The sequence below is a fragment of the Copidosoma floridanum genome, unplaced genomic scaffold (genome assembly GCF_036245765.1).
Source record: "Copidosoma floridanum isolate Cflo_tuat_1 unplaced genomic scaffold, Cflo_Japanese_pri ptg000021l, whole genome shotgun sequence".
Taxonomy (NCBI): Eukaryota; Metazoa; Arthropoda; class Insecta; order Hymenoptera; family Encyrtidae; genus Copidosoma; species Copidosoma floridanum.
Window position 1 is genome coordinate 28,876,780 of NW_028321898.1, and position 288,358 is coordinate 29,165,137.

At 40.7% G+C, this 288,358-nt stretch overlaps 10 protein-coding genes across 17 annotated transcripts in view; 7 read left to right on the forward strand and 3 right to left on the reverse strand.

The window, feature by feature from the left end:
- Positions 1 to 19,933: 19,933 nt before the first annotated feature.
- On the reverse strand, positions 19,934 to 21,744 carry LOC149374260 (chymotrypsin-like elastase family member 1). Its single transcript, XM_089594648.1, has 5 exons — positions 21,691 to 21,744; positions 21,074 to 21,311; positions 20,704 to 21,001; positions 20,408 to 20,621; positions 19,934 to 20,330 (listed from the first exon to the last, which is right to left on the reverse strand). The coding sequence occupies exons 1-5, from the start codon at positions 21,731 to 21,733 to the stop codon at positions 20,128 to 20,130; spliced, it is 996 nt and encodes a 331-aa protein (XP_089450774.1). The 5' UTR covers positions 21,734 to 21,744; the 3' UTR covers positions 19,934 to 20,127.
- A 6,407-nt stretch (positions 21,745 to 28,151) lies between these two features.
- On the forward strand, positions 28,152 to 30,055 carry LOC106647720 (chymotrypsin-like elastase family member 1). The gene is made up of 5 exons (XM_089594630.1): positions 28,152 to 28,283; positions 28,658 to 28,898; positions 28,981 to 29,278; positions 29,354 to 29,558; positions 29,636 to 30,055. The coding sequence occupies exons 1-5, from the start codon at positions 28,241 to 28,243 to the stop codon at positions 29,824 to 29,826; spliced, it is 978 nt and encodes a 325-aa protein (XP_089450756.1). The 5' UTR covers positions 28,152 to 28,240; the 3' UTR covers positions 29,827 to 30,055.
- A 35,748-nt stretch (positions 30,056 to 65,803) lies between these two features.
- LOC106637328 (uncharacterized) lies at positions 65,804 to 67,456 on the reverse strand. Its single transcript, XM_014350111.3, has one exon. It carries the CDS (start codon positions 67,217 to 67,219, stop codon positions 66,092 to 66,094), a length of 1,128 nt encoding a protein of 375 aa, XP_014205597.2. The 5' UTR covers positions 67,220 to 67,456; the 3' UTR covers positions 65,804 to 66,091.
- A 3,500-nt stretch (positions 67,457 to 70,956) lies between these two features.
- On the reverse strand, positions 70,957 to 75,593 carry Mfe2 (peroxisomal multifunctional enzyme type 2). 3 transcript variants are annotated; one of them, XM_089594237.1, is made up of 15 exons: positions 75,137 to 75,593; positions 74,832 to 74,969; positions 74,587 to 74,739; positions 74,240 to 74,512; positions 74,038 to 74,154; positions 73,735 to 73,865; positions 73,586 to 73,646; positions 73,462 to 73,506; positions 73,224 to 73,387; positions 73,034 to 73,157; positions 72,792 to 72,967; positions 72,548 to 72,724; positions 71,675 to 71,990; positions 71,386 to 71,480; positions 70,957 to 71,304 (listed from the first exon to the last, which is right to left on the reverse strand). In XM_089594237.1, exons 1-15 carry the CDS (start codon positions 75,195 to 75,197, stop codon positions 71,185 to 71,187), a joined length of 2,151 nt encoding a protein of 716 aa, XP_089450363.1. In that variant the 5' UTR covers positions 75,198 to 75,593; the 3' UTR covers positions 70,957 to 71,184. The 3 variants fall into 3 exon arrangements, with proteins under 3 accessions (XP_089450363.1, XP_089450362.1, XP_014203763.2); XM_089594236.1 differs by having other exon boundaries at positions 73,462 to 73,516; positions 73,578 to 73,646; XM_014348277.2 differs by having other exon boundaries at positions 73,462 to 73,519; positions 73,578 to 73,646; positions 75,137 to 75,592.
- A 1,189-nt stretch (positions 75,594 to 76,782) lies between these two features.
- On the forward strand, positions 76,783 to 85,154 carry BicD (Microtubule-associated protein Bicaudal D). Of its 2 annotated transcripts, XM_023392297.2 has the most exons (10): positions 76,783 to 77,019; positions 80,073 to 80,213; positions 80,283 to 80,861; positions 81,000 to 81,257; positions 81,368 to 81,514; positions 81,690 to 81,722; positions 82,321 to 82,500; positions 82,576 to 82,825; positions 82,905 to 83,156; positions 84,421 to 85,154. In XM_023392297.2, the coding sequence occupies exons 1-10, from the start codon at positions 76,783 to 76,785 to the stop codon at positions 84,741 to 84,743; spliced, it is 2,400 nt and encodes a 799-aa protein (XP_023248065.2). In that variant the 3' UTR covers positions 84,744 to 85,154. The 2 variants fall into 2 exon arrangements, with proteins under 2 accessions (XP_023248065.2, XP_089450294.1); XM_089594168.1 differs by lacking the exon at positions 81,690 to 81,722.
- A 4,996-nt stretch (positions 85,155 to 90,150) lies between these two features.
- Positions 90,151 to 91,400, forward strand: LOC111643936 (gamma-interferon-inducible lysosomal thiol reductase-like protein). The gene has a single exon (XM_023392299.2). It carries the CDS (start codon positions 90,300 to 90,302, stop codon positions 90,996 to 90,998), a length of 699 nt encoding a protein of 232 aa, XP_023248067.2. The 5' UTR covers positions 90,151 to 90,299; the 3' UTR covers positions 90,999 to 91,400.
- A 1,945-nt stretch (positions 91,401 to 93,345) lies between these two features.
- Ptp36E (protein tyrosine phosphatase 36E) lies at positions 93,346 to 194,636 on the forward strand. The gene is made up of 14 exons (XM_089594450.1): positions 93,346 to 93,385; positions 119,519 to 119,780; positions 175,962 to 176,080; positions 186,311 to 186,398; positions 188,670 to 188,746; positions 188,944 to 189,078; positions 191,139 to 191,279; positions 191,366 to 191,526; positions 191,811 to 191,946; positions 192,714 to 192,963; positions 193,293 to 193,369; positions 193,468 to 193,707; positions 194,084 to 194,428; positions 194,541 to 194,636. The coding sequence occupies exons 2-14, from the start codon at positions 119,519 to 119,521 to the stop codon at positions 194,619 to 194,621; spliced, it is 2,112 nt and encodes a 703-aa protein (XP_089450576.1). The 5' UTR covers positions 93,346 to 93,385; the 3' UTR covers positions 194,622 to 194,636.
- On the forward strand, positions 194,636 to 197,324 carry LOC106647547 (uncharacterized). Its single transcript, XM_089594846.1, has 2 exons — positions 194,636 to 196,186; positions 196,223 to 197,324. The coding sequence occupies exons 1-2, from the start codon at positions 194,811 to 194,813 to the stop codon at positions 197,202 to 197,204; spliced, it is 2,358 nt and encodes a 785-aa protein (XP_089450972.1). The 5' UTR covers positions 194,636 to 194,810; the 3' UTR covers positions 197,205 to 197,324.
- A 6,717-nt stretch (positions 197,325 to 204,041) lies between these two features.
- On the forward strand, positions 204,042 to 207,032 carry Jra (Jun-related antigen). 2 transcript variants are annotated; one of them, XM_089594487.1, is made up of 2 exons: positions 204,042 to 205,100; positions 205,140 to 207,032. In XM_089594487.1, the coding sequence occupies exons 1-2, from the start codon at positions 204,801 to 204,803 to the stop codon at positions 205,731 to 205,733; spliced, it is 894 nt and encodes a 297-aa protein (XP_089450613.1). In that variant the 5' UTR covers positions 204,042 to 204,800; the 3' UTR covers positions 205,734 to 207,032. The 2 variants fall into 2 exon arrangements, with proteins under 2 accessions (XP_089450613.1, XP_089450612.1); XM_089594486.1 differs by having other exon boundaries at positions 204,042 to 207,032.
- A 77,982-nt stretch (positions 207,033 to 285,014) lies between these two features.
- The window catches only part of Arfip (ADP ribosylation factor interacting protein arfaptin), a 3,936-nt gene continuing 592 nt past the window's right edge, over positions 285,015 to 288,358 (forward strand). The window contains exons 1-5 of one of the 4 annotated variants that reach the window (XM_014349416.2): positions 285,015 to 285,304; positions 285,908 to 286,149; positions 286,226 to 286,712; positions 286,775 to 286,952; positions 287,025 to 288,358. The exon at positions 287,025 to 288,358 is cut by the window's right edge and continues 592 nt beyond it. In XM_014349416.2, the coding sequence (XP_014204902.2) occupies positions 285,927 to 286,149; positions 286,226 to 286,712; positions 286,775 to 286,952; positions 287,025 to 287,177 (1,041 nt within the window). In that variant the 5' untranslated portion in view covers positions 285,015 to 285,304; positions 285,908 to 285,926 and the 3' untranslated portion in view covers positions 287,178 to 288,358. Of the gene's footprint in view, positions 285,305 to 285,606; positions 285,836 to 285,907; positions 286,150 to 286,204; positions 286,713 to 286,774; positions 286,953 to 287,024 lie in introns of those variants that run through there. The other 3 variants (XM_014349338.2, XM_089594177.1, XM_089594176.1) reach the window with 3 other exon arrangements.

Here is a 288,358-nt window from a genome sequence, read left to right on the forward strand (position 1 = left end):
ATGCCTGGTAGCTAGGCCAATAAGCACAAGCTCGTCCTGATATTTTTGAACTAGAACACCGCCAAAGGACATCTGTGAAGTACATAAAACAATAAATGTACTTGCCTCTGAAAATTTGGAAAAATGTGTACAATTCCAATATTTACCAATGGAAATTTTTTATGTATCATGCCTGTAGCTATGCAAAAGTGCGTTGAAAACAGTAGAGCGTTACGGTCGTAGTTCTTCAACTTTTTGTAACAAAACTGGTTATCGATGATAAAAGCTAGGGTAAATTTTAATGGGTAACCTATTTTTGATAACAGAGAGAAGCGAGACACTATGGATTCCTTCATTTTATTAAGAGGTTGCTTAAAGTTGGGCACTTTCAAATTCAAGAATCGGTTGTTTTCCACTGTTTGTTCTGCTCTTACGATAGCTATGTCATGTTCCATATAAGATTTATCACTGCAAAAATTTAAAGTAGAGTCTTGGTTCGTTAGAAATCACAAATTTATATACTTGTCTTACTTCGGTTTGTAGTTTTCGTGAATAATTATTTCATTGATGCTAACAAATGAGGAATATTTCAGTTTTAAAGAATCCTGAAGATCAATACTGAGGTAGTACGTAACATTCTTGTCGTATACACAACTAGCTGTCGTGATAGCATAGTTTTCTTTAATGAGAGCACCGGTACACAAAACTTTGATTTCGTTATTCTCAACTTTTCCGATAGCTGCATGATATTTAAATCGTTGTGTTCCTCCCCAATTGTTGTAAACATTGGCAACTTATTAAAAATAAAATTCCAATTATTTTTTAATTGTACTATGATGCCGTATTTCATGATAAGGAGTAAATATTACAAATATGATAAGTTATATCTAGTTTAGAATTCATTATTATAGATTTCTGGATACTCTATTAATAACTGGTAATAAATAATAAATAGTGTGTCTGATGACTATCTACAAAGTATTAAAAATATTCAAATAATTGTCTCTACTACGTATAACACAAGAGCATTTTTAACTCATACTGAAAATCCACAACCCAAATTCTTATCAAAGTAACTCTACAGGAAACACCGATCAGTTTAACAATATACCACGCAAAACAGTTGAAAATTATTAGTGTACGATAGTACCTTGAAATTGAAAGCAACTGGAATTATACTACTAACGCAGACTGAAAACAAGAAAACTATGCAATAAAATTCCTCTGAAACTTTGTAGTTGATAATACATTTTTCAAAGAGTTAATCAGGAGCTTTTCCAAGCAACTGTATTATAGAGGTACGAGGAAAATCATTTTAATAGCTGTCTATCAAGGACGAAGGACCACTTTAATAAATAATAGAAAAACAAGCACTTACCTCGATTGGGATCTCTAACTATAATATTTCTCTTATCTTGATTTCTTGAGCCATAAAACTTCGAATCTTCTGACGCGTCACTGTGATTGGTGTTGAGATTGATCCAATCAATGTAGGATGAAACTCTGGTAAACACTTTCTTGTCCGTAGTGGGAAGTCCAATGAGCACGGACTTGTTGTCATTTTTTTGTTCCAAAATTCTGATCAATGGATGCTTTAAGACGTAATCAATCATGTACAAAATTGTTTCATAAATCAAATTTAATACAAAAGAGATCGCACATATTTAATACTTACCTCGAGTTCGTCTTCGTATTCCATGCTTTCGATACAAAATATCGATTCATGTACTACAGCATTCTTGCCTTGATCCCTCAAAGTTTCCTCGCAAACATCGTTTCTCATGATGCCCGTTGAAAAATAATACAGCCCCAAGTTTTTATGAAACAATGACAAGTATCGCTTGTAATACGAAATCGTACTCTCCTTTGTTTTGTCAACCGATTCAAATGGTTCAGGCAGATTTATGAATCCATACAGCGTCACTTTGTTTCTTAACCTTATGATTGCTATGTCATACTCAAGGTAAGATGCATGCCTACAAAGTATTTGTGATTTTACATTACGCCTTGATTCATTGTAACAAACACTTTTAATGTGTAAACATTAAATTACCTCGAGGAGAATAGCTCATGAGCTATGAAACCATCGATGGGAACAAATTTAACATGTCCTTGGTCACCGAAATCAACTAAACCAAATGCAACTCTGTATTTAGTCCAGTCATCTACTTTACACCAGGCACTTGTGATAACATGATTTTCGCTGATCAGTGCACCACTACATCTCATGTTTTTCGCTATATTGTTGTAGAATCGAACAATAGCCGCATGGTGCGGAAATTGTTGTGCCCCAACAAAAGTTGGATAGGTCGATTCAACTTTTTCTGTATAAAATTGTTTAAGTGTTTTTTTTAATGTGTTTGGTCACTGTATTTTAAAATATAAGATACGCATTGACCTCGACTAAATGTTTTTTGAAAACGTAATATCGTGACTAACGTAAAAACAAAGAAGTTGATTCTGAGTTATCAATTTTAATGCACAAGTTATTGTAAATAACTAAAAGTTAATTAAGGATACCACAATCAAATTGTAAAGCATAAATAAGAAAGCAAGTAGAATAAAGTTCGTGAATTGTATTTAAAAAATTTTAAAATAAAAACGACGAGTACTCACCGCTAATCGGGTCTTTTTTGTCCACCTCTTGTTCCTTGTCGTATGAATTCTGAGCCTCTTCCTGTACCTTTACCTTAAAGATTTTACTTTTTATCCATTTCACATGAGGTGAGATCTTGGTGAAAACATGTCCGTTTGAACCAGCAATTGCGATCAGCTTGTTACTTTCATCGTCAACCAAAATCGCGCCAGGGGCATTCTGTTACGCATAACAATTTTCATACTTTCGATATGTAAATCTCTAATCGCATTGAGGGAAAATTAACAAGAAGAAATTTAGAGAGTAAATGGTTATTACTTACCGGTGGGCTGTTTAGGTCAGAGTTGTCGACACAAAGTAATGTCGAGCGTGTTTCAAACTCAGAAATTTCCGGGCAGGACGTTTCATCCAAGATACGACTCGTATAATAATACAGTTTGTGGTAAGTATAAAACATATCCCAAGTGAAATAAGAGTCCCATGATATGACTCTAAATTTTTTTTTTTCATCAACTTTTTCATTAGATTCAGGTAAAGTTAAGTAACTATTAAAAACTAAGGTTACATCCAACTGCAGCAAAGCCAAGTCCTGTTCGGTATAATCCCTTGAAAAAATTTGTAAATTAACTTTATTATCCAACCATTTGAGGAGAGGTACACATTTCACATAATATTAATAAAATCTCTTACTTTGGTCTAATGACTTTTTGAATGTCAAGTGAATACGAATTTTTTTCGTTAGCAGTGTCTACGAAAGCAAACGCGAGAAAGTACTCGGTGACGTCGTCTAATTCACAACTGGCACTGGTTAAGGCATGACTGCTAGAAATAAGAATACCACCGCAAGGCTCCTGTCTCAGATAATTTTCCTTCAAGCGAACAGTTACGTAAAATGGAAATTGTCCTCGTCGGGCTTCATGTAGGTAGGCCTGTGCAACTGATTAGCAGATAAAAATTATAAATTTCAAATAATCGTTACTGCAGTAAAAAAAAAAATAACAATAAAAAAAGTAAATAAATAAATTGAGCAGACAAATAATAATTAAACTTAAAAGTTGTTCTTTATGTTTAAAACAACGAGCACTTACCTTGAATCACCAAAAATGCGGAAAGAATTTGAAAAGAAACCATCTTGGTCGAGTGAACAAGACTGACTGTGCGACTCTCGAATTTCTTTGTTCCAAATGTAATTAGAAAATTGTCGTTATCGATGAACGTCCAATATAATGTGTTTCATTCTAAAATTTTGCCTGTGGCGATGATTAGTGGCTACCTTTTTTTTAAAAACGATATTATACTTTAGCTCGAGTTTTTTTTAACGTAAAAATAAAAACCATTTGTAATTTACGGTAAAAATTAAAGAAATTCCATTCAAGATAAGTTATATCTGTACCCCACAACGTACCAAATAATGAGGTAAAATTTACTGAGGACTTGGATGGATCTTATTATGTTGTTTGTACGTTTTAATATTACTTTAGTTCTTGTAATTATAATTAATAATTTAAAAATAGTACTACGTTACAAGTGAATCTAACAAGTATAGTTACTTGCTACTATGTAATAGTGTGTTTATTTGTTGCAAAGTAATTATAATTTGTAATTGTCAAGTACCACTCGTAAAAAAAAAGGAAAAAACTCGTAACATACAATATTGTTTGGTAAAAATTTTGATCATTACCGTCGTATTGCATTAGAACCCCATAATATAAGAGTAATTGCCATGAAAACTGATAATTCCTTGTAAGGGGTTCGAGAAGGGGTTTTGAAATCGTATCTTATGGAGGTTCAGAATACTCAGAGCTTATCAGCCAACGTAGATATGTACAAAAAGATATATCAGTCTTCCCAAAATGTATTTTTACGTAGCTTTAATGATCACCAGTTGAAAAATACTTTAACGACAAAGTTATTGTCTTTATGGAATGGAGCGATTAACCTGCTTCTTGATAAAGCCGAATTAAATCGAATAACACAGAAAAATGTCATTGTCTTTTTTATCAAAGTCTTAGGATTCCTACATCTCACCTCAAATAAAAATGTAACAAAGAGATTCCTTGGCGTTCTCTTTTTGCGACCAAAAACAGTTTTCTTTTTCCAATCCCATTTTCGTATGTATTGGCATCAACAGTTGCCACTGCAAACTATAGTGAAGAGATATCTCGCGTACCCTTTGAAAGCATCCTGGGATCGAAAGGCTTAAGCATGTAGTTCTCGTTTTCTGTTATTTGTCGTCCTTACCACGTTCTCAGTCCTACATCGGATTATAGTCGAACGAGGCGTGAAACAGCGATAATGAAGGAACCCTCTTCCCCCCCCCTCCGAATGGAAAAATCGACAGGTTTGCCAAAATACGCCTGACTCTCCGAGTACAATGGCTGTTAGGGAGGAAACAAATGACAGGCAGAAAGCACCGATCGGTATGAGCGACATTTCGAATGTTCATATACATTTGTAGTAAAATGGCCAATAAATATTTTCAAAAACAAGTTTATTCATTCGCCCTCAAAAGTATCCCAGCTTCATCAGTCGTGCGCTGCTGGCTCTCTCGCGTAAGCCACACGCCAAATGGGCACGCGGATAGAGGATAGCTTTCAGAGATTGTATAGATCCAAGAGGGACTTTTTTTTCCCAGCCACGACACCAGAAGGATCGTCGGCTTCGTTTGAGCCCCCGAAGGCCGAGCAGATAAGGGCCAACGCTGTCTATTAACTTGATCGGATTACGAGCTTGTTACTCTCGCGCCCGTCGCGATTTCGCTTGCAACGAAACAGTAGAGGATCGTTTGCCCCTGCGGCTGTCCGAAAGGCCCCCACATATCGATCCTTAAAATTGCATTTTGGTTACTCTCGTGTTGTTTCTGCGTCCCTCTAGCACACCTTGTGTGGCGCGAAGTGCAAATCAAACTTCAGAGGCCGCTCCACTTGGGTGGTTGTAGCCCTTTATTTTTTTTTTCTTTTTAACAAAAAGGATGTAGCCAGTGCATGACGCCGACTTCACATTAACCGGCATTGAATACGTAAATTATGAAAAAGACGGGGGGGAAGGAGAGTCACTCTGGTCAATCGAGCGTCGTTACGTGTTTTTGTTGTACACGAATATATCTCGAGCGGCGATCTGACGGGCGTCACGCCTCCGTGTGGCGTATCAAAAATCCCAAAAAATAGACCCGCGATTGCGTCGTCCTACCGCTTGATGTTCCCCACCCCCCGTACCCAAGCGGCTGGTTCTCGTGTCACTTTAGCGAGGCTGAAAAAATATCAGAGGGGAACACGTGTTGTACATAAATACGTGGCACACACGCACAAGCGATGATCGCGGCCGATAAACACGAGCCGCGCGTCCCCGTTTGACGCGGAGCGGCTTAACAGGTTGGCCGGCCGAGTTTTTTTTTCTTCGTTATCCGCTTGACAGCTACACACGCACGATTCGTTGGTTCGATCGATGCTCGCGGTATTTACGGTGGGCGCGTGTGGGTGGATGTTTTCCCACACGATCGGGCGCTGAAAACTCCTTCCTTTCCATCGCTTTATGTACAGGTACACCCGTACAATACATACACGGTGTCATGAATTTTTTAACCGCGACTCGATTTTCTTTTTTTTTTTTCTTTTTTTTTTTTCCTTCCACGTATGTACAGTAGTGGTGCGCACGCGGCCTTTGACTTTGTAGCGATAATATTTGTACAGAACCATTACCAATAACACTGAATGACTCTGCGATACGATTTATAAAAAAAAGCCCCCCCCCCCGCGCTTTGGGGGCCCACACTAAATTCGTATAATGGCCGTATACATGCACACACTCGACGGAGCCTTTTGCCGCGCATTAGTTACGCCGAGCTCTCGAAAATTTAATTCCTCGCGAGAGGTGCTCTCGAGGGGCCATTCGTTCCGTCACTCCCCGGAGGAGAGCCAACTGCTTCGCGAGTATTAATTTCCCTCGGCCGAATACTTCAGCGGGGAAGTGTATATAAGCACAACCCATCGGTCTTTTCGCAACGGCACCACCTGCGAGACTCGCCAATCGTTAACTGTATATTATGTACATGTATTGACTTATAAATCAAGTACCTACACGGGCGCACACGCGGGCCTTTCCGCGTAGAGGACATTATTCATCGGCGTTCGTTAGCGCACTCGCGCGCCTAGAGGCCTTTTATAGGCGCACGGGCATATGTGCCGATACATTCCGGTGTGTAAGCGAGCCTTTGAGCTCCTTTCTGTAAGGGTATACATGGGGAGGAGAGGGCGCGTTCGGTTTGAATCGTCGAATCAACCGGTTGGTCCATTCACGGCGAATCGGCGTTTTTCCCTGTGAAAGGAGAGCTGCAGCCGAGGAGCCCCGAGAGGTGTGTTGCAGGCCTCGGTCGATTGATTCCTCGAACGGAGCTCCTCGCATTTATGCTGCGCGAACGACAGCCTTTTTCGTACAAGGGCCGATTTTTCTCTCTGTACACATGTAACGTTCGATCGGCTCGTCAGTTGGGTTTTATTGTTTTTTCTCGAACGGTTTCTAGATGTATATTAATGAGGAGGAGGAGGAGATGCTTTTACTATCGCCGCTCCCGATCGCGAGGCGCATTCTTCGGGGATTAGCGTCCGATGGAGGAGAGGGACGAGTTTTTTTTTTCACGGGGAAATCGACGATTCTCCTTCGGGTTTTTGTGGCCGATGTATTACATGTATATATGTATACGTGGAGATGCTTCGATTTGCATAGGCCTTCCTATTGAGAAACCGAGAGGACGCTTCGGGGGATTAAGGTTTTAATTTGGAATCGGCTTTTTGGAATCGAGGGAACGTTGCCGATAATTATGTCATGGCGAATCAACAGCCGTCTCTATGGGCTGTACTCCTTTGTTTCGTGACTCAAGAGCAACGGCCTACACTTATTTGCCATGCGTTTTCTCCAAAGCAAAAATATTAGTCCGCTCGGTGGGTCGATTTTTTCGTTTCAACTTGGCGAGCTGATGGCGCGCTTTGGAGAAAAGAGCCTCATCGTAAAAAACGTAAATGATTTCCAGAGAGAAGAGCAGAAATGAAATATGTATCGAAATTCCTGCGTAGCCGTATTAATTAGTTCTTTCGACTGAATCTTCGAGACAATGACGCTCGGCGCGCCACAAAATAGAAAATCCGGAGGAAGTCACTCACAATTAATTTCACAAAGAACTCGCGCCTGGCGCGGCTAAACAAAAAACTGCCAACTGAAATCCACCCCCTCCGTACGAGGTGTAATAAAATGAGATTAAAAAAAAAAAATAAAAAAAGACACGCGTTCTCGTAAAATAATTAGGATATTCGAGCAGCGGCAGAGTCGCGGGGGTTGCAACACAATGCGAAATGATACGCGAAATTCCTACCGAGCGCGCGAGAGACCGCCTTTTGTTTTGCACGTATATACATACATGTGAGCGTATAAACGACATAAAGGAGGAGCGAGCGTTAAAATGTATATGGAAATAAAGACGAGAAGAGCGTAAAAGGACTGTGGAAGGGCGGCGATGAGATGTGTGCGCATATCGGGGACACTGGCAAAAATGAGGCTTTGAAACACAGCAGTGCCGCATGAAATTATTATTATTTTTTTTTTTTCCTCTCAATTCTTTGGCATTTCCCATTCACGGGGCCTTGAAGCGAGACTTGGGTATTGTCGGCTCCATTTTGCGCGCAATATTTTCCGAGTTCCACACGCGGAGGCGCGTGAATCGATGAAAAGGGCATTTCTCGGTGTTCACCAGCTGCAGTGTGAAATTCATAATTAGACTTGGCTGTTGTCGTCTGTGCGACGAATGGACAAAATATATATATATATATATATATATATATATATATATATATATATTACGCGGGCAGATGTGGTGGTGCGTTGTTCGAGAAAGGATCTGACCCGAGACGCCGCGGGGACATAATAATTTGTATGCGTGGCTCCTGGTTACGCGCTGTTTTTTCTCATATGGCTCTTTTCGGGCCTAATTAACTGCGGTCGTGGGGGTTGTAACGTGTGCGGTCTTGCGGAAAAGTGCGGGTGAAAAGATACGGAATGAATGTACGAGCTTCGGCACCTGTACAAAGATCTTTTGGAGGAATTTTTTTTCTTTTCTTTTTTTTTTTTTTTTTTTTTTCAGGAAATGGAGTATTTTTTGCCCACACCAGTAATGTGGAATCTTACGAGTTTCAAAGCTGCTGGGTACGAGTGTGCTATTGTCGTCAGTTTGTTTGAAGAAATTCCGTGACAAGTACAAAGGTTCGCGTACCCGCATTGAAAATTATTCTGCACCAAAGTTTGACTTGTAATGAGGGAAAAAGATTTTCACCAAGCGCTGAATATGTGTCTATTTTTACCTTTGCCGGTATTGAATTAATTCTGCGTAACCTCGTATAAACTATACAAAATACATGTACAAACTTGGCATAACCTTTTCCGTTTATTTTGATAAGAAAATTCCCATAGCAAAAGATGAAACTAATTGTTCAATCTTGTGCTGAAAAATAATGCCATAATAAACATTACTCCTATTCGATATATTTTAACAAAACTTTTCCATTTCACGATTACATTAGTTTCACAATTCCGTCGGAATGGAGTAGGTATCTGCTACTTTATTTCACCGCAGCTCTAATTTCTTTGTGCAAGATTGATAGACTCCGGAGTTCGACATGCAAGTGTTGGAAAACGCCATGGTAATGGATAGCTGCTGTCCAGCTCGTCTGTATGTACCTTCCATCCCCTTAATGGACTCCGCAATTGTCGATCCCTCTCTCTTTTTCAGCTGCTTTTAGCCGAGTGCGCCGAGTAAAGGAAATCAGCGCATTTTTTCCAATGCGATAACTTACTTTTTTTTTTCGGACATTCATTATTCACGCGTTTGCGGTGTGTACCTATCCATGCGTACATCTACAGGTGTTGAGGTGAGTACGGCGATGCGATGGGAATGTTTGAATAGAGCTCGAGCTGCCACGTGCGGTGGTCGAGGCAGGAATTTTTGCTTCCTCATTTTGGGCGTTTCTCCGAGGGTTGGCTGGAGTGGTCAGTAGAATGTATTTTTTTTTTTTTTTATGGTTTTGTCGAGTGAAGGGTTTCCATCCCGATTGTTGGAGGTGAATATTGAGCCATACACCTCGTAGCGCTTGTGTGAATGACGCGCGTTTTTCATCCCTTGTAATCATTATCTTCTTTTCAGAACGAGAGATATCTTTTATGTCGAGTTTGATGAAAAAGAAACCTACAGAAAATAAGGAGTGGTGTTTTTTTTCAGCAAACGTGTAATCCAACCAAAGATAACTATTGTATCATCGGCTCGAGAGACGTCTAATGGTTTAAGTATGGGAGGGGTATTTTTTCGGAATATTAGATATTATTTGGATGAGTTTACGGAAAATTTTGGAAACTTATTAAATAAGTGTATTTTTATAACTATTTTAGGTATTCATTAATTTAAACCTGATTTTAAAAATAGGTAAAATAGGATAGGAGTGTTAAAAAAATTTTTCAAGCGTTAATTGTTTATTTTGATCACTATAATTTTCAAAATATCTTGAAGGTACATTGTATATAGCCTTACGTTCGGAACTTTAAACACTGTCATTAGATATTTTTAGAAAAATATCCAAGCTTAATCGTGTTATAATATTCGTAGTATGAATTTATTAAATAAATTATAACTAACATTCTTCGTATATTTCTTCATGGCTTTGTTTTTTTTTTCTTTTCTTTCGCTATCGCACAATTTTATCACACAACAATGACAATATTAATATATTATTATTACATTGTATGATTATGAAAATTTTAAAATAAACTCAAATTTATACTCTTATCGGTGATAGCAATAAAAATAGTATTTATCATTGAAAATATAATAACATACTGATATAACAATATTTTAGCGTGTATTGATGTAAGAATGTTTAAAAGTGTAAGCCAATTCATTCACACGCGATAAATAATGACAACGAATAGAAACTAAGCAGTGTAGCCTTGAAATTCCGAAAAATGATCACCAACAACGCTAAGCCGAAAACACCACCATCGTCCCATCGCTGTGCACGGCGTGGTTGAGCAGCAACGGAGAAACAGCACCTCTCCTAGCCCATGAGCCATCGAAGGCCACAGCTATAAAGTTACATTCCACTCTGCTCTGCTTCTCCTCGCTTATTATGTAAGGCCCTCCCCGTAAAATTGCCGACGAAACGGAAGAGCGCCTCTGTTTTGCTTTTCGCTCTCTTTCTATTATCTGCATCCCTCGCCGTGTGCGAGGCAAAAAAATAAAAGGGGTTGAGCGCTTTCTACCCTCCCGCTCTGAAATTCATCTGATTGTCGAACTGCAGTACCGATGTAACGGTCACTTTTGCAAAATCGGAGAGCATCGTGATATTTTTGACTGAAAAAAAGAGATTTTGCCCTGAAAAGGAGACAACGACGGAATACCGATTTCGGCGAGAACCGTGTGAAAGTTTCTAACCCTTTTTTGGTGGTAAAACGGAATTTTTTTTTTTTTTTCAAAGGTTTTCGTTTCGTTTTTCGATATCTTTTGGGGCACTTGGCATTTTCTTATAACCCTTTCGTATCGACTTCAACGTTCCACCCGGAATATCATTTATTATCTCATGAGTACCTATTGATTCCGTCACCCCCTTCGGATGTTACGTGACACTCGATAGGTTTTACTTGAAATTTACCCTCGTAGATCAAAACTTTTAACAACTTGTATCAATCGAGTGCTTGTGGCAATAATTTAATTTTATAAATACAATATCTTATTATCGTTTCTAAAATTTATTTACATTTTTTTAGTTGCGGTACAGCGTACAACGTGCAACTTACACTTAAATTGTACCACCAAAAAGAAGCTGGTTCTGTCTCTATGAGTCATCCATAAAATTTCTTTCTACAATTTTTTCAGTTTTCAAAATAATAATCATTAAAATTATCTATTCAATGATCCTCCATAATCACACCTTCCAAAGTATAGCTAAGTCATACTTTTTGCTTACCGTGAGTTTTAAAAATGAATACAACAAAAAACAATAATCTTCCAATTAAACGAACATACACATTTTTACTGCAAAAACTAAAAAAAAAAAAAATAAATAAATAAAGAAAAAAAGTCAGAAACGTCAAAAGCAAGGTACAAAACCGAACGGAGCATGTGAACGCGAAAAATCAAGTCCCTCTCAAAGTCCATCCAAAACAGCAAGCGGACCTTCAAAAAAGGGAGCGCAAAAGACGAAAAAAAAAATAGATTCTCGCTACACTTAACAATCACAGAAAGAGGACAGAAGCAAGTCAGGTTTTCGGCTTGGCGCGCAGCCAAAAAAGGACACTCGCGCTCGCACGCATGCTACATACACACACTCGGGGATGTATCGGTTTTCTCTCGCTGTAATAAAAATGTTGAAGAAAGAAAACGAAAAAGAAAAAAAAAAAAAAAAAAAAAAGGGAAGAAGAGTCTAGCGCGCGCGCGATTCTGATGCAAATCGGGGTCAGCGCGGAGCTCACCGTGCCCCGTAGAGAATTGAAATAACATTAATCTACTGTGGCAGCCGGCGCTCGGCCGGCTGTCCCCTTCGATTATACACGCTCGCGTACATATGTATACACACGTATGGGTATATTCTCTCCTTTCGCGAACCGATTCTTCTTTCCTCCTCTATATAAATATATAATGCAAGCATTGTCGGGCTCTTCCTTCTCCCGTCCTCTTGCATGTTCTTCGCGCGGCGAAAGGCGTCGCAAATCGCGTTCTCTTGTTCCTCCCGATTTTTTGCCCCCATTCCTCCGGACAACGGCCACGGCAACCAGTGGAAAGACAGTCTCCAGAGGTGGACGCGGGCACGCGCTTCCGCTCGCAGGTTGCTCTCTGACCATATATACGATGCGCAAGGCTGCTTTGTGCCGTAACGTATGTCTTTGATTGAGGGTTGATGTTCTCTGCCTGTCGCGAAACGTACGCAATACGAGAACGAGGAGTTTTTTTTTTCTTCCTCGGGAAAACTTGTCAGTTTGGGTAAGCGTTGACGTGTTTATTCTAGCTCTCGAAGGGGTATTCTCGTAATGTAGGGATGACTGACGCCGGTGTTTGGAAGAAGGATTACCCTGTGTGCGCGGTGATGGATGGGCTCGGCCAGTTCCTCGGTTTTTGTTCTTTTTTTTTTTTTTTTTTGCGACGCGGAAACGTCATGAATACAATTATATTAATTAAAATCTCGTGCACGGGACCTCTCTCGGATGATGTCAAGCAGCGCTCATTATGACGAGATGCTCATTGTGGCGCCCTTTCCCCGACGAGCAAGCAGATCGTTGCTTTGGCCATGCGAACCCAAACCTGTTGACCTTTTTGGCCATTTTTATCTCGGCAGATAGTAAATTTGTAATTAGCTCGAGCGCGGTAGCCTCGGGCGCCGAGCAAAGTGGAGACACGCTTTTTTTGCCACTGTTGCGTCGAAATGAACCGTCACTCTGACGATGGACGCGGCCGTTGGGAGGATTTTTGTGTTCACACGAGTGTTCCATTTTCATTGCAACGACACAGTCCTTTATCTTCCGTATGACATTGTGAAAAAACAGTAGTTCTTTATCGGACCTGTGGAAATTACACATTAGTGGTTCAATAAAACAACACGAATGAATGTTACGTCACTTTAGAATGGCTCGTTATTTTGTCTTAAAAAAAAAAAAAATTCAGAATTATTGGAGTGAAAAAACGTCTTATAATTCCAGTAAAATACCATTGAATATGCGCGAAAATAACCGATCAGTCTCAACCTCTCGTGTACAAAAGCCGATCTCAAGATACGAGATTTGGAAAGCTGGCATTCATCATAAGCACTTCAATCTAAGATTGGTATTACACGCGTATATATATATATGTACGTAACCATACGACAAAAAAGCCACTTCGATGCCCTTGCTCGAGCGCACAATGATTCTCTTTGCGCGGGACCGTACAGCCAGTAATAATGGCAGGAAAGGGTTACAGTCACTGTTCGCAGGGGTCGAAAGCGCTGGGACCCCCCTTTTTTTTCTCCTCTCCAACAATTACTCCGATTTCATCTTTTCGAATTTCGAGAGACTCGGCTGTTGGTCCTGACTCCGTTGTGCGACTTTTACAATAAGTGAAAAATAACGAACGAGTTAACGTTCGCTTTTTTTTATCGTTACAAGAGTACGTTTTTACCGTTGGGAATACAGGGACTTTTTGCGAAACCGTTTTTCTATCGTTCATCGATTCCCAAAAGAGGCGATATTTAAATTACAACGGACCAAACAAGAAATACAAGAACTTGACGGTAACCCCATCACTTGCCATAATGTGGCTTTGCCAAGCCATGATATAATACTAGAACATTTACATCCAAAATCTTAAGTGAAAACCCAATCGGGGGTAAAATTACACGTGTGGATACTTCTTTTTGTCGTTAAATGTCTGTACATTAAAAAATGAAGTTTGACATAAATAAGTACAGTCGTTTACGTGTATATGAAGTTGACGAGATGCCCTTTGACGTTCGCCTTCCCCATCGTTTTCCCATTTGCGTAAGATACATCATGGATGCTGCGTCGATTGTGCGGGAGATCGACACGTGGCTGAGGGATGTTTGTTAAATGGTGCGTAGGGAAATGGATGTTTGCCCACTTATTCGTACGCACACGCGGTGAAAGATTGATGGTCACGGATCAACTTGTTTTTGAAACGCGATTCAGGGATGTTTTGTAAATACGTGCAATTCAATTGAAAATGTGCAGGCGTTTCGAGCTCGGTTGGTTATTCGTCTCCTCGAGCTTGCGAGTGTGGCATAATGTAGAGAAAAATTTGATCGATAAGGTCCACGGAAGAGCAAGCTATTCCCCAAAGGCAAGTGGCAACGACAACTCGATCCACTCGAGACACGGATAGCGTGGAGGGAAAAAAATGTTTTCCAAGCCACGGCTGTTATAATGAAATGCGAGTCGAAGAGTAAGGGGGGAGGTGGCAAAGCTCGCACCTCGGGAAAAAGGGAGCGTGCGTTTTTTCTTAATTGACAGGGCTTGATGGTTTTCAACCCGGTGCATTCAGGGGATTAGATATAGAAATTTTAACCTTCCGTGGACAAGGGATTGACGAGCGGTTTTCCTTTTCTTTGGCTTTCGGTGGCATATTCCTCTGAAATTCCTTCCTTCTCGTGTAATGACGTGCCTTTGACCGTGCCCCTATTGAAGCCATTTTGCTTTCCATGATTTTTAAGTTTTCTATTCTTCGCTTTCTTTCTTAGTTCGGTAATTTTCCCTCTGACCTATAGTTATGCATCCTTGACTGTCTCTATTGTATTTTTTTCTCCCCGTGACTTCTCTACTCTGTGTGTTTTTTATTTATCAGTCAATTGTGATTTATGTAAAACAACTATCTTCATGATATGTAACACCAAACATTGATAAACCCAATCTTTTCTTGTGTCTTTATTTGAAGTGATTTCCTTACTACAATTTTGATTATTCTTAATTTGTAAATTATGCTTTTGCGATGGCATCTCTAAAAAGGAATTTCCATTTCTATCATTTTTAATTGTCCTTTTCTTTCTACTCTTGCTTAGTTTGTGCAACAGTGAATGCTGTTAATGAATTTTCTCCCCGAAGAGACGATAAATTTTTCATTGTATCTCTATTATTACGTCTGATGTATAAAAAAACAAAAAAAAAAGAAAAAAAATATACATTTTATTCCATCTCTATATCAAAGTGATTTTCATTTCTGTAATTTTCAAGACTCCTAATCTTTCTATTCTGCGTCAATATGAACATTTTCAATTGCATCCTGTATAAATTACAGGCGTCATGTATTTTGTATTGCTTAAGTCACAGCTCTTAATATCCTAACAATATGGGAATGACAAAAGCGAAGCTCCTCCCTAGTAGTGGTGCAATAAATATTGCATCGAGCTCTCCTTCCCATACGCCAAAGCAGCGACCCGGCGTCCACAAAGGTGGAGGTTGAAAAAAAATAAGAAAATAAATCTCGGATTCCCTCGTCCACCCATAAAGCGAATGGCTGTAAAATTAACGCGCGCAGCCGGATTCGATTAAAAATTCCTCTTTACCTCTATCTGTCACACCGAAAAAAAAAAAAAAAAAAAAAAAGAAAGAAAAGAACCGCCCCACTGGACGAAAGAAAAACCCATGCAGGCGAAGACCATCACGTTAAAATAAAGATGAGAGGGCCGTGCATCCCAAAAGCATATATATATGTAGGCTCGGCGTTCCCATCTCCGGAGCTGCTCTCAGCGGGAGGGGGACGAGGCACCAGGCTGTCTGCCAGCCTCGAGAGAACGGAATGCGTGGCATCCTTTCTCTCCTCTCGCGATCTTTCTCCCGCGCGCGCGAGTTAAAACGCGAGCGAGCGCGGGAGATGAGTCTGCGGCAACCGAGTGCAGGAAACCTGTTCGTGTATCGCTCGAGCCGCCCACCACAGCTACAACTTTGGAATGTTTTCGGAGGCGCGAGCTCATTGGGATATATATTAAAGGCTGATTGGCATTTCTTCTATTCTTCCCTTCGTTTTCCTTTTTCGTTTTTCATTCACGCTTCGAGCTGAGGTAAGTATATACGTACGGGCTTTTGAAAAGCATGTGTGTGTGGATGCAACGCGTCGAGGTGAGTTTCAATTTCGATCGGTACAATAAAAGTTTCGATTAAACTCCACACGGTTGGCCTTGCACGACCCAATGAATCAAAAATACGTACGCACAGTGTTTGAAAATAAAAGTGTAATTCTACTGCTTGAAGCTCAAATTGAATAATCATTTTTTTATTTTACGTTTCAGACTAAAATATCAATCACGAAAGTTGTAGATCTATAGTCTAAAGAAAAATGATGCAGTTGTAGTTGTTTCATTAAAATCAGTTATGGTTTATCGGGACATGTATAGGTATGCCTGACTTAGGGGAGCATAATTTTTTTAAGCCAAAGCACCATACAGTTCGACATCGAAGTGGTAGATGAGACAAGAGTAGCCGGCCGCCAGGAGTCTATATAGGCAGCGGTAACATCGGGGCCATGGGAGCACCAGTTGGTCGATAATGGCTGATTCAGCAAGATCGACCGATGCCGGCCTCGCTTTTACGCGGCGCGTAACGACGTCGAGTGATAAACACTTTTTTTTTTTTTTTTTTTTTTTTTTCCACCTCTGAAGCAGCCACCCCCCAGCCGAAGCGAAGAGGAAGAGAAAGCACCCACACGCGAGCTCATTGTGCGAAATTTTTCACGCCTGCCAATCGAAAAACCCTCCCTCCTGCTCTTTCTTCCATGGATTTCTTCTTTTTTTTTGTTTTTTTTTCTTTTTTTCCATCCATCGATCGATTGTGCTCCCACTGGTGTCTCACTCAAGGTGGCCCAACGAAAAATTAAGAGAAACGCAATTTGTGAGGCAAGGCGTGCTCTATATACACCTATGAAACTCGATGCGCACAAAGGACGCACGTATATAGATGCAGAGGCGTTAAAAAGAGGAGGAGGCGTTTATAAGGCCCTTGGGGCATAGGCAAACATTTGTTGAGTGCCAAGAGAGAGAGACCCTTTTTTTCGTTCGTTGGAGAAACGGGACCTAGTTATACATGTATGCGAGAGCGCGTTTGTGTGCGCTAAAAGGAGGCGTAAAATGATGAAATCAGAGACGCGGGGCGTGAGCGCGTGGACGAAGGAATGCGAGGTGCCGAGAAGGATCCTTCGTGGGTACTATTTTTGGGCGGTTTGCTACTGTTTCACAAATTTTGGGCCAAGATTGAGGAATGGTTTGTTTTTTGCACGATGAAGCATCGAGGGATCGAAAAGTATACTCTTTGATGAGCGCTTATTATGTTTACGGAATCTTGTTAATGCGCGTGCGAATTTTTCTCCCAACCACAGTGCGGACCTTTTCTTCTTTTTTGGTGCGTTGCCGCTTCAAAAAGAGCGAAGAAGAGAGAAACTTTTAAGCCATGCGTCTGGCGATACGTATATTTCGTGTGTTGATTATGTACGCCTGCCATCTGTAAGCCATTTGTATCGCCTGCTTTGTTTCCTTCTGCCTTTTTTCCGTGTTTTCTTTTCTCCCTCTTGTTCTCTCTCTTCCCTTTTTTTTTTTTTTGTTTTTTTTTTTTTGTTTAATATTTATAAAATGTAGAATACACGCGCTTTTGCTTCCACGAGGGTATTCTTAGAAGCTATCACGTTTTGAATAAAAAAGTGGTGAGCGTGTATTTACGTGTGTACTCATTGTGATGTTGGTTGAAAATTTTTAGGATGAATAATACGTATTTACAAGCTTGTATCATTAATTGTCTCATTATGATGCTTATACGACTTTTATACCAACATTATAAGTTATAATTTATAGGTATCCCAATCAACGGTTTGTTAGCTTATATTGTTTTCTCTCGATTCTACTGTTATTAAAACTACTAGGCTAGAAAAATAATTTATTTTGCAAGAAACATGCACATATAGTCGTACGATTAACTGGAGAGAAAAATTAATTTCCTAGACGTATTTTTTTTTCGTCACTGTAATAAATAATGAGCAAAATGTAGTTAATATTCTAGAAAAACGCTGAAACTTTTGAAACAAAAACTATCAGAAGCAGCCTAATTTACGAATGGTAAAAAATTTAATAAACAAATGAAAGTAAAAAAACATCGTTTTGCTTCCAGGAAACGATCTCGGAGCATTTTTGTTTGTGTATGACGAAAAGACAGACATTGTCCATGTTATCATTTACCATCGCTCAATACAATGACCAATTGTCCAAGTGTTTATTCTTCATCGTTCATAAAGAAAGACGAAAACCAGCAACTGGGGACCCACAGGCGGAAGACAAGATCGAATCAGAGTATCAAAAAACAATCCCGTCCAAACACGAAAATATAGAGCTACCGGTCGGTTCAACCCCCATTCACCCCATTAGGGTCAAGCCATGTCCCGAAGCGTCCTCACCATCGCAAATTAACCGACGCAAGTCTCATCCCTCCGATGAAACCGCGTCTCCGACCCATATGCACCGAACGACGAACAAATTCGCTCCCTCGTCCCGAGAAAGGAGAGAAAAATAGCCTTTAATCCTTTAGCCCACCGCGTAAGGACTATTAATCCCGTGTTTAAGACAAGTTTAACATCGAACGAGCATAATGGGTATTAGAAACCCATGGAATATATCAAATAACGCAGATAAATCTCCGAGAGGAAGAAAGGACAGCAAAAAAATAAAAAGACCCTACTTTGGTGTCGCATGAAAAATCTCAACCGTACATATAGATATAGGCGCACATCCACGAACAATCGTAGAAAGGAAACTCGAATGTGAAGGAGAGTCGGAGGGGGAGAGAGAAGGAACGCGTCCATAGAGAGCCTCTATCTTATCAGGCTCGTCGATGCAGAGATCGGGAACAGAAAGGAACGGGAGATAGGCAAAGTGCACGGAAATCCGAAAAAGGATTCCCAGTCACTTGATCTCTCACTGCTGGTGCCCGCGTACGTGTGTCTACTGTATATATTATATCTGCTCTTTTCTCACTGTCGCGAGGGATGGCTTACACGGTAGGAAAGATGGGTCTGGTAGGGGGGGGGGAGAGCTAATGCACGTATATATACGGGTGTAGCCGGTGCTAGAGAGGCGCCCCGCCGGCCTCTATATATATGTGGTAGGACAATTGCGGCCTCTTTCCTCTCTCGTACGTATATATACCCTGTACGTGGAGGTATATACCCACTCCTCGGTAGTCCGGGAGATCTTTATCGCGACTTTGTATTATTTTTCTTCTTTTTTCTACGTATACACTATCGGACACTACCGCGCCTTTCTTTTTCCGTTTCCAATGTCGGATGCGCGAGGGTCAGGACGTCCTATTTGTCGGTTATTGCTGCGCGGATACTGTATCGTATTCGCTTTTTTTTCTTTTTTCCTCCTCTGTGTTTCTTCCTTTTTATTCGAGACAATTCTGTGCGATGGCGATTATTAGCAGTATGGCTCGATTTGTACCTCTTGGTTGCACCGAGCTCTTAGGGGACATTGTATACGTATTGGCCAGATTTTATGGAGGAAAAAACGTTTGCGTTGTACGAGAGTTGAGGCAGTACTGGTGGTCAAGGATCTGTTACAATCGCTTGTGAGCATCAACTTTTACTAATTTCAACATTTAAAGAGTTATCAAGGAAAAATTGTTTAAATTTGCAAGCTAATCTATATTTTTCTTTATTCTTGATAAATTTTGAAAATCGATAATTATTGTGCAAACTTGAGCAGGAATAAGGGATGAAGCAATGTACATTTTTTAATTTTCTTTTAAAACAGTTAGTATACTTAACCAATATAATTAGGTGGATAAAACTGTACTGTACACATTGATAATATTTGTTTACATAATTTGTATAATTGTCCTTGTTGTCGCTGGAACTCAAATTTTTTTAGTAACAACCAAAACGAATGATCATTATTGTACTTGTCTTAAATTATAAAATTTAATTAGATGTTGTATAAAATCAGTATCAAATATGGCATTCGATGTATTTCAGTAGTACTATTTGAACAACTAAAATTGAATTAATACCAAATGAGGAAATAACTTAATTCGAACACATTTCTCGCGATGGTAGCCACTGCCATGATAAATACTATACGACCGCAGTCTAAGCCAGACGCTCCACCCGTGTATTGTTCTGCGGTGGTTGATAGCATTGTGCTTTCGAAGTATGCACTGATGTCTGTGACATCGTTTGATTCCTCGGTTGTTGGGCTGTCTTGTTCTGCAATATAAAAAAAAGTTAGGACTTCTACGAAAGTTGATTAAAACAAAATACGCTATGAAAACAACATGATTGACCTTGATTCGTATCTTTTGATGATATGTTGTCGTTGGTGTATCGTGTGGTACTTATAATAGTTGGGTCTCCTATATATGCTTCATTGTTTATTATTCTGTTGATCCAATCTACGTAAAACAAAATCTGAGTGAAAGCTCCTTGTTTTTTGGTGGTGATTCCAACGAGCACCGTCTTGTTGTCGTGTATTTGAACCAAAGGTATGCTGTATATACCCTGTAAGCCGATCAAATTAGACAATCAAACTCTCCATCCCATGAGCAAGTTGGAGTAATTTGAATTTATTTTTAGCACTTACCAATGGACCCTTAAGGTAATCCGTGCCTGCAGCTATACAAAATCGTGATTCAGGTGGTGCTTCATTTCTATGAGTGTACATTTTGGTACAAGAAGTGTCGTTGGTAATGCTAACTACCATGAATTCCACTGACTTGTTAACTGATCTACTAAAGGGACAGCGTGTCAAAACACTTTTACTGTTGTTATCAGTTGTTTCTTTGGACTTGGGTAAATTTACGACATTCACTGATTCATCAAGTTCCACTTCTTTTTCCAACTTCAAGATGGCCACAAAGTTCTCTGTATAGCGAGGATTACTGGAATTTATTTTATGGATTGAACTTTTAGTTTAAGGTATTGAAAATCATACACGCTAACAAATGTCTTACTCTGTGTAGTTTTCGTGAGTAATGGTGTTACTGACGTTAATTTTTTTCTGGTTAACCTTGACGACGTAGTTATCATAATTCTTGGATACACAATTAGCACTCGTTATCACATAATTTTTTCTAACAAGTGCACCATAGCATAAATCCTTCCATGATTGTAATCCATCACGTCTCAGTACATTTACGACAAACGGAAACTCTTTTCTTGTAGTAGAGTTCCACCTCTCGGATTTGGCAGCTTATTTAACATAAAATAATATTTTGTTAGTTTTTTTTTTTATATTTTCACATCAAAAACAAGATTCAAGTAATAAATTTTTTTTAATCAGTATGAGAAAAACTATGACAAAATTTGATTTAACTTTTGGTGCTAAGTATGTAAAATGAAATCGTATCATTCAGAGTACCACATTGTTGCACCACTGGTACTCACAAATGTGTTTGCCAACCATGTAAAGGTTCCTTGCACACTCATGTTGAATAATTTTTTTTTGTGCGACAATCTTCTTACTTGTGAAAAAAAAATGTATTTCTAACATTACGTTAACACACAACGGGTACAAAATTATTTGGATTATTCTATTCACAGAACTAAAGATGAAAAAATGAACTCTTACCTTGAATCAGCAGCAACACAGCAAGAATTTTCAGGTAGACCATCGTGGCAGCAAAACCAAATGTTAGTGAGCGTTTTTCTCTCAAACCGTGAGTATTAAGTATGTCACTAGAGTACGACTTTACATGTTTGGGTCAACTTTCATAAAGATAAGGTTGATAAGCTACTTAAACGAGCCTTTTTAGTTGTAACGTCATCGGCTTAAACTAAACACGAGGTTTGAACATAAGGTAAAGCAGGCAAAGGTTGTTTGGTATGTTACAAACTTTCGTGATATTGGCTAAAACGCTGAATTTACGAGAAAAAAAAAATTTTTTTTTACATTTAGTTTAGAGAGTTATACATTTATCTCATTCACACTAAAAAATCATCGTGAACTGTGGTTACTGTCACAAATAGCTTAGATAAACATTATAAAAAAAATCATCGATATCTGAACTGTAATGTACACATGGTAACAGTGGTATGCCTGAATGACAACTTTTCTACACCCTTGGCGCGTGTGCTCATACCTACCGGTTTATCTCCACACGTCACACTCATAACCTTTTTTTTTTTTAACAACAAGAGAGAAGGAGACAATACCAAGACACGAAAAGGAACGAGGATAGTTTGTGAGGAGACGCAGTAACGATGGTAATGTTTCCCAATACAATAAATTGTTGAGTCGCGCGTCGTACCGGCCATCCGATCGAGGCTCGAGCTCACACACGAAGGTATACACGCGAATGGAAAGCATAAATCATCGGGCGCGCATTTACGTCGGGGGATAATAAGAAGATAAATTACCCGCGAGAGAAAACGTCTGGGCGCGTCGGACGGGACGCTTGTTTGTAGAGTAGAGGGAACGAAACGAGAAAGGAGTACCCCCGAGCGCGGGATGACTGGACACCGAGAGGCGCTGATTGAATCGACGATTGGTCGAATCGTCAATTCTGAAGACGATAAGTTGTCGAAGTGATGCTCGACGTCAACTCGACGAATGTGTTTGAAGCAACAATTTTTCCAAATCCTCAAATATACAGTCGTAGATTTCTAGAAAAAATCGCCATCGAAGATTTGGATTGACGAGTATTTTGTAAGCTAAGCTTGTACAGTGTCAAAACACGCATTGATCGACAGTTGGTGAATGCAAAGTCATTGAAAATCATTAGAAAAAAAAAAGCACGGGCGCACGCTCACCTAATCCGAAGAGCATTAACAGAGCGAGTAATCGCAAAACACCATGATTCGCAAGCAGGGACTTTTGAAGCCCAGTAACGCGTAAGATAAGCCCTTAACCGGTGCGCAGCCTTTGAGTGGATGAAGAAAAAAAAAAAAAAAAAAATGGACAATCCCTCCTATCCGTAGCATTTCCGGGTGCATCCGTCTTCTCACGAGGCTCCTCTTGGCGAAAGATCGCAGCGAGCAGATAACTCCGTCCCTCCTTGGCCCCGTAAAAAAAATCGGAAAAAATTTCATAACGACCAAACCGACAGCCAACGAGTTTGAGAACAGATCTCGTCTTAATTTCGCTGGGCCCGAGAGCTGTACAGGAGGAATTTCAAAAAAATCTCCCGCATTATGTGTCAAGGGCGCGCACGCTACTCGACTATGTAACTTACCCCAACGATCCCGGGATCACCGGCTCGAGGTTTAATTTATGTTAACGCGAACGGGACACCTTTCTCTCTTCCGCGTACAATATGTATATTTATATAGTCTGGTTTGCTTTTTTTTTTTTTTTTTTCCACCAGAGAAAGGTCGATACGTGATACTTTAAGCGCCTCTCCGGAAGGAATCGCCAGTGGACCGTGCGTACGGGAAAAGTTAAAGGTCCTTTCGTGGCCAGGAGCTGATTGAAGCCCGGTGGTGGTTTTTTGTCGCCCCGCCGGTAAGTACCAGTTGACTGTAACAAATTTTTGCATACAATGTACCCTCGTGGATGGGTGTAACTTAATCTCGTGAGCGCTACGAGACCGTGAGCGAAAATGGTCACGGGCCAGCGAACCGGAAATTTATTCATTTTGCAAAGTTATTGTTGCTTAGGGAGATAAAGAGGCTTGGGGTTGCATATTAATTTCCTCATGGGTATACCTCCCTCCACACGCAGCATCTTGGTTAATGTTTTTGGACAGTTCTGCGGCGTTTCAAGTATACGTTGGTTCTTTACGAGATATACTTGTTAAGAGGATATGTCGTATTCTCCATTCGCCAAACAAATGTCCACCTTGTCGATGGTGTACCTATACATTTTTCACTCATTTTTCTCGTACTTTTGCGAAGGATGATTTTTGTTTTTCTTTTGTATGAATTAAAGGTAGAATCTGAAAGGTGCGAGTGTATCATATCAGCGAGATCTCAGCCATTGACTTTTAAACGCGTGACATGCACGTGTTGAAAGAAAAATCGAAAAGTTTCCCAATCGACCCGGAGGTGTTGAACCATCAGCAGTGCATACAATCCACCCATAAACCACGATATACATGCACCACGTAGGTATTTTCTACTTTGTTCGAGGGCACGCGGGAAAAGGGCTGCTTAATCAGATTCATCCTCTCTCGCGAAGCTCGCATTTTTTTTTTTTTTTTTCACGGGAACGTGGATTTTGCACAGAAAGGGAGAGAGGATGGAAATTTTAAAAGCAGACTCGAGCCGGATTCGCGCTAAATTTAATGGAAAGCAGCAACACAGAGGGACGGGGCAGGGGAAAAAAGGAAATACCGCGTCTAACTAACCGGAAAGCGAGCGCTCGCGGAGGTATCGCGTGCGTACTAAACCAGATTAATCGTGGCAGGGGGTGGGGGAGAAGCGCCGCGACCTGAAAAAAATGCAAGACAGACAGACAGACGGAGGGAGGGAGGGGGGAAAAAAAAGGAGAAAGAAAGGAAATATCACATAACTTGGCCGACGGCGCAGAAGCAGCGCGTACAATTGATCAAAAGGTGCACGCCCCCGTGCCACTCTCGCGGCAGTCGCTAATGAGATAGCGAATGAGGGAAAAAAAGCTGCCGCGTTGCGTCAAAGCGATATCGTGGCACGGCTCGCGCAAAAAGTGGCGCGTCTCCCTGCACCGCCTCTCTCTTTTTTTCCGTTCAACGCGAAACGTTGAAATTTATATGTAAATTTGTATCGTATATCGGTGCTACGGGCTTAGCCGACACTTTTGCCGCGCCTCCTTTTTTTTTTTTTTTTTTTTTTCTACTGAAAACATGCTTGCATCCTGATGGTTTCATACGCGGGAGCTTACGCTCGTTGTGCATTTAATTATGCGATGCAATCTGTAAATGGAATGTGCTTGTAGATGAAACGAGCGCCTACGTGTCTAATGACATTTTGGATGAATATTTCCTCTTTCCTTATGTTCTTCCACTTTTTTTTTTACTTTTTAATAAAATGTTGCCATTTTTAATAGGAGAGCCTGTATAGCCATAGCTGGAAAGTTGTTAACGCTCGATGGGCATGAAAATCATCCAGAGTAATTTTTTCATGGCACAATTTACTGGAGCATAATATATACGCTCGGTGAATACAAATACGTGGGAGGGTAACATTTTTCAAACATGTTCGTTCTGTTTATCTCAAGACGGTGATTATGGGCAATCAAGAAAATCAAGAGATGCATTGATCGAAGGACATGTTGTATTCAAAACGATATTTATTTATGTTGATTTTATAAATGTCTAGTCGGTCAAAATTGAGTGTACCTCCGTAGTTGGATTTTATAAGATCCGTTAAGTAACGTTGATTAACAACTAAAAGGAGGGCATTTCGTCGCGATCACCTTAAAACATAAATTTTATCCAAACAAATAGAAACAAAACAAAAAAAAGAAAATTTTGACATTTCGATCGATACGAGATTCACATCTCTGATGAAACAAACATGGCAATTTAAAAATTTTCAAATTTCCCGGAAACCCCGGAAGACGCCAGCACGCGCCTCCTCACTGCTCAAAAGGCTCAGCAGCATCCCCGGTCGTCCCATTCTCTATGCTTCACAAAGGAAGAACAAAAAGCCGCAAGCGACAGATTCTTTCATCCTCGTGGAGCCCGAAAAAAGGGAAGAAGAGAAATTCAAAGCCAAAGCATCTGTCAAACAATCGACACACACAGAGAGACAGGCACGCCCGCATCGTATTCTCATCCACACGTGAGAAAAGAAAACCATGTTTTCTTTTTTTTTAAAAGGGGGGGAGGTAGCCAATGTGAACCCACGATCAAGCCTCGGCAGATCCAAAAAAAAGGATACAAGAGAAAACTAAACTATTATTTTTAAAAAAAAAAAAGGATTATTAAAAAACGTTAATCGTATCCGCTAGATTTCTCATAAATTGTACGTATCTCGTTTTCTCCAATAATACATTTGAAAGAAACGTACAAGTTTATTTATGAAAAAAAAACTCCACCAAGAGATCATTCGATTCCTCATCCCTCGCCCACTCTCGTTCGCACAGAAAACGAAACAGAGAGAGGACTGCTTTTGTCGAGCCCCACCACACTGCGCGTAAGCAGCATCCACCCTCCCGGGCCTTTTTTCTTGCCCCGCCACGTACTTATACCCTCTCAGTCAGTCGCCACAGTCGCGTAGGCTTTGTTTCCGGGCCTCAGCTGTCCTTTGTGCCCAACAATACCCCAAAGTCGGATGCTCAACGACGCTCACCCCGCGAGCATTCCTACGCGAGTGTGAGAATAAAAAGCACGCGATGTAATTAGGATCATGTGTCCAAGAGTTTGTAAATTAAAAACTTCCTCCAATAAATCAGTGCGAGCTCGGGTCCGGTTAGTGAAAGGCGAGGCCCATGATGTGCCTCCATTTGAGCAGAGAGAAATCGTTACCGGCCAGTCGGGCAGAGTTTTATCCGTACATAGCCGGGGCACGGGGGAAGAATAATGAGAGAAGGACAGGCAAAACCCCTTGAGCAGCCATACATCCAAAGACAAAGGTCCTTGGGAGGGTACACGGCTCCGATCTAATCGTAAAAGAGGCCCTTTTTCTCGTTCTGGCTCCTCCACTTCCTCGTCGCTAATGTTTCCCTAAACTGCGGGAAGCAGAAAAACAGGACTCTCCGAGGGTCCTTCTTTCCGGGTTTCTTCCCCCGCGTCACCTCGACCACCCTCGAAAAACAACAAAACCATTTACTTGCGTCCGATTTCCGGAAAAAAAAAAAAAAAAAAAAAAAAAAAAAAAACTAGAGACAGGCCGGGGGTGTAACTTTTTCATATATATTTACGACGCCCGGGATGATATACGAGTGCACGCGTATGCGCTTGGTTTTCACCTCGCGCGGCCATGACCACACGTGCAGCGCGTCCGTCCACGTCTGCGAAAGCGCGCCGAGAAAAGGGAATAAATCATCGTCGCTGGCTTGCGCCTCTCTCGATCGTAAAACTCCGTCCGGAGGATGCCGGACCTCCCTCAAGGCTAAAGGGCTGTGGATTTTTTCGAGGTGGTGAATTTTAACGCGCGCTGCGAAATATTGAGAGTCGGGATGAACCGGCAGATATACTTCGGGTGTTCTATCGGCAGCGTTGGTGTCGTCGATGTGTTGGCAAATTTTTTTTTTTTTTTTTTCCACCCGTACCGAGCGATCGATCGGCTTTTCCACGAACTTTTGGTTCTCGAAACGTTTCGGGCCATTAACGTGTTTCGTTGAACGTAAATACGAGATAAGATACAATCAACGTTCACCGCGACTTTTACCGTGACAAGCGCGTCGAACAATTATATTTGATCTAATGTGGATAACATTTTGTTTGGAAATGTTAATTTCTGCCAAAACAGATATGGAATATTATCGTTTGACTAAAGTGTTGACGGAAATGGTGCAACACACAACAGCTAATGTTCTACATTTGTGTGGACGCGTGTGTGGGTTGGCTATAGCCTGTAGTTCTACCTTTTCGATGAGGGATAAATTAATTTACAATCGCCTAAAAGAAACACCGTGAAACAATCGTTAGGTGTTTATTTTATTATTATTTTTTTTTTTTTTTCACCTTTGGACGTTTACTGCGCCCTCGGTAGGAAGAATCGAGTTCGCACCTGGTGCGCATCCGACCAGGGCACGCACAAGGGGTCCCTCGGGCCCTGTTTGGCAGATCCCTCGGGTCTGGTGCTTGCCCTCGTGACATACGCCGCCGCCAGGTGAGAAAACAACATCTTTTTTCTTACGATTAGGCGACTTGGTGCGTTGACCCCTGATCTTTCACCAAATACATTTCTTAAAATGTTTCAAGAAAAAATTAATCCTTTGTTTTTTCAATACCTACCATTCAAATTAAACTTTGTACAGATGAGGATTTTTTTTTTTTTTTTCTTATCACTTCTCTAATTCATAGTTTTGAGTTTACGCGCTGAAAACAAACCACGTGTCCAGTTTAAGCCAATCACATTGCAACTGAAAAAGCTCATTTAAGTAGCTTATCTACCTTATCTTTATGAACGTTGACGAAAGAAAGCCGAGTCCTAGACTGTAATGACTCAAGTTAGTTACACGTTTCGTTGTAAGAGCATTTGGAACAAAATGATTTGAAAAAAAAAAAACTTTACTACTTTATCCTGCCACCATAATGGTCCTTTTGAAAATACTGGCTGCGCTATCGGTAATTCAAGGTACGTACTGGTATTTTTTTATCGTGTATTCCGTGAATACAGTTAACAATGCAGCCATAGTGTAACAGCAGATAATTTTTTCACGAGTGAGAATATTGTCGGACGAAATAAAGTTACCTGCTCAAAAGTGTTGTTTTTACTGTATTGTGCAAGGAACCTTTACATGGTTGGCAAACACATTTGTGAGTACCAGTGGTGCAACAATGTGGTACTCTGAATGATATGATTGAACTTTTTATCCTCGGTACCAAAAGTTAAATCAAACTTTGTCATAGTATTTCTCATACTGATTAAAAATTTATAAACTTGAATCTTGCTTTTGATGTGAAAATATAAAAAAGAAACTAACAAAATATTATTTTTGGTTAAATAAGCTGCCAAGTCCGAGAGGTGGACTGATGCTACAAGAAAAGAGTTTCCGTTTGTCGTAAATGTACTGAGACCAGATCCACATAGACCAAACAAATGGCATAGTTTGTGTCACGGTGCACTTATTAAGAAAAATTATGTGCTAACCACGGCTGGTTGTGTATTTAAAAAGGATGATCAATACGTCATCGAGGTCAATGAGAAAAAAATTCACACCGACAAAATTATCACTCATGAAAGCTATCGGTATGGTTGAGAATTTGTTTATTGGAAGATGTATGATATGCGACATCCTAAACTGAAAATTAAAATTATAAATAAATTTCAGAGACTCCCTTTATGCAAACAACTACATAGCTATCTTAGAGTTGGCACAAGAGGTGGAACTTGATGAATCAGTGAATGTCGTAAATTTACCGGAGCCCAAGGAACCTATTCATAAAAATAGGAAAAGTATTTTGACTCGCAGTCCCCACAAAGGGTCAAAAGGTAAGCCACTGCAATTCATGGAGACTCGCATTACCAACGACATTTCTTGTGCGAAAAAATTCAGTGACAGGAATAAAGGACTACCTCAATCGCGATTTTGTATAGCTGCAGGCACGGATTACCGCAAAGGTCCATTGGTAAGAGCTGAAAATTAATTAAATCCACAAAATTTTGGTTGAGAAAGTTCATTTGCGAATTGCATTGATTTCCAGGGCTTACTTTTAGTTCAAAAACATGAGAGCAAGACCGTGCTGATTGGCATCATTATTAGGAAGCTGAATCTTTTCACTCCGATTTCATTTTACGTAGATTGGATCAACAGTAAAATCAATGGTCGTACAAGCACAGTAGACACAATTCCAACCAGTACTACAAAATATCATGACTACCGTGTGTCTTCAAATGACATTAATCGAGGCAAGTATTTATTTTTACATATTTTGTACAACAATGTTTAAAAGGGTCAGTAACCTCATCTAATATTACAAAACAAGATGGTAAAATGAGTCAGAAATCAATCGCTACCACAAGAAGCAATTCAAATAACAAACGGATAAAGCTATCAACCACTACAAAACAATACAAGGGTGGAGCATCTGACTTGAGCTGTGGCAGTACGGTATTTATCGTGACAGTGGCTACCATCGCGAAAAACATGTTTGAGTTGAGTTATTTTTACATCTAATACTAATTGCATCTTATTCAATAGTCTTATTGAGATCTGGCAAATAGCACAATATGTATTGAAATGTTTTTAAAGAAGATCTAGTTAACACGATTTATCGCATCTCGATATTTGAAGTGAAAAAAAAAAATGGTCTCTCAGTTAACTAGGCAAGGCGATATATAAAAAAAAATTTTATAATCACAAGAAAGTATAATAATTTTTTATTCTGTAAATACAGTTAACTGAGGTGAGCAAACGTAAAAAATAAAACAAAATATCGACAGTAAGTTTTTTTGTATAATATCGCTTATTTCATTCTAAACAAAAGTATTTCCTGAAGGAAACCCTTCAAAATGCATTACATCATACTATATTTTCCTTTGTTATGAAATCCTGACAAATATTTTACTTGTCAGTACTCCACACCATATACTGTTCGAAGAAGCCCTAGGGATTATGCCTTAAAATAATATTAACGTCTGTTGCCTAAAAAAAAAAGAAAAGAAAAAAAGAAAAAAAATTAAATTTAGATAGGTATATTGTATCTTATCTGTTTATATTATGGTGCATTGTATGAATCATTTTCAGTTTAGTAATTCTGTAAGAAAGTACATAAAAAAGGAAACAAAGAGACGTTGAATTGTCAAGAATGTGCAAGACAATCGAAACAGCTTGTAAAAGGGACAAAACAAAAAATGATGTATAATAAATTTTTTTCTGGAGACGAAGGGAAGGGTTGAAAATTTCCATTTGAAAATTTATCTCAGAAATGGTGCGAGTCACCCGCTCAGGTTGGGGCATGATTAACCGTGTGATTTATTGTACCTCGGGATGAATCAACCGACCCTTCGGTGGAGTGTCAATCCTTTGGGTCGGGTTCATTTCCTGTTTTGATAATACATGTGGAAGACACTGGAGACAAGGTGGTCCGGCTTATTGTTAGCTCGAGCAAAAAGCCGAGCCTTGACTTTTGCCCGTGGCAGCACTAATGTTCCCTTGTGCACGACAGAATGGGAAGAAGAGAGGATTAAATTTAGAGGCGAGAAGGACCCCGAGTTTTCGCCTCTGTTTTGAGAAAAAGATTTTCTTCTAAGTGAAAGTCAATTGCGCCTGTAAACTCGGCTTTCATGAGGAATAAAAGGCCGTAGGGGCTGTTACCGGTACAAGGAGATAAGAGGGGCGTAGGCTCGTTTTATTGCCGCTCTCGGGGGCGCAGTAATCCGGGATCTGTTCTTTTTATGGTGTAGCCCCTCTGTCCGTGTCTCTCTTTCTCAATACCGGTTGTTAAAATTTATTAAGCCGAGCTATTTATGGGCCACCGTAAAAACGTTTTCTTTTCCGAAAGAAATACGCCTTTGATTGCTTATTCTTCCAAAATGCAAACATGTGCTGGTCATCCGATACGAATCGAGTTGGTGCAATTTTTTACGCGCCCTCGCAACTCGTCTTGTTCCCATCAGTAATTGTAGAATTCGTGAACACTCCATATTATATCCAATGTGTACGAGGAAAACATTAAAAAAAAAAAAATTATTTAATTATTTACGAGAAAGTAGAATTAAATATTTAAATTACACGTTACTTTTGGAATTTCAAAGAACTGTTGAAAGTGATACATAGCCAATAAACGAAAATTATAATAATTGTTGAAATTAAAAATTAAAAACGAACCAAGTCATAATATTCATTAGCAGATAAAAATGTAATGACAAAATATAAATCTTTCAGTGAAAAAAATTCCTAAATGGTTACTTTTCATTTAAAAATTTTTCCCTTAGCTAATCAAATAGTGTATTCTGGAGCTGGCCAAAAAATCGTATTGGAACTTGAATAAAAAAAAAAAAAAAAAAAAAAAAAACCTAAAAAATAACGTAAGCTCTAAAATGTATGACTTTCAGCAAAAGCACGTGTACGTGTAAAAACTAAACCCTCAACGGGGCAGAGCTACGTGAGTATCCCCGCAACGATCGCGCAGTCAAAAACAGGCGCGCAATTAAAACGACATCGGTCAATCGTAGGGTGGCCGCGAACAATAAAAACCGGCTGATCCCCGCCCACTGTTTTGCGAGACATTCGAGTCGAATCCACGAGTCAAACGCCATTAGCGTTTAGTTTTTTTTTTTTTTTTTTTTTCGTGCCGACGACGTGTACGCTCCCGCCCTACGCAGGATCATCGTTGTTTGCGAGCCCACAACCCACCCCCATCTTTTATTTCAAACGTGCATACGACATAAGGCCACGAGGTATACGGAGTCCACGGTGTGTACCCCGGAGTGGGTGTAGCCGCGTGACGTAGAAATTGTTGTCAATGGGCACCGAGTCCCTTGATTGCACGCCCGTTATGTATATACGTGCAGCGGCGACAAAGGTGGTTAAAAATCAGCCCCCGAGAAAATTGACTGCTCGTGACACTGTGCCGGCTCCGTTTGTACAATCTAGAGAGAGAGAGAGAGTGCCCTTTTATAATAGCACCCGATGATGATGATGATGGGGCGTTGACTTTGGGACTTTGTAGCATTGTTCCAATGCTGCGACACAAAAGTACCATTTATACGTATACATAACGAATGGAAGATTGCAAAGTTTCGCGTGTAAAGTGGCTCGGACGAGTTGTTTTTCTTCCTGCAAAAGTAGGTAGACCGGACGAGGTGTTCGAGCCTCGAAAAGGGCGTTCAATGGAATTTGATTAATTGGCCGCGCGAGCCTCGGGACCGCAACCCTTGACCGCGCCCGATTCTTTGGAAGGGCACCCCTAGAGCGTACACAGCACTTAGCCGGCACGGAGGCGTGTGTGGTTTGACAAAAAGAAAAAAAAAGAAAAAAGAAAAAAAAAAAAAAAAGAAGTTGTATATATTATTAGCTCGCGCGTAGCTCGGAATCGCCGAGGAAGAAAGCCGAGAGAGTGGATGCGCGGAAAGGGGGACGTCCCGCTGGGTCGGTCGCAGTCCGGTCGTTGAAACCAGCTCTCGATGGTCATCAGCAGCGGGGCGCGTATCGCTAATGCTCCGCGGGGCGTTCGCACTTTGGGCTGCGCGCGTGCGTTTTGCGCGTGAAGGCGCGCGTCCAGACAACCTCGGGATCTTGATTTCGTACCCCGATGTGCATGGGTGGCTGGCTGCAGCTTGGAATCGCGTGTACATACACACACGCACACACGATAAGTATGGTTGGCTTGAAAAGTTGGTGCGCCCGTGGTGTCTGTTTACGGCGAGGCTCGCTGGATTGTACGTGCTCGAGTCGAGGGATAAGTGTTGGGGTGTTGCTTGCGGAGCGGCGATTGTTCATATTTATTCGGTTATTTAATTGACGGATAGGGAGGGAGGAGAAGTACCCGTTTGTAAGATTTATGGATTTTTTTTTCAATTCTCATTACCATCTAGCTGGGAAATATCACCTGCTTGGTGTATGCACTTACATAGATTTTCTTTAGTTGGTTAATTTGATTAAAATACCATTACTTTTTTTTTTGTTTTACTTACGCAGTTACCACCTCCACGAATCGTCACACTGTATCCTGCACGAATCTATTGTCGATTTTTCTTCTTTTGTTTTCCCGCTCTCGATTTATTTTCCAGTTTTTCCGCCTAATCTACGCAAGAATCTCTCTTTTCTTGAAAACATTTTCCCTCCCTCCCTCCCTCTCTCTCTCTCTTATTATCCATTTATTTTCTCAAAAATTAATTAGTCAAAGAGAAAGGAAAAACCAATCCATCAAGGCAGTGCGGAGCAGCTGACCTTCGCGGAAGGAGCCGATGTACAACGAGCACATCCTCGCATTCCTCGCGACAAACCGTCCAACGACACAGAGCCGAAAAGAAAAGCCCCATTCGCTGCGAAAGAAAAGAGAAAAACGAGTGCACGCGCTGAGGAGGAGGGGGGGGGGGAGGAAACGTATATGCGCGTTGTACGTATATAAAAACATACACAAGCACACAAAAGGACAAGAAAGGAAAACAGGCGGGCAGGGTGGACAAAATGAAAAAGGAAGAAAAAAAAAAAAAGAAAAAAGAATGGAATAAAAGAAAGGAAGAAGGAGAGAAGGAGAATTAAAGAAAAGAAGGAGGCGATGGGCGCTATTGTGCGAGGCGTCGCGCCGACCTGCGCGCCCCTGCATCCGGACAATGCCGCGTTTCAAAAACTTACACGATGGCTTTAAACTCAAGCGCGAGAGATGATGGACCAAAGGAGGGAGACACACTCGTGCATATATATAATACACGTATAAGACTCGCCATTGTCCTCCTTTTTAGCTTCGGCCGGACGCGGGAGTTTACTTTGCTCCAAGGGACGCATGTCCTTTTTGAGGGGGTGGCTTTGACTGACACTTTGAACAACGCTTGTCGATGACTGATATTTGTTTAATCGACCCTCGAGTGTCCTTTCTTTTTTCTTTTTTTCACTGCCAACGTGGATTCGCCAAAATTAAGAGTAGTATGGCCATGCAGTGGTATTACCTATACGTTGTGCTCTTGGGACCCCATAATTATATGCCGCAACAGACTCATTGAATTTGGCATGTACATCACAATGCCACATATCGCCGTAAGAGCCAACCTCGTTGTTTACCCACGGAGATGAAACACTTTTCAGACCACGGATTATTGTCTCGTACATTGAGTGTCGCAAACTCCTGTGAATATACAAGCTGAAGCAGTGAGGACGTCACGGGGTGGTGGTTTTTTTTTTTTTTTTGCTCGGCGTACTCGGAAGGCCAAAGATTTCCGGAGCCCCAACTGGAAAGGAGGACAGTGCGTGCCGGGAGGGGGACTTTTCACACTCGCGTCCTGCGGCTTTATTCCCTCTTTCTTGGGCCTGGGACGTCAAAACAGCCGATTTGGGCCGAGGCTAAGTGGTCTCGCCGGCGCGGCTTCGAGTGAGCTCTTTCGTCCTTTCCTCTTCCGTACGGGGTTTCGAGGTTTTTTCGGGAAACTGACCGCGCTCAAACTGCTGGTTGTTCTCTGTTTCTTCGTGCAAAGAAATTCAACTGTTCTTTGGAGGTTTTTTTTTTGTTTGTTCTCTCTCTCTTTCAGAACCGCAAACTTTTCTTCCTACGGGAGGTTTCCACAAACGATCGACTCGAGTCTACTTTCTATACACCACAAATGTTACGGGCGTCGATTATTCGTACTTTTTCGATTCTTTATATAGATGAATAACAAAAAAAAAAAAAAAAAAAAAAAAAAGTATCAGTCTACGTCCAAACACACAAGAATTAAATTGTGAATAAAGTACAAGAGCTGTACATAATAAAAAGCAGGCTGGATGAGTAAAGTGTATGGTCAAAAATCAAAGTCAACGGCAGATCTGGTAGCAAACGACACGTGAAAAGGCAAGTATATCATCGCATGTATACACGGCGTGTGTATGTGTGAGAGGAATCGTCCATTTACAAACGACGAAGGAGGAGAAGAAAAGGAGGAGTATAGGCCATTTAGAAAAAAGCCTCGGAAGAGAGAAAGAGAGGGCACGTGTAAGAAATCAAGATAATCGGCCGGCTCATTGATAGGCTCTCCCTTTTTATACCTTTCTTTTTTTTTCTGGGAGCGGATACGCCGTGCCACTCTGCGGGGTGTCTGGAATTTTTTCCGGGAGAGAGAGAGGCCCCGTCTTCTTCTTCTTCTTCTTATTCTCCCGCGTCCCTCTCCCATATACACTTCTCGTTCCGCTCGGTTGAGCGCGCGCGCGCGTGGGTGTGCGTTTTGATAAAAGAGAGGGGGTGTGGGGGGAAGATGGGTCGGACAGACTGCGTGGCACCGATGGTCAGCGCGAGGAATGAGCCATTGGGCCGCTTTCTGTCGAATCTAACCGACAAGGGAGGGGAAAAAAAGGGATATTTTACCGTATATGGGTGACAAAAGTAGCCCTGATTGATTTTCGCGACCACTGTCCGTCGGGCAGCTATGCTCGGCATGCCCCGCATGACCTCACAAGACAACCACAACGTAATTGCAGAGGCGACGCACACCCGCGGGGATGCAAACTCGCGTGCGCATACGCAATCAGAGAGAACGAGTTATGCAATGCGGACACGAGCAACACGTATACGTATAAACACGGTATAGCCATTGCACAATGGCCCGAAAATTCATAATACCGTGTGTGGCTCATTGTCCGAGTGAAACCGGCCGCGTGCAAGTGTACGTAGGTATACTGGCGCAAAACCAGTTGAACCAATATACCATCGTCCGGTGACGGGCGCGTTGCACCGACGCCTCGCATTAAGACGCGCCAATGCGACAATACACACCCGAATCTCATCTCTCTATCGCTTTCGGATCCTTTGTCCACCGGGGGACTCCTTTCTCTCCCTTTCTCTTATTTCATTAAAGAGGAACAACAATGGTATATGTACGGCGGCAACGAGCTCTCCTTCTTTCTTTCATTCGCCTGCACGATGATGGTCAGCATAAAGGTATACACGTTGTCTTTAGCATATGGCATCGCGCACTCAACGCAGGGGGTCAATTTCTACGAGTGTGCATATAATACACGTAGGTATACAGCTAAATACCAGTTTTCCCTCGGTATTCCGGTTTTTCCCGACCGGGAGGCGTCCAGCCTCTTGTTTTTTTTTATTCATCATGATAATGCAACGCGTATAATGTACAGTCGCGCGTCATATATACGCCAAGGACAATGGGGGGAGGGGGGAGATTTTAGTTTTGTCCGGAGGTGAATGGGGACACGAGTCATTTGCGCGTTTCTTTTTTTCCTTCCCCAATGGGCCCTCCTTGCTCTATTCGTCTTTCGCGCTTCCTTTTGTATACCATTGGTCAAAAAAAAAAAAAAAAAGGGACGTCCGTTTGTCCGCAAGTGCGGTTTCGACTCCCTGTCCCTCCTGCACGTCTCCCGCTAACTAGGTGGCCTTTTCTTTTTTTTTTTTTTTTTTAGTTTGGCTATACACTGTTTCGCAAAGCTCCTCTTTTCGTCCTATATCCCGTAATCCAACGAATCGTCACCTGCTTTAAAAAGATATGGTTTCCAATATTTATTAATCGCACAATGCCATGGCGATTCAATGATTGTTCACCACCTCTGGATATCCAACAAAAGCGACAGCCAAATAAAAAGACAAAAGGGCTGCGCGCGTAAGAGTAGAAAAGAAGAAAAAAAAAAAAAAAAAAAAAAAAAAAAAACGAGAACACCAAGATAAACATTGCACCGAGCGAGTGTAAGATGGGGTGTTTTGATAGTACAGCCTTGCAGCGTACGTGTAAGGTATACATGCATGTGATATTATTGTTGCATTGATTGAGATTGGGTACCCAACTCGTGCACTCGAGAGAGCATGGAAGAAAAAAAATAAATAAAAACGTTGCATCGTTGTACCCACCCACGCGTATACATATATGTTACACGGGTTGTTCTTTGAGAGGGTATATGCATACACGTAAGAAATCAATGGGATCGGGAGCGAAATCGGAAAGATAGCGCGCATATGTTGATCGAGTCAACACCACTTTGAGCGCACCACCTTTGGCTAACGTTTACACATTATACGCGCCCATTCACGAGAGCTAAACTACAGCCTCGAGGGCTTTTTGGGCTCGCATAATGCGCGCACGAGGGTATATACATTATAAATGTATACACGAGGTATACGCGAGCTGACTTAATTATGCGCTTTGAATTGCCCACGATATTGTGCTGGATGGATGTATGTACGGTCCGTCAATCCCCGAGTCATTCAGAGTCGAGTGTGTATATATACGTGCACGTATAGTCAAGTGAGCGGGACTGAGGTTTTATCAAGGCGTTATTAATACGTTGATCGTAAGAGAGAGAGAGAGAGAGCTCAGCCCAACGGTAGTCGTTGGGAATCGGAGGGGGTGAGCGTTTAGTGCTTTTGATCGGAACCGTATTATGACGATTGTACCCCAAGAATGATTTTGCAAATGTACAAGTCGTTGCGAACGAGTGAATGGGTCATGATTCCTTTTTTTTTTTCCTTACGAGTCTTTGTCCGTTAAAGAGCGAGACAATGACTTTATCGCGTCTCGGGTTACCAGTTTGTCGTCATTGTTTATTGATCGTTACTCCTTATCACGGACATGATCACTTATCGTTGCTCGCGGCAATAAGGTCATCACAGGAGTGTGGTGATTGTTTGCTCATCGTAACCCATTTAACGAGTAATCAATCAATTTCGTCACTCGCCTCCAATTTACAGCCGTTTACGTCGTTTCACGTCAAAAGCTTTGTCCTAAAACTAGAAGCACATAAATATCGCATTGGAGAAATAAAACTCCCCGGCTCACGTGAAAGTCGTCTGCGACGAGCATGTAGACCCCCGCGAGTCGCAACTGAAATTCCCAGAACACTCCAACAACGCACCGTCCATTAATACCTATACAAGCGTATAAACGAAGAGCCTCACTTTTTCAACTCTCAATAACCAAGTACCCACTCGGATCCTCAAAAGGGGTGTGGGGGGGGAAAGCCTGTTTGCCAATCAGTGTCGCCCGTTTCCACCTTCCTTTGCTCACTTTTGGGCTCCCAGAGACCAATAATCGAAACAACGAAACACAAGGGAGAAGAATTACAACAAAGCCAGCCTCGCGTCTCCCACAGTTTTACTCGGGGGCCAAACAAACCCAGCGGTCGAGCTCCGCGCGCCCAGCAAGTGGGACGCGACGTATTACCCCACCGGGAGGGAGAGCCCAGTTTCCCGCGCGCACCTATTAGCCCCGACGCGCCGAGTGTCTCGAGTGGCCCGAGTGCCATTGAGAAGCCGCTCCAGCCCCAGCTGCTCGCCACTTGACCATATACGGCTAACCGATCGAAGCTTATGATATATACATCATACGCTTCTCACTGGCTCCGCCTCGTTGACTTGCATTGTTCTTGACGTTTTGCGTGTACCGAAGCAAAGACAGTTTTCGGCCTTTGTTTCTCCGCAACGCGTTGCAGATCGGCACAATGTGCACCGGTTATCATGAGAGATAACGTGACCTGAGGGGGGGGGTAGCTTTTGGGTTCCTTTTTTTTTTCTTTCCCTCCGTCAGGAGCTCTCCCGCAAACAGCCGTTGCGAGGCCGCTATTATATTTAACGTGTATACCTTGGGCTCTTTGTCATAATTATTGGCATTCCGATGGACTTTTGTCATACATCTCGCGTTGGCCTGGGCTTTCTCACGTGTACGTTGCAATACGCGCTCTGCAAGTCGTTCAAAAAGATTGAAACAATACCTAAGAGACTTCAAAGCTCAAGTCCTCGAGTGTGTCTTTATAATACACTAAATGAAGGACTTTGTATAGGTCTACTGATGGATTTCAAAGTCATCTGAGGCCTTCCCGTGTCTTTCAAAGGCTTTTTGAGTGGCATAAAGTTCTCAAGTGTCTCTACATTTTTACGAAATTTCTTGTAGATCAATTGAAATATTTCAAATCCATACAGAACTTTTAACGATTTTCATGCCCCCCAAAGTCTTGGAAATATTGCAAAAGTCTCGGAAAGACTTTAAAATTATTTAAAGACGGATGAAATCATCGAGGAACTCTGTAATTTTGCAAAATACCTTGTAAACCTACTCGTTACAATAGTATACGTGGCGTTTTTGTACGATTTTTGACAAAACGAAAAAAAAAAAAAAAAAAAAAAAAAAAAAAGAGTGGGTCCATCCACGCGTCTACTCGGCGACAATCACGCCCGGGGCTCGAAAAATTTTCTCGTTCGCCCGCGCGTCACCAAACGTCAAACATCCACAGCCAACACCCTCGCCTCTATTAGAAAGCACGCACCCTCTCCCCATGCCTAAAGTGTTTATACACGTCCCAGAGCGCGCGGGGGAGCGTGGGCGTATATATACACGCACTAGGCACGCGGGGGTGCGAGTGATTCTTTGCGGTTTAGAAAATGAGATTGTTATCGCCTGTATAAAATAGGAGGACGCGAAGGGGGGGGGGCATGGGGAACCCCGACTCACTTCCTCGCCATTGTGCTCGCGAAATAAGTCCATTTTCGGGGTCGAGGTGACTGACTGCCACTCGAGAGATACGGGGCAGCAGTTGGGATTTTTGCGTGCCCCAGCCGATAAATCTCTCTCCCTCTCTCTCTCCCTCTCAACTTTGTATATAAAACACATATACCGCGCGGGCGTGGGAGAGTCTGCGAGGGGGGCATTAGTGGCTCTTTGTTTCTTGATGAGTTCGTTTGGCGTTGTTGTTGCCGGCCACCGCGCCCCACAATGCCAGCTGAATTTTCACCTCGACGCTTCAACCGCAGTGTGTAGGTATGCTGTGTGCGCGTTTTATTGTCACTTTTATCGGAAAATTTGTTTTCGTCGGACCGCCGTTGCGGTAGAAGCTCCATCGATTAACTTCTCTCTCTCTCTTTTTTTTTTTTTTTTTTTTTTTTTTTTTTAGTGGACCAAAATACAAATTTCTAATCCCTCTTTACCGTGCAACCTTATACTTTCTTCCCTCAAAATAACACAAACTTCCGTCCACCGCGAGCAGAGATTATGGTCTTCAATGGCAAAAGCCTTTCTCTTTGACACGCGTTGAAATAGAAAAACCATTTCCGCCTGCGCACACCCACCCCGTAGAGAGAGAAGAATCACCTCTGCTCGTAAATCCTCGTCCGAGCCAAGGTGATTTTTGGTGCCTTCCACGAAGCGCGATTTCGTATATGTATAAACGCCGTGTTATTTACGGCCACCCCTTACCCGGCGCATTACCGGTCCCAACCCCCTCCACCTTTTTCTCTTCGTTTCACTTTGTTTTTATACTACGATTTTTTTCACTTTTGTTCGCTACGTACGTACAAGCTTCACACGCGTATCGGTGCGATGGTAATTCATCGAGGATCCTCGAGCTTCGGTACCGGATTACGTCCGTTTAACAAATCACCCTTCGGGGGCCTCTGCTGCAGCTTTTTGTCCGGACCACCTCTACCAGCGCGAATGAGTATTGAATTAGAGACTATTCTGATTAAATTGATTGTCTCTCTTCGATACTTTGCACACGCAAGACGTTGCTTTTGATTTTTCATCCAGTTCATGCTTCGGAGGAAAAAAAAAAACAAGATATATTTTCCAAGTATTCCCAAAGGAACATGATGAATGGCACGCCCCGCGGGGCAAGGAGAGATTTCGCGCGAAAGCCCGTGAAATTCGCCAAGCCGAAATCAAACAATACGGCGCGCGTATGTGTTTAAAAAATCGGCAGATTTACGCGGCTCGTGTTCCAAGCGGGCGATGAGCATTGGGCCTATGCACGACTTGGAGGTTGAAAGGGTCCTTTGGTCCATCCTCCGGAGAAAAAGAGAGAGGGCCGCATTATATACGCAGTCATTGTCCCCCGGTGCCACGCAGTCTGGTCCGGCTTCTTTCTCCGCTCCTCTCGACCTTACATACGCGTTTGTATTATGTTACGCGCGCGCGCCTGCAGTGTGTTAAAAAGACGCTCCGGTGCTCTTTATTTTGTGGAAAATTATTACAATGCCCCCCCCTCTTCCGCGTATACATGATGCGTATTGGCGATGCGTCCCGTAGCTGCTTTGACTCCTTGACTTTTATTATTCCGCGTCTTTGTGCCCGGGTCGTTCCTTATTCCCTTCCGAGAACGTGGACTGCGCTTCGATCGATCCCCCAATACACGGAATGAACTGCGATTGTCCCGCACATTACGCGCGTAGGAGCGGTTTAGACACGCTCGCGTCATCTCCCTTTTTTCTTTCTTTTCTTTCTCCCTCTCTCGTTTACGCGGTCTTTCACCTGCGGACTTTTGTGCCCGCGTGCAAGGTACTACAGTTTAAAATGTCTGGGCAAGGATTCTTCTTCTCCTTTTTTTTTTGTTCTTTTTTTTTTACTTCTTCTTCCTTTTCTCGTGTCTGTAGTGTACGGGGCCAGATATTTGACGAGTGAGATATGTAAATGGGTTTTGCCTTTTCGAGAGGGGGAAAGGGAATTGGGTAGCCGAGAGGCTCTGCAGTGTACGCTTTCCAAGTGCACGGGGAATAATAGATTTATCACGAGGAATTAAATATGTTTGCTGTCCGAGGAAGCTTGCGTCGTTTGTTACCATCGATATCGAGGTCGAACCTCATTCAAAACATGAATTGTACCAACGAAAAAGTTGGGCTGAGGAATCAGGATGAAAACAAGATTAATCAAGAGATTCATTTTTACAGTTGAATAATACATTTGAATTTTCATACTATTTGAAATCTCTAGATTGGTATGCGTAGGTGTACCAAAAAGCATTAAGCCTTACTTTGGCATATTAAAATCCCTGTGATTACAAAAGCGTACGATTTAATGACATGAAACAATTAAAATCCAAAAAACTGAGCTGAAATAAAAAGGTGTAGGTTTTTCCGCAAAGTATCATATCAGCCATCCACGTCACATCTCATCCGATTAACCCCCACGTATCTCCGATCTGATGAGACTCAAATGATCCATTAGCTTATTTTGTAATGGTTCTCGACTCTCTTTCTCTCGCCTCGAAAAAAAAAGGCTAAGTCATCGTCGCATCCTGCTCACCTTTCTCTCGCTGGTGAGGTGCTCTCACACAGATCAAACTCCAATACCAATGCACGGGGCCCTCCGGTCATTAGTTGGAAAGATTTATCTCAAATGACCACGAAACTTCGAACTGACGATATTTAAAAACCCGAGAAGAAGCTTCCTCTTCTCCGACGGCCATTTAACCTCGTGCATTCTCACCACTCGATCCCACACTCCCGCACCGAGATGTCTGTTCTGGTAGCTCCGTTCTCGGAAGCCTCGGATTCTCGAGCCACATCACGCACAATGTGCGCATAGGCGAGAAAAGAGGTCCTAGGAACGCGTGTGCGCGCGTGTACGTGAAAAGAGAAGAGACAAAATAGAAAAAAAGAAAAGAACGGAGAAGAAAAGAATGGGGAAGGAAAAATAAAAGGCCAAGGTGCGAAGAAACACAGTGCGTGCGTGTGTGTAGAAAAACGGGGGAGGCGGTGCCGTACGGGTCTTTGGAAGACGCGTCACCAGAAAACGGCAGCCTCCAAAAGAAAAAGGTGCAAACGTAACAAGTTATGGTTCATCCCCGTACAATGGAAAACGAGCTTTTGCCCACATATATGTATACATATAGTTACAGGCCGGTTCCGCGAAGGGATGGGATTGAGGGCTTCCTGTTTGTCTTGGGAGGACCATTTTTCCGTGCCCTCGCCAAAACGTGTACCTCGTACGTCCGATAACGGAAAAATGCATGTACCATTGCCACGGTGGAAGGGGGAGGAAATAAACCAAATGCCACCCGCGAGTTGGGAAGAAATTAACGTCAGCCGATCACAATGGCCCGAGAGCGGTGAAATACCGCATCGAGGATGATGAGAGTGTACGTGTGTGTGTGTGTGCACGCCACGCAGTCTGAGAAAAGCAAGGACTCATCCTCGAAGGCGCTAAATCCCACCGAGGCTGTATGCGTGTAGTGGTGTGCTTGCACGTATATATATATATATATATATATATATATATATATACGTGGGCACCTGAGAAAGAACAGCGGCTCATTTTTCGGGGCTCCCGAGGGGGGGCCCACAGGCGTGCTTCAACGCGCGCATTCTTCGGAATGAGTCAGACCATATATACGTCCCGTGATGCCCGCTCGTGCCATAAATCGCGCCTATTCGAATACAAAACTGATGCAAAGGAATAGACAATGGAGGAATATAACACGCTCGCGCACACGGATTCACGGCTCTATCCGGTGCGTATTTTTAGCACTAGGTGTATACGGCCCATAATATGTGCTGGCCTCGATCTGAAGCTCCGCACCCCTTCCGCTCCCGAGGCTTGTGTGTTCTTTTTTTTTTTTTTTTTTTTTTTTTTTTTTCGTTGGTCTAGTCCAACGCACGTTGTTTTGTAGTGATGGGCATTCCGTAAATTCCGGGTTATCGAGATTTTGCTCTTTGTGTTTTTCTATGCATACCACCTGTATATACACACACTGGCGTATGGTGACGTGGTCGCGTGCTCCGCTTCATTGAGGCTAATTGTCGGGGCCATTGTTCGCAAAGTACCGGCCTGTTTAGTGGCCTAATTTAAACGAGATAGATACGTATACGTTGTAAAATCGATGCTTACCTGATGATTTTAGGTATACCCACTCGAATGAAATTGCTCTCTGGGATACCTAACGTGGGTTACAGCTCTACATGCTCGCTTTTGGTTAATAACGCGTGAAATTAGTTTTGCTTCATATATAGACTTGTAGTAATTATTTGGGTCACGTTTTCATCTTCACTTGATTGCTTGATGTACCAATGAAATTTGGTATTATATGTGATTTTTCACTCAGTTTCATTGGATTTCCTCTTCTTTAATTATTATTCATTAATTTAAGTATACCCATGGCAATTAATTTTTCGTGTAACAAAATACACATGTAACTAGTGTAGAAATACAAGATTTTAAGACATTACAGAAACAACCCATCATCGTTGACAAAAAAAAAAAAAAAAAAAAAAAAAAAACAGCCTGTTCCTTCTCCTTGATGTGACCTTACGCACCTTAGCTCCGAGGACAACGCTAAACAAACATCTGAAACACCATAATTTCTCAGAGCCAAGAACAAAATCCTTCACGAGAGAGAGGCGCGATTTTACGGTAGCCCCGATCCGAAATCCCTTAACCAGAACTTACCTCTCAAAAATATCAGTCCCGCAAGCAAATAAATCGCAGCTTATACACACACCCGAGCCTTTCTTCCCCGATGATTGTTGTTCCAAGAGCTCCACCTTGCCGGTATTGTGATTGCAATCGAGCCCGTCTCTCTCTCCGTTATTTTCGAACCACACCACCTGAGAAAAGAAAAACCCTCTTTACTTTGAAAAACCAGCGTACATCGGTAGCTCTCCCTCGAAACATTCAGCCCCGAGACGCCGATTTTCTCACGTCCGGGCTACGCCCACGCTCACCGCGAAGGAACCGATTTTTCGCCGATCGGTCACGTACGGCACGTCACCTGCATACAACTCCCGGGATCAACAGCAAAGCGCATCAGTCCTTTCGATGTACCTCCTCTCTTTCGCGTCGATCCTCGTTTTTGGTGTCCACCACCCGCAGCGACGCGATCTGCGGTCATAATATAGGGAGATCTTACGGAGGACTCGTTTTTTCGTATATCCACGCCACACGTGGGTCTTTACAAGTGCAGCTGCATTACTATTCATTGGATCTCGATATCTCGGCTTGTCCATCGGGTTTTGTACGCGTATCCAATTATTCGCGATTTTGCCGATACACGTGTCTCTTGCCGATCGGGATGATGATCGGTAAGAGTTTTCGTGCTCTTTTTTACTCGTTTCGATGTTCTTCAAATCAAGGTTTTCTTCCCGTCCGACGCTCGAATCGATCGTTGTGGCGGTTTTTTTTTTTTTTTTTTTTTTTTAAATTACCTCTTGGCCAATATCAACAATGACAATGAGGGGAGCGTTAACTCCCGAGTGAATGATAAATGAAGCGCGGCTTTGAGAAAAAACAATCGCGTGAGTCTACCAAAGTGACTGGTCGAAATGAAAAAAAAAAAAAAAAAAAAAAAATAGACACGACCGCCGTCGTTTCGGCTATCGAGTAATGAAAAAAACGAAATCCAGAGGGTGATGGTGTTGTTACACTGCAAGCGCCGACTCATCCCCTTTGGTTACGCGCGACTGGAAAATTAAGGCTCCCGCGTGTGTTTTCTTTCGCGGCCGGGCGTGTAAACGCTCAAAGAGGTATCCTTTTTGTTTTTTTTTTTTTCACTTTCGATAAACGATAAGCAAAGTCACCTCCCCGTACATGCGAGAGCGTCTCGTCGTCATTACGTACATGGCTCGATCGGCGGAGCGTCAAAGCTGGTGCGTGCTTGGTTTCTTGATTATTTTTTCTCTCTCTCGTCTTTTAATTTTTAAGCGATTGGCTTTCACGCCCGGGATCCATTGTGCGTCTGACCGTGTATCCAGCAGGTGAATGTTTTTTCGTAGATCTATTTCTCGTTAATCCCTAAACGTGTTCCCATACATGCAAAATATAGAATCAAACAAACTAACCAACTTGTTTGCTCTTTTTTTTTTATTCAACCTTTCAAAGATCCGCAAAAACTTATTTATGGTCCACTCGATGTAACTTCCATAGGTGGGGTCTCGTCAACAACTCTAACTTATTTGTACAAGTAGGCACGGTCCTATAGCCGAGTTTCCATACACCTTCTCCACTGCACAATGTACCAACTTTTGTGGACGTTTTGGATTCCTAACGCGTGATTTTCCACACGATTTGATCCGTCGATCGGTAAATAATAAATAACCCGCAGTGTCCACAAAAGCGCTGCTCCTCCCCTTTGGCCCGAAAAGAGAAGGAAAAAAATTCTCACCATCCTCCCGCGTATGCATGGAGTTCCCGATTAATACGCCGCCCATGGCTTTTCTCGAAATCACAAAGGTATCATAAAAATGAAGCCCAGAAAGAGAGAAAAAAAAAAAAAAAAAAAAAAAAAAAAAAAAAGATTGAAGAGAACACTACCGGGGAGAGAAAACCGCGCATAAATTACGTCTTATGTTTCTATTATGGGGGCCTCGCGGTGTGCATCCTCCTCCTTATCTCGTGTGTATATATATACCGAGTACGTCCACACGACGGGGCAGAGAGAGAGAGAGATAACCATCTCGCGCCACCCGGTGTGCGTTTCACGGAACGGAGACCGGTAGCAGTGGGTTTTCCACGTTGGATGATGCCCGCTCGCGGCCGCACGACCGAGAGGAAAAACCGGGACGAGGGGACTTTTATTTTATTTAATGGTAAGCGTGAGATTTTAACGGGTACTTTGATTTACAAGATGAAAGTTTTCGGGGAAATTAATTCGAACGAAAGAGGGATCTATTTATATAGCCTATGGTGGTCGTCCCAATTGAAGGATGTACATATATATATACCTCATCGAAGGAAAAAAGAAACCTGTGTGGGTGTGCGTCATCGGCTCTCCAGGAAGCCTCCCCCCTCGCGGAGGTGCAAGGACAAAAGAAACGGAAACACGCGAAATTCATGGGTGTATATGGTTGGCGGGCTTATCTCCGCGCGCACCTTGAGGGATTATTAGAAACGCCAGCCAAGAGGTGGAACAATGGGGGCCTCGCGCGACAAAGGCCCGAGATGAAGATTACCCGCCAAGGAGGGGACCCCCGACGACCGATTGATAAACTTGCGAAATTACTCCCGCTCGCGCTGGCTAAGAGAATGGGAATGATTAAGCAACAACGAAAAAGCAGCTGTCGCGCTGTTACACGTGTAGGCTTTTGTTGGGTGACCTTTTTTTTTTTTTTCTTTCTTCACGTATCACCTGGCCGATGCAGAATTGACTTTTGTGTGAGGTACTTCAAATTCACATGTTTGAAGGTAACATCACTAGAGGTGGGGTTTATTGGTGTTCAATGGAACGGATGATTTACTTGCACCTTTTTTTTAGGAATGCAAAAAAAAAAAAAAAAAAAAAAAAGTTTAAACAGTGGTGATTAAAAGTATCGTCAGCTCACGTTATGCATAGGTACACCTATGCGCTCTAATTGCCAAACCGGTGCGAAAAGGACATGGGCGGAGCCTTTGCATTGAAGCTACACCACGGCTATACCTGATGGGTCTACTCTTTCCACTGTCACGTTAGTCGCCCAATACAACAAGAACAGCGTCTCGCTAAAACACGCGCACCTGAACGTGTAATCCGCCACGTCGCAGATATACTTTACGAGCACCGCTCGCGCCTCCTCTGGTAATAAACCTCTCTCTGGTTCGCAATCCTCGTGCTATTTTTTTTTCTCCCAAACTTTTTTTTTTTTTTTTTCCTCCTCTTCCTCGCCGGGGAAAACTAGAGAGGCGTGCGAATCCCCATTATGCTGGCATGTAGACAAGGAAGGGGTGCGAGCTGTCCTGCGCGAAAAATCCAAACCCATGCGCGTACACAAAGAGGGTCGCGATTTATGGGGCGTTTGGCTTTTTTTTTTTTTTTTTTTTTTCCACCAACTTTTCAGCGAGGAACGGGGGGACGCAGCCTCGCGCACGGGCCGAGAAACAATGGGCCGACGCTGTTTTCGACTTGTAGCTTCTCTCGCCGCGGCGTCATTATTGTCGGGCTGAAAGGGTGATGCTACTGCCAGTAAAAAATTTGATGGTAATGGTTCCATAATTTCCGGGTGGTTGCTGCGAACGCTGCCCTGGACTCGGGTGCCTGCTATTATCACTCGGATTCGTTGCGGCTTCGCCGCCCATATATTACATCGTTGATGATGTGTATACATAATATACGCGTATAGGGAGGGTTTTTACGTATGGTTGCTGTTTTTTTTTTTTTTTTTTTTTTTTTTTTCTTTTTTTTCCTAGTTGTCTTTACGGTGGGATTATCGCTGTTGGGGCGTGTACACGACGAGAGTGCTTAGCACGATGAGTCGAGCGTGTGCCTACACGTCCATATTACAGATACACACTATGTATATATATATATATACCACTGACAGCGACAAAATCGTGATTTCGCAAATTTCCTTCGTATCGCCGCGTCGTATTAAATTATCCGCATTACGAGGAAGGAAAAAAAATACAACTCCACGTCTATACAATGTAACTAGACCACAAAAGCATACCACGGATTACTTGGCATCTATATGTGTATATATATATATATACATTACTGATGGTGTGCTTGTACGAAAATACGTCAGTTGTGTGTGTGTATAGGCAGGATAAAGAATCCCGTCCAAGCGAGCCTATCTCCAGCCTCGCGTGAAATTCAATTACTCCACTCATTGAGCTCCCGGTGCTTGTGCGGGTCCTCGGAAGGGTCCTCTCCCGGCCGATCCGCAGATGCGCGATTCCGATCGTCGTCTCCGCCGTCACGAGAGTGTCTCTTTTTCTCCCCCCCCCCTCCTGTATAGACCGTCACCGCAATCACTGTTCCTTCGTGTTTACGTTTCGCAGCATCAGCGCCAAGAGAGAGAAAGAGATTGTTTTTCAGTGGGTATATCATCGGGATCGGCTTTGGCCGTGTACATTTTGCAAGGGTGAGTCCGGGTCAAAGGGCTCGGCGCCTTTTATTTTTGATCGATTGCCGGATAATCGAGCCGATGGGCCCCGGTACGCTCTGTATACCTTTGACGGGACGAGCTGCTGCTTTTTTAACGGGGGCTTTGAATTCGTTATTAGATCGACGCGCGATACATTGGGGGGAGACAATGTGCAGTTTGGCTCGAGATTAGGGGTGGGACGGGGTCGCGGTTTTTCGAGGGTTTTACCGCCAGTGAGTGTAATATACTATGCGTTGTAAAATAAAGATTTCCTTGTCAATGTTTTCCACGTTCTTCGACATGACTTTGGAAAATACGAGTTTTGGGGAAGCAAAAAAAAAAAAAAAACAACTCTGTTCGCCGGTCGATTGTTCTCTCGTTACATTTAATGAAAAGCTATACGCAGTCGCGCGTAAATATATGCGTACATATACTCGTGGTGAGCATTAAAACGGACGAGCACTCTCTCTTTATAATCTTTTGTGTCTTTCGTGCTTCTTGTCTCTGTTCTTCCTTTTTTAATCTATCCGTTGTCATGCTAATGCGCAGCGTTAGTTTTACGGGGGACAGTGTATTATTGTGCGCGCATACGTACACCCCTCGTCTCAATGTAATCGCGTCCGTATATGATACAAGTGAGTGGAGTGTGTTCATACGCGTATATATACACACGTGTGGATGCACGTATAGGTACTGCGGACTCATTGTACTTGTTGAATGGAGTGTGAAAGGCCCAGCGCCGCTCCAATTTCGAGGAGACGTCGCGTCACCTCAGCCACTTCAATATCCCACGTGTATTACACTGAGTACCGCGAGCGGGGTTGGGGATTGTTTCTTTCCCGGCAAGTGTCTCGTGTCCCCTTTCCCTGTAGCGCTTCTTTTTGCTCCGTTGCGAGAGATAGGAGCTTTCAAATTTTACTCGTGACGTGATTTCTTTTTTTTTTCTTCAAGCAGACTTTTCCGAAAATCCAAGAAGTTACTGCTTGTGATGTTTAAGGTTTTTTAAAAGAATTTTCGAGCGAGGATAAGATAGAGTAACCGAAACTTGAACGTTGTCCATTTTTTTGATAAACAAATTGGTTCACTTTTGATTTTCGTGAAAGCTCGACATTTTTCCATCGAGATAGCCTCGTCTCAGAGTAAATGTCACACAAGCCTGTGGCAATCTATTCATGTTTATATTAAATCCATGACACGATCGTCCGATATGCATATCAAACAACGAATAATTACCTTTCATCTCGAGCAACACGCGTAGGGAATAAAATCCCCAACTCCGACTCGGAGGGCACAATGGCAAAGAGGAACTGCTGTTTTTCACCCAACAGAGCCCAAAAACTCATTACTCGTGATCCAAGCACACGTCACAGCTCTTCCAAAAAAAGTTGCACAAAGCCACCGCAGAGGAAAAAAAAGCAGCAAAGCCCGAAACCGAGCTCACTCCAACACCCCCGAGAGTCTTATTTCCTCCCTCCTCGGGAACCACCACAATGAATCCACGCTAAGGCGCGCTTACCAAATTAATTAAGCACCCCCCCCCCCGTCAAAGACAATCACCATCCACGTCCCTCTTGCTTGGATCCCCGCGGGGAGTGCAGTAGTGTTAACAAACGCGCGCGTGCTCGCACTTATCACTCTCGCAACGAGCGCTCGCCGGAGAGGAGGGAGAAGGAAAAAAAAAAAAAAAAAAAAAAGTGCACTCGCGCGGCGCACAAAGGAGCAGTTAGTGTCGCGGCGCGACCGAAAGGCTCGCCGGCGGCTCGTTTTTAGCGCCAAGCCGATTATTATTCTCCATCTTCGCGACAAACCACCCCTTCCCCCCCTCCTTTTTGCGACGGTGTGCACACATGCGATATTAGCCGCGCGCGACTGGCCCGCAGCCACCACCTTTTTTCAATGCCAATTAGCAGCCGCTCCCGAGGCTTTTCGCGCTTCGCTGCCGGGCTTTTTTCTTCCCTGTGACGCCGGGGGGTTATATGACTACCGGGAGGTGACAAAGTGCCGGCTTTTTTTCCTTTTTACCGTTCTTCTTGAGCGGCAGTTTAACGCTCGCGAGGCTGCATCTCGGGGCAGAAACTACACAGTGTGGCTCGGGCTGTTTGGACTAATTTGGGGGGGGGGGGTGGGAAGTGGTTTGTCGAAAAGTGAGCGAGAGCGATTCGATGGCTCGAGGAAATACTTTGCCGGGATAATAGCACGCCGAGCGGTGCGCGAAACGCGACGCCGTTTGAAGAGTATACATGTGTAAGAGCGAATGGAAAATCAAACAGGCGAGAGTGGGAAGTATAATGACGTATCCGCGTGCCCAGGGGCGAAAGTTGAAGTGTCGGAACGGTAATTGGCGAAGCCCTGCGCTTTGAAGTCCCCGAGCTTTGGGCCACGTTTACGCGGAGCTTTGTGGCCGTGAGTATTGAATAAACGCTTAAATTACCAATTTCTGTGTGTATAGACCCAACCCGCGAAGCTTAGTCGTTCGCGCGTTAACTCGTATATACTTTGCCTTGCAAGTGTATATGTAATGTTTAATGTTCGCGGGAGGTTGGCTTGGGGGGAGGTAATAAAGTTGTTTAATTTCTTCGGGCGTTTTTCTCCGCTCGCCTTTTTGCGTGTTTAATTAAAATTGAACCGCTAGCGCAATTAGGTACGAGGGCGCTTGTGTGTACACCTGTTTCGAGTGTACGTACATAAATTGGCTCGATGACGAATTGGCAGAGTGGGATAATTAGAGCTTACATGAAATTGTGAATTTCTCTCGGTTTTCATCGGCGCTGGCTTTTCGTTAAATAAGCCGAGGGAAAGGTTGATTTTTTTTTTTTCATTGATTTTATTGGGTTGTTGCCAACTTATTAACGAGCAAAGACCAACGTGGCGGTCACTTGTTTTTCTCCATCGAGTCTTGCGGTACTTTGGTTCAGTCATTTTTTCCAGCTTTTCTTGCGTGAAAACTAGTGGTTGAAAAAAAGCTTCGGTAGCTGAAACTAAAGTAAAAGAGAGGGAATACGCGTTTAATTAAGCCGCATAAATAATAATTAAAAAAAAAAAAAAATTTTCTTTGCTAAATTAGAGACAAAGTCAGTTGAGCCAAGATTACTGTTGTCCAAAGTTTTTTTTTTTATGTTTTCTTCAGCTCAGGGACTTGAAAAAATATTGTATTTTGCAATAGACCTCATTGATTTTTCAATGAAAAACTCCAATCATCAATTCATTTTACTTTTCGATTAGAATTTGTTTCAATTAACAATAAATTTCATTTGAAACATGAATGAATTGAAGAATCAATTTTTATTTTCAACTTTTCAATTCTTCATCGAATCTACGTCCATTGTAGTTTTGTAAGTTACAAAATACCTCGGTAATCCATAAAAAAAAAAAAAAAGGTTATCGCATCATCATCCAAGTTATCCGAGCAAGCGGAAAAATCATCGCGGCTCTTCAAACTCCTTCAACACCCCCGGAATGAAAAACCTCTCTCGGCGTGCATATACGCAACAAGCGAAGAATACCCGCCACGCTTCTAAGCCAACACCTCGCAATTTTCCTCTCTCGCAACGCGCTCTCGTTCTGGTATGTAATTTTGTCTCGTCTCGTTATCCGAGAGAAAACAGAAGGAAAAGATAAAAAAAAAAAAAAAAAAAAAAAAAAAAAAAAGAAAAGAAAAGAGAAACGCAACGACACCTCGCGCAGATACGCGCGCGCACTTAATTAAAAGGGCGTCAGAGCAGCGAGCCACGAGGAATCGCGCACCGTGCACGCGCGAAAAAAAATAGAAAAAGCCAGGGAGGGTGCCCACGCAGGCAAGCATTATTATTCAGCCGACCCCTTTTTTCTCCCTCCCTCGAAGAACTTAATTAGAGTGTGAAGGCGCGCGAGAGGAAAAATAGTCAAGCCGCTAAAGTAAGCGTGATACCCTCACCCCTTTTTTTTCGCATCGTCTTTGCTTGATTTTTTTTTTTTTTTTTTCAGCTGCCAATGACTTTGTTTTTGTGCTCCCCTCCCCCGCTTTGTCACGCGCGCGCGTATAGTCCGTTTGATCTCGGCGCGTTGAGCGCTTTATTCGCTCGCTATGACTAATTAAACGCCACACAATCATAAGTTGCTTTGAAACCACCCTCCGTTTACGACTTTTTTTTTCGAATTTAATTGCAAGGTGTTGTTTGTCCAATCGCGTATTGGCTTGTTTGAAGTTTACATTTAGCGTGACGTGCAGCAGCTTAGGGAATCGTCTATTATGACACCGACATCCAAAAGGTTCTTGGTGCATTTATCTCGATGAGGGGAGGGGAAAAAAAAATCATAATTGTCGATAATAATGAGGGCTTTTAAAAATCATAGCCAGCGTTTGGAGCGCATTTTTTTCTAAGCCATCGCGTTATTTTTTATTTCTTTATTACGGAATGATTTATGTACACGTGCGGTGGACAATGGCAAAAGAAAGCGCTGAACGAGCCAAAGAGGCGACTTTTTAACGACGTTTTAAGGCGTTTTATTATACTTTATTTTCGACCGAGCTGGTTTCTTTTTTTTTTTTTTTTTTTTTTCCTTTGGACAGATGTTCCTGAAAGGCCGACGCTCATTGGGGCTGTAAAGTTTACGTCTCCTAGTCTCCTGGTCTGCCGCTACCTTGGGAGGAGCAAGAGGATTTTAATTATCATTTTTTTTTTTTTTTTTCCAGCACGTTCATATCCTCCTGCACAATGTTCTCGTTATAAAAGCATAAATTTATCCACGTGAAATTCTTCGAAGCCTAAAAAAGCAGAGTCATTAGTTTCTCTCTCGATTGTACGCAGTTGTATTTTTCTCAAAAAAATGCCTATTTTTTAATAAAAAAAAAAAAAAAAAAATAGAAGGTTCTGTCATGGAATAATCTTATTGGTATATGTTAGACCCAGCATACAACAATTTTTTCAACTAATTTCAACTAATCTTTTTGGATTAAATATAAGGCTAAGCATTTAAATGTAAAAAAAAAAAATACGTGTCTTTTTAAGATATTATAATCCTCATGGATTGCTGAGAAGCTCATTATTCTTTTTATTCTATACAGTTGAGTTGCACACATTAAAGAATTAATTTGAACTAACATATTTTGCTGAAAAAAAAAAAAAAAAAAAATCGCACCATACATGAAAAAAAGGGCATCTTTTTCAATAACCACGTACCAGAAAGTGTTGAAATTAACGCAAAAATGCTCGAATGCACGCATCATCCCCCTCACTGCAGCTCTCTTCTTCCCCCGTCCATCCCATTCGACATCCACTCATTACTGCGTATCGGTTACTCATTGAAGAAAAAAAAAAAATCCCTTGCATGCACGCCCCACGAGCAATTCGACGGCCGCTCATTTACCGGCCCTCCCAGTGCCAAAAAATTCCAGTCGCAAAAGCCCTCGCTAATTTTTTTTTTTCTCCCCAACAATTGCCGAAAAAATCGGCAGCACCGGACCAACCGGTCACTCTTGCAGCGGGAAAACGAAGAAACGCTCGGAGCCCCGAAAAAAAGGACTTTGGTCCGGTACCCGACAAAGCGACGCACACATAAGAGAGCCAGCAGAGAGAGAGAGAGAGAGGTAAATGATAAAGAGAGCAGGGGCTCATTGCCGGGGCTTTTGGACGCATTCCAAAAAAAGCGAGGCCTCGGAGACAAGGAGCGTGGGCATACTCGCGAAACCGAGTCGAGGAAAATCGACGGAGGGAGAGAGAGAGAGCCCGATCGGCCCGGCTTTCGACGACACAATGGGACACAGGCAGCCAGCCAGCCACGGCTCGTTCATTAAAACATGCATCGGGTGGCGTGGGTGGCTCCGTGCCTGATTGAAATGAAAAGTCGGAGGGGCCCTCCCTCAAAATTGGAATTGCGGAATGGCCCTCGAAGGGAAGAAGAGCAGTAACTTGTATGCGTGGCAGCGGGATTGAGTTTGATTGTGAAAGCGAGCGGAGTGTATTTCCTTTTTTTTTTTTGGGAAAGAGGAAGGAGCAGCGGACCGAGTTTGTTTTATTATCCCGGGGATGTTTAGGGTAGTTTGTTTTCTGACTGCGAGCTGGACGAGAAGACAGAGGGGGTGGAGCTGTTGCGGGACGACGAGCGAGCGCGAGAGGATTAAGGACGTGTTGTGTTTGCGAGGACGAGAGTCGGGATGCAGGGACACAATGAAGTGAAAAAGTTAGTTTGGCGCACAATAGGCCAGGGCAAATAGACTCTCTCTCTCTCTCTTTCCCTCTATGGTCCGGGGATTTGTATGCGTTTTATTCGGCGGTGTATACACGTACATGCGTACACTGGCTTCGCTCCTGTTATTCTTCCGTGTTTGTCTCGCACAATCGTCGCTACCAGTTGACCTTCTGTTTTATTTATGATGTTCGAGGGCTTTTTTCTATAATTCGGGAATCGAGACTGAGAATGAAAAATCACTTTCGAAATAATCGAGTCTACTTGCAAGTACGGGTCCTTGGAAAGGAAGCACGAGCGAATTTTCTATAGGGGCGTCTCTTCCTTTGCACGTATACACACACATGGAAAAAGAAAAAAAAAAGGGCCAAAGAGAAAGGGAGAAAAGGACGACTCCACTCCTGGGAGGACAAACACGCGGAAAAAGTGATTAGGAAGCTCCCTCGTCCCAAAGTCTCCGGTTAATCTCCCGATGTGTATCTTTTATCGAGAGTCTCCCCTTCGTTTTAAAAAAGCTCCCATCGGTCGCGACGTTCGATTAACAATATCACAAAGAGCGTTTTTCTTTCCTTTTTTTTTTTTTTTTTTCAGCTTCGAGCAACAATTTCGTCCTTGGACTAAGTCGGTTGACTCTTCGATTTATATCGTTAATTACCACTGGAACGATACACTTGTGCGTCTTGGCCGCGTTGGTGATTGTTTGCCCGGAAAGGATCTTTTGTCCGCGCCCAGTTGAGGGTAAAGAGGTCGGGTGTATTTTTGTGATTTTACAATTAATCTCGTCGCATTGTCCACGAGAGCTGCTTTTGTGGGGATTTTCTATTGTCCCGCTTTTCCGTGTATTGATACAAAACAGGTGCGGGCGGTCGAGTGGGATCGACTAATTACAGGAAAAGCTGTTGTCGATCTAATCGTAGTTAAGCACCAAACGTTTGGTTTTGAAAATTAACAAAAAAATCACGAGCTAGCTATGGTCCGCGTGATTTTTTTTAATTAAACTTGAATTTTATGTTTTTTTGTTTTTTTTTTCTTGGATCATTTCCGATGGGAGTCAATGTTTTCGAAACTCTCGAAATGCAACCATCATCGGAAAAATGTGCTCCCCTATCTCTTCTTTTTGTCCTGTAACGCGGGACTCGCATCCAATTTTTTTCCTCCGCGCATCAGTTTCAGGCATTATTTTTTTTCAATTTAAAATATCGTCTTTTAATTTCCTGGACCATCACTTGTACGTCTGAAAATTCTCGAGCGGGGGAAAAAAAATGACACCGACAGCTATTAATAATACCGTGTATAGGGAACGTGAGCAGCGAGAGAATTTCATTTTCTCGTCTGTACTAGTCACGATTTTATCTATACGTACGTTTGAGTCTTTCGATGAGGACGTTACGTACTATATAATTATTTTTATAGATCTGCTGTAAACCAATAATACACGATGTTTTTTTACTTTAAAAATTTTTGAGCATAAATTTTAATGAAATAGTTTTAGAAATTTTAACATGCAGAAGCTTACAAGGGGACGAAAATATTAATTGTACTTCGCAATAAATGATAGAGAAAAAAACTTTTTTAAATTTTATATTTATTTTACTTTCTTTTAATATAACAGCAAAAGTGACTTATTATATGGGTTATTGGGTTATTGGGTAAATTAAAATGATAATCACGTCATGGTTTAAAAAGTTTAAAACGTGTAAATTAATTATTGGAGAATCTAAAAGTTTACAAAATACTTGTAACTGTTGAAATTAAAGGAAGCTGTGTGACAATTATTTCCAGTGGTATGTTATATTTGAACCTCTTAATTTAAACAATAATGAGAAAAATTTGGTTAAAACTTTAAAAAAAATGTATTTATACAAAAAAATATGTCTTCCAGTTGTTAGAAAAAATCAACGTTTCATTTATATTTTTATTAGTTACGTTAATCCTTTTTAGAGAAAAGATATAGATACATTCATAGATTCATGGTATACCATTTATAAATTGAACTTCTACTAAAATTAAGGAGAAAGAGGGAGATGTCTCCAATCTTTCAATTTTCACTTGAAAATTTTTGCTACGAATCAGTATCTATAAAGTTAGAAATTTTATTAATAAATTGATCGAAAAAATTAAACAAACGATTGAAATTTAATAACACACCCTTATGAAAAAAATCTCAATAACCCGAAACCAGAACCCATGACAAAAAAAAACGATTTAAAAAAGGATGGGGTAGAGGGGGTGTCGCCAGCATATTACTTCATCGCACAAATATGGCCACAAGTGAGGGCCAAACACCAGGGGGATATGCCCCTCTGTAAGTGGATTTTCTTAATTAGCGGCGAAATCGCGTCGGTCATTCAGCGAAGCGAGGGCGAGGGTCAGTCCTCACCGCTCTTGACTTTTCCGCTCGACTTGCTCGCCACTATGCCACCGCCGCACCCCCGCACGTAAATACATATACACACTCGAAATCTCGGCTGAATACGTGCCTGGAATCTCTTTTTCAATACTCCAACGTCGAGGCTGATTTTTAAAGGGCGAGCTGACGTTACACCTCCCGAGAATCGTGGCTTTCAATGCCCCTCCCCTCTGCCACGAATGCCCCTTTTGTTTATCGGCCAAATAAAAGGGTACAGGTGTCTTCTCTCTACGCCCCCCGAGTGGCCATTAAGGATATTTTCGCGCTTTTCATTCTATTCGCAAAGCGTGGATTCGAGGATGAGTGGCGGCACTTTGGCTAAATGGCCACTGCCCGAGTGAAAGTCTTAATTTGCTCAATGGCTCCTTTTTAACGAATTCAATACCGATTACTGCAATGGCCTCGAAAATTAAGTAAAAAAAAAAAAAAAAAAAAAAAAGCTCAAGTTTATTCACATCTACAAAAACTACCCCAAGGGATGAAAGAAAGAAGAAAAAATGACAACCAGCATATATACCAACTGCGATAATTACATCGAGAACGATCGCCCGGGCGAAGCGTAAGTGCCTCTAATGCCGTTAACCAACGACTGTATACGTCCAAACATACACGAGCTCATCCCCGCCCGTGACAATGGCTCCCCCCCCATTATTACACGTACATCTCGGTGCCAAAACGTCTGAGTGTATACATATCATCCGTAGGTGTTTGCCGATCGGGCAGCATTAATTTCCCAATAAAATATATCAGCCTCGAACACAAGCACGCACAGTTGGGTCGAGAGAGAGAGCGGCGGGAGATAAACGTCCCGACAATGGATGGGGCTCATTGTCGACTGGTCATGCGAGAGAAGCGATCTCCTCCCCCTTTTGTGCCCTACTCCCCGTGTACCCATGTATCTATGTATATATGTACACCCGAGCGATATTACCACTCGCGCCGTGTGTACACCCCATGTACACACACATCAGCTATATATGCCGAGTGCGAGAAGGACGCGCGCGAGCGGGCCCTTTAATCCAACGGGGCATCGAAAAAATTTTTTCGCCGGACTGAAAAAAAAAAAAAAAGAGAGCGACGCTGCAACGACAGAGACACGGAGGAAGAGTAGAGAGGGGAGGGGGGGACAATGACGCACATACACTACACACAGGTTGAGTGGAAAAGGTAGGTGTACGCGATCTGGGAACAATGGCCCGTGTTTCGAGGAGAAGAGAGACGACTACTCTCCGCGTACATAGTGCCTGTATGCGCGACAATAATGGCAGACAATGCGGGGATCAGCCCGAGAACAACGGACGAGCGGTTTCACTCTATTTCACTGGCGCGGATTACAGGGCAGATGCTACTATACGTATACTCTCTGCGCACACGTGTACGCGAACACAATATATATATAGGTGATGGCGGTTCGCTCAGTGTCTCTCTGTATGGCATTGTTTTGTTTTGTTGTCCGACAATTCTCATTTTGTTGTCCGCGAGCTCCTGTATTTTATTCGTGCACGGTGTCGCCGGAAATCGAGGTGAAAAGAGCGCGTCACAACAACGAGGGACTCTGCCGTAATGGCAACAGTTTGTAGTGCTTTTTGAGCGATTATGCGCGCCTATAGACGCGTCCTTCGTTATATCCAAATCAACTAATCGTCGCGTCCCTTACGCGGAATCGAAAAGTGATGGGCGACTCTTGGCCTCCCCCTTAAATGAGCGTGAATAATCGCCATTCGACTCCCTCCCGTCCGTAAAATATCGGCCGCCACGAGTCCAGGGGTGAAAAAAAAAGGCCAAACCTGACGCGCTCTCCTAACAAGAGGACCGAGGCATTCGGATGGGAAAAGACCAATCCCCCTTTTTTTTCTCTTAATTCTATTCGCCGAAAGAAAACAAAAATTGTTCCTCCACGAAGTAAAGGATCGGCCGTAAAACTCCCTCCCATCGGGCGCTAATCCGCGTAAAATACCGTCGCCCGAGGATTGTTGCTCGGGAATACATGAGAGGAAAAAACACGCGCGCGCGTGCGATTCATGCGCCTCGTATTTTACGCGCTTACCGCTCTGGGGGTAAAATATTCCTTGGAATCTTTTTATTTTTTTGTATTTATCGGGTCGAGGGTTTCGGAGCCGTGTCTCTGCTTGGCTACGGTGATGTACAGCCAATCGAGGGAATAACAATTAACCTGTGCTGGGCGTGTAGGAGACAAAGTTGGTGCGTCCCGCGTCGTCCAACGGAAGTCCTTACCGGAGTGCGTGAGCACACTCGGGGTGAAAAAAAAAGGTGCTAACTAGCCGGGCACATTCGAGAGCCGAGAGTGGAGTCGTGAATGGGACGCGTTGGTCATTAATGGTGATTATCATTTGCAAATATCCCGCGGTTATAATGACAAAAGGCCCCCGGTGACGCTGTATGTGGCCTCCTTTACACGATCCTGGCAAATATCTCGTGTGCGTGAATATATCAGTATTTTAGCTCTTCGGACCTTCTGTCGACCTGTTAATTTTCAGCTCGACAATACAGGTGTCTGTGGTTTTTGCTACTGCTGCTGGTCGAGTGTATTCAAAATTGTCATTCCTCTTTTCTTTTTCTTTTTTTTCTCGCTTAAAAATATTTTCTGAGGAAAAATTGTTCATAATTTGATGAAACTGTTACCATCTGCAATAGTTGTTGTTTCCTATAACAACCACAACGACTGATATTGTAGACCAGTCGGTAGAGGACAGGTATGTAACAGTACAAGTGTGGTTCCAACCCCGAAAGGATGTAAACGGATGGTGGACACCCGCTCGAAAGACTTAAAAATACAATGTACAATCAATAATGCATAGTGATTGTGAGCTGTTTTTTTTATCCAGTAGGGTGAAAAAATTTCAAATATTCATCACAACCACTTGCATCACAATGCCTACTGGCGAAAAATTGACAATTAAGCCATCAACTTCAATTTGTGGCATAATTGATAAGAAAAATTAAAACTGACAAGTATTTGAATAGTTCATGACAAACAAAATGAACATGATAAAAATGACATGCCAGACGAGCTCTCGGAAGGACGATTTTTTCAAAATGGAAATGTCACGATATGGGAGAAAGCACAAGTTCTGAGAACAGCAGCCAGTGGAGAGAAAAATACAACCTGGTTTACCTGGGCAAAACGTGAATTACAAAAGCGAGTCCGGAAGCAAGTAGCCATCGCGTATAAGTAGATACATTATCTCACAGAGTTGAAAAAAAAAGAAAAGAAAAAAAAAAAAAAAACGAGTGACAGCTCGCCAGAGAGTCGAGAAATTTCGGCTGATTAGCGGGTCCTCGCTTGCGACACCGATCGTCCTAACTGGTTGGGTAATCGTGGGTATAGCGAGTACACTATTTGTCGGACGATCACTCAGGTTTGCCTTTAAAATTAGGACTCCCGGAGCTTTGCCCAAACTATGAATGCCAGTTTTCGGGGTTCTCGGTAATAATTAAAAACCAGACGAATCGCATCCAAGAATTTCGCTTAGATTTTTGCTTTTTTTCTTTTTTCAACAAACCTTTGAATCCATCAACTCGCTCGAACGACAAAATTAAAATAAAACAACGAGCGTACACCGAAACGCGTTTGGCTCTCATTAGACATCAGACACCAATTAGCCCTTCAAGTTTAAACTGCGATTAAAAAAAAAAAAAAAAAAAAAAAAAAAATCCTCCAATCGCGAAAGAACAAACGCGTGTCTGCTTGCGCGTGTATCCTCCGATTGAACGCCAATACCGTCACAACTAATTGCGCGATCCAATTAGCATTAATTAGCGATGGCTCCGCGTTTCAGAAAAGGAAGCGGCCCGATTAAACCATCGCCGGTGGATAAAACGAAATTTCGTTCACCCAATCGACTCGTCGGCAATAAGCGGCTCTCGAAAGTGCCAACTAATGACGTGTTTTTAAATTGATCATCGCGAAAAGTCGCGCTAATGAATCCCCCCCTCCTCCCGTTTCACTTGATAATACACACGTTTGCGTTAAATACACATCGTACAACGAGATAAAATTTATACGGACCACGTTTCTATGCAACAGTACGTACAGCGGCGTATGTAAGGAATCCAGTCCCACGCCCAAGACTGACCGACGCTCCGCACTTGAATGGCATTCCATAGGGACGGCAAGGACCCGTAACTAAAACATGAAGATCCTAATTGACTCGAGTTTGGCTAGAGTTGGACTAAAGTCGTTCACGCCGCGATTAATGTTCCTCAAAGCAATGCGAAATCATAAGCCTACACCGAGGTATGTATAGACGCGTTACGTAAATCAGTCGCGCCTCTGCGGAGAAAATAAGGCGTGGGAGCAATCTTCCTTTGATGTCCTCGGCAGTGGCCAACCCAGAAGGAAAATGATTTTTGCGAAACGGCGGGAAAATCAACCATCGACGGTCCACGGAACAATCGCTAATATATATATATATACACACCCCCAATGCCGAGCGAATAAGAGAAAAGCTCGGAGGAGTTGGCGACACGCGCCGGGAACTCTTCCATTCGGCGAATCAATTCGAGGAACCCTTTGACGGGCAAAAAAGAGAGACTGTGACAATTAGAGCCGGGAGCGCGGAAATGGAAAAGGCTTGTTTTTCGCGGGCGTATTCACCGATGGATTTTCAAGCGTGACGCGCGGGAGAGCCACTTTGACCTCTTTGGCGAAACTTTGGCACTCGACCTTCCCCCTGTATATAGGTGGGGCTTTTCAAAGGGGCCCAAAGAGTTTCAGTAGGGGGGGGGGAATATATTTATTGCCGATCGGACTTTCGAGTGATTGTTTTTCCACTCCCGGTGTATACCCATTAGTGCGTACACGGTGGCTATGCGAAAAACTCGACAATCCGACACCGCCAACAGTATATACAAGCGACACTGATGTAGGGTAAAAGAGAAGAAAAAAATAGCTCGTTGCGTACGCATCGGGAGGAAGGGAGCAAGCCACACGAGGTACATTCCCTCGAAGGAAAAAAAAAAGGCGTCCAAGAGACGGCAACGGGCGTCTTTTTCACACGCGCTCGACTACGTGCAAGTACGAAGCACATCAGGTAGCGAGAGAGAGAGAGGAGTAGAGTAACCTCAAATTTTCCTCTCCGCGCGCCATCATCGGAGACATTCGAAGCCGACAATCAAAGACATCAACGTCAGGTACTCGTCAAAAGCGCCCCGGTGTATACACGCACGGGCAACAGAGAGAGAGAGAGAGAGAAATCGTTGACCACCCCTTTCATCTCCCCTGGCCCCTTTGTATGCGTGTGTATGCGGGCCCCGGGGCTTTTTTCTTCCCTTCCGCGTGTCACGTATCGAGGTAACACTTTCGCCGCCCTGCGTCATTGTGTCGCCCTTATTTTCGGACGGATGGATTGTTGTTTGATTTTTTTTTTTTTTTTTTTTTTTTTTCCTCCTTTTTCCCCCGAGTCGGGGAGCTCGGTTTCGAGGTGGATCGTCGATCCGAGATCGGGCTGACTTGTTGGTATTGTTCGGGTACATCCGCGAAATGTTTTTGTAGCGGAATTAACGTTTTTGTCCCACTCCCTTTTGTCGGCCGGGACTTTGATTGGCTTTTAACGAATATATTCATGGGTTCGGCGTGAACTCCGGTGCCGGAGACTGTATTTTCGAGAATCGGCTTCCTCAAGTGTTGCGTCATTGATCGGTAATGGAGAGGTGTTCAATCGACCGTTGCTTCTGTGTTTATTTATACTATTTCGGGAAATCCCGCCAAGGAAAATTTAATCAATAATTTTCTTTCCATTTCTTGCACGACGGTTACCGTGGCGTTAAAACGATGATGAAATATGGTCATTTGTCAATTCTCGTTTGCCAGCGTTTTTCGATTATTTAGTTTTTGTACGGAAAAATGTGAGACAATCAACTGTTAAAAAGAACACGGAAGATGAAATTCATAAGCTGCAAGACAACATTGAATGTCTGTTTCATTGAAAGGCTCAAATGCGTACAAAGCACACGGCTCAGGTCAGGTGCAAGGATAGGAGAAGCAAATGGGGGAAAAACAATGTACAATAACTATGTGCAACTTGTATATTTACAAAACTAAGAGGAGCTACCTTGTCAGCTGCCCTGAGTCAACCGAACGTAGAAATTTTGCAGATCAAGAAGTGTAATTTTACTACTAATATGCTAAACGTTGGATTCGTGCAGGTGACAGTCGTTGTTTTGATTTGTGTGTAAGTTCATAATATTTATAAACGATAAGCTTTACAACTAAACGAGGTATTTATATATAAGCATGACATAAACTTTGTTTGGTACCGTAGGAAAACATTTGGAACGATTTTTGCATACCAAAGGAAATATTAACTGTAATCTTAATAGTAACATTAATAAAAAAATAAATAAATAAACACTTGTTCTAAGCTAACATTTTTATGTTTGTTCTTACCTTGTATACCAACAATATTTTATTTTTTCCTATAAAAATTATTAAAAAAACGAAAGCAACGGGGTAATTTATTTCTTTCTAATAACCAACTCGGCTATTAAGTATGTCATAAATGTATATTGTATGAAAGTATTGTAAAAAAAAAAAAAAAAAAAAAAAAAAACCCAGCAAAAACAACTGATACATTAATCATCGAAGCAAAAAATTTATTGACACCTTGAAAAATCTGTCTCCATCACGGAACCTTCTTAATTAATCAGAAAAAAAAAGAAAAAGAAAAATAGAAACGGCCACCGTCAACTCACTTTTACAACAAAAACACGGATACTTCTCACCTAGACGTAGTGTGAAATCTCTCGGAGCAGCCAGCCATTTATATAAATACGCGTGTATCGACACCTCAACAATAGCCCCGGTATTTTCTCAACAAAAATCCCAAGCCGCGCCATCCATCCGCTGCACACCCTTCCCGCACCTCCCATACTTTGCTCTTCTTTCCAACTCTCTCTCTCTCTCTCGCGCGTTCATAATAACACCAGCGCCGGGGCTCACCCATAACACACTTACAGCCGCGGCCACCCTACGCACGCACCTATCCGCCCATCCATCCGTAAGGGCTAACTTTTGGCCTAGCGTAACTACCCTCTGTTTAGAGGGCAATTGTGCTCTCGTTTCTCTCTCTCTCTCTCTCCTCCGGCCCCGTAGCGAGAGAAGCCCCGCTGGCACTGTTGGCCGTTTCTCGGACTCACTTGGGTTCCCGCGCCGCACTTACCTCGCACCTATACACGTTCATAATATGTACCTACCAACCCCTTGTGTGGCTGCTGCCCCATACGGTGAGAGCAGCCGAGTTTTCATCCGAGTTTCCGCTCTCCTTTTTTTTTTTTTTTTTTTTTTTTTTTTTTTTTCCTCTTCTTTCAACATCTGAGGCTTCTGTGTGTGGTGTTGCCAAGAGAGAGAGACCCTCGAGAGCGACGATCATTAAATTAGGCGAGCTGAAAAGGGTTGGCGCTCCATCGAGCGCACCGAATGAGTTATTGTGTCAACTTCTTCCTCCTCGGCGGGCTATAATGAAATTTCGATTTTTTTTTTCTCTCAGCGCTACCAACCCCTTTCCCCTTGATACTTTTTTTTTTTTTTTTTTTCTTTTTTTGATAAATCGTTTGCGGACAGTTGTTTTTTGTGTCTCCTTTCCTTAGCTTTTTGCTAATAGTTGGCTGATTTACGGCAGGGATGATAAGATCGCGTTGTCGGGAGAGGATGAATGATGCTCGTGCGGGTATCTTATTATTGGGCATAATGAGGGGGACGGAGGATATTAATGTTTTTGTGAATGGCGACGCGTGAATTTGCTACGATGTAATTTTTTTTTTTTTTTCATATGCACACAGGAGGGGAAAAGGTTAACATTCGGCATAAATAAAGATGCACTCAGTGGTATTTTGGTATTACGATAATCATCGTCGTGATAATTTATTGATTGTTCAAATAATTCATTCGGTTATACAATAGTATACAATAGTATACAATAGTCCGACTTAAGTAAAACTCAAAACAATACGGTGATAAATGTAATCCTATACAGTGACGATCGGTGAATCGAAAGAAAATAAAAATATCACATGGCTCGCAACTACTTATATAATATATATATATATATATTAGAAATTCAAACAAAGATACATCGACATACTGTACACATGGATAGAGAGAAAAGAAAGTACATTCGCAAAATTTCTAATTCCGGACGCTCGAGACTGTCTAACGGTGAATTATCAATCTACACTGTAAAACCGCGTACACACACACACACACACACACCCACACAATATACATCTTACGCCGAAAATCACGCCGCAATGGCTCCTATGTATAAATTTGTACAACATTATAATTATGTATATATACAGCGTACGCCAATCGTTTTTTTTTCTTTTTTTTTTTTCTATCGCCGGTCCCACAAAACGTCCTCGTTTGGCACACGAGGGCGAAAAAAAAAAAAAAAAAACGATGAATCGGTAGGGGGATGAACAACAAGTTCAACTTAACGGCGCCGCCTCCGATGAACCGTCGCCTCGGTAATCGTGAAACGGGTTTATACATGTATAGTCAGTGCCGAAGCAACCGAGAAGCGCTAAAAAGATCGATCACAGCCAGAGCACAAAAACCACCCCCCGACCCCTAACTTTGTCACCAAAACGGGGAAAAAAAAAAAAAGAAAAAAAAAAAAAATACACAGACGAAAGGTCCCGCGGCGTCTTTAGGCGCGAGCGACGAGCCACTACATCATGTAGGGCACGCGTCTTGGCTCCGGCTCGAGGCTCGACACACTGGGCGAGGACGAGGACGCGGTCGTGGTGATCGATCCCGGGCTGTGTACCGAAGGGCTCCTGCTGCTGCTCAACCGTACCTGGGATCCCGGGAACATAAAGTTCGGGTGGTGGGTCGGGCTGGAGAATAGCGAAGCCGAGCCCGGGCCGGTGAAGGGCGGGAGCGTGTGACCGGCCGTAGGACTCGAGTACAGGCTCGAGTAGAAGCTGTTGACCATGGCTGCTGCGGCTACCGCGTTGTTGTTGGCCAGATCGCTGCCGGTACCACCGCCCGCGCCACCACCCGTCCCACCTGGTCCCCCGAGGCGCTCGGCTTGGTTGGCCACGAGTTTGCCGAGGCCGATGCTGTCGAGGGCGCTCGCCCCCGGGGTGAAGTACTGGTGGTGGTGGCTGGCCGTGGCCGCGTAGTACGGCGAGAGGAAGTCGAAGGGCACGGGCCGGTCGTAGGGGGACGCGCCGTGCCCGAGGATGACGCCTCCAGCTGGCGAGTGATGCTGCTGGGGCTGGTGGGGGTGGTGGTGGTGGTGTTGTTGCTGCTGCTGCTGCTGGACGCGGTTCTTCTTGCGCCGGGGCCGGTACTTGTAGTCCGGGTGGTCGCGCATGTGCTCCGACCTCAATCGTTTGGCCTCGTCGATGAAGGGCTTCTTCTTGTCCTCGGTGAGTAACTTCCACTCGGCGCCCAATCGCTTCGATATCTCGCTGTTGTGCATCTTTGGGTTCTCCTGGGACATCTTTCGCCGCTGGATGCGCGACCATACCATGAACGCGTTCATCGGCCGCTTTATGTGGTCCGGACCACCACCACCACCACCCACGGACGATTGTTTTTGTTGTTGTTGTTGTTGTTGCTGTTGGTGATGGTGCTGGAGTAGGGTGACAGCTGCCGCCGCGGCGGTCGCGGCCGCCGAGGGCTGTGGCTGGTGGTGCTGCTGGTAAGTGGTGGCACCGGCCTGTTGGTAACCGGGTGGCATGCTCGGGGCTGCGCTGGCCATGCTCATGCGGTACATGTCTCGCATCTCGGGCATCATGGCCTGCATGGGTCCAAGGGCGTCGCTCCTGTACTGCTCGGTGCTGTGCATCTTTTGCGACACTTTTCTTTCTTTTTTTTTTTTTTTTTCAACAAAACAAATGTTTATCACTGACTATTTTTCAACGAAAAAACAAAACGACAACAAGGAGAAGAAAAAGGTGATTGATTGTTGCAATGCAAGTTGTCCCTGTCACTTTTATGATGTCACAGGACAATTGTGTACGGGGCAAGGGTCTATGCGGTGCGAGTCATCGCGCAGTCACTGTTCACGAGTCGGAAGCGAAATGGCAACTGATGGCCCGTCGTTGATACGGCTGGTAGCGGACGTTGGCTCTGGGGGAGCTAGCTGTCGCTACGTGTGCCGGTGGTGGGCGTGGCTTGCGGCTCATCGCCACGCGTTTTTCCCGTCCGTGTGCCCGCTCTCCCTGGTTTTCTCTCGCTCCGGGCCGCCGAGGACTATTGGTCCCTGGACGTGCCTGTGTACCCGAGCTCGGTGAGGGCAGGAGGAATCTTAGGTGGGGGTGATGCTGGTTGGCTTGCGGAGTCTGGGCGCGCGAGTTATAGGCCAAGCTCTCCCTCTCTCTCCCTCCGGGTGAGAAATGCGGCGTCGCGAGCGCGCGGAGGGTGCACGTAAGAATTTGATTTTTTTTAACGCGTGCGCCGCGGTTATTAACGAGTTTTCAGATATTGAAAGATTCCTTTTTTTTTTTTTTTTTTTTTTTTTTTTTTTTTAATTGCAGTGATAAATATGCATGGTTGGGACCTATGGGGTGATGGATGTTTATTGGCTATTTTAATACAAGTTAATTCTAATTCGAACGAGTCAGCGGTTTACCAAGTGTAGTGATTTGTCGATTTACAGAATTACTTAATGAATCACTCGATCCGATTTTCATTCCATTTTGCAATCACTGGCTTTTTGAGTTGCAATTTATTTCATAAACTCTTAGCACCCCTTACATTTTTCCAATTTTGGGTTGAATTTATTATTTATTGGAAAAGTTACATCTTCGGTATACGTTATGCTGTTTAAAGGAAAAACTTTTAAAAGAACAGTACAATACCTCGTTAAAATGTTGATGGTAAAAAAAAAAAAAAAGGTATTGATAAAAATGATCTTTGTCGACCAAATGTTTCCAAAGTTGCGAGGCAGAAATAAAAAATAAAAAAAATTTTGTTTGTCCCTTGGAATGCCTTTTCAAATGAATCGATGAAACTGCATGTACTGTGTAAAAGTATCCCAAATGACGTCGAACAGAGAGTAAAAAATAACAAAAGTTGAAAGGAACAATGCACTGTATACAAGGACGTTTCACATGAAGAAAGATTATAAAAAAATAAAAATAAAACAACATCAACAACAACGGGACTCGCATAAAACGAAAAGTCGCGAATTAACCGCGCCGCAACAAAACAGGCATCTCGCGAACCCCATCGGGACGCCTCACACTCCGCCTAATGTCATCGAAAACAATGGAAACAACGGCATCGGGAGTAGCAGCTAAAATTCAAGGCGCACATACGTACAGCTGTACTTTTCACTTGGGAAATCTAACGAGACGAAATAAAAGAGACGAAAAGTATACGCGCTTGGCCACTTTCTCTCTCTCTCTCGCTGCTTCTCCTCCGATTTCAATTAACGAGGGGCGCGCGCTTGCGTCAATGCTAACGCGGTCCCCGAAGACTTTGCTTTTATACTTTTGGCTCGTCCTCCTCGTCTGTACAAACACACGCGCTCTCTTATCATCGGTGTGTACCCTCTTCCTTAAAATAACACCAAACATCATGGGGACTCCTTTTCAAGAATGAATTTTCATTACATTTTTTTGTTACTGTCATTGAACTTTTTCAGCTACAAACCTCTAATGGGCAACCAGACAAATGGCTTTTTTTTAAAAAGCTTTTATTTGGATATTTCAAAAGATTGATTTGGTTTTAAACTAGAGGCAATCTCATCATAATTTATAAAGAATAGTTGTTAAAAAAAAAAATTCGTCTCTCGAGTTTTTGCGTGTTTGCACTAAATTCTTTTTTTTACTGTTATCAATTTCTTTCCTTTTATGTTTAAATTTATTATAGTTATAGAAAAAGGACTGAATATGAAAGAATCATCTTCAGAGTTTTTACTTATCCATACGGAAGTAATAATAATTATTATTATTATCAATGTACAATGAGTGGGCCCTACGTTTTAAACTTGTTTTGGCATGCAAATTATTCTTGAGAGCATCTTTGGTAAACATGATACCACGACGTTTCGAAAACTAGTAGCTTTGAATGGAAAATTTCTAGAGAATAGAGAAAACAGGCTTAATAGCTTCAACAAGTTTACGACGGAAAACGAAGTGGTACTATCTTGCAGTACAGTTAAAACGGACGGCTGAGTTATAGCAGTATTGATAATCTGGTGCAATGCGACTAAAAGGTAAAATTAGCCCCTGTTCGCCTATTTGTGTGTATTTATTAGCCTAGATGTTTTCGCTTTTTCTAAATCTTGTGCCTTTCTGAGAATCTCCTGCAGCCAAAGTTATTATCTCGAGCTGAAATAAATAGCCCAGAAAAAGACACGCACGACCTTTCAACCTGACAAGTCCCTTGAAATGTGAAACGAACTTTAATATTTTGCCCATACCTCTATTGCCAATGAATTATTTAATATTCACTTGTTTGGATAAGTTATGTATCGCCCACTTGCATGACGAATCTTAAATTACTTTCGATGTACGCGCTGTGCTTAATATTTATTTAATAATAACCATGCAAACATGAACTGTAGCCCATCAAGTGAGGTATTCAATAGAAGTGGTATGAAATTGTTATTAAAAAGGAAATTAAACAACAATTGAAGATAACCATTTAAATAAAATTAGATTGCTTTTTTCAAGTATTATACGTATATTAAAAATTTGAAATAAATAATTAAATTCCTAAATTTTTTTGTTTATCAGCGGGAATATGGAGATATGCTGAGAAAATAATTTTGTTGATTGAAATAAACATTTTAAACATAAACAAAAATCAAATAAACAATTTCTTTATAACGTAATATTTCATAGATTTGACGAAATATTAATTTTTTTCCGAATAAATATTTTTTTGTTTTTATATGAACAAACATTTATTTGGATCGACGAAATTTTTTTTCTTTTATTGGTACTAAATTAAAAGGAAACAATTGATTACAATATATTTTCAAATCACTCATTGTTGGATGAATTAAAAAATTTCAAATTTTTTTGTTGTGACTTTTCGTGAGAAATAATATTTGCAGATATGCAACTGTGGAAACTTTGAGAAATCAGTACATAGGATCAATTACTTAAAGTTTGAAGGAAGGACAGAAAAAATTTAATTCTCATTTGTATAATCTTATGCAAATGAGTAAAAGTTTTAATATCGTACCAGAGTTTGCAAGTAAGGAAAATTAGTAGATTAATTTTCTGAAATTATACACAAAATCAGAGTGATAATAAAAAAAGTTTATCGACGTCCAAAAAGGCAGACGCAAGGGTTGCCGTTCGAGAATCAATTTTCCACACATTCTAGTTTGCCGGCGGAGGCAGTTATGGAACGCTCAGATTTGAGTAGTGACCATTTGCATTCGGTGTTCTTCTGTAGATATATACTTTTATAATGTAAAGTTTGTCATGAAGATAATATCGACAATATAGTTAACATTTTAAGGAAATAGAGGGTGATTCATAATTTGAAGAGATTATTAGCATGTATCTTCTCCAATATTTAATACGTAAAGAATTTGGGATCTAATAAGTAAGCGAAAAAGTGTCAATTTGTTAAAAAAGTTTTTATTAAATATATATATTGTAAAAAATACATAAATTACAATAAGAAACCCTTAAAATCACTACCCCTTCTAAGGAATGACTTGGAATAGCATACGAATTAACTAACAGAAAAAATTAACAAAAAAAATGAAGGTTTTTTTTTTTACATAAAACTTTGTGTTAGCCTTGATTTGTTCCCGTAAAAATAATTTAATTCATCGAATTACATTTACAACTTTGGTCTGTTGGCATCAAGTAGAGATTTCAACTTTTGAGTCAGCATAATGTTACCCTTGATCTTGAGTTTTCCCTTCATAAATGCCATTTGAGGATTCATTTTACCAAGAGCCTGCATCAATACACAAGAGTTTATGAGCAATATTTCGTAATTGTGATAAAAAATATTGTAAATTATACAAAAAAATCTTACCAATTGCACCATATCCTTATCTTCAATGGTAAGGGTAGTGTCTACCTTTCCCTCTGGCTTTCCTTTGTAAACAGTCCCCTTTTTCAAATCCAACGCTAAAACAAATGTAACTTATTGATTTTCCGTCACGCCTATTGACTACATTTGCAAATGCATCAGACGCCATGAAAATTGTTTTTTAAACATTCCATCGAATGATCGTAAAATTAGACAATTTATTTTGCAGGCAAAGTAACTTTGATCAATATATAAATTATCGATGTTACTGAGTAGAAAAATGAAAACTTACTCCAATCAGCCGAAGGCACGCCCTTATCCATAATGACGTAATGGAACACCCCATTGATTTTCTTCACTTGATCCGTGTGAGAGTTTACATAATCACCCATTTGAGCAAATACAGCGTCACACTCCAAGTTCTTGGACGCAGAACAATTGTTCCGTCGAATGGACGGTGTCTTCACTTCTTTCAAATCCATGTAGGCACCAGTTAGCACTTTGGCATTATTTTCCACGGCAGTGGTTTGGAAATGGATTCTGTTACCCTCGCGCCACATGTCCGTACGCAGTGTCTGTCCTGGAATGACCGGCTTGGCAAATCTCACCTGGAAAAAAAAAAAAAAAAAAATGTCACTAAGCAAATACAGTTGGCTCTCGTTGATCTACAGATTAAAATACACTTTTGACATTCGATCTATCTATCAAACCTTATATCGAGTGCAAACCACCAACTGTTCATCAACTTACCTGTGAGCGAAGTAATTGATTAAAAAAAAAAAAAAAAAAAAATTGACAACAAAAACGACTAAATAATAATATACGTAATGTATGAGGTTATAGACTAATAGGAACGACTCGAGTGAACATCACGCGTCGTGCAATACTAGACGGAGATTCGTCGACTCATTACCTTGGCTGATGGTTGCGCGCGCATACTCTTCATACGTCTATACCCATTTGTATGAAAACAAAAAAAAAACTTGTTTATCATGCTTGGTAATTACCCTCAATACGAGATATACAAATTCGATTAAAATATAGAGGTCGTACGATAAATATTGCTTATCAGCTTGACATTTTGATCATTCACTTCGATTATTTTTCCGTAATCGCTTGAAATATGATTTGAGTGTACTTTTTAACGGCACGAGATGATATTTACCTTTAGCGCTTTCATGGAATCGGGATCGCCATCCGCGAATGTTTGCAAAACGTGACGAGCCGAAAAACCGAGGGAACACAGGCCATGAAGAATCGGCTCGGAGTAACCAGCCATTGACGCGAGATTGTCGTCCATGTGAAGCGGATTGTAGTCCCCGGACAGTCTGTAAAGGGCAGCCTAAAAGGATAAAGTCGTTTATTTAACGATTGGGAGGTATAATAAACATTGATGAATCACGACTAACTTGATCAGAGCTTGTTTTTTGAGTGACGGAGGCACACGGTTTTCGTTTCGGAGGATCGATACATGGGACTGAGTGTTGCGAGTTGCGGGGACCCCCGAATCCTCCGGCGCCCACGATAAACAACGACATTTGATTCGTGGTTAATTTGTCATTGGTTACTTCGTCGAACGTTTCGTCTGAGAGGAAAAATGCACATCAGTACCGATTTTGAATAAATAATAACAATTTCGGCTCGTACTAACATTGCACGAGAATCACAGCTCCTTTTCCTTTGTCCAATATCTCCCGGACCCTGAAGCGGCTCACGATCTTTCCCTCGGTCGGCAATTTTTTGTGAATTTCTATGTACTGCTCTCCGTGTAATATCTAACGGCAAAATTCCAATAAATATTCAATCGACAGCGTGAAAGTTTAATACAAAAGAACACTTACGTTTGTTGGGTTCATTTGAACTCCAGGAATAACATCCTGTAGTAGGTCCGAAGACATGCAGCCTATGGGGCCAAACGAGACGTAAAACGTCGGCATGAGCGAAAAGTTTTCATGATTTTCGTAAAGATACTGAATGTCTCGTGGCTCTTGTCTTGTGGCACCAACTACGTATTTTGTTCATTTTAGATAATCGTTGTGCAAAAAAAATTATCAAATACAAACATTAAGGGTTCTTTACCACCAAGGGCGTAGAGAATGGCGTCGCGATACGTGTAATTCGTTTCTAATGTCAGCTCCTAGAAATTATATCAAAGTCATTGCCTCCGTATGATTTAAATGGGTAGAAAAATGTACCTTATCACTCGAAGAAGATTCATTCGATCTTAATTGATCCAAAGAAGACATCAATTCCCCGGTAACTTCCTGTGAATCGATACGATTAAATATTATATATAAAAAAAGTAAAAAATTAATTAATATAATTTAGAACAAATAAAAAATGTGCTGTTACCTCGATGGAGTCGTAAGTCTTAGCTTTAGACATGTCAGTTACAGTAGACCAATTTTCTCTCACTTTTTCAGGCGTGACTCCATCGTTCAAGTTTTTCCTTAGTAAGCATCCATTTGATCGAACAAGTCGACCTTTACACAATTATTTAAAATATTTAAATAGTATATTGTTTTTTTTAAATAATATTTAGTCTTATTAAATAGACAATTCTTGTGAGTGTGACATCACATCAAATATGTTAAGATCTACTTATGAATGAATTTTTTCTGCCTTCAAAATTATAAAAAAAAAAAATATATTTACATTTGCCAGTCCAGCCGACAGCGGATTCAATAATTGATCCATTTTCCGTGCAATCTTCGTGAGAGAGCCAAAACACTACCGGAGCAATCAATTCCGGCTTGAGTTGCTCAAAAAAGTCTACAAAAATCAACATTAATTAGTCGAATGGATCGATTCACTCTGCCACAAAAAGTGTAATATTATAATGGTACTGAAAGTATACCAGGAGGAACGATGTCTTCCGTAAGTCTAGACCCCGCGGTTGGTACAATGACATTAGTGTGAATGTTGTTTTTTTTGCCTTCAATGGACAAGGTATTGGCAAGCCCGACAAGCCCCATTTTAGCAGCACTGTAATTCGCTTGGCCAAAATTACCATAAAGACCACTGTTGCTGCAGGTCAGGATAACTCGGCCGAAATTCTGTTTGCGAAAATACGGCCAAGCAGCTCTCGTTGTTCTCATGGAGCCTTTCAGGTGGACGTCGTGAATAATGTCTGAGGAAATTACCGATTTAAGAGAAAACTTTGATTGAAAGCTAATTGTAAAATAATGCTCTTTCATCGTTTACCCCAATCGGAATCTGTCATCTTGAGGAAGGACTTGTCTCGCAAAATGCCAGCATTGTTCACCACAACATCAATCCTGCCAAATTCATCAATGGCAGTTTTGACTATCTTTTCACCGTCCAAGACATTGTCATAATTTGCTACAGCTTTTCCTCCTGGAATTTAATACATTGTCTTGTTATTGTTTCAAAAAATTTACAAAAATGTACGATTCTGAGAAAACAATACAAACGATAGTAAACCATACCATTTCTACGAATTTCTTGGACAACGCTATCTGCGACTTTTGTGCTACTTCCATCTCCATGTCTACCTCCACCCAAATCGTTAACAACTACACTAGCACCTCTGGACCCAAATAAAAGGGCATATGCTCTACCCAAACCTGTAAAAAATCAAATTATTAAATACACTTTGTATTTAATATAAATTTTTTCCGTAAATAACGGGGAAAAAATGAATTTTTTTTATTAATCCCAGCTATATTTAACTTTAGATCCAAAATAATACTAAACATGCTGGATAAAAAATAATTGTAGCTACAATAATTACCTGCTCCAGCACCAGTAACAATAACAACTCGCCCGTCGAATCTCAGATCACCAGACACCATTTTGCTAAATTTATTATCTCATCAAACAAAACAACTATCGCGTACAAAAAAATTGCACAGACTTCCGATTTTCAGCTTAAAAGGCACGTCTCTCACTCGTTACTTTAATGTGGAATGAAATGGCAGAAAATAACTAATTTATGCACAACACATTTTATTGTATACACACACGACAGAGAACCGGTATCTTTTCTTCTTTTTTTTTATCTCTTACGTATATCGGTATCGGTAAGCCCCGTCAAAGGATAAATAACCCCTACTCCCTTGAGGTATTTTTCCTTTTGCGAATCGCTTTTTTCAACCTCCACACAATTACACACGCACCTATAGAGATAAAATTAACTTGTGCATGTCACGTTTAACGTCCCCTAGCGCATATACACGCTCCCCGATGTTTAAGCACAAAAACAGCGATTTGTCGACTGCTGGCAAAGCAGACGACGCGCCGATGACGATCAACAAACAGTACAACGGCTATAACTATACGTGACGCCTCACATCAGGTAATATCGGCAAAAATGAAAAAAATCGTTTATCCCAAATACGCACACCTGTGTGTACATACCGATCGCGCGAAAATTCTAGAATTTCCGAAATTAAAATCCCATTAACCGATCGTTTGTACAATCCACGGGTGAAGTAATCGTCGTTGTGTATATATGACTGTTGTATTAATTTATAGATCGAAAAGGAGCAAGCGACACACCACACGCAGGTGTGCGAGCGCCTGCGCGCTCCAGCGCTCGAAAATTCCAAAAGCATCATCGCGTCGCGTGAATAGTATAGCCAAAAGGAATCCGGTCGTCGCCTCGTAGACCCGAGCAAAGACAGACGGGAAGTAGGGGAGAAAGAGAAAAAAAGAAAAATTAATCGGCCCCCTCGAGTAGTTATAGTCGTTATAGTGCGGCTCGCGTACATAGCCGCTGTCACGCGAAACTCCACGCCGCGTGGGCGATTTTGTACATAATATACGCTTTGCCACATCGGCCGGTCGCTACACCCAGCTGCTGCAGCTCCATCGCGACCATCGGCACAAAGAGAGAGAAGGAAAGGCGCAATATATATATATAATCGTACGGTCGAAGGGAAGGAGCGGTGGAAAGGGACCACACCGAGTCGATTTACGCATTCCAAAGGCTCTCCAAAACGAGAACGCGACGCCAGTAGTATACCCGCGGCAGAGCCTCGGTGGCACACGCTGTACAAGCACCAAAGTATAACAAAATGTGCCGTAGGCGGGATATCGCGCGTAAAGTGTAGCACGTATACACAGTTGGGCATCGTGTGGGTGGATTGTGCGTTGGCGCCGGGATAATGTCCCAGGTGGCAGGTGACATAGGCTGGTGCACTGGCCGTCAGCGTCCGTCCAAGATGGGCGAGCGACCGAGTAGGTATTGCTGTAGCCGCTCCTCGCGGTAACGTACCCCGTTGGCGTTGCACGGCCGATCGCGCCTCGCATTGGAATTGGCGCATTGAATACCTGGGAATAAGTGCGCGGGTGACGGAGAAGGGAGGGGGAAAAAAAAAGAAGAAGAAGAAAAAAGTCGCTCGAGTGTCCGGCGAAGGAGGATAGACGAGAGGCGAGATGGACGGGGTGGCGACGGAGAAGACGTCCGAGGGGATGGACGCCGACTTGGTGGCGGATCTGAGGGTCGAGATCGAGAGGCTGTCCAGGGAGCTGGACCTCGCATCCACGGAAAAGATACAGTCGGCCAAGTACGGGCTGGCACTGCTCGAGGAGAAGTCCCAGCTTCAGGACAGGGTTAACGAACTCGAGAGCCTCTACGACCACACGAAGCACGAGCTGGACATCACGCAGGAGGTTGGTGCTTTGGGTTGGACAATAGGGGGGGGGAATTTGTTTTTCACATGCCATCGTGGGGTTGTGTATTTGTCTTGGATGTTTGATCGAGTTTGAATAGGGGTTGGGGCTTTTTTTTTTTTTTTTTTTTTTTTTTAATGGAAGGGAAAAGTTTTCTTTGCTTGATTGATGGTTGTCCAGTAGGATGTTTATTTTCCGGACAATGTTATTTCCGAGCATGTTTGTTTCCTACCCATTTTCGAAGATGACAGTGCTGTTTATTTCGGGGATGTTTACGCGTATCCTTGATAACGTACAAATCTATTGACTTAGATTGAACGATTTTTTTTTTTTTTCTATCTGTAAATATGGTAATAAAATATTAATATTAAAATTAGTGCTTATCACCCGTCACTAACAGAACTGATAAACTAAAATTTAAGTTACGCACCCCCAAGAAAATTTTAACTTCATTTCAAAACTTGCGTAAAATAATTTTTTTTAAACTTTATTTGAAAATATTGTACTCAATAATAGGAAATAAACTGTTAATGCATAGAAAATAAAATAATTCACACAGAGGAATTTCAATTTTGGGTTCGTTAAATTTTTATTAAAAATTAATTTGTCTGGATACGCATTGGTACTAACGAATGTTCGATAAATTGCTTTGCCGTAACTTTAACCTTTTGATGCCGGCGTGTCAGTAGAGCGGCTACATTAGATACATGTTTTCAACACATAACTCGATGCTCTCATTAATGTTTGTAGGTAGAAAATCGATTAAAAACAGTAATTAAGACTATGTTGTACCTATTCGTTAACGAATTTCACTGATGTACTTGTAACTATTCTTACGTATTTTTTTTTTTAAGGTACATTAAAAAATAATGAGGGCGGTCACCTCGGTATATTATTCAGCTAAATACTCGAATTTTTATGCCCAGTTATAAACAAACTAAACGTCATAATATAATATAAGTTTTTTAAGATGTTTTATTGTTAAAAATAAAATCTCACTTCTATTAATTAAGTAGAAAATAGTTTAAAAGATAAAAATTCAACGTAATCAACATAAATTATAATTAACATAAACATATCTTCCTGCAAAAGCATTTTTTCATTGTTTGCCTAACTTTATAAATACTGTAAAATTTTAATTCGATCATTTTGTAATTTTTTCTCACTTACCTTTCTTGAGGGGCTTCATTTTCCATGTTAGTATTAAACATTTGGCATGAAATATCCGATCTGTAAAAAAACATCATCTATAAAGTAATGCTTACAATTCATTTTTTTTCTTTTTTATGCTTTAAAATTTTTCTAAGGCGAAAAAATTACAATTCATAATAATAGCCTAGCCACCAAACTCGGTTGCTTTTCGAAAGTGCTAGTAGTACGCCGCACCCGTTGTGTATCTAGTTTCTAGCATACTTATGTAGATTAATCAAGTTGTCAAGTTTATTATACAGATCTCTGTATTACTTAATGTTTTTGCGGACTTGATAACTTTTTAGCAATTATTATTTGATAAAATTATAATTTTTCTATTATCTGGTATGCATTTACGTAACTGATTTGTAATAACATTTTGAATTTACCATAAAAATTATTTAATCTTTCAAAATTATTGAAGTTCGTAATTTACATTAATTCAGTTATTCATTTTTTGTAACTCATATTTAAATAATTTTAGTTTTAAATCATAATAGTGGTAGGAGATTAAAATTTTATTATTAAAAAATAACAAACCCATTATATAATAACAAAATTATTAAAAAATAACAAACGTTACAGGTGATTGAAATTTTTTTAAATATCAATAAAACAATATAATTTGTATTCGAAATTATTAACAAATTTAATGAACCAAAATTTCAGATTTTGAAAGAATTACATTGTAAAAGCAGTACTACATATTACCAGGTAGTTAAATTTTACGTAACGATTGGCTATTTTACGTACCTTCTACACTAAAAACTGAGAATACTAGTCTTCAGGGTATTTAATGATTTTCTCACAACGCAGAGAAAGCAATAACTTTTAACTGGAAATGTGTGAATTTTTTCAATATTTTTTTTACTACAAATTACACACAGTTTATTTACACCCTGAATGGTTATTGTTAAAAATTTCTACACTTTTTTTGGTTTTTAAGACATCGTAAAATACAGTGTATGCACATATTTGAGAACTGATGATTAAAAATTAAAACAAAATCAACTGTACGAAAAAAATTTATTTTCAAGCTGCAGTAAGCGTGTATAATCAATAGTGTCACGTCATGAATTATGAAAATCGCTTCAGGAAATTTCGAAACATGTTTAAGTATGAAAGTAAACGTGTCCTCATACACAAACACACAGTAACATCTACTGATGGACACATCTGTTTTAGTACCACATCTGTTAAAACTATACGTTTAAATTTTTTACACGATCATACCTATTTCTAACACGTTCTTATAAAATGATTATTATTGACCTACACAAAATTTACTCTACGAAGAAGCAGAACATGTATAACAAATTATAATCGTAATACATCATAAAATACCATAAAATTATGATTAATATGTGTACTTAGGAATGAGTGTATGAACTTTAAATAAAATTACAAAGTACAATTTTGTACACAAATCAAATAGCATATAGTTAAGCGTTTTGTTGGCCTATATCCAAAAGTATAAACATCAACCAAAGCTATTTTCAAATTCAATAACAGCATTATTTTCTTTGAAAACATTTTTGATGAATTTCTCCGTTACACAATCTCAAAAAGATCGATATTTTACGCTGGTAGGATACGTACTCACGGGATGCTCGAATTCCATTGTGTATCTATTTTGGCGTTATTACTCTACTGTACCTCAAAATAGGATTGCGCTCCACTCTGCGCTTGGGTCAATTGTACTCGCTTCAATTGTTGAATCCATAAGATTAATACCGACACAACAACTGTAATTTTTTGCTGTTGTTACAAGTAATCATGGAAAAAAAAAAAAAAAAAAAAAAAAAAAAAAAAAATACGAGTTAAAAAGTAAAAAGTATTAATGCCTTGGGAATCGTTTGTAGGCGCTAGCCAAGTTCCAAACGACCACTAAATTGACGAGACGCACGGGCATAGAGCAAGAGGAGAGCCTGCTGAGCGAGAGCGCGGCGCGCGAGACGAGCCTCCAAACCCAAATAATCGAGCTGGAAAATGAAGTCAAGCAGGTAAGTGAGCCACGAAAATCGGATGAAAATTGCACTCGAGACGGAGACGAAATGTCGTTTTGCCCACAGCTTCACCACGAGCTCGAGCGAGCGACGGCCGAGCGGGACCACGCATTGCAGGAGCGCGACGACGTGGGCAAGGACCACTCGCTCGTCGAGTCGGAGCGGCGAAACCTGCGCTCCGAGCTCAAGGAGTGCCGCTTCCGGGAGACGCGACTCCTCCAGGACTACACGGAGCTCGAGGACGAGAACATCTCGCTGCAGAAGCAGGTGGCCACGCTGCGCTCCAGCCAAGTGGAGTTTGAAGGCGCGAAGCACGAGATACGCCGGCTGACCGAGGAGGTCGAGCTGTTCAACAGCCAAGTCGAGGAGCTCGCCAATCTGAAGAAGATCGCCGAGAAACAGATGGAGGAGGCCCTCGAGTCCTTGCAGGCGGAGCGCGAGGCCAAGTACGTCCTGAAGAAGGAGCTCGACCAGAGGATGAACAGCGAGTCGATCTACAACCTGAGCAACCTCGCGCTCTCCATTCGTGGGATCACCGACGACCAAACGATGTGCAGTGACGGGGAGGACGACTCACCTGCGCTCAGGAGGATCGAGGACGATCTGAAGACGCAGGAGCCGGGCACTTCGACGGTGAACAAGCAGGTGGAGATTTAATTGTTTTCTTCCCGATGTGATGACAAAAATCACATTCGACACATCCCAAACAATCGATTGACCCGTTTTTAGAAAGAGAGAGAGAGAGAGAGAGAGAGAAAAATCGTTAATCCATTTTGTGATTAGGTCGACCTCTTCTCGGAGATCCACTTGAACGAGCTGAAGAAGCTGGAGAAGCAGCTGGAAATGGCGGAGATGGAAAAGGCAATGTTGACCCAAAATCTGAAAGAGTCGCAGCACGCGGTGGAAAAGAGCCAGGCCGAGCTGCAGTCTTTTATCGCCCGTATCGTGCAGTTGGCGGCCCATGTGCAATCGTTGCAGCACATTCACTCGAAATTGCCCGAGAGGCAGAACGACGAGGCCACTCTGGATAAACTCAATTTGGTGAGGAACAATGACGCTTTGACCTACTCTTTCCTACCCTCTTTCTTTGGTATCACCAGTTGGAAACAAAGGGAAAGGACGTTTCGTTGATCGAGCTTTTTTCTTCGCAGGCCGTCATACAGTACCATCAATGGAGCACAATGTCCGCTCAGGAGGTTCAACAGCTTCAGAAGGACTTGGCCGAGCTCGAGAAAGGCCTCACGATTTCAGACTCGACCCAACACCTTAGGACGGAACTCACGAATCTTCGGAATAAGGTGAAAAAAAAAAACTATGCCACTTGATACCACTAAATTTAGGTGATGTCGGTGGTTGGACTTTTGTATATCATTGTCATTATTTTTGTAATTTTTTTTTTCTCGTGAGATAACTTGTGGCGAAAACATTGTTCGAGCACATCCGAGTAGCTTAATCAAACTTGTTAAATTTCAGATACCAGTAACACAAAAGAGCCTCCAGGCAAAGGTCGGAGAGAGTGGTCCCGATGTATTTACACATTTTTCATGTTCATACTGTATTTTGTTTGGCCTTACCTCGTGATTTACCTTACAGCCTGCCATTGTCCTAACAGCGCCTTGTGTGTAGAGTATAATTATTCTCTCTGGTTGAAACTAGAGATGCAATACTTTTACCGCTTTGACTTGAAAAAAAAAAGAGTTTGACACGGCATTATAATTAAGCCGAGTACCGTAACATTGTCATTAAAACATGATGCATCGATTCCGCTGCCACGACTACTAAAACGCATTCGAAAAAAAAAAAATAAAAAAAAAAAACAACAACAAATGTGCTTGCGAGGAATGAAAAAACTTGAGGCTTATCGCAATGACTGTGACTCCAGATCCTCCGTCTTCTCGCGTCTGTCAATAATCGCCTCATCTTCCGCTAACGTGGCATGACGAGAATCCAGAAACGCACGAAAGCATTGAAAAATCCCTCACTTGCTCGAAGAAACAGATACTGAAAAGCATTGCCATGCAGTGACCCGCAATGAACACCCAAAGCTTATCAAACTTCCATCGCCTACAAAAACCGCGTCCTGTAACGATCCATCCCGTTTCAGCTGCTGGACACCGAGCAGAGGAGCATGCTGCTCGAGTCGGACGTCAGTACCCTGTCCAAGCTCGCAGCCGAGGCCGGTGGCTCGCTCGAGAGTGCCCAGAACGACCTGCAGAACATGTCCGACGAACTGGCCCAGCTGTACCATCACGTCTGCACCGTCAACGGCGAGACGCCCTCGAGGGTGAGTATCAGCTTTTTTTTTGGCTAATCGATGGCCCGTGCAAAAGTTAACGGGGGGAGGGTCCTTTTGCCTCAGGTGATTCTCGACCACGAGAAGACAGCGCCCGACAACGAGGAGGACAGCGGGAAGATCGAGTGGTGCCGGACGCTCTTCAAGACCGACATCAAGATCAAAGACCTCGAGAGTCTGAGCAAGGCCAAGGAGATCACGAGGAGCATCTCGACGGCCATGGATCAGATCAAGCATCTGAGGAACGCCGTCGAGCACACGATCGAGCTGTCGAAGCTGAAGGGCGTGAAGACCGGCATGTGCGCCATGTGCGAGGGTGAGCCAACTGCATGTTTGTCTCTCTCACGTGTCACGTGAGATTGGGAGTTTAATGTCTCTTGTTGCGGTTCGTTTAGCCAACGTTGGTGAAAACAAGGAGGTCGCGGAGCTCCAGGAGCAAGTGCTCCGACTGAAGGCGCTGCTCTCCGCCAAGCGCGAGCAGATAGCCACCCTGAGGACGGTGCTCAAGTCCAATAAGAACACTGCCGAGGTCGCTCTGAGTAATCTCAAGAGCAAGTACGAGAACGAGAAGAAGATCGTCAACGAGACGATGCTCAAGCTCAGGAACGAATTGAGGACCCTCAAGGAGAATGCGGCCACCTTTTCGAGTATGTAGCTTTTCGTCTTTTTTTCGTTTTTTTTTTTTTTTTTTGCTTTTCAAAAACTTTGTTGAATCGGTGTGCTATAAACAGAGTTTTTTTTCTTTTTTTTTTCTTTAAATTTTATTTTCTACCGTTCATTCGAAGCTTATACATCACGCATTATTTTATTGAAAAACTTCTAATGATATGTTTGTTTCTGCCCCCATTTTTTTTTTCCTTCCACTAATGCGTATGTGCTTGAACTAACTTTGTGCTTCTTGACGCTTTGACCACGACACGAATACACTATTGGATCTAATACTCGCGACACACCAGCAATTACTTACATTCTAGTCATAATATTCAGCTGCGTCAGCGTCGATTTGGGCCTGGCGCTGGTTGTTTGTCACAAAACTTGTTCCTACGTTGCCGTGTGACGTCACGTTACGTTTTTTGTTATTGTCGTTGTTGTTGATATAATGGTATGATTTTTACTAATTGAGCAACATACTAATTTCATGGTTTACTAACAGTACTAGCTGGTGTGATTTTGTAGAAAAAACATTAATTTTTTTACTGTAGCCAGACTTGGGCACTGAAACTTTTTCAATTTTTTGAAGCATAAATTTTTACTGAGTTATACATCACTTGGATTAAAAAATTTTTTTTTAATTTCACTTGTGACACAGTGCTTAACAAATTTTTTCCAGAAAAAAACAATCGACTACATTTGAAAAAAAAAAAAAAAAAAAGAGTCAAAGTAGTCAAGAACAAACTTTATTATTGTTCAAAAAAATTTTTTAACATGGTATTGTAAATAGTGGTGAACAAAAATTTTAAAAAAAAGTCCACTTTGTGCCAGTCAAAAAATTAACTTTTCAAGTATTTACAAAACAACAAAATAATTCTGCCCAAATCTTACTGCGACGAAGAGTTAATCTCGTGTTTTACAAGCCAAATGGTACTTTGTTTATACATTCATCGACGATTGTTATTTCGTAAAAAAAATTGCAATGCTATCGAGCCGATTCGGTCGTACAGGTTTACCACATGGTTCCACGACACACTTAACTAAACCGCTTCTCCCGCACGGCTTAGTGCTTGATCCTTTCTGTTCCTGTTTTCTCCTTTTCCACTTGTCTCGTGTTGACTAAAAAAAAAAAAAAAAAAAAAAAAAAAAAACAATGGTAACGAAAAAAAAAAAAAATTAATAATAATAATGAGCAAAAGGTTCTCTCCTTCCGGCTAACAAACCACGAAACTCTACAAAACTCTACCCTTAAAAACGCAGGTCTGCGCGCGATGTTCGTGGCCCGGTGCGAGGAGAACGCCACGCGCGAAGACGAACTCAAGCGCCAGCTCGCCGTGGCAGAGGAGGACCGCAAGACCCTCAACCAACTGCTGCGTCTGGCCGTCCAGCAGAAGCTCGGCTTGACAATGAAGCTCGAGGAGATGGAGGTGGACCGCGAGCTTCGTAACACGAGGCGGCACCCGGCCAATTCTGGCGGAGGCGGAGGTGGTGGTGGTGGTGGCGGAGGTGGTAACGGAGGCCGAGGGCGCGGGAGACTGCCTCAACAGACGAACCGTCCCCATCAGGGCAGGGACTTTTTCTAGAAGATGGTCAAGATGTGGAGCAAGATATTCTGAGACGCGGCGCCGCAACGGCCAACTCGGTAGACTGGCTTTTTTATTCGTGAACTCCCCCGTTGCCTCGACTAAGTTGGTTTTTCTAACTTATCTTTATTATCGGCTTTTGAGACTTTTCTCCAGGATTCTTATATTTTTGACTTGTGGTTTTTGCGCCATTTCCGACTTTCTTTGAAAATCAAAAGCTTTTAGAGTTTATACTACTGACGTGCAACTCCGTCGATTCAGAGGTACGAAAAGTATCGTTTTCCAATTGGTATGGTGCTTGACTACGACGTCCTTAGTAACTTCATGTGAAATCATAAAACATTTTTTTAATAACAATTTTGACATTTATCGGCAGGTTATTTGTGATTGTGGTCAGTGTAGCATTATTCACAACATTATTTTAATTATTTATTATTAAAAATTATTGAGTTGAGAATTTATTTAATGAGACCAAGATTAGAAAAATAATCGAGAGAAATATTATCATTTTAAAACTCTTGTAACAAAAAAAATTACTTATTATATTTACAGTCTTGACAATAGTATTATTGTAATGGTTAATACATGCTTTTAAAATCAATCGACAAAACTTTTCAAGAGTAGATTTGACTATTGTTCGATTATTGTTAACCTGACAGCGATTAATTGTATAAAGACAAAAAATTAAAATTTTCTAATGACCGAAGGTATGTACGCACCAGAAAGTTCGCTTTTAGAGTCTCGCGCCTATGGAATAAACTGCTCCACGTCATGACGTCGGATGAATATATCACTGTCTCTGTCTGTTAGTTGTTAGAGATGCATTGCTGAGCGCAAATTTACAGATGGAAGGGCCCACTTGAACGTAGGCCAGATTTCTACGGAAATGTTGAATTAAATCTTGTGTGGGATGTTTTTTTTATGAGTATATTTATGTTTGCGAGAGTGAAATATGAAGTGTTGGGTAAAGAAAAGAAGAAACTTGTCCATATGTTTGTGTCTTCTTTTTTATAGTTGTTTGAACAGAACTGGTTGGATGTTAAAGAAGAAAAAAAAAAAAGAGATAATTCAAGTGTCCATATTATTAAGTCTTAGGAGACGATAAAAAAAAAGCCAAGGCCAGCATTTAAGAGTGTATTGATTTTTTAGATAGTATTTTGTTTATTTTTTTAATAATTTTATTCCCTTCTGGGTGGTTTTTATTAGGAGATGGTTTTACTTGTTTTTTTTTTTTTAGAATTTTTGAACTCTTAACTTGAAAAAAAGAACTAGAAAAGAGAATTTTTATCTATAGTACGTTTCTGTGTGTATGTGTGTGTGAGGACAATATTGATGGTTGAACAGTGCAAAACTTTTTTAACTGTTATGACGCTTGCTTGGAAAGCAAAGTAGATTAGAAGAGTAAAGAACTGTAAGGACAGCATTGTTTGACAGCTAATGCGTTTCCATTGCACATAGTGCGAGACAAGCCAACCATTCGATTTTAATTGTTGATGCATGCATTACAGTCAGTCTAATCGTGTTTCTTTTTAAAAAAGAAAATAAACACGCAGACTCGACCACTTTATATTTATTTTTAGATTTTTATAAGAGTAACGGAATTTGTGCAATTATTTTTTAACTGATACTGTTATAAGGTATGGTTTTAATAAATTTCGTCCTGTTTTTAATGTATTTTTATTTAATATTTATTAATGAATTTGATTTTAAGTAGAACAGTAAAACTAACAGAGGCTGTTGCGAAAGTTATTTACTTATATGTATATTTTTTGGCATCTTATATTGATAAATCTTAAGTAACGTCTTATTAATGTATTTTCACATCCAACTATGATTAATTTACCAAGCCATTAAATCATTTTTAAAAAGTTTTACCCTTTCGCTTGTACTATTTATTATTTTACTAACACATTGTGGCGATCAAAATCAAACAAATATAATACTTAAACCAAATATTCTTAGAAATACCTCATACATAAATTGTAAATTAATTAAAATGAAATTCATATTCTACGTAGATACAATAAGTAGAAAACAACATTTTACAAACAGAATACAAAATACTTCCATGAAGAAACAAAATATTAATTAGTATTTATTAAATACTTTTTTTCAAGTGACTAGAACTAAAAAAATCTTGTTTTATCGATTTGCTATTTTTTCTGGAAAATAAAAATTATTACCTTTCAAATAACTTTGTTGAAATAACAATGTACATATGCTTGAAAACACAATGAAATTGTTGAAGTTATATTGATGACAAACAATTACCAATAATTATTTTTTATGCCATTTATCTGCAACATTAATTATTATTATTATTATTATTATTATTATTATTATTATTATTATTATTATTATTATTATTACGACCTCACTCATCATTCAAATGAGTGTAAAAAAGCATATGTAAGAAATAAAGGTGCTGAAGGTGAAAGAAACAAGAGCAATGAGCAAATGAAATGAAATACGTATAGATACATGAGAATTTTCGTCAGCTGCTCTAATGAGAATAATATTTTTCATCGATGCCAACAATTATTCGCTGTTGAGTATGTTTGTATTGTGAATGATGATTGTAAAATGTGGCGATAACTCCGCTCAGAGGGAAAAAAAATAGATCATAATAGAGGAAACAAGATAAACCCCATGTATTTATAGACACGTAGTATAACCTTGTAATAATGATGGACGGATGAGTCATTGTTTTCTGAATATTATAATTATATCTGAAGAAAAAAGAAACATTTAGAACATTTCTAAAAGCCTCATCCGAACGTCGAGCGGAGATTATCGCTTTAATGTCCATTAACCAAACCGAGCCTCAAAGCACCGTCCCCTCTTTGTCCTTCCCTCCTTACACCACCGTTAGAGCTGTACTTGTCATATATATATAAAAAAAATAAAATATACAGTGATTTCGTCCCTTGTTATATTATAAATAAAAAGTTATAAATATTTATATACATGTATATATTACTTTAGAACTTGTAAATTAATATTAATGATATTGCTGTATTTTTCGAACGTATATGAAATACTGTTATCGAATGGTTATCTGGTTAGTTTTGTACTTTTTTTCTCCGCAGTTCAGCCATACGAGCAGTGAATCGTTAAAATCGAATAAAAATGAAAAATTAATTGTTTCCACATTAGACAATAATACTTCGATTTGAAAAACTTTGTAACATCAAAAGAACTGACACATTATCTAAGGCATTTTTTAAAAATAAATTAATGTATAATAAACAGTAACTTTAATTTGAAGGAATGTAATGTCAAATGGTAATAATGTAACTTTGATCTGTTAGTACTGGATGACAAGTCCATTTTGTAAGCTATTTAAAAAATTCACAAGCCTTGACAACTCATGAAATTATGTGTATTCGAACGCACGTATCGTCCATAAGGAAAAGTTCCTCCATGTCGATATCGACACCTACACTGATTTCTATGATTAGTTGAAAACAGTAATATTCATGATAAAATTAAACATTTGAGTGCCGTAATCCTGTTTGAATATAGTTTTGTTTACGTTCTTGCGGTGGTGTCAGGCGTAGTTACGTAGAAGAAAATATTTAGCAATTAACGAGAAAAAAAAGTAAGGGTATATTTACAATAATAATATAGTTGGAAAAAACATAGGTTGCACAAACGGAGTAAAATTAATAACAGCGAAAAGTTAATGATTACTTGTGTAATGATTAGACTCGCTTTGATCATTTTGATGTGGCGTTTGTTGAATTTTATTATATTTGACGTACTTGTCATCTCATATGTAAACGTCATTTTTATACATGTATCGATAGAGATACGTTGATTTGACGATTTTCTTATTAAATATCATAGGACGTTTTACTACAACTTTATAATGCATTCTTTTTGAAATTAACATTACGAACTACATTTTTTACACTTCTTTAGTCTTAAGTGTTGCTCTGCTTCAAAGTATAAATAGTGACGTATACTATGATGTCTGTCTAATACTGAAATTTTAATTAATTAATATTTAATAATTTTAAATTAATTTTTCTTGTATTTCATGAATGAAACTTATTCTACGTACGTATTTATTAGTTACTTTGTTACTATAGAACTGGAGACATGTAGAATAAACATAAATAGTTGAATTATCTTTTTGTAAAAGAAGTACGATCCATTAATGAATTGTATCTTGTAAATAGTGTAAATGCACTGGAAGCGACGAAGTAATGTATGTTTGAAAAAATAATTTCTTGTCAGAGCTCGAAACACAAATTTGAGGCATTCAACATGTCAATTTTCACTAATTTTGTTTTCATGAAAGACAAAATGACAGCAAATGCGTAGAGATTAAAAAAAAATCAAAAGCCCTCATAAAAGATAATAAAGACTTGTCTCTTTTAAATGTGACAATGAAAAAAAACTTGAACGAATTTATATATAAATATAATAAGATTCAAGGTACTGGATGACAATTGAAGGAGCGATGTTGTTTGTAATTATTATGACTTATTTTGTAACATAAATTTGAACGAATAATAATAATAATCATTTGTAACTTAAAAAGCTGTACGTCAAAGTTTATTATCCATCTTATATTTATTTAAATTTCAAAGTAACTATTTTGCTACAGCCCTTAGTTTTTCTTTTAAAAAATAACGCAAAGAACACATAGCTTTGAGTTGGCACATAGCTGCAAAGAGAACCGCATGCGGCACTACCAAATAAGGAGAAAAAAATTACACCCAACACATACAAGCAGTTTAAGTAGATACAAAGTTGTGTGTTGTGTATAAAACCAGGTGTAGAATAGAGGAATGAAGAATATAAGAGTGGAAAAAAACGAAATGCCCCAGTGAGCTGCCCGTACTAGGTATACGTTGTTGCGACACTACTACGATCGACATGTAATTACTGTCGCAGTTAGGCCCCGTATAGTCGTCTGTTAAATGAGTGGTGGCATAACCTAAACTTCTATTTTGTGTACATTTATTATTACATACTACTGCAATATGTGGCGCGTGATATTTGTATTTTTATCGCCACGACTGATAAGTTGACTATTTCTAAAACCATGTCGACGTGAACAAATCTGTGTTATCACTAATATTACTAGGTACGGTTCATCTTAAATTTGCTTATTATATTTGAATTTTTTCTCTTTTTTATTAGCTTTTTATTTGCAAATTTTGTTATTAATGCTTTTTAGAATACCAGTTAATTGTTTCGTTGATTTTGACTGACAGATAACAATTTCAGTGGCAGCTGTACACAATAATATTAAATTGATAAAACATTAAAATTCTAGGATAAAGTCTTGAAAGATATTTTTGTGAGGTAATAGTTACATGTACTAATTTTAAAAAATAGTAATAATATTGCCACATTTGAATTGCACTAATAATCAGATTTACTTTTCAGGTTCAAGTGTTAAAGTTGTATGTACTATTATTAAGTTTGCCCTAAATATTGTTAATGTATGATCTAGTCAAAATACTATTTACCATGTGCTAATACAGTATTTGGCATTAAATTGACAAGTGTTGCAGCTTTGTTATCATTACATTTTTTAAAATGAAGTCCATCAATAGTATGAGACTTAAGTTACTACTAGTTGCATTTGTGATCCTATTGTTCTGGCAGAGCTCCAAGCTCTGGTCACTGTATGAGGTACAACCAGAAGAAGTAAGAGAGTTGATTGAGAAGCAAAGTGTTAACCAGCAAATATTAGTAAACGTTTACTACGAGGCGCTGTGCCCAGACTCAAGAAATTTCATCCTAAAACAACTAGTACCAACATTCAACAGTATTGAGGATTTCATCGAATTGCAATTGATTCCATATGGAAAGGCCAAGACGAGAATTATTGAAAATGACTTTGAATTTGAGTGTCAGCATGGACCAGTTGAGTGTGAAGCTAATATATACCATGCATGTACTGTCAACAAGATCAGTGATTCCAGAAAACAGCTGAAACTAATAGCTTGTATGATTAAGGACAATACGCATCCCTCGCAAGATTTTGTTAGTTGTGGTAGTACATTACCCGAGTATGAGAGTATAAAAAGCTGTGCCCAGTCTGCCGAGGGCAGAAGACTTTTGTCTAAATTTGGTCAAGTCACAGATGAACTGGAACCGAAAGTCAGTTTTATTCCAACCATTACTTTTGATAATGAAAAAAATAACGAAAGTAATCTAATACCAGCTCTGAAAAACTTGAAGCATGAGATATGTAAGCGTTTAAAAGACAAGCCCAGAGAATGTAGGAGATAAAAGATGCTTCCATTATGTTGTTCTGAAGCTGTAAACATAAAACTATCCATAAAAGGTCCAGAATGTAACAAAGAATCGCTATATTAATTAAAAACAAATTGATGAGTATTAAATAGTTTATACCGTTAGGTACATCGATGTACAACTGTAAAAAAATTTTTTCGCCTAGTATACAAAGGTACAAAATTTGTTGCTCTCTGGAAATAATGTACATTTTTCCATTTATGGACTGTCAAAGTTCTCGTTATAATTTTGATATCTTTTTTTTTATTTGCTACTGGTTATTACGTAAATTATTAAAAGAAAAAAATCCTCATATTGATAAATATTCGTAAAATATACAATAAAATAACTCAAATATAAAACAAAAAAATTGATGGGATGCGTGTGGTGTGTCTTCATTGTTATTATGCTACTGTTAGCATTGAAAAGTTTCTTAAAGATTTAAAACTTTTTTAACAATTTATCTATTTTATTGAAATAAAAGAATAATTTTAAAAATGCAGTTTTACTATGACAGATTGTCGTTAAACAAAGATTTTTTTAAAAGTAACCATCCAGTTTTTATTTTTAACAAATGTATAAAAAATATGAATTTTATTGTTCATAAAAAATTTAGTTACTGTTTAAATGATCTGCACAAACTTTTTTTTAATCTGTCAAAAAAATTAAATGAGCTTGATCCTCTTAATTCTAATTGTAACTTTTCTGTGATTCATATAGCAGTTACCCAACTACTAGCTAACCTTATCGACTAGATATTACTGCTTAATGCATGTACTTGGACTTGAACTGTAAACTTTATTATTTAAATATGTTAATCTTATTACAACATATTTTTTACTTCACTATTATAACATAAGAAAGTTTCTCAAGAAAAATCATATTAATAGTACGAACATCGCCCACATCCCACATTTTTCATGACTGACGGTCCTGAAATTGACATTCTGTTTATGTCGGAAATTGGATTTACTAGGTAATGAAATCTGCTCTTACCACAATAATTTTTGTGACGTTTGATTATTTCAATGAGCTCACGTAATAATAAATAAATTCATAGTTTGTTTGAAGAAAAAGTGTTACATAAATATACATGATATTTAAAGGAGCTAAGACGTTACCAGTGCTTGAGTGCATCCAACTTTTGTAATGATAATAATTTTTAGAATTAAGGATATTTGTGTCCCAGTAAATTTTGTAGTAAGTAAGAAGCATTTCTACGTTTGTTATGATGATACTAATTTTATGCCGAATAAAAAATAATTTTTATATAACTTTGCATCTTTGTTTTGTGACTAAACACATGATGTATCCTTACTTAACCCCGTAAATTAGAAACTTGAACAATTAAAAATAATTGTTCGACCTCATTTTTCATGGACGTATGAAACCGTAGAAGAAGAATTATTGTTGAATAAGATCGACAAGTGTTAAAGTTAATAAATTTGAAATGAGCCTTTATTATCTGCTTGACTATTAGTTCCGTAAGTCAATCATAAATTTCTTGGTAATCGACACCTTTGTACAGCTGTGAAAATTAATGACTCATATCGTCGTTGTCGCACAGTCTCAAGGTCACGCACCTCGTACGCTGTTTACTTATACTGCACTGGCATTTTTCAAACTAACATAAATACATCAAGAGTTACGGTTTGTTTATTTGAAACTATGTCCAATTTTTTCATAGTTCTGTACCCATTTTCTTGCATGAAATCACACATCAGAGCTTGATTAATTTCCTGCACATAATTTGAAGCTAAACATTGATCAAAAATATTCGAATTATCGATCCATGCAACAGATTTCGATCGAAAAATAACAACAATACGATCCAAGTGCGTCAGACTCTCCCTCCCTACGCCTATATCAAAATACGTCGATGCGTATGCAGTGGATGCGATGCCGTTTGCGGTCTCGGATCAAAATTAGCGCTTCGAAAAATTCCACGCGCAAGCTCTTCCCCTCCCGCTTTTCAAGAGCTTTCTCCCGACCAGCGTGTGCACACATGCGTGTGCGTCATGCGATCTGCGCGTCCGACATATATTTGCTCGACGCCCGCGGTTGGCGGCGCGCAACTCTTTGCCCCTGGTGCTGCCACTTATTGATAAATACACCTATATGTTCCATGCCTGGCCGTTCGAGAGTGAGAATTGACGCGCGCGCGCTCGAGTTGCTTCAAGACTCACTGTGCACGCTACTTTTGCCGGAAATAGAGCCCGTGTTTTCAAAATACAGGCGACTCTCGAAGCAATCGGTTATTCTTTCGATCTATTTATTTATTTTCTTTTTTTTCTTTTTTTTCTTTTTTATTGTAAATATATGGTTGTGATTTGTTTTGGTGAAGAAGCAACGAGCTTAGTTTTTTCACAAGAAGATGTCGATTGGTGAGATTTTTCCCTTCTCCGGACCAACGATGTGTTTTTCCTTTTTTCGATTAGAAATATCATTTTGGTCATTGTCTGGTTTTGTAAAACTAGTTTTGTTGCATCATATTTTTTGTCCTTCTAACTTTTTTTACATTTAGAAAATTGATTTCATTTTTATGAATCATAAGAAAATAAATGCGAGTTATCTCTGTTTGGTATATAATATTTTGTAAGTACAGGTACATGCTTCAGTTGGTTTTACAATTCAGCTGCAGCAGTATCTTTGATGTTTTTTTCATAAATTTGTATTATAAAATTACTTGAAGCTACAGCATCATTTTCCACCAGAACTCTGATACTTCAAAATTGTAACATAAATATGTAATAAAGTAAACAAATGAACTGTTAATGTATTTATGAAAGTATCTATTTCAAACGTTTCAAAAAAATAGTTTGGAAAAATTAAACTGCGATTTCATTTTACAAGTAGATATGCGTAGAGATTTTGGGTGTAGAAATGATCCCCTCTTATCGACTTTACTACCTTGAAATCTGAAATGCTCAATGACCTTATGGACTGTTCTGATTTAAGCAAATACATATTATGTATAATTTTTTAGAACAAACGAGGGTGGGATATTTAAACTTATATGAACTTGCTTATCACTGTATAAAACATATTATTCATTAAAATCTATTTATATGTTTCATTTGTAAAACGTGATTAATTAATTTTCGTTAAGTTATTGAAAAATTCTTTCAGATGAACTTTAAAACGAGAACAAATAAAGTAACAATTTTAATATGACACTTTGCATCACGTGTAAGCCAAATTAGTGCGTTAGCTTACCAAATGTACGATTTTTTTCGCATCTGCAAGAGGAAGGCAAATCAGATACAATATATTTTAATACGAGGGGTTGGAAGTAAATCTATTGCACGTATAATATTTAAAAAAATTAAATTTTATCCAACATATCACTATCGATGACAAAAGATTCTTACCAAGCTCTAAAATGAACAGTTCAGCAAACACAAGGTTCTCCCATGAGGCTAATAATCTCGACTGTAAACTTTTTTTTTTCGAAACTCGATCTGGCCCACTGACTTAGTGTAGTAACGCAACCGCTCTTTTTCCCTCGAGAAAAAGTCGCCGTGGTGAAATCAAAGCTCATTGAACGGCTTTTTGACGATTTTTGGCCGAGAGCCACGCTTCCGGGAATGTCTCTCTCAGTGGAGTCGACGCCTGCTTTCAGCCTCTGGCAGAGAAGCAGCCTAGTCTCTACTGAGACAAAGACGGCTGCTTTTTTTTCTCCGGCGCCTTTTGTTTATTTTGCTTTTCTTTCCACTACCCCAGTGTAACTAAATAGACGTGATTATACATATTTTTTTTTTTTTGTTGTCTATCGTTTCACTAATCATTCCATAGGCCTTAGAGATATAAATTTGATTCACGCTAATGGAGCAAAAGTAGAGAATTTATGATTAAAAATAATGTAAGTGTGCGCAATACTCTTACTTCTAGTGAGTTAATTGCAACGTAGCACTTCGCGTTATACCACTTTAAGTTGGAGCAAAAATCGATGGTGGAAGGTATGTCATCACGTCATTTTTAGTATGACTTTTTATAACATGTCTGACCATATCTTGACATCATCTACTTAACTCTGGAGATAATCTCGTGCGGAGAAGTTTCGAGTCGAAATGAAAGAGAAACATTTAATCTGTTTCAATTAAGGATGAAATATAATAGACAGTAGTTGCACATTTTATAAAATTTTCACGAAATACCATGGCTGTTAGGGAGCACGGGTGTACATTGATTTTCCAAAACTCGACATGCCTATAAATTTACGTGCGGCTAATCATGATTTCAAAACCAGCTTATTTACGAAACGGAAAACAAATCGGCATTCCAATCTCGCGTTCTTAAAACCACCATTCCCCCGAATATCCGTGCCCACCCACATAAAAAAGCACTCGTAAAAAAATGCACGCACACACGGACATACGCATAGCCTCACAAGCTCGTGAAAGCTCTCGTTTGGTCAGGCGCACACAGCAGCAGTTTCAAGCTCAGCTTCTCACCACCGGCTGCTATTTATAAAAAGAGAAGTTAGCCGAGCCGAGGGTCACCGCTTAACCTTGTCCGCGACGTGAACCTACTGCGAGCTCGTGCATATACATTGGACGCGTGTGCGTGTCACCTTACATCGCTGCGTTAATGGTCTCTTTTTCTTCGCCTTCTCTTCCGCGACGATCCAAATGGGTCAGCTTCGAGAGAATTCCCCGAACAACGATCATGTGTGGGCATGTGCATGGAAATCCAAAAGATTTCCGTGGACGTTCGTGCGCTTTCGTCGAGGAATGCTTTGGATATTAGATACATATGCTTGTATTTTTGACGTTCAGGTGGAATGAACTTTCGAGGCCGGAGCTGACTCCTTCGTTCTTTTAATTTTTCCGATGTTGCAAGCGATGTTGGACGTTTCGTGTGGTCTTTTATACTGTCTCAAGTAATAATAAAAATAAAATAAAAAACTTTATAAATTGTTAAAGATGCGCGTATCGTATATTTGATAAGGTCTACGAGGCAAATCATCCGAGAAGTGACGAATGTCAACCTGTAACGTTTTAGACAGAAACACCAGTGCATGCATACACGTATTTGAGCTCGTGAGACAATAATACATTAGAAAACTTGACTCGTACGACAATTGTTTTTTTGTAAGTCAATGAGCGGCTTATCGAATGGAACGATATTTGGAGATTGACGGGTTTGGGTCCGATTGCGCTGGCAAAGTGCCTTTAGTTTCGATAAACGTTAAATTAATCTTTATGATACTTCGTACGTCCAGAAAATATGTACTTTAATTTGCAAAGCGTTTTTCATGCTGTCGCCTCCTGTACTTACGATAATTCTTGTTCCACATACAAAATTGTCCGTACCCCTTCGATCTCACTATTTTCTCGATAAATCCATTAAAAACTAAACTAGTCCTCTTAAAGCCTTTTCGTGTGATCAATTTTTCCCCCGATTCTGATCCAACTCTCTCTCTCTCTCTCTTTATCCATCTACCTCTTTCCTTTTATCTAACACTTATTAATGGGTGCCATCCCAATAGAGGGTCTTTTTTTTCTTGCGATTGTGTGGAGCCGGCTATCAATTACTCGGTAAAAGCGAGCTGGCCTTTGGAGTTTTTTACGACCCCGAGTGGGTGAAGGCTTTTTTTCGCTTCGCAGAGAAGAATCCGGGCAGTTGGTTTTTTTTTTCCTACCGAAAAAGCTCGGAGTTTGGAAAAGTTTTTTGAGGATTCAGGGTTTTTATGTTAAGGTTGACGTATTGGCAGCATGAAATAACCAAATTCCTTCTATTGTACTATTTGATTGCGAATTTAATTTTAGAGCTTGAATAGAGAGTTTAGATAGTACTAAGATCACATTTGCGACCTTTAGAACTTTATTAGAAAAGATGTATCAGTATAATTTGGGTTGAACAATATGGCTAACGGTTAAAAAATACTGTTGCCAAGCCATAAGATACAATGTTGTAATCGTATGTATAATACAAAAACGTTAAAAATAGTGAGACCTAATTAGTGAATTAGCTTGAAATTGATTACTTGGTGTAGGTGTATTTGTGAGAGATTTTAGTCATTTAGATAATTTTTCGTTGTATTATTGGTCACCTTTTTGAAGATGCCATTTTGCAGAATTATTGTTTATTTAGGTAAAAACTATAACGCTAACTTTTTCCGAGAATCTGGAATTGTTTTTGTTATCAAGTAAACTAATCGGAGAGCCAAGGTACAGCATTACGTCTAAACGACGCAAGGATGGGGGAAATCTCTGTGACATTTCGATGTTATCCTGCCGGATCCAACGAATTATCTGTATTTCCCAGCCCCTGGCTCGAGCAACCTTGAGATAAGTGTGCCATTAAAGATGTTTTCTCCGTTTTGAAGCCAAGATTATTCTATATCTCGTTCGACTTTCCCGTTTACAAAAGAGATATTCTGTGAATCGTGGCTTGGGTTTTTAGTACCAAAGATTTTAGATAACAAATCGATATCCAAATTACGATACTGATGGTATTATTTATGAATCTGTTTGTTTGTTTTTTTTTTTTTTTTTATCAGTTTTTTTCTTAAGATATTTTTTGTGCGATGTAATATCGATTTCGAGAGAAAAAAATTTTCAATAGCTGTTTAAAACACAATGTTTATTCCGAATGAAGATGTATCTTGTCGTGTTTGAGCCGAGTAAGTAGATATACACCGATTATGGTCAGACGTAGCGTTTTCGAGCTCCATAGCCTGTACATGTCCGTTTGAAATGCGACACTTGTAAAATATGCTGCTTTTGCTAGTCCACAATGTTTTTCTAGTATCCAAATATTAAAAAAAAAAATTCATTGGTCCGTTATGCTTCATAAAAGTATTAGAGATACCCTTGTATTTTGTACGAATGATTTTTAGAGCTTCTCAAAACAAGGGATTACTTTTCTCGTTGCGAGATAATTTTTTCCCATGAATATACCTTCTTCCTCATTCCGAGAGATAATTAAATCACAGAAATTTCGAGGGCACATTAACATTTCTAACATGCTCTGTAGTCCATACGAAACCCTCCCCACAATTCCTTCTTCCCGAGCCATTCCCTCGAAAATCCCAGCGCACGTACAATAAAACCTTTCGTCAATCATGCCCAGTACTCGAATGTACCATGAGAATGCGAGGCGACAATGCCGTCCCCGAGGGTCAACAACGCCGCGACCACGCCCTCCACAATAAGCGCGCGCGCCGGCTCTTTGACTTTGCAAGCACTGGTCTGTTTGCTCGCGTTTCTACCTTCCCAAACAAAATTGCGTTCCCTCATCCTTTCGCGCGAGTATGAAATTTAATCCGTGCACCTCGAGGCACGACGAATAAAAAAAAAAAAAAAAAGAGCTGCACTGCGAGCACCTTTGCTGATTAGTTTGGCTCGTCAGGAGCGGAGGGTTAATCTGGAAGTGCAGCGAGCCTCTGAGTTGAATTTCATTGGAGGCGAAAGGATCGTGTGTATACGTAAATAATATTCACTCGGCAAAACAGAAGCTTCGACCACACGATTGTGCGCGCACGAGACAATCCGACGAATCGATGACGGACGGTGACGGAAAAGAGAGCGACGATCCAATCAAAACGACAGAGACACAATAAGCTATAACTTTTGACCCAGATATACCGGCTCTTTCTCTCTCGTACGGCGCGTTCGGCCGTGCAATGATAGATACACACATCTGATGGCTCGAGATGCAAACATTGCACGAACGCTCGTCCGAACAAACAGACAACACTGTACGTTCGAACGAAAAAAAAAAAAAAAAAAAAAAAAAAAAAAAACATCCCCACACGTAGATGCACACAGAGGGGGAGGGAGGAAGAGAGCCTCTCTCGTCGGTCCCCTCGAATTTTATTCACACGGCCATTCATTCATTCACCTCGATGGCACTCGCACCCCCCCCCACCTCTGCCCCTCTCTTCTGCATACATGACACCTAGTTCGAGCCGGCAGCTGTGATCCACCGCTACCCCCGACGCGCATGTGTGCAGGCGCCGTTCCCGAGGAGGCCCTTGCTCTTTCTCGTTCTTTTCCTCCCACGCCCAAAGCCAAACAGCATAAACGCCGAGCTCGACCGGCGGCTGTGACGGCCAGAGGCGCACTGGCCGCTCGCGTTGGCAATCCTCCCTTTTCTCATTATCCGCCGTCTTTCTCGATACATGTGCCGCGCGGGTGTCTCCTATATACACGTACACGACACGGGAAGTGGGAGAGCCAAGCCCCGATCGGAGGAGGAGAGGAAACAGGGGAGAGAGAACATCAGCCGCTCAGTCTCTGGCCGACCTCCACGAGCGAGTGACGCGCGTAACCGGTGAGTTCGCGCGTTTTACGGGGAGAAAAAGCACGGGCACCTGTATCGCGGACCTGTATAGGCGTGGATGTAGATGGATAGGGCAGTGCACGGTGTACCGTTGTAATTTTTTTTTTTTTTTTTTTGACCGCTGTCTTTCTTTCTTTTTTTTTTTTTTTTTTTGTTTTTCTTTCTCCGGTGCTCGTGGTAGAACATGCAATAGTGCGGGCTCGACAACCATCCTGGGAATGTCATCGTGAAGCCTTCTTTCTCTCACTCGCTCTATGTGCATGAGTTTCAGTCCAGCGATAATTTTTTTTCCCTCTTGTTTTCACCCCGAAGAGAGGAAGTACACTGTATACAGCGCGCGCACGGACTACACCCGTCTCGAAGGCGTGATTGTGTTGACGCGGAGGATGCACCTGTTCTCGGGCGTGCTGTTCCTTGCGCTTGAAAAATTTTTCATCCCGTTGTCCTGTGCAATTCAATTGGTGGTTACTCGATAATATACGCACATAAAGAGAAGCGCTACTATTGCACAAGCCTAGACGAAAACGATTGGGGAAAAAAGTTGTCAAAGGATAATTCGACACATGTTGGTGGTTCGTGTCGTTCCTTGATATTGGGAAACAAGAGGAGGATATACGACGGTGATACTTGAGAGCTTGTACAGTATTATATAGTTAAGAGGGTGTAATACAAGAGATCAGAAGAGCGGAGCGCGGAGCTGAAAGGAACCAGACGCAATAGCTGTCTCGGTGACAGTCGGAGGTGCCGGGACCACCCGGCCGGCCTGCAGCGCTGGAATACTGGCACGGTATGTATTATGCTCAGCCTTATTTTAATTTCTTTTTTTTTTTTTCCACGGTGGAGTAGCTTCCGAGGGGGTTGGATGTCGAGTTATTTTTCAATACATTCGGGAAACTTACGTATATCAATGCTCGATCCGAGGGGGATGATCGAGTGCGGAGAGTCACTGGGACTAAGGTATTTTCTGCCGAATCACGAATAAATGAGAAAATAAATGGATAAATGGAGGTATTTGCGAGGGATGTACACATTTTTTTTTTTTTTCGCAAAGCTAGCTTTTGCAGGGACTGGTATTGCGCGGAAAATTGAACGCACCACTCGGGGCTGGAATCCTCCCTCCGTGGAATCCCGTGCGCCTCATCTCTGGGTATGATACATTTGAAAATTATTCCATCCATCTCGATTATTCTTTGTTTTCCTCCCTCGAAAACAAGACATCCAATCTACCGTTGTTCCCCCAACACCGACACTTTCAAATCAATTTGCCCAGCTGACGTACAATTACCCTAACCCCTCAATTAACAAAATCAGCCCCTGTTACGAAAATGAAGGGGGGGGGGGAATTCCCTCTCCAACACGCACGCGATCAAAGCTCGCAAGCTGCGATACACACACAGACAGACACTCAAGCTCGGGGGGATCGGTATATTTTTGGCCCAACGAGCAAAAAGCAGGTAAAGATCAACCAGTCGACAGCGGCCAATTTGGCATTACGCTTCTTTCTCTCATCCCCTGATTTAAAAGTAACGCGGAGCGCAAACAATGAGACGGCGTTTTCGTATGTATAAATCACCAACGAAATAATACCAGCTTTGGGCCGCGCTACAATGTGAATTAAAGCCCGAGGCAGGAAGACCGACTGGCTGTGCTTTCTTATCGAATTAAACGAAAATGGCTGGAGCGCACGGGAAATCAAGGCTGTCGCGCCGAATTGGAGGACCCTCACTTTGTTTGATGACATTATGTTTTGAGATGTCCCTCCGAAATTTGTTGGTTCGCGAGTCGAATCATAACGAATCGCGTTGGTTAGGCCAAGTCAACGTGAACGTGATGTTTTCATTTCGTCACGTGCTGCACGTCACATCTCACGTGCTCAATCGTTACATCATACTTCTCGTTGGAAACGAAACGGTGAGGTGAAGCATTAAAATCATCTTGGGGTACGAAATTGAGTAAAAATTCCAAAATTCAATTACCAACGGTTTCATCGCACTAGAGTTTATCTCCGAGTGGGTAGGCGCTCTGTCGCAAAAAGAAAAACCATTTGACCGTGAGTCGAAAAGCTCCATCGGTGCGTGGGAGGAGGCGACCCGGTAATCACGAACGCACGGAGGAAGTGCGCCAGCACTTTATAAGAAAGTTGGCTGTCTCGGGTCAGCGTTAATCACCCTGGCTCTCCGACTCTCTGGGCGAGCAGCGCTCAAGCTTTTTTCAACTTTTTTATTTTCCACGCTCTGCTGGTTACTGGGATTTATTCGAGGATCAGCTAGAGTTTGTTACTGGAAGTTTCATTGGTTGGCCCTTTTTTCGACCCTGTCTCTCGACCGACCGGAAGCGAATAAAAAATTACGATGCGAATACGTATATGTTGCCGAAAAACAATAGGATAATCAACGATTAGCGTCACTTGGCAGGATAGACACCGAGAGTCGTCGAGCTTGCCAATTAAAAGCAACGGCTGTGCACCGTGGTATACAGCTGTTGTGCGAAAAAAAAAAAATGAACTGTTGCCGGAAGTCGAGATTTTGCAATGTTCGCCTTCTCGTGAATATTGTTCGGCCGGAGACGAATTTTCGTTGAAAAATGTTGGGATCCACTGTTGGTGGATTTTTTATCATGTGTGTTGGAAATTATGAGTGTGCGTGTAAGATCTTATACAAAGCTACACAGTGTAGGAATTCGAAAACAATTTTAATCGACACGACAGTGCATTCCATTCTAAAATTAGAGCACACAAAATCTTGATCTTGTCGACGTACGCGTGTGCGTAAAATCATTAAATTATTTGTACTAACATTAGAGTTTAGAATTAGGTAGCTCTGATTCTACACTTTATTTCAAGATTTGCTGAAAAAATAATTATTTAGTTACAAATACATTTCATTAAACAATAACTTTCTTTTGATAAACTAAAAGCATTGAATTTTTTTTTTCTGAAGTTTCGATTTGAGTGTGTCATTTTGTAACTTGGCTGCACTAAGAATTTTTTTTACTTCTTTTTCGATTGTCAATTTTAATAGCAAACTTATTTGATTGTGGAACAACTCTTACAACTCTTTTTTTTTTTATTTTTTTTTACTTTTGTCATTCAGCTTTTGATTCATTAATAACTATTTATAAATTTATTTTGCTGCTCTAAATTTTCTCAAGTACTGAAAGCAATGCCAATCTCACTACAGGGGAAAGTTACCCTTTTCCATAAGCGTCGAGCAAAACCGATTATAGACTGAAAGTTAGATGTATAGTAGCTTCATGAATTATGAATTTTATACTTTAATGGCTTTAAAAACAAAAGGAGTGTAAGAGAGCTTGAGGAAGCAATTGAGCTGTCTTGCAGAGAAACTCTGTCATGGGCGACAAATCAAATATTAAAGAGTTCTGGTATGTATGTGATTTCGCGTCTAATTAAATTGTGCAAACTCATTTTAATCTCTTTGAGAGGTTCTATTCATTTAAACTTGTTATTAGTAAGAAAATCATGACCTACACCTATTAATTTATTTGTTACGTTTAATTTATCATTTATTTATTACGTATATATTAATATATTATTTATTTATTACGTTTTAATTAATTACAAATTTAAAGAAATATAAGGCATACGGTCCATTTCTTTTTCGTGAAGTAATCTTTTACTATTTATTAAATATCTAATAAATTAGAATAACATTTTTTTCAATATGGAAAATAATATTTCGTAATAGAGAAAATTTTGTGTCAAAATAATTTTACCTATAAATATATGTACATGAATTGTTACTAAGAATAACAACTTAAAATACGTTTAAAAATAATGTGATTAAGCTTTGTGTACATAACCCAAAGAAAAAAAACAATTACACATGCCACTGTACCAAACAATTTCCGTTATCACCCACACCCATGATCCCTGAAACTACAATAAGCAAAACGCTCTTTTCTCCTTTTCGCGCCTCTCACTTTTCTCTTATTTTACCGATGGAAAATAAAACGAGCTCTTTTACCCTTTTCAACAAGGTGTGGAAGCCTTTTCCTTTCAGGTACGATAATCTTCTCTTTTCCAGCGCGTGTGCGAGTGCAAGGGAAGCGAGTTCTTTTGAAATCCTCGGCTGTTTTGTTTTTTCTCAATTTTCTATAGCCCGCGAAAACTAAAAGACTCTGCTCTTTGAAGCGCTTTACGCGAAAGAGCTATACTTTCACAAAAAAAAAAAGAAAGAAAATAACAACCGCACTTGTTTTTCAATTAGTTTTTCGAGGGAGGGAGAGGATTTTCTCGTTAACACCTGCGTTTGGATTTGACAATTATAATGGGAACGCAGGTGACATATAGGAGCAACATTTTTCACAACGAATTAATATTAAGAGATTGTTTCTTTTGAGAGTACAGGTACAATCGAGATTTATGGAGGTTGTGTGAGTCGTGTCGTCTGACAGCTTTGATGGATTCCTTGACCAATTTTATTGAATAATCCAATGGAAAACCAGCAATGCACATTTTTTTTACAGTTGTGAAGGCTTCAAGAAGAAAAAACCTCCATCCCCTGTGATATCTTTCGAAAAAAGCATCTTTTCGCAGACCTGAGGACGCTCGAGTAGATATTTTTTCTGAAACTGCTTATAAATGCGAACCGAGTTTGGATCCCGAGGACGTGACGACTCACTGTGTCCGGGTATTATCCATCTGTTGACACACGTGTCCTCTCATCCGGGCTTAAAGTCTCAGGGGTAATTACGTCATTGCTTCGTTAGACGCATTGTCTCCGACACCTATCCCCAAACGTACAAAACAATGAAACACGTCACGAGTTGATTTTGAACAAATTTGCAGTAAAGTGCAATCCCTCCGAAATACCATCCCTCCGTTCGCTACGTGGACAAATTTTCGAAAAGATAAAGCAGAGGGAACATCGATGAAATCGGCAGTTGGCGATAAGACGAGTAAAGCCGAGCGACGATGTCATCCGTTCTCCATCCCTTACGCGGGCGAAAGCTTGTCGCCCTCGGACGGGGGTAAAGATTTACGAGAGTTACACGCAGAAGATGCGCTTTCCTTCATCTCTCGAAAGCCCTTTTCTGGGATAAAAAAATACCGCCCGTCACGTTGAGATAAACAAGCCGGGAGAGGGATGGGGTAGTGACTCGCTCGGAATGTTTCATACATTTTCACACAAAGGATATATAAAATTGGAGTGGATCTTTGCTGTTCCAGTGTGTGGTGTGAGCAACTTTGGTTGACAATGAGCACGAGCACTCTTACGAAGCGGCGTGGGTTTTTTCGAGCTAATAATCATTGCATGGATTCATCAAAGATCACGTGATTCGCCCAAATCTCACCAAAAATCGCAGGACGAGTCAAGAAATGCATTCGACCCCACTCACAGCTTCTTTTCTTACCCTCTCTTACCCATACACGCAACGCAAGTCGGTGGACGATTTCTAAATGAACGAAAGGAGAAGCAAAGCCATTCCTCGTCCTGTGTACGAAGGAATGACGCGAGAGCAATTTTTTTTTTTTTTTTTTTTATCGTGCGGCAGCAGGTGGGGTAGGGGGTATAAAAGGATAATGAGGCGTCTCTGCTCGAGTAATACTAAACTGCGTTACAACACCCTCTTAAATGCTAGGACTGAAGCTCTTAAGCATTAGGGCGTCTTCGCTCTGTTTAACCATAAATCTTCCAAAAAGTAACAATAATTCATCCCATGCAATATAATATGTACTCGTGAATAAGTGATCCGCAAAGTTTTGTAATCTTCATTATTTTTGCTCGAGGGTCAAGTAAGTAGGTACTCTTGGTTCCTCATAATTATTTCACGAGGCTTTTGAGGGGATTCGTTACAGCTGCTCATTTATTTAACGAATGCGTGAGCGCAGGAGTTGGTGCACAAATGTGGATGGAGTTGTGGCATTGTTGTTGTTGTTTCTTTCGTCCCGAAGGGCTTAATGGATTGTAAAAGCCAGGGGATGGCTGCATGCGTTGGAACTTTGTTGTAATTTAATTTGATTGGCCATTCGAGAGCACCAGGTATGCGTGCGTTTGCGAAGTTTGCGATGTCACGTCCACCATCAATTTAAATGTAAATAAGCTGTGATTTCCCAACTGACGTACAGGTAATATTATTATTTTTAGCAAACCTCGTTTGGGAAAGTCAGCTAATAATGAATCGAGTCATTTGGTTGCAATTTCAAGTGAAAAATTCGCTCATACCTCGCAAAAAAGTGGACAACAAAACGTCCGAAGCTTGATACCGGTGCAGTGAAACTTAAAAGGAAAAACTATGACTTTTCGCATTTCCAAAGCATTTAAATAGGGTGAAGAAGGGAAATTCCCCAAGACTATTCGCAGCGATGTTTATTTATCGGCAAAAACGAGCCAAGAGAAAATTGCGCAACTCTCGGCAGTATAAACGGAGATAAGAAAATTCCTCACCTCGAGTCTAAACAAAAGTTTTTCCATATACACTCACCAAGGCTTTCGTATCCTTCATTAATTTACTTTTTATCTTTTCATCGCAATTAAAAAGTGATTCGATACTTCCTTTACTTTCCTCTTTGCACTGTTCACAAAAGCGACTAATTAAAATTAGGAAAATTGATTTTCCTGACATCGCGTAGAATTAAATTAAAAAATCTCACGTAAGCTTCGTAGAGCTGATTCTAAGGTTTTTTTTACAGCAAACGCACACTCAGGTACTCTCTCGAGATTTTGGGTCGAAAAGCCTTCCAGGGATGAAAGAGTGTCATGAGTCTACGTGTGTTGTCGCTCGGTCTAGTGAATACTGAGATACTGCTGATAACATTATACACGTTTTTAAGGAAAATTTATCTCAAAGCTTCCTCCGAAAGAACACAAAAATAGCTTTATTTATGAAATATAGTGGGGAAAAGACCTACATTTGCTACCACAGAGGAGATCAAGGCATAAATGAATAGTAACTATAATTTCAGGAAGAATCTCCTAAAATTTTTCACTCTCTGTATGATGCGTAATACCCCGCTCATTAATCGCAGCCGTCAAAACTCGCATCCATCGCCACAAGCGATTACGCGAAAAGAATCTCAATGCGTTTCTGCTATTGCCAGCCGCTGCCGCTGCTCCCTAAGGCACCCACCAGAAATTTCATTTCTCACGGCAGTGCTTTGTCTCCTGTCAAAAGACTAATGGGTCTTATTATTTCATTCTTTACTGCTTACCTCCGGCATTTTTTTTTTTTCTCTTCTCTCACTGCTACTTTTTTTTTACATTTATAAAAGACAAGATAATGTACACGCCAAGAAATTTAAAATTCTTACGTGGGTCACAATTTATTTTATAAAGTATTGTAATACGACATTGTTTGAGTTGACTTAGTTGTGGTCTGTTACCAAAGGTGTTGATAAAAAAAAAGCTCGCCAACAACAGTGAATAACAAAAATACGCTGTTGAACAACTTCAATAATTTTAATAAAGTAGGGTCAATACGAGGTGGGGTGAATCATAAAATCATTATAATCATGATCCTTTTTCGATGTTCATAATACATTATTCGTACACGCGAGACCTCGGATATTGTTACCATTATATGCCACAATTGCGGAATTAATAATTTGGAGAACCACTTTTTGTGGTTCTTGTTTTGAAAAGTTCGAGTATAAGCTCAATTCACTAAGTCGATTTATTCAAACAACGTAAATACGTGATGATAAAAAACTTTGACCATACGTGTAAAGAAGAGTTACAAAACTTTTCAAACCTAATGTTGCAATAACCATATGGTGCTGTTATGTTGCGTGTTTGTAGCAGTAAAGCGTATGTGCATGTAATTAGTTTATAATTATCCGAGGGTTAGCCGCAACTCTTTAGCGAATGTAATATGAACTCACACGAGCGCCTATGAACTCGTGAAGTTAGGACTAATTAGTAAAGAGCTCCTGACTCCACGTTATGAAGAAGCTTTAATTTTTTTGCCTTTTTATTTGTATACTATACCCTATTTGTTTAAGGTAAACATTTTTCGCTACTATTAGGTCGAAGTCTGTGTATATGTCGAAACTAGCAAGGCGAAAAGTTAACAAATGAAAAGTTGTTTACCTTTAACGAATGATAAGAGAAATTATATAAATTAATCAAGCTAAGGCTTAAGACTAACGCAGAGCTGACGCGATCAACAAGATAAGGCCTTCGGGGGTGTATTAGCTTGAATTCCAAGCCAAGATCTTAAGACGTTCGTAATTCCGTAGCCACATTTATGTGCGGTTTTTAGATTTTATGAGGATGTGTGAAGTTGCAAGGTTGAAGCTATGTTTTTTAATTGAGAATTTAAGTGTACTGTATCGGCTCGAATTTGACTTTTTTTTTTTTTCGTCGATCGTCTATGCTTCTATGATGTTTCATTTCTATGCAAATCAACTCTTTTCCGTTCGTTAACCATATCGACTTGAATGGTTCCGATATTTGAATATTTGAAAAAATGGAACTCGATTAACCCATCAAATTTTTGAAAAAAATATAACAAATGATATTAATGATTTACGAGAACACTTGCACGTGAATAGTTGTGCTTTGCACCATTTTATGGATTACATAATTTATTGCTGAATTTCAAGCCAAAAAAGAACACAAAAGAGAAATCGTCTTCAACGATGAATTATTCCATTTTTAGTACATTTGAATGCTAAAATACACTTATAAATTATAAATGCCATTCAAATTAAGAATTTTTAACTAACTGATAATTATGTTTTATTATGATTTACCTTATCTAAACATCTTTATTAAAAAAAAAAAAAAAAAAAAAAAATCAAGATCACTTTTATCACGTATTAAAAAAAAGCTCGGCAAGTCCGACGACAGTAATCCACCACATAATTACTAAAAGCTCTAAAATTTAAAAATTGACGTAATATTTTTTTAAATGTAAGAGTCTTTCTCACTTACAGTTACAGTCTAGTACATCTCCCAACGCAATATGATCGTAATAAAATGTATTGTTCGATTTAGTTATAAAGGTTCTCTGAAAAGCTCTTTCAGAGCTTTTTTAATCTCGTCAAGAAGTTTGAGTTAAAAAAAAAAAAAAAAAAAAAAAATTCAACTCCACAGAGCCACGCACTGCAATGAACATATCTAGCGAATAAAAAAAGCAAGAGTACAATAACTGTAAAAAAAATTATCTAAAAGTAAAAACGACTCTGGCACCTTTGAACGAGCAAACGACGAAAAAAGAAAGTAGAAAAAGCCACGCATTCCGAGTCCGCGCGAAGCAAACTTGATCAGTGGTTCAGTTAGTAACCCGCGGCCAATAAAGCGCGAAAGCTCTTTTGCACACTTGGGCTATACCTTGCCCGCGTATACATGTAGATATTATAGGTACACACACATCTCCGGCTCATCGGCTGGCTCTTACAAAACGCATTTATAAATAACGCCTTTCCCCTTCCCTCTTTTCCTCTTTTTCTCTCACACACGGCAGAACACGTATGCGGACCTTGACGCTCGTTCTCGCGCGCTTGTGTCTGTATACGTGTGTGGGTATAAACATATAACAGAAGGAGAGGAAAATCTCCGCTGCCTTGACTCGCAGCATCAAAGGTTAAGACACGCACGCGCCGCCAGAGCGTCGGAACTTTTCTATTTTTCGCTTCTCTCGGCATTCCACCGACTCTAATGACTCCTTTCTTTGTTCTCACCTTTTTTTTTTTTTTTTTTTTTTTTTTTTCATATTACATGGTTGTCGAGAAATCGCTCGAAATCAAAGATCGATCATGCTGGTGGAAAAATAGATTGTAGCGCTGAATACTTTTGAAGGTCATAAGCTGGCGGGGAAATGACCGAGAGAGCTTGGCCAGTGTCAACTTTAGGAAATTGTTTTACGAGTTTGCGAAAACTTTAAACAAAAAAAAGTAGCTTTTCGGTAAAAATTGTGATGCAAAAAGCAATTGAATGCAAATGAAATAGTACTGAAAGCTCATTGTTACTGAAATTACAACATTAAAAGGGCATTGTTATAATCGAGCAAAAAGGTACGAGAGAAGTCAAATTTCTCACATCGAACCTTCCTTCCCTCTCGGGACTACCTTTTTTATCCCTACGCTGCTGCCACTGTTTCCGCGTGGGTGTTTTTTTTTTTTTTTTTTTTTTTTTTTTTTTTTTTTTTTTTTTTTTTTTTTTTTTTTTGTTTCACCTGCCACATCAAGCTTCCCCAGGAAACAGATAAGTCGATGCTTCTCAGATATGAGTGGTACCGGGGAAGTAAAATGTCCAGGGTGTACCGAAAGTGTAGATAAGATTAGAATTTTTAAAAATAATCCTGTAGCAAGAAAGTGCTCTGCCACTTAAAGTATAAACAGGTGGAAGTTCCAACAGCCAAATCAGTATATCTTAGGATGTCATCCAAATACTGGCATCACGAGCGAAGCTAATAGATTCAGCGTCATTTTTTGTCAAAGAATGCTAGCCGACCTTCATTACACGTTGGAAAGAGAAAAAAGCTTTTTTCAAAAGGATGTTGGTGGATCCTACCAAGCTTGAAATTTATGAGACTTTATGAATGAGGAAAAAAAAGCCCTGAGATTACTTTATTGTGGAGAGAGGAAGGAAAATTCGAGTTAATCCAGGAAATGATTGAACAGCTAAAGTTTGAGGAACACCAAGTAGTCAAGTTCCAAAAACGGGCTCAGAAAAAACTCAAGAAGATTATTATGGCTCAGAGAAGACGTGGCGCAGTTAGTAGTCCTGAGACAGGGAGTTACACTTGAAAAGGATAGCAAGGTGGGGAAAAGCCACAAACATTCAATACCAGTTGTTTCCGAAAAAAACAAGTGTGAAGAAGCTATAAATATAGTAAAAACAAGGCGATACCCGTCAAAACTACTGAAGGTCAAAAAAATAACATCAGAATCCAAATTAGAGGAAACAAGTGTGGCGGTTCAAAAAGTTACGAAAATAAAGATATTACAAGTTCTAGACCTTGACAAGCTCACGGTGAAGAGAGGTGGTAAGTGAGGCCTGACAGTGTCCGCTAGAAAAAAAAAAAAAAAAAAACCGTGACACCAATGAAGGTCGCGACATAGTAGAAAACTTATCAATGCTAGTTAAATGCTTCAGGCTTCTGGACTTTTGATACACACCTATGAAGTCTGAAGATAACTTAGTGCTCAGACAAACGTTGTAGAAGCTAGAAAAAAATCTAGCACTTAAAATTAAGGATTGTGGAGGATCTTACACAATATTTTAGGATGTGACATAACTATCTTTATGTATGTAGAATAGTACATAAATGTATTCATCCTCAACTACAAAAGAAAAAAATTTCCATCACTACTTCTGCAACCACTATACACACACCGGCTCAATAAATGTCGGTCTCTCATTTCCGCTCTATTAAAATACGCCCGTAACTCATCCTCAACTCACGTTTGAAAGCCCTCCAAGTAATAGTGGAGAGCTGAAGCCCCTGACGGCCCTTTTTTCCCTTACTCGCTCTCGATTACCACGGAATAAAGAAAGAGAGATGCGATTGAAGCAAGAAAAAATTGATGGTGGCGGCTGTCACGGTTGCACTTAGCTTCAAATGGCTCTTTGCGACTCGGGTGTCGGGCGTATCACTGCTGCAGTTGAAAATCCAAACCAGCTATTGATTGTTCTTGTAAATATTGTAAAATAAATTTTATAAGAAAGGAATGTAATAAAATGTATACTCTGTTACTTGTTTCATACATGTATATTTAATGTAATATAATAAAAATTAAATACAATAAAAAAACTAATACGCTATACAAGACAACAAAAGTGGCATTCTCGAGAGACTATAGGAAATAAATTGATTGTGAGACTAAAAATTCGATTTTTAATTGGTTTAAGAAAGATTATACACATAAGTAGTACTTACATTTTTTAAGTATTTGTAAAAATGTAGAATTTTTCATTTCTACAAGTCTTCACTCCACGGAATTAAATAAATAAGTTTATTATTATTAGGAACATGATGAAAATTTAAATCGATAATTGTTAATGATATTGAGATGGCGAAAATCTAGATTTTTTTTCGCACAACACATATACTCTTTTACCCTCTTTAAGCCACTATTTCTTAGATGTTTCAGTTACCTTTACTTTTACTGTTTTCTCTGAATTTTGATTTATGAATCATAAGTCACAAGCAGCAATAATAAATACAACATTATCATTAATTGACATTATACTAGATTCCGACGATGGTAGCTTCACCTAAAAGTAGTATGATTTAATATTTTTTCTCTGGAAAACTGAGCCTCATGAAAATTTAGTTAGTTTAATGAATCATTCAAATTGGCACTACCACTGGCAAACAGTAAAGGCAATCGAAAAGTCTACTTCATCACAGACAAGTCCAAGCCCAAAGTATTTGAGACATCTACTTGGGCAATCAAGAACCGAAACTTGTACTTTAACATTAATCAGGAGACAAAGGAATTGAGTTTGGCACCATTGAGTGTTAGCGTAGCGGTTATATCCAACAATTGTATCATGTACCTCGATGGAAATTAAATAGTATATCCTGTAATATGATGGAGCTCGAGTTTGATGGAACTAAGCCTTCAATTTTGTTTTTTCTCTGGAAAACCGTGCCTCATTAAAGTTGAGTTACTTTAATGAATCGTTCAAACTGGCACTACCACCGGCAAACGGCAAAGACAATTGAAAAGTCTACTTCATCACAGACAAGTCCAAGCCCAAAGTATTTGAGACATCTACTTCGGCAATCAAGAACCGAAACTTGTACTTTAACATTAATCAGGAGACAAAGGAATTGAGTTTGACACTATTGAGTGTTAGCGTAGCGGTTATATCCAACAATTGTATCATGTACCTCAATGGAAATTAAATAGTATATCCTGTAATATGATGGAGCACGAGTTTGATGGAACTAAGCCTTCAATTTTGTTTTTTCTCTGGAAAACCAAGCCTCATTAAAGTTGAGTTACTTTAATGAATCGTTCAAACTGGCACTACCACCGGCAAACGGCAAAGACAATTGAAAAGTCTACTTCATCACAGACAAGTCCAAGCCCAAAGTATTTAAGACATCTACTTGGGCAATCAAGAACCGAAACTTGTACTTTAACATTAATCAGGAGACAAAGGAATTAAGTTTGACACTATTGAGTGTTAGCGTAGCGGTTTTATCCAACAATTGTATCATGTACCTCAATGGAAATTAAATAGTATATCCTGTAATATGATTGAGCACGAGTTTGATGGAACTAAGCCTTCAATTTTGTTTTTTCTCCGGAAAGCCGAGCCTCATTAGAGTTGAGTTACTTTAATGAATCGTTCAAACTGTCACTACCACCGGCAAACGGCAAAGACAATTGAAGAGTCTACTTCATCACAGACAAGTCTAAGCCCAAAGTATTTGAGACATGTACTTGGGCAATCAAGAACCGAAACTTGTACTTTAACATTAATCAGGAGACAAAGGAATTGAGTTTGACACTATTGAGTGTTAGCGTAGCGGTTATATCCAACAATTGTATCATGTACCTCAATGGAAATTAAATAGTATATCCTGTAATATGATGGAGCACGAGTTTGATGGAACTAAGCCTTCAATTTTGTTTTTTCTCTGGAAAACCGAGCCTCATTAAAGTTGAGTTACTTTAATGAATCGTTCAAACTGGCACTACCACCGGCAAACGGCAAAGACAATTGAAAAGTCTACTTCATCACAGACAAGTCCAAGCCCAAAGTATTTGAGACATCTACTTGGGCAATCAAGAACCGAAACTTGTACTTTAACATTAATCAGGAGACAAAGGAATTAAGTTTGACACTATTGAGTGTTAGCGTAGCGGTTTTATCCAACAATTGTATCATGTACCTCAATGGAAATTAAATAGTATATCCTGTAATATAATGGAGCTCGAGTTTGATGGAACTAAGCCTTCAATTTTGTTTTTTCTCTGGAAAACCGAGCCTCATTAGAGTTGAGTTACTTTAATGAATCGTTCAAACTGTCACTACCACCGGCAAACGGCAAAGACAATTGAAGAGTCTACTTCATCACAGACAAGTCCAAGCCCAAAGTATTTGAGACATCTACTTGGGCAATCAAGAACCGAAACTTGTACTTTAACATTAATCAGGAGACAAAGGAATTGAGTTTGACACTATTGAGTGTTAGCGTAGCGGTTATATCCAACAATTGTATCATGTACCTCAATGGAAATTAAATAGTATATTCTGTAATATAATGGAGCTCGAGTTTGATGGAACTAAGCCTTCAATTTTGTTTTTTCTCTGGAAAACCGAGCCTCATTAAAGTTGAGTTACTTTAATGAATCGTTCAAACTGGCACTACCACCGGCAAACGGCAAAGACAATTGAAAAGTCTACTTCATCACAGACAAGTCCAAGCCCAAAGTATTTGAGACATCTACTTGGGCAATCAAGAACCGAAACTTGTACTTTAACATTAATCAGGAGACAAAGGAATTGAGTTTGACACTATTGAGTGTTAGCGTAGCGGTTATATCCAACAATTGTATCATGTACCTCAATGAAAATTAAATAGTATATCCTGTAATATGATTGAGCACGAGTTTGATGGAACTAAGCCTTCAATTTTGTTTTTTCTCCGGAAAGCCGAGCCTCATTAGAGTTGAGTTACTTTAATGAATCGTTCAAACTGTCACTACCACCGGCAAACGGCAAAGACAATTGAAGAGTCTACTTCATCACAGACAAGTCTAAGCCCAAAGTATTTGAGACATGTACTTGGGCAATCAAGAACCGAAACTTGTACTTTAACATTAATCAGGAGACAAAGGAATTGAGTTTGACACTATTGAGTGTTAGCGTAGCGGTTATATCCAACAATTGTATCATGTACCTCAATGGAAATTAAATAGTATATCCCGTAATATGATGGAGCACGAGTTTGATGGAACTAAGCCTTCAATTTTGTTTTTTCTCCGGAAAACCAAGCCTCATTAAAGTTGAGTTACTTTAATGAATCGTTCAAACTGGCACTACCACCGGCAAACGGCAAAGACAATTGAAAAGTCTACTTCATCGCAGACAAGTCCAAGCCCAAAGTATTTGAGACATCTACTTGGGCAATCAAGAACCGAAACTTGTACTTTAACATTAATCAGGAGACAAAGGAATTGAGTTTGACACTATTAAGTGTTAGCGTAGCGGTTATATCCAACAATTGTATCATGTACCTCAATGGAAATTAAATAGTATATCCTGTAATATGATGGAGCTCGAGTTTGATGGAACTAAGCCTTCAATTTTGTTTTTTCTCTGGAAAACCGAGCCTCATTAGAGTTGAGTTACTTTAATGAATCGTTCAAACTGTCACTACCACCGGCAAACGGCAAAGACAATTGAAGAGTCTACTTCATCACAGACAAGTCCAAGCCCAAAGTATTTGAGACATCTACTTGGGCAATCAAGAACCGAAACTTGTACTTTAACATTAATCAGGAGACAAAGGAATTGAGTTTGACACTATTGAGTGTTAGCGTAGCGGTTATATCCAACAATTGTATCATGTACCTCAATGAAAATTAAATAGTATATCCTGTAATATAATGGAGCTCGAGTTTGATGGAACTAAGCCTTCAATTTTGTTTTTTCTCTGGAAAACCGAGCCTCATTAAAGTTGAGTTACTTTAATGAATCGTTCAAACTGGCACTACCACCGACAAACGGCAAAGACAATTGAAAAGTCTACTTCATCACAGACAAGTCCAAGCCCAAAGTATTTGAGACATGTACTTGGGCAATCAAGAACCGAAACTTGTACTTTAACATTAATCAGGAGACAAAGGAATTGAGTTTGACACTATTGAGTGTTAGCGTAGCGGTTATATCCAACAATCGTATCATGTACCTCAATGGAAATTAAATAGTATATCCTGTAATATGATGGAGCTCAAGTTTGATGGAACTAAGCCTTCAATTTTGTTTTTTCTCCGGAAAGCCGAGCCTCATTAGAGTTGAGTTACTTTAATGAATCGTTCAAACTGTCACTACCACCGGCAAACGGCAAAGACAATTGAAGAGTCTACTTCATCACAGACAAGTCTAAGCCCAAAGTATTTGAGACATGTACTTGGGCAATCAAGAACCGAAACTTGTACTTTAACATTAATCAGGAGACAAAGGAATTGAGTTTGACACTATTGAGTGTTAGCGTAGCGGTTATATCCAACAATTGTATCATGTACCTCAATGGAAATTAAATAGTATATCCCGTAATATGATGGAGCATGAGTTTGATGGAACTAAGCCTTCAATTTTGTTTTTTCTCTGGAAAACCGAGCCTCATTAAAGTTGAGTTACCTTAATGAATCGTTCAAACTGGCACTACCACCGGCAAACGGCAAAGACAATTGAAAAGTCTACTTCATCACAGACAAGTCCAAGCCTAAAGTATTTGAGACATCTACTTGGGCAATCAAGAACCGAAACTTGTACTTCAACATTAATCAGGAGACAAAGGAATTGAGTTTGACACTATTGAGTGTTAGCGTAGCGGTTATATCCAACAATTGTATCATGTACCTCAATGGAAATTAAATAGTATATCCTATAACACGATGAAGCTCAAGTGTGAAGGGACAAAGCTTGCTACGCTTATTTTTTTTTTAAATCTTTTATATGAACATTCAAGTTGAGGAAACAGAAGAACTTACGAGAAATTGAAGAAAGCAAGGAGGAAGGCAATTTTTCGAATGTTATGGTTGGTTAAATTTAAAATCAGTTATATTTGATTTAAATAAGATTTTAAACATTTTTGCTTGTAACTATCAATTTGCAAAAGAGTGTATATTATATGTTAAACAAAAATTTTTTTGTACCTTTGTCTAAGTAAGTTATAGTAACTTAATAATAAAATAATCTATGTTAATATAGATTATTTGTATTAAACTTTAAGTATGATGAGTATCACTCGTAGATTTTTATATCTTATAAGCATACACCATATCAAAGTGTAATATTAAAAATATATTATTAATCTTATTTTAATAAGAAAAGTAATTAGTTTTGAGTTGCTTCATATTTTGTTACTTTAATTACTCTAACGTTATTTCATACTACCATATTTCTTGAATTTTAATTAGATCTCGTGACTGTGGATCTGTGGATCATTACTATAGTAAAATAAAAATTTTGATCCTCAAAATTGTTACATTTAAATAAAACATCCTGTAAATCTTTATGTGATACCTCTGGAAATCAGAGTATTCTAGTTTATAATTAGAATATTTTTTCATTAGAACAGGCTCGGTTCCTGTCAAATGTTCAAATTTTTTTGTCAGTTATTTTCAACGAAAAAAAATATTTACGACAGTAGTTTAGAACCAACTTATCCTCAGAATTTTCTTTCTGTGTTTTTCTGGATTTTTCTATTCTCAACCCCCATGTGCAAACCTGGATGGAATTGCGAAATAGTGTTAAATGTGGTAGGATTAAGTGTGGTGAACAAAGAGAAATAACGAATCAGATGGATTATAATAGATATGCTAGACTTTACTAGCGGGTAAACTAGTATTTAGAACAATATGACCCCCTCTAAAAAGACTACATAGCATGTTGGTGCTATCGTCTTCGGGGGCAGAGGTGTCAGATGTAAATCTGAAAAAGACTTTCACTTGGGGCAAACTAAGCGAAAAATTAGACTGTAGTAGAGCGAGCAAAAGTACGATATTCAATCAGACAGTTTAATATTTAAGATAGTCGAAAAAACATAGAAAAATCCATGTTCATGGCTGTGACAGAGCAACGAAAAACAGAACCAAGTATATACAAAGGTGGTTCTGTCACGTGACTATAGACCTTACAGTTTGCTTAACAGTCACAAAATTTATCTTCTACTTTCTGTTTCACCATCATTACCCTAAAGCTTCGTTTGAATTATATTAGGAGTTATTGCTTACAACATATACTCCTCCTCATTTAACATTGTTAAAGTATACTGAGATAGACGAGGTCAAAGTAATAACAGCCTATTAGGAAACAGTATACATTTATACATATTTTTTTATCCTTGCTCTGTACAAAAAAGGCCTCTGCATTTATAACGTTGGAAGGAGATTCAATAATTTTCTCAAAATGCAGAGAAAGCAGTAAAACTTTCAATAATCACTAATTAGAGTGTCAGGAATCTGTGAGAATTTTTTAAATATTATTTACCAAAAATTTTATCATCGATCAAATTTTAACTCCTAGTACAAACACTTAAGGACAACTATTTCTTTGTTTTACCCATTCTATCGCTTTTTCTTTTTTTCTTCCTTTAAAAGACAGATTACTCTCTACATAAAAATATCCATACCTTTTAAACTGCATTAATTTTTCAAAAATTTTTTTTATCATCCTAGCAACCCAATTTCACAGCAATCACCGTTCCACTCATATGCACACTTACAACATCTTCTCTCGCATTCATCCCTTTAATAAAAAAAAGTCCTCGACCCATTCTTTCAAACGTGTTGGGCTAACCTCACGCTGACGTACTCCCTTGATGACGACGTTCTGCCTCGCTCTCCTCTCGTTGACCATCAGCAGTTTTTTAATATTAATCACCTCTCTGTCGGTAAGGCACTTTCAATGTTAGTTATCCCAAACGTTGTATGCTTGATTTTGGTATCCAGCATCGACTGCTTGCGCCTATCCTTGTAGCTCAGCTTCACTATACCTCCCTCTTTTTCTTTCACTTTCCTCATCAACACTTTTTTTTCTCAATCATCAGATTACAATACATGTTCCATTACTCAGCGAGCGAAGATTGCTTCCTGTGCCGGCCATGTTTGCTGTGCTGCTCATACTCTTTGTCGTTTGGCAACAAATCCTTTCCTAACCTGCAAACCACGGCACGTGCGTACATCTAACCTTACTTTTTCCGGCATGCTTTTCACTCCCTCTTCCAGTTGTAGAGCTACTCTGCCTCCTTGACTTATTACTTTGCACGTTCTGTGGCTTCCCGGCAACAATGGGCACATACACTAACATGAACCAACACCAAACACAAAAATTCACAACGGCACGGACACTTAAAGCCATGTAGTCCGTATGCTGCGGCTCCTCTGAATAAAATCCAGCTCAGTTTTGTTGTATATTTGATGAACACAATCCTAAAATAAGTTATTACTTTGAATTCTATTCTCTGATAGAAAAATTACATTTATACCTACGCAGTAATAGTTACTGTTGTCTTGGTTGTACTTATAATATATAATTCACCAAATTCTTTTTATACTCATGTTGAGCAACCAAAGTACATGCTTTTTTGGAAATTTTTTTCTAGATAATGTACAATTGAAACAAGTTCTTACCTCGAATCACCAGCAACAGCCAAAGAATCTTCAAAATGACCATCTCAGCAAAGCAACCAAGTGTAAATGTCTTAAGTCTCCCGTATTCGTTAGTAATTATGAGTAGGCAATCCAAAAATATCTATTATCAATAGCTGGCTCGTACATTCTCTGATAAAATAACAACTCGACGCGTCACGTCTATTCTACATGAATCGTTATCAAAGACTATTTCATATTATTGCTATCAGTGGTGCAATAGAGTTTTTGTATCACTAATGCTTCAAAAAAGTGCAGAGTAATTATTAATAAGAAAAACCACAAGGTAAGAAATTCGAGGCGACCATTTTCGTGCTAGTGGGCTGAAAATTCTATATTTTTCTCTCCCCTACCATCTAATTCCCTGTGATGTCGATCGTTAACTTAAAGGACCTATGAGGTATACACCGCACCTTCTGCCCACCTACTTTCTTAGTTTAGACGGTTAGGACAAACAACAAAGGGAATTACTAGTAGTGGAAAATAGTTGAGAGAATCATTGTAACTGAGGGAATTAAAAAAATCACATTATATAAGCTATGTATATATTACCACATTCAACTTTAATTGAGCTTTGGGTGGCTAAGATATGAGCAGATAAGATATAGTATAATTATCGAAACGCCCAGCATATGATACATCAATTTTCCAAACCTATCAATCCCCTCTTCCAAGATATTTTATACTACTCAACTATGATGATTTGAACATCAATGAAAACATTATAAATTACGTATAACCCCGAGTCAATAATTTTTAGACCGATGCATTGTCTTTTCATTAAAAATCTACAAATAACTCCTGCAACCTCCTCGTGCAATACGTTAATTTTTTAATATTACAGCAAAAAACGAGCTTTTTTCTCCCAAACTCACAATTAGTTGTAAAATTTATTTTTGGCTAACGAACCTGTAAATTGTTACAGATGTCATCGACGTTACACGCACCGTCGGCTGCTGAGCTGACGAACTTGAGCAGCGCGGGGTCAGAGCGTACCCTGGCCACCTCGGCAGGTAGCCACTCGCACGGCAACAATCGGCGTCAGCATCACCACCACCGGAGTCGCAGTGCCCCACGTGCCCCTGAAAAACCATCGCGACGACGAAACATGAATTCGGGGCATAGCTTTGCCTCCATACCCAACCAGATCAGGCTGTCGATGCTTAACAGCGGCCTCATTTCTTTCGGTGAGTATGCGCCATAAGGTCGAAAGGTACTATTTACCTTTCCATCATATCACGGCAAATGAGGGAGTAGTGTCTACATCACTAGTACAGACATATCGTTCAAAGGTCACGGGAGTATTTATTCATATGGATGTATTTTACCAGGAAACAAGCCACGTGTGATGTTAAGTAGGAGTACGAATTTCATGTGGGCAAATTTTTCAGAGGAATCTTCTCAAGGTACATTTATTGCTAGAATAAATGGGGAGCTGGGTCTGTGTGTCATGGGGAACCTTGTAATGAAGCGAAAAAGTTAATTTTACAACCGTCATAGCATTTTGCTTAAAATTATCCGTGAACCTTCTACTTAAGTATTCTTATATGTTCCCAATCGATATGTTTTGCCTAAAGCATTTTACCGTTTAGACATCGATAAAACTTTTCAGAGTGAATTTTTTCCAAGATATCTAAAAAAAGAATATTATAAGTAATTTTTTTTTTTATTATCAGTTAAACACATAAGGATTTCAAAGGTCACTTTTACATTGCCTTTCGTGGGAACATAAAACAAACCCATCAAAGAGTCTGTAATCCCACGAACATCATCCCTAGGGTTCACCCACTCTCCCTCCCTCTCTCTCTTTCACTCTTTTGTATGCAGACTTCAAGGTATTCGCGTCTTTACGTAAAATCTCATTTAAATGACAAACACACCCCCATTAGTAAGTCAAGCGATTGGTGAAGTAATCTCATCTCACAGTGTGAGACAGAATGATGCTATTATTTTCAAAGCATCAAATGGATGAAAGCATCCTTGATCTGAGAAAAATAATGTTTAAAAAAAAAGGAAAAAATCGTATGCGTTTTAGGCAGTGGTGACTCTTGTGATGAAGCTGTTTTACTGATAAAATTTTAGATATTTTATTAATCTTTTGGTGTGTAAAATTCGATGGAGGACAAAGGAAAAAATTGTTGCTTTGTGACATTTTTAGATTACTGAACTTATCGTAAATTTTAATAGCTTTTTAGTCAACAAAGTTATTTGGAAATAATTTTATTTTAGTTGATGTACATAAGTATCCTGCTTAATTTAAGTGATGACTTTTTCATCAAACTTCGTTGACTGAGCCCTTAAATAAATAAGTAATTTTTATTACCTTTTTTAAACATTGACAACTGTTTGTTGCTATAAAGCAAACGTTATTGACGATATTCAACTTCAACTTATATCTCCAAATGCAAAATTTGTTTTGTTTGTTTAACCATCAGAGTTTAGTACAAAAAGAACACTAGAAAAAAAATTCAAAATCCCATCTGATGTAAATTACTTAGTCCAAGTCTCCAAACTTATTACTTAGTTAACTTACTTAGTTATTACTTAAAAAATTTATTACTTAGATAACGCAAACACTTATATTCCTATTCCTCCTTTTCATTATCATAGAAATATTTTGTAGCTGATTACACCTGTTTTTTTCTTTAAAATAGTTCACTTCTGTATAAGAAAAGTTGTGTCCAAAAATTTACGCCTTAAATATTATCAGGTGTAAAATAAATCCATTAAAATATTGGGTGGTATAAAATGATGAGATCATACTAAAAAATAAAAAAAATAAGAAATAAAAAAAAATGTGTCTTTTACATTTTCGAACCATTTGCAAGTAAAAAAGATGAGGAGTGAGAGCAGAAGGAGAGGACGTACTTTTATGCAAAAAATTGCTGACGCCCTTTGCTCCTTTCGCTCGGAAAGTTGCATAAATCGACCACTAACGTTCCACAGGCAAAGTTTGCGTGGCACTTTACATGCATAAATGATACATTCACATCGACCGAAAATAAACCGCGAGCAAGCCCAGTTTTCCCAGGGAAAAAAAAACGCATTTGCATCAAAAAGGGCATTCGCGTTTCCAATCGTCGAACCCACAACTTGAGGAAAAAATTGATTCCCAATCGGCTGGCATCGAACGAAATTGAATCGAAGTTAAAAAAAAAAAGTCATCTGCCAGGCGCACTCCCAATTTTAATCGATCGAAATTCCCGATCCCCCCCTATACCAGCTGTGTATTTTTAACCACCCCAGCGCAGCAAGAAGAGAGAAAAAAAAAAAGAAAAAGCGCGTGGAGTAATCCGGGGAATTTCTTCCGAGCCGGGCTTGAAATTTTTCAGAGAGCACATATCACTCGACGGTCTCTCACGCGTGCTTCAGCCACTGTATGTTAATTATCCGACGCGACGAGTATCCTTACCACCTTCCTCATTAGAAAACCCCTTCATTTTCACTCGAGTGATTGCAACGATCTTGTTATGAAAAAAAATAATAGTAATTGAATCGTAGGTGGACCAGCGATTATTGTTAACAAAAAAAAAAAAGTTAGTTTCGTGAAGAGACTCACTACAAATAGACAGCGAGTAAAACGTCGTCGCGATGCTTAGTAAACACGTGGGGCTCAACGGGAGGCTCTCGGCGGTCCGTAAAATCACCACCGCTACTCGATTTCAGAACCAAAATAAATAATAGACAAGGCGGAGGTTCGGAGTCGCGTAGCGGCGCGATATCCATCAGGCGCGTGCGGAAACAAGGTCGTAAAACGCCGGTGTACATTAGCCGGTCGAAATATCAAAGCGAGAGCGAGCTGCATGGGCGCGGCGTGTAAGATGGATGGAACATCGGTGGAGGTGCAGTTAACTCGGCCGCGACGCCCGTGGCTTGATCTTGACACGAATGCCCATACGAGCGGAGCCGTCGAAAATTTTCGGTCTCTCTTTTCCTCGTTCGATTCGCGCGTAGGCGGGTGATGATGCGTTCGGCCGTCACGATGCGTTTGCGGTGTCTCTTCCCACACCACCCACCCCCCCTCCCTGTCTCCGAGTACACCGATGTGAGTCAGGAAGGCTTCGTGGTTGGCTCGCTTGAAGAGACTTTTCGTACATGGGCTCTCTTGGGCGCTTTTTTTTCACCTGTTTTTTATACTTTATTCTCATACCAGTTAGTAGCATTGGCTGTTACTTTCCTTCATCGATACGTAAAACGCAAGAAAAAAGCTCTCGTGTCTTCGGAGCAAAGATTTCATACTATTTCTCGACAAAAACTTCAACTGAGCATTTTCATCGTTAATTTCGATGCCAATTCGCAAAAACTTGAGATAGATGATCCAATGACGTTTCTGTTTGAATTGTCGAGTCATGAGGTCATCTCTGACCAATCACGTCACGAATCAAAGAAGGACCATGGCGAATCTGTACACTACTTTCACACTAGCATATGTGTCAACGAATGAAAAGTTTTGTTTTTCTTTTTCGTGGAAATAGTAACATTGGGTACCCTTGTCATGTCAACTGTCACAAAGTAATTTGGTAAAAAAAACGTAAACATGCAATTACTTATGAAAAACATCGTGAGATATTGTCTATTTTCACAATTTCAACAGTGCGAGTACGTGGATCCCTTGTGTATACCCGAACCAAGTTGTCTTAGCTTTCGTCCAATGACCACGAAAAATCAACACTCGGACAACATGTAATTCACTCCCTCCAAGCACCCCACATGATCAGCTAGGGCCGATTCCAAACGGGGAGGCGTGTCCCATCGACCGTCCCCACAAAAGAAATGTCAAATGACTATTTAAAACCACGGCTTTTTCCACGTCGTTATCCACAAATCGCTTCCGGTGTACAAGCGACGAAAAATCGATGGGACAACCGCGATCCGAGGCTTTCACCCCGAGCGAGTGTCAAAGGCTTGCGCGAACGCACGTGCAAACAAAAGCCCGTCTTGTCCACAGGTGGTGTGCGCAGCGCACGCACGCGGCTCGTATCGATCTCTTCGACGTTATTTTCCCACTTGGGATTTATTTTTCACGAGTCATACGGGTCAAGGAGGACGAATGTACTTTTTTTTTTCCTGTCACTCCTCGTACCCATCCAACAGCAAACTCTTTGTAGTAACCTGTGAGTAGGACTCGGAAGTTGCTTACGAATCGTGGCTGGGAGGAAAGGTCTTGGCGCGTTTTTTAGCATCGACGTCCGTTTTGCGGGTAAGGGGTGATACGTGCACTGACCGCCGTTGTCACGCGTCAAATGACCGGGGGAGGGTGCACGAGTCCTGTGAAGTAGGGTTTAGACCCAGAACTTGAAAGACAAAGAGCGAGGCGTGTACGCGAGTTTCATTAATTGTTTGTTACGGACTTGTGGGGCGGGAGAGAGCACTCCGGGGGTGATTCGAACGGCAGAGGGAAGCAAAGGTATCACCTATATATGTATATGTATTGTATATGATGCGCATAGGGTTGGCAAGCGACGCACGTAATAAACTTCGCGGGAGGAACTCGGTGAATCCGATTGAGCTGCTTTCTTAGCGTGAAATCTTCACCCGAGGAGCTCGCGGGAAATTTTCGAGAACTCTAGCTAACTTTTTGTTGTTGTTCTTTTTCTTTTGAGTTGGTTTTATCATCCACGTGGAGATGAGATTGTTTTTTTTTTTTTTTTTTTTCGTCTTTTTTGAAGAATATTTGGTTATCTCCGGAGAGAGGGGATATAATTTCATTCGTGAGGAGCGAAATTGAGTTGATTCTGCATTCCGCACGTGCCTCGCTGTGTGTATAGTATATTCACGTGTACGTATATAGATACACGAGTGGTTAGCGGGCGCGAGTCTTTTGTCCGTGCACGTGAGGGTGGATTTTACCTCGACAAATAAAGTTAATTTACGATGTTTTGCAGCCACTTCCTTTTTCCCCGCGCTGGTTTCTTTATTTCCTTAAGTTTCACGAGTTGCGAGTAAAAACGCTCTGTATGGAATTTTTTTTTTTTTCTCTTATGTCCATTTTCATGCTCGTTCGCGCAAATCAGCAACATATTTAATTTCTCAAAATTGCTACTTTTAAGATGTTTTCGACAACTCGAAAGATGTGAATAAAAAAGGCCAAAGGGATACTTGGGAGATATTTTGAAACATTTTTATTATTAATATGCTACGTGAATTTTAAGATGTTTCATTTTACGATGAACCTTTTCTTTTACTACTATAAAAAAGGATAAAATTTGTATAAATACACATTATTCACATTTTATTTATAAATTTTTGTTTCTTAATTCAAAAAGTTGAATTTTCCAAGTGACATCTATTTAGACACTTGTTAAAAAATATCCTAATCATTTCTCCGTAGGCACAATTAATTATTCATCAAACACTGTCCCGTTTAAACAATCGAGCAACGCAAAAAAAAAAAAAACACAAAGTACAATCGAAACAACGAAAACTTGACAGCTACAACAAGCACGAGCTCGAGATACAGACAAACGGAAAACCTGAAAGTTTTCAGCCACACTCAACTTTGGCAATCAAAAACAGAGAGAAGCTCACTCGTTGCCCAAGAACTCCGAGGTAGGAATAATCTCTCCTGGCTTTCTCACGCAATTTCACAAACGAGAGCCTCTCCGATATGCAACAGAGAAGATGGAAAAAGAGACACACTGCAACGGCAAAGACACCACTCTGTTCTCATCGATCCGCAATATTACACACACACACAAGGGAGCGTCCCCGAGTCTACTCGCGCGCAGCCACACCCTTTTACAAAGACGCCGAGGCAACGAAACATCCCTTGCTTGGGTGACATGATACTGTGGCGGCACTTGAACCAGTCTAAAGTGCACCTCGAGTTTTTCCGCTGCTCATCCCTCCCCGGGAGAAGAGCACATCTACCCGGTGTTGGGGTCTCGTTGAGGCTTTGAGGCGCATAAACGCTCCTCGCGGATTCTCGTGCCACTGGAGATGTTAATGAGACAGTTGTCCTCGACGGACTAGCTTTTACTCTTTTTTTCGGACTTCCTAAGGCTTCCTCCTATGCTTTTGAGGGCTCGGAGATTTTTTTAAATTTGCTTTTTCCACTGGTATGGACTCAAACGTTGGCTGTAAAGAAAATCTGAGATTAATTCGATAGTACGCGTGTATATAGTCAATGGATCAGAACCTAATGCCACGCGTATTCGCGAGCACCAAAATGTTCCTCAATTAACAACACCATGACCCGAGTAATTAGTCAACTGCGTGCGCAACTTCGGCTACAGCAGTGCATGTGCGGTGTAGTGATATTTTAGGATTGATTATGAGAAATTGATCACCGCTTGAGGAAGGAAAGAGAGAAATGGCTGGTCAATGTGAGCTCGCAGTGAATCCATCATAATGGATTCCGTAATTGGGTACCAGCTAAGAGCCGATAACAATTCAATTTTGGCTTATTGTACGTCAAAAGTGACTCTACACCCCCCTTTTTCCCGAGATTGCTCATTAATGGCACTTTTAATTAGAAGCACATGCAAGTACGCGCTTGCCGTTTCCAACGATTACGTTTTGTATCGCTGTGATATTATATCGATGCTGTTTGCGTTACACAAAACTATATGGGTCATTGTTTTTCTCAAGGGTCCGTTACGACGAACAGCGCAACTTTTGTTGCATTATTTATCAAAATATACATATTATTTCAAAAATACCTTTAAGATGTACATTAAAATAAATTGATGACTCGGACTTTTGCTTTTGAGCTTTTGTAATAAATCTACCTGTAGGAAACTTCTGACAGTGATAGAATCATATTGCCAAAGGAGCACCTTGCTATTGTAACATTAGGTCACTTAAACGTACAACAGAGTTATTTCTGCACTAATACCAATAATTACGTGGTATTCCAATGAAGAGCTTGCCGTTTTTAAATCCAAATTGGCTTTTGTTAATGTAGCCATGATTTTTTGAAGATTTTTAGTAAATAGATGAAAATTTTTAATTCTATTAAAAATAATTTAAATGAAAGAAAATGTCAAAAAAACATAACCATCGATACCACATTTTTGTAAGATCAAGGATTTTTTGCAAGCTCGAATTCGCGCGAGCTTGTGGTGAAAAGTTTTCTTGATGATTATGCATCGAGACTGACAGAAAAATCTGCTCGTCTTTTTCAGGTGAGCACTGAAAAAAGTCACCACGAGCAAACCACCGCTGGTAACACCACTAGTTTTTTAATTTATTCAACCATTTTTCAGTGTATGGATGGGAAAAAGAAAAATTCATACAAAACTGAAGGCGAGCTTTAATTAGAGGGAAAAAAAGTAATACATGCACCAGTTTTGCAAACTCGCCGGTATCATGTAATTCGTTATCAGGCTTTGAAAGTGAATAGCCCCGAAGCTTCCTCACTCTTTGCTTTTTTTTTTTTTTTTTCACTTTGCGAGCAACGCCGAGCGCCTCACTCACCTCCAAACTTTCAGCCCCAAGCTCGTTTATTTAATCATCGCGAGTGAAAATAATAAAACGCATCAGCGCCTGAAAATATTAGTGCCGAAAAAAGCGAAACCCATCCACTCAATGCTCCTCTTATTGGGCACACCTTGGCTTTTTAAAATTGATACTACGAGCTCATCATCGGACCTTCACCAGCGTAGCTCGACGTTAATTTTAATTATTTTGAGGGAGCATTCACGCGCGCACGTGAGATAGGAGGGTAAGGAAGTTTGGCCGAGCGGAAGCTCAATCTGCGGGATTGCGAAAGTTCAAACGAGTATTTATGCGGCCTTTCTAATTGAAACTAATATGGCGTGTCTTTGGGACGCTCACACGGTGTTGCGCATTTGTTTCCATGCAATCGTAAAACTTTCCAAAAAAATTAAGCTTTCCTTCCACAGATGTTTTAAAAGATTCTTTCGAAAGTATGTTGAAAAAGTTACCCGCACTAATCTCAGTCTCGACAGGTAAGAGTAAAAAATTTAATAAAGCAGAATTACTCGGTGAAAGAAATAAAAATACAATGAGGCACAAAAAAAAAAAAACACATGATGTTGGTATAAATTTTTCCTTTCTCATAAGAACTCAAAAATGCAAATTAAATGCAGGAGGTACCAAGTGAGCAGGTCCGTAAGATTTTAATAAACTTTACATCTCATGAATTGGCGCAGGTGTACGGACTATATAGGCAGGACTCGCTGCTTTGTAATTTATTCGCGATGACATACTTCCCGAGAATACACGCTCGCGCACACAGTGATAATATACGGAAAAAAAGGTACTTGCGATGTCATGCGAGTTGATTCAAAATTTGATACATTCATCAAACTTGTACATGTTTAAAGTTGCAATTTTAGTCACTCCCTGGCTGGCAAGTACTTGCAAATCAACGGTGAAAGTGCTACGGGCTTCCTTCCGAGGCACTTGACCCATCGATCTTTGTCAATGTCGCAACTTGGATGGATTCCTATTTTCGTATGAATTTTTTCCTTGGTTCATTATTCATTTCACAATCATTGCACATTTTGTTACAAAATTTATAGTTTTTTATATTGTTGCAAGGCTTATACTTTTTTCTTTACTTCTTAGTCCTTGAAAATCTATTTTTTTCCCCAACTGTTTTTAATCGTAACTCAGTAAAAATCTGAAAGTAATAATTGTCTCTGCAATTTTCGTAAATTAAACAACAGGATTTCCAGTACACAATTAAAAAAGAAAAAAATTAGAATATAAAATATCACAGTATTGTATTAGATGTTTTTCTCCCTCTCTAGCGTATGCATGCAAACGTATTCACAACATACGAAGTTAAAGCCAATCAGATCGAAATAACGAAGCGACGTTTGCTCGCGTAAACAGGACTAGCTCGTACATCTCCCTCTTTCAATTTCATCATACATAAACGCTCCTCCCCGTACTTCTAGCCTCGTCTAATCAAACGCTGCTCGTCCGTGCCAGCTCTGGCGGACCGTGGATCGCCTGCAGCGGACTTATGATCTCAGGAAATTCATCCGAGCTTCTCGCCTGGAGCTTGACATTCAAGGCGTGTTTGCTGCCCGTCTCTGTTCATGGTGGGCTGGGTTTGAGAATTTTTTTTAATGCGCACAAAGGGAGAGAGATCGTACGATACGCCATCCGATTGACTCGTGTCCTTGACAATTTTTTCACTGATTCCCAAGTTTTGCGGCTCGGCTAATGAGAGCACTTGGAACGTCGAATGGAAAAAGTTAATCGACTCTGGGTGAAAAAAAAAAAGAAAGAAAAGTTTATGGCGCACAACTTTTTTTTCAAATAGTTACATTTCATGAAAGATGCGTGATTACGTATTCAGTTTATTAGTTGTTGAGGGGGTTTGACTTTCGCGAGGTAACTTTGGTCATGAATATCTAATCGTATATTCAACTGTTTCGAGGCGCAACTGTACAGTTGTGTGGCTTCCAAGTCAATTAAATCAGCAGCGTAACGTAAAGTATAATTTATGTAATAATTAATCTCCGCACGTGCGCGTATACACACGCACTTGAGAGTCAACTAACTTTTACCAATCGATTACGAAGCTACACAAATTTTTAAAAACATGTATTTTAAACTCGGCACGTATGTTATCATTGAATTCAAGTCCAACTATAGAATCGAATTAGCACAATTACGATGTAGCGAAAAAAATTCTGGAATTGATCAATACAAAAGCTGTTTGTGTCCATAAACTTTGTTACACGACTTTTGAAAATAACAATTCTACAGCTCATTACATTAGTTTTCTCTTTTCGACAATCTCAGACATGTCTTGTATTTTTTGAATTTTTTAGTAAAATTGTTAAGTTATAGTATGTCAGATTTAAGACGATATCCCTGACTGATTTTAGGCTTGGAGAGGAAAACTGAAGGGTTAAACTATGGTTAAAAAAACTATCACGAGGTTTATGGATTTAGAAGGTGCTAGAATAAACAAAGCTCACTTAATCGAACTGTGGGGTCATAAAAATTCTTAGGAAAAGGTTGTGACGTTTAGGTAACCTATAAAGATTCTAAGGTTTTGTAACTTTTAAGAAAAAACCTAAAAAGCTGAGGTTATTAATTTTGGATTATGAAGTGATACAAAGGTTGCAAATGCTCAAATTATGGGGTCGATAAGGCCTAAGAGCTTATGTCACAGGGTTTCTGGTTATTGAGAACTTGTGTTGATTAAATTTAGAGTTGTATTATACTCGTAGAAAATAATTAAAATACGTTCGTAATCCTAAAGTCTGATCATTTAATGGTCGGATGTACTTGCTAAAGTTATTGGTATTTATGAAGGAAGTACTAAATGACGTACGACCCTTTTATATAAAAAAACACCAAAAAATACGAATTCTCACGGAAAAAAAATAAGTAAGGAAGAGGCCCCTATCTCCACACTCTACGCTGCACTTCTAGAGTAGTCTCTATTTACTTTTAATCACTTTTGCGCTGCCTCATATTTTTCCATCATACTCACACATTCTGCTGGTAAAAAAACAAAAATAAGAATGTTGCGCGCCTCTCAGCAGGTGGAAAAGCTCACATTTTCTCCCTCCCATTCGATTCCAAGAGCTTTTCAGCTTTAAAGAGAGAAAGAGAGTTTTATCCGCTCCAACTCGACTTTTCCATTCCCATCTTTCAACGTTCGACATTGCTTGGAAAAATTTTTAGACTCGATTTATTCTGCACTTTATTTTGCATTCTTTATGCATGTTTCTGGTGCGATATGCCAATAGCTATTGTATATTTGTATGGAGAAACTAGAAGTAGCTTTTTTTCAGTTGTATCGTGTACAATGAAACGCTTCATATTTTTACTTTTTATAACTACTACATTTATGCTTCATACGGTAAACACTGAATATTTTTACTTCAACAGGAAAGAAGGACTTCTTGCGCGTCAGTTAGGTTTTTCCGTTATAATCTAACCTCTCTCGTTTTGAAAATTCAAAAATTGTACGTTTGCACGTGAATTAGGCGCCGGAGACTCTACCAAACAGCTTGAAAAAATAAAAGTGTCTTTAGAGATTTTCTTCCCTCAAAATTCCTCCGGCAAACAACATAAAACCTCTCGAGAACTCGGGAGATAAATACAAGTAGCATCTCCTACAGAGAAATAATTCCCAAGCTCTTGGTCCCTTTCCTCAAGTTAAAGCCGTACTTTCCTCAAATTTAAACTGCCGGCAATCGATAAAAAAACGTCGATAAATTGATATTTTGTCTCGCCCTTTTCACGAGTACAGATAAAAATAAAATACTTGTATGAAAAAAAAAAAAAAAAAAAAAAAAAACAACCCTACAGCTCGAAGATAAAGGGGCGAATTTACCGAAGCAGTCGATCTTATTGACAGAGCTCTCCTTCCACATGTGCGACAGTAAAGAAAAATTCCTTTATAAATCTTTTGATCTTCCCATTGCGTGTTTACCGCTCCTTCCGAAACCAAGACCTCAACAATATTTAATAATTTCACCAACTTCGAAGCTTAAAGAGTTTTTTTAAGGGTGTACGAGCGAGAGATGGCAACACAAATTGTTAGCGTTAAAGTGCACCATGGGCTGAAATACCTACAAATTGAATTTGTAGTGCTGCTTGATGAGAATTGCGCTTTACCCAAGCTCCGAGCACTGTTTGGCTCGTATTATGTACATTTGTTATTAAAACAATGGTTAAATTGTACACGAGCGTTTTCACGTGCGATTTACTCTCACCCACTCACATCCGGAATAAAAGAACAACAAAAAGGCTAATTCGCCGAGGAAAAGTAAGGTATATCGCTGGAGAGCCAGACAAAACAAAGACGAGTCCCGAAAGAAAAATAAAAGAAAGTCGGAGCAGCCGATGACTCGAGTTGCGAAATGTATAAAAGAGGAAGGTACGGAGACGGCAAGATGAAAAGGGACGTCGGTTGCGTGTACAACCGGAAAAGGAGGTCGCGCGAACGACCTCCTCGCCCTGGCGCGTCGGTCATTTGACTTTGCGAGATCGTGCGAGTTTTTACATTTTCCGCAGCTGCAACAAACTTCGCATGACCGGCTTGATGGGGTGGCGCTTCTTTTTCCTCTTTCCATTCCAACGTCATCAGACACGGCTCTTGTTGGCGTTTTTGTACTTGAAATGGAAAAGATGCTGCCCCTAGTGTATCCACACCAACCTAAGGGTGTGACTATGTGTTATACATTGAATCATTTTATACCCTTGGAGAGTCATGTAAGAAATAATGAAGAAAAGAAAACGTCGCACAATCCGTGCTTGTGTGGTGATAAGAGCATGCGTGGCAAGCCGATGTGAGCGAAAAATCTCCTTGCCGGACCGGATTCATTCGCACGTAATTTTCTCACCCCGAAAAAAAAAAAAAAAAAAAAAAAAAAAAAGAAAAATCAGGGTAAAGGGAAAAAAATAAATAACATCGGAGGAAGAAAGTTACCGAGCCCCGCGGGAGAGGAGCACTAAAGCCATTAACCGAGGCCGGCTTTCTTTTCATAAAGATTGCCCGATCGGCGCCCCGGGAGCACTTTTGCGTCCAGCGAAGAGCCTCATCCAGGGGGTCGTCGCTTACCCCCTTGCACGGGCACGTACATATACCTACCTCGTCGTCACTGGGCTGAATTTCTGTTATCGTAGCTTGCTGTCTACGCCAGATTATGAGACTAGGCTGTGCAACAGTTTACAACTGCGTTAAGACGATCGAGATTTTATGGCGCATCTGCACGAGTAGATAGCGAGAGATGAAAGATACTTAAAATGTTACAGCCAATGATTTAATAGCTAGTAGATGAGCAAAAAACTCATTTTTTCGAATCCTGGAAGAATCTAGAGGAACCTATTTTCGAGTGACAGTGAACACGTAGGTATTTCTACCCGAGAAAATCAGGGTATCACGGCTCCTTGGTCGAAATGCGATTCGTACCAGCGATCGCTATACACGTATGTTTGTGTACCTACGTTGTAGATATGTAGAGGTACATGAGCAATAAACGAGGGGGGGGAGTACGTAGGCATCACCGAGAAGGCCGCAGGCTGTTCGATCTCGAGTCTGATTAATAATCCATCAGAGCGGGAGGAGGAGGAGGAGGAAGCGGGGGTGGGCCCTCGAGCGCAGTGGTAATGGCAGCCTCTCGCCTCGATCTTACCTTCTATTGAAAGCTACTGCCTCTGGAGAAGAGAGAGGAGGACTTGGGATAAGGGCTACCCACTTCTGTCTCGATCCCCGAGTTTGGTGTGTATAACAGAGATAAGATATATTTTGCCTATTACCACTTTTCTCCGAGGCGCAGGATATAGGTACAGCATGTCTCTGTATTTTTGGTTTCATTTATTTTATTTCTCTTTCGTTTAAGGATATCAGCACCTGTTTTCTGACTAACAACATTGTCCTCCAGGGTGTACCTCAATATACGAAACGACTTGATGACTTTTTGTTTGCATTATCGGTCAAAATTTCCAGCTTACCACATAACTGAAAACGAGGAATATTAATCTCTCGATGACTCTTGTTTGGAGTTTGGGATGGCAATTAAGAAAAGTAAGGGGTTGAAAAAAAAAACAAAAAAGTTTTTCACCATTTCACTGGAAAGCTGTTAGCCTCGCCTCGTTCGACATACTGATGTTTATCATAGAGTAAAAAATAAAAACGCACCCACGTGAATCCCACCCGTTATCGTCATCCTTCGAGCGCATACGTGCGCAGCTGAGATATGTCCTTCTCCTTCCTCTCGCCTGATCTTTATTCTACGATCGGCCATTTCACGTGCACGTCCCGTTTGTCATATGTTCTCATTTTTTAGATAGGCTGATAACGGTGAGATACTCGACGCGAGTCGACTTGAGTTTTTTTTTTTTATACAACTTCTCGAGCGATTTTTTTTTTTTTTATTGAGGTGGTATGTTCTTGAGAGGCGAGGTCAAACTCTCAATATTGGACATTTATCGTATTCAAACAGTTTAAAGTCTTGACATGAAATTATCAGCCATGTAGATTGATTTCCCAATGAAAGCTTAAGGTCGCAGTGTAAAAGAAAGCTTCGAGCTTCATTCATTTATGAATGCTCAAGCAGATGAGAATTAATTTTCTCTCAGTTTCTTTCTTTGTGGAATTAATTTTTAACCTTTCCTTAGGTATTTCAAAGCTAAAGTGATACTCTGATTATCTTTTGGTGTATATGAAAATTTTTGAAACAACAACTCGAATAGAAATGAAATGTAAAACTAAAAAAGAAAAAAAAAGGGGCAAAAAACCAGCAAAAAGTCGGGGAGAAACGCGAAGATATTAATCAAGGCAAAAACGGTACTTTGCGGACTGTAAAGGGGGGCTTGAGAGCTAACCGATAGGAAAAAAAAGAAAAAAAAAAAAAAAAAACCCACCCTCGTAGCAACAGAAATTCATCAGACCGCGACGAATTTCGTTTATCTTCAAAATAGACCGCACATTTTCGTGCGTCCTCCGGACTACAAGGTGTCAAATGAAGGACGAGAAATAAAACACGCAATAAAAGACACACACTATTAAGAGTCCACAGTCCACACGTCAGCGATAGCTTCCGATTCATCAGTACCCGAGCAAGCAAACGACATTTGACAAAGCGTCCCATAAGAAATTTTGCAGACTTCCTACGATTCAGTGCTAACATTTTTCTTTGTGTTTTCTTTGTCACCCCCTCCCTCTGCCACTCTTTTTTCGGAAGGGTCCTTTTTTTGTCGTTTGGCAGAGAAAAAAAACCAAGAGCTCTTTTCATACGGGAGCTTGCAAAATGATGGCTTCTGCTAACGGGCGGTGGGATCGATTAATCTTTTTTCCCCGTAGGCTTTTACAAGATCCCTCCTCGTCAAGTTATCAGGTGTATGGGAACGTATTTCTCTACCAATCTGACTTTTTTAATTTCTTCTCTAATTAGGACTTTAAAGGAATTCGAGGATGGAAAGATAATGTAGAAGTAACTGATTGCTCGATCGGTCAAGGGAAATCAGGTCCTGAGGCGAAAAATATCTCAACCGAATGCTTGCACCCCGACTAAAACTGTCGTAAATATTAACAATAACAATTATTGTCAGTTAAATTGTAAAATCATTGAACCTTTATGAAAAATAATTGGCCAGAGTACTGAGAACGAAAAAACTCTTAATTTCGATGATAAGTCTTTTTGCGCTCTTGAACGGAAAAAAAAAAACAAGAGAGAGAGTACGACGGTAAGCGTTGCTGGAGCTCTCATTAAAAATGTAAGATTATCGATTTTCCCTTTGCTACGACCCACAAGTACACGTAGCGCGCACACGCAAGTCCTATTATCTCTTCTCGCTATGTCTGACCTATCGTACTGTTGTACTACTGTATATTTTCTCGCCACCTTACGCTTTCCACTCTATTCCCTTTTTCATTTTTCAACTGTGTAACTATGTAATGTTTTTGCACACAATTGAGTGTATTAAAGGATGAAAAGATTATGTACACGTAAAGAGATAGAAAAGTTTAACCTTTTTTAAGGGTTTGAATGATGTACAGGAATAAAAGTGATCGATTTAATTTCTTTAAAATGTTTTTTACCTCTACTTTTTTTTAAATTTAATAAACTGAGTAGTACTTATGTAAATTTTTATGTCCTCTGTTGGTGAGTATAATTTATTATAACGCCAACGTTCAGTAACAAAAAATTCTTCCAAAACGTAAAAATCAGCAAAAGAAAATAGCGCAAGACGCTCGTCAAGTAAGGTTGTAAAGATACAAAGAACACATTCCTAATCTGGAAAAGTTTAGCGCGCATCTAAAACTTTTTATGACCCCCATAAAATCGAATAACGACTTCTTGAAATCCTCCCAATTGAAGCAGCCTTTGCGAAGAACCATACTCTGAGTATGGGAAAACATTTACGAGCAAGCAACTAATGTATTATTTTTTTTTCTTCGGAGACTTTCGGCGTTCACGCATGTTGGAAAAACTTTGCAAACAATGCGTACAAGGCGAATAAAAAAATTTTCTGATTCAATTGCATTTGCACATCTTTACGCTAGGCTAGATCACAGGCCGCAGCCGAACAAACCGTACAAGTTTGGATTTCCGCGGTGCTGCACGCATATATACGTATTCAAACAAACTCCCTTTTACGTACATACTCATCAAAGTTCCATCAAAGTAAGTAGAGAGAGAAGAGAAGGAAGTGAAGTCAGCGCGAGATATTTCTTACATTTTGTGACTTTGAGGTACGAAATTACAATTTCGCGGTAGGGAAGCTTTAATGATCGTTTTGACTATTGTTGATTTCTCATTCCTAATGTATATTTCTTGATTAAAAATTATTTATATTGTTAACGAAGGTACTGCAAAGTAGTAATAATTATTAGAGTACAGTTTGAAAATAATTGTCTCTATAAGTAATATTCAATCACCAGCTTCCACATTATTCCAACGGTATATTAACCAGTCATGGAAAAAAAAGAAAGAACAAAAAGCAGACGACCCAACCTCAACCCTATACGATTTAGAAACATGAGTTATCCCCATTTCTCAAATATCCCTCTCGATTTCTTCCTCACCCGGCGTTTCTCTTTCGGTCTCGGTTTACCTTTTTTCCCCCTTTTCATTCTCGTGCAATGTACCCTATCCACGTAGTAAAGCTCGCAAAAGCTCCGGGAAATCCGAATCGCAGTCGCATCCAGTTAACGTAACAGTTCCCCCGCTAGCTCAGCCTCCCTCACTCCTGTCTGGTGTATATGAGCGAAAATCAAGTTACGCGCTACTTTCTGCGGAACGATAGGTGCTGCCCCTTCCCTCCGCGTCTGTTCGGTTTAATTTTGTTTTGCAATAGGGCGATTGTTTGGATATTTTTTTTTGGTGCTTTATTACCTGTCTCTCTTTTTCCTTGTCGAAGCAGTTTAATAGGAAAATTCCAAATATCAACTGTAGTATCTTTTATTAAAGAGATGGGCTGATTAGTTTTATTTAGTTATAATTAAATATGGGTTCTAAGCTTAATAAAGTAAGAAATGAATATTTTCAATGTCTTATCCCCATTTGGTCTTTTTTATGAACTAATCTTTCGTGTATCTACGTTTTCTTTAATAATAAAAAAAAAATAAAAAAACTAATACTCTACTTTGAGTATACGTTGTGATCCTTAATACCTACGTTATAAATGGGATTACACTGGCTGCGAAGAAAAAATTAAAGTTAATAATACGAAAAAAAAGGGAGATTTCTTCGTTGTCCCGACAGTATTTTAAATTTCGCGCACAATTGCACAATTTAAAAATTTAATAAAAAAGAATTTGGCTCGATTATAGCATTTTTAGGAATAAACAACAAAAAGTTTATATTGAATTAGTATTGCATAAGAAAACTATTGGGTTTACATGTGCACCATCATTATCACTAATAATAGGTAAAAAAAAGTGCCAAATAAAACAACCATAAACTTCCTTGTGGTAATGTAATATAATAACGCCAACTTTCCTTTGCAGGTCGACGAGCGGATGGTAAGATCTCGAATAACTTAGAAATACGTGTAAAAACATCGAACGATGGTTATAGCAAGGTCAGCAGATCGTTTTGTGTATTTGTTGAGTAGTAGAAAAAACTGTGAGGTTCTATTATGTCGAACTCTCGGTTAGCGGCGTGAATCATGTATTGTGGCTTTTTTGTGGGTAGAAATAGTATATGTGTACACTTTTAACGTGTAAGTTTTTAAGTTATAATCACGAGAAAGTATTGATGTACGTAATTTGAAAATGTGTTAAATTTTTAGGCTCAAGATTTTTTTAACATTCATATTTTGAAAAAAAAACTAATGCTAATTATTTAATACATCAGTACTTTCTCCGTTCATCAATATCAAAATACACATTTACATGGTACATAATTATTGATAATACCGAAATTTCCACTCATAAAGTTTTCTCCCGTCCCCTTTAAATGTCGTCAATACGTTTGGACTGGGAAAATCCCTCAAACGTAACCAAAAAGTCAAATCTTCGGAACGACAACACGAAGGTGACGTCAGTCATACGCTCGTGCGTCTTTTGGCTCTAGAAGTGATGAAAAGTATTGGAGCCAAAAAAGCATGTGCAAAAGAGAGAAAGAGAAAAAAGGAACTTTTCAGTTTGCACTGGTGCGAGGGTGTGGAAAAAAAGAAGGCTACCAACTCGCTCATTGTTTCTCTGTTTCCTCTGTAAACGTTAAAACCGAGACTCCCATTTTTTACTCTTTCTCGCGAGCACGCCTGGATTTCTGGAAACAAATGATGCTAGTTACGCTCCTTTATTCTCGTACATTGGATTACCCAGCTTTCTGCTTTTCCGTTCCCCCTTATTTTTTACTCATTTGTGCGCACAAACACTGAGATACTTCTAATATGTGAGAAAGCTTTTCGGCGCGTTATTTATTTTGATCCCTCTTTCTTTAACGTGGCTATACTCCTTAAAATATATATTTTCAGCGCAACTTAATTAATTTTGCTTTTTATTTTTCACTAGTATTTGTAAGTGATTCAAAGTAAAATCATAATTGATGTTATAATTGTATACGTAGCACCAAATAAACTTTTACCAAAAATTTTATAACAAATTGTGAAAATTATGAAATTTCTGAACTTTAACAGTCTGCACCTGCACGTCATATTTCAATCCGTTGAAATTACAATTCTTAAACAAAATTAGCATATTACCAATACATCCAATGTTTTCAATTGCTTTTTTAGTTTGTCTCTACATTATATTTTGTTTTCTGCAGTTTATGTTAGAAAGTCGAAACACATAATTTTACATGTATTTTGAATATATCTTTTACAATGAAACTGCGTCATGAATAAATTTTGAGTGATGAAAAAGTTATGAGCAATTGTTCAAAATGCTTCTTACATTCTAATGGCATTACATGTTATTAAAACTTCGATGTAAATAAATAAATTGAATATGCCATCAAATACTTTTAAAACTCCTACGCAAAATTAAAATATCTCAGATTTTGTCTCAAAAATAACAAAAGCACATTGATGTGCAAAATCGACCAAGAAAAAATTTCCTTGTCAAATGCAAAAAGAGAGAATAAAAAAAAACCCATTTCCCCCGGGAAATCTAGGAGCTGAGCAAAAAAAAAAAAAATAGTTGACTAATTCTACGAAAAGAATATTCGTACCAGTAGAACGAATTGAATTCCCGCGCAAGAGGCGTGTGAACCCTCATCCACATTATTTAATCAACTCATACGCTTGCTCATTTGCTTACTTTCAAAAAATTTCCCCACGGATCACCACCAGTAGCACGTACACACTCGTACGAGATATATAATTTACAGTCTCAATCGTGCACCCGTCACTACATTTATTGATACATGTATACTCAAACATATGTAGTTATCGTTTTTGAATTTATTTTGAAAAAAAAAAAAAAAAAAAAAAAAAAAAAATACACTCGAGCAATATTAATTTCAACGCATTACCGTGCAATCCTTCATTCCACCTAGCACGCTCAAGAAAACGCTCCTAGAAATGCATCACCTCAAGCCTGTGGACGTAAGAAGAGCAAGCAGCTGCTGCGCCCGAAATGACTTTCCTTCTCAATTTTTCATTCAATTAACTTCGCATCAGGCAAAACGGATGTTGCGCTAAATACGAGGAAACAGCAGTGCCAGTACCCCGTACAGTACTTACGTATACGAAACAGCTTTCCGTTTGTATCTCCTTTTTATTCTTCCTCGAAAGGCGAACAGTTGATCGTAATTGGGGGACGCCGGTAGCAGCGTCACCAGATATATTTCCCGTTGGTATCTGGCATCGATTGGGCCAATAATGGCAGAGGCTGCTTGCAACTCCGATCTGTCTTGCTCTATATTACATGGGCGTGTGGGTCGAGGTAACGATAGCGCACGATCGATAATTGCTCCAATTTTCGTTTTTATCTCTTACTTACTTGTTGTTCGTTGCCACACGTGCTAATCTCGAGGATACAGGATAAGCACACCGCGTGCATCGCGTGCGTGCAGTATCGGTTCTCGAAAGAGAGGGAAACTATTGAAAATCAATTAACGCTAAAAGCATCGATGATGCAGGCATGTGTACATATGGATACAAGGAGATGTATATTCGATCGGGCTCCGTTCTGTCGAGCCGCAATTCCGTCTCTCGATTAATTTATTGCTTCTTTGTCGCCCGGTGTTGTAGTGAACAACCCTTCGACTAATATATTATCAACGAGATGATTGAGGGTCCTTTTCGATTGATTTAACGTATTAATAGATAAAAGTGTTGTTTGCTTTTTAAATAAAATACGAGATCGATGGGCGCGTTTGCATTTACATTTTTCTCCAACGGAACATCTTGTTCGATGTGGCAACGATACAAAAGCTGGATATATAGGCGCAAATTTATGGGCAGGAAGGGGAAGGGGGGAGCAAAAAGTGTGCTAAGCAAACTAGGACGCACGCGCTTTATCCTCCTGAGTTTTCATTCATAACTCGGCAGTGAAGTAGCTGCGGCCTATCATCGGGAGTTATAAATGTCTTGTGCGTGATTTCATGCTATTTCGTAGTGTTTATTGCACCTGATCGCGATCGGCTATTTTGATCGGGATAGCTGAAAATGCGTGAAAATATACGAGCTGCGTCTGATTTTTTTTATTTGCATTGTCCACTTAAATTTAGAGGTTCAAATTTATCATTTTTCGGAGGTGATAAGTACAATTTATGAGAATGTTCTTTAAAACTATAATTTTTAATAAACAATGTATCTTCTGTAGACTGCGCTAAAATAATAATTAGGTAACCGTGAAAAGCGCAACCTTGTAATATTAAAAAAAAATATAACGTCTAATAGCGTAATAGTTATAGTTTACAATAGAGTCAAACGATTTTCCTTAAAAGTGAATTTTTCTTGATACAGTATCTAAAGAGTAACAAAAAGTTATGATGAAAATACCATAAAAATACTTTTCGTTTTGGATACACAGAATAACAAAATAAGTTTTGTAGAGAAAAAAAAAATTCTAAACGATGATTTGCTTTCAATATAACCAGAAAGCAAACACTACATTAAATTTAATTAATAAACTGAATGACTCACCAGTCACTTTAAGTGTATAGTCCGTTATAAATAAGCAAACAATCACATGAAGAAATCATTATGATTCAATTTGTTTTTATTAAAACAAAAATTGTAAAAATAATCACATAAAAAAAAAAGTAAGACTTCAACACACTAAAACTATCACACCCGCGATGTACACCTATACTTACAACTTCAGTCCACGCCTTCTATAAAAAGAATTCAACTACATGTGAACACACAGTCCAAACATGCGGGAGAAAATAAAGAGGAGGTAGTACTGATGAGAGACCAAGAGACAGTTATCGGTATGCACGAATCAAGTTATCTTCGTTTCATTCACATCTTAGTAAAAAAAAATGAAAAACATCTTTGTCAAGGGTAAAAAGGATACTTTGAACACCAGCACGAGAATGAGGTCAAGGAAGCTGATATATATCTCGTAGCAAGTATATTCAATTACAAGAGCGACTCAAGAAAACTTTATTTTTTGATGTAATTTTCTTTTTTTTTTTTTTTTTTTTACTTGTGATCGGAACATCCTGGCGTTGGTAGGAAATAACGATTCATCCAAACGAGAAAGAAAAAATGTGTAGCAACCTAAGGAAATGGAAAATGGGATATTTATAAGGCAGAACTGGCTGTCACTGTCTGTCATTATAAGTATTTGAAGTTACAGTGACTAATTTGAAATTATGATTACGAACAAAAGGCGATTGATAGGGTTCACATGTAATTGATGACAACAACAATGTATTACAACAAGTAATTACAACAATCCAATACTCAATATTTTTTAATAAAATTCTTTTAAAATACAGTAAAGTTCATGGAGGATGGAAGTAGGCCCACGTGTGAGCTTCAACGAACAGAGACTTAATCGGTGATGTTATTTTCAGTCTTGGCTTAAGTCTCAAAGCATCTGGGCACAGTTCACCTACAAAAGTCTGTTGTGCTTAAATCTCAGAAATTGTACAATAGCACCTACATTTGGATTACACTGTAGATTTAGTTGACGATCTCAGCTTTCCACGACGTCTCTACTGCAGCGTGCGAGCGGCTTAACGCTTGTGCAAGAAATTTATCCAGTTCTAAACCCATTTTCAGAATGGTTGGGATTACTTGAGAGTGAAATTTTTTTGGGATTAATATATGTTTGACTATAAATAATTCGAAAGCTTTGGTATTTCAAGTATTTTTTAATACTTGAGCCAAATAAAAACATGTGAGTGGCGTGTGATTTTTTTTCGTACCATTTTTAATTTCGTTAAAGTAATAGAACGAAACAGTATATTATGCTACTAAGGCAATTACCAGTTATTGTTGTCAAACTAAGGTTAGTACTAAAAGTTGTACAGGGTAGCAATCCCTGGGGCCTAGTGGGTGAAGCCCCTTGAGTTTTACACTTATTGGAGATTCGTCGGAGGATATAGCATCGAAAAATTGATAAATCTGATAACTAGTCTCCAAAACGTTACTACATAGAGCTTCGTTCTCCTCAGCGTGATAACAGGTCGTTGGGATGCAACGTATTTGGCACACTTTCTACTGGCTCTCCTGGAGTGGTGGTACCCAAACATGTTTCACAAAATAATGGCCAGGTTGTTTTTCTTTTCAAATTTTTCTTAAAATTACGTTACATTGCCTAGAATGTACTACATGAATTGCAAATCATATTTTGCGTATATATATATATATCTATCTACTTCTCTGCCACTTCAACGAGCTTATTTAGATTTTTTACTTGATACCCATGGTTCTTTATAGTTACAAAGAAAACAGAGTAACTGGTATTTAAAAACGACGATAGATTTATAGAACTGTAACGAGATAGGATTACCTCTTCTGTAACTTCAAAAACAGAGACTTTCTTTTCGAGCTGTAGAAATGAAAAGACTCAGTTTTAAATAATTTTATACATAAGGTCACGGAAGTTATTTAAAAAATTTATCCGCCATCGACCAGTTCCCTTCAAAAGGTGGATTATTAAAAACGCTTTTTTTGTAACAATGGAATCACATGTCATGCGCTCGATGCGTGAATTAGACGATAGTATTGATTCAAACAAAATTTTCCACACCATTGAAGAATCAAATAAATACAAGCATACCGAAAAATTATAAATATAATTCTTTAAATGACCATCGTGCGATTAATATATGTTATTCATCAACATTATAAACAGCCTGTGCATTAATTTGAAATGCCCTTCGGTTATCTTCTATCGATTCGCTGGATAATTAATTAACAAATATAATTGTCAATGCTGGATAATAAGATACTGGACTTTGAATGGCGACTTTAACTGGGTGATTATAAATAACAAGAAATAATTTGATGAAAGCATGCAATGAAAAATAGACGTGTGGTATGGACAGAAAAAAAAAAAGTTGAAACCTTCCCTCGTACATCAATCCATAACAGATCAGCTTGTGTCACTGTACGGCGAAATTGCAGGAATTCGCTCATACAGAAAATTAGCCATTCACTTCCCAGACCCTTCCTCTGTGTAATGTACTCGCCACATACACGTGTTACACGCGCGTAAATGCAAAACAGGCAAGCTCCAACGATTGCGTGTCGCCACAAAGGTAGCATCGATCGTCAAAAGTGCAAAGCTGCGATGGCTAATTGTGATCCGTGAGCGTAGATAACCTTGCGTTGTACCGATCGTTGACAGAGATACAAGGTTGTTTTGGGTTGCAAAAGGGAAGGCTTACTTTTAAAAATTGAAAAATTGGGCTTGTATTTCAAAAACATGGGACCAAATATAAATAATAACTTGTCACTGGACTACAACATTTTTTCATAATTGAGAATTTTACTGATCACTGAACCAGAAACAAAGCATCCAAATCATCTTGTAAAATGAAAAAAAAATGAATAAAAAAACTACCGATGAATACAATAAACAAAATCTAATTAATCCATGTTATCGCACGCGTAAAAAGTTAAGGCAAAGTAACGCCAATTAAAAGTTGATTTTACGTCCCACTGGGCTTTGCTCCTTTTGCGTTTTTTCAAACGTCCGTTTCAGGCTCGGGTAACTTTCATTTCCAGGCGCAAGTGAGTTTGTTTCTCTTATTCCTATTTTCGAAACGGACTTTCACGTTTAATTGGTTTTCGATTCGATGGCGAACAAGTAAATGCGATCTGAGCTCCCCTCCTCCTTCAACAGACACCTCTTTCTTGCTTATGGTTTCATTCAATTCAAGTTCCTCGACAACTGGATCCAAGCGGATTTGTGTTTGTCAGTCAGTTACTAAGTATATATCTTTTCAATAAAACACGCGTACCCGAGAACCTTGTCATTCCATAAACAATCAATCCGATTGCAACGTACAGTTTTCGAGCAGAGAAAAACAACTAAACAGACCCTCATTACGTAGGACAACCACAATAGATCTCCATCAATTTTGAGTACATTATCAGGTTATCCAGAAGCCAAGTGTCCAGTATTTTCAAACTCGATTGAAAGACAAATAAAAAAAAAAAAATCCTAGAACAAGAATGACTAGCCGGACTCGAACGAAAAATCAGCTTACCTCCGGTTTCTCCAGCTCTCAAGAAAAATGTCAAGACCCATACTTGAATGGTCCGGCACCTTCGTCAGATTCGTGGCTCTCACAACTCTCCGACACCTACGTGCATGAGCCACACAAGCGCCAACTCACTCACTATTGTTTTTCCTAACCAAGGAAAGTGACTACGACGCGATGCCGTCCCCTCTGAAATTCCTGACAGTCCGAGATACGTGCACTTCTCGGGAAAGAAATCAATCGACGAGAGTAGGTCTAGCGTGTCGCTGCTGTTGGATGTCATCGGGGCACCGCTGAGCTTGTAATGGACGGCTCGTGTTTACCCCTCTCCCCCTTTGGCCCCGTTTAATGGATGAAGTTTCCTCGAGTCGAAGTGGATTTTCGGTACAACCATCGTTTCCTGTCTATATGTGTATGCACATAAACACACGTGGATCAGTCGATCGCAAATTGGCGAGAGCTGACCTTTGTCCCGTTGACAAATGAAATAGGCTGTTAGATGCGAGTTAAGTGATTCTGCGCGCCGGGTGTTACGAAATGTCACAGCTCGGCGATTGACCCTGGGATGGGAAAATTTTCAACACGCGTTATTTCTTCCTTGGGAAAGCCAACGAGGCTGATAAGCATTATTTGTTGAAAGATTTTTTTTCCATAGAGATCGAGTTTGACAGTTTTTGTGTTGCTGGTGTCTTATTGAGTATGGAATCATTGATAGATAAAGAGTTTTGAAAAATTCACTTGAGTTTGGTGACGTGAGATGCAATAGAGTTATTATTTGCGATAATTTCTTTCCATTTCTTTCGTTTTGACGAATTAAAGTATTCATTGGTTTTTTTGTTTTTTGTTTATTATTTCCGTTACATTTGCTGCCACAGTTGTCATTTGGTTTAAATGCATTTGCACAAAGGCTCAAAGCTCAAATAACCCCTACCTTCTTGTTGGCATCTTGTTCTCTATCAACTAAACCATGCAATCAAATTTTTTTTCCACTAAGTTATCATAAAAATGCATTTGGTCTATTGATTTAAGAGTGCAGCAGTAAATAAAATTGTTTATCTCTCTTTCGAAGCAAAGAAACCCGAACAAAATATATTTGAGTTCAGGCAAGCTTTGCAATTTATATAAATGATTTAAAGTCTAAAAACCTAATACCTGACATGTAGAAACTTGAGAATTCTTATCTGTAAGAAGACACTCTTTTCTTTTTTTATTAAATAATTTATTTTCACATAAAAAAAAAAATTCGAAATAACAATAGCACCTGTAACTTAACGTAAGATGACATATCCCCAGTCTGTATATCCTTTGGAGACTTCGTAGAAATCCCTGGAAGACTTCGTTTCGCCAACCACCGTGAAAAAGCCAATGGAGCGGAAGCTACACGTAATAATCCGCTTGATATTCAAATTCATGCTTCGTTAGAGAGCAATTACGAGGAAGTGGAGGCTGCTACTACCATCTACCCCCGCGAATCCTCCGAAAATCCGTCCTTGAAAGAGTGTGCGCGTGATTTCTTTTTTTTTTTTTTTTTCATCTGGTCCTCCTTTTGCGAGGGAATAACTTTTGTCTGGATTAGGTTACAATTTCTTTCTTCGTATAAGCTGGGAAAGTGAGGCAAAGGTGAAAAAAAAGGGGGAGCCATCCGCGTGTTATGGAAATTGTCGGTCCCTTTTTTGCGAGAGGGCAATATGCTTCCCGAAGTAAATTTTTTTTTTTCCTCCAATCTCGATTTCGGGACGCTGGAAATGGATAGGCTGTAGCGGAGCTTTGTGAATTTATACTCTCTGTATATTGGCCCTCTGTCTACTGTAACTGGGTATAAATATTCACGTGTATGCTTTTCAGGCGTTTTTGAATTTCAAAATGCGGCAGAAATTTCAATTTTATCCTGTAAATATAGCTGGTTACTGGGGAAACTCTTTCGTGAAAAAAGTAATTACCAATGGTAATGAAAAAAAATCCGATGCTTCAAGTTTTGCCTCGAATCTTGCCTCAAAAACCAAATATCCAAGACTTTTCATGATATTACGTAATTATCAAAGAAAGTACATTTCTCATGCACTACAAGTCAACATTTAATGTCCATTACATCGTCTTTACGACCAATATCCCTTTTTTAACTCCACTTTTCCTTTTCTATTGCCCTACTTTCAAGCAAGAATTTGTAGCGTAACACCAGTGCCATAGTGCAAAACCGAGTCCAAGACTTTGAATCGTTACCTTGAAACTGTGATTCAAAATCGTCCACTCAACTAGCAATGCCTTTCCGCCAGTCTGCTGGTTGGAAGTATACCAAAGGCTCGGAACTATAGCGTGACGTGTTTCCTCTTACAAAGTCTCCTTCTCTCCGGCAACAAAGGGTCTTCGCACCCTCTTCCGGTATGACGCGTCATTTAGTCGATCAAGGGCGCTACAAAATAAAAAAGAGCGACCGAACAAAGACTGTTTTGTGAAAAGCTTCGGAAAAGGGATGAAAAAAAAGTACTGACTCCGGGAGGAAAGGCGCGCTGGGCAAAAAAAGGAGTACGAAACGGGGCTGATGCGCCAATCATGCTTTTCCTCATTCATCTAATAGAACACTCTTTCGGGAAAACAATCCCGAGGGAGCCAGGAGTTCTGAGACCGTTACTTCTCCACTCGCGAATCCCAATCGATTTTTGCCCTTTTGTTGCGATCTCTAATGTTTTTCCTACCTCTCGATTATTGATCCCGTTGTGGTGTGTAACAGGAAAAGTTAATGGTTTTTTTCTTTTTTTTTTTTTTTTTGTTCCTCAAAGCTCCAATTCATACTTTTGCAAGTTACAAATAAAAAAGAAAGTTAGTTCTTTCAAAGAAGGTCAAATAAATTTAATTTGTAGAAATTCCTGTGCCAACTTTTGTGTAATACGGACTCGTTGTATTAATTATTGTACATGCAATTGCTTCATCAAGAAATTCATCACTTATTACAGCTTGGAAACTGTATTATTATGCTTTGCTACAGAAAAAATATTTTTTCGTGTGTATTTAGTATGAAAATTTGTAACTAAGTAAAATTCTACATGTTCAACGAAATAACATTTTTTTACTTTTATATGACTAAAAATATCTCGCTACTAATCAACATTTTTATCAAAAAATGCTTATTATTACTATTGTATGCAATAACTCTCAAAAGACAACGATTTTTCTGCTCTTGATTTCGAGTTTTAATCCGCAAGTTGTAGCTAAATTCTCACAAAACGTCAGCTCATCGATAACCAATACTATCTGTATGCACGATCCTTCCTTAGAGAACTTCTGTAACACAATTTTTCAAGTTAAAGAACCAAGTAGAGCACTTTCAGCTTCCAGCCTTCACCAGAGACGACTGTTGGAATGACAGAGAAAAACGCTGGGTATTCAAAATTGGCCTCTCTTATTCAAATGCCACAGATCTTTTTGATGCAAATGCTCCAACACTGACACGCTACGGTTTTCTCCATCAGTTCAAATTTTTTTTATTTCATCGTTTAATTATCGCTAGTAATTTATCGTTGCCAGCATGAAGTTTTTTTTTATTCGTAATACTGCTCAAGCCAAGCCTTCCTAATTAATTAAAAGTGTGACCTGTCGTCTGCATACCGCCTTTTAAAAAATTATACAGTGTCAAAATAATAAGTTTTTTAATCAGCCAACAAATCTTCATCATACCGAGCGTTCCTTTTCTTTAGTCAGAGAAAACCTTTGCATTGAAATTCCAGTAATAAAGAAAACTTCCCATCTGACCCCCACAAATGTGTATCCAACTCTCTGCGCTCGGCCATGAAACACCCCTCAATAGCAAGCATGAGCAAATAGACAAAAAAGGGTCCCCTTAATCGACCCGCAACATCTCCCCCTTGGACGGGCTGCAAACACATCTGGAGGGAGCAATGATGGACCAAGCATGAGCTTTCCCCGTCCACCTGCACGACAGCGCTACTGGAAAAAAATTGCCCCCGGGGGAAGGTTGGCTTCTTCGGCGATTCCACGTGCGCTTTCGCTTGAACAAAAACGCAGCTCTGCCCATTCACGTGCGTCGAAAAGAGCGAGCTTTTTTTTCGCGCTCGCGAAAATTTTGTTTGCCTCCGCGCTTTTGCCCTACTTCTCTCGCTCTACTACTGCTGCTCGGCGAATTTTTCATGAACACGCGAGAGTGGGCTTTTCTCCCCCAGAGGGAGGCTGGCTTTTTTCCCTCCCCCTTTCCACGCAGCTGGTACGGTTGTCATTGAGGTTGGTAATTATTACTGGGTCCTCGAGTAGGAATGCAGCGAGGGATCAACAAGTGGGCGGTTTCAGGCGTGCCTGGAATTTTGTGAATAGGTGTACAGGATGCGGGAAATTAATTTAGCGGTGCAGAAATGAAAGCCGATAAATTTAATCGAGGGTTGGAAAAAAGTGCAGTCGAGTAACTCGACGAGTTAGAGCGAACGTTATGTCTATGTACAAAATGAAAAGAGGAAGAACAGAAGGTGCGAGGTGCCGAATAAGATGTGACAAGTGCAGCGTTGGACGCAGATATCGCCCAACGGAGTGGCCATTCCACTTTTCTGGAGATACGGGATTCAGGTTGCAGTGCTCTTTCTTGCAATTAACGCTCGGTGGTGGCACCTCGGCTGGCTGCTGACCTAAGCCCCTTAACTCCTCCTTCTCCAGCCGAGCGTTAATTAGAACACGCGCCGGACGTCGTGCAATTAATGTGCCTCTTCTCGACGATTATTTCTTTTTCTCTCCTTTTTGCCGAGTTTTGCGATGTTCGACTCGTAAAAAGCGAGAGACTTAGCGTGGATTTTAGTGGATGGATTATGTTGCTGGCTTGGAGTGACATTACTGTATGGGGCGTTTCTTTAGTGATTTTTCAGTGTTTATCCTGTCTTTGCGCTTTGGTAAATTTATTGCAAGTTATTGAATAAAGTTGAAGAAAATGAGATTTTTCAATTTAGTGCAAGAGTAATACCTCGGGAAAATTTTATTGAGAGTGACTCCATGGTTGAACAAATTTTGTTTTTAATTACTTTTTTCCCCCAATTAAAGAAATGCATTCCTGCAGGATTGGAACAATTATATTTAAAAACTAGGAAATGCGTAAAAGGATGTACTTCAAAATTAATTATCCTTACGTTGTACACAAGATGCATGTGCATAAAGATACTTTTTCATGGTTCTCGTAGCTTTAAAGTGATCATTTTTAATAATAACAACGGGACTTTATTTTTACATCTATTTATCTATTTTTCTGTAAACTTGATTTTAAAAAATCTCAAAATTTATTACAAATTTCATGCATATGATCCAATTAACCAACTACTCCTCTTAAACTTACTTCAAAACGTTATAAACAACAACTTTATAATAGTTGAATAAATTGAACATGCATTGCTCACCGTGCACCTCTCTTTTCCAATTAGGAAAAAAAAAAGAAAAAAATTATTTGAATCAATGTTATAAAAATTGAAGGTTTTGAAGTCGAAAAAGAGTCAACGAAAACTTGGCTGAATTATCGAACGTCTGGATAAGTATCTTTCATTCACCACAGGTTTCAACTTTGATCAATTTCCCGACCGACCACGGAGAAGGATTAGACCCCATCCTCTTCGTCCATTTCGCGCCTCCGTTGATTAATCCAAATCAGAACTTTGTATTCAAGAGTGTGTGTGTGTGGATCATGAACTAGTTGATCTAGATGAATAGGTGGTACTCTCATAGTGTGAAGGAGATTTTATCCTCGATTTTATTACATAATGAATATTATCGTTCAAAAAGTTGGCAATAGCTTTCAAAACTGTAAGCAAAGGAACTTTAAAATTTAAGATTAATTTAAAATGAAAAATTTTAGAGTCATGCGTAGCTGGAGCTCAATATATAATTTAATATAAATTCTGTTTTGATTCAAATTAATCTAATATTTCCTATTTTTCGTTTCAGGTAAGTCAACCAGCACTACCAATATGTTGCCACTTACGTAAGTAAATTCATAAAGATATTATTCAGCCTTTTTTGTTTTCAATAATGAAAAACAACATATCGATCGCGATTCCCATCATTCGCATTTTACCGCTAATTTTTCCGCTTCCACAGCAGCGAGCTCGAAAACAATCCCGCTCTTGTGACTCTCGAACAAAAGTCCCCCTCGAAAGGATTAATCGCTAAATCGCTTATCCGACCAGGGGGTAGGCAGGAGCTCTCGCGCGTCCGCTCGAAAAGCTTGTAAATCTGCTTCAATCGATACGTCCGCGTGAGCTGCTCTTTAAAAGCGCAAACTGTTATCTTGCCCTACACGTGCGTTTCATTTAGAGTACAAAAGCACGTTCTGTCTTTTCTCTTGATCCTTTTTTTGTTTAGGTAAATACGTGTGCCGTACAATTTTAGTCAAAAAGGATATATAACGTATAATATGTCTGTGGAGTCTCATTAGTGGACGGGAGTTGCAAGATAAGATTGAAGCTCGTAAAAAATTCACGACCAAGCCAGACCCCAACAAAAGAAAAAAAAGGACACGAGGGTACAATAAAAACAATGTCTTTTTCACGAGGATCACAATCAAATATACGTGGATCGGTATGGATGATAAAATTTAATGGTTTAGAATGATTGTAGTTGGCGCGCTATAATTTTTTACGAGCCAAGGTTAGGGCTGTCTGACCAAACGGTGACTTGTACTACTGAAACGCGTAAAAATACGCGGAAACATGCAAAACGTGATTTTAATTTCTTACATTTTTATTTTTGAATAAAAAGTGGTGACGTTTATTAATAAAAAAGGTTTTTATCTCTATTTACCTAGCTTCGTTCATAATTTCAAGTGGTGTAACCTACATAAATGGTTTTACGTGAAAAAAAAAAATAACCTCTCGCGGCAAAGATACACTCTTTTAGTTTTCACTGGATTAGTCAGATAAAATAAAAAGATCATTCTATTATTAAGAAGCACAATAAATCAAGCTCTGCTAAAAAAAAAAAAAAAAAAAAGAAATTTATGCCTCGTATGAAAAAAAGACGAATTAAAATAATTCGACGCGCCAAGAATTTGCAGAAGAGTGACTGCATGTATGTGTGTGAGTGTGTTTTTTTAATTTCTACACCTGTTGACACGCTTTGGTCGCGATGACGGCGGGGTTGGGAAAATGTTTGCGCAACGTACATGCGGGTGATGGGAAAATATGAACGGTGTTTTCTTTTCCCTTCCTCCTCCTTTCGGATGGGGGGACGTACTTTTTTCAGCTTAATTGCATTGGAACGCATCGCATTGAATCGTAAGGAGACAATGGATCGACTTTTTGGTTCCAAAGAAATACTGTTCGACATGATTTTAGCAAGAAATCCCTGGAGCAGTAAAAAGGTACCCTTTGATTGAAACATACCACAAATAAAAGGACAGTGCGACTATTACAACCTTTGAACGTGACGCAGGACACAAGAATCCCTTCCAATTTCACAACAGCTGGTGGCTCCATCGAATCGTTGTTTGGAAGAGCTCCCCGTACGCGACTCGCACACGAAATTTTCTCGAGAGCCGATAGATTCCTAAGAACCGAAAAAGATTTTTTTTATTGGCTCCTGCGTACTTATGAATGAATCGAAAAAGAAATAAAAGGCTTTTTCTATTTGAATTCCTTTACCAAAACAATAAAAAAAATCACGTGCACTTCATTACCTATGATTTGAACTGAAGTCCTCATAATGCATTTCAAAGTATGAGCGATAAATTACATACAAAAGTTTCTACTTGCAAGCTCCTTCAAACTACAAAGACAAAACTAAGATCCAGTTTATTTTATCCTTCGTATCTCAAATGTTCGTGCACAAAATCCCCCCTTCCCCCCCCCAAAAAAAAAAACTTACTCAATAACCACAAAACGTAACAAAATTCGCCCAGTCAGGCGAAAAATAAGGAAAAATCATCAGGAAGCTCATCCTTTCTCTTCGCATTACTCCTCGAGTGTTTTTCAGGACAATCCCAACCCCCACGCGTACACCCATACGAATGTGTACACACGCGTGGGCGGATAACCGCAGCTCGGGGAAGGGGGGAAGATTCATGGACAAAACGGCGCCAGACGGAGCGCCCCAACGTCTGGAGATCCGCGCTCGGAGAGATGGGCATTTTCTCCCGTTCCTCTGTCGCCCTTTCCACGTGTACATATATACGTATCGACTGCAAGTTTGCAAACACGTATAGTGGCAGCTTTCCAAAAGTGTATATACATATGCGAACTGCACCAAGGACAAGAATCCTTTCATGGGGACGCTTGTACATTGGCTGTTTGTTGAAAGAACTGGTACTTGTGGTGTAATCAAGTTTCGCGAAAAATGAAAACAAACACGCGATAAGGACTCTTTAAATTCATGGTATCCTTGAAGCGATCGATGAGAAAATCCGTATTCCTCTCGACGCTTTTATCCTTTTTTTTCCCACACAAGTAAAATTCAACATAGAAATCCACGCGAGACAATGAATAACATTTTCCGGCTCTCCGCACGAGGATTCGCGGCGCAATGGCAATCGGCCAATAAACGTTCCGCTATGCGAATCCATGCGTATAGGGTTCTTATACTGCACGAGAGAGGTTGGAACAGAAAGAGATGGTCTCGGAGGGAAAAGCGTTGAGGGAAACGGGTGGGGCCTCGTAAAGAGGACGAGGGGTGGCGAGGCTGGAGAATAAAATTTTATAGGGCGAGCGTAAAGCAAGACCCTGTGAAGGACACTTTTATTTCAGCCAAAAGTTATTTGTTTTTCGGAAGATAGAGACTGGAGTCTCCAACACTGAGAGTGTGGTTTTCGAAAAAAAATACACTATACTTTTCTGTTGGCTTCCGTACGGTGCCAGTTGTGTTGCAGTGGAATTAATCATCTCTTCGCGCGACAGTGGTGTATATGCTCGTTCGTTACGTAGAGTTATCACAGTGACGGAGAGTGGGTGGGACGGGATAAGATTAACTGCGCCACAAGCTGGTGACAGTTATCGATCCAAGGGAGTTTATTGTTGGGCAAAAATGCATCGATGAAGGAAATATATACGATGATGCGCCGCATGGTCGCCACGTTTATCTACGGTTTAATCGATACTTTTTTTTTTTTTTTTTTTTCAAGTGATGCATGCATGTTTCTTTGGTTTCGAGTGCTTTGAGATGAACAAAGGACACAAGTAACGATTCCTTCAAAACCAAAGCAAATGAGCGATGGAAGAAATTTTCTCATGGTTAAAATTAGCGTGTTAATTTTATTAAATTTTATTTTTCGATTCTCTCAATACTTGTGCTTTGTTATTTTTAGACACCCAACATCTGCTAAATTTTTGACTCCAAGCATGTGAAAGTTTTACCAAAAAATTTACAATGACGTGTCCTAAATAACCCGAGATAAGATAAAAGAAGAAAGACAAAAATCTCCGTCGCAAGCGATTTTTCGCTAGTAAAAACAGCCGCCGGTGTATAGCCAACGAAAGGAAAATTCTATCGAGCCCTAGATCGTTAACAACCACCAGCTGTACTGCCGTATCTCATCGATCTCAAAAGAAAAAAGGAAAAAAAAATGAGGCGCTGAACTCGAGAGGAGGAGAAAGTAGGTCCGAATGGGCTTGTTTTCAATCGGCTTGAAAATTTATTGGGTCGAGCGAATTCCTGCGAGTCTCTCATCTCTTTATTCCATTTTTTATACTTCTACGTGTGGGTGCGAGTGTCCGCCACACACATACACACTACGTACAAGCATCTCTTGAAGAAAGATGAGCGAGGCTCCGCTCGTCGATTACTCTCTTATGGCTCGAGAGACTGCGAGACGGATTTGTCAATGATAAAGCGATTTTTATTACCACACGGTGGTGAATCTGCTGAATGAGAAAAATGAATCCAGGATAATTGGAGCTCGGTTGTGCAGTGATGACTGCTGAGGTACTTTCATTTTCTTTTTTTTTTTTTTTTTTTTGAAGGAGATGGATTATCTGTTTGAGTAGTTGATAATTTACGTATAGAGTATGTTAGAGAATCATATAGGTATTTTTTCTCTATGATGTACCCATCCACTTGAATCGATCAAACGGAATCCCGGAATCATGATTATCGATGTTGGGCGGACTGTAGCCGAAAACGTCGCGCAGATTTACAACTATCTCGCTCTCTCTCTTTGGTAGCCTCCCTCTATACGATATTTATGGGATTTCGTACTCGCGTGACAAGCGACGGCCCCGGGATCCATCACTTCCCTCGGTTATTGTGCGGCCAAATCCATTTACGTCAGGGGCTCTCAATTATCACTCGTCGTTTCCCCAGCAGCCGGTAGTATAGCTGATGCACCGAGCACTTTTACGGGGATTAAAAAATACGCCGTGATTGTGTCAAAATTTTCATTTTATATGTGATTATGAGGTAGGTATCTTTTGTAAAAAAAAAGTTTCATTTGTAAGTTAAAAAAAAATTTTTAAGTCTTCAGTAAACAATTTGATGAAAAACAGAATCATTTTGTTCCGAGTACGATTTTTCATGGATGACTAACTTACGGAAGGTGGAAATTCCGATAAGTTATATCAGTAGATATATTTAATCGTAAGGTAATAATGTGTAAAAAATTTCGTGAGTCATTGATGACGAATTTTACTCGGAGAAAAATAGTTCTATTTATATGAAATGTTTAATTTATAAGTACTGAATTGTGTTCCATTCGGGATTTTTACTCTTCTTCAAAGAGACACTCACTACCTTCGAACTGTTTTCTTGCTGAACCTCCAAAAAAGTCTAAACGACAGATAGTGTTTTTTCTTCCCTTGCCTGTCATATTTACACGCAGGTACGGTATCGATCGATTCAACGGCAATTTGGAATGTGTGTACAGCTGGTAGATGATAGTGACTTACGCAGCACTGACGAACCTCCCGCATAATGTAAACGTACGCTTTAGTTTGATGTGTTTTTTGATAAAAAAAAAAAAAAAAGCACCAAGCTCGTTCTTTCTATGATTATTTCTCGTTACTTTTACCGATTGGTGTTGGTTATTTTCGTACTCAAACAACGATGACGCCCATTCAGGCAATTTGCATCTTAAAACCAAAGAAATAGGTGCAAAAAATCACATCTCCTTTGCAAAGAACGAGGAAGAGACTCATTTTGAAGTTACGTGTCGTTGTCACCTCTTCTGTTCTCCCCTTGACTTCTAGGCTACGTGTGTCGACACGTAAGAAACGAAACGTTACGAGTTCTCTCTCTTTAACTTGCTCGTTGGGCATGCGGTCGCTGGAAGCGTGGAGTGCGAAAAAGGGGTCTCTTGAAGTGTTAGCATTACTGTGCTGCTACGCGAGCTCCTTTTCACTTTGTGCTCTTCATTAGCGAGCGCTTGGCACTTGGAGCTCGGAGATATTGAAGATGATTTTTTTTTTTTTTTTTTTCTACTCTATTGTTAGGACATTCTGTTTTGACTCTGAAATACTAAAGGTTTCGTTGGTCAACTGATTGGAATATTAATTGATGCATTGACAACTCTAATTTATTAATTTAACACAGCTTACTGTACAAAGAATTAATTGCATATATTCGTACACTTTTATCTCATACGAGTCGAAGCGTATAATAACTGCACTCAAACTATTTTTTGTGTCAGCCAATGATGAGCAATACCATCCAAGCATGCACATTTCTCACTTTTCCACTTTTGCTTTTTTTCATTCGCAAGCGCGGCTCTCAGATTACGCATCCAAACCTCGATCAGCCTAGTTTTCCAAGAGCAACGTAGAAAAAGCTCCCCATGGGATCCAGAGTGTTTTTCTTCCCTCCAGCGCTTTTTCTTCACTTTCTTTTCCTCAAACTCAACGGGTACTGAAACGCACGAAAAACTCTGTAGGAAAACGGGGTTTGATAAGCCTGGCGCGTAACTTAGAATTTACGGGCGCAGCGGACGGCTGATAACTTTTTCTTTCGACGATTTTTAATTAAACGCTCCGCCGGACTACAGGTGCGGCGGTCGGATAAAAGTCACGACACGAGAAGACTACGTGTGTACTTTTAATTGGCCTTTGTCCTTTTTTTTTTTATTTTCTCTCTTTTAACTTTAGATTTGCAGAGGAGTTGTGTGCAAAGTTGGCGCAATATGGAGATAATTAATAGCCAGGTGATATAACGAGGGAATAGAAAGACACTTTGAATAGAGTATACAGGAGACCTGAGAAGTAGGTGAAGAGGGGAAAATTGTTTGAAGGCAATTCTTTTTTTTTTTCTTTTTTTTCGCTCGTCGAGCCAGAAGAGAAGGTTACGAAATAATTGCGCGTTATAACTTATTGAATAGTTTCCTGCCTTGTAATCTCGTTTGACGCACTTGACTCTGTCCCACATGTGTGCACAATATGTACGCGAACGTAGTTATATTTCGCTCTCGAGAAGGGAGGTGAATTCGCGAGATTTCAAGTGGCCGCTTCAACCAACATCCTACCGTGTATTTTGTTGCGAGAGATCTTCATTAAACTTCGAACAAAGTTTTAATATCTTTTAAACTATGGAGATTTTTTTTTTTTTTTTTTTTTTATTGAAAAAAGCATAAACTTCATTACCGTTGACGCGTAAAATGAGTGCAATCAGAGGTAGAGTTTGAAAATTTTCAGTAAAAACAGAAAGATAATTTACAAAATACCATTTCGATATTACTGGCGTACTTGGCAATACTTGTTAACCGAGTCAACATTTGTACAGCATTTTATGACCTGACCGTGAACTATGGATTATCAAATTAATCAACTAGATCCACACAGTCCGAGTATTCCCATAAAACAATTCGACGACAGCCACAAAGATGCTCCGGTCCATTCTCGAGCGAGCGAACGATTATTACAGCAATCGCGACGATGGCGGTAATTACTATGCTACGAGAAGCCGAAGTGAATTTACGTAGGAAAATAATAGCCCCAGGTGGGAGTGAGAGGGAGCCTATAATGAAGAAGCCGACGATGAGTGCAGCTCGTGAATGACGATGGGGCCCGTGTATATAGTGTTACGTGTGCGAGCGTGCGGGGGATTTTCCCTTTGTAGGTACGTACGAGCTTGGAATAGCGAGTGAAATCGAGTATACGAAGGCTGTTGGTTTGGTGAGCCATTGGGGAAATTTTATCTGCACTGTGGACTGGTTTTTAATTTGAAATCGGAGATTGTTTGTTGTGCCTGTACGCGAAACTGATCAATGATGGTGATCGGTATGATTTACGCAGCTTTCAGATATCGATTGACGTACGAGTAAGCGAATCTACGTGGGTCCGTAAATCAATTCCGTACAAACTTAATTATCTGTAGGGCACATTATACGTAAGATGTGCTATGAGGCTAGTATAAACAACGACGTTGCGGGAAGTATCGATTTCGGAGATACCATTGCATTACACCGACTTAATCACATGATACGGGGTGTGATGCAGATTTATAAAAGAACCTACGTATATTCCGTAATTGTACCAAATCAGCAATACTAACTACGATGGCAACACTGTCCGGGTTGATTCAACTTGAAAAATGAGGCTTTTGTATTTATATTCTTTTTAATACATGCTTTAAAATTGAATATTATGAGAAAAGTTTCTAGATTACTGCCAAATTTTTCTACAACATTTTTATTATTGCGTTTGATAGATGTCTTTGTCGTCTCTGTTTCTTCTCAGTTACTAGTTCAGTAGTAAAATCATTGGATTTACCGCAGAACTGTTTTAATACGCAGCAATAACTTTTAATGGTGTAAAAATTTTCTAATTACCTCGACAAACAAATTCGTGCAAACTAACACCTACAGCTGTTCAGGAAATTCTGATAGATATCAGAGCTCGCTCGCGAGTACATTAGGGACGCATTATACCGCGATATTAAAAGGTATCTCTAAATGTGCAGTTAATTTTCTTGGACCACCTGACACGGGATCAACTAATATCCTTGACGCTTCTACTATTCTAATGGCGAACCGCGTCATTACGTCGACTCGCTACTCTGTATGCAAATTTGTGGATACGGCAAAATGTGTATGCATTTGCAACAACGCGAGTGCGACGCTGATTGGGTTAATTAATGAAGAGACGTTTTTTTTTTTTTGCAGCCAGAAGGTAATGAAGTGATGATGAAGAGTTGTAATGTTGATTATTGTACCTAAGCTCTGCCTCGAAGTCCTATTTTATATTACGAGAATGATGAACTTTAATTGATTTAGGTTTTTTTTTTTAAATTTAAGAAAATACAACACTCAATCAACTTGTTAATTTTACAGAATACTGATACAAAAGGAAGCAAAATTGAAACATAGTCTGCTATCTGATGAGTTATTGAACGTATAATATTTTAGTTGCAACCTGAAAAGTAAATGGTTTGTAAGTAAATACCATAGCGTATCAGTTTCGGATTAATAACGTTTTAGGTTGCAAAGGTTGACATTAAACTGTTTGCTTTCAACTGCGTTAGATAGTAGATTAAGTCTCCATTTGGTGTCTCTGTGGATGCATCTTGTAAAATTTACTTTCGTAAATTCTAGAGTAGCAATAAGGATACTTTGTAAGTAAAATCAATCCGACGAAAACAAGAAAATCCCACGAAGCGCGAGTTCCTTCAACAATTGAAGATAAAAGATCAATGACAACAAATGAAATATCATGTAAGCCGCTTTTTCTTGCGCTTATCGTAAGCTAATCACAACCTGTCTCACCAAAAGCACAAGTAACTTTCGTCACAAAAGAAAGTAATCGGAACTCCATTAGCGGACCTTATGTCCAACGAAAAAAAGAAAAAAATCAAAAAAAGAGAAGCAGCGAGAACGTCAACATCACCAAGTAAACACACATTGGCTGGTCCAAAAGAGTTCGGGTCGTGCGAGCATTTCATAACCCGATCCATCAATCATCGACCTTTTCTCGACTTGGTTCATCGACGCCGCGGCGCATTAATCATTGTTTGTCCCCCGTGCGTGTTCGAAAGCTCCTACGACGACCAGAAAAAGCGGTGTTTCCAATTTCCTGAAAAAGGACACTTGTTCTGCACCTACGTGCACAACACATGCTTCTGATCGAAAGCGAAAGGCTCTTTTTATCACCCCTTGTCATTTTTCCCACCTGTCCTCGCACCGTCCTTTCATCGCACTGAGACACAAGCTCAAGGACAAAATAAAAGAAAAAAAAGGGCCAATCTTGTCATTGGTTACAGCATACTCGGCCAATCAAGCTGATGATGTAGCCCGTGCTCTGCAGAGATGAATGGCTGCCACCTTACCCTTGTCCTAGCGTCGATATCGATCCACTTAAAAATACAACTGTGCCCACGTGCGTTCCATAAATAAAAAGAATCGAGGGATATATCTCATGACCTTTCATTTGTTTCGTCCACGCGCCACGCTTCCACGCTCACATCGATTTCAATATTTTACCGCGTGGTGGTGTTGGATGAAAAACGCCGTGTAATGGATATAAAAGGATCAAGAATAGTGCGGGAACGTAAGGAGCGGTATACGACCGAGGGATGGATATATGGTCGTTAGATTTCCATTAGTGGCGCATTGCATTATCTTTTCGCGTATGGGTGATGCCTGTGTTTTTGCAAAAGCAAGGAGGAGTAAGAAGAGCGAGATTTTCTCGATCGCCCTCTTAATTTATGGTTACTACTTGCCAGCGCCTGCTGTCACCTCGGATGTGACCTCGGGTGTATAAATTACTCTGTGTGGGCGTTTGTCTGCGTCTCTCTCTTTTCCCGTTCAAGATTTCGAATAATTTTCCGGGTATCTTTTGAAACGCGTTCACCAACTTTGCCCATATATACCTCGACGAAGTTCTGATGGAATTGTTTGGTGTTATCTTTGTTCGAAAGATCCAACTGTAATCATTTGTAAGTTTTCAAAGACAAAGGACTGAGTGACTCATTTCGTACTGCAGTATACCAATAAAGTTCCATGGGATGTCTATGGAACAAAACATTTTTACTAAACTGTCAACCAACTGCGCCTCAAGACACATGTTCCGTCACAAATAATATTTGAAAATTTTTTACCGATGGACTACATTGGCATTCCGTTTCCGAGGCGTTTTTTTCAGTACGAGTATTCCTTGTGATCTCTTAAAAGTCATATGTACCAAACTACACGTTATTCGATGTCTTAAAAATCACTGCTTTAAATTACTTAAATAAAAAAAAAAATAAAAAATTTCAACTCCCCAGTAATTATGATACAATTACAACTCTTTCTTATCAGCTAGCTTCAATCAGTCTAGTAACTGAAAATGTTACGTCAAAAAGGATTGTTTGAAAAGACAAACATATAAATGATATATTTCCATAGCAATCGCAACAACAAATTTCGAGGGAGTTTGACTGTAAATTATTAGTTACCAAACACAATCCCTCCTCTCTCAAAACTGGGAGAAAGTAAATTGTCAATTTAATGCTCCAGTAACAGCTAGACAAAGATCAACAATCAAAAGCAAAGCAAATCCTGGTCCATTACTATATCAGAGCAAATACAGTCAACCAATGATCGCTCGATATGATCTGGGGAATGAGACAAACAATCGTGGCAGGAAAAAGAAGACAGGGAGCCGAAATTAATTAAATCCAAGAGCCAGGACGTGCCTTCCTTTCTGCGAGAGGCCGACCAACTGTGTCAAAGTACCCTATAAACTCGTTTTCCACCGCATCGCGTAAAATTCGGTTAAATGACCCTTTGCCTTTTTTTTCCTCACAACAGTGGGGGACCGTCTTTGAACTTTTTCATCCTGTCACGCGCGACTCTGTACTCTGTGTGCCTGCTATCATCTACTATACGGCTATAGCTATAAGTGGAGGAAGACTAATAAATTTTAATTGGAGACTTAATATCAAAGCTCTCACCCACCTCCTTTTTATATCAAGCTATCGTCTCAGACGTAAGGGCTCCACGAGGCACCTCCTTCGACCTCGACTGTTGGATTAATTTTATCTGTGATGAAGATGGTAACCACCAATATAGTTTTCTCTGTCTCTTACATTGATAATTGTGGTTTTTAATTTTTATTATCAATTAAAGAACCCTCCAATCATCTAATAGAGCTGTATGGGCTCTAATAAGTAGAAAAATCTACGTACGATCAGCCGAACTTGTGATTCTGTAACACGTATTAAAAATCACTTTTCCTGCACGCGTTTCTCGCCCAATCGATTCGCACGGAGATCCAGTATCGCCACCCTCATACATTTCAATCGAGCAAAAGCTCTGCCACCAGTGGCGTGGTGTGCATACATCAAAGCCAGAAAGCGGCCGTTGATAGCGCAGATTAAACGAGATAGACAATGTATACAGCATAGGTGCACGCGCTGTCTTTCAGTGTACTGGAAAAGCAACTGTGTGCTTTAGCGGCACAGCTGTAAATGACATTGCGATGCACGTGATATGATGCTACATCGCCCTCGTATCTTCTGTCTCGCCGGAAATTCGGTTCGAGGTGGTATCGTGTTTCGGAAATGTAGGCAGAAACTCGAGAAAAGGGGTGAGGGGCTGATGGGTATGCCGTGGCAAAAGGAGAAGGGAGAGCCAAGATATATTATCGAGAGTCTGGCTGCTTGCTTTTTTAGTGTGACCTAGTGTTTTGCCTCGTCAAAAAGGATAGTGCATACGTACTTGTAGCACGGATAGGATGAAAGGACCATTTGTACATCGAAAACGTTTTTAACGGATAAGACGGATGGTTTTTGCATTTAGTAGTCGAAGGTCAATAAAAATTTGGTAAATCGATCAATTGTTTGATACAAAAATAGACTTTTCTTAATAAAAACCATTGTACCACCTTAAGTCAGGTCAAAGTACATTACTGCCTTGTGCAGGTATGCTACATTCATTTTGAATCATCATGTTTTACATAAATTATTGACGATTATATTTTAGTAAACAACAACAATATTTACAGAATTTTTTTTTTGTAATTGTCTTAAATTATAAAAAAACTTTTTAGATATTATATTGCTTGGTTATTTCTTTATTAGGAATTATTTTTTCACTTCAACAATGACATTGTGCTGATATAAATCTGTATTTACAAATTATTTGCCAATAAACGCTAATAAAAAAGAAAATAATTATCGCATGTGGTATTCACTATATTTCAATATTACTGTTTCAATAACAACTGAAATTCAATCAATACTAAATGTGGAAATAAATTAATTCGAACACATTTCTCGCGATGGTAGCCACTGACATGATAAATACCATACGACCGCAGCTTAAGCCAGATGTTCCACTCGTGTTTTGTTCTGTGGTAGAAGGTACTCCGTTGTATTCATCACTTGCACTGGTATCTGTCATAACGCTTAAATTCTCGATTTTTAGGCTCTCTGGTTTCATAGTTTTGTATAGCGTGGAGCTTTCGTCATTTTCAGTGGTGTCTGTGATAACGTTTGGTTTCTTAGTGGTTGGACCGTCTTGTCCCGTGGAAGTTGATAGTGATGTGCTTTCATCATTTACACTGGTGTCTATCATATTGTTTGATTTCTGGATTGTAAGGCTGTCTGGTTCCATAGTACTATCGAGCGTTAAGCTTTCGTCATTTTCAGTAGTGTCTGTAACAGTGTTTGATTTCTGGGTTATTTTGTTAGTTTGTTCGATAGTACTGTATATCGTTGAGCTTTCGTCACTTGCACTTGTGTCTGTCATAACATTTAAACTATGAATTTTTAGGCTGTCTGATTTCACAATTTTGTATAGCATTGAGCTTTCGTCATTTCTAGTGATCTCTGAGATAACTTTTGATCCCTGGATTCTCGTGTTGGCTTTTACTGGTGTATAAAATAAGGTTCAGACTCCTATGATAATTTTATGTATAAAGCACTTTATAAAAACAATTCAACTAACCAACTAACCTTGATTTATAATTTCTGACGATGCATCATCTGTATAGTCTTGTGTGGTACTTATAATAGTTGGATCTCCTATGTATGCTTCATTGTTTATTATTCCGTTGATCCAATCTACATAAAACGAGATCTGAGTGAAAACTCCCTGATCTTTGTTAGTGATTCCAATAAGCACCGTCTTATTGTCATGTTTTTGAACTAAAGGTAAGCTGTATCTACTCTGTAAGTCAACAAAATTTGTCAATCATATCTTTAACCAAGTTTTGGTAAAGTATATTTATTTTTAATACTCACTAATGGGCTGGTACCATATTCTGTATCAGAGGCTAGACAAGATAGTGATTCAGGTGGTTCTTCATTGTTGTAACCGTACTTTTTCGTACAAGAATTGTCGTTTAAAACACTAACCCCCATGAATTGCAGTGGCTTCTCAGCTGTAGTTCCATAAGCGGGTGAGCGAGTCAGAAAACTTTTTATATTCTTATCAATTATTTCCTTGAAATTGGGAAGACTTACGACATTTACTGAATTGTCGAGCTTTAGTTCTTTTTCTAATTTCAAGATAGCTATATAATTCTTTACACGAAGAGAGTCACTGGAATTTTTTTTAGTTATGTAAACTTACAGTCTAAGACGTCGCAAATTTATTATAGATATTAGTAAATGCCTTACTCTTTCAAGTATTTGTCTGCAAAGATTTGACTGACGGTAACTGAAGTAAAGTTATACGGATCTTCCTCAACAACGTATCTATATTTTTGCAATACACATTCAGCACTTGTTACAACATAATTACTTCTAATAAGGGCACCATGACATTCAAACTTCAATGCATAATTTCCTTTAATTCTCATAACGTTCATGACGAACGGAAAGTCTTTCCTTATAGTATTCTTCCAACTCTCAGACTTGGCAGCTTATTTAACAAAAATTTAGTTTTGTTAGTGTTTTTTTTTTTTTTTTTTTTTTATCACCACATTAAAATAATGTTAGTTTAAGATTAAGAAGATTCAGTGGTTTTGATAATATGCTAAGAAAGTTTTGCATGCTAATTTTTAAAAACAGTATGTGGAACATGTACGTGCACGTGATTCTTATTTTATTTATCTGACAACGTTAACAATCGGAAAAAATCATATGCTGTTGCACTATGGCCCAAGTATGTACATCGTTTTGATATTTGTACTCACGGAACATAAAAGGTAAAAAAAAGACTGACCTTGAATCAACAGTAGCACAGAAAAAAATTTTAAGACGACCATCGTGGCAGGAGAACTAAATGGAAATGATTTTTTTTTGTAGCTGTTAGTGTTTTTTTAAGTAGGTATTAGTAAAAAAATGTATGAATAGTATAGCTCTATTATAGATGTGTGTACTTCCTCAAATAAAATTTCATTAAGATAAGATTTATTAGTGTGTTTTTACATGCGTGGTGTATACATGCACGCGACTTAGACTATACACTGAAAAAAATTTAGTAACATCGTTCGAAAAAATCGAATCCCCCACTGTAGTAGCCAAAAGTTAATGACTGTCAAGATATTAAGTGAGCTCAACGCTAATCGGAATCTCTGACGTGCAACTTTAACCACAAACTGAATGATTTCAATTATTCAAGAATTCATTCATTAATAGCGATACTTTTTTAAGGTGGCTCCAGCGCCTAGTGCCGTATCAAAATGGGGAGACTAAAACTTAATCATTATGTTCTTTAAAATATGGTATAAAATTATCGTAGAGACTGTTGTAAGCCATATTCTACATTTTATCTGTTACTTTAGTGAGTTAATATAAAAAAACAAAAAAGTTTTATGGTGCCCTAATTGATGAACTGTTACGGTACGCTCCTAAATTCAAGAGTAGTTATACCTATATATATGTACTCTGCAGAATGCAGACAGCTGAGAGCTGACTTGCACTCGCAACTGTATACTTAGTCTCCGATTATTTAAAGATTTTGTTCGATAAGAAGACACTTTTCTCATGTCATCGAAAACTGCATAATAATATATACAAGATAGTATGATTTTTACACCTTACGGGTTATTTATAAAAGTGCAGCAGTAGGTTGTATATCGCGTAAGCTTGCATTTCCTATCTAACCCGTCTTAAACTACGATTTTGTAAGCATGATTTCTTACAATTTTCATCGTCAACCTTAATTTTTTTTTATACGAATAGAAAGATGGGAATTCAAAGAATATAATTCAATTTTATTAACCTCGGTTGGGTTATTTATAATTTTAACATTGAGGCCACTGGAGCCACCTTAAATTGTAAACAAGTTGATCAAACGACTGTTGGATTAATTTTATCTGTGATGAAGATGGTAACCACCAATATAGTTTTCTCTATCACTTACCTTGATAATTGTGGTTGTTAATTTTTATTATCAATTAAAGAACCCTCCAATCATCTAATAGAGCTGTATGGGCTCTAAAAAGTAGAAAAATCTAGAAATCTAGAAATGTAGGCAGAAACTCGAGAAAAGGGGTGAGGGGCTAATGGGTATGCCGTGGCAAAAGGAGAAGGGAGAGCCAAGATATATCATCGAGAGTCTGGCTGCTTGCTTTTTTAGTGTGACCTAGTGTTTTGCCTCGTCAAAAAGGATAGTGCATACGTACTTGTAGCACGGATAGGATGAAAGGACCATTTGTACATCGAAAACGTTTTTAACGGATAAGACGGATGGTTTTTGCATTTGGTAGTCGAAGGTCAATAAAAATTTGGTAAATCGATCAATTGTTTGATACAAAAATAGACTTTTCTTAATAAAAACCATTGTACCACCTTAAGTCAGGTCAAAGTACATTACTGCCTTGTGCAGGTATGCTACATTCATTTTGAATCATCATGTTTTACAGAAATTATTGACGATTATATTTTAGTAAACAATAACAATATTTACAGAATTTTTATTATTGTAATTGTCTTAAATTATAAAAAAACTTTTTAGATAATATATTGCTTTGTTATTTCTTTATTAGGAATTATTTTTTCACTTCAACAATGACATTGTGCTGATATAAATCTGTATTTACAAATTATTTGCCAATAAACGCTAATAAAAAAGAAAATAATTATCGCATGTGGTATTCACTATATTCAAATATTACTGTTTCAATAACAACTGAAATTCAATCAATACTAAATGTGGAAATAAATTAATACGAACATATTTCTTGCGATGGTACCCACTGACATGATAAATACCATACCATACGTTTCATAATTTTGTATAGCGTGGAGCTTTCGTCATTTCCAGTAGTTTCTATGATAATGTTTGATTTCTCAGTGGTTGGACCGTCTTGTCCCGTGGAAGTTAATAGTGAAGTGCTTTTGTTATTTATACTGGTGTCTGTTATAACGTTTGATTTCTGGATTTTTACGCTATCTGGTTCCATAGTTTTGTACAGCATTGAGCTTTCGTCATTTCCAGTGATCTCTGAGATAACTTTTGATCCCTGGATTCTCGTGTTGGCTTTTACTGGTGTATAAAATAAGGTTCAGGCTCCTATGATAATTTTATGTATAAAGCACTTTATAAAAACAATTCAACTAACCAACTAACCTTGATTTATAATTTCTGACGATGCATCATCTGTATAGTCTTGTGTGGTACTTATAATAGTTGGATCTCCTATGTATGCTTCATTGTTTATTATTCCGTTGATCCAATCTACATAAAACGAGATCTGAGTGAAAACTCCCTGATCTTTGTTAGTGATTCCAATAAGCACCGTCTTATTGTCATGTTTTTGAACTAAAGGTAAGCTGTATCTACTCTGTAAGTCAACAAAATTTGTCAATCATATCTTTAACCAAGTTTTGGTAAAGTATATTTATTTTTAATACTCACTAATGGGCTGGTACCATATTCTGTATCAGAGGCTAGACAAGATAGTGATTCAGGTGGTTCTTCATTGTTGTAACCGTACTTTTTCGTACAAGAATTGTCGTTTAAAACACTAACCCCCATGAATTGCAGTGGCTTCTCAGCTGTAGTTCCATAAGCGGGTGAGCGAGTCAGAAAACTTTTTATATTCTTATCAATGATTTCCTTGAAATTGGGAAGACTTACGACATTTACTGAATTGTCGAGCTTTAGTTCTTTTTCTAATTTCAAGATAGCTATATAATTCTTTACACGAAGAGAGTCACTGGAATTTTTTTTAGTTATGTAAACTTACAGTCTAAGACGTCGCAAATTATAGATATTAGTAAATGCCTTACTCTTTCAAGTATTTGTCTGCAAAGATTTGACTGACGGTAACTGAAGTAAAGTTAAACGGATCTTCCTCAACAACGTATCTATATTTTTGCAATACACATTCAGCACTTGTTACAACATAATTACTTCTAATAAGGGCACCATGACATTCAAACTTCAATGCATAAATTCCTTTAATTCTCATAACGTTCATGACGAACGGAAAGTCTTTCCTTATAGTATTCTTCCAACTCTCAGACTTGGCAGCTTATTTAAGAAAAATTTAGTTTTGTTAGTGTTTTTTTTTTTTTTTTTTATCACCACATTAAAATAATGTTAGTTTAAGATTAAGAAAATTCAGTGGTTTTGATAATATGCTAAGAAAGTTTTGCATGCTAATTTTTAAAAACAGTATGTGGAACATGTACGTGCACGTGATTCTTATTTTATTTGTCTGACAACGTTAACAATCGGAAAAAATCATATGCTGTTGCACTATGGCCCAAGTATGTACATCGTTTTGATATTTGTACTCACGGAACATAAAAGGTAAAAAAAAGACTGACCTTGAATCAACAGTAGCACAGAAAAAAATTTTAAGACGACCATCGTGGCAGGAGAACTAAACGAAAATGATTTTTTTTTCGTAGCTGTTAGTGTTTTTTTAAGTAGGTATTAGTAAAAAAATGTATGAATAGTATAGCTCTATTATAGATGTGTGTACTTCCTCAAATAAAATTTCATTAAGATAAGATTTATTAGTGTGATTTCACATGCGTGGTGTATACGTGCACGCGACTTAGACTATACACTGAAAAAAATTTAGTAACATCGTTCGAAAAAATCGAATCCCCCACTGTAGTAGCCAAAAGTTAATGACTTTCAAGATATTAAGTGAGCTCAACGCTAATTGGAATCTCTGACGTGCAACTTTAAAATACAGCGCTGTTAACCACAAACTGAATGATTTCAATTATTCAAGAATTCATTCATTTATAGCGATAATTTTTTTCCTCCTTTCGGGCGGAAAGTGAGGGCCGAAAGTACTTTCAGTGCCTATTTCACGGGCGGAAAGTGGAACCTCCCGCCCTAGGGCGGAAAGTACATTCCTGCCCTAGGGCGGAAAGTACATTCCCGCCCGCAAATAAGAAAAATTAGTAAATTTTGTAGTTGGTGCTGTACATTATCAATATGTTATATGCGACATCTATCAAATATCTTTCTTTATACATCTTCAAAACAAGACTTGATTATTTTATGAAATTCTATTATAAGTATATTTTGTATATAATTTCTTAAGAAAAAATATAATATTACAATAAGGGAGTATTATATCTCTGATTGCCATTTTTTGATACTCATACTCTCATTCCACCAAGTTTTTTTTTTTTCGGGAGATTAGATTAATTTAATTTATTTTTTTTTTTTCGGGAAATGGTTGTAAATTTTTTTTAATCGAACGATCAATTGATTTTTTGGACGAGGGGGGGGGCTTTGCCCCCCCTACCCCCCACCGGGGGCTCCGCCCCCTGGGCCCCCGCCGGGGGCTTTGCCCCCTGGTCCCCCACCAGGGGCTGCCGCCCCTGGACCCCGCACAACCTTTGATGCGAACTTTCGTTTATTAACAATTAACTCTTACTTATTTTTAAAAATTCCCTACCTTACCAACTACTTTTTTAGACTTATTATTTTATAAAAATAAAATCATACTCAATTTTAAATAATTGATGCAAAATACGAGTTACCGTTCTTCTTCATGACATCTCAATCAATAAACATAGTTTTATATATACAACACAATTTATAAATAGGGAAGTTCACTAATATCTACACTGCAGTCAAGATATTCTAGCATACCAGCTTTAAGTTTTTGTTCGTACTCAACTATTCTAGTCAATACACTATTCGAAACACCTCCGTTATTTTTTAACAGAGGTTGCAATATCTTAGAATTCACCGTAAATATTTTTCATTTTTAATCCTGTAGTTAAATTTCTATTGAAGTGATCATTAACCAGACAAAATACGTTCTCACTTTGCGCCCTTAAGGAGAAAAATAGGATACGCGACTCGGGCGGAGGCCTTCCCGCCCTTGAGCGCACTTTCCGCCCTTCGAGTACTTTCGGCCCTCGGGCGGAAAGTACTCGGCGGGCGGAAAGTGCGCCCGCGGGCGGGAAGAAGCACTTTCCGCCCTAGTGGCGTAATATACTATAAATTGTAAACAAGTTGTTCTAACATTTTCGTGAATTAATGTATTATCAAATTAAAATTCGTAGCTTCCAGGATCAGAAGTATGGCATGAACAAATTTTCCTACCTTTGGGAATTTTCGTGACCTTTGTTGCGCCCTTTTGGACGTACGTTGCGCCCTTCTTATGAAATGGCATTTGCACTTAATGCCATTTCATAAATAAATAATCTTCAAAAAAAGAAAGCTATATGCTATCGTACGTAACATTAAATAAGAATTTTGAGGTTTCATGGGAACGTAAAAAAACACAGAGAACGGTGCTCTCAGCCGAAAGCAAGTGTTCAATAATCAACGTTTGCAATATTACTTAACAAGGGTAAAATAAAGTGCAAAGTTTTTTTTATGATACAGGTTTCAGGCAGTTATATTTTAATGTAGTCCATATTGAAATGATTGTGACTACTTGTGTAATTTAGTCTTACGTATCAAAGATCGATACATTCACAAGATATTGGAATACATCAAAAGAATGCAGGTCTTCTTTTCTTTGTCCACATTGTCCATCAAACGGAAAAACTCGTGGCCATGCACACACAGGTATCTACATGAGCATAGAGTATTGACTATTAAGTCTTGCTTCATTTCTCAATTAGTGATTTTTTAATGACGTCTTAGTTGAAAATTTCATGAATTTCATAATTAAAATGTATTGACGTTTTTATCACAATAGATATCATAGGATGGACAAGATAAACATTCAAAAACCAGTAAAAATAATTAACACGATAAAAATACACATATAACTCTGACTATCTAGCATTACTTGAGCATCGACGAAAATAGCTTAATTATCCATACATTCAACATATTACTGATGACTAAAATATTTTTAATATTATAAAAAGCACAGCCAAATTTTTCGGTTGATCCAACCAATTATAACTTGTTATTGCCAAATAATTTTTCAGCTGATAAAACAATAGTTTGGCTATTCTTACCAAATAAATGCTCTGTAAAATGATTTAACTATTCAACTATTTTTAAATATGTTTTGTAGTCATTCCAAATAGTTTTTGGTTTTATTTATAGTTGAGTAAAGAGACGTATACAATTTTCTCATACTTTTGTATGATATACATATTTAATTGAAATAAACATAATAAAAATAAACTTACCCGTTTGTATGAGATAGTTTCTGATTTTCCACGGTTGTTCTTCTATTTACTCAAAATTATATGATTGGAGTCTTACCATCGTAAAAAAAAAAAAAAGCCCAACGTCAACATCCGTGAACTTTTTTTCAACACAGTCAATAACCATTACTGCGTTGGCGCCACCGAATTCCACTCGCAAGTACACAAAGAGTGGAAAGAGACAGAAAGAGGGGGGGGGGAGTAGTAGCCATTTTGCCATGCCAAATGGGTCAGGGTAGAATTGGTGCCCGAAAATCCGACTACAACCGCGTTGATGGTGGACAAAACAGCAAGAAACACCGGAGCCATAAACACGCGAGAACAGAGGAGCAATTCGAAGATCGATGCGTTCGAAGATTTTATTGGATTTCAGATGTCTCTCGAGTGCCTTGAGACGATTTTAACGAGATCGCGCGTGGGTTTCGTTTTTGTTTGTCGACTGTACTGCGATGAAATTTTCCAAAGTTGGTCTCGAGTACGCGTTGTTGTGAATTTTATTTATATTCATGACGTCGAATAGTTTGCATGTTTTCCGGTAATTAATTATCAGCTTGCACGTAATTCGACGGATTTGCTTAGTTGTCCATTACCAAAATTTACAGATGATTATTCGTAAATCGTATACCATGCAAACACAGCTATAAAAGCACACCAAATAATTTTGCCAACAACCAATAATATTCATTCAATCAAATATCACACGCTCGATTTCAATATAAAGTTACACCACAAGTAACATCCTAATTGAAATTTCGCAAAACGCGTCGACGCAAAAATTCCCTGCCGCGCATACATCGCCTCTAATTGCGCCCGTTAAATTTTCCCTCCCCCCACCCATCGTAAGCTGCCCCTGCCACTTTTTACCCCATCTCGCGCACCAAGCTCGTAACGGTCGGTTGTTTACCGCGCGTTTAATTAAAATTTACCACCCCACGATGAATGGTCTCAACGCATCCGTTTTTCATTATTCCTATATGCGCCTCCTGCTGCCCTTTTGACGATGTGGAACGTTCCGATCTCACCTCCAGGTATGAACAACAATACGAACATCAACAGCAACAACGTAAGTATCCCCGGACGTCCCTGTCACTCCCAAGCGCATATGGTAATGACGCTCTAACGAGCTTTCCCGATAACGAGATGGAGCTCGGCGGAGACGGCATTGCGTCTGCAACGTTACGTGACACTTTCAACGCGGCAAAGCGTGCAAAATTGCGCAACACACGGCCCTCTCGGAATCCCCTTCGGTTCCCCTCAAACGAAATTGCGCAACGCGACTCTGTGCCACTGATGGGTGTCGACAACACCATACACTCTCTACACACTGATCGAACCATTGTGTTGGCTGGCAATTATCGAAGGGGGGTTGGGTTACCCAACGAGAACGTGGTGGTAGGACAATTGTGTTTCAGGGGTTTCTGAAGATCCTCGCGCTCAACCTTGTGTACATATACTCGCTATGGACCGAAACAAGCCAGTTTGCACATCACGTAAAGTAAACTTCATCCCAGGCATACGATGTAAAACTTTGAGCTTCGAGCGTGACGCATACCCTGTACGTAAGTCGCCCGCTGAGATGCATCTCTCTCGCGCTCGCGCACACTCGCGGTTCTGCACTTACGTGATGTATCTACGGAGCGTGCCTGTGCGTCGTGACTCAACTACGTTAGCGGGGGTGGAGAGCCCGGTCTGACTCGAAATTACTCCATGTTGCGTATGAGAGGTGCCGCGACCGTGTGACGAACGCAAGGTTTGATTGGACGTATTTTTTGGCGCTCCGGTGGACACGTGGGGATTTTCAATCGAGCTCTGCAGGTTTCGAGAGCTTGCGGTGCTTGAATCGTCGAATCAAATGAAAAAAAAAGAAAAAAAAAAAAAAAAAAAAAAAAAGGCAAGGGAAACAAAAGAAAGGAATAATCGAAGGGGGCCACTCGACGTGTGGACTTGTACGTAACTCTCGTTGCACAAGCGCATACGTGATAGAAACTGCGTAGGTATAGCAAGCCGGGAATATATGCGCGCATCTAGACCGCGACCTATTCTTCCTCGGGATGGTTGTTGTCGGTGGCTCGCTTGGTTCTTCGGGGCCAACCAGCCGTGGGAGCCGACCGACCGGAAACACGGTGTAATCGAGCAGTGGCGCCAGGCCTGTGCAGGGGCGAACGTGAGTGCTCTCCGTTGCGTGTCGGTGAACTTCTCCTCTTTCCTTTTTCATTGTAGATCCCACTTGTTTGTTCCCCTTTTTTTTTTTTTTTTTTTTTTTTCATAACGGGGAAATAATGAATGTGTAGGCTGGTGCTCGTGGATGGATTTTTGCGCGCGATTCTACGTCCAATAGAAAATATCACTTTCGTGTCGCGAACGGGCAGAATAAGGGAGGACTGCGAATCAGTCGTGGCGAAACTTGGCTGGAAAGGGGGAGAGACTTGGCTTTCCCGGCAGCGATGCGGAACTCGGTTGGCAGTGGTCAAGGTGCTACGAGAGGCTCTTAACCGCACAAATATAATCATGCCATACAGCGAATAATACAAGTTTTCAAAATAAACAAAAGTTTGGCACTCTACAACCCATTGGGACGATTGTTTTGGATGATGATTGATCGGTCGAGTAGAGCTGATGAAGTAATGGTCAATACGTTTATTTTATTGTTTTCAAGACGTGTGATGCATTTTATGCTACTACTACGTGATTCAAAAACATTTTTTTTTAAAACACACTCGTACGCGCTCACATCATAGGAAGAAATAGGAAAAACTGATATTTCCTCGGGAGAGAGAGCTTGTGCTACACGTGCCCAGGGCTATTGTTCCACATGCTCGGGCACGATGCCGAATTTCCGAGCACCAGTTGGAGGGTACTGGTACACAGAGCAGTTGCCAGAAAACAACACGAAAATCGAACCACTGCCCCTATGTATAGGTATATGCAAGGATCTGAGCCTAGAGACGCACACAAATTGTAAAATAAAACGTTGAGAGTAATCAAAACCCTCGGAAACGATCAAACTTTCTCTCGCTAAAAACTACTCGCCGTAGGCGTCGCATCGCCGTTTAAGATGACGCAGAGATCCAAGATTCATTAAACGTTGCTTTGCAGGGCTTGCCTCTCTCTGTGTGTGTGTGTGTGTGTGTGTGTGTGTGTGTGTGTGTGTGTGTGTGTGCATGGCAAAGCGAAGCAGACGCGAAACTTCCTGGGCGAACTCGCTTGAGCGCGAAAACGGGTTACCAAGATTTCACTCCAGCGCTTCGGCTGGGGTGTGCAGAGGTGGGGTGGAGGGGCTCTTTGCCGCTGTCGTGTCCTCCCTGGTGCTTGTATTTGGAGCGCAAAGGTATAATGTTTGTTTTTTAATGGTGCGAAGTGGGGTGTTTGCGTTTATCGCTAATACAGTGATTTTTAAAGGGTTACTTTTTATTTGTTTGGAAAACATGAAAACACAAAGTAATTTTCACTCACCAAAGTGTCTCCGACTGGCGCATCCTCCACTGCTTAAGGACCTTTTTGATGTTTTCATCTCTCGATTGCTTACACATATGATCGGAAAAAAATTCGAACGTATTCTGTATAATTCATGCAAATAAATGACTCTTCTTAAAAGCTAAAAGTTAAAAGCTCGCGAACCTTATCTCCCCATACCCTCGCCATAGGCAGCTGAGCGTCCATTCTGAGGATTCTGATGGGGTAGTCGATTACTTTTTAGTCACTGTGTACGATTGTGTGATTGTAGATTGTTGGAGAAAAAAAAAAAGCACACTTGATGTGATTTTCAACTGACCAAGTAAAACAAGGTAGCGTGTCACCTGGCAATGAGCAGCTTTGTGATTCATGAGTAATGAAAAAGTCAAGATCCATCGTGGGCATTTGCGCCGAATTGACATTAAAACGCGACCAGCTCGTGTTTACCGTTAATAAAATACAAACTAGCACTAATCGGGGACAGATAATCTCGACCCGCCTCTGAAAATTTCAACACGCAGGTTGTTTCATTTCCCTTCTACTCGACCGGGAAAGGGGGGGGGGAAAGGTCAGTAGGTTTTTTCGCAGCACCGCCCGAAACTGCGGTAATCACCTGTAAACTACACTCGTTGGCCGCTGCTCGATGGCGACAGCTGTACACAACCCGGAAACTCGATAGCAGCAGCTACTCTGGCTGCAAATTTCGAGTCCAGCTGCTGACAACTGCCCCCCTTTTTTCTACCCTAACTGTTTTTTTAATTTTTTTATTTTTATTTTTATTTTTTTTATACAATGTAACAAGTTTTTAATTGTAAGGATATACTCATGCCAAAAACTGGAATTGAATCATGACTATTAAACTCAGAGGACTAAATTCTAAATTGGACAGGACACGGGGTGAAACTGGGTTCCAATATGGAAATTGAAAATGAAAGTTTGATGAAAGGATTTGGCCCTCGCGTTGTCTTTTCCTTGAATTTACACGAAAATCGATGGGATCGTGTTACGTAATTTACGAAACAATAAGACAAAGCCCCACGCCTCGGTTAGCACGTACAAAGAGGGTCTCGGCGCGTTCATTAGTCCCGTGAAGGTTAAAGGTTGTACACTTCCGAGAAACGCGTAAGAAGGATGTGAGGTACACGAGCTGCAACGTATAAGCTGCACGTGCATTGTTGCCGCACAATATGCTCTCCCGTCGTCCTGTGTATAGAGCTCGACGCAAGGGACTCGAGTGATCATGATGCATTAACGTAAAACGACATTTTTTTATCGCATTCCTCATTGTTGGGTAAAAGTTGATGATTGGATCAAAAAACGTCTTGAAGATTTTTTACTTTTTTTAATTCGAAATTCATCGAAAGAAACTTGAACCAATGGCAAGAAAACTAGCAGGGGCACGGCTATTTATAGCTATTCGGATGTAACGTCACTCTTAATTTCCCCCGCCCCCAATACTTACTCTTTCCTTGGATAAGTTAAAAAGAATTCTACTAGCTACTTTTAGAGAAAAGAAAATTTTCTCTAGCTTCGAAGCATAATTCATGAGTATTCTTTTCCTCTCTCGGGAACTCCTCTTTCCCTCCCGTAGTGCCAAAGTTCTCGCGAACTGCTACCAATCACGTATGTATACGAATATACGTCACGTGCGAGCCAAGGGAGTTTACTCGCGAAATGATTTTTTGATGCCAGTGCGCATGAATTGTTGTTAGCATGCCTGTATAACTCTCGTTGTTTCGTCGACATGCGTAAGTGATGTTTGAAATGCATTTATCCTTCCGCGCGCATAAAGTTTTGGTTTCCATGAATGAACGACCGTCAAAGAAATGCACACTCTCAATTCATAATGGAAATAAAAAGAGCGAGCACATCAGTCCCTCCCATACGAGTAACCAAAAAATTTTCTAATGCAACAGTCAAACTTGATGAAAAAAAAAGGTCGTTCGAGCGGAAAAAGAGATTGACTAACACTTGAAAATTGTTTTGTTCCAGCAGCCGAGGAGCTTGGTCTGGGCAACACACTACCGACCACGCCTACGGAGCTCAAGCACTACCCGAAGCTGTGCGAGACGCGCCGCAAGTTTCCCGTCCTCTACCGCGTCGAGTTTCAGGTAAGCTTCTTTTAGTGCGCTTTTTCTTTCCTTCACCGCCTCTTTCTCGTTGTGCACGTGCTGGTACATGGCACGTGCAGAGCGCATAGGCTGTTAGCAGGACGCGGGATTTATGGCGAAACGATTTTTATGCCACGGGTATAGTTCGCTACTGTTTTTATGGCCGATTCTTTGGGGTTGGGGCTCGTGAATGAATTGCCGGGTAACTAACGGGTTTCTCTTTTTTTTCTTTTTTTTTTTTTTTTGCTGTCACTCTTCCACACATCAAAGGGCTTTTTGAAGAGTTTCGCCGTTAAGTTTTGCTGCTGTGTTTTTTTACTTTACGACGCAGCTTTTTATATTTCAGAAAAAGTTCTGATGTGGTATTTTTTCCCCTTTTTTTTCTTGAAATAAGTTTCTTTTCATTACATTTTGAGTTATAGGGTAATGTAAAGGAAAGCAATAAAGTTTCCTTAGAAAATAGACCCCTAGAATTCAAACAATTTATTCCGTTAAGTAACTCGTGGGGGTCTTCCGTTTGAAGTGATTCAGGTAAGGAATCTTGTTAAATTCCAAAAGGAAGCAAGATTAATGTAAAATCGGTCGTAAGAAACAGCTTGAAATCGAGCATAATCGCTGTAATACAATTTATTTGAATCTCGGCTTTTCGCGCAAAATTAATTTTCCGAGTTCTCTATTGAATCGTGAAATGGTATACAGAATCGATTGTGGGGGAGGGAGGTCATATTGTTCCGAAGTGGGAAATAAAAATTTGACAATAGAGCAAAGGACGTAACAAAGTGAAGGGATTTATCTGAAAATGGAACCAGGCCACTTTCGCTTTTTAAAACAGTTGTTAAATAACCGTGCACTAGGAAGCAAGATTGTCGGAAAGAGTAATCATGAGTTTGTTTGGTAAATGAAAAAATAAGCGATAAAGTAAATTAACGCAGATACTGAGAAAACACTTTTCGGCTTTTCTCTAGAATAAATTATACAGGCGGGCTCATTTATCCTCTCTCACGGCAGCGTTGCTCAAGACAGCTCTGATTCAGCAGGAAATTACTCATTCGTTCCAACGATTGATAAAATGAATCGACGAGCTAAACGAAACTATTTACAAAAGAATATCGAAACACGAGGATTATGTGTGAATGATGGTTGGCAGCCTCGGCGATCGGCTTTTTTCCTCTCGCATGCAAATTTTAAACGGGATGCTCATTAAAACAGGCGAGTGAAAGACCAAGACCTGTCACTGGCTCTCTTTTGAAAAAAGTTGTTTGCCACTGCAAAAAGTTGCGAAGCGAGCTTCAAAGCGCTGGCGCTGGAGTTCGAAACAAAATTTTCACAAAGCTATTGGGTGACCTCGCGTGGAGATTTTTATTTATTTTTTTTTTTTTTATTTCTCTCTGTAACTTTCACGCGTGGATGAATTCATATTACTTTGATACTCGATCTTTGTCCGAAGCGTATCGAATCTCAATGGATAACAAACAAGGTGCCCGAGCTCGTATAGTAATTTATTTTCTTCGATCATTGTTATTGATAAATGTGGTAACACTCAGAGTTAAGCAGAAATAAATTTAACACGTTACTCAGTAGTTAAAAGCTGAAAAAAATTTTGATAACCTTAATTTTCTTAACAATGGCTGATTGAAAATAAAATCAAAACGAGCTCTGTACACTTTTTTTTACGTGTTTTCAACTTCGCTAAAAAAAAGTGGCGGTGGCAGTACCTGAGTAAAATTTTCTCAATCATTGGAAAAAAAAATTATTTGTCAAAATTCCCAACGTGATATCAACTTTTTAATTTTTTTACAAAACCATACAATGGATGATTTTTCGATGGAATTGCTCGTGTACTCATATCGAGAAAACCCATGTAACGGAGAGAGAGAGTGATATTGGCTTTCACGAGAGCGTACACGTGAGTAAACAAAGCATGGAACCTCGTATTCAAAGGGACCACTGTTTTAGCTCCTCGTACCTCTCACTGCTGCTGCTTACATAAACCACGAGTACTTCCGTGCGAAGGCAGAGATTTCAAGGGAGACGCATTTAAAATCAAAATTTGTACGCTTGACAAGAAAAAAAAGGGTCCTACACGTGATCGCCACGTTTATCAACTCCCTTTTGCCTATCCATGTACATCATGTGCACACCCACTTCATTGTTACCGCGTATACACGAGCGGGTAATCATCGCGGAGCTCAGCAGCTCAGAGGGTACCGCAACACGCCAAACACGAGTGCGCACACACAAACGCGCTATAACCGTAAGCGGTGCCGCAGCCACTGAGGCTTGTATTTGCTCGCCTGCTCGAACTGGATTACACGAGGTATAGCCGTGCACGTGGACGAAAAGCGAGTTGCGTGTCTAATAGGCGGGTTTTTGCGCGTCAAGAGTACGGATAAGCGGGGTATATGGACTTTTACCCCACTCCCTCTATTATTTTTGTGGGCACAAAATTTAACGGTAAAGGAGGGTGATTTTTTTGATTTTATTATCCTTTTTGCGAGGGGAGATGATGGCTAATTGGTCTCAGGCACGCGGTTGGCTTGTTGTGGACTCACTTTTACGGTGAGCTTTTATCGGGGGCTACTTCAGGGGTAAGCACTCACCGTTGTTCCTGTATTTTTTTTTGTATTGCTTTTTCATTTTACGGTCGCTTTGAGATTATCTGGTGACATTTTTGATAATGTTGAGTTATAGTCGATCCGTAGACTAGCTCATTTACTTTTTGACATAAAAAATGTACCACAGTTTAGTGTTCTTCGCTAGACCAGCTATCAACTGTTCTCCTCCAGCATAAAAGCGTTAGTACATATTATCCCAGGACCTCACAATTAACCCCCAATGCCAGCATTGAAATTCCCGATTCCCAAAGCCAACTGCATTAGCATTTCGATTCATCGGTATTTTCAAGTTCCCGCGCGTGGATTCGACTGTATCAGCAGTGGCGGAGTAGAGGACAAAGTGACGTCTCTCGAAGGGTAGACGGACAGACAGCCAAGACACTCGAGACAGAGTAATTTCGCGCGACACCAAGGAAACGGAGATCAAGGAAGATAAATAAAAGAAACCTGGGACGGAGGGTGGAGAAATAGGGAGGGAGGGTTGCGAAGAGCGATCGATTTCTCGTTAAATGGAAACTCTTGTTGCGCTATTCCAGGCACGGAAAATGCCATTCTTGACCCTTTTACGCTGCAATGGAGGAATAGTGTGCGTATATGTGCAGGGAGGAAAAGAAGATAGCGAAAAACTCGATGTTTCTTTACTCTTTTTTTTTTTCCATTTTATTGATGCAAGGAACGCGGAAGATGCAATAACAGATTGCAGCATGCAGGCGTCGCTCGCTTTTACAATCTTTTATATATGTAGTCATACGGAACCTACTGCAACACAGGAATAAATTATTGATTTTTATGGAACTCAAGCAAGGGCTATTCAACGTGTGAATAGAAATAAAAGTTCCAAAAGGTATCACCATTTTAAAGGTAAAAGAAACTTAACATGGGTCGAGAAAGAAGTTTTCTTACAATTTAGAATTGGACGTGATACAGAAAATTTATTGTCACCTTGTCCCACCATAAATAGAGGTAGTACCTACCCTGATAAAACTTCTAGTCGAGATAGTATCGTTTCCTACCAAGTCACACATTTCACGTGTACTTGGACCAACTTGTAAAATAAACTGCTTAAACCCGACGCTGATCTCCAGCATCTCAGTTGCTATAATTAATTTATGCACGCAATAATTTCTTTACCACCCAAATATCTTGTGTCAGGAAAAAGTTTTGAAAAAACTTTTTATCCGCTTGTACCAGCTATCAAGCTATAAAATGTCCTTCTACCATATTATTTACCTACGTCCTGTTATGTTACGTTGAAGGAATAAAGTCCAAAAAGACAGCGGAAGATGCATTTTTACGAGTCGATAAGTAGCTTTCTTTCTAAAACAACACTCAACTTTTACTTTCAAAATAGAAATATCAAGAATATTCGAGGGTCATAAATTTTTATGCAACATAATAGTCATTACTTTCAACTAATACAAAATTCAGTAGTATAAGACAATATTACATCAGCCCCAACGTCTAGAAACGCGATAAGATATTTAATTTAACTTGTTTGAGAATTGGAATACTGTAACAAAGTAAAGCGTAACCTGCTAAATTCACACGTGTCTAGTAGTGCAGGACTATATGAAGTCAGACATCACACCTTACAAGACGTCGTAGGAGATTTACTTAAAACCGTCATCCTTGCGAATCGTTGATTTTTTTACTTAAAATATTATAACTAAACATAAATTAATTCTAATAAATATTAGTTACAGTAGTATAAACCAATATTTTGTCAGACATAACTACATAAAAAATGTGATAGGCTCTCTACTTTGACTTTGTATCTGCGAGGATCAATATAATTATTTATTTTCCTTTTTTTTTTTTTCTTATGCAATATGTTGCTTAAGAAAAACTTGATATTAATATACAACACAGTAGTATAGGACAGTACTACGTCATGAAAAATCATAAAAGAACATGATCTTTACTTTAAGTCATTTTTTTGTTTCTTACATTTAGCGCATCACGATTAGAAGCAATAGGTAAATTACACAAATACAAATACACAAATGATGATTAAGTAGTACTAGACAATGTTACGTCAGACATGAGCCCAGATATAATTTATTGAGATATTTACTTTGACTCAGTACTTCTAAGATCATCTATTTTCGTGCAAACTTATGCCCAAGCTCGCTTACATTTAATACACAATACAGTAGTATAGGAGAATTTTACATCAGACATCAATCATTAGAAACTGCAAGATCCTTACTTGGGCTTACAAAATAAGAAATAAGGTATTGTTTCCTTCACTTCGCCATCTGATTTAACGTGGGTAACGTCACATTCGTTGCTTTTCAACTATACTTACCCTGCAAAGACTGTATACACCTTTTATACAGTAAACATATTCCTCGAATGGTGGAACCATTTTCTTAAGACGAAAGAAAACAAAAGTAGTCCATACAATGTCGTGTGGATATGTAACATATGCAAAAAGCTCGTACTCTTGGAAAGAAAATTTACGAGGCGCGACACTGGTACTATTGCCACGATTCATCGAGCCCTCAATCGACTTCTTTTCTGGTACCTTTCGTTTTTTCTTTCCTATGTATTAATCTTTTCGAGCTCTACGACTTTTGGGATATCCTTGTACATTGTACTTATTCTTGTACTGCAAGTATGAAAAACGGAAATCACGTTTTCATCGGAGCAGAAGCTTAATTTTCATCTTTTTTTTTTTTTTTTTTTAATGCTATAAAAAAATCTTTTCTCGCATTTCCCTTAACACTGCTGATCTACAAAAGTGTACCTTGCGTTAAAAAAAAAAAAAAAAAAAAAAAAAAAAAAGAAAACCTAAGAAACAAGTATTACAAAAAAAATCTTCAACCAGCACGAAGTGGGTAGCCCCCGAATTCGTCAAGGCCTTTATTTCACGTAACGCGTGCGTTAAGTGTCGATTAAGCCAACTCGAATAGCCCTCGGCGCCCCTTCACCCCCGACTATTATCTTAAGTACCTCCTCGAGCCGTATAATCTCCCGCACTGAAAGCAAAAAAAAAGAGAAAAAATCCTACAGCAAGCACTTGGTGACGGGAATTTTTATTTTTCCCGACCATATCCCATTCCGAGAGTACGTTTATCCCGTCAAGCCAGCCGTATTTCAACTAATCTTATTTTTTCCCCTTTTTCATTCACCTACGTATACGGCGCTTATTTCTCTCCCTCCCCTTTTATTGTTTGCTCGTGCCATATCGAAGTTTACTCCCTGCGTTTCCTCTTCCTTTCCCTCGCTTTCTCCTAATTGTTCTCTTTTTACGGACTCACTCTCGGCTATTTATTATCCTTCCTCTACTTCTTCGGAGCTGCAGAACACGTGATCGATGCGCCAAGGCGGAACGGAGAAATTTATTTGTTTGGCTCTTCATCTCTTTCCGAAATGAAATATACAACGTCACTGTAGATGTTGCCAGAGTTTCTTTCGAGACAAAAGTTCGTAGAATTTCGATGTACCAAAAAAATATGATTTGTCATGATTTTTTAAGTGCTAGCACCATTACCAATACAGTTGCCAAGTCTCGAAAAAGTTGTGAAAAAAGAGTTCATCCCCATAGATTGTAGTAGAAATAAAATGTAGCTGAGTATCGTCAATCTACCCCTGATATATAGGTACTTCAAAATTTATCTATTGAGGCTTCGATCGAACTTACAAATACAAATATGTTAGGTACAAGTGGTAAACGGTACATAACGCGATCGCATCCCTACGCAAACTCCATCCGAGATCCCTTTCAGGCAAAGGAGCGACATCCCGTGATGTGTACTATATACAACTACCACGCAAAGTGATTCTCTTTGATTTCGAACTCGAACGCAAACGCAGATCCGAAACCAACTCAGCTGTTTACAGGGGCGTTGATTGCTCGCTTTAACGAGGCTTTTGTTGTGCGCGACGCTTGAGCGTGCAATTAATCGGTACGAGTGTCGAACGCGAATAGAGTCTCGAAACGTTTCGCAGCACTTCGGGTGGGTAGATTTATGGACGTACGGAGAGACTTTGAGGCTATTTTCAAGAGGTTCACAAACACATTGCAAATTTCGAAGCCAAGAAGGTGTTTTTGAGATTGGTACGATATTTTAAAACTGAAGGGAGTCAAGTTATGTCGTAAGGAAAAGTGTGGTCATTTTTATTGAAAGTTTAGGCGAGGGATTATTTTTCTGGAGGATAATAAGACTTTTAAGTAGAAAAGTTCGAGTTTGGTCAGACGTGAGAGTAAAAGGTTATTTTTGTCTTTATTTTGATTTTACGTATAGTCCATCTAAACCGTTATTCTGAGCTACGAATTGTTGGTAGAAAATTGAGGCGAGTGAGTATTTTTCCAAGAGGTAGAGGGGAAAATTTCAAGCAGAAAGCCCACTGAGTTTGGTGAGGCATAAAAAACTATTTTTTTAACTTTATTGTTTTCACTCATGACCTTTCCCAACTGAGATTATTTTAGCGACGAACTGTTCACTGAAAGTTTAGATAAAGGAGTATTTTTCCCGAGGGATACAATTTTCAAGTAGAAAAGTCCGAATTAGGTCAGACATTGGCGCAGAAGGGATTTCATTTCACTTTGTTCAATTTCAAATGCTTCATGGCAGAAAGTTTAAACAAACACTGTGCGTGAGCTAAAAAAACATCACATTAAGCAAAAATATTCATATTACTAGGAACCCTCGGGATAAAAAACGATATCTGCATCACCCAGCTTTTCACCCACGATAAGCCGAACGTGCACGCATACACGCAAACTCTTTCAGCTGCCTGAGTGCTTAGCTATTCTCAACGCGTCCGACGCGTCTTATTTTCCATATGTCAAGCTACCCCTTAAAAGTAGCCTTCTTTCACTCCCCTATTTTCATCCATCGCGCGTCACTCTCCCTGTCTCAAAAAAAAAAAAAAAAAAAAAAAAATACACTATCTTCCAAGTAGGTCTCTTTATCTCTTATTTTCTCCCGTGACCTTGTTCTTTCGCAATATGGTGGATACACGGGACTCGCGCACGTAGCCATAGTGACTGAGCTTTTCCGGCTTCTCTTTGTGCGAGATTCGCACGAATGAAAAGGGAAAAAAGGTACGTGATAGTGGGTACGTATGTACAGGGGAACTGTTTGCCTTCGCACGGCTGCCGTCGGAAATATATGGCGCGAAATAAACATGCGATATTGTGCGCTCGGAGCGAAATGTAAATTTTCAACGCATGTTGCTTGTACGGTGCGTGGAGGAGGAGACGATTTTTGACTTCCTCGCGGAGGAAACTTTGTTGGAATTGAGTTTTCCTAAAAACGTGTTTTATGGCGCAAAAAATTAGAAATACGTCTTCATGTGTGTGTTACGTTTACTGATTTTAATGGTTTGGAGTTATTAACTTTTACTTTTGTTTAAAACTATATTTTACGTGCCAAAAAACTGTTACTTTAGTTAATATTCAACGAACGGAGAGAGAAAAGTACAGTAAGCTTGAAAAATCCCATCAGCAATTTCGTGCGGAAACGATGTAGTATTTTTTACACGCGTAAACGAGACACCGTTTTAGCTGCAGCGCGAAACCTGACTCAAGCTCGTGAATTCAGCAATGGTTATGGTGACTCAACACTTTGCTCCTATAAAAGAAAGAAAGCATTAAACAGGAAGTACGGGCAAAAAAGAAACAAATACGAGATATTACGTGACGATCGTCACCGCGTCGAAATGGCACACAAATAATTATGGTAGATACCAGAAAAAAGAAGCGCTGCAAAGATAAAATTATTGAAAATATAAGGGCGTTTTATCGAAAAAGCAACGGTGAACTTTCTGATCTCTGATTGCTGTTATGGACGTTTGACCGGTTTCAAACTGTATTGTGGAGATTTCAGCACTGCACGTATTTTTATTTTTTTTAGTGTTGGACGTAATTGTATTTAATTCATGAATTACTGAGTTCACGTAATATATGAACGAAATAAAAAGCCTTTTATTAAAAATCATGAATAAAATCACCTCTGTTTTATATTTCAATAGCATCGTCACTATTGAAGTCTCATATACGAAATTGTAAAAAATATACTAGACATTTTTACTAGGCAAGCTATTTTTTTATGTCAATTTTTTATTAGTTTGACATACAAGAATTTTTTAACTGATAAGCAAGTTAGGTAGATCAGCGAAAATATTTACTAGTTCGATATAAAAAAAAATAACTCAGATATAGCCAAGTGCCACTAAGTGATTTGTGCTTAGCTAACATTTTTTTTTTACTAAAGCTACGCTATGAAACAACGGTATAGTATTCCAATAAATTTTGCTAAACCCTAAAAAACAGGAATGTAATTTGAAGTAACGTTAAAAAGTAATGATACAGCGTCGTGTACCCATGATAAATTTTACCGTGTCGTCGCTCACAGTCTCTACACGCGCTGAAAATAAAGAGAAAATTTAGGAAAAAGTTGCGTACACGTGCGACTAAATGAGCAGGCCAATTAAAGTAAAGCACGCGGGTGGCGAGAGAAGTAGATGCAAATTAGCGTGGCTGAAATATTATTCGCGTGTACGAAGCATGAGAGAATCGGGTGGTCGCAAGGATCCCGCAGCGGGGAGGATGGTAATAAAACAAGAGCTCGCAGCACACAAGTGAACCAATGTTAGCTGGCACCTCCGACACTCATCGCTTTTCAGGATTAGGAAACGTATTTTTTTGGACCTTTTTTTTTAATGAAAAAATGTTATGTGCTTCGATTGACTACACCTCCACGTGACGTAAAAATTTTCATGAAAAGCAACAGAGAGAAAAAAAAAAAAGTACACAGCAAGCCCCGGAATTCCGCGAAACGCATACACACGTTTCCGCGAGAGTCCAACAAGCGCACGTCCGTCTATCGTATCTCACTCTGCGGTTCGATATCAAACTCGGTTGAGTTTACACGCGCCACGTCCCTCGTATCGACAAGACAACAAACAAAATCATCCGCTCGCTCGCCAGCGTGAAAAAAAAAAAAAAAAAAAAAAACTCGAAAACCCGTCACGTCGCGATAATAGAATGAGAAGCGCCGAGAGGGCTAGGGGGTGGATGGAAAAACGGCGTGTTTTTCGCTCCCCGGCGTGCCCTTAATACGCCAACCCCGGGACAACATTTTGGCAGCCCGCCAGCCGGCTACGGCGTCATCTTTTTTTTTCGTATGGCATCGCGAAAAATATAAGACGCTCCCTCCTTTCTCTCGCATCTCCGAGATTTTTCCGCTCGAATTTTCACCGAACGACTTTCTTTCTCTTCGTGTAATGTATTTTTCCCTGTCTTTGCTTTCACGGTCACACAGGAATAGTAAGCACGTCGCGTCGATATGGCACGGTACAAAGAGCCTCGACGTTTTGAGCGACTTTTCACGGTGAAAATACTTGTTTATGAAGGTCTGCTTTACTTCCCAGGCTTTCCATCGATTTCCAAGGATTGCGAGCAATGCTCAGTCTGGGCAAGGTTTTCAGTGTGAAATGTCAGTGGCAGGTTATCAAGGAGTTTTCGTAAACACTTTTTTTACATGGGGTGTTGATGGAACGCGGAAAAGCTTGACAAAAAAAACAAACCAATTCTCAATCATTGAATCTGTTGGTGAATTCAGTACTGTATTAAAAAGACGTTATGTTCTTGAATATGTTGCAGACGGCGTCGAAAGTCGAGGCGCACTCGTGCAGGCACGCAACGAAGCAAGCGAATCGAGAAAAAAATCAAAACCAAAAATGTATTCCATGTAAGTATACGGTCACGTACTCAAAGTAATCTATAATAATAAGAATATCAGAAAGTTGCACGAAATTGAAATAAAATGTGCAGTGCCTATTTTATTTTATTTTTTTGCCACGTTTTCGTGTGAGGGTGTACCATGTGCAGTTTAAAACTGGCTTCCATTACTTTTATAATGTTAAATGATGAGTTTACAAGATAAAATAACGTAAAGATACAAAAATGTCCTAACAAGCATACGAGTGACTGAAAAGAGTAACGATGGAAGTCAACGAAGGCGTCTTTGATAAATTTTTCGAGCGCAGTCACAGCCACATTACTACCGAGATCCTGCACCGAAAAATCGACTGAACGTCGGTGACATTATTCTTGGTGTGGGCAGTAATATTTCATCTCGGGTCTCGAATTTTTCATACTCTGCTATTTTTACTGCTCAATAATACGGAGACTTGGTGCCCAAACTCCAGAATTATACCACTAATATGGATTCCCCTTTTGCGTATGGCGAAATGATAAAAACCATACAACCAGAGTTATTAAAAACTCGGCCTGTGCACCAGTTACATCATCCCAGCACTTCTACGAGCTATTTAAACCCCCCCCCTATCTCCCTCCGTGATGGTATGTAAATGCGAACGAGCATTTTAACGCCAGGCCATAAAACTTAAGGTCGCCTCACGACCGGAAGTTCCAGTGAATTTTTCATACACTCCTTTGCTCCTTTTCCGCGCCCGGGCATTCCTCCCTTTTTACGTGTCCACCAGCGCGTGCTTCTGCTTTTTGCGTTCGCTTGAAGTGCTCTCGAGGGTGAACAATTTTCTACTTTTTTTTTCCATTTTACTTACTATGTGTGAAATTTAATGAGATACATAAGAATTTTCACGAGAGAGAAAAAAGGAAGTTCCTCCCGTATACGCGACTGGTTCATTGTTTTCATTAATTTCGTCGAGAATCGCACTTAGCATAATAGATAGAAATATTCTTTTCATATCATTTTATTGCACTACATAATAGTATTTTTTAATTTAATGTTCAATTTTAATACAAAAGATTGCAGAGAATAAACTTCTATTTTACAGTATAGATACATCAGGTATTAATCCAGCAAGAAGTTACGTTAAGTTTCTGTACTATTTAGTTGGTCAACATTTTTTTTTTTTTTTTTTTCCAACGAGTAAAAAATCCTGTACTACTATGTTTTTTTTTTTTTTTGCAAGATGTTGCTTAAGGAAAACTTGAAATTAATATATAACACAGTAGTATAAGATAGTACTACGTCAGGAAAAATCATAAAAGAACATGATCTTTACTTTAAGTCATTTTTTGGTTTCTTACATTTAGCGCATCACGATTAGAAGCAATAGGTAAATACACACATGATGATTAAGTAGTACTAGACAATGTTACGTCAGACATGACCCCAGAAATAATTTATTGAGATATTTACTTTGACTCAGTACTTCTAAGATCATATATTTTCATGCAAACTTATGCCTAAGCTCGCTTACATTTAATACACAATACAGTAGTATAGGAGAATTTTACATCAGACATCAATCATTAAAAAAATGCAAGATCCTTACTTGGGCTTACAAAATAAGAAATAAGGTATACTTGTATTAATTAACTTACGTTAACGTTATAATTAATTATTCCTCATTTACCTGGTCGTATACCACAAACAGACACATGGATGGACAGCAATCGGATGGTGTGCAAAACCGACACGTGAAAAGCCCAGCGTGCAAGAGGAGGAAAAAAGCACTTCTTCGAGAGGCACTTCGCATCACGTAACTACGTTTCTCGCGACGCTCGCGTCCTTTGGCAGCTCTCGGGTCTCCTAGACGCGTTTTTCTTTTGTGAGAGCAGAGCAATTTGCGCTCGAGCCCGTAGCATCCCGTTGTTTCTTCGCTGCAGGAACACGGGGCTCTTTCCGTAAAAGAACGGCTTATTTTTCCGAGGAAAAAAGGGTCCGGCAAAGGTGCTTTTCTCCTCCCCTCTTGAGGGGATGTCCTTTTTTCTTCTCTCATGAATCTTTTCTCCGGGCGGTTGTGATTTCAGCGGCTGGTACATGGCTGGTAACGAGTTTGAGAGAACGCGACAAATGTTTACTCGAACTTGTTGGCTTTGATGCTTGACTCTGGTTACTGGTTTTAGGGACAAACAGTCGGGGTGCTTGGAACTTTTTTAATGAAATTTTGAAATTTCCTCGTAAACTCAAAGTTAACTGTTTAATTCAAAACTTTCAATGACTATAACTTAATAATATTTTTTACAGACGACTACAACAGAGTGGTTTTAGAAACGATAAAGGGCCAACCTGACTCGGATTACGTGAACGCGTCGTACGTCGATGTAAGCACACTAATCTTAGAAATTCATGTTTGAAACGTTGTAGTTTTGAGATTTGTTTTGTTCCATTATTCGTACTGATGGCAAATTTATTGAGAAACAAATTATTGAGTAATACACCGTGCCATACGAAAAAAAAAAAAAAAAAAATGTAGTCCATCTGATTTTTTTTTTTTTTTTGTATTTCCATCGGTTCGCAGAGCTTATTGAAACCCAATGCCTACATCGTAACTCAGGGACCCATGGAGACCACAGTCATAGAATTCTGGCGAATGGTTTGGCAGGTGAAAGCTGCGTGTATAGTCATGCTAACGAAGACGTTCGACTTTATCAAGGTAAGCACATGAATTCATTTCTTGAACACCTTTAACGTATTATAATAAGAAGAACGTTTTTCTTTTCTCCTCTTTCAAAATTCTTTTGAATAATTTAAAAAAGTTCCCGAACTCAAGGAAACCTTCTTTCGCTACACCCTGCATGAATAGGACCGCCTCTATGGCTCTGAAAAGCGCCTTTTAACTCAATGCACGAGACGTACTTGTCAAATGAGAGGCCTCAAAGGAGAAAACACACAAGACAAGAAATCGACGCGGTTCTTAATTTTGTTACGATCCGTCCGTACCCTTCCTATCCTCGACAAACAGGAGGTCCCTCCGTTCCTGTCCTCCTCAGTCGTACGGCTGTTCCAAGCGAGTTACAGCCAACTTGTTACGAACTAGTTACTTAAGGCTCGCTCGATTCTACGCCCACCCCCTCGCACGCGCGTATCTCCTAGTCAGTGGTGAACTTTCGGGCGCGTCGTATCTTCTTCTTCTCCTCACGTCTTTCCGTACAACGACGCGTTATATTATTACGTTTTTTTTTTTTTTTTTTTTTTTCCTCCTCCGAGTGTCGAAAAGTTTGTGTCTCTCTTGTCTTTGTTACACACGGTACACCCACGTGTGGATATTCGTGAGGGCTCAGTGTTTGTTTCCAACTACACCCCCGCCTCGATGATTAATCTAATTTCGTTTGATTTGTTTGGGCGACACGTCGCTTCCGTGGGATATCGATAATCATACAAGCCGATTGTACTTTCATCGGCTGTCCCGCCTGTGCTTATCACGTTTCATTGTGTGTCTGTGTATACCCATCAATTATCGTTATTACTGTAACGCCACTATGTGAAATACCTTTGGTCATCGAACGAAACAAGCTCTCGAAGCTTAACGTCTTTTTCTCAACTTTTTCCCGGGTGGAGGGAAAGGAGAGTATAGGTATGCGGAAAAAGTCAAAGAATGGAAACTCCCACCGGTTTCGAGTAAGTGGTGGAGAGAAGGACTTGGGGTGTACTTTTCCGTACGCGAAATTGGCCAACTTTCCTGCCGACTCGAGCATCAGAGGCACGCGAAAAATGAAATTTTTCCTAACCAATGGCGCTCCAATCAAACGTCGCGACTGTGAGCCCGACGGGGGGCGGGGCCTTTGAGAGAAATTGACAGTGACGTTTCCCCCTGTTTTGCCAAGTTGAGATTTCTCTCCGACTCTTGGGGGCGACTGCGTGGGTGTGTGTGTGTGTTTTTCTACGCTTGGCAATATCCGAGTTTGAGTCTTTGGAAACTTGCTCCTCTTCTTTTCTTTGCGACTCACGTAGCGGATACCCTTGTTTTTCGGTTTTTCGAGTTGACAACATTGTCCCAAGTGACCTTATTGGCTGCTGCATTTTTTCGAATAAAATATCTGGGGAAAACAGTTTGCATTTTTCATTTTAAATGCTACTTCAAAGATGATGCGGGTTTTAGAGCAAGAAAAAAAAAAAAAAAAAAAAAAGATGGTCAGACAATTTGCTCTGTTGGCAAACTCATCGCAAAGAAAGGCCATCAACGCGGGCCGTAAAATCAACCCCGGCGAATCGAGACAGAGGTCGTCTAGGAAAACGTACGATCGGGGAAAGGTCGAAAGTTACGAGGGCTGTTTTATGAAAAATTCTTCACCCCCTCGACCCGCAACTAGGGCCTTGACAACCTCGAGACACGAGAAGTGCTTCCCTCTCGACCAAAGTTTTTAACTCATTTACTTAGCGAGATTGCGTTCGACGGTAAGGGCAGGAATTTAACAATCACCAAGTAGGTCACAGACAAAAAGTGCTTTTCGATTAACCCTCCTGTATTGGATAGCGACATCGGCTACAAAGTTCCCTTCCCTTTGTATATACTTGATGATTCGACTCCTTGACAAGGAGTACACTCATCATCATGTCCAACTTTTCAAATGAAACAACATATTGACAGTACAATTACTACACATTAACATCAAGTGACAGAATTTTTGGTTTCAATCGTTGAAAAGAAAATTAACAAATTTATAAGGCGACTCATCACTGAGAACCAGAAAAAAATGTGGTATATTTTTGCAGGTCATGTGCATGCAGTACTGGCCGGCGAGTAAAGAAAAAGACGAGGAGTACGGTGACATCGGTGTCTCCGTACTGCACGAAGAAGAATTGGCGAATTTCCACATACGAACGATCAGGCTGTACAAAAAGGACAACAAAGACGTGAGTTTTTTTTTTTTTTTTTTTTTTTGACTTCTCGAAAGATGTTGCTTTTCGGATGAGCAAAACAAATATTCTCTGATTCGCAGAACATCGAGGAGGAGCGAACGATACTGCAGTTCCATTACACGGAATGGCACTCGCACACGTGTCCCTTCAGCAACGCGGTGCTTGAATTCCGGAGACGCGTTCGCGCGGTCGTCGGGCCAATTCTGCAGAGCGACGCCGGACCCATGATTGTGCACTGCAAGTGAGTCCTCAAAGACTATAGCCTTATAATTACCGTTCGGATTGTCGTCTTGAAATAAATTTCATTTGTACACTCCATTATGTACATGTATGTTTTTTTTTTTTTTAATGACGAGAGGCGAAACTTTTTTAATTAACGCAGTTTCCAACTGAGCTGTTGTCATTTAAAAATCAATTTCGAATTAATGGAAAATATTCCTGAAACACATATTGCCGCATGACGCGCGGTATAAATTGAAATTACAATGTCTGACGTATAATCGATGCCCATCGTGAAATGCGCAGCGACGGTGGCGGACGCTCGGGTGTTTTCTTGGCCATCGACGCGAACATGGAGCTGGCAGAAGAGGAGGACTCCTTCGACGTGTTTGGTTACATGAAAAAACTCCGGCAGAGTAGAAAAGGCCTCATAGAGAATGTGGTAAGGTATTTACTTTGGTCTATTTTTTTTTCGGATCATTAATTTTCCCCGCAGAACGTCGTGAGCAAATTTCACTTTACCCACACGTTTTTTGTTAGTAGTGATACACCGTATTACGTCAGACGTGACCCCATAAAGATCATTGATTTTTTGATAAGTAAACCGTTGGTCAAACATAACGTATACAATTAATGTATATACGTTACAGTAGTAGTATAAACCAGTATTATGTCAGACACGATATCATAAAAAAACTTGATTAGATCTTTGACTTTGTCATTTGGTTTTTAAGTTTTTCATGTTCAACCAAGTACAATCGCCATTCAATATTTACACGTGTAAATTATTTCGTTATACTACCCAAGATTATTTTAAACACACGCTTCCAGATCTTAAATTTGACTTTTTTTATTACCACACGAATATTGTAATAATATTTAATGTGACTGTATTGGTCAATATTTATTAGTACAACACTGTATTTTATCTCGCGTCACCTCATTAAATTAAGTGTGTGGTTAAGTGACATTGACATGGTTTACTTAGGATCACTAATTTATAAACCATGACATGTATACTTGAAGCGTTTGTCATCAGAAAATATAGGGTCAACTAAGTAATACCACACAAAAGTGCGTCAGCACAACTTTTTTTCCTTTGCATTTCCCTTTCACGTACCACTTTATCATCCTAGTAAAATTAGTAAATAGAGAAGAAAGACAATTTTGTCGTAACGTAAAAATTGACGCTTCTTCCAAAAAACGCAGGAGCAGTACAAATTTGTGTACGACACGCTGGAGGAGTTCGTGGTCTGCGGAGCGTCGTGGTTCCCAGTTTCGGAGCTGTCGGCGCGGCTCAAGCAAAAGAGCCTGAAGAACTCGATAACGAAGATGAACGAGTACCAGCGCGAGTACCAGCAAATCTGCAAGCAGACGCCGAGATTTACGATTGGCGACTGCGCTGGAGGACACAGGGCCGACAATCGCGAGAAGAACCGCGACGTCCTCGTTGTGCCACGTGAGTTCATTTTTTTTTTTTTTTTCTTTTTTTTTCTTATAGCGTACACATTCACTGTCTTGGGAACTGAGTTTTTTTTTTTTTTTTTTTTATATTTGATGTACGGGTCCTATTGGGAGATGTGGGAGCACGAAAAAAAAGGAGCGTGCGATGATATATTATGTCAAGGAGCCAGATTGGCTGGGCACTCCAACTACAGCGGCAATAAAATATGTGTTTTCTTTAGTCCAAAAGTTGGGATTGTGTCGAGCAATGGTCTAGCCGATTCTTCGAGTGATTGTTTTGGCAAGATGATAACTTTTACAATGACAATTGTCTTTTTGCTTCAGCTGATAATTTCCGACCGTACTTGACGAGTTTCCAGGGCAACACGTTCACGGATTACATAAACGCGGTTTTCGTCGATGTGAGTAGCTTCGATGATCGATTCGATCAATACGCCTCGTTTAAATGAAAAATCTCATGATAAAAAGCCAAACTCACCTTATGGCGCATCAATCGCAGGGTTACACCAAGCCGCGCGAGTACATAGTGACCGAGTGGCCGGTGACGCGCTGCCTGGGCGAGTTCTGGTCTCTCGTCTACGACTACGAGTGCTCGGCGGTGGTGGTGCTGTGCGTACCCCCGCCCAACTCCGCCAACTACCCGAGCTTCTGGCCCGAGGGTCGACATTCCAAAAAATACGGCCCCGTATTCACGATCGACCACATCAGCCACAATCACTACACCAACATCAAGACTTGGGTAAGTCCAGCAGCGCGTACGTGCGTCCTATTGTCCGAAAGATGATTAATTTTTTGCTATTTACAACAATGGAGAATTCAATTCCAGAAAATTCACTTTTGCAATTAGATAATTACGATCTATCTTTACTGCCTTATTGTTTTGAATAATTTTTTTTTTTTTCCAACTAGTTGTATACTTATTAGCCTCTAAGCTTACGTGATAAGCACCATTCATTCGATAATTGTATAACAAAGACACTAGATGTTGAAAATATTTTAATGAAAGGGCTAAAGTAAACAAAGGGAGCCCACGTCAAAAGAGATGTTTGAAATTGAATGTATATTAGTAACAAAAAAAAAAGTCCGTTGGTAAACAACTTGGTTTGGCCACGCAGGTATTTCGAATAAACAAAAAAATCGTCTCGCTGACGGAGCTGATGGCCGGCGTGAAGGCACCTCCGAAGACAGTCCAGCTGTTCCAGCTGACGTGTTGGCCCATGGGCCAGCAGGTGCCAACGTCAACCAACAGCCTCGTCGAGCTGATGAACATGGTCGAGCGTTGGCGCCAGCGCACCGACTACGGCCCCGTGGCCGTCGTCTCCCCCGACGGCAGGAGCCGCTGCGGCGTCTACTGCGCGGCCAACGCTTGCATCGAGCAAGTCATCCAGCACGGCGAGGTCGACGTCTTCCAGGCCGTGAAGACCGTGCGACGCCACCGGCCCCAACTCATCGAGAACATGGTCGGTTTGCCCTTCACTTCCCACCACCCACCCATTCATATTTTGCACTTTTTCTCATTTCTCAGTCTTTTCCTCGATTTCCTGGTTATTTCTCTGTTTTTCCCCCCCACAGACCGAGTACAAGTACTGCTACGATCTGGTGCTGCACTACGTGCTGCACTACCTGAACAAAGAAATGAACGAAAAGAAGTGAGAAAGCGAGTTGCGGGACGAGCTGTGGTTCATCGAGTTTGGCCGCGGCGCTGCTCTGCCCCTGACGCCCGAGGAAGCTCCGGCGGACGGCGAGCCGGTGGTACCCTGCGCCCAAGGCCGGGTCGTCGTCGAAACGGCCAGACCGTCGGTGCCCTACTTCGCCACCTGTTCGACCTATCGGCGCCAAATCATGGATCAGCACCACCAACAACAACTTTACCGGCAACACCAGCAATTGTCATCCACAGCCTCGATAGCGACAGAACCGGCGAGCCAATCCACGACGACGACCACGACGACGCTGCCATCCCACCGCGAGCCAAAGTTCCACCTGATCAGAAGCGCGACCCTCAATCCTCTCCAAGGCATCAACACCCCAGCCTTGCGGCCCGAGGACCTCAGAGTCAAGCCCTGGTACGAGAACGCGTCGTCGCTCGCTTCGAGAGACAGCCCGCCGCCCACGGTGCCACCGTGTCCCGTCAACAACCAGTCGTGCGACCTGGACATCGGCTCGGTCCGAGGAACGGAGGCCGCGTCCACGCGCACGAGCAGCATGGAGAGCGAGGCGCCCCGAGACGGCGGCCCCGTGGTCCCGCGCAAGGCCTGCATGGACCTAAACGACGCGATCGCCCTGCTCGACGAGACCTGCCCCAACCCCAACGTCAGTCCCCAACTGACCCCACGGACGCCCCTCACGCCCCACCCGAGGAACAAACGCGCCCGCTCCAAGAGCAGCGACAACTCCTCCAACTACAGCACCGAGAGGCTCAACGAGAGGCCCCCCCAGGCGGATAAGGAGCGCAAGAGGCCCTTCCTCAAGAAAATCGGCATATCCATGACCCTGGACAAGTTCGTCTTCGACAGCAGCCCGAGGCAGCGCAAGGGGGCGGCTATGATACCCGAGGAGCCGCCAGCCGGGCTGGACAACAAGACGGCCCAGGAGCAGCGCAGGGCCGAGATACGGAGCTTCTCGACGGGGGAGCGGCGTCGCTCGGGCCGCAACTTCCTCCTGAAGATGTACTCGTTCGAGACGGAGGATTTGGAGGACGGGCTCCCAAGCAAGGGACGCCGGGATCCCTTGAGGGGCGCATCCCTGGACGACGTGCTCGAGTCGGGGACGATGGCGGAGAGCGGGGATACGACGACGTCGAGCGCGGCCGAGCTCGTGAGGTGCCGCGTGACCACCAGCGAGGAGATCATCGCGTACTCGGCGAGCGACTCCTCCCCCCACCTTGACTGGGGCAACGGGTGCCCGACTATCAAGGGAAAGGAGCCGCCGAGCGTCCCCAACTCCCCGACCAAGAGGACGCACTCGGTGACCCCGGAAAAGGTGACTGCCGTGTACAAGGAGCTCGAAGTAGGGCGGCGGGGCACCGGTGGCCGGCAATCCTCCGACGAGATCCTCGACAAGCGCAAGAGCCGGTTCGAGCGCTTCGAGACCCACTCGACCGACAGTCTGGCCTCGGGCAGGGTCGCCACCCCCGTGTTCGCCGAGATCGGGGGCAAGGTGAACGGTAAGCTCGGCTCGAGCTCGTCCGTCGTCTCGTCCGTGGCCTCGAGCACGCGGCACCTGCAGCAGGGGCGCGACAAGTTCGACGGCAGCCAGGAGGTGTTCAAGGAGTCGTACGCCGAGTTCAAGCTGCGCACCCGGGGCTGCTCCTCGAACGCCCTGAAGCGGCTCGTGGGGGGACGCGAGAGGAACGGCTCGCCCTCGTTCGACCTCGGCTTGTCGTGCAAGGAGGCCAGGGTGGAGGGCTCGCCCAAGGCTCGGTCAAAGTCCGCGGAGACCAAGCCCGCCGGTGCAACGCTCGATTCAGAGGACAGTGGTGGTGGTGGTGGTCGGCGCTTGAGGAATCGCTCGGTGCTGAGGAAGCAGCAGGGCATCGAGCACTCGAACTACCAGCCGGAAGAGCCGGTGGCGCGGAGGCTACCGCACGAGCCGTCCCAGGAGACCCTGGACCTGCTCACGGAGCTCCAGAGGGTCAAGAGCCAGCTGAGGACGCCGAGCGAGACGTACTCGGAGGTGGACGCCACGGCGGGGTCGAACTTTCCCAGGCGGGTTCTACTGACCGACCGGGAGTTTTGCCTGTCGGTGGAGAGGGAGAACAGCTTGAGGCAGTCGTCGAGGGGGAAAAGCTTGGATGACGGCGACGAGGACGGGTCGACGGCGGGGCCGAGGCACGTGTCGTCCCTGGGAAGGGGTCCTCGGTCAGAGGAGGTGACGGAGTTGGTGACGAGCGACTCGAGGAGCTACAGCTCGGACGTGTTCAACTCGCCGGAGGAGAGCGAGGCCAAGCCGGAGGCGCAGTCGAAGAAGGCAGGGGGGAGGAGGGGCGAGCTGAAGCCGGGGGGAAAGGGGCCGAGGGAGCGGAGCAAGAGCCCGAGGTCGGCCGAGGAGGAGGTCGGGCCGAGGAGGAGGACCGAGGCTTCGGAGGCGCCCAAGGTGGCAACGCCGTTTCGGATGAAGAAGCGGCTCGGGAGGATCTCGGTGGAGGAGACGGTCAAGCAGGAGAGCTTCGCTGCCGGTAAGGTTGAGTGCAAGGAGCTCGCCGTGCAGAAGAAGGCCAAGTGCCTGCCGCTGTAGTGGTCGGGCAGAGGGGCTGACGACGCGTGAAGTCTCGAGTTCCCTCTGACTTTTCGGACCACTTTTCTATCGTTGACGTTGCGTGTACGGGGGTTGATATTTTTTTTATTTTTTTTTTTTCCTTTCCATTCTCGCTGTTGTTCATTTGTAGAGTTACCGTCGCTAGCTGTGAGAGACCAACGCGTTGTTTTTTCTGTTTGTGGGAAATTATTTGTTTATTCGTGTGTTTTCTCACTTTTGGCGAAAAGTTTTTTTTTCTTTTATTGTAAGCTGATCAAACGTAAAAGATATGAATTTGCAACGAAATGGTTCAAAGTTGATCAGCAGAAAAACTCGATCAAGTTTTTTTTTTTAATGCAAATTTAACGATAATTTGAATTTCCTCGTAACGATTTATTAAAATCGTTTTTGGTACTTTTTATATGTATATATGTCAAGTCCTACTATGTCTCTCGTAGGCTTGGAACTTTATTAAAAATTTCTATCTGACGTTACATAGAGGAAACATTTTTCGTTGCAAACAAGAGAGTCTTTACTTACCGAATGGGGTGACTTGAAAAATAAACAAAAAACCAAACAAAAAAATCACTTTATTGCGCAGTGCCTTGTCCGTGTAGAAAAATAATAGCATTGATGTCAAGTCGGGCATGTCGATGATTTTCCATCCGGAGTGTGAACAAAAATCGTCCTTAGAACAAAGCATGATCAAAGAAAGATATAGAAAAGAGAGCCAGTGTCGCCGACCGAATATCGTTTAAAAATACTAATCGGCACTTTCTTCATGTGCTCAACTACAACGACACTTGTGTCGCGCGATACCAAATGCACAAAATAGCAAAAAATTAAAAAATAAATAAATAAATAAAAATGGTCGTTATACGTTCCTCTTGTGATTTTTCTAGCAGCATAGACATATATATATATATATATACATGGTGAGAAAAGCTCTGATTGTAAGGAAAGTATAAACTATATAAATATTATAAATATTCATATATATATATATATGTATATATATATATATATACATACATAGATAAACGCAAGTTCTAACCGTTAATGTTTAAGCGAATGTTCTTACGTCATAATTGATTTATGATGCAGTACCTTTAGGACTTGACGTTGCATAGAAAACAAGAGAGCACACAAGTATAATTATATAATATATATATATATATTTTTTTTTTATTAGAGTGCTCTACGTCCGGCTCCTTTAATAAAGACACTACTATGGGCACTTAGCACTTGGGAGAAGGAAGGGAAGAGGGAGGGAGGCCTCCCATTACTGGGAGGGGGGGTAGAGGGAAATTAGGCAATTATGCTGCGAGAAGGTCACCTAAACTAAACCCTCCTCGAGGAGCATTGCGTGGTGAAAAAGCACATGATAAAAATCACAGAGGTACTTGCCCGAAAAAGTCGCACTGGCCGGGAATCGAATGGTCTCCCGCGTGCCAATCCACAACCTAGCCGACTGAGCCACCGCGCGCTCTATATATATATATATATATATATACAATACTGGAAGTAAACGAATTACTCGCGCGTTCGTACGATCCTTTTCGTCCATTTCTATAATAAATCTTGTATATGCATAATAATACGTATTCATCGTGTGTATAACTCTTGACGCGCATCTATACGTGTAAATCGCGATTGAGATCCTGTATGTGTACCATAGTTGCAGAGAGTGAAAACTAGACGTGCCAAAACGAGGAAAAATAAAGAATAAAAAAAAATAAATAAAAAGATATACGACTTTATTATATTACATTACAATATTGTGTGTTGACGTGATGTTACTTTTATAAAATGGATCTATATATATACATATATTACGCATCACGAATATAATTATATATAAATATGAAATATATTTATAAGTATCGAGTGAGTGTGACGAGTGTACAAGTTTAGCGAGTCATTTGCCTTTTCTGGTGCTCCGAGGCATCAATATTTATTTGTTTTTATACGCACCTTTGTTTCCACACAAGTTTTGCAAACGCGAGTCCTTTCACGGATTTCGCGGTCACGAGTTTTGTTGAATTTGCAGCGGGATATAAGTAAGCGTTGCTTCGAGTTTGGCCGGAGCTTTATTTTCGCTCGACAGCAATCCGTCCACCGCGTCAGCTGTCCTCCTCGAGATTTTCAAACGTTGCAGCGATTAATTTTTTCGGCAAAAATCACTTCACTCGCTGGCGAGATGGTTTAGCGTCAATTGTTTATACAAAGTGGGTTGAAAGAAAAGAGTATGTAGGTGTACGGAAACTCGTGTGAGCAGCAAAGTGCGAAGAGTATTATTTCAGTATTAAGTTCACCATAAGTATTCTTTTTTTTTTTTTTTTTTTTTTTTTTTTTCTTTGGTTCCATAATAGTTGGAAGAATATTTGTCACGTTTCGGGTTTGCCCGCAAACGTATACCATTTATTTGTTTATTTGTTCGCTTGGGACGAATTTTTTTATATTTTTTTGTGACAATAAAGAAGGAAAAACATTGGTTGTTTCTTTAATTGTTGTTTATTTATTTTGTGCGACACGTTGAGCGTGACGCGTTGGAAGAAGAGATACAGTTGAAAAATATATCATTATACATGATAGTTCAATAGTTACATATGTATAATGATTTTGTTGATTTTAATTATATGGAATATAGTAATTGTTACGAATATACATATATATATATATCGTGCGATTGTAAATCGATTGTGCAAAAAGTGTGTTCTAAGAGAATAAGTGTGACACACACGCCTGTGGCTTTTTTATGTATTACGTACGTTTCAGACCAAATTTTAATATTAACTGTTACGAACTATGAATATCTACCTGTTAGCAAAACTATGGATATTCGCATGATCAAACATGCGCACCTATAAATGAATGCAGTTAATGCGTTTTGTATGGATTTAAAAATTATATGTGAAGTGTGTTAGACGAGTGGAGGTAATTAAAAATTATGGTAAACCGTTGATCGTTGCTAAGCAGTATATTGACGTTGGTTTGTTTACATAACAAAAATTGAAGAGATGAAATTTATGTCGGGTTTTTTAATGACAAGATTTGTTTGATATGTGCAAAAATAAATAGATAAATAAATTGACAGACGTTTTATAAACAGTGTGATATTTAATAATCCGTTAGATGAAATAAATTGATATATTGTAAATAATAAAAATACATAGAAAAAACAAAAATACGAGGCATTGCTGCATTCGATACCTATCCTACACTTACTTATGTGCTCAATTTTCATTGAATCACAGTAAGATTTTTGATAAGTCAACAACCTATAGGTAAATGTAAAAAAAAATATGTCTCATCAAATACTTACCATATATCAATAATGAAAATGGATTTTTTTAATGCATACCGACAGCAGATTGCATGCCAATATTACCTACGATCGATAATGCACAAAATTTGATACCTACAGAGGGCACCGGCCAAGTTGCCGAAACCTGTGTTATCATAAACACATAATCATTGTTATCTGCGTGTTGGTAATATAATAATAACGACAGTCGGTAACTGACGAGCTTTACCAACAACGAAAACCATGTGTAATGCACTGATAGATGGCGCCACATTTGGCGGAGCGTACGCCCACTGAAAAACTCAAGCACCCACGAATAAATTATGATATTTAATTATAATACTCTTACTCTCAAATATCCCCACTGTATACTTTTTCGCTAATTTATCATCACAAAAACTTGACGTCTCACTCAAGCGTCAAATAAAAATCTTAGCTCCCGACCTTGGAGTATCCAGTAATGAGAAAAAAAAAAAATCTAACAACCGTCTTCTGACCTTGACCGCTACGAAAAGCGTGAGAATTTCCTCACATCAGTGAAGAAATGACCGACGCATTGTTCTGCCCAACGCGACAGTTAAAAAAAAAAAAAAAAAACGAAGAGGCGCTCGCTGAAAACTCAATCTTCGCGCTTCGAGAAGCGTAAAATTATTGAAAAAGAAACTGCCGCCCGTGCGAGCCACACGCGAGATTTGTCAAGTCTTTACACGAGCGCATACTAATCTTCGAGTCTTCTCCTATACGCGCCTGTGGCTGATCGAGGTCCACCCATATGTCCTTTTAAATTACACGAATGCATTGATAGAAAATATGGAAACATGAGCTTCAACCAGCCACGGGCTCATACAAAAGGATTTCCAAACTAAAAGGTGTTCTATGGTAATTTTGCTCCTTTGCTGCTTATCGCCGGGATGTTTGCGCTTTCGTATTTTGAAAATATTATTTTCAAAGTTAATCATGTACACGTGACCTTATGGATATATAGATAACACGTTCAAAATTGATTGACGCATACGATTTCTCAATAATTAGCCTGACGTACCTTCGTATCGGCAAAGGCAGCGGAGGCTTCGATTTCTCTTCAAACCCTCTGTGACGATAAATGCGTTCCGGCCGATAGCTCTAATTTTATCTTAATGGATCAATTACCAAACGCTGTGCACAGTGAAAATATCTTTCTAAAGGCTCGGTGTGCACAGTTTTACGGTTGTACTTTACGCTTTTACGAAATCATCTACTTAGGTATTGTTTCCACAAAATCTACTAATCGTTTCCACAAAACCGATCGAAGTATCGGTATTTTCGTAGACGATTTTCACGAAAACTAGGGAAATTTCAGTGGAAATGAGCATCGAATGGACGCGTTATTGCTCCTTATCACGGTTTTGCCTTTCTCCAAACGAGCAAACAACTCGGGCATCGGACAAACACCGTTTAGAGGTGGGAAAAAAAAAAATCAGCTCGTCCGGAATTTCCATGAGTCAAAGCCGGGTAAAACCTCTCGGCCGCGATAGTGGCAAGGGAAATGTTACCTTAATACCGGGACTGAAGTACCAATAAACAAATACAGAAAAAAATCGAGGCCTCTTTCTCCAAGTACATCAATATCTGTGCTATCGCACCTCGGATTTGCATGAACCGAGATGCCCCCTCGCTATCGGGGACACGGGCGTGTCTCTGTATACACGAGGTGCATATACGCACGATGCATGTGTATACACAAGGCGCTACTTCCGCCGATAAACTCAAATTTTTTTTACAACAGCCATGGACACCCAGTCACATAATATTATTGTCATGACGCACTCGTTTGTTAGCGCCGAGGATCGGCAAAGTTGCCGGTGCATCTCGTTCGGGACGAAATGCTCTCATACTTTCCGGCAAACTCCGATCCATTTGGGAAAAAAGTGGACTAGAGCCATATACAGCTCGTCTCAATAAAAATAAGTGTAAGTATATGCGCAGCGATTATCGCGCTACAACCAACTCTCATATACTTAATTGTCAAGGTTGTACATGGTCGAGTTGCTATGATACACACCTGCGCGTAAAAACACGTGTGTGGCACAAATACGCAAAAGTAAAAGTGCACGTAATTGTTTTTCTGATTTAAAACAAAACAAAAGAACAGTATTATATTAAGGTTTTCCTATCAAGCTATTATTGCGACTGTATTACGGTAAAAGACCAACGCGTGCGGAGTGCTGATGTACTTATATATACTTACTTGGAGAAAAAAGTTAAACAAAATGATGAGCTTTGCGTGCGCTGGTCACGTCAATATACATACGTAAATGAATAACGTATGTGCACAAGAGGAAAGAGAAGTGAATGAAAAATATGAAAACCATCAGCGGAGCGAGAGACCAGAGAGTAGATGGAGAAACAAAGTACATGGTGGGCCATTGAGGGAGGAGATATACTTACCCGGGGCGAAATAGATATTTAACGCAACATCATCAGCTCCGTTAGAAAATGGATAAGTTTGGCTCGGGGGGTTTGGGAAATTCGAGTGTGAAACGTTGCGCCTCGGGAAAAATGGAAGAGAAAAAAAAAAAGCATCCACCGCGCGAAACTTCAATATAATATCCTACAACCTGTCGACGAGAGAGTATAGTTTTGACGAATAAACACTCCCGAGGTGTGCACACTATATACCTATACACGTACATGGACGGCAAAACAAAACAAAATAATTAGCGAGCGGCTCTCGAGGAAAGAGACCGTTGCGTGTAGTAACATTCCGCTCGATTGATAACTGGTTTGTTTTGTCAAGGCTAAGGTCGGCGGGCGGGCGTGAAAATAAACACGGAGATGAAGTAGGAGGTAAACACTATGGGATGAAGAAAAAGAGCGCAAGTATTACGGGGTTATCAATGTAATGTTTGCATAATTGCAAAAGAACAGAGAAAAGAGGAACACCCTGCAAAACAAGCCAAAGATATAAAAGTAAGCGCTCTCACTTCGTTTTCCCTTATTCAATAAGTAAGTGTGTGTGCACAATTTGCCCACTGTACGGCGAATTAGCGCACATGGATACGTGTGCATATAGGTGTATATATTATAGTGGCGGGGGAAAAACCCACGTCGGGTTAAAGACACACACACATGTGCATTGTGCATATACACCCACACGGTGCAGAAACACATACACCCACGAGAGGAACAGCGGCGTATCAAGCGAAATAACGAGCAAAAAGCCTCCCGCGCGACGCGACAGCAAGTGGGTGCCGCCGCGAAGCTATATATTTTATCATCGTACATTTTGCAGAACAGCTCCGCGGTGGAGCACAAGAGGAGTACGTGTTGTAGTGGAGTTTCAAACTCTCCCTCCTCCGGACTCCGGACGGTCGAGAGAGAGAGAGAGTTTGAGAGTAGGGGAACACGCGTGCGCTAAGGAGCGACCGACCAACGGGCTTGGATTGGAGCCGACCGTGTCGACACCGCCAGCCAATCGGAGCGCAGTTGTCTGACGCCAGCGGCTATTTATAGCAGCGCACTGAGTCACAAGTTATAAGACAGTACGAGGTAGTCTCTCGAGAAGCAGACACGCTCGAGTAACCGCTTTGCCCGCATCGTTGTTACAGCAACGGCATAGTCAGTCAGTAGATAGAGCCGAAGCCGGACGGACCGGAGCATTTTCTGTACACCCATATACCAAACAGCTGTTTGTGCGTGCGTTGCTTAGTGCGTTGTTTAGTGTTGGTCGCACACTTTGCAAGTTCGAGACGCCTGATCGCTTATCAATCAACAACTCCGACGTAACTGCTACAAACAACAAGATATAATATAATATACATATATACCGTGCGCGTGTTTATTCCCTCTGGAGTTTGGTTAAACGTACAATGTTCTGTAATCCAGTGCTGCAGTGAGCTCCGGCTCGGTGGCAGTAGAGTGCGTTACTTGGTTGTTTTGCGGCACGCGTGCAGTGGTGGGCGTGACTGTCGGTACACGTAGACCCGCCGGTGCTTCTCCACAGAGGTACCATTTGACACCTCGTTTCTAGTTTTGGACACACGGTCTCTCGGTGCAGTTCTCGGACGACCGGTCTCGCGGAGCATCATCGAGTGCGACACGTGTTACGTAACGTGTCTCCCCCCCCTCCCCTATTTCCGTGTGCCGTGTGCGTGTAAGTGTAATACACAACACAACAGAGTAGCGGTGCTTACACCTACAGTAGACTCGGAACTCCGAACAAGAAAAACAACCGTCAGCAGAAGAAGAGCGGCGGAATAGCGAGTGGTAAACAAACGGAGCTGAGGGGCAAAGGCCGATCAGTCACACCGATGGTGCGCAACTTGACGATGGAGCCGACGTTCTACGAGGACCAGGCGGGCACGCTGTACTGCCCACCAGTTGGTCGGATGATGGTCAACGGGCCGATGAGCCACGGTGCCCTGGGCAGCATAAAGCGCTCGAACCTTACGCTCGACCTCAACAGCGCACGGCAGGGCTTGTCGAAGAGGCCATCGAAACTCGGCTCCGCTCTGACAACGCCCTCGTCACTACCGAGTCTCACGCCGCTCCTTGGCTCGCCGGACCAGCTTCTGAAGCTCGCCACACCCGAGTTCGAGAGGCTGCTCGTCGTCCAGCAGCAACAACAACAACACCACCACCACCAACAGAATCAGGAGAGTTGCATCATCACGACGGTGGCCCCGACCACGACGCCCTCGGGTGGCCTGCACACCCCGACCTCGCAGATCTACTTCGAGAAGGCAGTTACCGAGGAACAGGAGAATTACGCCCTGGGTTTCGTCGAGGCGCTCAATGAGCTCCATCACTCCGACAGCTCGCAGGAGCCGGGCAGCCTGCATGGGGCCACGTACACGACTCTCGAGCCCCCGGGTAGTGTGCAGAGCAACGAGTCATCCTCGATGCTCAGCAGCCAGGGCCTGGTGCAGATAAAGGACGAGCCCCACACGGTCCCGAGCGTCTCGAGCTCGCCGCCCATGTCGCCGATAAACATGGAGTCCCAGGAGAGGATCAAGCTCGAGCGAAAGCGACAGAGGAACCGCGTGGCCGCTTCAAAGTGCCGAAGGCGCAAGCTGGAGAGGATCTCGAGGCTCGAGGACAAGGTCAAGTTGCTCAAGGGTGAGAACAGCGATCTCAGTCAGGTGGCCAGTCGGTTGCGCGACCACGTGTTCAAGCTCAAGGAACAGGTCATCGAGCACGTGAACGCCGGCTGTCAGATCCAAGCGTTGCCGTGCACCTTTTGAGCCTCGTTGTGTTTCGATTCTACGCGCGTGAGTTTTTATTGTATAAGTATCGTGTAGCGCTGGTGCTCGTTGTACAAAAGGACGTCCAAGGACCGGTTGCGCCTTTACCATTGCCTTTTGGTGTTTTGTGCAACGAACGAATTGTAAATATACTTAATGGTTAATCGTATACCACGGTACGCCGTAGGTTCAAAGTGCTATAAAACCGTGGTAATTTTTTAATGGTTTTTTTCACTCGATATATTTTTGTGCGTCACTTCCATTATTCACTTCGAAGCCGATGACATAAAGTAACTAATTATCGATAGCGTTGTAAGAAAAAAGACTTTTAAAAGTAATTATTGATATAACGTAACGTGTTTTTCTATTTCGTTTTTTTAAACGTATAACGAAGCGATGTATGAATTTTTTTCTTCATTGATTTATTTATTTCTTTTTTTTTTAATTCATTCATATTCAAGAAAGTCAATAATAATGCGTATATGATCATGCATATACACAAATGCTTTGTTGCGACTTTCTGGGCAAGCAATTCACTGCACAGTGTGCCTTTTCAAGAAAGAAAAAAAAAATTTCAGACAAACGATCCGGCGCCGCGGACACTCGATGCCTCGCCATAGTCGCGCCGATCGGCTTATAATCGTTCCCTGTATACTTTCCTCCCCTTCTTGTCCTTTTCGCTGATGCATGAAAATAATGTGTACCATCTACGGCCACCACTGTAAACCCAAACCCCCCGTCCCCTACCCTAAGCTACTTTTCTCGTTTTTGTATTTTGTAAAAACGTTTGTAAAAAGTCAATTTTTTATAATATGTATACGCTTCTAACATTATTTTTGTAAAACAAAATCGCGTGCCCAAAAAATGCATTGTCACAATCAATAGAGATAATGATCGAAAGAAAAAAAAAACTAAAAATGTAAAAAAAAAAAAAAAATGACAATCGGCAATTTATATCTCACGTTGCTAAGATTTTTTATATATGTCAATCCAGTGGAACTTGCAACACATTCGAACTGAAAGCTTTTGGTTTTTGAAAGCTTGTTTTTCATGGCTTTTGGATGTTGCGGGTTGTACCCTGTGCGACAGAAAAATTCTAAATAACATCATACTCAAAATAGTCATGAATACTATTTTTTTTTCCGTAGGATCGCGTTAGAGGCTGGACCATAAGTAAGATTGCAAGTTTCAACAGAATGACATGATAGACGTAACGAAAATTGTACAAAGGTTTTCGTGCGCTTGTAAATTTTTTAGTCTTATTTTGTATCGACGAAAATGAAAAAAAAAAACGGCAAAACAAAATGATGATAAAAAAAAAAAAAAAAAAAAAAAAAACAAATGAAAGTAATGATTACGAAACAATGTGATTTAGTATTTAAGCAAAGAAAAACCCCACTAGAGTATATAATTATATATAAAATATATATTATTATATATTTTTAGATATATACTGCGTGCATCAACACACAGACGAAAAGAAGCTAATCACACAAAAAATGACACGTTTTTACGGCTGTCGAATAAATACGCAATAATAAATCGCATCTATAGTCATTGTTCTCAAATAGATGAACCGTTTGTTAACAAATAAAATGGATAATGCGACTTGGGGAAAAAAAAAAGTTATTGCGTATTCACAAGATTGCGATGGGCCTACATGCGAAAACACAAAAAGTATAAACATGTTATGTATATATTTATATATATATTGTATACCAAGAGAGATCGATAAATCTTTTTTTTACAAATAATTTTATTTTTGAATGAAACATAAAAATAAATTTTACTATATTACAAGTAAGAACTTGTCTCGTCATTGACCAAAAAAAACTACCCTTCACAAAATCATCGAACAACAATCCATGCTATTTTCTTATTTACATTGGGAAAAAAAAAAAAAAAAAACTACCCCATATGGTTAAACCAAGCAATGAAATAACTACCCCTTCACACGCAAACCGTCGAGGAAAACAGCAGCAGAGAGAAAGAAAGTCTTTCACAGGAAATTTCATAAAACCAAGTGCCTTCTAATTGGAGCAATTGGCTAAATGGAGGGAAAGGCTCCCACAGATATCCACCGCTCCCTTATACATTGCGGCGCGTTTGTCTTCTTATTTTTTGTATTTTTCAACTCTCGGGGGTAACCGATCTTTCGCGTGGGCGCGCTTTATTTCTGGAGAAGACTATACAACTGGCGGTGCGCTATTTTTAGCCTCCTCAATTGGCACAATTCGACGACGTTTGCTCTCGACTGCAGTTGTAACGACCACTTGGGAGGGAAGTTTTTGGAAAAAGGCAGCAGGTGGTAAAAATATCTCTGTTGACAGAGGGCGAACGATGTCCCAAGAGGCCAATGCCCAGCGGACCGGAAACTCGTGCAAAAAGCCTTATGCGACAAAGGGGGGAAAAAAAAATCTGCCGTAAAGTTGTATTGCTCGTTGGAAATGACGATAATCCGCTCGTGACTTGCACGTGTAGGTATAACGGTAAAGTCGGGTTTCTTCCGAGACGCACGTATACATTTTACAGCGCCGTACTTAAACACGTGCGCACCAAGTAATGAATCGAGTTGGGCTCGCCAAAAAAACAAACAAAAAACAAAAAAAAACATGTTTGGTCGAGTCGATTAGTCCAACGAAAATTCCAGTCTTGAAAGTCCAAGGCAGTGCTCGGATGAAAAATTTTCCTAATGTATCCTTTACCATCAGTCCCATCATTCGCACATCACATTGTGCTCGACATTGTGATTGTACCCTGCACGTATCGATTCACACAGCAACTGCTACACGCGCTTGGAGCGTAAATGCAAAGATACGACAACACGGTGTATTTATATAAATATCGGCTATCTGTTTTTTTTTTTTTTTTTTTTTTTTTTTTTTTTTCAAACTTGTGGGAGGGGCTCCGTTATCGCGATAGCGTTTTATCGCAAGTCCGAGGTCTTTTGCTGTACCGCATCGCAAGCAAACTTATTCGCGAATACAGAAAACGAGTTGGGCATTCTGTACTTTTTTGGAACATAAATTTGTGGTCAGTGGTCGCTGGTACGTGGTTAATTTGGCAGATTTTCATAGGTCAATTCTATTATTAGAAACTAATGCAAGTAAAACAAGTTTACAATGAGAAAACTATCTAAAGTTATCATTTGTCTCTTAAAAAAAAAAAAAAAAAAAAAAAAAAAACTGGTAAAAAGCTGTTTTCGATTATAATAATTCATGTAAAAAAAAAATCACACTCAAAGTGTACTTTTAGCTTCAGAACATTACTTTCGTCACATAAACAATTTGTTTAAATATTACTGGTTCGTTCGTTCACATTGTGGTGTAAAAATAAAAAAGTTGTCAAATATTACAAACATTTTACTCATTTCCAAAGGTTAAACAAGCGAAAAATAAGCAAAATTATGTATCGCTTTAGATAGCGTGCAAATTGAATGACGAAACATAGTCGCAATTTATCATAAGATGAGGCGAGGCCCCTCCAATAGTTACTATCGATGGGTCGCTCGATACGTTTGGATGATCGGTCAATGGAAATGGTGTTCTTGATCAACATAGAACCAATTAAAAAACACCTCAAGGTCCCTCAAACACCTATACATCGCATTCTCCCCTGTACAGAAAAGGGCCCAGAGCTCACACGTGTACAATGTACGGGGTGGGGCAACTCGTCGAAGTACGGCGTAATAATAGCCTCCCAAGCAGCATCTCAGCACGTAATATATACATACAAACGAGCGCCACATCCTCGGACGGATCGTAAAACGTTCGCTATCACGCCCGAGACGCTCTAAATTCCAGGCCAATCTCGGGCTTCTCCATGTGGCTCTCGGTTACGGAAAGCACTTGTGAGTATTAAGTGTATACGTAATATATACCCGCGAGTTATCGTCCCGACACGCGTGCAATCCGGAAACGCTGATGGCGCGTGCCGAAGAAACGTGTTGGTAACATGTATACACGGTCGCGGGGTGTCGGCTTCGGTTGCGAGGAGGTGTGGTTTTTTTTCGTGGTTGTACGTACGGGGGTTGCAAATAATTTTTTCATTATGGTCGAATAAGTAGGAGAGACAAGTGTGCAGGGGTGGCATCCCTAAGGGTAAATCATTCCTTCGAGGTAGGATTATATATTTTTTTCTCGCTTCAAGCAAATATTTATTTCAAATAAGAAAATATTATCTAATGCGAGAAAAATGATTTTCTCGCGTCAAGAGAGAATATTTACTTGTTAACATTGTAGTAAACACTGGCTTGGTTCTGAGACATTTTTTTTTCTCTAAGCGCGGGTTTTCCCTCGCTTTGCGATTATTGATGCCGTGGTTACAATTAATTACTGGGCACGAATAAGTGAACAAAAAACGAGAAGCAAAAAAAAAAAAATATTAAAAAGCAATAAACAATCGGTTGTGTATTGAAGATAAGAGAAAAATATATAAGAAGGAAATTATGATAGCGTAAGTGACAAGACAAAAGGAATAGAATTTCGGTGATAAGGCGAGTGGCTGAATCTATAAAAGAGTATAGGCTCCCACGACCAATGCACGACTGATGCTTTTATCCACAGAGGAAAAATATTACAACGTTCGCAATGTTCTATATTCGAAATATGTGTTTTGTTAAAATTTACCATAGTTCGATGTACTCTGTTTGGAGACACAAAATAGAACAGTCAGATGGTGCATAGGTACAGAAATTTTTATTACTTGACATTTCGTGTCAATAACTTTCGTAGGTGAAATAATTGATGTTTGAGTGTAGATTAATCATTCCAAAAACAATCAATCCCATTTTTACCATTTGCACTACTTGTACAGAACATTCGACTAACAAGAATAATTTGTACAGCACAATCATACTCGTTTGAGAAAAAAATGTTAAAACCGATCAAACGCTCGTATACATGTTCACAAAATGTAGTTAAGGTTAATGAAAAAAAAAAAAAAAATTGGTTGCACACAATGCACAGTGAGATGTCAGAAGCTGTCATGCTGGTAAGCAAAAGAAAAAGTTCCATCCTTTCAGTCACTCGCACGTATCTACCCCCATGGACATAAGTATATGTTGCCGTAAGAGCACGTGTCTCCAAATAAAAAATTAAAAACTCGAAAGTTCCACGGCAAAGGCAATACACCGGCATGTGTACGCGAGTATAAGGCAGTGAATTTTCGATAATCAAACGCATTAACCGAATTCCACAGTCTGATAACGAAATTCCGCGCATACGATTTATACACGAACGATAAGCGCAAATCAGAGGGGAGGGAAAAACCCACAATGATTCTTATTTTCCACAAAAACCAAATTCCTCCGCATCGTTATCTTGTGATTTGTACAGCTGTAGAAAAAAAAAAAAAAAAAAAAAAAAAAAAAACTATACAATCATACACACTTTGACGACGCTTTCACGACATTGCGTCATTAATCAATACACTTCGTTTGCCGTGAAATGAATAGCCGTGTACATCCGAATGGAAACAAGATGACTCAGCGCACTCGAGTCTCGTAAAAACACGTAATAATGAATGGACTCGGCGAATCAATGAGTCCGGGACGAAATTTTCATTCATCCGAGCGAAACGAAGCCGCGAAAATCCAACCAATCGTGCATCGACGAATCCACGATGGGACCAATATTGATGTCCCTTGTACACCCGGACCATATACTTTTGCAAACCAGTTTTCCCTTGGATTTTTTTTCCATCTCCGCCCTTAAAAAAAGGGAGGAAGAGGAAAAATTGCTTGTCGAGAACAAGCTGGAAAGGGACGTTTCCGGCCTTGGGTGGCCATTTACGACTTTCGGGACGATTTTAGCCAGCCGTCGAGTGCAGCCCAAACCGCATCATTGGAGGAATCCATCATCGCCGTTAGACCGTCGGTGGCCGTGATCGGGGAAATGGCTCTTGTTCGGGGGCATGTACTTTATTGGACTCGTGTGAGAAGGGGTCGTTTGCTTCACTGGATGGAAGTTGGGTCGAATGCGGTGGGTGGACACGCGAGCGCGAGTTCGGCCGTGTCTTAATTATCATCGGAGCTGCGGCTGGTGGTTTTTAACACGAGGAAATTGGGTTGGCTGGATACCGTAATTAGTTGCAGAGTTAATTCGATGAAAATTGCCGTCTCTTGTATAGTCATACCATAGTTACCAACTCAATTTTTTTTTTTTTTTTTTAATACATTTTTAGTGAGCACTTGCACTCATATAGAATATATTACATCAAAAAAAAATTTTCGAGTTATTTTATCGTTAGTCGTGATAATCAAGCACAGTAATGAATTATATCTTTTACCATAATATATGTCGTACCTGCGACTACGCAATATATATTGTTTCGATGAAAATGGCGCTTTCACAAAAGATTTGCGACTTTCGAGTGGAAAGTGTAGTTTGAAGCACTAATGGATTCAAAGTAAAACTTAGTTCTTGGTTCATTAGCAGCTGACGACACCCGGTTACTGATAACAACTACTGGGAAATCAAAATAATAAATAGATTATAACAGTAGAATGCACGTATACCGGGCAATGAGCCTCAAGCATTTGCCGTCACTCGGACACATACATCATAACATATAATATATACGTGTGCCTAATCTACCTGTTGCATAGATTTCTGGGGCAAAGTTTGGTTACTGTATTATTAAAATCCGTACGCGAGTATGCCAACGGTTTGTCTGAGATTCATATCTGACAATCACTTTAACGAGGTAGTCTCATTTTTGTCGAACGTTAATATTCAATGTATTGGGATGCAAATGTGGGTTCAATGATCCAAGAGGGGACACATTTTTTTAGAATTTCTTCATCGCACTTTGTTTTTCGTCTTCCAAGACACGCTGTACGAATGTGTAATCAATATATGCTCGGATGCCCGTACTATGTATTATTATTATGTCTTTTTTGCCCGTAGTTTACGGGGTACGGTATTGTGCAAGATATTTTACCAGATTTGGGCCAAATTTACAATACTATTTTAAAAAATTACTGTGGTACGGAAAAATACTAGATTTTATGTCGCATGTGTGTGAAATAACTCGTAATAACGAACAATAAACTATTTTCTTATAAAAAGGCAAACAAACACGTATCTTCCGTACTTGATAAGAAAATCAATTTCCTAACATTCTCATTTTTTTTCGCAGTCATTGTCAAATTCGCGATTTTCAGGTAACTGTATTCATTACACAACATTGTTGTCAATCCGAGTTGTCGTTTACTTGTTTTCACTTAACCTTTTAGCAATGTCCGGTCGAAAATGAATGAAACGCGTGAGTAAATTTGACTGTTAGTCATTGTACTGTTTGGTGAAAGCAAGGATTAATAAGTAAGTAGCTACTTAGGAGGGTAACGTTATCAGTGGCAACATAAAAATTTTTTTATTCAAATGTACGACATGATTCATATGTTTTTCCCGATGCAGCTGAGTAAGTGGTTTGAAGTTTCTCGTGAATACATTAATTTTAGAAAGAGTTTGTGCAGGGAATAACAGTTGAACGATTATCGTACGATTACTTTACAATGAAATAATAATAAAAAAAAGCAAGTCTCAAAGTGCCTTCAAAAATTTTTAGCTTATAGTACTACCTAATGAATAAAGATTTTTTCACTTTTTTTTTTTTTTTTTTTTTTTTTTTTTTTTTTTTTTTTTTCAAAAATTGAAGGTAACTTTACCAACTGCAGGAGAACCATTTAAGAGACTTCTTTATGGTAAACATATAATTGTATCGACTGCAATGTGTCCCTAAAATATGACATATATTAATTGCACTGATTTATATTGTTCAGGGAAAGTATACATTTAATATTACAAGCAAACAGCTTTTATATTTTTCAAATACTTTGTTTTGGACAAGCACACAAATCAATCCAACGCCGCATAGGAAAAGGGCCACGCAAGAAGTATCGGAAAGTAAAAGTTCGATCATCGGTCCGACGAGCGAAAAAAAAAAAAAAAAGAATTCAATCGAGCATCCCAGCGATTTCATTCCCTCGCTTCCACAATCACGCACACGGATACACGCTCTTTCTGTCCTTGCCGCATTTTTTTGAGGCACTCCGCGAAGGCATCAGCAGCGATATCATTTATACATTCCATCGCCTGATTCTACGAAAGCCATAGCCCCCTTCCCCAGTGGAAAGAGCAGATCGGAATTTTGGTATCCAGCCAAGTACAGGAAAGAAAGAAAAGAAGGAAGCTGTGATCGAGAACTTCTCAGCAAACGGGGAGGGCCTCGCATATGGTTGAGGACAACTGCACGAGCTTCGTTTGCAATTCACCAGCTATTTTTCGTCAGATCATGAAATCGGTCAGGCCGAGACGGGTTTTTTTTTTTTTTTTTCTTGTTCCAACTTGCACTATCTGCCGATTAAATGATCATTAGCCACTAATATCACCTTTTTTCCCCCTACTGCGATAATTATGAAACGCGAATCGAACAGGAACGACGCTGCGCTTATGTGCTTGTTTGGGTGTACGCCGAGTTCGAACGATTACACTTTTCCGCAGCTTCGAGTGTGATAATATTCTCGTCGTTGTTATTTTAATTTGGTTGGACCAAAGAGAGTCATTGGTGATGCATTTACTACCACTGGAAAATGCTTTGTTTTTTTTTTTTTTTTTTTTTGTTCCAACTTGCACTATCTGCCGATTAAATGATCATTAGCCACTAATATCACCTTTTTTCCCCCTACTGCGATAATTATAAAAGGCGAATCGAACAGGAACGACGCTGGAAAATGCTTTTTTTTTTTTTTTTTTTTTTTTTTTTTGTCAAAATAGCGTGACCCATGGGGACTGCGATTTTTGAAAAATATCTATGCCATATTAACCACGGACTGAATTTTCTAGTTTTTAAGCTATTTTTTTCGTGCAGTGGCTTTTTACTCGGGAAACCGTATATAAGCCACACTAGATCGGAGAGAGAATCCGGCGATTATACCGAGCGCATGCGGCGCTCAAAGGCACATTTCCAAGGCCATCCTCGGGGGGGGCTTGCCTTATTTTTTTTCCTCTCATCCTTGCTTCGTCAAATGACACACTTTCGAGGGGGAATCTCGTGTTTTCCCTTGCACGTCACGTGCGCGCCTTTCGTGCGTGTAGCTTCTCTCGTTTCGCAACTTGGACGACTGTACGTATTCTTGAATTTTTTTTTTTTTGAAAAATCGAGTTCAGACTGTTCGTTTTTTTTCAGCCGCGGGCGTTTATTGTTGATTGTTTGCAGCGGCCCTGAATTCTAAGGAGGCTTTTTTTTTACCAAAGTTTGTTCTGATTGTAGTGTATATTATGCTATTCCATTTTGCGCACACATGTGCTCGAGGCTTCTTTTTAGTTGGATTCTCATTGTTGTGCAATGGGTTATTTGTCGGTGAGGAAATTTTATTTGCAATCCGAGGATCACTTTGTGATAAAATGCGATAAACAATCATATAAATAAACTTAATTTACTATATATCAAAGGTACATATATATACTGAGTAAAAATCACCTCACCCTCGGTAACCTTATCGACAATTGTCTCGATATTTTTAAAAATAACACCATCATGAAGCAATAATCTAAAACAACAACCCCCCCCCACCCTATCTTCTTCTCGGACTGAAGCGCCCTTGAAAAGAAAAACACCGCTAATCGCAAGCTCTCCCCCCTTTCGGCACCCAAGGAAAATCCAAATATTTATCCAGCCGTGCCGTGCCATTTTATAATACAGGAAGCGAGCTAGAGAGAAAAAAAAAGAAAAACATTTTATCGCCGGTAAAAGGGGCCAATTTACAATATGCGTTTGAAAAAAAGCACTCATCGCGGTAAGAGCTTTCGTATAAGCGATATAGTAGGGATCGATGTAACTCTTAAAAAGCCATACCTGTGTGTGTATATGTATACCGATGATGTGGTGCGTCTCCTCGCCTTCCTTCGTTTTTCGAGTTTCCTTTCCTCCCCCTTTTTAAGCTTCGATACGATTGTTTACGTTTCTTGGGAGTGTGTATTTTTTTTATTTTTTTTTTTTTTTGTTACGTCTAATTACTGCATGGAATGCCAAACAAATACATTCACGATAAAAGTAAAAAAAAAAAATAGTTTTCATTGGCTTCCCAGAGTGCTGTTTTTGGAAAATACGTCTTGCAAGGACATGAAATAAAATAGAAGCAAGCGGTTGGATTCATGTGAATCACCCGGTTATTGCATATGAGGCACGATTCATACAATATACACATGGATATAGAATATAAAAATTACAATCGCGGCATTTAGGTATCACAACGTTAACGAAGAAACGTACAAAACTTATTTTTTTGAAAAAAGCTAATGAGGGAACGATTCTTTGACCGCAAAAAAACTCATTTTGGAATAAATAAGGTAAGATCCAATTTGGACGGAGATAAAAAAAAAAAAAAATCAATTTCCCGAAGCGGTGATAAAAAACGTAGGTCACTCATTAAAATGAACAATATTTTTTTTGGTTTTTCTCTTATTGTTGTTATTAGCGATACAATATTTTTTCCGGTGCCAAAGTGAATAAGGAAAGATTGAACCAGTCCAAGCAGTCGTACCTAAAAAAGGATAAGTATGGAAAAAAAAGCCACGACCTCGCAGCATCCGTTGGGATTCACTTCTAACACGTTCCCACACGCATTGTTCCTCTCTATATGTCTCTCGTGCACCACAGCGATTTAAATCTAAAGCCATGGACGCCCGCGCACGCGTGCACCTCGCCGATAAACAATCACAGCGTCCAAGGAAAGACTGATGGAAAAGAAATATACCATAATCATCGTCGCCTGGATTTTTCCATCCATGCATGTATAGTATACTCTCTCGGCGCGTCTAACCTCGCCAGGCGCGCACACATCCATCCGTCCGCGACTAAACGAGCCTTTTAGCTAAAAGTCGACGAAGGCCGCGGTATAGACATACACGGTTCTTCTCTCTCTCGCCTTTATCCCTCGGCAACCTCAAGCTCATCATGTTGCGTACACGTGTGTCTGTGTGTGCATTTAGCGCGAGAGCCCGTTGGGATGGACGTGAAAAATATATCCCGAGGACGCGCCACTGCAGGTATATACATATATACAAACATACACGAGTGTACGTAAGGACGATAGAGGTGATTTGTACTTGTCACGGTTGATGCATCTACCCGAGTATTTTTTATTTAAAAAAGAAACATAAAAAATATAAAGCGAGATTGATTTCTCCTATTTTCATCAGGGTAGAAGGATTCTGTTGTTTTCTGTCTGCAGGTGAGGCTTCTAGGATGTTTTGCCATTTTTTTAAGAGTAACTCTTTAAAGTACCTCTATGATGAGTCTAAATTTATTTAGTGACAATTTTTTCTTCGAATTTTTTTCAGCTTTGAAAGATAGATCTTTCACAGCTCGCGAGCATCGAAATTTCAGTAGAAACAACAAACCGCTCAAAAGAAAGCCGATGGTAACCCGGAAAGGCCCGATTCTAATTTTCCACCGCGCAAATATCGATAAAGAAAAAAAAAAAAAATCGGAAAAATGTCGGATAAAAAAGCGATCGCGTGTACATTGTATATATGTATATCGAGGTCGAGGCGCACATGTGTCCCCCGCGGTGCGTTTCTCTCGCCGCCAAAGGGACCCGCTCGCGCCGTTTTATCGCGCTCCTGCGCGGAACTCTTGATGCCTATATACACGAGCCCGCGTATATACGTATCCCTCGCGCGACGTCCGCCCACTTGGGGCGTTGAAAAAATCACACGTCGTCGCTTATCGAGCGAAACGCGTTTGAACAGAGTTATATACATGTAGTATATAAGTACGCGCGGTTGTGCAAGAGCCTATGCTCGCGGATTCGCGGAAAGCCGACAATTTTCAATCCACGGATTTATGTGTGCATGTGCTATGCGCAACGTCGTGGTATGCGATAACGGAACGACGCTCGCGCTCAGCTTAGCGCACATGTAGCTAATATTTATAGATCGGATGGTAGAGAGGAAAAGAGAGCAAGAGAAGGCTGTTGTACTTGTGCTTTCGGACGATAGTGGTGTACGCGCGTTTGTCCATATAGTATATAGGGAAGTGAGTACATAAACACGTGCTTGGCCTAATAAAGACCAGCAATGCGCCTCTCGTTACAACTATTGATATATAATATATATGGGTACTCTGGTGTGTGCGCACATGTATATATAACATGCATAATCTACAGCCACCGGACAAAAGCGTCTTTCTCTGCTGACTATTTGTTCTATATACTTTTATTTTAATTTTAATTGTTTAATTTATTTTTATTTTTTTTTATTTTATAGTACACGGAATATTTAACCACCCCCGTGGTCACTTCTGGCGTACAGAGCTAAATACGGTTTTTTGTTTTGTTCTGGTAAAAATAAACTAAAATTGCAACAACTGCAAGTTACATAAGCTTGCATCACTGTATACACAACCCAACAATATCTGAAGCTGAAAGCAAAAGCGAGTCCCCGTGAAAACCAAAGTCGGAAAAACCCCTGCAAATCGCTTTTGAACTTATAGCGCGACGAGGCGTGGGACACAATGTAGGCCAACCGCGTACGACTGCGCGCGGGAGATGCAGATGTATATATATTTATAATATATAAACTCTCGACCGGCATCCGAAAGCCATAGGCTCGCGATCTCTTATGGCTCGCCTCCACTTTGATGATACTTTTCTCCCCCCCCCCCTTCCTTCCTCTCAAAGCTTTTAAAATTCCTCGACGCAGGAATGCCGCGATTTAGATAGCGCGAGCTTTTTATTGTACGCGCGTTCTCCCGACGATCGTACGTACATATATATACGTTATAACGTACTCCGGGGACATTCTTTCCACACAGCCACGCTGTAATAATTACACTCGGGGTATTTGCACGCGTAACGCAATGTCCCTCGTTAACATTATTATAATTAATTTTGTTTTAGTAACCCGCGCATGGATGAGAAAGAGTCAGTGAGAAATTCCAAGGTACGGGCCGTACGTCAACGCGCCAAGGGTGATCATTCATATTTGAGGAACCGTAAAAGCCCCCGATACACACCATGAAATCGGCGGGTAAAGTGAACCGATTCGAAATCGCGGTATACGTATACGCGGGTGTATTATATCGTTAACAGTCGCAGGTATAACATCGTATATCTCGCGAAAGACGGTATAACACGTGGGAGGGCGGGGGAAGGAGGAGATTCGCGATAAGCTGCACCGGGCGATTTGTTATCGTCGGTGCACACGGTGTATACCGATATACACCCCTTCGGTGTAATAGAAAACCGTCGAGCTGTTGGTTTTGTTTCTTTCGCTTTCGTAGTTATGTATATATGTATGGATGCCTGTGATAGAGGACTTTCGTTGTGTTCGGTAGGTATAATATACATGTATGGGAGCGATGAATAATGCGAGCGCGTTTAGCTCGTGTATATATACGGACGATGTGGTACTTTCAGGTGTGCGGGTGGCCTGTAAATCATCCGGTAACCGACCCTTTTTTTTTTTTTCTTCTTTATTTTCCTTCCTCTCGTGCATATGTAATGGGTATTATATATATAGGCACACCATTGGTACGAACGCGTACACGCATGGAAATGCTTTTTCGAGTCGATTCCACGCCCATTAGGTTTTGATATGGATACATATATGCTGATGTGCGCTTTGCATCTCGGGGCAGTTCGAAAGATTTTTTTTTTTTTCCCCATCAGTTTAGCTGCTCAATCGAACAAAACTCGAAGATGATTGTATACACTTGCGCTTATATTTCCCTTTGATGAGAGAGTGGAGTGTCGACCTCAACACGCATGGCTTGTATATATGCTTAACGCGCGCAGCACACAACATAATACGTATAGGTACGAGGAATGCGCGCGTAAACAAAGGAGCCCGCGAAGTATATGTACGGTATACACATTCACAGTAGAGAGCACGCGTGTGGTGATATGATGAAACGAGAGGGGGTGCTTGATTTGCGTGGCCTTTTGGAGCACATGAGCGGGGAAAAGCGTGCCACTGGGTGTCCTTTTTTTCCCCCGAACTTCCGCGCTTTCACTTTTGAATTTAAATGCGATTCCCCGAGTCACGGTGTTACATGCACAGCGATGGTTTAATGGCTCCGCCGTTGTTGATCGAATGCGGAACGTGTAGATTCCAAAAGCGATTTTATCATCGCGGCATAAAATTGGAGTTTGGAAATCGATGGGGCAGTTGCCGGGTGTTGCGACGATACAAGGTACTTGTTTATTTGGTTCGTGGCTTTATCGGCATCTTTGAGGGGGGTTGGGCTGATTTTATCTGGATACATTTAACTATAGGGTTCATTTGGGGGTGGCGATATCAGAGAGACGTTTCATTTGTTGTACAGTTATTCCAAAAATTTTTATACGCAAAAGAAGAACAACAATAGTCGATTTGTCGGTTAAAACGGAAGAATCGAGGATCACCGAAAACATCACCATCAATTGTTGTTTGTACCATAATAATTAGAAAATCACCGCGTGGCCATTTAATGAAATTTACTATACCAACGTGCCGTGTCCCCTCTATGCTAATTCATTAAAATCTTCGTTAACACTCGTACACCCATCTATTTTCCGGGCCGTCACTTCTTATACGGGACACTGTGTCCCCCTGCTTCCTCGCTCCCCAAAAAAATTCGTTCTTCTGACGATAAACACATAAAAGAGGGAGAGAGAAAAAAGTGCCACCCTCTGCGCGACGAATCGGCGACACTTTCACAGAAAAGAGAAGAAGACGAAGAGGGTATGTATACCAACTATACAGAGGCAGCGTGTCATTCGTATGCAAACGAGGTTGAGCCGATGCTGCATCTCTGACCCTCGTCGCTTCTAATTTTCTTATGCTAATGGGCGTCAAGTAGAATCGACCTGCTCCGCGTGTATGAATACATTTTGTGTATATTATTGCAAGAGGTGCGTGTATTTGTGTATATACAATACCTTGGATGAACACGAGATGAGTGGGTGTTTGAGGAGTACCCGGTGGTTTTTTGTCTGTCCTGTTTTTTTTTCTTTTTTCGAAATTTCGGACGTGATTTATGACTTCCATCAAATTAATACACTCCCTACGTATAACTTTTCGGATAAGCGATTACAATGAAAAAGGTACACGCGTCGCGGAAAGGGTGTTTTGCGATGGTCTTTCGGAATAATCATTTTATTGACAATACAGTGAAAAATACACTTGCACGTCCTTTTCTTTGCTGACATGGACGTAAACGTACACGTGGCAGGGTGCCCGTCAAGAAAAAATACAGTCATCTGATGTATTAAAATTAAAACAAAAAAAGTAATAAATTCATAATTTCACCGATTTTTTTAGAATCGGACAACGAGTGAAAGAACAAAGTGAAAAAAGGAGTTTTGTAAAACAACAAAACTCGAGAAACCAACACCGAAAGGACGACAGGTTTTTCCAACCCCAATGGGAGAGATGGAAGCGGCATAGCTGGCGGCGAGTGCAAATCAAAGGCAATTGAAGGCGATTTGCTCCCTGGCTCGAAAGCGCGGGGTCCATCTGCGAGAAAAGAAGCAGAAACTCGTTAGTGCATGGGGAGCGAGTACAGCGCGCTGGCCTGGAAAATATCCGGAGGGTCGTTCCGCGTCGAGGGGTGGCCGGTGCACGTGGGGTGGCGATGGTCCTTCGACTTGCGGCTTCGTATATATTCCTCGAGAATGACTTTGTTGGGGACGACTATAGAGTTGCGTGGGCGGGGCCATATGCGCCCGTGCGGTCCAGATAGTATATACCTACTCATTATTAAAGTTTTGCAGGATGTATTACACTTTTTCGTTGTTGCCAAGCTTTTTGCAACGTGTGTCATTACTCGAGAGAGTTTTGGTTGAGGGTACCACAGACTGTAATCACTTGCGTTCTTTTTGTATAAAAAGGGGGATGATCTGTGACGAAGCCAATCCATGAGTGGCATAGTCACGTGCCTGTGTAATTCAAATGACATTAGTGGACAAAGGAAAACAGAAAAATGTTAAGAAATTTAAATATATTAAAATAAATATTCATCATCAGTGATTGAAGCGTTCGTTTGTTTATTCTTTATTTGTAAATGAGTCAGAAAAAAATTAATCCGACCAACGGTACCAATCGGATGCCAGTCAGGTGTACATGAGTTCAAGCATAGATGTAAAATAATAATGAGCACGATACAATTTCAACAGCTCGACAAATTAAAATATTGTTATTATTGTTTATGAGTGCATCGACGAAAGTTTTTCAAACCGAGTAGATAATACCCAATCATCTTTGAACAACATTGAATTAGTTCAGTTATTTGTGAATGGTGACACGAGTCTTTTTTTCCAGATGTTTTTGTCGTACTATCTTTTAAAGAATAAAAATAAATTTTCGAGTGTCAAGAAATATGAACTTTTATCCCGTGCAAACTCAAAATGACTTGACAAAAATTAAAGCTTTTTTTAGAGACTAGTGATATTTTTTTTTCATTTACTGTCAGAACCTATTTTAACTATTCGAAAATCCAAAGGCAAGGTTGTTAATGCTCTATGATAAACAATTTTGATGTACATGAAAAAAAAGAAAAAATCGAAAAACTAATAAAAATCGGTTGAGTATAAGTCTTCATGTAATTACCGATTACACGCACACAAATTGGTTAACTGTTGAAAAGGCGAATCTTTAATTCAACAAAAAATGTTGAGGGAAAAAAAAACGCGCAAAACCTATTTGACACAACTAGTAATAAAAAAAAGACTCAATCCAACTTCTCCCTTCAAATTCATGTCCTGCGTTTCCCTCGACAGAATCGCAAATATCCCAAAGCCAAATAAGCGACTTTGTCTCTCGATGTACGCAACACACATCGAGAGTAACGGTACACCCGGTCGGCCGATCCAAATACGCACGCAGCGATAATCGAGCCATTATTTTCTTTTGTACTGATAAAAAGAAATAAAATAAAATAACCGCTCGCAACCTTTCCTCGCGAGCGAGAAAAGAGTGGAAGAAGCTGTTTAAGGAAACCGATTTCAGCAACGTTTCCTCTACGTGCGACAAAGAGAGTCGGCCACGCATATACACAACATAATGGCTCTCGCGTTTACATTAGATAAGGCGACAGACGTAAATACACACGCGCGCGCGCACAAAGAAGCGTATCACAGTGTGCTCGCAAGAAAAGCGTCTTTGTTTAGGCTCTCCTCCTCGCGCATCGAGCCGAGCTAAAAGCTTCCAACGGCGGGTAATACCTACACAGCCGATTCGTGTAAATATAATTTGATCCACTTGCATTTGACAAAACAATTTATTCAATCGGTTGGAAGAATTTTATCAAACGGAAATACATTTGATAATTAATTTAAACAAATATTGCATTTTAAATCAAGTAACTGCTTTTACAATCTTAAACGATTGTTACAGTCGTTTTAGAGAGATTGTCATTGTATTTTAAATACTTCTCCAAACACCGAAACACTGTCCAAATTCGGACACGTGCACGAATACAAACACGATGTACAAAAACACTTTTACGACGTGCATGATAATTTTACTCGTCTTTGCCGTTTCGAAATTTATATGGTCTTGTAATGGTTTATAAATGGATGATTAACGGTTTATCGCCGATATTGCCAGCCTCAAAGTGCCGCTATCTTAAATCGCATCTCTTTTTTTTCTTACCCACCGATACCAGTGGATCGTTTGGGTTGTCGCTCCCTTTTCCTCCAATCACTCAATGTTCCATGTCGACTATACTCGTCACTCGATCTGACGCAGTTTTTAATTATTTATTTGTTTTTCCCCACGTACCAACAACTTTGAATTTTCACTTGAAAATAGAGGAAAAAAAAATGAAGCTCACAGTAGGTAAATGAAAAATGACGTACTACAAACAAATTGAATTCAAGAAAAGAAATTCCCCTTAAAAAAAAAAAAAAAACTATCCATTCACGAGGTATACCTGCAAAGGATCAACAAAAACGCGCATAAGACCTTGGAGACGACACGACGTAGGTATAGGTACGATTTCCCATCCGCTAATAGCCGCGCCGGCGGTTAAACAGGTACCAGCGCGCCCGACGAGGAACAGACCCGCCGGGAGATAAAGAAAGATTGATTTTTCTCTTTCTCTCTCTCTGACGTGAAACAGCGCTCTCGACGCGCTGGATTCCTCCAAAAGAGATATATATGCACATGGTGGGTGTATCTCTCTCTATAGGCGCGCGGGCCGCAAGGTCAGCTTCTGGGCCCTTCGGAACGCTCGGAATGCGCCCCTTTGGAGGAGAGAAAGTAAGAACATCTCCTCGCCTCTGCACGTATATATTTATACATGCGAAACTACTTCCTCCTTTTCTTCTCGATGAAACATAATATATATATATATGTACTGTACACGGCTCGGCTCGGGTCCTGCCTGTTTTTTTTTTTGTTTTTCCCCTTCTCTTGCTCCACGCGCGTGCACAGTTATCGCCCTTTACTGCCTTGACATATCTCTTTCTCTTAGCGTCCTCTTTCCTTCTTTTTTTTCTTCGTTTTCTTTTCTTGCCACGCAATCGTTCGGTCAAACGGGGATAATATCTTCTTCCAAGTTTCGAATTGCTCAACGAGAAAACAACCCAGAAACGCCTCCAAAGCCAGATAAGGGCACTGGTGTGCCTCGTAGCAAACGCAAGTACTTTATATACTATTACTACTAATTTAATAATCTGCGTCCACGAGTCAACATGTACATATACATCCAACCGATAATGGTGATGTTATTGCGTATCGACGCGGCCAAGTGCGTACATGCATTATCTCATTTGTAAGGCCCGACGTGCCGCTTATATCCATCTCCGACCATAATGTAATATATACACTCACGGTCCGAGCCCCGAAATATTGTGATTAGATAAATTACACGCGTAGCTGCAGTTCCTCTTTTTCTTCTTTCGTGATTCTCTTCGCTCGACCTTCGGGCCTCTAATTACATTCCGATTATCATACTCCTCACGCATGAACAGCTTATAAATATAGCATACGCACGGCTTCAAGGCCTATTGTCATCATATACGTATACTTATTATGTATAATCACGTAATAATTATATATCGTTTGATTTTTGTGTTTGAGAGACGCAAATATAGGGGCCAAAATAGTGAGGTGGTACGCGCGTAAACAGGGCCTTCCTCCGATACGCATATTAGGTATATACGCTGGAATTCCCCATCCCTAGAGAAGACGATCGCTGGGATTTTCAACTCTCCCCCGGTGCGCCGCAGACGCGTGTTTTCGTGTCGTACAATCCCCGTCTTTTGCGTTTTTCTTTCTCTCTTTCCTTGCGCGTCGAGCTGTGTATTAAGTATATATTTATATAGTATTCTCCTCAGCGGAAAGACAGGCCGGGGATTACCCGAGAGTCGCCGGGAGTGTCTCTTTGTTGTTTTCGTCTCTCTCTCTGCTTCTGCGCGTGTTTTCACTGCCAAGTGATGTATAGGTACACCGAGTGCGAGAGGCCCCGATGTTCGTGCAATAATTTCGCACGGCCGAATAATGCCGTATTGGTCGTGCAGTAAAACGATGAGCCCTCGTAGAGGTACATTATTATATGCCCCGAGATATTTCGGGTTTTACAAGCCTCTCCCCTCTCCCTTGTCTTTGCTCGTGGCTGATGTGTGCGAAAAGGTCTTGGGATGTTTTTCACCACACCGTATCCCGTTTGGGTGTGAAACGGATATGTACAATTTTGGATAGAGATGCTTGGGTGTTGTGGATTAAGAAAAAAAAACAAAAAAAAATATATGTGCTATAAAAAGATATACTGAAGATAATCCCTGCACATGACGCCAAGTGCCTATATGCATAATTACACCCAGTGGTCGAGAGTCACATGGATGCAAATTACCGGAGCGGCTGACGAAAGAGCACGCATTGCACACACGCATTCGCGGGGAGTCCGACAATTTTTCCATCAGCCCGAGAGCAGGAGGCAGTTCCCTTTCTCCACCACCACCTCCTCCTCCTCGGGCTCTCTCTATACTCTTTCCCTACACCCACGCCATCCGCTCCTTTTCTTTCGCGTGTAAGTATATATACAATGTACGCGACGGTCGCCACGCATATCCACTCCGTTTGCCATTATTCCGGAGACGTGTGTGTTTATCGTTTCCTCTTTCCCTGCTTCGGTCAAAAGTTCCTCTGTACGCGATTCTCGTATACCGTTGCTTTTGTTTTTTTTTTCTCTCTCTCCGATATACTCCCAAAAGTAATTTCATCGTGGATGTCACAGCAGACGGGACACGGCGATTGATTCTCTAACTAAAACAATATATATATACAATAAATGTATAATCAAAACATTTGTCAAAGTGACAATAAACTTCACAATTTCCACTCCGTTCTCTCTCTTGCTCTCGTGTCTTTTTTTTATTCTTCCTTGGAAGCGTGTTGGTGGTGGGGGGCCACTTTGGCTCTCTCGCGAGCACACATGATTTATACATATATTTCGCGGCAGGAGAAAAAGAGAGAAAGAAGAGGAGGCAGACTCGGGCGCGTTTCCGATGAATGTGTATACACACACACACACAAATGCATGCGTCTTTAACGTGGGTGGCAAATTGAATTTCAAGCGGAGGAGGAGACCGGCAGTCGAACATCGAGACGTTATAGCCTGAAATTTTGAACCATCAGCTGTACGGCTGACCGTCGTTTTGTTTTGTTATTTTCCCTCTTTTGTCGTCTTAGTTGTTGTTGGGGGAGGGCCATAAAAGTCGCTCCAACGAGCCGCAATTGCTCAAATTTATCCGCAAGCGGCTCGATCCGCGAGACCCCCGCGGGTTGTTTCCATCGGCCGGTGGGTACCTCGCAAACGAAAGGCATATCCTCCGTAAGTATCTTTTTCTCGCGAGTTTTCGAGGTCCCTGAAAATTCGTGTAAACAAAGCTCTCGTCGCCAAAGCGGCTACCAAGCTCCGAAAGAATAAATCATAAGAAGAAGAACCGAGACAGGAGTGAAGAAAAAGAAGGTGTAGGTATGTGTCTCCCTTTGCTCGTTTTAAACAGAACAACAAGATTTTTATTGTCTTCCAGAGAGAGTCTCTTTGCACGGCGATTGATTCCGGGCGTTTGGGTGCGATAATCACCCGCTAATTGCCGGGAGATACGCGCGTGCGCCGTAAATTGTATTTTTAGACGCAGCTTTCAAGGCGTGTCCAATACATTACGTATGACGTTACGATCGGAGGGAGGAAATCAGGGACCATAAGTTAAAAAATGGCCCACAGTGATTGCGCGACTTTCTCTTGCTGTTGATGGCGCAGGGCCTCGCGATTTCTGTGCAGCGTAAGAGTCAGGGAAAAGATGGCGTGAAATGGCCCCCCGAAACAGCCGAAACAGTAAACGAACAGTTTAGCTGTGAAAAATTTAACGAGGCCCGAAATAGATGAAAAACAGTCTGCCGGCTGGAAAAAATGACGCAGCTGCGTTTAACCTGACGGATCGTTGGATACAAAAAAAGGTATTTGTGCGCGATTCCAATGACAATGCAGCGCGATCCATACTCGGATGAAAAGCACGTGAGCTCGTTTTTAACCGCGGGTTATACATTAGCATGAATTTCGTAAGTATGCGCTGGTGCTACTTTATTGTTTGGCCGTTTCAAGAGGCGTCTCAAGGTGAGGACTGATTGATTGGAAGTGTATTGGGCGCGAGTGTACCGTTATGCGTCTTTCGTTTTGTTTTGCCGGAGCTTTTGAGTGCCGTAATGTATTCGCGACTCGTTATCCACGCACCAATTGTGTGGCTCGTTTTTTTTTTTTTTTTTTTTTTTTTCATTGGCTCTTGCGTCTCCGTTTTTCAAAGCTCTTCTTTTGTTGGATTTGAAAAAGTGCTTTTAGCGTGAAATGTGTTTTATTTTTCATGCAAATTCGACATTTTGTTTTCTTACTACTTACTCGTGGCGCGGAGAGGTGAGTGTCGTGACGCAACCAACCGGGAGATGAAAAACTGTGTTTGTTGTAATAAATTATTGCAAAATTCTTTCTTTCTTTTCCTGTTTCTTTTAAAAAGTGCGAGATAGTTTATCGTCATTTATCATATTTTGCTATGAGTTATGGAAATATCTTTCATTAAAATCATTAAAAAAAGGGGGAGGCTCTGGCAAAGCTCCCCTAACGTTGGGAATATGCAGCGAACGTTGAGTAATTCCGGAGCAAGTCGATCAAGTGATTTGTTCGCCAGAGGAGCTATAAAGTAAACAACGAGAGCTTCAAGCTTCGCGACCCATCAAAACATATAAAACAGCCAACAGAGTAGGCAAAAAACTCAAAAAATCCCAAGTCATCCTCCAAAAGTTTGTCGAGAGAATAGCGACCTAAAAAAAAAAAAAAAAAAAAAAAAAGGCAGCTATACATCCTCAAACGGAACGGAGCCACGATAAACCTCCGCACGTCTTTCTCTCCCGAGGCGATAAATACGCCGCGCGTCGCGAAATTTGGCTGGACGCCAAGAGTAGTGTTTCTTTATACGAGAAGAGGAGGCGGAGGAGGCGAGTTCGGAACAACAACCGGTTTCCCCGAGACTCTTTTCTTCGCCTCGGCTCGGGGACTTAAATTTTGGTAGCTCCGCGAATTAAAGTGCAAAGCGAGGGAAAAAAAAAAATATAGAGAGAAAAGATGTTTTTGCCCTGCCATATATATATGCTCGTTCGAGGTGGATATAAACGTATGATTTTTTTTTATCTCTTCCCCTGTCAACAAAGTGCCCTTGACGCCCCCTTGGTTTTCAGAATCTTTGGAAAAACAATCGCATCTCGTAAACACGAAAGCGCACCTTTGACTTTCTATTCACGTAATCGGAATCAAATGCACCCGTGTACCAAGTCCACGCGTCGAGGACCCAAAGACAACAGTGTAATATACTTGTAGTGAAAAAAAAAAAAAAAAAAAAAAAACAATCTCCACGAATCCTCGGGCTCGCGACAAACAACGAGAACTCGCATAACCAATTGGAATGCCTTTTGTGCTCTTTGTGCCGCATATATGTACGTTAAGCTTATGCGATTGCACAACAACGGTATGTATTTACGTGTACAAGAGTTACCGCTTTCGAGCTTGCACTGCTCGTACCGGGGAAACCCAATTTTTCTAAAATTGCGATGCAAATAGGCACCCCCTCCCCCAGCGAGTAGGAGGAAAACCTGCGCCCGTTTAGGTATACGCATTATATATTTTTTCCCCCCGCAAAGTCGAGAGAAAGAGATCTCGTGCGCGTTTCGAGCTCGAGGAAAAACGCGGCTGTCGGGGATCGTTTGCCAAGTCGGGCTTTCCCCGTCTGCGCGTGTTTTTCCGTTCCACATCTTTTTGCTTTCGTTGTTTGTACCAGAGGCCAAATGGCCGTGTATTATAGCTCTCGTAACGATTTGTTGCCGATCCCGAAACCCAATAGTATTTCCTTCGGTAAAATCGTCGGAACAAATGGATCGGTATTAAACAACATTTTCTTGAAAAACAAAAAAAAAGTATCATCCCGGTCGAGTTCTCTAAACGAATCTGCAAAAAGTCGCCACAAACCGATCTCTCTTACTTAGTCAACGCATCATCCCCCTTTTTATCCATACGTTGACTTTGTATAATTTTTCCAAAGAGAATATACTAGATAAAAAAAAAAAAGAAACCCGCATGCTACCGATCTCTTACAAATAGAAGAAGAAAAAAAAAATCAACAGAGACAGTCGGACGTCAACAGGTGGTCCGACCGAGAAATCGGGTGCGTTTGCGACGTATATAATATATAGTTGTGTGCTCGAGTGATGATGATGATGATGACGATGTTTCGTGCCGGCGACGTGCAGTCTGGCGGAGAAAGACTCCGTGATGATGATTGCGATGACGAGTTCCGATATCACACGAGAAGCCACGAGATACCGCGTCGCGTGTGCGCGTATTAAAACTGGACTCGAGAATTTTATCATCGGAGTGTAGCAAGAAAGGGCTGCGATTAGTTACCGCAAGACTTTGAATAACCGGGATGCTTCGGTTGAAAAGATTCGATAATTTTTCAGTCACACCTTGTACAGACCATTGCTTTGAATTCGGAAACCTGTAGCGCTTACGCACTTGTTGACACGTAGCAGCTAAATTCGTACCAATGCTTGTTATCGTTCCCTGCAGACTCGTAGGAGTTCAATAACCTGCAAACTGTAACTTTGTTTACGTACGAGTATGTGACCCTGACGGAAAGTGTTACGTATAAACATTTGCAACTATACTCTTTCGCTAAATCTGCGACAAGTGTCATCTACCTTTCTAAACATTGTTTTCTCAATAGTTAATTTCATATTTATACTTTATGTGTTATACTTTTGGTCAAAATTCATTGAATCATGGTACAAGTTACTTTTTTTTTATTTGCTTAAGGCTATATGGAGTTCTCAAGTGGTGAAAAAAAAAAAAAAAAACAAGCCACTTGTTGGAAAGATGAATTAAAACGTTGGATTTCACAAGACAATAGAATAGCTACCGGTTTTTTGGGCGCGGAGGCATACGCAAAAAATATACAAGCACACTCAGGGTGACGAACGAAACCACCCAAAAAAAGTGGTCCAAAGTACATGTAGGAAAGACTGCCAAAACTATACCATACATATTATAGGATTCTCGATCGAGTTGGTAAACGAAACAAGCGTCGGGAGAGGGAAAACCGCGATATCGCGACTTCTTATCGCCACCCGTTAAACAAAGAGCACGCGCGCTTTGATAATCGTGTCGACGTAGCACACACACACACACCGGGAGTTTGCTCTTTTCCTTTCTTTCCTCGCGGAGCAGTGGAAAATCGTCGACCTTCCTCCGGAAAGAAAAAAAAAATACATCGAAAACGGTACCAGCAAGTGAAAAAAAGAAAAAAAAAAAAAAAAAAAAAAAAAAAAAAAAAAAAAGCAATAAGAGTGGAAGAAAGCGTACAAAGAGGAGAGACTCGGGCGGCGCGTGCACGTGCACCAACACACACACACCGGTGCTCTTTGTTCTCCCAGTCGAGTGTCTTTTCGTGCTATACTCGACTTTTCCTGCACCTCACTCTCGTCTCTCATTTCCTCGATTTCCATTGTCACCCCAAGAAAATATACTCGCACAAATATGTGCACCCACGCGCTCCTTCCCTCACTTTCTCTTTCTCGACTCGAGTGCACTGCCAATAGTAGGGCCATTTAAATGGCCAACCAAGCGTCCCCGTTTCGGATTCGCCACTCGAGCTGTCGATGGGCTATGTCCCTCTTTTTCTTTTTTTTTTTTTTTTACTTTCGCGCAATGACGATTCGACGGCTCCCCTTGATGAATTTCAATACCGGAGAAGTCAAGGTCGTCGACTCGCCCAACAGTCGTTTGGTGAGAGCTCGAGGCCTGCACCCGCGGATCCTCGGAAAAATCGCCGAGAGCACGCGTATGATTTCGTTCCGAATTGCGGTTTTTCCCCCGTTACCGTACGTACACGCAAAGCCGCTTGGCAAACACATGAACGTGTGCTCTCGCGTGCGCCGAGTTTATTCAAAATACCTACGTTGACACTCGCGAAGCGCGGCTCTCTCGCGGTGTTATTACACGTTATATCATTATTACACACGCGACGAGGAGTCGCCGGTGACCTTCGGACGACGGCGAGTTCTCACGACTCGGAGCTTTTTTTTTCTTTTTTTTTTCTATCTTTAGGAGATATAATATACTATCCCACCCACGCGCATCGAAAGGTGGTTTTAAAGGTCGCGCACGAGAAGTGTCTGTACGCATCTCGTATACTTGTATCGATGGGTATTTTAGGGGGACTCAACAGATATAAGTAAAAGTTATTAGGGTACACCTTCTGATCGAATCAGCTATCAATATCGAAAAAAAAATGGGTTTACGATACATATGGTCCCTGTACGCTTATTTTACCATTTTTTAACAATTGGCACGGTGTGACCATAAGCAGAACAACATTTTTAACACAGATTTAACATTAGCTAGTTTAAGTAATAGTCAGGATCACGTGGACTTTATTGTTCACGAAACTTATGAATAAAGATTGGATGTACGGTTTCATTATGGACGATAATCTTGGGAAGATAGCATCGTTGGTCCATCTTTGCATATGAAAAATATTGACGCGAACAAAGCGGCGTAACAATACGCTTTTGTATACGATCGATCGGTAGATCGGCCAGTCATCTTATCATCGCGATAGTCGATTTATTATTATTATTTTTTTTTTTCTTCAACGTGGACATTTCCGGCACTTTGAAAACGCGCGGCTATTTTTTTTATTTTCGAGATCCGTTTGTTGTATATCTCGATATACCAAGGCTGCGTCATAGGAGTTTTTTTTTTGTTTCTCCGTTTTGTAAAATGATAAATACCAGCTGCGAGCGTTCGATCAGCCAAGTCGGAAGAGCCGAGGGTATGCGTGTTGTTTTCCTTCTCGAGACTTTTTACCAGGAATCGCGAGTATTGTTGAGTTTCGTTGTTTTATTTTTATTTTATTTTTATAATTCAATTACTAAGGTGTCGTTTTTGCAGTGCAGGTACACACTCGCTTGGTGGTAGCCACGTACTTTGAAGGGAACTACACTTTTTCTGACTACTTTTGATCTACAGTGAAAAAAAGATTGCTAAAAAAATACCCATCGGACAAGAAAAAACACGTCCAGCTACAAAACCAACATCCATCAAAAATCCATCATTCAAAATACACCTGATTGATTATCAAAAGCTCATCGCTGAATTTCCACATATACCGTGCGCTTCTCTGACGCAACGCTCGCGTAACCACCCCCGCGGCTTTTTTTTTATTTTTCCGGATGCATCGGTGCTCCGACCCATTTGGAGACCTGCCAGTCTTTACTCTCACACGTGCGAAGCGACCGATGGGTGGATACGCACTGTCATCCGCGTTATGGATTACACGGGATTAAATGATAGGTGCTGAGCTTTATGCAGCTTGCACGATGAAAACAAAAACAAAAAAAATTGTGTAAGCTCTTTTTTTTACCAATTAGTCGTTGGTGTGACGAAATCGTCAAAGTGGTGGAAAACGACACGCGTCGGTTAGGCGAATATTATTTGAACGAACAAACGAAGCGAAGTAAAGCGAAAGAAAAAAAAAAAAAGAAACGTAAAGTCCAATTTTAGCGAGAAATGTAGAAAGAGCTTTGGTTGACGGTCGAAAAGCCGGGTTGTAAAAATTTTACCGCGCCCAGTGATGGGTGTAAATATGTAAGCCGGTGTACACTCGGAGTTAAAAAAGAAAAAAAAAAAAAATTCCAAAGCTCACCGGCGACACGCGCCGCAAACGTGACTCGGAATGAAAATTCCTCTCGGAGCTCTTAGTACAATCAACGAGGGGAAAAAGAAACTTTGCTTCATTTTATTTTTCCCCGCGAGACCTGAGCGCGCTATCGTCTCGGTGTATTTACATATTGTACGATTCTGTTGCAAAACAGAGGAAAAAAAAGCCTCACCCAGAACACGTCCTGCTCCAGTTTTGACGAACAACGGCACCCCGGGTCCGCTATACATATACACTTTTTTTCCTCGGAAGATGCGAAGATACTCTGCTTTACTTTTACGAAAAATCCTCACGCGCAAATTTTTTTTCGCAATCCATCTTTGGGACACTAAAAAAAAATTTTCCAAGCTGGTGGGTAACGCGAACAATGAATATAGATACGCGCATCTCGAGCGTTCGACCAAACCCGATGGTCCCCGTGGTTTCTGCACAATAACAATTTGGCTCGAGGAAGATTTTCAATGGCTAATTTTATCCGCGGATGTCGCGATGTATACTCACGCTCATTGGGATCCGTCACGAGCTGCTGAGTTGCTTTTTGCTTAAGACAATTATTTTAGGGCAGGGTACAAAAGAGTACGACAATAAACGTAAAAGGCCCAACAGAGCTGATTGTGCAAACAAAAAATTCTTCGGAACCCGTCGTTATATATATCCTCTCCTCGGGGGGGGGCTTCCTTCAGTGGGGCGCAATTACGCAATTGGCGAGCATAAAAGAGTTTGTCGGACGCGCCAATGAAAACAAAGGTAAGGCGGGCCTTTCAGCGTCGTTTCCTGCGGCGGATCGCCGGCGACGATAGTGCGGCTCGGCGGTGCTCTCTTTCGCTTTTACTGTTTTATATGGTAGGCACATACGCGGGCATACGAGCTCCTCCATTCAGCCGGTCTTCCCTCGAGAGAATGGCTCCGAGGAAAGCCTCGTCCGCCGCCGGAAGTTTGTTATTTCACTGTCTCTTAATCTCTTTCTTTCTTTCTTTTTTTTTTTCCTCCTCTTCCTTTCGATATTGCTTGTGTGCTGATTGTAGTGGGCGCGGTGTTTTTTTTTTTTTTTTTTTTTTTTTTTGGGGAGCGCTACAGCATTATTTCAGATGTAAAAGACTCGACGACTCCAATTGGCACGAATTAAATCGTTGCGATGTTGGTCCTTGGTGTGCTTTTGATGATTTGGTTCTCTGGAAAAAAATAACAATAATAAATAAATAAAAAAAGAAAAAAAGTCAACATCAAAATATTTTTTAATCTGCAAAATCCGATTCACACGACAGAGGCCATGAGTAAGTGCGAGTGATCGGTAATTCGGCCGATACTGTATTTCAACGATGGATACTATACACGTACGCCGATCGAAAATTATTGACCCCGACGCGGGAGCTCGTGTGTGGGTCCGTGCGTGTTAATGAGGTTGTTGCACTGCGAATGAGATGTATAAATAGTCGGTCGGGCTATAAAGTTTTTTTTTCTTCTTTTTTTTCCCTCGGGGTAAACGGCAATTTGGTACGCCGAAGAAAATTTCGTGCCAATATACGAGGGATTGTTCGTGGAAATCGATGAGGTGCAGGAAAAAGTGAAAAGATCGCGGGTGGACGTATACGTATATATTCGCCGGGCTTTTCGAAAATAGACTCGGACACGCGCGCTAAATTTACACGGCTATTTTCAAGCGCGAATAAATAAATTATGCGCTCGGGTTTCGGGTGATATTGTTTATTTCGCTTGGCTGGTAAAAATACACCCTCCACAGTGCGATGAAGGCGGGGGGGAAAAAAAAAAATTGGAATAGGACGAAAAATTTTGTAACCAACAATTAGCACGAGCAAAGAGAAGAGAGGATCGATTCTAGGAAACGCGTGTACGCGAGCGGAGCTGCCGTAGCGAATCCGCACGCGGGAAACCTTGACACGCATAAAGTCTCTTTATGCCGCTGTAAGAAAAAAAAAAAATTAACGAGCCTCGGTAAAATGCATTTCATTTCGAGTCCACGGTGCAGCAGCGCTTAACGAGTCAATGTTTTTTTTTCTTTTTTTTTTCCAGCGATTTATAACTCGAAGGAATAAAAGAACAAAAACAATAAAATCGACACGACAGGCATACAAAGTGTACATCTGCACTTTCTCGAAAAGAGGAGCGGGAGAAAAAAAAGGCAAGGCTGTACACGCGCGAGCGCGCGATAATTTCGGAAGAGCTCAAATGTCACGTTCGATGTGGGTACACGTGGAGGAGTATCCTTTTCTGTGGCTCTCTCTCCCCCTCCCCTCTGTCTTTTTTCTTATCGCGACAGAGACGAGAAGAGTTGCCAGCGGAGTATAGGTGGAGGCGCAGTGGACAAAAAAAATCATGTTAAGAAATTTAGCGTTATGTTTGGAGTTGAAAAAATTTTTTTTTTTTTTCGCTCTCATGAGGTCTCTGTATTACTGATTAAAAATTCACTTTCATCATTCAGCCATGAAAATCCGTGGCGTCTCGTAAAAAACTATAATTAACAAAAATAAGTTTTTTCACTCATGCACCGATAAATCACTCATATATAGAGCACGCGCAAAGTAGACTTGGGTTGATTTATCGACTTGAAAAAAAAAAACCATGTACGACCCATCGCACGATCCGTTTCAATAAACGTCGTCAGTATATATAGTTTTCCCCCCTTTGAATCAAATTCACACCCTGAAAAAATATCGAAGCACAGATTTATAGTTACACACGCAAGGATGGGCGTGCGCAATCGACTGACGCGAAACGAAATTTCAAGGACCACTGGCCTCGTACTCCTCTGATGTATTTTTCTTTTTTTTTTTTTTTTTTTCCAAATAAAACAAAGACACCGTTATCAAAACAAAAAAGAAAACACCCCCACTCCCCCCTATCGTTACATTTTCAACTATCTCCTGTCCCTTTCACCCAATAATTCAGCCATGTGGCATCAAGCTGCTTATCTCTTTGCACGTCCTCTCTCCTCGGCTCCCGCGCACATGTCACGCGTTCGCGCGCGTATTTTCGTACCCGTGGCGAGCTTTTTTGTCCCTTTGCGCGTCTATCTTTACCCTGGCGCCTCTCCCGTATAACTTTGCTCGAGCTCTCGCGGAGTTGTTTCGATTTCGGCGCGCTGCCATGCCGCTGTGGATGGAAACATCGGCTCGTCCGAGTTCCTGAAAATCCGCCATCTCAGGCCGGTGTGCTTCGGGAATTACCCGCTCAAGGTGGCGTGCAGCTAACAAAAGCTTTGTAAGATGTTAATTAATGAAGACGACGTCGAGGGTCGCGAAAACATACGACACCTGCGTTAATCTGTCGGTATTGTTCGTGGCTCGAGATGGCTTTATCTCATTGTACGGCGAATACGTCTGTTTCGGAAAATGCGCTGGTATAAATGATTGAGTCTCGTAGTACATTTTTGCCAATACGTCAACATAAATTCAAACGCTAGAGTAAACAGAAACGATTTTGCGAGTAATCGAGTGTGCATCGAAAAATAATTTCATGAGCGAAATGTAAACCACGTGGTCCCAGTTGGGGTAGGTGAGAAAATTCCCCTTTTGTGTCCCATGCATGTATATCAAGTCATCACTTGTCACGAAGCTGTCATCTTTATAAACATGCGATGGGGTTGGCGTCTTTCTCGCAAGGGATATAATATACATCGCGGGACATGTGTATCAAACAAAGATTAGTCGATTCGTTAGTAATTAACATTGTTTATCGAGTGATTCCTCGATCAACGAAGCAATAGCAATAGCAATAAATAAATGGCACATCGAAAAACTTGATCATCGACCTCCACATTGTCGTAACAAAAAATTCGTAGTACTTAGGGACGGTACGCACTCGTAGCTTTTGCAATACATCATCTTGGTCTTCGGAGCTCCTCGAATTACCAATTCAATCGCGAAAGATCTCGCGCACCGTCTCGACTCCGAGAGCCGATCATTAATCCACCGGCGTAGGGACGATCCTTTTCTCGTACCCCGTGAGTAGGAAAAATAATAGCCGAGAGACATCGAAGAGCGGAAGTACACAGGGACGGAGTGGAGAAAAAGCTCGGTCTCGCTCTCCCCATTAATCAAACACGGGAGGGATGATCCGCGCCGGGGGTGGCCGGGACAAAGTGAGCGATCATGTGTGACGCTCCGGGAGATACCGAGAGCTTTCATGTCTTTCTGTACTCCGTTTTCCCTCGACCGAGCTTATTACCGTGTACGAAAGACTTGTCGGCGTTTCGTCTGCCCCGAGAGCTATGTTGTCTTGTCCGTGTGTCCAAGGGCCGATGGAACGGGAGACGCGCGCTTTGACACATACATACACACACTCGCTCTGGTATCAATGGGTGCGCACACGCTCGGTCGCGTGGCTGATGCGTTGGCCTTTTTGCCACTGCACGGCTGCACTATCGGGGAAAACATCGCAATGAAATTTCATCGGTGGGTGCGTTCGATTAATAATCATCTGACGAATGTGTCCCGAAACGACGCGATCGCGAAAAAACAATAATCCACTCTACACTGTCGATCACACCTGTCATACTCCGGTGCTTTAGCCCAGCCTCATTTTTCGTCACATCGATCCTTAATGAAGCGTCGGAAGCTCTCGCACACGTACATTGTACAAAACGTATAGTCTCCTAAAACAATTACCCCCCCCCCCTGACTCCATACTAGTCACTCCTTTGCGTGTAACTAATCAAACCCACGTGGTGCAGCAAAAAAAAAAAAAAAAAAAAAAAAGAGGAGCACACGGATCAAGGGCAGCAGAGGGCGCGCATCGGCCCAAAACAGGGGGTGGCGAGAGCCCGAGCCAAGAATTCTTAATTCCTCGCTGGCTCCCTGGCTTATATATATATACATGTATACCGTCTCCCCGTGTATATATACTCTATGTGTAAAAGGTGGAAGTCAGCCGAACCTATATTTTGCTCCCCCACGACGTGAGCGCTGGCTTGCTTATCGATCGCAGGACGCACGTGCGTGCACATGTATACGCACACGCCTTTTTCAACTATACTGGTTTTTTTTTTTTTTTTTTTTTTTATCACTCCAACAACCATTATACTCTATGTCTCGTTTGCGAGGAGAAAGTTTTAGAGGCAGGTATCGGTCTTTTTGACGCTAGGCCGGGGGCCTGCGGGGGGGAGGAAATTACTTGGCGGGTAACGAAGGTGTACGTCACGGCTCCTTTGTTGTTGCGTTACGGAGATGTTTTGCCGAATTTCGAGAGGAACGGGGAGGTGTCGCTCGAAGAGGTGCGCCGACAATGAACAGGAGACAAAGGGACATTTTTTTTTTTTTTTTGGTGCACCTTCGGTAAAGAAAACAAAAAAAAAACAAAAAAAAAAACCTACACCATATACGAACGAAGGCATCGATCAAACAATATCGTGCGAAAAGGGAAAAGGAAAAATCCAATTATTTGAAATTATACACGCGAAAGAGCGAGGCCGGCGATTGGCGAGCTCCCCTGGCACGTGGCTGTCGATACCCCTCCCCCTTTTGATTTCGCATGAAGTACACATCTAACGTACGTAATGTATCTCTGTTTTCACGGAAACAGAAAAAAAGGGGGGGCACGTGCAGGGTGTATGGGCGTAGCTGGAGTGCACGCGCGATCCATCCATACGTATACACACTCCAAGATAGGGATGAGCAGGAAGTTTTTCCCAATAGCCGGCTTTCCCGATCGAATCTGTTTCTTTCGGCAAACGGGATTCCGGAAGATAGAGAGAGAGCGCGATCGAATTGTTTATCGCATCCAAGGGGGACCAGGGGGAGGGGCATTGTTCCTCTGATTTCATTTGGGTGTACATCCCTGCTCCTTCGTCGTGATTTATCCGTATCTTCTTTTTCTTCGGCTCGTCGTTTCCGCCGGCGCACTTTTCTCCCACGACGACGACGGGCAATTTTTCCACTACACGTGTATATAGTATACGCACGCAGGGAGCGTGCACAAATCACGCGCGCGTACCAAGACCCGACGAGGGTGGAAATTGTCTTTTGTCATGACTCCGCGCGGAACGAATCGCCGGATGTACGCGCGAGCGTTTTTTTTTTTTTCTTTCTTCCCTTTTTATATGTTACAGGGCGAACAAAAAGTTTTTACCCGCTCGCTGTACCGCGATGATGATTTATTTCCGCGGAGGACGGATGGTGATTAATGAGCTGCTTCTCCACTCCACCCCCTGCACCCTTGTGTCTTTTCGATCGGAGATGAGTGCAAGGTATGATTTTCAGGAGTCGAGGATTATTTATTGGTGGGGAGGGATCGAGAGATCTTGCAGAGTCACCGTGGGGTTAAATCGCCCAGCGTTTTCAGAAAGTTGAGACGAGGGACAAATGTTTTTAGCCGACGCTGGGAAAAAGTGGGGGGTTTTTTTTTTTGTTTCACCGATGGTCTTTCGGGACCCCCTGGTGGGCCCTTTTGGGTGGCGATCGATTCCAAATTACATTTCTTCGACGAAGATGGGGAAAATCGGTGATTTTTTACAGGCGTCAACGCGACAAACTGACAAGTAATGCTCAAACGAGCCTCTATTTTTGCTGTCCTTCCAAATAGCGCATCTTATACTTTACACTTACAATTTATTCATCCATGCTCAGTTAATTTATTTTGAGAATTTTTACAAGATCACAAGTTTTCAATATCATCAATGGCTGGCATAGTTCGATGGGTAAAGTCTCGATCTCATGTAACTCAAGGCGAGTTCGAGTTCTGTGGATTTCTGTCAAAAGATGTGTGTAGCAAATGGCAATTCCGTCCAATGGAAATTACTAGAAATTAAAAAAAAAGTTCATGAGTGCCATGCAAATTTTGAGCCACTTTTTTTTTATCTCTTGATAATATTTTTCTTCAACACGATAGTATTGCAGTCCTGGTCCAATTGTACGAACCTGGGGTTACGACTGATAGATACGTTGCTCAACGTTACGTTACACCCCACGAGACAATAAAAACTGCCATCAGTCACCAAGTACGGGCGAAGCCATTTGAAATCGCGTAATTTCCACAAAAGTTCCTATCGGCCCACAGAGTTCTCGTGCCATCCTCCCTCCCTGCGCGGATCTGTATATCTCCGAAAGAGCCGATATCACAACGGAGAGAATCTGCCGAGAAAAACGGAGCTGCTCCACAGACAACCGAGAAATAATACATAAAGTACCCACCACCCGCTACACCCTCCCCCGAACGTCATATGGCGCGCGACGCACGTAAAATTACGCGTACTGTGGGGACCCCCCCGTGAACGGGCGTCGATGCGGTGCCACGATAAGGTAAACGAGCCAGCCCAAACACGCGTCCCCGTGAATTTACGAGTTCCGCGCGCAGGCAGTCGCTTGTGTGTGTGTGTGTGTACCTCATAGACCTACTATACGCGGAAGCCCACCCTCTACGCGAGGGGCGCGGGGTAGAGTCGCGCAGACGTGGCGCCAAAGCGTCCCGACGCCCAGACTGGCTGGGGCCGCACGCACGTTGACCGTGAACCCCTCCCCCCAACCCTGCCACCTCGTCCCGTCACCCAAAGACTCAAACTTCTCGGCCAAAGACGGAGCCCAGAACTTTTATATACTTGTGTACCTCTTACACTATACAGCTTTCGTTCATCTTAGTTTTTTCTTTTCCTTTTTCTTTGTGTGTACACAGCACTTTTTTACACTACTGTGGCTTCCTTTTACCTTTTTTTTTCTTTGTACTCGTATACGTGTCTGTGTGTGTTGAACTTTTTTTTTTTTTTTTTTTTTTTTCTCTCTTTACGATGCATCCCTTCGGGCTGGCTCTTTTTTCAAACAGGTTGAGGCTTTTAGCTTGGGATTGAATTCGAGCTAGGGGTCGGCCCAATCGTTGGAAGTGGCAACGAAATGCCGTAATTTGAGCGAGGGGTCGGAAAAAGTTTTAATTCGGTGGTTAATCTAATTTAGGGGGTTATTTGGGGGGAGAAATCGGTCGACGAGTGTATAGCGGCATAATTTTGTAATGGCTACATATTTCTCGATTCTCGCATGAATTTCGATATCTTATACGGCGTTTGCCATCGACGTGTCGACCCCACCCAATTGAATTTGACCCCCTTGCAATGGGTACACCGCACCAACACATATATTTAAAAAAGGAAAAGGAAAGGGGGGGGGGAAGAAAATTCATCTTTTTGTTTGGTTTGGATCGCCGGTGTCCCGAACTACTTGGCTCGTGGCCGACTCGTTCGACCAATCTCCACCACAAGAGGGTGGCGAACCTTGCCCATTTTTTTTTTTTTTTCTACTCTAATTCATTTGTCGTATGCACGGCGTCGGCTGTGGCTCGTTGCTAGAAATTAATAGCTTCGGAGTGGAGGGGAGCCGTCGGATTTCCTAAGAGGGGACCGGGTTATTTATTTTTGCTAGCAGTTTCCAAAGGCATATGGAGATTCGCTTGCTTTTTTTTTCCCTTTTCCATTTGCTACGGGAATATTATGGTTTGGACCGACGGAATGAAGCTTTTTACCGGTACAACGATTTATGACGTGTTAAAAAATTACGGTCAAAAGTATAAAAACAATTATCTCGTCTCCATTGTTGTGAGACGTGCACGATATATATAAACGTACGCGTCGCGGTCTCACAGCGATCAATCAAAAAAATAAAAACAATTACACCGAACACATCCCCCGTGGGTTATTTTCCAACGAGACGCAACGCGGTCCTTCGCGCGTCAAGGTATACAAACGTGCATCAATAAAAGCCAACCGCGATTCCGAGAAGCGTAAAAATATTATCCGTCGTGGTAATTATCATATTACACCGAGACGAGGCGCTCGGCTCCGTCATTGCGCCGATGCAGCTTATTACACAATAAACCCCGATGAAATACACCGCGCACGTGCACGGATCCGCGACCTCATGCGGGTCCCAGGCGAGCAATGAAAATTGCGAATAATCGACGCCCGTCTCCCTCGCTCCTGTTGTTATTATTTACGATTTAACGACGCCGTGAGCAAACCGAGACGTGATGGGTCCCGCCGATATTATCCCCGGAGTTGATTAGCTAAACGAAGACGACGGCGACCAAGTCGGAATAAAGTGATCGGAAATCAAAGCGATGCTAATGGGCGTGACCTCGGTTGCGCAATGCACGTAATACACGTGGCAGGTATTGGAGCGTTACGCGTGAGAATTTTTCAATTTTTCCTCGAGTTCGACCTTCGGGTTATCAGTTCCGTCGTGGAAGAATTTATTGGTCGAGGGAACGTCAAAGCATAGAATCGATTCCGCGTAAACGAGCTTCGAGCGAGATAACCGAAGAGCGGTTAAAAAATAATTAAGTGCGCAATTCTGATGTCGTTTAACGTTGGCCAATGAGAAATCATTGTCAAACGCCTGTTTTAAAAGGAATTGTTTTTAGGGTATCCATACGATTAAAAAATGCGACAGATTGCACTTTGATCGCCTTGAGTTCATAGAGTGACAAACGAATTAAGAGAATTTTCGACTCCGTTGCCGGTGTATTTCTATTAAAGCCAATTCTATTGAGAAGACTCGTTTCGATAAAATTTGTACGTTTTTTTCGTTGGAAAATTTTGTTTTCATTAATTAAAGATTGCAAATAATGCATCAACTTTACATACATAAAAAAAAAAAAATTTGAAAATAAATCAAGTGTTTGGAATATATTTTTTTTTTCAATAACTGTATGGTGTGAACTTTAATTTCCAATATTATATATGTATTGCCCGATTTACGTTTAATATTGTATAAACAGTAATTTTTAAAAATGTTTTCAACAAAGACAATGGACTTCACGTTTTAGGTAAGAATATTATTTCAAAGCGTATAAATGTTCACAAAATGATTGCGTCTCCCCTTAAACGACGTTAACCGCCACGAGTTTCATTAAAATTCTCACGCCTAATGACTTTAATCGTTAGCATTTTTGGCTATACGTGATGCGTTCAAGGTGAAGACGCCGCGCTCAAAGAACAAAACACGCACACGGTACACAAAGAGTGTCGTTTAATGTCAGCGAAAAAAATTCAGCTAGAGATTAACATTATTTACCGAAAATACTCCCATACACAATAGGTGTAGGTGCTTCTTTAACGAGCGTGACTGTTGGTACGGTTACCACACACCGCGGGTGGATGAAAAAAAAGAAAAAAAAACCTAAAGGTATATATATGGTTACACGCGCGTTTGGACATTTATAATATAGAGTTGGTCGACCGCCTGGAGCCGCGACGACGACGGCAATCGCGCGACATTAACACTTTAACCTTTAAGAGCACGGATGGCCGTAAGCTCTCTCTCTTTTGCTTTTAGATAGGGCAGATACTTTTAAGAGAGTGTACGGGAAGGAGAGAAGTGAGTATTACTTTTTTTCTTTTTTTTTTTATCTTTTTGATGGACGATAAAGAAAGTGGAAGGGTTTACGAGGAAGTCAAGCTGCTGCTGTTGGCGAGGAATTTTTCTCCTTTTTTTTTTTTCATGGTCTGGTGAAGCGCGAACCTCTTTTGTGCCTTACCGTTTAAGACTCTTCGCTTTATTAACGAGATTGGTTCTGCGTATTGCGCACTTACTCGAAACGAGTGTGTGTGTATTTTTTCTTTTGCAGGAAGGATTTTCGGTGAATTCGGACTTGGTGGGGACAGAAGTGAAGAGTTTGATTTTTATTACGTTTGATTTCTATATAAATAATCAAGATTAGCTGTTTGGATACCAGGAGGTTCAAAGGAAAACGGTGGTGTCCTCGCTGTAAGAGATAAAAAATAAATTCAAGAAAAAGGTTTTCTCAAATATAGATCGAATAAAACTGTTTGCTCAAGACAATGTTGTTAATTACATTTTGATCGGCTCGAAAATATTTTTCATTTCCACATTTGTTTGAACATATTCTGGACAACATGTTTTTGCATTATCTGTCTGACTTTTTTACCGTCAAAACGTATCTCGGATCTTGAATTACGCAGCCTACGTACGAAAAAAATTTATACTTATTAGTTTTTTCACTTTCGAACAATGGTAATTTCATCACTCGAATGAGCATTATACAACATCAGGGAATCAATGCCATCCTACAATTTAAATGTCTTTACGTGACAGATGACACATGACGGTGCACACGTAGTGTCACTCGATACGCCATCAATATACAGGTTGTAATCGCAAACAATAATTCAGCCTCACCCTGACGTAGTGTTCGCCGTGAATAGTAAGAAAAAAAAAATTCAATTTCATATCGCGAATATGAAAGAACGCAGCACGACACCAAAGCCCTTACAAGAAAAGAGTCTTTCGTGGAAACGCGCGCATACATAAACCCCCGGCAGGCCAAAAAGCGGGGGTCAACGTTGTTGCACAAAAAAAAAAAATAAAAAAAAAAAGGTAGCCAAGCCCACCCGAGAGTAGATTAACAAAATAGATGAAGGGGATAAAAGTCCCCCCCTTCGCTGCAGGCCTAAATGGCCCAACACGCGCGTCCGTCGTGTCCGGCAGCTTATCCGTAGTAAATATGTGCCCCGTGTTACGCTAAAAGCCGGCTCTCTCTTTTTTTCCTTTTTTTTTTACGAGCTTTCAAGCCCCCCCTTCTGGCGTAAAATAGCTGGCTTATTTCTCGCGTTATCACCTCTACGAGCGCTCCCTCTCCCTCTCTTTACTGGCAGCCTTCGAGAGAGCTCGGGGAAGTGAGTGTAAGTGCATCCGAGAGGTGATTTGGTGTTTGGGAAGTACGAGAGCCATGTGCGCCTTATCGGGACGATGGTATGTTGAACGAACTGATGGAAATTCGTGATTTACGAGCAAGCACGCGGTTATTGGCTCTTACTGTTGGGCGGTTATCCGAATTCCTCGCACTAATCGATCCTCACACGTGGACGAAACATTGCTCCGGTCAGCATAAGTTTCGCACATATTATACATCAGGGTAAGCATCAATTATTCAGATGGAGCTTCAACGTTGCGTCCAAACAGAACAATATGTATGTAGGTTACGCCATCAGCGCAAGTATTATCTATATAGAAAAGTGTTTTGAGTTCACGAGGTGCAACACGTTTTGCTCCGATTAGATTAGATACTGCTTTTTCCGTAAAGTACACCGTGGGTGCTACCAACGCAATGTTACTGGCACTGAAGAATGTTGTAGGAGCCGTTTAAAAAAAAATTATTAATTTAAAGGGGAGATCCTAACGGAAAAGTGGAAAAATTACAATTTACTAGTCAATCTTTCACATAACTAAAATACATAATATTTTTAGGTCAGGTGTACACACAGCAGCTCTTACACACACTTGGCGAGGATATGAAATACCTACGAATGATTAATGATTGCTGTAACAAAGATACTTGTAACTTATCAATCAAAATAAACGCCAACTCATTGTCATTTACTGCATTGTTATGAAAAATTAAATATATACCTACCCTTGATCATGCATTGTAAGGCTTTGATGTATATTTTTTTTTTTTTTGTTCGTTTCATATCGTAAAAAAAGTTGTCAAATATGAATTGTATTTTTCACCCTACGATTAAGTACAGAAAGTGAAAAGCGAAACCAAAGTGGCATCCACACGGACCAATAAATACAAGGCACGGCTGTAAACACTCCCGCACCGCGGCATCTGTAATTACAGCTGTCCTATCCATTCCACCGAGTACACGTCTCGAGCGAGCGTATACGACAAAAGGGTGAATTACACACCCACACGTACATACACGGCCAGCTGCTTGCAATTGAGGCCGAAATTCCGTGGCGTCCCCACAATATATTGTGCGCGTGTGTTCGCGCGAGCCGGAAAAGAGCGGCTTTCCCTCCTCCTCCGAAGGCACACGTATACACGCGCGTATAGCCACCGAAAGGGGCGCACGAGCGCGCGACACATCAAATTACGCTTAATAATCCGCTGAAAAGCTGTATATTATAAGTACCACGAGAGATGGAGGGACATGGTCTTACGGCCCGTCCTCCGTCGCCGGCATAACTCTGGGCTACAATATAATATACGACCATAAGGGGCTTGTATGACTGGAGGGACGTGAATGCGCGCTTATCCCCTTTCGCCCGTCAATTGACGCGCTCTCGCTTGCTCATCGTATATTTTATACCACGTATACTGTACATACGTAAGACACTATGCGAGTGTGTACACGTTTTACGTTGTAGAGTATATTATCTTTGGGTGATGGTGTCCCCCTCCGCGGATAATGTATGTAATGTGTGGAGGAGGCGCGTGCGTGTATGATTTCGGGGCCCTCTCCGGTGGACCTAATTGCTTGTTTGTCGCTCTCGTGTTGCGCAATGAAGGCTTATCCTCCGAAAAGAGCCTACGTTCGAGGAGTACACTGCGTGGCGATTTTCAAAGCTCAACACGTGATGGAAACTCACTCGATCGTGGCTATGTAGCGTCGCACATTTTATTGGACGCAGCTGCGATTTTAATATAACAAAGAGAGAAAAAAAAAGAAAAAGAAAAGGTACAAGTGTGGTATGCCCAACAGAGTCGTCGCGAGCGTGTCTTATCGCGCGAAGAAAGAAAGGAACGAGCCCGCGTCCCTCCCAACGAGAGGAGAGGGGGAGGATCTAAAATTACGAGCGCGTGCCGTTGAACCTTCATTGCCTCGCCCCTCCCGATTCTCTCGTTCACTTTCGCGGCCCCCCAGCGAACTCTCTCTCGGCAAAGTCGCATATGTACATAACTTACTCACGGCGATGCTTTGTGCTCGACCATCGAGCTTTTTATCGCGTCGCGCTACGCTTAGAGCCCCGCTATTATCTATAACGACGCGACGATTGCAATGGGAACGCATCTGCAGGGCGCACAATGTACTTGCGGGCAGAGACATGCGCAGAAAAATGACAACGATGCTCTCTCTCTCGCTGTACCAGCACCCATGGAAGTGTTTTAAAACAGAAAAAATAATATGTATAATTTCTTTTTCGCGTCAATTGCTTCGACAAATTTTTTCTTTTGTCGCGCATCTCCTCCACCTCCTCTCTGTATATGTATAACCGATTGAAACGAGACTCTGGGGGGGAAAAAAAAATAAGGGGGGCATCCGGTGCGGCTAAGTTTATTAGAGCAATTTCCCGATCTTCGCTCGCGCCTCGTGCGAAGACAGAGAGGGAAAAAAAGAAAGAAACGAGTTTCCGCGAGGCGCGAGGGGCAATTGGCTGCCCCGCCTGACACTGGAACGCGGACAGTGGCAATTTGTCGCGGCGTCAACGATGACTATTGCACGACGTGTCGACCTTTTTTTTTTTTTTTTTTTTTCTCTCTTTTCGCGCGAGCGATCGAGACGAGCGTCACAGCTGCATCACGTGAAGGCGCGTATAATAAAGACTTACGTGGCCAAGTGCGATAATGAATGGGGAAACAAACGGGACAATAACCCCTAAACTCTCCGTGACTACCCCCCCGAGCATTTAATCCTCGGAGCTTCCATGCATTCCTCGACGCAACAGCTATACAACGCGATTATTATACGCGCCAAAGGGGCCGAGGGATGAAAGTTAAAAGTGACGAGGAGTTGAAAAACGATGGGCGCTATGTTTTACGCGAAGCTCGTCCCCTCTTGTCCCTTTGTGCGTTGGGTACAACTTGCTTTACGAGCGTCAACTGATGGCCCATAAAGCGACGCGTCGCTTTTTTTTTTTTTTATTTTTTTTTTTTATACTCCTTGCGCGGTTCTATGGGCGCGCGCGAACGGCCTTGCAAATGGTCCGGATGTGGATTATTGCGGTGGTTGTTAATCCGTGTACGGATGCCATTGTTTGTGGCTTTGTGGGACCCGTTGATGGGCTTTGGAGTTTAAAAACTACCTCAATGTGCATCTTAAACAGCTATACGTGATAGTTTTACATAGTGAAATTGTAATTGAGGCAACGAGGCTTACTTGTCGGTCTTTTGATGAAAAATGTTAATTCCCAATGCGACTTTTCATTTTTTTTTCGAAGAACACAATGGTACACATTATACGTATCGGTTTTTGGGTGAGAGTGGGTGGGTGCGACCACGTCCTCTTACGACTTTATACAGCACAAAAAGCGATAACTAAAATGAAATCGAAAAAAATATATCCTCCAGTTTTTTTTTTTTTTTTTTTAGCGAAAACAAAGGAAAAATACAATCCAAGCGAGAGAGAGAAAAGGAAACGCACTGTAATCTGCATCGACATTAACGATACAGCTGAAGAGGACGTGGAGGCCGATGGTTTTGCACAAGAGGACCGCTGACCTTGACATTCACCGCCCACATCCTGCGTTGGGAGTGTTTCGTTAATTTACAAGATTATATACATGTACAGTGTTTTTTTTTCTTTTTTTTTTTTTTTGGACGCAAAACGCGTTCTCGTGAATTTAATAACACGGATTCGAGAGTATATAGAAACGCGTGTGTTGTATGAAAGTTAAGATACAAGAGCGCTACACACGGTTGTTGTGCGCACAATAATTATACAGGAGGCTCTGTCGTTTGTTAATTTTTTTTTTTTTTTTTTTTTTTTTTTTAATTTCTGCAGTGTGAAAAATTGAGATAAAAAACGTATGCTTGGTGTGCCTATTAAAAATAAATTTGGCGTATCGAACTGTAACACGGTATTCCTCTAATGAAATTATTAATTGGGATAACTCGGTTATCATAATTGGAACGCTTTCGTTTTCCTCAAAGTAAATCACAAACCTCGTTACCGCTTGTATTCAAGATTCGAATGTGTACAAATACAGATATGCCTCTGACTCTGCAAATGAGTATTGATTACAGGAGAGACTGTACAGGCTAAATTTTTCTGGAAATATTTCGCTTGCGGATAAACGATAAAAAATTAATTAATGCTTTGGACACTCCAGACCGAGAGTTTCGGCAGATATTGTCCTCGAACATTGTGTTCTACGAAATTCAAATTCAAAATCCAACATTTCGGACTGTCGATTTCGCGAGTTTCTGCAAAAATTTCCCGGCTTCTATCTCGAATATTTATCTCGCGCGAGTGCAAACGCAAACAACCCAACGACGTTATTTGAAAAAAGATCAAAGGAAGAAAAGGAAAAAAAAAAAAAAAAAAAACATCCTCCGCAGTGGCCATTATTTTCGATATGCATCACTTTGGCGAACAAAGGAAAACACGTACGTTTATACGTTTACGTGCATGCATATACGTGTATCGCGTAACAAACGCGGGCCCGCGGCTATAGATAGGTGTATGCATACGCGCAAAGCCACATATATTTGTACCCGGTACTATTAATTCCGCATTAGGTCACACGCGCCTATACACAATAGAACGGCGCGCATTTGCTCTCCTGTACGTATACATATATAATACACATGGGCCTCGAGCAAATTGATTTTATGCTAATCAATTGGACAAACGCCACCGCGTTCGCACGATCTCTCTGCTCTTGTGTACTTGCACGTGTGTATAACATATATATACGCGGAATCGAAAATCTTGATAAATAAAATAAATATATCATAAAATATGTAGAGCAGACATTGCGTCAGCGCTGCAGAGCAACGAAAACGCGAATAATAATGAGAGAGCAGTGTACCCGTACAGCTGCAACCCATACGTTGATAATAATTATTCTAATCGATTCTGAGTATGCACCATATATGATAAAGAGAGAGAGAGGCAACAAGCACACTTGGGTGGTACTGGTACACATAAGACACGAAACAGAATCTCATAATCGCTTGTCTCTCGCTACCGAGGAGCAGCCTGAGGTTGCACAGCCTATGGCTTTGCGCGCGTATACGGTATTGTAACATGGAGAGTGACGCGGGTGAAATCGCATTACAAATTATAAATGTTCTTTAAAAGGCGAGCAAATTTATCGCTCCCCCTACAATCGGACGGATGCTAATTTCAAAGGAACGCCGCTCCCGTTGCCTCTGTGTGTATACACGTGGGTCCGCGTGTCTATCTATGTATAAACTTTTTTTTTTTTTTTTTTTCTGACGCCGTACATGTTCTTGAAAATTTAGATTTTTCCTTCTGCGGCCTCACCTTCGCGCGACACTTTCTCGTGACTAAACTGGAAGTATATAGTACAGAGGCGCGCGGGGTGAAATCACGCGCTTTCCTCTACAATTCGTTGTTAGAGACGATTTGGAGACGTACCTGAATGTTTTTACCTGTTGCTCGAGATGCATTTCAAATGCAAAAAAAAAAAATGCAGCCGAATAGAGTTGATATTTGGAAACAAAGTGTTGATTACAAAAAATCGCCAATCTTTAGAGAAGTAACGCGATTTAAATTGACAGTAAATCGACCTAGAACATCTAACGTTGTCAGTTGACATTTTGGGATGAATTGTTTTTCCGTAAACAATTTAAAAACATTAGCAACAACTTGTAGACACAAGCGTAAAGTTTTTATTACAAATTTAGCCACTGATTGAGAAAAAAAAAAAAGCAACAAAGTAATTACCAACAAGACAGTAAACCCCGTTTACCCTTTCATTCTCATTTCCCTATATACTTACACAAAGTACCAAGTAAGTACCACTGCGCAATATCGGTGAACCTCACAAGGATAAACCCTCAAAGCATAACACGTATTATCGTGTACTACTACCTCGGCCCGTTTTCACGGACTATATTCTTTCAGGCGGAAGGAGGGGACGACAGTGCACGTGTCCGACATCATTTAGCCTCCTTAGCTTTCCTCGATGCTAATAACCCGCGCGTACAAAGCGCACCTCCCCCTTTTGTTTTTCCTCTTCGCCCAACAAAGCGTATAGGACAACCTATACGTATACATACGTACTCAGCGCACACCGATTTTTAGGTACAAACACCATAAAGAGCTCGACTTTCTCCGCGCCTCGAGGAAATCTGCATTCGCAAGGACTTGTATGGCAACGGTAGACGACTTTTTTTTTCTTTTTTCTTTTCATCCACGAAAATGCTACTTTGCATCGAGCCTAATGGCATTACGTAACGAGCTATAATGATGCGTGCCAATTAAGGACACTCTCGCTTTCCCTTCGATCCCGCGTGCTCGTGACATCTCAAAAAAAATGAGCATCTTTAAGGTTATGTTCGAAGATAAACACAACCCCGTCCCAACTAAACTACATATTATTATCCGATCAACTCGCACACACATCCGATAAACACCATTGCCGTGAGCGTTACGTGTACCTACCTGCATGCACATATCTCACGCACGATTTCGCAAGAGCCAAAAAGGCGACAAAGCGAAATTGCGCGAGCCCAATTTATTTTCGCATCTGCCATTACTTCGCAGCCGGATAATTTACACGTGACATACTTCCCGATGTGCATTCCGAGAACGCTGAGCGATCTCCCGATCAAAAAAAAAATTATTCGATACCCCCCACCGCCCCCCACGTGTTCGGATAACCTAACCTCTTTCGAAACGGGGGGGGGGGAGATTCGAAAGAAGTAAGCAATCAGAGAGCGCACAAGCGGTGATTCAGCCGATTATTTAAAAGCGATTACGCGCCTCTCGTGTGTTACTTCTGCCGCTGTTATGCATTTAATGCGCGTACAGGCGCCACTTTGTCGATTACAGCATAGCAGACGACGCGCTATAGCCGAATATTATTAATAACAACGCACAGTATATATACATCTCTCTCGTTCTTTTTTTTCTTTTTTTTTGCGTATACATACTTACGCGTCAATGTTATGCTAATAGCGTGTGTGTATGAGGCTGGAGGCGAGCATGACATATATATATATACCTCCCGCGTGTGCTGCGGTCTTTCATTACGCTCGTCCGATCGGAGCCGCGAGGGGGCGTCGTCGTGGATATTAATATAACGACGCGACGCCCGGTCGGAGAGGAAGAGTTGTTTTTTTTTTTTGTTGCATAATGAGTAGTAGTAGTCCGTAAAGAGGTGTCGGCCGGCGCCTCGATCGGAGAATCAATTAAGCTGATTCAGAGGGATTGCTAAATCTCTTGGAGCACGTGCGGTGACAACAATCGAGCAGTACACGCGTAATAGGTGTACATTATGTACACGTTGCTAACTTACATATGCAGGTATAACAGTCGGGTGCGGGCATACTTGCGTTAGATTACGTATACACTCGTCGTTTTATTTCGAGTTGGGCGTGTGATTTTGCTTCGTACTTTGTGCAAGCATGTATGCGTACTTGGTATTTTGCCCCGAGGATGCGTGTTGATTTAAAGGCGAATAGATGTGCTTATCTCATGTATACTTAGGGGTGTATGTTTAATAGTTAATTGTTGGTGGAAAAATAATATGTTTAAATAATTTTTACTTACGCAGTCACTTCTCCGTACGGTGATTGTTCCAAAATGTTGAATCTGAAATTGAACAAAAATTACTTTAGTTACGACTTTGACGCATGAGACAGTTATTTCGAAATTTCTAGGATAGCATTGGTTTTAGCGTAAACGTAATGGCTTGCAACTATACTGCAGTGTTGATTTGCGCAGAGGACAAGAGCAAGCAGCGAGTAAAACTAGGCTTCACCAGCCGCAGCATCATCAATTCATTAAAAAAGGGAGGTAATAAAATTAAAGACAAGTGCTCAGCAGCAGAGAGCAGTCGTTGTAAAATACTTGTCTCCCTCTCTCTCCAGCAATTTTAATAAATGCAAGTTATTTCATATAACGTATGTATATTTATAGAGGTGCACGCGCGAATTGGCTCAACGGATTCCTGGAACTATAGTTGCGGCTTTCGGTGTCCTGTATATTATACGTTTACTAGATTTGTTTTACTTACAGTTGATCTTTATTGCGTTGTTTAATTGTTTTTTTTTTTTTTTTTTTTTTTTTTTTATTAATAGCTTGTGTGACTTACGGTAGAATTTGTTCTTTTTACGAATATGGAAAGGTTAAAAAAATCGCACGGTAATAAATTATTTCATGAGATCCATTCAGTTATTTGTTTTTGCTCTTTTTTTACTTCGTGACTTAAAAAATGTCGGTCGGTTACGTAACGAAAGTTTTATAGGTGTGCACAATGAATTTTTAGATTAACAGTTGTTTTGCTGTTCAAAATAGAAATCAGCGTGAAAAGTTAACGAGACAAAGAATGAAACAAAAAAAAAAATTCGCACCGGGCAAGAGTAAAATAGCAAACGTCAATTTATCAAAAAAAGCGTATATGCAAAAGTCCCAGGGGACGCAGACGCAGCACACATACACGTAACGCGAAAAAAAAACCTTGAGGCTAATAATTCGCGTTTTATTTTTTAAAGCACGGGACGATTTTTGTTTGGTTTACAAACACGTTGGAAAGTCAAGGCCGGCTTTTTATACTCGTCGTTTTTACGATTCGCGTCGGGACTGCGTGAAAAGAAAAAAAAAGGCTGTTTTGTGTGCACGAGAAGTTTTTGGTTAATAGGATTGTGTACGTGGGCGCGATGCGCATCGTGATTTTGTGAAATATTGGCCGAGAGTATTCTTGTACTCTTCTTTGATGGATGGCACAGACGGAAGATAAAGATTAAATTTAGTATCGTCAATATTTTAATTCACATTGGTATTCTTTTACGATTTTGCGTGGATAAGCGTAAAAAAAACATAACAAATTTTTTTTATTTTCATCATTGCGTTAGAAATCGTAATACATTTAAATGTAAGTGGCACAAAAATATTTGTCAAGAAACACACAAACACAAATTTATTCATCTGTTTATAAAGAAAAAAGGTGTTTCGCACACAGTCAAACTTGGACATAATTATATCGTGGATTCTTAATTATTTCACTAGAAAAAATTTTTTTCTTCAATAAAGTGCATTTGTTTTTATGACGAAAAATTTTTATTTATGGATATTCATAATAAGTAAACTACTAAAAAAAAAATTTTTTTCTATCTGGTAAATACAATACATTTTATACTTGAAATTTTATTGTACAGTATTTGAAATAAAACATTTAAATACTTTTTTTTCTAAATTATTTTCTCTTGTAAACTGTAATGCACTGTTTGGAATAAAATTTTTTTTAGCACGAATAATGAGTTAGACTTTGAGCAAGAAATTATACTTGAAAAATAATGAAAAAGGTACCCATATCCAAGTTTGCCCACATTCACGCACGAATGAAACATAAAAGTCAATGAAATACTAATGGGGCAATCAAGACCCGTTCACAGCGTATTTATGAAAGTAAGTACCTATAAAAATAATCTTACATATTTCGCATACCTCTGTACCTCCGACGCAGCGACAAATCGTCGACTACACCTATAATATGTATAAATTACGCAATACCGGTACCCATATAAACAGCATCCCGGCGACATTAATAACAAACATATTTTACAATTCCATATGGGTTACTTGTATACACCACATCAACCTTTAACATAATAATATAATCCAACTCGGCGTTGATTTGCCCCGCGAAAAATGATATACGATGTACCTTGTCCTTCCAAGGAAAAATAGAAGGAGCAACGATTAACAATGGAATGGAATTCTCCAGCGGAGGGATCCATCAGGCATCTCCTCCTTCGTCTTCGGCCATGAATCGAAGCATCCGCTCGGAGATAAAAGGAGTACGAAGAAAACAGCCGTCGGCGGGAGGGATAAAATTGATTCATTATCGCGATCGTGTAACAGCACAAGGCAGCGGGTAGGCATATATATATATGTATACAAATGTGCCTGTCCACTTGCACATCCTTGCGCCGCGAAGTCGCCTTGACACAGTCCCCTTCTCCCTCCGTTGGTGCAGGTATACAGGTAGAAGAGAGAACGAGCCACATGCAGCCTATAAATATATCGCGCGAGAGCTGCGGGCAAGGATCCGTTGGAAAAAGCAAAAGGAATTCATCCCGAGGCGATGTATTGTATGTATAATATGTGCACGCCAATTTTTCCTTTTTTTTCGCGGACGATGGGTATACCATACAACTCGTACTGCATTGGTGCTGGTGGTGGATGGCTCTATGTGGGAGAGTGGGGCTAAAAATAGCTGAGGAGGTGAAGAAGGGAGGGTATTTTCAAATTGACGAAGAGGCTGTTTTGGCCTGCAGATGATTTTTTTTATTATTTTTTTTTTTTTCATCCCTTTGCTTCACGTCTTAGTCCCGAGGGGTCACGTTCTCTTGCCTGCCATCTATGACTGTCAATTACTTGACACTTTTTACTTAGAATCTTTTTTTTTTTTTTCTTCTCTTCGTGTCGAATAATTTTATCGCCAGAAACAGTTATTCAACCTTTTCCCTTTTTTTTTTTTGTTTTGTTTTTTTTTTTGTTTTTTTAGTTCATTTATTAAAATTCAATTGAAAAATAAAATAGTAGCCAATTAAAAGAGGAATTCGATAAAAACGCAACTTTTTCATTGGCACTAACTACGACTGTATATAAATTGTTGTGACATGTAACAAATTATATACTACTTGGTTATGGCTTACTTCGGAAAGTTTGAGACAAATTAAGTAAAAATCATTATATATACATAAAGTCAGCTGATACTTTAAGATGTGTTTAGTTTTCCTCATTATCCTCATCGGCCACGTAACAGATTGCACATGCATCAGTGCGCGTACATCGCCAAAACCCTCGTCACTCTGCGCGGTTTTATTATACAAAAACAATGTCAAGCCCGAAGCTCTTACGGTACATTAATTTACGAAGAGAAAAAAAAAAAATAAAAACCCAAAACCCTGGCGTACAGAGCCATAAACGGGGCGCCAAAAGCGCAATACACATAAGAACACGCACTGCAGCCACGACACACCACACGTTGGCAACCCAGTTTTCAACGCCTCGGCGCGACTTGGGTAATCATAAGCGAAATGGAACGACGACGCCAGCGCTGACTCCGACCTTCGAACTTCCGGAGTGTGTATTGTACACGGGAGAAGTATACGTATAGGTGTATCTTTTCTCTCTGTTGTTCTGCGCGCGTGGGAGGCAGATCGGAGGCCAACGTAAATATTTAGTCTTCGACCGAGCGAACGCGATACACTCCTTCCTTTCCCCTCAGTGCCGCTCTTTTTTCTCTCTTATGCGTGCACACACAACCGACCACAGAAACTTGGATGGGGCTTCGTGCACGTGGTATTTTTTTTTTTTTTTTGGGCGCAGGCAATTAATTTCGGACTGGAAGCGCGGACAGATGTTTGGGATACATTTTCGGGGGGGTCTCGTGCGTGTGACGCGATCGAGGACTACTTTTGCGATACGCGAGCCTACTTTTCCTTTTTTTTTTTTTTCACTTTGACAAACGAAATTTTCCGCGCACATTGTTTCCTTTGTCCCACTTGCTGTGCAATAAATCTCTGACCTAATTAAGTGGAAATGAAAAAACAAATAAATATAAATACATTAAAAAAGAGAAACGGTATACGACTATTGCGCTGCGAGAGACAATGAAACAAAGAAGTGATTCTCTCTCTCTCTTTTACTTTATTTTTTTTTTTGATAAATATTTATCGATGATTATCAAAGTCCGTTGTTGGAGAAAAATATTTTCACGCGCGGAATATTTTAATTTTTGTTTTCCATCGGAGATATGCCGTCGCCTTGAATACACACATCCAAGCAAAACAATGCGCCTTAGTTTTCACGATTCGCGGAGGCGCCCTAATTATTGCCCCACCGATAAAACCCCCGTGATTGTAAAAAAAGGCACGGCGGTTCGTATGGGAGTGACAAAATTTTCCAAGGCGATGAAACGGTCCCCTTGAAAAAGGCAATACGTCGATCGGCGCGAGAGACCTCCGACCATCGGACGCGTCCGACGACCAATTAATTCCAGCCTACATCACGAAATCCATCAACTCACGCTGCATCGGGCCACTTGATGTCCGGGACCAATTAAAACGCTATTTTTCACGCTTTACGCACGACAACCGATCAATCGAGCCTCGTTGGCCCCTGTGTATACATCCATACACTCGATTATTGCGCCCCCCAAAAGGGAAAGGGGGACCCGCAGCTTTTTACACGCGGCCCCGTTTCTCATCCTTTTATCTCGATGCTCACGGTACGCACGGCGCGGCTCACGAGTACCGATGCAAAGGCAAGGTTGGAGATTATTATTTCTTTTTTTGGGGGAGGGAGGGGGGAGTTTTTCTCTATGGCGTGGGAGGAGTCGAGAGCACCGGCTTTCGGCTCTCGCTTTTGTGACGGTGGGAATGATGATGTCTGTGAGAAATAGGGTGGAATCAATGTTATCCCTTTGTCACGATGATTGAATATGCATTGTATATGTTATACATTTGGGCGCGTAGGGATTTGGGAGAGCCTGTAACGCCAATGTTTGGAAAAATTTACGTTTCCTCGTTCGAACGGTGTATCTATATATGTAGTCGTCAAGTGGGCTTTGATTGAAAGCTCAATTTTTCTTTATCATAAAAAATTACATGTAAAAACGGGTGTACGCTTTGATCGTAGCCTGCAAGTATTTTTCGTATGATCTGAAATTAATTGTTTCAATTTTTTACCACAGCAGAGACATAAAAAAAAAAAAAAAAAACAACAAGGCTGAAACACCCATATCGTCCAAAAAAGAGAGGCGCAGCTTGTGGTAAAAAAAAAAAAGGAAAAGAAAAAAAAAGAGCGAAGCCGCAACATAAAAAAAGGGGCGCGGCCGGCGCATTATCGGAGCACCCACGCGCGCGCTCGTCGGTCCCGAGAATCGACCAGGTGTTTCGGATTAAAAAAAAAAGAAAAAAAAAAAAAAGATCTTACACGCGCGTGTGTGTATGTGTGGATCATCAGCTGCACTGCAAAAGCCGATCGATGCACGCAGCAAGCTTCGCTCGTAACGAACGTGCAGTCGTTTCACGCTTACCGGAGGTACAAGTTAAATTACATGGCTTTGAAAGAGTTACGAAACGGAAAAAACTTTATCGTCTCACAGAACTTTAGTGCTAGACATTTTGGAAAATTTACTCGTTTACCCGCTAAATGGTGCAAACGAAATTGAAAAGAAAAAAAAAAAAAACCATTGGTTTTGACTGTAGTCTTCACCACAAAGCTATATCATTTCGATTAAAGTATGCAAAAAAGAGGTTTCTTTGTGTTAGTTCGGACAAAGAGTCTAATCAGCTCTACATAAAATTGTATTGCCAGCCTGATTTGCACATCAACGAATCTCCTTGCAAAATTTGTTTTTCCTCTTTATACTCCCCGGTGTAGATTCTCCAACAGACACAGCACCCTTATCGGACCACCCAATCCTGATCCATCGAAACCTCCGTCCACGAGTCTCCAATCAGCCCGAATTCACCAATCATTCATCGCGAGATGACCTTCCACCCCGTCCAAGCCCATAAATACCTATTTACCAGGGGGAAAAAAAAAAGAAAAAACAGCCTCCTCCAGCCGAGTCGACCGCGCCCCATTAACCACCGCTCGGCCCCGCCCGTCCACCCGGAAAGTGAAAACGCGCTTTTCCAGCTAGGTGGGCTATCTCGGCGGATCTCCGGCTAGACCCTGCGCACGGCCAATAAATATCCCGAGCCACTGACACTAATAACAGCAAATAGCCGTGATGGAGAGGACTCCCTTCGGCGTCTATACTGTACATCACCCCCGTACGGGGGGAAGGAAGGTCGCCCCGCCTATTTTTCCGCCGAAGGGGACAATCAAGAAATAGAGATTGCGGGGTATAGCGGCGTGCATCGTCGCCCAATTAAGGCGCTGTGCTCTCGGGACGAGGAAATCGGAAAGAAGTGGAAGGGGGAGCCTATAGCTCGTACGTGTGTATTATCTATACTCTCAGATTTTATGGATGATAGCGCGCGGGAGATTGGCGCGTTGGGTATCGGGCGGCTGTGAATACGGGAGAGGAGGAGAGTCGCGCATATAAACATTTTTATGTTTCAATTTATGTTTGCCGGTTACGACCGGGCAGGTATACGTCGAATTACTTACCTCCGCGAAAGTTTTTATTGCTCGGGAGGACGTGGGTATGAGCTTATACACTGGAGCTTTTTTTCAACGCGAGGGTAAATTGAAAGTGCGCGATTCACTGGGACCATTTTCTAATCGCGAATTTACTCGCGAGTAAAATGTTTGATGGTGTATTGGGCATCGATTCGCAGCGGTCGTTTTTTAGATGTACCTCTCTCTCTGCTCCCCGTTGGCGGAGCGCCAATTCTCGCCTCGTCGCAAAAATCGCACTTTCGCTGTACAGCCCGACATTTGGGTTGTAAGACACGTCTGCGAGTGTCGTTTTTTTTTTCCCCCGTCACCTGTCTTTTTCGCGAAAAGTATACAGGGACGAAAGAGCCGTCATTTGTCGATTCTATTTTAGAGGAGGGATTCTCGCGAAAATCCGTCCTCCAAGTTCTGTTTGGCAAAAATTGGAGTAGAAACAACAAAAAAAGCACACGTCAAAGTCACCTCGTGCACGAAAAAAAAAAAAAACAAAAAAAAACAAAAGCTCGTCTTCCCAAGTTATCTCTTGCATCGATCTCTCCCGCCTCACCTTGAGATTCGCTCGCTCGCGATCGATTAAAACGCCGTCGTGCGGCTCTCCCGCGACTCGGGGAAAATCAGTCCGGCGTCTCTCGTTCCCAAGAGAGCGCGGCGTTGCGACACCGGCGAAGGTTCCACGCCACCGGAGAAAACGAGAGAGAGGGATAAAAGGGTCAGTGAGCCAGGGCCGATCCTCCATCCTTCCCTCGAGTGCATACTCTTACGTACCCGCGCACGTATACCCCAGCCGTAAAAAATGTCAACATGTAGGGGGGTGGGGGGCAATTATATTAGCGAGTGAATCTCTTGCGCGTACGATGATTTCGTAATAATCTCTCGCGCGTATTACACGTCGGGAGAGCCGTATGCAAAAAACACACGGGGAGACGAGAGCGATTTCGTCAGCCCGCAATAACGTATTATAAAGGCCTTTCTCGTTTGTACGCGTATGTGTTTATCACAATCCCTTATCTCGCGATAGCGAAATGTTATATGTCTGTCGCGACGCGAAGAGGCAAACCGTCATCATCTCTCGCTTCCTCTTTGTACTTTGGGCCACTTGTGCCGAAACGAGCCGCGGCTGTAAACGCAAATCGAGCAATCAGCCGTGCACGGGAGGACAACAATGACAAATGCTCTCTCTGCGTCGGTCGAAAACACTCGGGCTCCTTTTTTTTTCTCTCTTTCTCCTCTCTTCTCTTCCTTTCTCTTTCGAGAGGGGACCTCTTGCGAAGGAATTTCAACGACGCGTCGAGAGAGCGGCTCAATCGCATAATTTACGGGCGGCTCTAAATTTCGAGCGCGCGGCGAATTTTTTTTTTTTTTTCCTTGCCTCTTCCGCTCCTCCGTGTGTGTGTGCCAAAATATACACTCCGGATTAACGGCTTCTCGAGAGTGTAACGGTGGGCAAGGGCGGAAGATGTGTGCGATTACCGAAAGACTTTTTCTGCGGGGACTTTGACTCGAGGTAAGTAGTATAGTGCACCGGGGAACGAGTCTTTATGAGGGGTATATATACGCGAGTGCTGGGGTTTAACAGGCTGTTTCTTTATTTGTCTTTTTTTCGTTCGAGTCGTGCGTGCGCCGTTTTTAGAAGACGGGCGAATCTTGGGCAAGGGCTTAGGAATTCGACGAGATTTTTCGGGAAGAGCGGTCGTAAAAGATTTTTTGACGGAGCTGGTAAGAGTGACGCGGTCTTTCATGGGTTTTCGCTTCGAGTGGAAAAGTACGACTTGGTCTCAACTTTAAACCTTTTTTTTTTTTTTTCAGAGAGATACATGACGTCTCTTTCGTGTATACAAACTGGACCAAGTGCAATTTGCTGTCAGAGTCCTACTAAAAAAAAAAAAAAAAATTGGTACGTTTGATTGAGAGTTTTCTTGCATCCGAATAGCATCACACAAGCTTAGATAAAGAGACTTTTCGAACACTTGAAAAGTAACAAAGCAATGTCAGTTGGTTTTCGTTTCGCAACAGGTGATCTCAGGTTGTCTTCCTATTAAATTCCTACTAATTTATGCTTATGACAAATAAGGAGACTTCCAGAATGATGAAATATCCCAAATATTACAAAACAATGCATTTGTCTTTGATATAAATTGTCTTAACTCTTAACACCCACTATTCCAGAGAGTAATTTCTTGAACTTTTGTAAGTTGAAAAATATCCTATTATAATCCTCTTCAAGTACAACCACAATCACACTAATCTAAAGCCATGCATGTTTGTTTGTACATGTTTACAGAAGCAAAATCATACGAAAATTACGTTACACAGCATTAGTTGTAAGAATGGCTTACTCAACAACAACAACCTGTCCTCCAACCCTCTGTGGCATCTTTCATTGTTTTCAAGTGCACTTTGGTTCACTTTTGTGTACCAGCCTCGCGATGTCAAAGAGAAGAGACTCACAATACGCTAAAAAAAAAATTCGTGGGCGGATCAAACGGGCGCTCGCCTCTTTGTTTCGGGTTTCATTCAGCGTGTCCCTGCCCGGCCCCTCGTCTCCCTCCTCGCACGCCACATCTTAATTCACAATAGCCGTAGCCCTCGCATTAGCTTTTTCAAAGTCACAGTTGTTGTTATTTTTCACCATAGACACACGTACATCATTTTAATGTTTCCTCAACGCGGATGAGCATCCATAAAACGATACAGGAATGATGGCACGATTCTAATTAAAAAACCCATCGAGAAGTGTCCCTCCGGTTTAAAGTATATGGCCATTGCAAGCTCAACATAAAACTATTCCGCGATTAGTGGAATTAAACGAGTGAAAGTGCCGAGTGGCGCGGCTGTAATGGCTGCACTTGGCTCAATTGGCCCCTGCACGCTCGTTTAACGCCGCCGTCTCGCAGTAAATAGCGACAGAGAGACAGATCTGTCTCTTGTAATTAAAGTTACTCGTTGGTTATGTCCATTACAATAATGTGCTCCGTGTGGCGGATCGTTTGCCCCGCCGGGGGGAAAGGGCTGGGATCGTTTTAGTGGGTGCTCGAAAGAATTGGGTATGGTATTACATTATTTTTTTAGCGTGTTTTTTTTTGAGGGTCGAAAGATATTTTAATGAAATTGGGAAAGACACGCATTTTTTACCATTTTAATGATGATAACTGTGTTGTTACGTGCCGGGGGACAGTAAAAGTGGAGTCTCGAAATAAACTCTGGCTTTTGACACGAGAATTCGTCTCTACTTCAACAAAAGTATGGCACTTTAAAGTGCCAAATGAAAAAAATAATAATAATATTAATATTAATAATAACGAACGAGTGAGATAAATTTGTGATTAACATAAGAAATAAGTGGAAAATAATCTCACGAATAGAATTGAAAACGGTAATGTGAGAGATTAAATCAAATAACAATAAATAATCGTTGTTGATAAAATCAGTGGATATCAAGTTGATTAATAATAATCAAAAATGAAATATTTTAAAAAGACGTTGCGTACAGGTCATTTCAGTAGTGATCGTTAAAAGTAAAATTATCAGTAAACTATAAGGTGCAAGAATGTAGTACATATGTATAAAGAATGACCGAAATAAATAATAGGTATGCATTTAAATGTTTTAAACGAAATTCGATGAATAATAGACACATGGCCATTATACAAGCAAAACTAGTAGTCACGTATAATGAATTTATTACCAGGGCGTGAAATTTAATTACGACATACATACACCGTAATCTATGTAAAAAATTGTAATTTTTTGACATGTGCCAATCTTATGAACCAAGCTCTTAATCCAAAACGATTATTGCCGTTCAAGAGAACAATAGAAAAAGATCGTACCCTATCAAATTTCCGTAGCTTTTGCACTTGACTATTGTTGATGGCAACTTGACCGAAGTGCTAAAGTACCAAAATAGCCGCTCAAAAATGCAAGCGACCATTAAAACGCGCGCTAATCTTCCTAGCCAACGATTCGTCGAAATCGCCCACCTTCTACGCAACGAACGCCCGCGTCGCTATATGCCGATTGATTCGCAACACCCAACGAAGAATCGGTGGCATAAATCTTTATTCAGTGTCGCTCAGGGACTCGAAATCAAAAGGTTATATGTAGTTGATGTGGTTGTGAAAAACAACTTGTTTTTAAGTTCACGCAACGCAAATTTTTTTTTTTTTTCTTCATCCAATACGGGAAAAAAGGTACCAACTACCGGGTATAAAACCCTTTTGACGCATCTATGTACCCGTAAAAGCAACGGATAAACTTCCCCAGAAAAAGCACCCCCATCGGCCACTTGGGCACGCGTCCCTCGTCGATAGATCACCAAAAAGCATCCAAGACCGTCTCGTCGGCAATTCATCCTCGAGATTGGGTTTCTAAGAAAGCTTGCAGCGCTAATTGGCCCCGACCGCGCTCACTCGCGCAACTATACTCTTGTTCAGGCCGCTCCGAAGCCTCGAAAAATAGACGGATGACCGGCACGCGCGAGGAGACCAGTTCCGCGAATATTCGGCCAACGAGGAACCCAATTGGGTTACCTATCGGCGATTATTAGCTCATCAGGCGTCGAATGGGCTCGAGGTATGCGCGTGTTTCCCGGTTACAACTAAATTCAGCAATTGGACTCTGTATGTCAGCGAGCCCATCTTGCCGCGTACGTATTCCCTCGACGAAAATCTCCGGCAGCTTATCACGTGGAATATACAGCGTCGAAACGACACCGGCCGATGGGCCTTTCTTCTCCCGCCGGCGATCGGAAGAGAAACGGCCCGCACCCAAAGCAGCCGATTTCCATGACAAAGGGGACGCGCCTTACCTCCAGCCGCACGGAGATACAAAAGAGACGTGTGTAGGTATACGTGTACGCGCTCGGGTGCTGTAAGAGACGAGCCTCCGTGGAAAAGCGTCCGGAAAAAAAGGGGGGGGGCTACTCGTATAATAATGCGACGTGTACATCCACCGGGGGTTCGTCGACCTCGTTTCTAGAACAAGAAGAGACTCAAAACATTGTTGGAGAGGAAAAAGTGCATATACATGCAGGGTGCGCGTGTATATATTATACGGGCGAGGGCGTACATTTATATGCGCGTGTAGGTGAGAGAGAGAGAGCGCGGGCCGTTCCTCCTCGACAGCTGGTCGCGTGCTGGCTATCCGTTGACCCCCCAAGGAGAGCAGTCGTATCGCAGGAAAGTTAGTTAGGGGCCCGCACCTATACGTGTAGCCCCCGGGTCCCTATTATTTGTGCTCTCGTGTGTCCATGCATATGTCGTTCGCTCGTCGTCGGGGCCATTTTTCTCTCCTATGTGTGTATGACCGTTCCCTCGTTACGGTGCATTCGAGGTGGTATAAGTGTGTTTGACGAGAGAAAAGAAAAAAAAAAAAAAAGACCATATAGGGGTTGTCGTCGATCTTGTTATTTTTTCTTCCTCTCTTTCTCTTTGTTATCGTCCGGACGATAATAGGTGTGGGAAGACGGATCGAGACAAACGGAGGTCAATTTCTTTTCTTTTTTTTTCTCAAAAGTAATTTTTTCCCAAGTATACATACAGGATTTGACGCTTGGGCCTGGGGCTTGCGGAAGTATGAAATTAATAATTTGAATGCGCCTTAGTTTAATGCTATAAAAAATTGTCAAGGAAAAAAAGAGGTGACAGTTATCTCGAGACCGAATAAAAAACATAGAAAGTAATTTTTAACATTTCAATTTACGCTTGACATCATTTTTCAGGTATTGACTTGGACATTTTCTGGACTTTCTCACTTTTGAGATTGAATCGTTACGGTCTCGAACCAAATAAAATCTCATTGGCAAGACGCACAATTTGACGACTAGACCGTGTCAGCCCATATTTGTGGGTTCACTATTTACTTACTCGAAGGACAAATTTTTCGTTAAAAAACACTATTTTACGAAGCGTGTCAGCCATAAATAATTCTGAATTTGCCGACAACCTGCGCATGATTTCGTGTGAAAAACACCCCATAGAACAATGCCTAGCTGTGCACTCGATAAAACAATTTTCAAGGCGATTCCCCTTGAACTGAACACCGTATATATTATCATCAAAGGACCCCTGTTTTTCCTCATACTCGGCTAGCTCTTTACGGCTCATAAAGAGCGAAATGTCGCAACACCGGCGCTGATCTCAAAAATCGACTGCCGGTCACGATCGTCCTCCAACTCGAGTGTATACGCACCCACCCATGTATACACGCAGTCACACGTATATATACGTATGGAAAAAAGAAAACGTACATCCAACGCCGTGTCGAGCTAGACACGAGTGACAGAAGCCTAGAGGCGTATGCGCGGCTCCTCCCACTCATCGGCAGAAAAAAAAAAAAAAAAAAAAAAAAATCGCATTCGTATGTAACCAACTGTCGGATTAAATTTTCATCCGCAGCAGTTAGCGGACAGTCGCGCGTGCGCGCCGGAGTTCGTTTCATACCGGTTAGCTGAACGACCAGGAATTTTAATGTCCGGGAGCGTGTACGTAGTGCTCGGACACCCATCTTTACATTTCTCTCTCTCTCTCTCTCCCTCGCCCGTATACCTACTTACGCTTCATAAATTTCAGTTAGAAAAGTTACGAAAGAGCGAAAAGGGGGAGATGCTCGCTTGCAGTTGTTACGTAGGTATACATACATATGTATATATTATACCAAGGGCCCCTTTACAGCAGCGTAACTTACAGCCTCACCCCCTGCACCCACTTTCGTCGAGGATATAGATCTCGTAAGTGTATGCACACCCTTGGAAGGAACAACCTCGTAAAATATCACTTTTTCCGCCGGCGCAGAGAGAGTATACACGTCCCTTACTTCCCTGCGCACTTGGTGCGTATACGTACATCGAGCTCGTTTGTTATTCATTTGACTTGGACTTTTCTTTTTTTTTTTTTTTTTTATCACCCCCTCCCCGGGTCCTTTTTCCTTCGGCTCTTTTATTACACAATCCTCGGATCTCGGGGCGCTCGTGGATTATGGAGCGTGGATTCGGGTCCTCACGGAGCGAGAGGGACTTACTTGTCTTTGCCATTTTTTTGCCGGGTGGAGGGGTTGAGTGTGTTTCGAGACGCCCAATGAGGCTCAACGCTTGAATACTTTTGGACAATTTTTTTTTTTTTCAATTTGGGTTCAAGGATACGCGCACCAATAACCTGACACCATCTCCCGCAATGAAATCGTTGGACCTTTCTTTCTTTTTTTCATTTGCTCCTTGACTCAATCCGATATATTTTAACAACAAAAGTGTTATACCAGACAATCAATGAAAACTATACCTTAAAACAGTGCCGAAAGGAGCCACAGTACTCCATATGATATATATATATATATAGTTAGCGCCAAGCAAGGATCTTCGCGACCGCAAACCAAACTTTTCTACCAACCGAGTGAAAGATATTTTCCTCTCCATCGGCCCCCGTCCAATTCGTTTATATATTTTGCACAAGCAGATCGAATCAAGCGCTTATAAATAAAACACGAGGGTCCTCCTCTCTTATCTGTATGTATATATGTATACCGGCGCGCATATACACGCATTAATTCACCAACACGGGGGGGAGTGGGGGGCCCGAAGAATAAAGTGCTCTTTGCTTCCCGTCGCGATTTGTCGTGAAATATCGCTCCTGGCTCTCCCACCGCGGAAATCGAGACCGAGCATCTCCTGCACTCGATCGGCCCCAACATTATTCACGCGCTTGACGCTTCGATGGGCGATAGAGACATCACCGATAAAATTTCAAATATATAGAAGAACGGCACACGAAAGCAACGCGTAAGAAAATTCAGTTAAGCCTATCTTTAGAACAAACAACCGCACTCGCGGAGGTTGGAAGGAGGGGGGGGGGAGGAGATAATCCTTGACGATCCGCGCATACTGGCACGTTCGGAGGAGCACCGGCACCACGGAGTTGCAGCGTTAGGTCGATCGTACGGATCGATAAGGAGCCAATTGTCATTCCACGAGCGGCGGATGTGCGTCTCCCCTCCTTCTCCTCCCGCCACTGGCGCAGCGACTATATTATGATATTGCAGCAGCGCGTGTATACGTGACGAGCATGAGTACGTGTGTATATATATTCACTCGCGCGACCCGTCCTTTCGTTAGGATGGTAACCGGTGGATACCTTTTTTTTCACTTCCTATTTTAATTGACGCTTCACGAGAGTTCACGAAAGAGACAAATATTTCTCAAACTTGAGGATGATGATACACTCGGTTTTGGTGGCACTTGTAGCCTCGTTGATTTACATGATTCCTATAACTGACTATCCCCACGCGGAGATAGGTATACAGATTGATCAAAACTTCGTATCATCGCACGGGCACTCAATTTTTCCGGATGCAATATACTTTTCCCTTCCGACAAAATCATAGCGGAGTGAGAGCGGCTCGCCATCTATACACGTAATCGCATAAAAGCGTGTGGTCGGTTTCGGAAGGGCGACCCGTAGCCGTACACCCCCATGTATCATCCAATATCTGAGCATCGGAGGAAGACTCGCGCTGAGAAATGGACACTTGCCGCGTACAATGACTTCCCCTATATCGGCTGCTTCTTCCTCCGTTTTTCCCGCGAAACTCTCTTTTACCGTACGGCCCGGCGGTAAGGGAAGTGCAAAAGCTCATGGGAAACGAGTCGGCGAAAAAAAAAAAAAAAAAAAAAAAAAAAAAGAGGAGATCGCAGTTGGTCGAGAGGGAGGAGCGACGGGCGGAAATCTGGGATCACGGACAAGAAGAGACCGAGTCGCGGATGAAAGTTGGCAGCTCGTCCGCGCAAGGGTGGCGCTGTACGAGACGACGATGACGTTATAAGGGCGACACGCTTCAGCGATTCTCTTTCGCCGGTGCAGAACGCACGGGGCTGTTGCAAGGCTCTCCTGGCAATTTAGGAGCCAGCTAGTGTGTACACGAGGTAGATGGGGGTGGGGGCTCCCCCCGCAGAGGCGTATTGATTTTCGTCCCTGGCGCCCTTGGGCCATGGAAAAAAAAAAAAAAAAAAAAAAAAAAAACAAGAGAATATATATACACGCAGGGGACGAGGGTGGTGTAAATGTGCACAGGGCGACCTGCAGGCTGCATATATGCAGCGGTGACTTGTACATATAGGTGTGCGGAGTGAGGATGCCATGGTAACGTGTGTACACTATATATACATGTACCGCTTGGGGTGCGCTGGAGAGCGAGTTTTGTCTTGTGTGTACGTGGGGCGATGATGAGGTGATTATGATGATTGAATAGGACAGATGAGGTTGTAAACAGGGCTTTGGTATTGTGTAACCTTGTGATTTTTGGCGGGTTGATCGGTGCTTTTGGGCAAAGAGCATTGGATAATGAGATTGTCCTTGTGTACCCTTTTTGGAAATTGATGGTGTACTTGGTTGTTGAGCGATCGACATCGATCTAGGTAACTTGATTAACATTTTTTTTTTTTCTTTTTTTTTTTTTTTCACTGCAGGTACAAATATCAGGGTATTCATAAATTTCTGAGCTCTCCATTATAGATTATGATCAGTTAATTTATTCTTATTTCAACCTCCACTTTAGTAAGTACCTTTTAATCAATGACTTGAAAAAATTAAGAAATAGTGATACGTACGAGGTTAATCATTTTTTCCATACGATTGTTCAAAAGAAACTACCTTTATGACATGCATATAGTGACCATGCACATATAGTTTTTTCGTAATTACGCAGTCTCAAAGAGTTATTTGGAAATAAAAATATTTTAAAGTATTAGTGCGTGTCCAGAGGCGCAGAGCCATCGCGTTTACGTAGGTTATTACTATAATATGATGAAAGTAATTATAGCACAAGTACGATGAAGTATGTATTAAATTTAACTTACATTTTTCGTTATCGTATAATTTTATCGTATTTACATATTCTTAGACTGAAAATAACCATCGTAACAAATGTTTTTATGAATCATGTATAAATAATGTAATGTCGTGATAATTCAATGTATTGGTCATACATGACGCATAAACAATATTTACTAATCATAATTAATTCTAAAAAAAAGTTAGATAGCTTTATTCTTTGAAAAACTATATGCAAAGTGAAAACAACTAAATTTATGTTTCAGCCAGACAGATAATGAAGGAAAACAAACAATTACCTCCGTAAAATGATTCATGGAACTAACGCTGTTATCTTAATGGATTTAAAGTAAAACTATGTACTCATGTTTACTAGTAAAATATTGGACAAAAGTTTTCAAATCACAACCACATCACAAGTATGATTTTTTTTTCTTTTTTAAACCAACTTCTATATTTTTTAACCTAATAATTAAAGCACAATTCAAATCAGACTGAAGTACAGTGTGCTTTTGCACTACAACAAAAGTTAGAAAACAATTGTTTAAGTGATAAACCGTTAAAAACGATGATTTATGAAATAAAGAACGCGACGCAAACTAAATCGTGAAATTCAAGCACGTGCGAGCAGCCCAACCTCGGTGCACTCGAACGAAGCTACAAACGTCTTCATTATCCCATAAAAACCCCATCGACTAATGGCCAAAAAAAAGTGAGAGGGATGGAAAGCGTTAATTGCCAAGCGATTCGGAAACTTTTCTCCCACCCACCCACACCCCCGCACAATGCACGTAGTATATGTATCACACTAGGGGCAACGAACGACTCTTCCCATAGACCGCGCGTCCACCCAAAAGAGATATGTATATATACCCACCGCCATACATCCGCATTTGCACATTACTCGCATTATACGATTATGGCGCGAACGCACTTACGGCAAAGGAAGCCCGACCACCCGGAGGGGGGTACAACCTCCCTCCACCCACACAACCCAGGGCCATTTGCCGAATTAGTCGACAGAAGTTCGCTCGCGCGCGCTCGCGAGAATTGCATTATGGGGATTACCAGCGTCGTCATCGTCCTCCTTCCCCGTGGCATATATACGTAGGCACTGCTTTGCGCGTTGATTTATAATAACACTTCTCTCTCTCTCTCTCTGGCCCCGTTACGTGTATACTCTCAAGTGCGGAGGGCGATAAACCTGCAGCGTTTGTGCACGCGGATGAGGGATCGGCCGAGGGGTGAGTTAGACACGGCTTTTTGGGCAAACACGTATAATGCGCGGGAGCGGGGATTTTGCTCGATCGTCGTATTAATTTTTATTAATGCGAGTTATGGAATATCATCATCATCATCCCCGGCCGTGGCTGCTTCGGTGCGCGTCGTCCTTTTAATTTGATTAAGCGAAGCACTCGGGACTGTACCGATGATACTTCAGTCGGTGTGTGTGTGTGCGTGTATGTATGGTTTATTTTGTTGCTCGTGACGATAGGATCTGCGCGGTGACATGACACGTTGTTAGTGGGGTGCACAGTAGGGGTGGAAAAATTTTTGAATGATTGTTTTCCGAAAATATTACGCCAGGGGTCCTATGGTCTTTGCAAATCAGCATTTGTTTTGTGCACACAGTGGTTTGGAAAAGTGATAGTCGCATTTTCAGTCATACCTCAGCTCACCAACCAAATAAGTATCATTTTTTGATGTTGCTTGGATAAATTATACAAGAGGCGTTATTAGGAAGTGATCTAATATTTATTAACACAATTGTGAGCATAATTCTTTATGACATCCTAAACAGTTTGGATGTCTTTATTGATCGCTTTCTAATCGATAACTCTAAGGGTTGTTTTCACAACCCTTGAATGAAAATTATTTATCGGCAAGTTGAATTTTATTTCGGCAGCAACAATAAAACGTCAAAAATCTCGAGGTATTACTTATAAAACGAGAAAAGAAAAAATCCAACGCAACGCTCGAGTGCATTACTCCCCGAGACCGTTCCGAAACTCGGGCTGTTGGGTATGAAAAATTTAATGCGCAATTACTTCCGTCCCTCTTCATGAAAAATTCTGAAAGAAGAGTCGTAAGGACCGGCTTAATAGTCAGAATTTTTCGAACCACCCGCGCAACTCTCACACACGAGAAGTGAAATTTTATCCGCGGGCGCGTATAAATTCCTCGCCCGTAAAAGAAAAAGAGACGAGGGAAAGTACAAGACGGAAAATAAAAAAAGAAAGAAAGAAAGAAATTCGACGTCGTAAGGAAACCGGAAAAAGGGGGCGCGCGCGGGGGATGGGAGTAGGGGAGAGGACACGTGTATCCTTTTTACGTCCTTTCCTTCCTCCGACAAAACGCGCCTCCTGTGCCATCTCCTCGCCAGCTCTCATCTACCCACACGCATCTCCGCGACGAATTCCGTACGACTCTATTTGAGAGGTATATAAAAAAAAAAAAAAAAAAAGAAAGAAACGACACCCGAATTCCGGAGCGCAAGTCGTAGAGTTGGCGAAAGAGAGGGGGCCGTTTCCGAGGACCATTTTTTTCCTTCCCTTTTTGCCGCCCACGTATTGGTGTGGGAACGCCGTACAATGCGGATTTTCTTTTTTTCATACAGGACGAAGCTCGCGTACGTGTGTGGGGGTACATAAAATCGGACGGCCTCCGGAATAATTTACGACGCGCGGTTTAAAAGTCAAGGAGATGCGCTCGGCTCGCCACGCTCCGGCGATTCCTACTTTCTTCCACTCCACGTCTTGTATTTTTTGCCTCCCTTTTCTTTGGCGAACTTTGACTGGACAGCAAAGGCTTTTTCTCATTCACTCGCCAGAGGGACCGTTGGATGCGCGTCGGATGCAATGATTGCTCGCGTACGATTAACGCGCGATGAATCACGGGAGGCACGCCACGTTAACTCTTTTTTTTCTTTTCCTCCGTTTTGTTTCACGAAGCGTAGTTTACGTAATTTTCAATTGCGCTCTCAAGTGACCACTTGGAGGAGGAAAAAACGCGCCAAGGTAAGCTCGCTAAGACTGGAATTGCTCACTCGGCTCCGATGCTCCGTTCAAAGGATCGTCGAAGCGATTATCATTGAAATATCGAAGAGCAACGACACCACGCCCACTCGGATCATCGGAGAGCAAAAGCCTCGTTCGCGCGCACAGATGAACCGGCCGAGATAACCGGACGGAGGAGATGGCCCCAAACACCCACGTCCGTCCAACTCGTGCCAAAATTTTCCGTGTGTACGGGCACGTATAACGTGCAGGGCATTTACGAGATTAAATTCCTCACGGGCGCTTGAATTTGTCAAAGTTTGACAGACGGCTCGGATCGTTGTGATGGTGCTCAGCTCCTGCAGCGCGGGAAAAAGAGGGATACGTGCATTAGATTCGACGGCCGTGATTTAAGAAGTTTCGTGACAGATTGGGTTGATTTATCCGCCTTTGGCCGGGATGCGGGTGATTCGATGTGACGCGCTGGAGCGGCTCGTCGAGGAATTCCATTATTCAACGGGCCAAAGTTTGACGTGATTTGTACCATACAGCGATGTCTTTACTGTTCATTGGTACACAAGTTAAATTTCGAAATGCACAACTTTCACCGATCGGCAACTATCGCGTTGTTGATAAAAAAAAACAACGACTGTCAAGCTAAACGATATATACTTTGTTTTTTCAATTGTAAAGGCTGGTTACACCGTAGCGTGCCTCATTCGCTAGCTGCATGCGTTGTCTGAAAAGTATGAAAATTTCAACTAACAGTATGTACCTATACTAAACTAGAAGGTATCGAGCTAGAAACCCAATCTCAGGCGAAGCCGTGCGAACGAGGAAAAAAACAAGTCCCAAGATCACTGGACCAGCGAAAAAAAAGAGTGGCAAGCACGCGAGACGCGCAACTGTAGGTATATATAGGTACTAAAGCTCGCTTCGGCTGCGCGGATGCAACGAAGCGCCAGCGCCTCTGAGAAAAGCCCGGTGAGGTATCTCTGTCAGCCAGCCAAACGTCTTCTTCGAACTTGGAGTGTAATAAAAGCTCCCGAGCGAGCGGTGGCTGTTGGCTCTCGAGATGATGCCCGGCCGAGAAGCGTATATCCCCCTCGATAAGATCGATCCCCATACCTTTACGTATATGAATAGTTTAATTGTACAAAAGTCGCGTCGGCAATAAGTCAGGAATTTTACAAATGGGACTATACGATGTCGATGCCAAGAGAGGCGCGAAGCGCAACGAGCTTTGATTTGTATATATATTATATATCCTCCAAAATTATCCTTAGCGTCTTCCTTAAAGTTTGTGTTGCGAAGAGGCAAGGCGCGATGAGGCTCGTAAACAACTGTTGCAAGGTTATCGTCGGTACGAGTGTATGTATATGCGAGCATGTGTGTGTTTTTTTTGTTCGTCCACCTGTAAGAAAGAGACTCGAAAAACGTCGCTGGTCTTTTCTTGTACATCTCATACGCGAGACGAGCTGTATAGGTACGCGCGATTATATTGGATGAAATGTTAGCAAATGCCCGTCGAGTTTCACTTGATTGACCCTATTCTCGGCTATCACTGCGAGCTTCTTTTTTCCTGCCAACTGCGGGTCCTAACTTCGCAAGAATATTTGAAAGCTTATCGATTGTCTTTTACATATGTTTCGGTATATTTTTTGTGATCACGTGGGACTATGGAGTTAGATGTTGCTACATAGCTGTAGTTTTCATGCAATCAAACCTAATTTAAGTTTGATTGGCTTCGCAGCGAATTAATTTCATGAACTTTCTTAACTTCAACATCATCGATTTAACCGATAATACGTTGATAACATTTTAATGACAGTTGGTTTTTTTCCCTCCGACAGCGACGAGGCGCGAATATACAATCGCTTGATAAGAATTTCCGATTTCTTATAGGGATATCGGGGGATCGGAGGAAAAAAAAATAGATCGGCTATCCACGCGGGGTCTATTAAAACTAATTTTGACACCAAACTAATACTTATATCCAAACGATAATCAATACAAGTAGAAAATCGATTGTTGCAATTGATCGTTTAAAATATCGTTTTGCAAGCGATTATACAGATAAATACAATGTACCGAGTCACGTGGTATCAACTCGCGTATACGACAAAAGACCAAGTTAAAGAGTTTCGGTTAAAAATGATAAATAAAGATATTTTTCTTTTAATGAATCGTTAACGCGAGCTATTGATTTCTTTGTTCTACATATTTGCATCTGTTTGAACTAATCATGAAAAAAAAAAAAAAACTGTTCAATCAGAGTACCTTCAACTTTGAATTCCTAAAAAAAATCTCAGAGAGGGGAGGTACCACCGATCGGCTCGCTATCAACACGATTAACAAACAGCTCGCGTTTATCACTACCTCGATACATATATGTACGTCACGAACGGTGTGGTGTACGCACAGTATAGGTATATCGCTATCTGACAAAACGCCGCCGCCACTTTTACGGTATATATATATATGTATATCCGTGCGCGCTTCGCGTAACCGGTTTTTTTTTTTTTTACCACGGCGTCCGATTTTAATCTCGAGAAGAGAGAGGAAAAACAGTTCCACGAAGAACGGATGCGTGTGATTTGCTGTTTACTCTTTTACTTTTTTTTATAAAAGAGGAGGTAATTCAATTACAAGTTTTCGGGAAATAGCCCGCTGTTGTTGTGGTATACATATACAAGTGGTGTACGAAAATCGCTATCGAGTAAACAACATCTGAGATATACGAAACTGCTGGCGTAACTTATCAGTTCAATTTTGGCAGACGATGGATGGATACGGACGATGTTTTTGTTACGTACATCAAGCTGTACTTTTTTCCCGCTCGGATGAAATCGCGATTTTATCAATTTTCGATTCGTCCGTGTCCTTGACACTCGGAAAAAGTATATAAACAAGGTACTTTATTGGGCGACAATTTTTTTTTCTGTATCACCCTTTTTTGGTTAGCTGTACCTAAAAATGTATTCGCCATGAAAAACAAATTGTCCAACGGTTCGTACTTTGTCCCACAACAGCTCTCGTAATAATCTCCACGGAATAATCACGGACACGTGTAGCGCACGATGCGAGAGGTATTAAAAAAAAAAAAAAAAAAAAAAAAGGGGGCTCACGTTTTCGTGCTCTTCAGCCAATCAAACGTATAACAATCACGAGCGTTTACAGCGATGATTTTACGTTCCCTCTCCCGACAAGCGTAAATTAATAGAGAGACAGCGCGGCCAATTAAGCGGGAGAGGAGACGCTCGCCTCGTGATTCACGTATCAATATTCCCGCGGAGTTCATATAGGGTACAAGCCCCAATTGACAGAAAAAAAAAAAAAAAAAAAAAAAAATCAACCCGAATCAACAATACTTCCGTTACCCATTTAGCCGCGGTATCACCAATCTGGCAAATAGGCATTCCTCGATGCGCGCGTTACGTAACGCGAATCGGCTCTATTATGATTATGATGATCGTCATCGGCGTTATGGCAACGTCACGCCGGCAGAGAACATCAGTGATTCATCCAAGACGGTTCTTGGAAATCGCGAGAAGGAGAGAGGAGGGAAAAAAAAAAAAAAATGTATGGGTAAATACGTATCTGGCGTGTGCGCCGGAAGTCGTTATCGCTGTGGTCGCGAAGGAAATTTCGTACGTGTGTGTGTCACAGAAATCGTAATGTAATTGACAGTAATGTTTGCAACAATACATTGGACCGGAGTTTTTAGAAAAAATTTTTTTTCGTTCCATGTGCACGGTGTACTTGACAGAGAATGATAATCGCTATATCGGTAAGCATGAAAATTGTGTTTGTCTAGTTTTTTTTATTTTTTTTCATTTCGCTGTTCCTGAAAATTCAAGGGTCCTAATCAGCGGTGACTCGTGTTATGAAGAAACAATAAAAAAAAGACGATAAAGAGCACAAAAATGTGGAGCGTTTGACGAAAACGTGATGTTTCTATCATCTCGATGGACTGATCTCAACTCACGTAATACCATCGCAAGTGGGACTCGATAAGAGAAACATCTCGTTTGGTGTCTCTATAACGTTTAGGATTTGAAAATGAAAATGAAAAAAAAAAAAAAAAAAAAAGAAAAAAAAAATAGGTTAAACAAACTCCCCGCGAGTTCTCGTGTTTTCAATGGCGGATGGAATGGCGCGAGCGATCGCCCGTGTTTTATTAACAATGTCCCTGGCGCAGAAGCGAGACCGAAAGTGTTTAACAAAAAGAAAGCCCCGCTACGATATACGACTTTTACAACGCGACTGCGCTTGTTACCGCTGTATATATATGTGTATGTGTAACGCAAGTGCAGCTGCAGCGATACCCGACTCTCTGATATACATGCACATTTTCGCTATGCAAAACTCGAGTGAATCATCATCGCTGTAATATGTAGGTACCACCATCATCGGGCGCCTAACTCGCGCTGCTTAATCGTCCAGATGAGAAAAATGTAACAAAGGAAGGAGCAGTTGACACTCGCGCAAGCTTTCTAATCTATTATTTATGATTGAGCGGGAATTATGTTTCTTTGGATATGCGTTTCTTTTTTTTTTTTTCTCCTTTCCTTCGTTTTGCATACAACGAGAGAGGATCGGCGAGGTGAGCGGTATATTTTTACACCCCGGCTATAGATGTGCATTATAACGTACCGGGTCGTTGTGTATGCAAAATAGGGGAATATGCGAGTTTTCAATGAACAATTGTAATTCCATCCAGAAGTGTGACTAAGCAAACTCGTTACAAGATGCATCCGTTAGTCACACGTACGGAGTCTAATTGTATCGATATCAACCAAGATGGCTTTGGTTTCTTCTATTAATTTGTAATTGTACGGGCTTGGGGAAATACGCACTTTTGTGAGTGTCATACACGAAATTTGGCAACTGTACGGTGATGTACGTACATGTTAAAATCCAAAGGTGGAAAAAAAAAAATACATGTCGTGAGCATGTGGATTTAAGAAGTCGAGCCAACCGCGGATTGAGCCAAGATAATTTAGTTTCAGCCGAAAATGGATCTGCGTGGAAGACAACTGTACGAGGAAATAGAGGTGACTCTCTGAAAGAAGTTAAAGAAGCTCGACTCAAGTAGCACCAAGTATCGATTATGCGGATATTTATGAAGATTTGTGAACAAGTAAGCTTTGAAATACCATTTAAATTGTTTTATTAAAAAAAAAAAAAGAGAGAGAGAGAGTGAGACAGATGAGTCTTTCAATATTATTTAAATAAATTTCGCTCGAAAGTGTGTCACTGGGATAGGCAGTGGTCCTTGGGACTCGATTGAGTTCGCCATCAGGAAATTTGGGAGTTTCGACTCTACTCGGGGCCACGTGGTCCAACTCCCGTGTTTTTCGACGAAATCAAAAGGCGCAGCTCACGCGAACGGAAGTACTTTTCAATGCGGACGGCATTCCACGCGACGCACTTTCACTCGCACGCGCCGGCATCGGAGAATTCCACACCGTATCCGGTAATCAAACGGAACCCCCTTTGTTGTACTTTTTTTTTTTTTTTTTTTTTTTTATTCTCACCTTCGTTGGTTAACCGCAAACGAGAGGTGCGAAATTGTATTTTGAGTCAAAGGAGCTTATGTGGAATCTGTGCGGTTCAAATTCCACAAATACCTTCCAGCAAAAGAACAATTTAGTCGGATGAAAAGAAATGTTTAATCCAATCTTGCGACCAAACGTTTTATATTTTTTGGAGGCATCGCGTGTATACGAGAACAACTATTTTCCTGGCAATCTCAAGAGATCCCAACTCGAGTTTTAATCGCGTTAATTCAAGGCCAAGCAGCTCTTGGCGAAGGAACGATGTCAAGTTCAAGTTCGGTAACTTTCGGTGGAGGTATGCGACGGTACAAAATATTTTGCTTCCTACCGCGTCGAGGTATACATTATACGTTGATGTTTAACAATCTCTCGCATCGATGAGACACGCTGCGGTGTGTGTACTGTTGATAAAGCGTATATACGATGAGTCACGCGTGATTTTATTGAATGAGGCCGCAATTACAATCAAGTCAAACAATGATATGGTATATAGTTGCAACATTTGTATATACGTGTATCAATTTATCACGATGTAAATGAAGTATCGGGTCAACTTGATCAAGATGCAGGTTTTTAAAAGCTGAAACAAATTGTATAAAGATCGGCCTCTCCATTGTGTACACTCGACGCCCCGAGGAATCGAAATTTAAGGGACGAGGAAAAAACACTCGGTTGCACCATCATCATGACCGTAAAATATATACACACACATTAAGTAAGTACGTTGTGTGTGCTACCGCGCGCGTCATGAACACAAAAGAAATGTGTATAGTCTATAACCCATACACATCTCGATCGACGCTATTATATTATGCACACGTGGAATGCCAGAATCCATATCGTGCGATACCATTGATGCAGTTGTTTATTCAACGCATTCCAACGAAGAAACTCTATATCGTGGATACATCACACCATTCGATCACCACTAGGGTATACCATAGAAAAAAAAAAAAAAAAAAAAAATAGATGGATTATAGGAAATTTTTCAATCAAAGTTGCATCATCCGTGTAATATATTGTATACGAGTATACCCCGCCCGTAAAGGGAGCAGCAACCCCTCCATCGATCGAACCTCGATTCACCAGCACAAAAGAAGGAGGGTATATTATATGCATGAATGAGGCGAGAGCAGGTAAGCAAGTTATATAGATGCACATTACCGATCTCTTTCTCTTTCACAGCTCGTGAATAGAGGCGTGCGGAGAAGAGGGGATACATGGGAGGAGGGAAGAGTGTCGCGCCCGACCCAGAAAAGACACGAGAGAGACGACGCGCAGCAACAGGTGAGTAGGTATATAAGCTAGATATACAGGTAAGGGAAGCTACACGATGAGTCATCCACCGGAGGAGTTGCCCGAGAATGCGGCAGACTTCCCCTTGTTCTCTGCCTCTTTTTCTTCTTTTCTCTTTGCTCCACTCTTCCTCTCTTTCTTCTTTTTTTTTTTTTTCCTTTTGGAGCTAATGTCTATTTTACACATACCCACAATCGTTTCACTCTGGCCATTCAATAATAGAGACGTCCGCAGGGGAAATCGGTATATACGTAAACTCGCGAACAATTTGCAAAGCCGGAGGTGAAAAACAAAAGAAAAAAAAGTATCTATTGTGAGAGATGAATAAACGCAAATTCCCGCGCGTGCAGGATGATAATCGCACCAACCGCCCCTCCTTGTACAGATAAAGGTGATCCAGCGTTTAATTAATAGAATTGAGCCGCGGGCGAACGGTGATTCAAACGAAGCAAAGCGTGCAATTATCATACAGTGATTTACAAAGCGGTGATCAAAGGAACGACCATTTGACAAATGAACTCGGACGCTGTACGCGCATTATACTATAAGCTCAAATTGTTTTAACAAGGTCGCGTTTAACAACGAGTAAGTAACCACCTGCTCGGGGACTTGAAGACTATTAATTTCAGTCCACGCCTGTATATGCCTTTCGATAAAAAAAAAATAAATAAATAAAAAATCATGGCAGTCAAGTGCACTAGTTTATGCACTAAACGCGTGAGACTGTAGAGAGGTAACTAAACAAAAAGTAATACCAAAGTGGATGAAATTTCGCGTCAAACTCGCGTCCCTTCTCTTTGTACAAATTAATACGATGATGTGCCAGTACATAATAATTATGTACACGCCTCATTTCAATCCCAATCCAACGAAGGAGCACCTCCCGCAACTCGACTTTGGCGTCACACGTATATACCTGCTCTCTCTCGGTTTCGTGGATGAGTCATCTTCGGAAGGTAAGTGGGTAACGGAGGGAGGAAGAAGAAAAAAAAAAAAATCGTAAGTATATAGTCGCAGGCGCACGTGGAGCTCGCACGCGTGCATTCTTCGGTCCCGGGCTTACCCCCGCGTGCAAGAGCCCTGCCTTACTTACCTTTTTTTTTTTTTTTTTTTTTTCTTTTCGCCTTGCATACATACACTTTTCGCCCTCCTCTTCTTCTTGTTCGTGCAACTCGGAGAAGTAGGTATATATATATGTACGGTTCGCTCGAGAATTTATGAATGGAGCAGCGGGGATTTTTCAGCTCCCCTTTTTGTTTCGCCTTTCGCTATACATTGCTTGCGGCTCCTTCGGCGAAACTCGACTCCGGTATATAGTACTTGGGTATATATACATGCACAAGAGCGGAATTTCCTTTATTTGGGCTACATGTATGGTACAGGTGTACCCTCTTTGTCGAAGCGTTAATTAGAGTAATTTTTATTGCGATAATCGTAGCATCGTCAGTTGTTCCGTTGGATGATTTTTTAGGAAGCGTTTCTCTTGAAAGAGTATAATCTCTGAGAGCCAGCCACACTCCGAGGTGCGAAAAAAAAAAAAAAAAAAAAAAAAAAAAACCGACCACTGGCCAAAAAATAAGGGTAAGGGGAAAGGCGGAGTCAACTATAAAAGAGGAAAAGAAAGAAGAATAATGAACACAGAGGCGTATCTCCGAGCGCAGGCATCAGCAACAAGAGGAGACGAGGATCGCCGAGAGAGTATAATATAGCCACGTGGGCGTCGACGACCTTGGCAGAGAGTCGCCGAATCTCATTTCCTAGCAAAACGGTAACTATATTGTAGAGAAAAGACGGAGACGGCTCTACACGAGAGATGAGATGAAGAAAAAAAAAAAAAAAAAAAAAAAGAAGGAAAAGGTATATAGGTAGCGCAACCTGCCAAATGAGTCAGAGGAGAGCGTCCCGTTTCCAGGAAGGTTTTTCCGGCTACTTTGCCTATACCAAAGACCGCTTAGCTGCAGCGAGTTAATCGATGCCATGGATTGCTTGATATTATACAGTATACACGAGCGAAGAAAAAATAAGAGACAACATCTTCTCGGAATAGAAGCGCCACAGCAGCAATGTATATTATACGATAAGAGAGCCTGAGTCATCGCGAGAGTCCGCAGAGTAAAATATATATTTGCTCGCAAGCGCACATGAGTTTTCTAATCGCTCGTCTTTTTTTTTTTTTTTTTTTTCCTCTCTCGTTGCGTCTCGGAGCGATAAGTGCAGCCCCCCGAGGCCATACGATATACACAGGCGTTATACGTGCACATGTAACGTTCCTGAAATACGCGCCGAGGTTGAAGGTGCGCTCTGGTGAATTTTAAACTCGTTCGGAGTGCTTTTCTTTTCAATCCAACGCGATGAGGATTACGTCCGATACCCTCACACATTACGTGATGCACATCGTTCGCCACCGAAAAAAAAAAAAAATGTTGATCGGTAAGCTCCTATGGAGAAAACTGTGTACTTGAGCCGCGAAAAGGTATATATTAGGATTAAATTGGGACGACTACGCGGTGAAAGAGAATATTCTCACAGGGCCGTGAGTGTCGGGTTTCTCTCTCTCTTGTCTGTCACTTTAATAATGCGGACCTCCGGGAGCACTTCCCCCTTGGTTCGCCGCTGCCCATATTATATTGACGTTTGATGCGCTTTCGATGCACCCCTGGAGAGCGTACTATGTTTAAGTTTCTTCGTATGCGTCTCTTATTTTTCGAGGGTTACCCTGTTATTTCTTTTTTTTTTTTTTTCCTTCCTCCACTCCGTGGTCACAAAGGTGTGGTGAATCGCGTGATATTCCTCGATATTGTCGGCCGTACAAAACAATTCGATGATCGAAAAGGAACGAGCAAACGATGAGCATACGTATATACACGCGTGTATTTCCAAAGCAGCCTTGGCCATTTTCTATAAATAAACCAAACAATTTGCCGCTCACCAGCGCGAGCTTTTGTCTATATCGTGTACCTATGCACATCGAGCGGCAAACTTTACACGAGGATTTAATTGAGAAGAAAAACAACAACAATATCCGTTGCAGCGAGGAAAACGCTTTTTTTTTAACGACTCCTTGTAGCCGCCGGCTGTCGAGATATAATCCGCATTTGCGCCGCCGGGACCTTTTCCGAGCGCCGTGGAACAGAGGAAAAACAAGTACAAGTTGAGTTTTTTTTTTTTTTTTTTTTTTTTCACTGAATTTGTTTATTTTTGCCATCTAGACTGTAAAAAAAAACAAATTAGCCAACACGTGTATAGTATTTTCACGTGTCCAAAAGCCGAGCATTGTGTTCGCACCTATATATAAATTAGGGCCAAAAATACGTGGCGTTTCCGAAAACTCAGCGCCAAGAATACGGAGCCGATTTTCCCGCGTACCTTTCGCTTTTCCGTCCGCTACGTGTGCTCGTTCGAAGGTAACTCCCAGTGGACGGTTCTGCCAAGATTTGTTGCAAACGATACGTGGACCGAGAGGGAGAGATATGGCACGGTTTCTGGGAAGTAGTTTGGCTGCGTAATATCATCGGTACGGTGGGGACAAGTGTTTTTCTTCGCACGCTGATCGAGAGACTTCGCGGTGTGTGCTAGTTGAGGTGATTGATCGGAGTGTATTTTTTTTCGTGGGAAATATATTATACCAACATCGGTTTTTATAACGATTTTTAACCAAGATACGTTGTGGGTCGGCTCAGCGGTGATTTTTGTCTCGTTCTTTTTGTTTTTCCTTGATAATCATATTGATGCAACAAACAAAACAAAATTCATCAAGATTTATCATTGGCTAATGGTGCATATTTTTATTTTGTCCCTTTCGAGGTACATTCAATTCGAGGCTCGACTTTTTTATTGATTGCATCACAATGAAATGCATAAATGTTGCGATTAGGTCTTGGGCTGTTGAGGTATGTGCATTGGCCGATGGTGCTACGAAAACAAGTTGAATCACACAGAAAAATAACCCGAGAAAGGAAGGGGAAAAAAAAGTTAGCCGAGTCGACGGTATTGGTGAGGGCAGGAAAGGAGACGAGAGCGACGCAACAAAGTTCTTCCCCTGGAAATCCCAGAGATACGGACTCGTAAGCCTTGTTTTTCTCCCTTGTCATGGCGGTTATTTTTTTATTTTTTTTCAGCCGATACAATCCGAAAGTGTTTCAACAACAAATCCAGGCCCACCTTACCTGTTCCGAAAAATCGCGCTCGCTATGGGACTCGCAAATTGAAAACATTCATGCTCGATCGTATAATTCACACTTTATCGGGGGCTATGAAAATTTTCGCGGCGCAAAAGCACACGCAGCGCACACGTAACGACGCTTTATGTGCCTACCCGCCCGAGTTATTTAAGAAACTAGCGAGAGAAAATTATGCCCAGCGCGCTACGTTATTCACACACATATATATGTGTATACCGTTTGCATAGCGATTGGATTTATGTGCGCAGCTACCGGCTCTCTTATCTCTCGGGGAGGAAGAAAAAATCGAAACTGGTTCTCTCGAAGATCGGCAAGTTCATCGCCAGAATGCTAAATAGGACCGGTTGCTTTTGGTCTCATTTTTTTCCTCTGATCAAGATTTCCACGTGCGTGAAATATGAATTTCAGCAAATGCGCGCGCAAAGCACGCAAAAACATTATTTAGAGCTTGGGTGTGCGACGATTTCTCGGTACATGATAATTACGTTTGTTTATTCGAAGGACTATGCAGATATAGTTGTGCCGGCCCAGCTGATGTACCCGATTTTATAGATAACAATGGTCAAAACTTTTTCAACAGTTTTTCTTCAGTTTTAAGAGTTTTACGATTATTGACCAAACTTACATCTTCGACTGGGAGAATCTATGCTATGCACAACACGTGCGTGTGTTTCCCAGAACGTAGAACCACTTTGGTCTCGTGAGTGCCGATTACGCGCTTATGTATATGTATATACATACTATCGGTTACACGTACGTAATCGTTACGTATATCAAGAGTCCATTACGAAACGGTTGTAATTAAAAAAATCAAAAAAATAAAGGATACGGTAAAAGGTGCTAGCTCAAGGATGTACCCTTCGTTGCTCCATTAGCATTATTGTTTAATCCTCCCTCTTTTTTTGGTCCGCTCGTTTTTTTTTTTTTTTTTTTTTGTTGCCTACATACATACACGCGTGTACGCGCGAGAAGAGCAAGTTGCACTGACCTCGTTGACCGTTTTCGGTGAGACCCGCAAATAGAATTACATCAACGAGTACTTACTTGCTTGCTTGTTCGCAAAGAGATACAAAAGGGCAAGAAACCTCGCTCTTGATTGTCGCGTTTGAAAGAATCGGCTGTTACCTCGATCGCTGTTTTTGCTTTGTTTCTTTGGGCTTTTTTTTTGTCTCCTAATTTCTTTGGCTTCAGTCTCAATAAAAAGGGTAATAAACCGCGAGCTTATTACACGAAAACAGTTCGCTTACTCTGTGCAATGTAATAGTTCTGGTGGATGCATAAAAAAAATGATATGCTCGGTATAGAAAATGTTTTGCAAAAAGAGATCCAAACTACCATAGGAATTTTTCATGAACAAAATAAGTACTTATGTATACAAAATGTATATTTTTTGACTAAGTATACCACCAACTAAATTTCTTGATCAGTTTTGTTGGAAATATTCTTATGCAAAAGTTTACATTTACAGTAACACACTGTCGTGAGGATTCACTGTGTAGCAATCATTAAGTTTTTAATAATAAAAATTTGCATTCGAGGACTATGAAACGTGTTTTAATACCTCGCAAACATTTTCTATACTAAACGTTGTTTCATTCAAGTTAAAAAACGTATGTACCTACCTCTAGTATCAAAACCGTAACTTCTACAGCCTTAAATAATGGTAAAATCTGGCTGACCAACAGACAATAATCCAAAATCTTCACGTATTTGAGGTGATGCAGCGTTTTTCATGAGGATTGAATGCGGATATACCTTAAAAATGCAATAAAAATCAAACAAAATAAATGACCATTAAGAATAAAAATACTTATGAACAAAATAATTAACAATGCCTACTTTACCGGTAAAATCTATTGTTTTCCACAATATTTGACGAGAATTGAATTTAGTAAAAAAACAAGACTATTTATTCACTTTGTCAAGTAATCTTCATCCATTACCACTTTTTTATCGCCATAATATTCAATAACCTAAACAAAATTATCACATTAAAAAAAATTAAATTCCATCACAGGTTATGAAGATAAAATTCAACGATTCTTCAGTTTGTAATTAATAATTTAGTCGTCAGCGTTAAAACGCAATTAATAACACGTTATTATCATGCGTACACTAACTTTTTTCTAAATCCGCATCAATGATGAAAAAAGAATTTTTGAAAACGTCGATGCGTACCTTTCCACTTTAACCTACAAACGAGAAATGACAAACATTCACTGACCTATTCGCGATTCCTCGAAAATTCAAAAGGTGTCTCAACGACGGCAACGAACATAAGTAATCGCCTCGCATCCTAATATCTCTATATGTTTTCACATTATATATTATGTAAAAAGACTGTACCTGTGTATGTGTGTACATGCTAAAGACGACACAAACACACCACAGCACGACGAAAGTCAAACAAAACAGTTAACTTATTATTACTAAGTACTTATTGTTAGTAAATTCTTACCCTTATTCGCCGCGCCCTAGGAGCTCTCTCTCGCCCATCAGGATATCTCGAGAGTGATTGGCACTGATTGGTGAACTTATATACACACCTACATATGTACAGTGGCTCGTGCGTGTGTCAATATCAACTATCCTGCGCCGTGTGAAAACAATCAAAGAGATTCATCAATAACAAACGACGTTATGAGATTGTAACGATTCGCGAGGGCAAGTAAGTACTTATTATTTAATCTTACTATAGTAAGATCAGTAAGTAGGTACCTGAAGTTTTCGGTTAATCTCTCGACTCGTTGAGGACTGTCAAAAGTGTTCTATGAGCATCAAGTTCATTGCGTTCGAGTATTCGTGCATTCGATTGATATTTTGAGTGTTCGAAATGTTCGAATATGTTAATTTGTGGTCAAGGTGTTTAGTGGGAATCATATTGCAAATTTGTTTTTTCTAGTAAACGTAAATCGTAGATGTTATACTAGTGTTACGGGCCGATTTCAGGTTATTATTGTGTTATGTTGATGTCACTTTCTATTGTACGCGAGAAAAAGGTTGACACACGTTTGTTGCCTTATTTGGGTTGTGATTGAGAAATCAATGTCGTCGTCGGTCGACATCGTGGGGGATCGTTAATTTTTGCGATACGGGCGCCTCATTCATGAAAACAATATTGCATCATTACCATTCAATAATCTTTCACATTGTACTTGTACCTGATCTACTAAACTTAGTCCATTGCATCCAAACTGAAGTAAATTGAATTTTGTGTCAAAATAAACATTATTAATAGAAAATTTAATAACATTTCACATTTGGTTTTCAGGTTGTTGATTTACCAAGTTATGTCTCAGGCAAGTGTCACATCTCCAGTGATGGAACGTAGCATTCATGAAATGTTGAAAGATGCCCCATCGTTGAACGAAAGTGACGGAGCAGTTCATTCTGGCACACCACCCCCACATGTGCCTAACAATAATAGATCAAAAGACAGTCAGTCGGCAACAAGACCAGCAACCATGAATTTGACTGTCAATGCATATTCGTCTCCATCATGTGAGTATACACGTAAGTCATCCGTATTTTAATTTACAGAACAAATCTGTTTAAACTGTAGTATAAGTATTTTTCTGTAATGATTCAGTGACCACAACTCCAAGTTCACCAGTACAAAACGGAGATGCTCAGGGATTGCGTTCAGCTCAGAGTAAAATTGAAACAATAAAGAACTGGAGCATTTCTACTTACAAGTGCACAAAGCAGCGTGTTTATGAGACGTTTGGCAAAACTTCGCGCACCATAGACTCAGAGTTAGAAACTCAAATAGAACTACTGCGTGATACTCAGAAAAAGTACTGCAATCTGTTGAGATTATCTCGGGCTCTCGCCTCTCATTTTCATCACGTAGTTCAAACACAGCACGCTCTCGGCGAAGCTTTTTCTGAATTAGCACAAAAGTCGCCTGAACTTCAAGAAGAATTTCTGTACAATGCTGAAACACAGAGAAACCTGACCAAGAACGGAGAGACACTCTTAGGGGCCTTAAACTTCTTTGTCTCGTCTGTTAATACTCTTTGCAATAAGACGATTGAGGATACCCTTCTCACTGTCAGACAATATGAAACTGCTAGGTATACGTTTATTTTGAAAAAGTAGTAATCAATAGAAGTAATAAACGATTTTTGTATTACAGAATAGAATATGATGCATACAGAACAGACTTGGAAATTTTAGCTCAGGATGCCAAGTCTGATGGAACCAATGATGGGAGAATGGAGGATGCGCAACAAAATTATGAGTTACACAAGCAAAACTTTGAAAAATTACGCTCAGATGTGTCAATAAAATTAAAGTTTCTTGATGAAAACAGGGTAAGTTTTAAGATAAATATTGAGTGTTGCATTTTTGTATTCTTGAATTCTCATATTTTTATTTAATTACAGATCAAAGTGATGCATAAGCAACTGCTGCTCTTCCATAATGCTGTATCAGCTTACTTTTCTGGCAATCAAACTGCATTAGAAGCAACTTTGAAGCAATTCAACATAAAAGTCAAGTCCCCAAACTCGTCACTGTCCTCTTGGCTGGAACAGTAATTTCGCTGGAGGATTGATTCATACATTCCTAAAACAACCGAACCCTCGAATCCGTGGATTAAGATGTGCTCAGCTACGTCTTAAAAATAGGGGAAAGGAAGAGGATAAAAATGGAGACACGGCACTCCATGATTGGTATGTAAAAGTAAATGAAAAAAGAAAATGTTTATAGGAAAACTCGATATTCTTGCATTTGATTATACAAAAGTATCTGTAGTTAGGATTTGAAAACGGGTGACAATGTTTTTTTTGAATGTACAGTACCCTTATAAGTTTTACACTTCAAATCAAAGTTTTCAACGAGATTTAAAATATTAATTGCAAAATTCATCGAAAAATTGTAATTGTTGAAGTATATTAAATTTCCTTTCAGATAATTTTCATAGAATTATAGGTAGTAAAGTTAACTGAACAGTAATTTATCAATAATGACGTGCATAGTTAGAATAAAGTTGAAAAGTGATAAACCTAATATTTTTCTACATTGCCAAAAATTTCATAGTTTGTTGAGGGATGTAAGTAAAATGTTTTTCGTTATTTTTAAAATTGAAACTCGTGGGAAAAACAATCTCAACTGAACTTATGAGTGTTTCTGTACACAAGAAAACTACTTTCAGAGTTAGGCTTATCAATTTAAAAGTCTAATACTAATTAAACTCAATGGAAGATGAGTAAATATAAAATTTATACTCAGTTATCTTTTTCTAACGAAAAGTCTTCTGTTGGAATAAAGCAAGTCGAAAGTTCCACGTTTGCTTTTGCTCATCTGTGATTGAGTATCGACTGCAAATATCAGGCTCAATGTTATTGCAAAATAAGTATGTCCAACAGTAACAAAAACAAAAATACGACGCTAGTCAAGCAGTTTACGACTTCCAATTGTTTATAACTGTAAAGCATAATACCGTGAAGTCGTAAAAAGTAAATTGAAAAATGTTTTGCATTTATAATGCGTATTATATATTAGCTGACAGATTTAAAAAATATTTAAAGGTTTGCTTTCAAAACCTACTTATAAATCGGTGTGAAAAAAAGCGTTTGTACTTTGGTACTCTTTGCACTATTTGTATAGGGAAAAGAAAGGAAAACAATTCTAATTTAAATGTAGAAAAGTATAATTTTAATTTTTGTGACAAACAAAATGTCTAAATTACTATTCTAATTAATTTATTTTTATTATC

Coding starts and splice junctions, on each gene's coding strand:
- LOC106647547 (XM_089594846.1), top strand. CDS start 194,811: ATGGATCAGCACCACCAACAACAACTTTACCGGCAACACCAGCAATTG. Junction 196,187..196,222: donor TCCGTGGCCTCGAGCACGCG/GCACCTGCAGCA, acceptor GTTCGACGGCAG/CCAGGAGGTGTTCAAGGAGT.
- LOC106637328 (XM_014350111.3), bottom strand. CDS start 67,219: ATGCACAGCACCGAGCAGTACAGGAGCGACGCCCTTGGACCCATGCAG.
- BicD (XM_023392297.2), top strand. CDS start 76,783: ATGGACGGGGTGGCGACGGAGAAGACGTCCGAGGGGATGGACGCCGAC. Junction 81,258..81,367: donor CTCTGGATAAACTCAATTTG/GTGAGGAACAAT, acceptor TTTTCTTCGCAG/GCCGTCATACAGTACCATCA. Junction 82,501..82,575: donor ACGGCGAGACGCCCTCGAGG/GTGAGTATCAGC, acceptor CTTTTGCCTCAG/GTGATTCTCGACCACGAGAA.
- LOC106647720 (XM_089594630.1), top strand. CDS start 28,241: ATGGTCCTTTTGAAAATACTGGCTGCGCTATCGGTAATTCAAG. Junction 28,284..28,657: donor TGCGCTATCGGTAATTCAAG/GTACGTACTGGT, acceptor TGGTTAAATAAG/CTGCCAAGTCCGAGAGGTGG. Junction 28,899..28,980: donor ATCACTCATGAAAGCTATCG/GTATGGTTGAGA, acceptor AATAAATTTCAG/AGACTCCCTTTATGCAAACA.
- LOC149374260 (XM_089594648.1), bottom strand. CDS start 21,733: ATGGTCTACCTGAAAATTCTTGCTGTGTTGCTGCTGATTCAAG. Junction 20,622..20,703: donor ATTACCTTAAGGGTCCATTG/GTAAGTGCTAAA, acceptor ATCGGCTTACAG/GGTATATACAGCATACCTTT. Junction 20,331..20,407: donor ATCAAAAGATACGAATCAAG/GTCAATCATGTT, acceptor TTTATATTGCAG/AACAAGACAGCCCAACAACC.
- Ptp36E (XM_089594450.1), top strand. CDS start 119,519: ATGTCATCGACGTTACACGCACCGTCGGCTGCTGAGCTGACGAACTTG. Junction 119,781..175,961: donor CAGCGGCCTCATTTCTTTCG/GTGAGTATGCGC, acceptor GTTTTGTTCCAG/CAGCCGAGGAGCTTGGTCTG. Junction 191,947..192,713: donor AAGGCCTCATAGAGAATGTG/GTAAGGTATTTA, acceptor CAAAAAACGCAG/GAGCAGTACAAATTTGTGTA.
- LOC111643936 (XM_023392299.2), top strand. CDS start 90,300: ATGAAGTCCATCAATAGTATGAGACTTAAGTTACTACTAGTTGCATTT.
- Jra (XM_089594486.1), top strand. CDS start 204,801: ATGGTGCGCAACTTGACGATGGAGCCGACGTTCTACGAGGACCAGGCG.
- Mfe2 (XM_014348277.2), bottom strand. CDS start 75,197: ATGGTGTCTGGTGATCTGAGATTCGACGGGCGAGTTGTTATTGTTACT. Junction 74,740..74,831: donor CCAAGAAATTCGTAGAAATG/GTATGGTTTACT, acceptor ATTAAATTCCAG/GAGGAAAAGCTGTAGCAAAT. Junction 71,991..72,547: donor ATTCCATGAAAGCGCTAAAG/GTAAATATCATC, acceptor TTTTTTTTCCAG/GTGAGATTTGCCAAGCCGGT.